The sequence below is a fragment of the Sturnira hondurensis genome, unplaced genomic scaffold (assembly GCF_014824575.4).
Source record: "Sturnira hondurensis isolate 20B ecotype Veracruz unplaced genomic scaffold, ASM1482457v3 Scaffold0024152, whole genome shotgun sequence".
NCBI lineage: Eukaryota > Metazoa > Chordata > Mammalia > Chiroptera > Phyllostomidae > Sturnira > Sturnira hondurensis.
Genome location: NW_028096783.1, coordinates 6,175,349 through 6,405,933, shown reverse-complemented (window position 1 = coordinate 6,405,933; position 230,585 = coordinate 6,175,349). Strand labels below are relative to the sequence as shown.

Genomic DNA, 230,585 nt, shown 5'->3' with positions numbered 1-230,585 from the left:
ATTTCTTGACTCTCAGTGGAGCCCCTTTTAACCTAAGCAAGAGGTAGGAGAGGGGGAGGACTGGAAAGGCTGTTGAAAAAAGGATGCCCCCCACCCAGCCACCTGCTTGGGCTCCTGGTATCTCCAGGAACTTGATGTGAAATATGATATCTTCAGGAAAGGAAAATAAGTCTATGGAAGGGAGCCGACCAAACAGCAAGATGTAATTTCTGAGAAGTAAAGCTAAAACGTGATCTTCCTATCAGCCTGGTTTTAGGACACTCCTAAAATAGATTAGTTTGGTGGCCCTGAGTCCAAGTTCATGGTGCAGGAATAAAAGTGTAGACATATTCACATACTGGTCATTTAGATAAAATGTAAACAACGTGAAAATTTGCATCTCATCTCTCTGGAAACACGTAGCAGCTTTTATTCACATGGAACTGTGGCAAGAATGTTATAGTGTAATAGCATTTCTACATAGAGAGCTTTTTCATTACAGAGTTTTTTTTAAGTCACTATTTGGCTGCCTAATTTAAGACTTTGATCCTGAAAGATTCCATTTACTTTGAGTAATAGATGCGAGCTACAATTTGCCATGGTTGGCTTCTTTCTTTCCTAATGAAGACACAAATGTCCAAGGTTGAAAGTCTATGAAAATCTGATAGATGCCATTCAGAGCAACATCAAGGTTCTCCTTCGTTGTACAGAGCTAGCAGGGCAGTTACCATGGTGTTGTAATTAAACCAAGATTTTACTGCTTATCTTTTGCTTTTAAATGTCTATGCCGAGCATTGTGCTAGACCCTAGGAATACAACTAGTTCCCACTGTCGTGTGAAGACAGACGTGAATCAACAATCTCAATCACTCACGGCACGTGTTATAAGATGAGTCTATGAGGAAAGCTGGGCAAGCTTTGGTCTGTGCCCTTACAGTTCACTCAGTTCCACTTAAAAAGCCCAGGTCAGTTAAGCCATTCGCAACTAATTATAATCGCATTACTGACTGCGTTTGCAAGAGAGTTGAAAGACCAAGAGAAGACTTGGATTCCTGTCCTGTACGGCTGTGCGGTTTGATCACGGAGGAGCTCTAGCATCTGGAGTCGTCTAAGAGGTTTCATCGGAACAGCCGCCCTTTCAGACTCTGTCCTCCATCGCTACCTATCATGGTGTGAAAAGGCGCAAGCTGGGCATCCGAATGGTGGGAAACACGCCACCGCAGGCACAAACTGCCTAGAACGTGCCCAAGCAAGCGGTAAGCTTTGTTCCAAACGGTATCTTTAAAAATACAGCATTACATGGGTATCCACATGCAAAAGAATGAAGTTGGACCCTTACCTTACACATATACAAAAATCAACTCAAAATGGGTCAAAAACCTAAATAAAAGAGCTAAACCCATAAAAGTCGTTAAAAAACATCGAAGGAAACTTCATGACATTGGATTTGGCAATGATTTCTTGGACATGACACCAAACGCACAGACAGCAAATGATAGATAAGTTGGACTTTATCAAGATTTAAAACTTTGGTACACCGAGGGACACTATTAAAAAATGAATGGGAGAAAATATTTGCTAATCAGTATTTTAGAACCTATAAAGGACTTTTACAACTCAACAGCAGCAAAAAAATCTCAATTTAAAAAAACAGGCAAAAAACACAAGGAGACATTTCTCCAAAGATATTCAAATGGCCAATAAGCACCTAAAAAGATAGTCAACATCGCTAATCATTAGAATGCAAATTAAAACCACAATGAGATACTACTTCACACCTGTTAGGACGACTATCATCTAAACAACAGAAAATGAGTGCTGATGAGGATGTGGAGAGATTGGAACCCTTTCCCGTCGCTGGCAAAATGTGAAATGGCGCAGCCATTCTGGAGAACAGCCTGGCAGTGCCTCACAAACCTAAACACAGAGTGACGGATGATCCACTCGTAGGTGTCTCTCCAAGGGAACGGAAAGCAGGGACCCAAGAAGATATTTGTGCACCAATGCCACAGCAGCCTTATTCCCAATAGTCAAAAGGTAGATACAACCCAAATGCCCATCAACAGACGAATGAATAAACAAAGTGTTTGTGTTTCAGGCCACAAAACATTATTTAGCTTTAAAAAAGAATGAAATTCTGATACATGCTACAACATGAATGAATCTTGAGGATAGAATACTAAATGAAACAAGCCAAAGGACGAATATTGCACAATCCACTTATAGGAGGTACCTAAAATAGTCACGTTCTTAGAGATGGAATGCAGAACAGAGGTCGACAGGGTCTGGAGGGGAGAGGAGAACGGGGCGTTAGTGTCTGATGAGGCTGCTGTTCCAATTTGAGATGAAAAAAGTTGGATGGTGCTGATAGATACTTAATGTCACTGAGCATGCAGTTAAAAATGGTAAGGGTAACTTTTTTAGTTACATAACATGTACAGGGGGACAGAGGCCATCCTCGGACAGGAGGCTTTCTGACCTGCACAGATTTACAGGGCAGAGGAAAGGGGTCATCGGAAAGGAGAGGGTATGAACTCGCAGGAAGGAGCTTGGGGCCTCCCGCCCTCTCTGGGATCACACAGCGGCCCCACCTTGCGAGCTGTTGAGATGGCTGTGTAATTGGAGGGTTGTGTAAACAGAAAACCGAAAAGGCAATACTGCTTATTCTTTCTCATGCTCTGTGACATTAAACCCTATGGCGAAGCACCTCAGTTGGAATGACTACATATTTTAAGATCCTGGAGAGAAAAAAAATCAACCCAGTGGCTTAGGAGACACGTGATCCGTTGGCTCCCATTGAATGAGTTATAGTAAAAGAGTCGTTTGCTGCTCTGAAGGAGTAACTTCATAGCCCAGAGGAAAGAATGGTAGTTTCCCGTAGAGTTTAGATACACTTGGATTAGGGCGGGAAGTAATTTCTCGAATAATTACCACCAAACTATTTGCTGTTCTTACTGTGAAGAAATCTGTTTCTTTTTTTTTCTCTGCATAGCACGAAACATTGCAAATTAATATCTCCTAAGAGAAAAAGTGGAGAAGATGAATCTCCAGAATGTGAGCCCCAGAGGGCTGAACCCTTCCCCCGGCAGCTTCTCTCATGCCCACCCCAAGCCCCAAAATGCAGGCACTGCCTTCATAGGGACCTGCAATGTTCTTTAAACCACTGTCAGCATGGAATAAGAGTCAAACTTGAACTGGACAATGACATTAAAGGTAATGAAAAACAAGGCAAAACACCAGCCACTTATTGTATTTCCCATATTCCCTCTTCTTTCTGATGCTTCAGAAAACGCCATATATGCAGGAAAGCAGCATCTAAACAAATTACCAGAACTGAGTGGGGATAAAATCCAGATACTGCAGTCGTCACCAGATGTCGAAGGGGCCCAGAAGATAAGATGAAAGGAAAGCAAGGAGCAAAGAACCTTCGTCTATTCGCGCTCCAGCTCTGGAACTTCTTATCCTGTACTTTGTAATGAATCTATCTCCTTCCCTCGATCAAAAGCCAAGCCTTTGTCTCGAGCCCCAGATGGATCAGAAGTGGCACACGTATGCGTGCGTGCACATCTGGCACCCAGGTGCTGGCCCTCGTATGTGCTGGGGAGGCTAGGAGACACTCGAGTTCTCCACACGGTCCTCCCAGGACCCCACTATTGTTTGGACCGCCTTTCTGTTGCTTCCTCCCTGAACAGGGCTTTAGATAAGCTTGGTGAAGACACTTCTCCGTCCTGGTCCTCTGAAGCCTGCTGAACATCCTTCGGGTCCCAGACGGTCAAAGCCTCCCAACAGAGTGGACGGCTGCGGGGTGGTGGCCCCACTGAAAACCCATCTCTGATCGCCTCCTTCTCTGACTTCTCTTTTCTCCCCGTATTGTCGTCTTTCTGCCCCACCGTGTCCTCAAAACACATTTACTTTTTCTCTCTGGCAGTTTAACTCCTACCGGTATTTATACGCTTCAATTTTTAACTACAAAAGTAGTATGTGGTTGTGGCATAATCCAACAGTACAGTAGAGTATGAATTATAACCTGAAACCCCCACCCATGCCCCCTTCCACACAGTGTCATACCCAAAAGTGAACTACTGTTTCCAAGTCCACAGGCAGCCCTTGGTCTTTTTCCTGTGCCCTTTTCAACTTATTTTGTTGTATGTATTGGGTTTTTGTCTATTTTTTATTTTAGTAGGCTATGTTTTGTTTTATTCACTTCTATCGTTATTCTATTACAGTTGTCCCAATTTTTCCCCCTTTGCCCTCCTCTGCCCAGCCCACCCCCTTCCCACAGTCAATCCCCACACTATTGTCCATGTCCATGGGTCATTTATACATGTTCTTTAACTAATCCCGTCCCCTTCTTTCCACCATTTCCTCCTCCCTCCATCTCCTCTTGCTTCTGTCAGTCTGTTCCCTACGTCTATGCCTCTGGTTCTATTTCACTTGTTAGTTTATTTTGTTCATTAGATTCCTCTAAGTGAGATCATATGGTATTTGTCTTTCACTGACAGGTTTATTTCACTTAGCATAATGTTCTCCAGTTCCACCCATGATGTCACAAAGGATAGGAGTCCCTTCCTTCTTTCTGCTGTGTAGTATTCCATTGTGTAAATGTACCAGTTTTTTGATTCACTCATCTTCAGATATACCTTCATACCTGTCATAATGGCCATCATTAACAAATCAAAAACAGTAAGTGCTGGCCAGGATGTTGAAAGACGGGAACCCTAGAGCAATGTTGGTGGGAATATAGACTGGTGCAGCCACTGTGGGGAAAAGTGAGGAATTTCCTCAAAATATTAAAAATAGAACTGTTGCCCTGGCTGGTGTGGCTCAGTGGATTGAGTGCTGGCATATAAACCAAAGGGTCACTGGTTCAATCCCTGGTCAGGGCACATGCCTGGGTTGTGGGCCAGGTCTCCAGTAGGAGGCGTGCAAGAGGCAACCACACATTGATGTTTCTCTCCTTCTCTTTCTCCCCTTCTTCCCCTCTTTCTAAAAATCAATAAATAAAATCTTTTGAAAAATGGAACTGCTTTTTGATGCATCGATTCCACCCTAAGGACCCCAAAACACCAATTCAGAAGAACTTACACACCCTTGTGTTCTAGCAGCGCTCTTTACAACAGCCAAGGGTGGTATGGATCATCGTGCCTCTTGTCATCACACATTCATCGGTGCACTTACCGGTGCCCTCTCCCCATGCCTGCCCCGATCATGGCAACCTCGCAAATTTCAGCAGCTCAGCAATGATCCTCAGTCACTTGTCATAAACTCCAGCTCAAGTCCTCTTTCCTCTGTATCTCCCCAAACACCCCAGTCTTCGCTTCCTGCCTCTTTCATACAGCCACCTTCTCGTCCGCACGTCGTCACCGCGTGCTGTTCGAGTCTTCGTTATCTCCTTCCCATGTCCCTCCCGCCTGATCTCCCTTCTTGCTCCTTATATTGAAAATGGTCACAGGAAGTGCTCCCTAGCATACAACCTTGAACACAGTGCATATTAATATGGTCCAGCTATCAGGCCAAAATATAGTGTGTATGATAGGACACCATTTTTCCCGAAATAGAGAGGCATAAGTCTCCCAAGTTTGAGTGATCCTTTCTGGTGGTAGGAGAGGGTTTTGTATTTTGTTTTTGTTTGTTTTGTTAATTATTCTTGTCATGTTTCTGTTTTCTGGTCTTCCTACAACATTGTATTCCATCTGTAACTAGAAAAAAAAGCCAATTATATTTTTGAATGTGTGATCATATTAGCCTGATTCAGACTGCAGTAAAGCACAGCGTTCTGACACAGCCTCTGAGGTTAAACTGCCCCAGTCAGAACCCCAGCCCAGCTTCTTTCTGTTACCATGGACATTTTATTTAAGATTCTTGCTCTTCAGTCTCCTCCCATGCGAAACAAGGACAATAATGTACACCTTGGGGATTATTGTGAGGAAGACAGAGGCAGTGAGTGTTGAGTTTGGACTTCATAACATGAATCACTGTCACCCATGGCCGGGCCAGGGCTAGACCCAGGGCTTCTGTTTCCCAGCCCAGCGTCATCTCACTGCCCTGCGGGAACACCCAGAGGAAGAGTAGCCAGAGGCTGATCCTCCCACGGGCTCAGTGCTGGTTTGCCGAGTGAAGAGGCTGATGCAGCACCCAGTCGTGGAGTTGGGACAAGCTGGCTGAGAGAAGGGGTCCTGCTGGGTCTGGAGAAGAGCAGCTGCGGGTGGGTCTCCATGGCTCACGCCCAGCAACACTGACTGCGTTACTTTGTCCTTTTGAAACAGTCCACTGATTACAGACGGAGTCCAGCCTTGGAGCCAGGTCTTCCTCTCAGGACTCCATGCAACAGAACCAGCCCTTTGAATTCCCCCGAGTGTGTTCTCTCACCCCAGTTCAGACAGAGCACAGCTCACCTCCATTGAAGGGACACTGAGACCAATATATTTCCTGATCTATATTGGGTGTGGTGATACTTTGGGCCCCATCATTTATGGGCGGCTGCCAGCTATTCCAGGAGTGCTGCGTTCCCTAAGGAGCTCAGGAAGTCACTGCCTCAGCTCCAACTGTGCACTCTCTGTGTGCCTCCAATATCTCTCTACCTGTGCCCTAGGCCTGGACTAACTCGGGAGCATCTGCTAAGACAAGATACGCTTCTCAGGGCAGGACCATCAAGATTCATAGCTGTGGAAGCCATGAGTTGGTAAGCTGGGCAGAATCTTTGGGGATTCCACAATCTCTTCACCTCCCAGATAAGTAACGAGAATCAAAGAGATATATTTCTGGTTTGAGGGAAAGCTGATAAATAAATCCATCACATTGCTTCAAAGCTAACTGGTTACCTATCTACTGACACCATTGTCAGCTCCATATTGAGCATCTCAGGTCAGTCCAGAGATTTGTTTTTGGAGCTTGTGATAACCAGTACTAAAGCAATAAAGCTCTTAAGATCAGTTGAACTGTTGACAGAGTAATTCTTCCATTTTCACAGCAAATGTCTGCTGACTCGGTAGATAGCTCAGTCCCCATTAGACCAGGAGAGGAAATGGTAATCCAATGGTCCACAAAATGTTATCATGAGTTTTGCTGTTTCAAAACACGCTTAGGACCAGAAGTGCAGTAACCACAGCCAGCTGCGACCATGAATGCATCGAGAGATTTATAGAAAGCCACATTCATCATTTGCTAATGCACTCATTATTCTGGCCTGGAGCTGATGAATGGTTCAAAGTAAAATGGTTTGTTTTGAGCCTTTTTGAAATACATCTCAACCAAGTGCCAGGTTTGCTGCTATCCTGGATACTTCCCTTTCTTCCCCAACAGAGCCAGCGCTATCCCTGAACTCAGGGGCCAGGAAGACAGACTAAGAAGATCCAGATGCCTCGGGCATTTGTATACATCTGGTTTCAACCTGCCACCTACCTCTGCAAGGAGGCTTTTTCCAACCACCACCTCTCCTTTCTCTCACTAGGGTATAGCCCTCATGGTGCGCTTTAGTGATGTTTTCTCTTTTCTAGCAAGAACTATATTGTAATTTTTCATGTCTGTCCATCTCCTTTGTTTATTGTAAAATTCCAGGAGGCAAGAAATGGATCAACCCTGTTTATCATGGTTTCTGCAATTCTTATCATTGTGCCAAAAACCTCAAATAAAGGTTAATTAAATAGCTGATGGATGAATGGATGGATGGACAATGGACAGATAGATCATTGAATGAATGAAGAAATGTAAAGTTGGATATTCGAAGGTTGGCCATATAGTATCTAATTTACCTATAATTTTTTAACTTTCTTAATCCATTGTTAATACTGTTGTTGCACAACATGACACCAAATTCTGCCACTCTGGCCCTAGATGACATATCACACCACTGTTTCAGCGTAGACTTTCCCCCAATCAACACAAAAGTAAGCCTCTCAGGAGAATAGTGTGATTTTTTGCATAACAAAAAGTAAAGTGAAAAACCGGCTGGTTTATTTCACTTAGCAGAGTGTGCTTTGGGTCCATCCATAGTGTTACAAAGAATAAAAGCTTCTTGTTTTACTGTAGATTAGTATTCCATTGTGTAAATGGTCCATAGCTGTTTTGTCCTTTCATTTACTGATGGACGCGTGTGCTGCTTCCGTATCTTGGCTATTGTAACTAACACTGCAGCTGGGTGAGGTGGCAGGAGGTTAGGGGTGGGCGGATTGCGCAAAAAGGAAGGACTCATGAACGTGGAGGACAGTGTGGTTAGGTGCTGGGGGGACAGGGCTGTATAAGGGGACTAAATGGTAATGGAACAAATACGATAAAGATTTCTTTAAAAGGAAGAAAGACAACCAGAAAATTCAGTCTGTGTAAACAGACAGAATTTTATTTTATCACTTTGTCTGTTGTCTGGGTAATTTAGTCTACATGTGAGTGTTTTTCCTTCACGCTTTAAGTAGTTGCCTCAATACATCCTCGGTAAATAGAAGCAATTGATTTGTGATTTCTAGACTGATACTAGACTTATGGGGGTTATTTCCCTCCTAATGTGTTTTCCTGGAGAAAAGTCCTGAGATCTGTCACTCATTCTTGTCAATGACTATTGGCCACAGAAATCCCTTCACAACATACAGGTGTACAGAAATGAGATCCAAATAGTGATTTGGGACAAATGGTGTAGAAAGGAACACATGGATTGTACAATCCAGTATTTTAACCCCCAATAACCATGTAAATCAGTTACTTGAGGCACTATTTTTTAAAAAGTCAGCTCAAGAAATCACATAAACTTGAACTCAACCTTTACACCAACCAGAAAGCACCTGGAATAAATAACCAAAGATGTTGACCTTGCTCACAGGCAGAGCTTGTGACCGAAGAGAATCTGGCCCATCATCGAGTGAAATTATATTCCCAATTAGGGCTTCTTTTGCAACTCCCTGGCCTAGGCAGAACATGGTATGGCCCAGCACTTTTTATCTTATTTTGGCATTTCAAAAAGGAGTTTTTAGAAATTCTGGGTGTTTGGACAATAGATGTTTCTAAATAGGGCCAAAAGAAACAAAAGAGTAATAGTGAAAAAACAGGGGTGCTCCTTGCTGAGAGTACAGCAGTCTTCTGAGGGGTCAGAGGAGGGCTGGCACCTGTAGATCCTAGGGGTCGGCTCTAAAGGTTGTCAAAATTCAGGGAAGCTCAGAGTGAAGAATTTATGTTGCAAATTATAAAATCAATAATTCCTCTAAAATCACTTTCCACAATTGAAATTCAAGGGCTTTAATCTTGAACACAAGAGCATCTCTGCTTTTCCTCTTTTTCCAAATAATCGTTATTATTTTTATAAGAAGTAATACATTTATCATTCAAAATTTGAAAACTAAGGAAAGAGTAGAAACAGAAGACTGAATTTGCCTTTTATCCAGAAACAGCCAGTGAACCCCTTTCAATGGGTCGTTTCTTCCCAGTCTTCCTCTGTAAACAGGTATTTTTGTTTTATATAAAATAAAACAATATATTGCACAGGTATTTTGACCTACTTTTTCCTAGTTATAAATCTTAACCTCCTTGTAATCTCATTCAATAGCTCTACAGCATTTTTAAAGCTGCCTGTTATTCTCACATGTATTTTTAAAAAGTATAGAACTTTAGCATAAAACCAAATCTTCATTTTATAATGACTCTTCTAGGAATGAAAAGAATTATGAGATATAATTTCAGTGCCTACTTCTGGTAACTAGTTATATTTGGGGGAAAGGTCTCTGGACATTGGTTTCCTCATCCACAAAGTAAAGATTACATTGCTGATTTCTAGGAAGTCCAAGGGGAAGACTTTCGATACACCAATCACATAATGCAGTTTCTTCACTGTTCTTCTGCTTTGGAGATGGACATACACAAAAAACCACCATTTTTTGAGTTTCTCCTTTTCCTTCACCCTTTGATTTGTTTTCCTTTTATTTTTCCATTTCCTTTCTCCTGAAACAATGGAATGGGATGCCTTTGATCTGCTTGTCCAAAGATCGGAGATTGGCTTCTTCCACCCTTTTGCAAACTCAGCACCACTCTCCTGCTGTGAAGTGCAAGGTCTCTTTGGAGGACCAGGCATAAGGCAGGTACTTCCATGTGTGTTCTTGCCACCAGGCTCCTCTGAGCTCTGTGTCCCTGGTGTAGAAAAATGACTCCTGGGACCACCTCAAGTCAGTCTCAGCCAGAGAGAGGCTATGAGAAAATGTGAAAATGTGAAAGGCGCATTCATTTTCTTTGGGCCACAAACAGAAACGTTAATCTCTTCCTCTTTTAAAGGGGCCAGTAAGGATTTCATGTCGCACATCAAAGAGAAATCAGGAAGAGGCTGTGTTTTCCATAGTTCCCTATGAAAATGAATGGAGGAAGAGGTACACCCGTAATGTGGAATCCGAAGGAACTCCTGAGATCGGATACAGTGGTTTATAGAAAGGTTTGCCAGGTCTCCTGGAAACCCCACATGCACTCCTGCACAACTAGGCTCTGAAGGCGTTTTTCATGCTCGTGTCCTAAATGAAAGGGTGTGCTCCTCTGCCCCTCAGGTCTAACCAAGTTATTCACGTGACTGACCCAAGGTTAACAAAGACTGAGAGATTAAATACAGATTTTAATTTTATCTCTGTATCTTCCTGGAGTCTGTCAATTTGGCTATCTCAAGAAGAGCCAGCCTCTCACCAGAGAGCCTTTTGCATCACAGCCACAGAGAAGATATAAAGAAGCTTCTGATGTTTTCCTTTCATCCTGAATTCTACTGACCCCAGAGATTTGTAACTCTGGTGTGAAGTGGAAGGGAAGTGAGGGATAGCCCTGAAACATCGCATTATCTCGGGAGGTGCTGATATTCCCACGTATCAGCAAGCAGGATTCCCAAGAGTGATGACATCTGATCACTGAGCATCTTCTGAGAGATGTCCTTCTTGACTATTCCCCTCCCATCCTCATCGATGTGACTGAACACAGGAACAAGATTTGCTGAACTAGGCACCGCTCCCTACTGTTGCCTACACTGCAGAGATGTTTTCTCACTGAGATGTTGAAAAATGAAATGAGATCATAGAGAAAATGCTTTAAAAGTAAAATGCCATGCCTATGACAGGAGCCGGAGATGTTGCTTGTGATAGCTTGGATGAATCCTACCTGGTCTCACTGCCGAAGCCTGGGATACAACTTCATTGTTAAAACTGATTTTGCCTCATAATAGACAAGTGTCGCAGAACTCGAATCAGGAGATAAACATTACAGGGAAGCTTATTTCAGGTCACAATGATGAAGCGCTTTTGAACATTTAGAGCCATTCTAAAAAGCAATGCGTGTCTGGAAAAGCACTGACAGGCTGCAATGGAGCTGCAGGGCTGCCCAGCAGGGATGCTGTAGGCAAGTGTCTTCCTTTGGACCAGACAGCAGCTAGGGTTCCACCCAGCAGTAAGAACCCAGGAATCCCTCTTCCGGTGATCTTCACCGTCATTTCCAAGTTTGTGAAGGGCTGTAAAGTACAAAAGAGAGTGTTTTACTTCAAAGGCATCAAACCAGACTTAGCTGGTTAATAGACATCATAAGAAAGGGGACTTCCGCCAAGATGGAGGCATAGGTGGAAACACTGTGCCTTCTCCCACAACCAAGTTTGAATGCAACAAAGGTTTAGTAAACAAAGACACAGCCAAAGAATAGAAAATCGAACTATACAGATATCCAACAACAAACCATTCAACCTGACCGATATGAGGGGTGGAACCAGCAGCAGAGCAGGGTCGGGCAGGAAAGATCCCCAGACCCAGGCGCGTAAGCAGCTTGGGTAGCAGCGCGAACCCAGTGAGGGTGCAGGGCAGGCTGACTGCGGCAGTCACACATTTGCGTGCAGATAAACCAGCAGAGGAGTGATCAGTGAGATGGACTACGCAGGCCCCAGCGGGTGAACCCAGTGAGTACACAAGGCGACAGGCTGACCTCGGTCACACATTCACGTGCAGTGGGATGAATGGTGCGGCCCTGGCGGCAGGAGGAGGCAAAGGGAACCACCATTGCTCCCCTTTGACCCCGCCTCCACATATAGCGTCACAACCCAGCGACTGAGTTGCCCTGCTCTGGTGAACACCGAGGGCTCAGCTCCTCATACATAACAGGCACAAACAGTCCAAAAGATGGCTCAAGAAGAACTCAAAGCCCCAGAGCCAATAACTCTAAGAGAAAAAGAAATAGCGAACCTCTCAGATGCATAATTCGAAACACTGGTGATCAGGATGCTCACAGAACTGATTGATTATAGTCACAAATTAGAGGAACATATGAAGGCTAAACTAATTGAAATGAAGGGAAATGCACAGGAAACCAATAGTGATGAAAAGGAAACTGGGACTCAAATCAAGGGAGTGGACCAGAAGGAAGAACGAAACATCCAACCAGAAAAAAATGAAGAAACAAGAATTCAAAAAATTGAGAGGCTTAGGAACCTCCAGGACATCTTTAAATGTTCCAACATCTGAATTATAGGGGTACCAGAAGGGGAAAAGAAACAGCCACAAGTGAAAAACTTATTTGAACAAATAATGAAGGAGAACTTCCCCAGTCTGGCAGAGGAAATAGACTTCCAGGAAACCCAGGAAGCTCAGAGAGTCCCAAAGAAGTTGGACCCAAGAAGGAACACACCAAGGCACATCATAATTACATTAGCCAAGATTGAAATGAAGGAGAGAATCCTAGAAGCAGCAAGAGATAAGGGGACAGTCACCTACAAAGGAGTTCCCATCAGACTGTCAGCGCATTTCTCAAAAGAGACCTTACAGGCAAGAAGGGGCTGGAAAGAAGTATTCCAAGTCATGAAATCCAAAGACCTACAGCCAAGATTGCTCTATCCAGCAAAGCTTTCATTTAGAAGGGAAGGACAGATAAAGTGCTTCTCAGATAAGATCAAATTCAAGGAGTTCATCATCATCAAGCACTTATCTGAAATGTTAAAGGGACTTATCTAAGAAAAAGAAGATAAAAATATGAACAGTGAAAGGACAGCAAACTCAGTTATTAACAACCACACCTAAAGCAAAAGCAAACCAAGAGGACAGCTAGATCAGGAGCGGAACCATAAAATTGAAGAACATATGGAGGGTTAGCAACAGGGGAGTGGGAGGAGGAGAAGGGGGGAGAAGGTACAGAAAATAGCATAGACAGTAGGGAAAAAGTAGATAGGGGGTGGGCAAGAATAGTATGGGAAATATAGAATCTAAAGAACTTGAGACACGTGGTCATAAACTAAAGGGGGCTGGTGGTGCGGGAGGGGGGTGTGCAGGGTGGAGGGGAATGAAGGGGGAGAATAGAACAACTGTAATGGTATAATCTAAAAAAATATATTTTTAAAAAAGAAAGTAGGCTTTGGCACAACACAGAAACAATATTTAAACACTCAGAAATGTTATATAATCTAACTCAAGCAACCCTAAGAATGGAAGAATAATCTGACTAAAGCTAACCCACCAGGGTTAGATCTCAAACTTCCATATCTTAGGTTATTTTTATTTTTAAGATTTTTATTTATTTATTTTTAGAGAGAGGGAGGGAGTAAGAGAGGGAGAGACACATCAAAGTGTGGCTGCCTCTAGAGTGCCCCCCACTGGTGGACCCTGCCTGCAACCCCGGCACATGCCCTGCCCAGGAATCAAACTGGCAACCCCCTGGTTCACAGTCTGGTGTTCAATCCACTGAGCCACACCAGCAAGGGCATATCTTAGATTCTTAATCTAGTTCTGGGTCTGCTATCTCATGTGACTCCTCCAGTCCAGGGCTGTGCATACCTGGCAAATCCGTATTTGAAAAGGAAAGCCATGCGCTGTGACCATTTGCTGCGGGTCCTCCTCTAGTACCAGTGCCCTTCTTATTTCTTAGGCTCTCTCTCTCTCTGGGGAAAAATTAAATTCCTACACCTGGGCTACCCTCAAACCTGCAGAAACTAAATTGAATTGAATGAGACTCTTGACTGGACTTTTCTCTCTGTTGTTGGCTGTGGGTGTGGCTACCTCCACCTGGATGCCCTCTTCCACCTTGCCCTGCAGCAGAATCTCACTCAACTGTCAGTTCCTCTCCTCTCTGCACCTTCCCTGCTTGGCTCCACCTTCTTCCAGAACCACCAGCAGCATCACTGTGGGATCAGATATTCACGTGACCGATTCACATGCCCAATTACCCTGTACCTAAGCCCAAGGAGTACTTGCTGCCTCACACAGTACTTACTTGTTTTCCTTCAGGGGAAAGACTATGACTCACTTTTCTTTGGACCCCCAGCATCTTACTTGGCACCTGGCCCTCAGGAGCTTCTTAATATAGGTTGATTTAATTGAGACTATGCATAGGTTTTTAAGTTTTTTAGAGCCTAGACGGTTAGCTGCAAATGGGTCTTGTGACAGCCTTCAGTGCAACAAAACACAAGTAACTCAAACTTTTAGGTACAGTTAAGAATCCAAAGACCTTTTGGAGCTACTGTGGAAAAGGCCCAGGAAGCAAGGAAGGAAGGGCCTCTGCCCTTCATCCTCCTGACGCAGTTCGACAAAGTCCCTCCCTCACTTCATTCATGTAACATGAAGACGTTAACGTAGGAGTGGGGTCTTGTCCGACCACGATGTATAAGGTAAACTCATCCCTGCCCACCCTCCTCACTCCTCCCCACCTCACTCTGCTTTATTTCTCCCCATAGCCCTTTCACCATCTGTCCTTCTATATGTCTGTGCGCTCACTTCATTTTTGCCTTTCTCGTCAAGAAGAAAGATGCTTTGTGGGATTTGTTCATAGTTGCACCCTCAACTAGCTGCCTGCTATCTAAAAAGAGACTCAATAACTATTTACTAAACAAGTGAATGATGAATAAATTTATGAATTGTTGGACATAAAAAATACATGATGGCTCAATAAAAAATCAATAACTGATTGAGTTCTTTGAAAAAGAGTCAAAGAAATGTCTTGGAATAGAGAGCAAACTTATGAAGGGATTCAAAATACGAAGTAATATATGTTAAGAGACATAGATCAACCCAGAATGCCCAACATTTACCTTGGGAGGTTTCCCAAAAGAGAAAATACAGGGAAGGAAATATTAGGAGCTCAAGAAAGTCACCAATATTAAAACTGAAGTTTCATCCAAGGATGAGAGAAGATACAAAAGCTGCTACAAGGAAAGTGGAAAGTTATCAGCGAAAGCATGAGAATGAGATCATTAGCGTCAGGCTTCAAATTAGCAGCACTGGATGCAAAAGGATTATGAAGTCGTGTCTTACAATTTTTGAAGAAAAAACTATTTTAAACCTGAAATTCTATACCTAAACTCTCAATCAAATATATTAACAAAATAAAACCAGTTTCAGGCACACAAATAATGTAAAAGTTTACCTCTCATGGAGTCATTCTGGAGACATAAGGAGTACTTCAGCAAAATGGAAATAGAAAGTAAGAAGAGAAAATCAGATCCAAGAAATAGTGGACCTAATCCAGGAGACGGGTATATAGTAGGGACGAAAATCAACCATAGAACAGGAGAATATCTTTAAAAGAGAGAGGTTTATTATAACACGTAATTATTCAAAAGATGGATGATAGGTGAAAACAAACCGCTTTAATCAATTTTTTAAAAAGCAATCAGAAACATCGGGGTGGGGAAAGCTATATGAGAAAGTCATATGAAAAATGTGACTAGAATGTGATCTGATTTTAACCAATTCACACAATATAAGAAAGAGAATCATGTAGTCTTTTTTTTAATATTTTTTATTTATTTATCTTTAGAGGGAAGGGAAGGAGAGAAGGAGAGAAATATCAATGTATGGTTGCCTCTTGTGAGTCCCCTGCTGGGAACTGGCCTGCAACCCAGATATGTGCCCTGACTGGGAATCGAACCTCCATTGTGTGGATCGCAGGCCTGCACTCAATCCACTGAGCTACGCCAGCCAGGGCGAGAATCATGTAGTCTTAACACTTGAAGTATTTGTCATTGGTACAGAGGTTTGGTCATAAATTATTCCTCATTCTATGAAGTCTAATTACACCATTTGGGTCTGTGGTGAACCACTTTAATATTAATATGTAATTATCCTAATATAAATGAGATGACAAGTTTTGGAATCAATGTATAGGCAAAGCATGAATGGCTTAATTATGGTTACAAACCTGAATGCAAATATTATAACTCCTGTAATATGAGGAGGTGAAGAGAGTGTAAAAAGGTGGGAAGACATGTGGAAATGTTACTTTCTCATTTCACATGGCACAAGATGAGAGGTGGCTGAAGATGAAGAATCAAAAAATAAAAATTTGAGGTGTATCATTCAAAGGTATAGTGATCACTAAAGGAAAAATAAAAAATCAGTTAAAGATTGGAAAAGTGATGGGGTTGGGTACAGTGTGAGGGAACTACATGTTTTCTGATTTATATTCCATCAATTGATGTGGTTTAAATTATTAAATCAGGACATGAGAGTAGATTTATGTTACATATAACATGGAATTAACTACCCAACAAACTACCCATACATATAATATGGAATTATCTACCCCAAAATAAAAACAGTTCAAATGGTTACCTCTTGGGAGTGTGACTGGCTGTGGGATGGGATTGTCAACTTTCACATTTCACTGCATACAATTTTCTTCTGTTTGGCTTTCCATTACTACATGAATCTATTATTTTTCTATTTTAAAGTCATCCTTGTTTTTAAAAGAAGAAACCATTTAGTACTGAAAGGTGCTGGCTTATATCATTTCCCCCAATTTGGTACATCAGAATAGATCATTCTGACCAAGAAAAATCTAAAATTGAAATTTTGGCTTTCTTTTTCTGTTATAGTTTACACAGAAGCTGTGGAAAGACTAGAGAATTTGGAATAAAAAGATGCAGTAATCTTAGATAGCTCTTTTAATAAATTCCTCTGCGCCGACCTCTCAACCTCTCAATAGGGTCCGTGCCCAGAATGCTGCCTCCTCTGTTCAGAGTCCCAGGGAGATAAGAAGTTCAAGTCCTAAATTGCAGGAAACTGTGCCGGTGCTGTGTTCGGCCTCTGTGAACCAGGAATCATGGAGAAGAGCAGGGCAGTCTCTGTGGATCTTTGGCATGCAAACAAATGTGCCAGATGTCCTTGAAATTACTCTAGATTTCTAAGTCAACAGCTCCAATGCTCCCTGTGGCAGAGTCAAATTTCTGCATGAAGATCTTCTGAGGAAGCTACTGACTTACTGAACACTCTGCCGCCAGCCACCCACACAGCCCACAGTGCACCTCGGAAACAACCAAGGCGGGAGGGGCGGTGCGAGGTGCTTTCTTCACAGAGACCTGCCCCCGGCCTCCACCTTCAGACCTCAAAGACCTGGATTTCAGGCCGTGTCACAGACTCTGGGTGACCGCCCCTTCGACTGTTTCGGCCCCGAGCAGACAGTGGAAGGTGCCCCATTGCAGGCAGGGCTGTCCTCTAAAACAAAGAGCTCTCCAGTTTCTCCCCCGAGAGTGCTGGCGTTTCCACGGGTGCCTGGGGTTAAGGGTGAGGGTGGGCAGGAAATACAGAGAAAATAGAAAACAAAAATGATTTGTGCAAATCCTCATCTGGGAAGCCAGCATTCCTGGTTGCCTGCATTTATAATGTTCAGGGGGGAAATTACAAATAAGGCAGTCCATGAGTTAGCATGAATCAGACCTTTGTTCCTTGCCAAGTCCTGCCTGGAACGCCGAGTTCAGGCTTCTCATTGACTCACAGCATCGATTTTATAGAAATGGCTTTAAAATGTGCCCAACAGCCATTCTCCTCCGGCCAGGCCAGGGAGAGTAGAAACGGCTGACCACACAGCTAGAGCCCCTGTGGTCGGGCTTATGAAAGGGGCAAAGTCTACGGCGGGCCTATGCACCCCCAGAAACACTGGGACGGAGGTGAGAAAATGGCCCCATGGGGGGAGAAAGGGAGCCAGCAAGAGTAATAATCTTCCTGGCTCTGTGATGCGCCACCCACATCCACGAGCTGGATACTCTCTCTGAAGGCCAAACCTGCCCTTCCCAGTCACCCTGCAGCCAAAATGTAGCTGGAGAAGGCAGCCAGAAAGTTCCACGGTCCGGGCAAGCCAAGGACTTTGACTGGAGGCGAGGCTGCGGGGTTGAAAGAGAGGGAAGTGAGTCATTGCATCCATGTATCAACTCCTTTCTAAGTTCAAAACGCTTGCAGTTACAACTCATTTGCCTCGTGTGAGGCCAATTGTACTTTCTCCATTTTATGGGTAAAGATCTCGAAGCTCAGGTTGGATGTGGACCGTAGCTGATCTGCTGCGGACGACATGCGACAGAAGCCACAGACGGGGAGTAGGGCCACGTCCCTCTGTTCCTCAGCCTTCTTCCCAGACCGCATTACCAGCAGATGTCATTCTCTGACCAGCAGACAAATGCCTGGCAATAGAAATCCTAGCCACTTGGCTGAAAACTCGGGCTCAGGGGGAACTTCATGAGGGTGGGAGAGACGGGAGGCCTGAACGCCTTCCCCACACAGAGCTGGGAGGCTCCCTCTCACGTTACCTTCCGACACTGAGCCTCCTTCCTTTGTCAGCAGCCTCAGTTTGCCTCACTGATGGTCAGCTTTGCCATCTCCTGGCGCCGGGCTGCCAGAAACAGCGAAGGTGCTGGACTGCGGGTTTTCCCTCTAAAACTACAATGTCTTTTCAAGGAGCTTCTTTTTATGTTATTATTATCATTATGGGGTTTTGTGTGTGTGTGTGTGTGTGCTCATGCCCACTAGCCATGAATCTGCTACACATCCTAGAAGAGGTGGGTTCAACTATCTCTCGTTCAGGTTTAATTCCTGCAGGAACAGAATAAACATGGCTGCCTTGGTCGCTCACTTCCCTGTGCTGGTGGAAACCAACATTCGACCTTTCTCTCCCTGGACAGCCGGCTGTGTGATGCTCCTGCCATTGTGGACGTGGCAGCTGTCACAGCAGTTAACGACGGAAAGACCCATTACCTCATCTGACCCTGTCTCCTGCCAGGACAGGATATGGGCCCAAAAAACGCTTCCTGGTTTGACAACCGCTTCAGCATTTATTTATCCTAGGTTACAGCAAACATGGCTTCAAACAACAGGAAACGGAGCCTCATCTTAGTTCATCACGATGCCAGTTACAACAATGTATGCAGTGGAGGCTTTCTGGGAGCAACGCTGGCGCTTCCACACAAGAAGGCAGCACTTGGTCTCTCGGGCCCTGGAGTGTGCCGCTGGGACCACCCTAAGGGGACCCTGGGAGAAGTGTGTATTTCTACATGCACATTCCATGGGGCCATCAGAAATAAAGAGAATTATATCAGCTCGTGAATTTCATAAATTGGTCCTAATTCACTGAGCTCCTTATGGACAAATGAATTGTCTCATTTGCCTTCAGTTGTGGCCAACACTTAAGAAACACTCACTAAAATTTTATCAATGAAGACTGCTTGGAAAAGTGTCCAAGTTTATGAGAGAGGAGAGGAAAGAGAAAGTGCACAAGGATTTGGGGCTCATTTGTATGGGGGAGGGGGCCTAGGTAAATAATGTTTAAGCTCCAGTTCAAGAAGCAATTCCCCTATTCATAACTACATTGTTAAAAATAATGAGCTAAAACTAACTGCATCCAGTTGACACATATTATCTCATTTAACAGCCCTTAAGAGAGTTGGTATTAGTTTTCCCATTTTGCTGAAAGAAAAGGAATGGCCCTACAAGAGCTTAAATAATTTGTCTAAGGTAACATACAAGTAAATCTGAATTCAAATTGAAGTTAGTTGACTCATGAGGCCATATTATCGAGCTTAAATTTCAACTGCCTTTCCACTCTTGGTTTATTTCTGGGGAACAAGCACTATTGTTAAAGAGAAATTAGAGGCAATATCTTTGCTGCTATTGGTCAGATCATTTTAACTCTACCCCTATTTCTGAGATATAGTTGTTTTCCTTTCCCACCTGGCTCGGACCTCGGCTGACACTCACCGTGTCCTGTGTTGCTCCACTCTCCCACTCTCTCCTTTTAGTCTTTTTGCTGTAGCGCCCTCAGTGATGGTGAAGTAGGGAACATGGACACGTCTAGGCCATACCACCCTGAATGCTCACGATCTCATCTGATCTCCGAAGCTAAGCAGGGTCAGGCCTGGTTAGTACTTGGATGAGAGGAAGCGTGGTCATGCTCAAGAACCTTGGGTAACTCTTTCTTTCCTTGCGTGCGTCAAGCTCAGGAGGAGATACAATCTCGTGGGTGCTAACTTGCGTGAACCAGGGTCCAGCCACAATTAATGTTTGTGCGCAGTTCATCCAGCACTCTATTCCCGTTGTCTTAACTGATGAGCGAGTAGCCATATATAACTTAGGCCAGGCAGCATTATTAACCTATTGTACGGATAACAAGACCGAAGCTCAGAAATCAGATACACTTGACATTCAAGTCAAATCTGATTTCCAATCCTGCCTGTTTTCTACAGAACTACACCAACCCTGAAGGCGAATCAGGGTCTGGTCATTTTGCCTCCCTAAGCAGAGGGTCCTGCTCCATCGGGATTCCAAGCCCCGCCCCCTGCAGCAGCACTGTCACTCAGCCTGTGAAGTTTACCTGGTGAGCGGAGGTGTTCAAGAGAGCCAGTGGTTATGTTGTGTGTAGGGTGGTTCTTCCCCTTGCATGTAAACCACATTAATCCTACTTTTTTAGTCATTGCTACATTGCTTTAAACACTGATTTGATAGAAGAACATGCAAGGTCTTAGGTATCGATGTGAAGTTCATCAACAAGTTAAAGCAGAAATATGCATCTATCAATGCCGAGTATAAAAAGCAGTAAAATGTGAGTCAAAAGACCTGGAGTCCAGCCCAGACCTCTCAGTGAATTCTAGAAAGCTGGGGGTGGGTCTCCCTAGCTCCTCAAGCCTCAGTTTCTGCAAAGAAAACAATGGTGGATGAGAGGATCCTTGTGGAGACCAACATTAAATTTTTTTAGCATTCTTGGCTGTACTGACCCTGACCTGAGAAGGGGAAGTATATTTGTTCTAAACAGTTACTATTGTAGAAAACCATGGTGTTTTATTCTTAGGATAGCCAGGCAAAGGGGTAGACAAACTTGCTCTTACCTACCCCCTGGTATGTCCAAGGAACAGAAGGTGGGAAGCAGGGATGAGTGAGAGCAAGCTGGTCTGCTGTGGAAAGAGCAGTGCTGAGAAAGTCACCATCACTGAGAAAGGGGCCCTTTGAGCCTAGTGGGGGTGTGGTGGATCTGGGTCTCAGAGAGCCACAGGTGGGCTTCAAGGCCTCTTTCTTCTAAGGGACCTGTTACAAGATGGCCTCCTCAGGACGAACCCAGCCAAACTACGTGGGATAAGCCCTTCTGTGTTCAAGCTATTTGAAAATAAAAGATAAAGTAAGAAATGCTTTTAGAGCTTGTAGTTTATCAGGAGGACAAGTAACAAAACAAACTAAATTTTTAGCGGGGACTCTTTTAGTAAAGAATTAGATGAGGGAAGAGTTAAGGAAACAAAATCTGATCATCTCTGAGGATCCTTTCATCTTGAAAATGTGTATAATCTCTCTCTGCATTTGAATCCCACACTATCTAGGGCATGTTTTGCAGAACAGATGCTCATTTACCTCCTCAGGTCTTGCAACACTATCTAAAATCCTACCATTCTTTCCCTTGTGATGGCAGGATACGTCACTTTCTATCAGCTCTGCATGTCCTCCAACCATTGTATGTGTGGTAAACCCTGCTTCCCCAATCACATAAAAATCTCCTTGGGAGCAGGACGGGAGCTCCTGTTGATTTCATCGTTCAACAACACTTCCCTTCACCTGTTATTAAGTACATCAGCTTTGTTTACAAGACTTTGCAGCTCTGCTTCAGTCTGAGCGCACGGTAGAATCTCACTGCCCTGCGTCCTTGACATTAAGGAGTGGTCCTAGGACTTGCTTTCACCAATGAAACTAGAGTACTTCTGGCAGAAGCTCGGAGAACAAGGGAATGGTTCCACCCACTCTGTTTTCCTCCTTGGCACATGTCAGGTGAGAGCTGCTTCTCAACCTGGAGCCCAGGGTGAGTCAGACACCGTGGAACAGAGCCCCCTGACAACCTGTGACGTTCTTGCAGCAGGAGGAAGAAGACCTGCTTCAAGCCACTGAGGTTTGGCACTTGTCACCACAGCATAACCTAGCTTAGCCCATCAGGGACTGAAGTGCTTGCTTGACGACTATTGGCTGAGCTCTGCCCCAGTGGCTTCCATGTAGCAGGTAAGTAAGAGGTTGGTCAAGTAGGCTGGCAATGGCCTGGACAAAGGCCACCTCCCCTGGAAAACACTGTGCTGGCTCTGCCTGCTATGCTCTTGTTCCTGTCTCTAAAAAAGCGCCACTCAAAGCCATTGGCATTCCCTGCCTGTCAGCATTGCTTTTGCTTCAAAGCCACTTCTCCCTGGCAGGGAATGTCTGTGTTTGCCTGAGCAATGTGATAGTTCAAATAAGAAATACCACGAAGTGTCCTAGAAAGAGGCAGAGACCTCTGGGGAAAGTTAGAAATAGAGATTGTCTGAATGAGTGTGTAAAGATCGGAAAGGAGAAGTTCCACTGAGGGCTTCACAGGAACCTCAGTCAAAAGCCACTGGGCAGCCCTGGTGGGGGCCTCAGTTGGTTGGAGCGCCAGCCTATACACCACAAGGCTGCAGGTTCGATTCCCGGTCAGGGCACATGCCTGGGCTGTGGGTTCAGTCTCCTGTGGGGGAAGCGTGAGGGAGGCAGCTGATCAATGTTTCTTTCTCACATCCATGTTTCTCTGTCTCTCCCTTCCTCTCTCTCTAAAATTCAATTAAATGTATCGTTAGGTGGTAATTTTTAAAAAACACTAGGAAATCAAAATCGATGGTAAAGCTTTAGGGAGCTTGGCCTTTGTTGTCAGCCAGTCCCGAGCCTCCATTCCAGCATTTTGCTCACCTGCTGGGTAACTGAGCAACGTCACCTAACCTTGCTCACCAACCCAATTTCTTCATCTGGACAGTGAGGGCAACTCAGTTCTTAGAGTTATTGAGGACATGAGATACTGTTCCTTAGTAATAAAGAAGCATCTTATGTGCTTTTAGAAAGTCTTACAGGTAAGTGAGGTCGTTTTCGAGTACACTTAGCACAGGAAATATAACATATAGGAAGTTCTCAGAAAATAAATTAAGAAAAGACAGCTCTAAAACAACCAAGGCTCTGGAAACTTCACTACAGGGCCCTGGGACACGAAAGGGAGCTCTCCCCAGGCTCAGCTTCCAGGAAACTCTCAGACTCCTGCCCGGAGAATGGCGGTGTGGTCATTGGCTCTCACACAAGGGGCGATGATTCTTTCTCCAGACACCCGAGCTTGCCCCAACCTCAGCCATGTAACAGGGCTCCCCGCAAAGTGCCCGGTGGGGACTGAAGAAACCAGACATAAGTGCAGGTGAAATACAACGAGAACCTTATTTTCTTCTAGGCTGAGGTCCAGGACTCCCCTCCCAGCTGGAGGTGATGGGCCTCTGACACACCTGAGTTTGACACATTGGCCAGAATGAGAATGTGGAAGGTCCTTTGGTGGCCTTCACCGGGGACAGCCACACCTGTCTCCTTGTTCCAGCTGGATATGGCCCCAGAGAAAGCAGCAAAGGCAGGAAATTTGAGTTCTCCCTGGTGGAGGCAAGACAACAAAAGATTTGGAATTAAAGATCTGAATGTAAATTCTGTTCTACCACCCATTTAACTCATGGTCCCAAAGACTCCATTTCCTGAAAATAATAACAACAGCCTCAAGATACAGTAATTATTTTGTCATATTGTAGTAGTAACAGATTTGGGATTGATTTGAACAGGAGAGAACCCCGCCCCCCGCCCAAAAAAGGGTCAATTTCTGCCTTTGTTAATAAAGTAAAACCTTTTCAACTGGATAAAATCTCCTAAGCCACTCCCTCCACTTATCTTCCCATCAATGGCTTCTCTCAGTAAACATTTATCCCGTGCCCACGATCACACTGAACAGTACTGGATGCCCAGCACAAGACGGAAGGAGCCACACCACAGGTTGCGGAGCCAGGCAGTAAATGCGGAGTTCAGAATGTGGCCTGTGTGTCACAAAGGAGTGACACCCTGGAGAGCCCTGGAGGGCCATGAAAGAAGGGCCTGTCTGAGTGTGATGATAGCTCAGAGCCCAACGGGCAGAAGAGATGGAAGCGAAAGGAAGGCAGGGATGGGAACAGAGAAAGGTTAGTTTGGTCACAGGGGCAAGAAAGCATGAAAGAAAAATCTCTGTTTGAATTGCTGCAACATTAAGTGGGAGATGGAGAATCACAAACAATCTAGATTTGTCCTGCACCCCGCAGACTTTGGGAACCACCTCTGCATCTGTCCTCCGAGGCATCCCAGGGCCACTTAACTCTGGCTGGAAACGGAAGGAAAAATCAACGTGATCACCAAAATGTTCAAAGCCCCCTCCAAGTGTGTGTCTCTCTCTCAGCCATTTTCCATCCCTTCTGTGAGCACAAACCCCCCAATGGAAGGAAGCATTTGTCTAAAAATAGCCTTTCTAAAAGACCCGATCTTTTCTGAGTTTCATAAAACATCTGCTGAACAGTTTCCTATAACTGTTTTTGGCCATTAAATCAAAGCCAGGAGAAACAATGTTCTGTTTCTGCCTCTGAAGCAAAGAATTGCCACCAGGCCTTCCTCTCAGACCCCGACGACAATGGGGCCAGAAATAGCCATGCGAGACTTTGACACACCTTAAGGCTCGAGTCTGAGCAGAGAGTTACCCGGGACTTGTTTTTCTTTCTTTTTAAAGAGGCTGTTCATCTCCCCAGAGCAGAAAAGAAACTCACATAGGCAAAACCTCAGGGGGGAGGCTCCGCTGCCCCATGCAAATCACCACCTGCAGGATGGGCCTCTTTGGTGCTTGCACAGACCGCGGAGCTCAGCACCGGGCCTTCAGGGCCAGCCCTCCCACGGCAGAGCCGAAGCGTGGGGCCGATGGTATCTGGTCGTGCTTGCTTCTGTGTTATGTCCAAGTGTTCCCAGGACTCCCACTTGTTTACACAGCACAGAACATGGGAGTGTGCTGGTCTAGGGAGAGAGAAATCACATACACAAGGTCAAAACACCTAGTAGTACATCCAGACCAAGCTTCCAACTAGTTAAGAATTCTTGAGAAGACATTTTGCCTCTCTGACCCTGTGTGTCTTCTTACCTCTGAGTCGCCACCTGCCTTAATGGGAACAAGCATCAGTGGAAGAACTTCTGGGCCTTGCAACCAAGGCAGACAGCAGGAGGAGGAGGATGCCAGGGCTCGAGTGGTGCAGTCTGGGAAATTGCCCAGGGCCAACCTGCCCAGCAGCAGAGAGTCGGACTCCCAGCACCGCTCAGTGCTGGAGGTCCGCTAAGGGACCTGTCTGGGCGGAGCCTGCATTGCTGGCAGTGCAGGGGCCTGGGACAGTGTTACCCACCTGTACAAGGCCCATTAGGGGCACAGAGCCGGGAAAGCTGGATTCAGTCCTCCAGGGGAAGAGAAGGCTTGGGAGACCCTTCTCTAGGACAGGCCTCCGGTCTATGCAGTTGGCTCGAGGAACAGGCAGAACATATCTTGGTGCAAAAAAGCGGTCAGTACAACAGGCTATGGGACTTGGGGACCCTGAGACCACAGAGGACAAAGGGTCCCTTCGTCTGTGGCCTCACACGGCACATGCTTTTGGGTTTTTCTGGTATTTTTTTTTTTTTAGATTTCATTTATTTATCTTCAGAAGGAGGAGAAGGGAGGAAGAAAAAGAGGGAGAGAAACATCAATCAGCTGGCTGCCTCTCACATGCTCCCAACCAGGGACCTGGCCCACAACCCAGCCATGTGCCCTGACTTGGAATCAAACCAGCGACCTCTCAGTTCATAGGCCAGCAGCACTCAGTCCACTGAGCCACACCAGCTAGTGTGACACAGGCTTTTGGCCTCAAGACGTAGTACTGTCTCAGAGTGAGTGACGAAATCAAATTCACCACATTCTCAGTGCCATTATCAGGATCAGCTCAGAAAGGAGGTGGACCCTGGGACCCACCTGTAAGCACAGGTGTGGACAGGTGGGGAGAGAGGAGCCAACAGGGCACCGCTGCCTGGGGCTGGACTCGATGGGCTGCGACCCTCCTCCCGGGCTCAGTTCGCTACAACCCTGTGCCATCTCTCAGTGGGTAGAGAATGCCCGTGGTAGGCTTGGGTCAAAGCCGGTTTCTCCGGGTTTTGGTCCATGGCCATTTGCGACTGGGTGGAAGGCGGTGGAGCCCAGAGCATCCATGTGTGGGCAGGCAGGTGGATCCCGTGTCTGTGATGTGGGGGCAGAGCCAGGGGCTGGAGCTGGCGTGTCCTCATCCGTGCTTGTGGGCCTGTTCTGGACGTAACCCAACAGCTCTCCTGCACACGAGCAGAAAAGCAGGGCCCACTTCATTTTATTTCTCCTTCCTTCCTTCCTTCCTTCCTTCCTCCCTTCCTTCCTTCCTTCCTTCCTCTCTCCTTTTTCCCCTTCCTTTCTTTTTCTCCTGTAGCACTCTGAGAAGCACTTAATAAAATTATACCAATTAATATCTCATCCAGAACAATGATGCCAGACACCAGCTGCGGCGACGAGGCAACCCCAGCACAGCTGCAATCCCTCACAGAGATCTGCCTGGAGACCCGCAACCAGGACGGGCCTGCCACAGGCCAGCAACCAGCCCGAGGCAAGGCAGCATCTTAGCTCGATTGAGAAGTCATTTCTGCACGCCTGTCAGCTTTTGAAGCGAAACGTGAGGTCTATTTATAAACCTACATTTATTTGATAGCACAATTCAGCAGCACTGAATGGGCTGCTTTAGGGACTGCCTGTTGCGCATTCACTGTGCGCGTGTGTGCGCATGCGCTCATTTTTGTCAGTCAAATTGGGACGCGACAATCCACACCTCAGGCTACGCTCGCAACCCCTGGGACCCACCCGACTCAAGGGCTTGTCCACACTCCGTCCCAGCCACTGTGCACAGCAGCCCAGACCTGGGTTGCCCCTCTGCAGTGCAGCCGACGAGCAGAGTCCATCCACGTCCAGTGAGGCAGCAGCTCACCTAACTAAGGAGAGACGGTGACTTAACCTCCAATAAGTCCTCTGGTTGTGCCCGCCATTGTAACTGGGGAACAAAGCTTCATAGAGACAGTTTGTTAACTGATTCCATTTAACTTGTCATTTGAGTCTCACCTTGCCTGCCCAGGTGGACAAAAGATAAACCCTCAGCTTTTGTATATCAAGCCATGCGTCACCGACAAGTTGGGACGATGACCAACACATTCCTGCCGGGGCCTGTCACCGCCCCAGCCCCACTGTCCAGCGGAGGAGGCCCATCCTGCAGCCAGCAGGTGACTGCCATTCACACGCGGTGCAGGAGGAGCCATCCCTGGGCTCCCAGCGGCAGGCCTGGGCCTCCCTGGAGAAGCTGCTGCTGCTCTGGGGAGGCTGTCTGCGAAGCAGCTGAACAGCCGCCCGTCTGCATCTGGCTTCGGGCACTGGGAGGGACGCTGCGCCCTGCCTCCCCACCCCCACCCGCGCCCCTCTTTCCTTGGCAGCTGGATCAGGGCACTTTCCATTTGACTTGGGAGTGCGGCCCCAGCTGTTTTTAAAGAGCCCCCTGTTTTGCTTCCGCCTCACCCCTTGTCTTCCTGTAGAAAAGAGCAGTGTATTCCTTGTGGGATGCAGATGTGAGCGTGACACCTGCTGTGGGTGGAAAGGAACAGGAAGTACCGTTGGGCCCTCTCAGCTGTGCCTACGGAGGCCTCAGATGACTGAGCAAGGCAGCCAGGTCCAGCCAGAGCTGACCCTGCAGTCAGAGGCAGCTCAGGAGGCCGTCTGCCATACAGTGCCTGGAGGTCCCCAAGGTGCTGTGCCCTGTGTGCCAAGAGACAGGACTCTGGGACAGTGGTTCCCTGGGAAGCCCTGAACTTGGTAGGGTTGAGAGGGCAGCAGGAAGTAAGGGGACTTCCCAGTGCTGGGCACTGGGGCTCCCAGAAGAGGTTTCTTGAGAATAAGGAACCCGAGAGGGTCAACAAGAAGTCTCTATGGCAGCGTGCAGCCGGGCTGGGTAAGCAGGCAAGGCAGCCATGGCCAGTCCTCGATGCAGGGAGGCACTGGGGATATGAGGAGGCAACGCTGGAGAAAGAACCCAGATTCTCACACACTCACATGTTCACACACACACTCAGTCTGGAAGCCCTAGGCTCGAGTCTGGCTGCCCCACCTGGCTCTGGCTCTGTGTCTGGAGACTAATTACTCAACCCCTCTGAGCTTCACATCCCTTTCCCCCCCCCAAAAGATATTATAATAATATTTATTCCACAAGATTGCTGCAAGCTTCAGAGAGATACATAAAAAATATTTAATGTATCTTCAGTATCAAGCCGCACCCTCTGCAGGACCCTGACAGGTACTAGGATCACCACAGCGAGTAAGGCGGACCCCCTACACTGGGCTTACACCTTCAGGGGACATAGACAACAGACAGGTGAGTATGAGTACACCGTAAACATGTATTTACAGGTGGTGGCAATCAACTCCGAAGAAGGGTCCTGACAGAGCAATAGAGACGCGTGGAGCCCCCCCCACCCCCTCTATCTGGGATGATCCCCGATGAAGTGGCATTGGGGCTCCAACCTGAAGGTGAAAAGGGGCCGCCTTCACACACAGCCGATCTTTGCCACAGAGAAACTGCACAGGTGTCACCAGGCTGCTGGGACACGAAGACAAAGGTCCCTGCCCTAGAGGAGCTTGCACCTGGGGAGGGCAGAGAGACAGGGAACAAAGGACATAAGAAATAGTGATGTGAAGGCTCTGAGGCCACAGCCACAGCTGGGCTGGAAAGGGGTGGGGCCGGAGGGCCCACTGTCTCCCAGGCAGTGAATGGTCAGAGCAGGCTGTGCTGCAGAGGTGAGGTTTGGGGAAAGAGTTGAGGAAGGAGAGGAGAAAGAGAACCAGGGTCTGTCCACTCCTGCTTCTCCTGTGGGGCAGGCAGCTGGCAGGTGAGCAAGGGCAGAGTGGAGGCCAGTGGGGAAGCCATCGTAGAACTTCAGTGAGACCCAACGTGGCTCAGGCAGGGCTGGTGGCATCGCAGAGGACACAAGGTGGCTGGCATAGGGCATGGCTTAAAAGTGGAGCTAACAGGAAGTATTGACGAGCTGGGTATGGCTATGAGAAGTAGGGGAGTCAAGTCCAGTCGTGAAAATCTGGGTGCACATCAGACCCAGGAAGCAGGCATCGGGGTTGGCTGAAGGGAGGCTGCAGTGAGCCAGTTGCGGGGAGGTGACCAGGTGCGGGGAGAGGAGACCAGGAGTCCAGAGTGGTCACCTGAATTCCAAGATGTCTGGTGACAGAAGAACTTAGGGCTAGAGTTATGTACATGGAGTTGCCAGCTCCCAGATGCTTTCTAAAGTCAGACCCTGGTTTTCTTTCTCCTCTCCTTCCTCAACTCTTTCCCCAAACCTCACCTCTGCAGCACAGCCTGCTCGGACCATTCACTGCCTGGGAGACAGTGGGCCCTCCGGCCCCACCCCTTTCCAGCCCAGCTGTGGCTGTGGCCTCAGAGCGCTCAGAGCTCCCCAAGGAGAGAGAACAAAAAAGAGCAAGAGTCAAGGCCTCTGCCCAGTGAAGAGGTGGAAGCGATGAGGAAGCAGCAGAAGGAGAAGCCCAGAACAGCATCTGGAGGGCCCGGGGGTGGGGGCGGGGGAGCACAGGTCAGTCTCTCATCCGCAGGCCCCAGAGCCACCTTGCTGCGCCCTGCTCCACGGTGTTTACGGAGAGGAAGGCAGCAGGGCTGGGCCGCAGAGAGGAAGGCCAAAGCCCTGGCCTGCCTGCTGCTGATAAGTGATTCTACAAGACAAGCAGAAGGAATCCAGACAGAGATCTAAGAACATCCAGATGCTGGGCCCAGCAGCCGGTTCCTGAGGCATGACAGGCTTTCATGTGCGCCCCAGCTCCTGGGGAGAGGGCCTGTCTGCAAGCCCTCCCACCCCCAGCTCAGACCCAGGCCCCCTGGCAGGGGAGGGGGCCGCATCTGCAACCCGATCTCCCCAGTCCTGGCTGCCTCTTCTCCCCACCCCTCATAGGCATGGTTCAAGCTCTGCACCATCTGCAAAATCAAACGGGAGGTGTTTATTTAATCACTGAAGTGAGGAGTATGTGCCAGCATCGTGCCAAGTCCTTCGATATTTTAATAGATTCAATCTTCACACACAATCAGCGAAGTAATGGCTGTTTGGTCTCCATTGGACACATGAGAAAATGAGGCTCAGAAAAACGTAAGTTTCTGAAGGTTGCACAGCTAATACATGGTCACACTGGTTCCCATCCAGCCCGCGCAATTTCCTAGGCTTGCCCACCGACTGAGCCACCGAGCCCAGCTTCCTCGATAGCCAGGGGAGAAGGAACCCTCAAACCTCGCGTGCAGGTTCTTACTCCTAAACTATTGTACATCAGGAAGGAATGGAGGGAGGAGCTGACAAAGCTAGGTACCACACACCCAAAAGTGCCGTCTGGTCATTTCTGGGTCCTTGCATCCCTGCAGTCTCCCTTCTCCAGAAAAAAAGTAAATTGCCTAGTTCATTCTCCTGTGAGTTGGACAGAACAAAGAACATAGGACGGAAGGGGGAAAGATAAAGTGACAGGCACAGAACCGAAGCAAATCAACCTGACCCCCATCAACAAGGCAGTAATGGAAACAAGATCTTTCCGCAGGCGAACTGCCCGAGGAGGGAGAGAACCTCTCCTTTCTGTATTATGACCGCTTGTCATCCTTCAGGACAGCTGGGACAGGAACACCAGGAGGTGAGGAAAGAACCAGAGAAGAGGAAAAGAGAGAGCGATGGTGAATCGGGAGGAGAGGCAGACAGACAGACAGACCCAGAAGATGGAAGGACTGGGCACACTGACTTTTAAGGTTGCTTTGAACCCTCTGAGTCTGTGAGATCTGGCGTATGAGAGAACTTGGAACTTTAGGGCTTTTGTGGGGGACACAAGTGAACAAAGGGGAACGTCTCTAGGTATTCAAACCTCTTGGTACATCGGAATCAAAGACAGACAAGGACCAGCACAGAAAGGACTTGGGAAGTGGCAAATGGGGATGTGAATAAATGAGAGCTGAGCAGAGGTAAGTGAAGAAAGAAAAGTCACTGGAACACAGAAGTCTGTGGGATGGATGGGGGAAGCAAGGTGAATCTGATCGCCTAACCTGACTCCTGTCCTTGACCCTCAGGTCCAAAGCAAGGGAAACACAGGTCCCTCCCCAGGACCTTGCTTGTTCCCTCTTACTCTGAAATCCATATGTAACCTGGGGCTTGCTGACTACTTCGGGGGTCTGTGAGGACAGGAAGGATGGCGGGCATGCGGTAAACACTGTTTGGATGAATGACACGTGACAGAGCTTTTTGCCTGGCTGATCCTCTGCAGGTCTCTCTCAGCCCTGTCCCCTGGGCTCCCAGCTGCTGGGGTGACCTCACCCCGCTTCCTGATTTCCAGCTCTGCCTGCAGACTCCTGCCTCTCCCACGCTGAGTGCAAGGAGCCTCCGAGGAGCCAGGACACAGAAGGAGACTGGCCCAGAGGTGAGCAGGCAGGACGGGCAGAAATGCTGCCTCCGTGTTCCTTCCGCTGCCAGCCTCCCACCTGCACCGCGGTCAGGGGAGTGCAGGGAGGTTGGGGGTGGGGGTGGCTGCCGGGAGAAGGAGCTCTGCTGTGGGCATTAGAGTAGCAGGGAATTCAAGTCAGGGACCAGTTTCGTCCTGACAGGGGTGACGGGGAAGGCAGTGGGGCTGGGCTGTCTTGTGCGCCCTGAGCCAGTACTCAGCAGACAGTAGAAGGCAACCCCCCTCAGCAGCGTATGGGGGTCCGCGGGCCCTGTAACCACCAGCTCCAGATTCCCAAGCCAAGTCCAAAGTACATCTTCTCTAGTTTTTCAGTCCACTCCAGGCCGGATACTGGGTAGACTGAGTTCTTGGAACAAAGCAGAAAATAATATAGACTCGGCCTGGGTCCAAAGGGCGCACATGGGCCATTGAGGAAAGTGTGTCGACAAGGAACTCACCGCACAATTGCAGCCATGCTAAGGGCTATGAAGGAACAGCCCAGGATGCCCTGAGAGAAGATCGCAGCGCAGTCAGACCCAGTCAGGGAGGTGTCCCCGAGGAAGGGATGGGCAGCGTTTCCCTGGGAAGCAAAGGGTGAGTAGGAGCAACCAAGTCTCGGAGAGTGGAGAGCAGTGTCTCATGCGAAGGCCCTGGTTAGAAGCAGCCTAGCTTGTGCAAGAGACCAGAAGACCAGCGTGTGAACAAGAACGTGCCTGGGAAGCTCCGTTGCAGGTGGGAAAACAGAAGGCTGAGGCACTAATGCACTCTTGCTGTGGACTCAAGGCCCTGGCTGTTGAAAGCAATCAAAAGCAATAGATACGCACACCCATGAAGTCCAGGGCAGCCCCCACCTGGCACGTGTGGCTCTGGGACAAGGCCAGCCCACCTAAGTCAAGGGAGTTGAGCTCTACAGAGCCAGAGGCCCGAGGGCCACCACCAGCTAGGGGCTGGGGAGCAGCTTTTGTAGCATCAGGGACCCACCCAGACCCTGGGCCAGGTAGGTTAACCTGTGTGTGAAGCTATGCCTTACCGACACTAGAGATTGCAAGGACTGAGTAAAAAGGGTAGGCTGAATAACTAAGGGAGTGTTGGAGAAGGAAGCAGAGGAGGCTGGACTTGAAGAAAACCAAAGGGAGGGCACGATGGAGGGAGTTGGAAAAGAGTGAGAAGAGCAGGGATGAGCAGGTCTGCACCCCAGCCACCTGGGGGAAGGAGGCCTGAGGGGGAGAGTGAGGGTGGGTGCTATGGGTCCTTCTAGCCAGGCACAGGGCCAGGGGGGGCCTTCAAATTCTGGTTGGAGAGTGTCCACCAGAGGCCAAGGCTGAAGGATGTTGAAAGGTAAGCATCAGAATAATGTGGTGGAGCCCAGCCTGGATCGTTCAGTTAGTTAGAGGGTCACCCTGAGACACCAAGGTTGTGGGTTCAACTCCCAGTCAGGGCACATAGAAGAATCAATGACTGAATGCATCAATAAATGGGACAACAAATCGATCTCTCTCCATTCCTCTCTTACTCTAAAAAATAAACATGAATTTAAAAAATTCTTAAAGAGAATAGCGTAAGTGGGAAAAGATGTTTGGCCAGAGAGCGATGTGTCACAGGGAAGGAGAAGAAACTAGGTAGATGCCACAGCAAGCTAGGCCCTAAGGGGATGGGAGCTCGAGGGTCTCAGCAGGAGGGAGGAGAAGGTGCCCAGTCGTGGAGGCATTTCCACAGCAGCAGCCAGATCCCGGGCGTAGGTGGGCACCACCCCCCCAGTGCACTCATGGGTCTGGAGTCTGAGTGAATGAGCGGAGGAGGGTGGCACAACCAAGGGAAAGGGGAGAAAGAGGACCAGGAGCACATGGGGGAGGGGCACGGGGAACTGGGGACATAGCGCATCTTAGCAAAAACAGTTTTAACCTAAAAGTCGATAGTTGCTGCACTTTTGGTCAGTACCAAACAAAATTTTAGGAAGAAACTGACCTACAAATAGAGAAGGGACACACACTAATTTAAAACTAGAGGTGCCCTGAGGCCACCCCTCGGTACCCTACTCGCATTCTGAGCGCTCCGTGGAGGTACTGGCATTGCATGGAAACCCACGGCTCTCAGAAGCTGATGATACCAGCAGAAACGCTGAGAGCTTAGAGTCAGAGGTGTAGACTGGAGGTCTCTGGCACACAGCTGATAACTCAGGCATTTGTGACACCTCTAGAAGTGTCACACTTCCTCCAGAAGACGGAGCCGCCTGCTGAGCTGGGGAGACTCTTCCACTTAGAGACAAGAGGGCCTCAGTGACCTCCAGACGAGACTCCAGCTTGTCACTTTGCCACTTAAGGTGTGAACTGCATGTCTGCGTGCCGCGGACATGTCTACTCTCCAGGACTCTCCTTCCTCTCTCCACTTAAACAAAGCTCTGGCCCATCTCTTCCTCCCCTTCTGCGTGTTTCCTGTCCATTCTCCTTCCCTGATTTCTCTTCCTTCTCTCCTCCCCCAGCTGCACTGACATCCCTCCATCTCCTGGCTCCTGGCTCTCTCGCAAGCTCCCCATCTCCTCCACCCCACGCACCAGGCTCTTTTTGGTCATGGTTTATTTTTAGCCCCTCTGCCATCCTGAGGATGTGAAAAATATTCCTGAGTCATGACTTTGCAAGGAAGCAGGGGCACACCACCCCTTTGACATCTCTGAAGATCGCTTATCAACCTCTAGCCAGGCCTGCAGCGGGGACAGCACACCCTGCCTGTCCCTCTCCTGGAGGGACCCCCCAGCTCAGCCTCTCAGCCCAAGAAGCAGCTTCCCTCCTGCTCTTCCCCGGGAAGCAGCATGAGCTAAACTCACTGGGTCCGCGTCGCATGCTCCACGGAGCCCATTTCCAAGAAAAGGGGCCGTGTGGAGCCTCTACCACCTGTGCGACTGAGAGCAGAGAAGAAGCCTGTTCAGAGCATCAACAAGGTGAAATCGATTCTAGAGAGCCTGGGATCTGAGCGCATAGACTTGGATTTCAGGGTGCTCTGTAGCTTGTCGATATCACACAAGCACTTATACAGAACCGTCCTCTGTGCAGAGCAGCAGGCTGGGTTCCGGTTCCACCTGACAAACGAGACATCATACTAGGTTGTAGGAAGAGCTTCTCTCTGGGGAATGATTTCCACAGGCAAGGCAACAGACAGCCCTCAGAGACACATCGCCCGTGGAGAGGAACTGAATGTCAAAGGGGTCAGCGGAGCCATCCGGCCAGCAAGCCCGCATTTAGTCAGTCGAGTGTCCTCCAATCCCAGGCATTTCTGCTTTGCCACGCTGCCACTTGGGCCCCTTCCAGGTGCAAGCATTTCCCATTCTTACTGCAGGGGAATAACAACCAAGTCTTGTCAACTTACCTGCTTTCCAGGGATACAGGCCAGCGTGTGAGGCTAGTTTCAGGAGCCTGCAGTGATCAGAGACTGGCGATCTTTGCCTTCTGGACAATGAAACCAAGCAGGCACCGTGTTTGGCTGGGCAGTGGAGGACAAGGTCAAGGGCAGCTAGCTAGACATCTAAACACATAATACGCCCTGCTACCAACCTCCCCAGATAGAAGAGAAAGGTATATTGTTCGTATGACACTGTTCTACCCAGTTCCATAACCCAAAATATAAAAAGTTCATTCAGGTGGATGTTGTCATGCAGTGCTGAACGTGACAGAATGATCAATTACAATACTACAACATTAACCCTCAGAGATTCAGCTTCCTCCTGGCCATTTCCCTCTATGTTCTTTCCTTTCCCTCCCTCCCTCCCTCCCTCCCTCCTTTCCTTCCTTCCTTCCTCCCTTCCCTTTCCTTTCTCTCCCCACTTTTCATTCTTTCTCCTATTCTCAGCAGTTCTCTCTTCTCCAAACCCAGCGTATACATATACTTTTGGCAGCACCTTCAGCCTCAAGGCTTGCCTTTAGATGCTTTGGGATTTCCTGACCCCCCCCCAAAATTAAATGATGTGTAAATCATTAAGTGATGTGTAAATCATATGGCTGGGGTGAGAGGTGGGAAAGAAATAAGTCCTGAATCGGACTTAGGAACTAGTGTCTTCCAGATGGACGCAAACCGTCCCAGGGGCATTGCTCAGAGAGGCGCTGATCTGCTGACCCTGATACAAGTCCTGGGACCCAGCTGGTCCCTGTAGGATATTAGTCACGCTGTGAAACCACGAGGCCAGTTTCCCAGGCTGGGGAGGCCCTATAGACAGTGTCCCATAGGGTCTCAGAGCCTGAGAACCTATGTATCTCACTGCCTGGTGGTAGGCTCACATTGCATCCGATGTCATTTGTGCCTTAAAACAGGACTTGTCAAGTGTCCCAGGACAAAGCGGTAACTGTGCTCAGTGTCTCCCACAGAGGTGCCCTGCGGTCCAGGAGCCACCCCGAAGCGGGGTCTACCTCCAAAGGGGAGGGCGAGAGCATCAGGGCCATCAACAGGTCTGGAAGAGGACAGACAGCAAATGGCCACGCCCTGGAGAAACCTCACATGCCAAGTTTTAAACGGACGTTTCGAATGCTAAGGCGGCCTCAGCGCCTGGCTGCTGAGGCTGACTTACACCGGCCTGAGGCGACTTCCTGTTTTTGAAGAAAGAGGTGGGTAGAAGCTCAGAGACGTGTTCTGGGCACCAGTCAGCTCTGACAGAGGCCTCTTCTGACTTTGGCATAACTGGGGTGGGTACGATGAGACAGAATTACTCACAAACAAGTTTTCACACCGGGCGGGCCCTGTGCTTAGCCGGGGGGAGGGTGCCAACGCACGGTGGGTAGGCTCTGAGGGCCTGAAGTGGGGGGCACAGGCCCTTCGTGAGCTCACAGGTGACCAGCGTCAGTCTCCTTCTTTCAGGGTGAGCGAGGGTGGCTGAGAATCAGAGACACACAGACCCACGGCAGCTGCTGGCGTGTCCCTCGTGTAATCACAGCGAAAGGCCAAACGGGGTGTGGTGGCTGCTGGGCAGGTGGGGCTAACGGGCACTGTTAGGTCAGCAGGACGACAACCCACACAGGACATTCTGGGCAAGACCCGGGTTCAAATCACCGGTCCAGATGTGCCCATGTGTCCTGTTCTAAGAGAGGAGCGGCATCACCTGAGTACAGAAGGCACTAGATGGGCTAGCTGGGTCTGGCGGTGCGCCTGGCATGCCCCAGCCCACACGGTCAGCTCTGGCTGACGCCCGCTCTGGCCCCTGCAGAGGAAACAGCCGGTGCTCCCCATCGCGTTCCCTCCAGCCCTCTACCTTGCCTTCTTTTGCCAAATAACAGCAACTGTCGCTACCTTCCCCACCTACCCCCGAAACATAGTAAAGCATTCAATAAACAGCAGTTAGAAGAGGCAGTGCATGTACAAATCTTTTCTTTTTTTAAATTCTTTCCCAGCCTAAACTTCTTAGGAGCAGGGCCTGTGTCTTAGAGTTCTATACCTCTCCCATGCCTGGTATACAGTCGGTGCTCTAATAAGCATGCCTGACTGATTCCAGTGGATTCCACCTCTGGAAGAAAGGGGAGGGGTAAAGAACGTGGGGCAAGAGGGCAGGAGGCTCCACGCGGGTTCTGCTGAGCAGTGTTAAGGACACACTCTCCCTGGGACCCCCCCTGCCCCCACCAACTCCCATTTTCCTCTAATACCCTTCACATAAGGTCTCCTCTCTACACTCAGCGTTTCCTGGTCTCCACGTTGTCTCTAAGCTTTCGGACCCCCAAGTCTGCCAGACTCCCCTGTGCCCTGCAACCCAGCCCGACTGTAGCCGCCTTCCCCCAGGGATGGCCTCGGGCCGGGGAGGCAGGGGACACCCGCAGTGGGGTGGGAAAGAAGGGCGGGCGGCTGTCAAGTCCTCGTGATCTCACCTGTGTCACACCTCACAGTTGCAGAGCCCCATCTCACACACGGAGGATGCAGCCACAGAGCTTGAGAGCTCACAGCGAGCTGCAGGGAGGGCCTGGGGCCCAGGTCCCGCAGCCACAGAATCACGCCTGCTGCTGACGGGAGGTCCCCACAGGCCCAGGCTCCTGGGCCAGAGGGACCTGAGCGTGAACTAGTGTGACCTGAAAGAAGGAATCCGACTCACTCAGTCTCAGTCTATCTCGTGTGAACGTGAGATAGCGACATCTAACTCACGAGGTGGTGTGATGTTGAAGTGCAATAAACAGAAGGAGTCTGGCAGGTCTGGGAGCACAGACACGTGAAAATGCAAAAATTAGCATGACAGCCTCTTTGAGTTTTTCAGGTACCATATGAGACTCAACAGAGATTTCAAAGATAATATTATTAGCTATCAAAAGAGAGGAGGAAGAGATGAAGAGGAAGAAAATGAAGGAGAAAAAAGAAGAATTAAGAGTACTCACCGGTCTATTTGGAAATGATAACAATAGCAAGCCTGCAGCTATTTTTGTTGTTTTTTTTCTAACATTTTCTAACACATTTTTTTTCATTGCTTTTAGAGAAAAAGAAGGGGTGGGGGTAGAGCAAGAGAGAAACATTGATGGGTTGCCTTCCCATACGGAGCCTGACCAGGGATTGAACCCGCAACCCAGGTAGGTGTCCTGACCTGAGCAGGAATCAAACCCACAACATTTCTGTCTATGGGGCGACGCTCCAACCAACTGAGCCATGCTGGCCAGGGCAGCAGCCGCTGTTTGGATGGAGGAAAAGCTGTGAGCTGCAGGGTCACTGAAAGTGCTGTCACCAAGGTACCCATGAAGGGGGGAGAGACTGTCGGCATTGAAGGCCTCCCTGAGTAAAATTTGAAAAGATCTTTGCAGACGAGGAGGGGAAAGTGACAACCCACTCAGGAGGGGAAAGTCATTTGAGACAGAAGGAGCCACACCAGCCAAGGCAGTGGGAGCCCTGGGCAGGTGGCTGCACCGTGCAGGGCACTGGCGGTGATGAGAAATGAGACGGAAGAGACAAGTGGGGCAACCTCACAAGGGGCCCGGTGCGTGGGCTTGGTGCTTCAGACTGAGAGGGGCAACTGTACTCTGTCCGCAGAGAGTCCCAGCAGGGGGAATGGGGACGTCTGACCGGATTCAATTCAGAAAGACAGCTCAGGTGGCTGTGAGGGTGGGGGTGAGGGTGGGGTCACAGGGGAGGGAAAAGCCATGGTAGCCACCCCAGGTGGGAAAATCGAACAGGTGCTGGGGAACAAGTTTCACAGGCCACCGTGAACTCAGCATCACTAAAATCTGCACTGTGGGTTGGATTTCTCAGCACGGGCTCTTTCTCCTGCCCTATAGTCAGGTTCACGGCAAAGCCTATCTCTGCTTCCCAGCTGCTTTCTAATCCCAGAGATAAAGGTGAGTAATGCAAAGGAAAGGGCCCCAAAACTAAAGGGAATATTTATTTTAAGTAGATTGACGTCTGTAGGAAGGGGAGAGAGAGAGAGAGAGAGAAAAAAAAAACCTACCAGGGCCTGAATGGGGAACTGTGACATTCACAGAGCCCGGCCATTGTGTAAAGAGAGAAATTCCTCAAGATTGTGTTTGTCCAAGAAATCAGACAGTTTACGGTCCCTGAGTCAAAACACTCAAGGATTGGAAGCCAGAGTTTCCTGGGCTGAACCCAGTTACTAAATAAAATGAAAAGGAAAAGAGCAATTAGATGCCATGAATTGTTGTTAAGCGGGCGGGGTGTTGGTGGCCAAGGCTTTAATCTAGCAGATGCAGCAGCAAGGATTTGGGGTGTGCCAGACCCCCACCCCCACGCCCACCCCCACTCTGCCTCTGCTGCTGCTGCTGCTGGGTCACAGTGGGGTCTGAGGGACCTGGGGATCCCCTGGGACCCGGTGGAGACGGTGAGCCTGGCAGGATCTGGAAGGCCAGCCGAATTCTTCCCAGCTCTCCCCAGAGATCAAAGAACAGCCGCCTTTCTTGCTAATTTTAGTAAGCCTCTGCAGGTATCTCGCAAAGTGTGACCACAGGAGCAGCTCACCTTCATCCCGTTCACTGGAAATGTTGGGGGAGGGACTTTATCACCTATGGGGGAAGGGATCAACAGACAAGCCACCCAGGTGGGAACAGTAGGAAGGTAACACAGAAAAAAGACAAATGATGGGGGGCTGCCCAAATGGTGCCCCCACCCCATCCTTAACCTCCCCCAACACCTGCACGTCACAATGAATAGCAGTCTGTTCACCTCGTCCCACCTCCCCAACACCTGCCCCTGACAATGAACGTGGAGCCATCCTCCTTTCAACTAAAGAATTCCAGGCTGGCAACAGAGCTCTTATCAGGACCACCCAGCTGAGCGCAGAGGGCAGAGCTGGGGACAGTGAGGAGGAAAGTGCTGCTGGACATTGTCATGCCTGGTCTGTGCTCCAAGTCAATGAGGGCGACCTGTTTTTCAGTAAGTTAGAATCCGGCTGCCTCCTGCCCAGGGAAAGATACACTCCAGGCCACCTCTGGCCAGCGCAGATGTGGGGGGGGGGGGCTGTCCAGTGACCCTGGACATTGCTCGGATGGCTCACCCATGGTCACACCTCCGAGGCCATCAGAGGCGCATCGGTTCCGCCTTAGGGCTCCTGATGGGCGGGCGGAGGTGTTTGCGTCTTGAAGGGTCTCAGGGAGGCAAGCCCCGAAGACTGCGTTTGCTGAGTTTCTGGGAAGGCTTCCTTAGCCTGAATTGGGTGTAGGCTTTAACTCAGCATTCAAATAACGACAAATTCAAAGGGAGGTGTAAAATTCCTCTTAACTTGAGGAGCAAAAACATGTCACATACGAACGAAAGAGGAAAGCCCCAGCCAACATTTGTAAACTGTGAGCTATGCCTCTGTTTATTTCAAAGAAGCAGAGGGACTTTGACGTGTTTTTTAATAAATTAAAAGGTTAGATTTCATCTTTAAAGCCCCCTTTAAGAAAAGCTTCATCTCCACAACTGGCCCTTCTGAGAACTAAGTGCAGGTTTCCTGGTGCGGAGTCTGGTTCTGTCCTCCTGGCCGTGTTCAGCTCGCCCACGCGCCGTGGCAGAGAGCAGCTCGCTGTCAGACCGCACAGGTGCCACGCGGGGCTGCTGGGTGCGGACTGCCGCCAGCTCAGGTCTCCACCTTGCTCTGCACAGACCTGCTTTCGCGGCTGGGCACAGGCGGAGGGTGAGGCTTGTTTTGAAACCAGCACTGACGCCCTGTCTCTGAACACACTTCAGCTCACAGAAGGCGGCCGCTGAACCATTTTCTCAGGACCAGCTCTGCCCTGAAAGGCAGCACCCTCCTCCCTTCTTTGTCTTGGTCCCTGACCCTCCTTCATGGGCTTCCTACACATAATTCTTTTTTTCAGCAAAGAAAGGAGCTGTAAACTAGGTCACACGAAGGCATTAGGGACTGTCTTAGCCCTCCCTTTATGGGGCCATTTGCATTTTGCAGAGTAGGAGACTTCAGACTAGGGTTGCAGGAGGTGGATGGTGACCCAGAAGCCAGGGAGCCTGAGACCAGAATGGTGGCCCCGGGGAGATCTGGGCAGGCCCTCTGAGTACACCTCCGATCCCACCAGCCTGGCCCTGATCATGCTGGTACGAGTGAGGGCCCCTTCAGGAAAGACGAACTTTGGAGAGTGAGGGGCAGCGAGCAAGGACGCAGAGTGAGGGGGGTCTAAACGCCACACCTGAGAAACCCTGCAGAAGGCAGAGAGAAACGACCGCTGGAGCCGGGCGCCTTCCGTCTTCCAACCCGGCTGCTGCTCTGCAAAAGTTGGGAATCTGGTCACGGGCAGACTTTTGGATTTAAATCAAAAGCACAAGAGCCTCCAGAAAGCCCCTCCAGCACCTGTGTGACGTGTATGCGACCTGTCCCTTTGTACCCTGTGCAGCAGGGAGGACCACAAGAGACTGCTGGTGCAGATGACATGGGGCACTGCACTAGGAGGTCATCGGCTCAGAGACAGTCAGGCATTTTCTGCGCCACTTCTAGAAGCAGTGGGACTGGAAGCATTTTCTTTAGAGCAGGTAACTCCCTCACACACCTGGCTTATGTCTGAGAGGAGAGGCAGGGAGAGAGAGAGAGAAACAGCAACCCCCTGAGTGTGCACGTTTTAGTGGATAAAAGGTACGGGGCCTTTGACAATTCCCTAAGAGCACAGCCCAGACCATGGAGGGCAGGAGGCACACCGCAGAGGCAGGGTCAGGCAGCAGAGCAGGGGCAAGGGCGTGGCCAGCCCCCAGGTGGGCACAGCCGGCCTGCCAAGCCTTGGGACACTGGGCCTTTCCTGTTGAAAGGTTCCAGGGAAGCTGCCCAGACTGTAACCTGGCTTCTGGCAAACAAGCAAAGGAAAGTCAGTTGCAATTATTTCCAGGGTCCCCACTCACTCTGATGCGCTACATTCCTGAGGCCATGGGTCGGAGTCAGATGCTTGGTGCATTCTGCATGTGGACACATCTCGACAGGTGAGGACCACAGAATGTGACACCAAATCCGTGTGCGTACGTGTGTGCAGGAATGTGTGCACGGGAGTGTGTGCACGAGTGTGTGAGTGTGTTAACATAGCAATACAGCTTTCTTTTTAAAGTCCATGGAGGAAAGAAACGAAACAACACACATTGACATAACCTTGACTTCTGAAAAGTCCTCTCATTCCTTTGGTGCAGTAAATTTGTTTTTTAAGGGCTGCTTTGTCATTAAAGATAAAAGTCTTAGCACTTTGGATTTCAGCCTTCGAGTTTGTCTTTTCTTTTCATCGTGTGTAATTTCCAATTGTGCTGACTGAGGTCCTCTGGCCTGGAACTTGGCGAGCACATGGCTCAATGGTGCCCCCTGAAGGCCGACAGGGAGGAATGCAGCAAAACAGGAAAAGGTGAGGACCCAGGCGCCCAGCGACCAGCAGAGAGGCCCAAAGGCAGGGCCAGCTGAGAGAGAGAGAAATTGCACCACCAGCGTCTGAGAACACCAGTTCCTGAGGCTGCGGCCATGGGTGGCTGCTGAGAGGGCACCTCCTGGGGAGACGAGGACCAGACAGCTGGACCAGACAGCCCGGAGATGTGGGCAATGCTCACAAACAGCTACTCAAGAAGATCTCAGCCCCTCTCCTTTCTCAAAAGAAATGCCCCCCAACTAGGCCTCTTTCCTCTTTTCTGCTCCCCAGCCCTGACGCCCACCAGCAAACTGTTTACGGACATACTCGCATAGTACGGAAGAGATTGGGCTTTGCAATAAAACAGGCTTTGGACTGAATTCCAGCATAGATGAGTTAGTTAGCCTCTCTGCCTCAGTCTCCTTTTGTGTATGATATACAATGAAAAGTAATATTTTTGGATTCCTGACTGTGGTAGGCTCTCCTCTACACACTCAGCATGTGCTAACCCACTCAACCCTCACGAAAACCTCGCGATTTATATGCTATTATCCTCCACTTGGTGCAAATGAGGAGACTGACGCCCAGTGGGTTAGAAACCTAGCAACCAGCAGGACCAGGTCTGAACTTCAGTGGGGCGGGAGCAGGGGTAGGGAGCCTGGACACGATCACACATCGCACTGCCTCCCTCTTTACCCAGCCGGGCCGCTGAAAGATGCAGAGGCAGCCCGTCGACTGCCTGTACCTGAGCTTGGCCCAGAATCAAGTGATGCTCAGGAGTTACTATTGGGCCCATTCTCGGTCGGCCACTTCCCTATGCTCCGTCACAGGCCAGACATCTTAACTTCCCTGTGCCTCAGTTTCCTAGTCTGGAAAATAGCTCCATGCAAATGGCCTCCCTGGCCATTTATTTATTTTTATTTTCTGTGAACGTAAGAGTCTCGTGACATCTACCAGAAAATCAATGACTTCACCCTCAGGATATTTTCTCAGGGATGAACAGAAGTGGTTGGTGATCCTTAAGGACACCTCGGGTTCAATGCCATTTCAATCCTTCTGGTTGACCAAGGACAGGGGCAAAGATCAGCACGGATTGCAGGTCTTCCCTCAGCTCTGCCCTTGCTGGGCTGCTTGGGGCCTTCCCAACAGGAAGGCTGGTCCAGAGTCCACAAGGTGGTCAGGAGCAGGCAGGGAGCAGACAGGCGGGGCAGAGGCTCTCATCATCCCTGCCCCCTGCCGCACTCAGCTGGCCATGGAGCACGGAAGGGGGGCAGGGAGCCTCTGGGGGGCTGAGCTCTCCTTCCACTGTCAGGTGGGACAGAGGGTCCGGAACGATGCAGCCGCACACGCAGCGATCACTAACAGGGCACTTCCAGCCCTGACCCCCTCGTGAGCTCGTGCGTCGGGCGTACTTCACGAAGCATAAGGTCCGCGGGCTTTCCCACGCTGGGACATGGCAGGGTCTCCGTTTCGATGGCTGAGCAAGGTTCCACCGTGTGTGTTCCCACATCTGCTTTAGTTGGCCGTCCACCAGGGATGCTGAGGGTGTCTGCACATCATGGTGCTCATGTGTGGTGCTGCGGTGAACGTGGGGGCACAGGCACCTTGTCAGCGTCCCGATGGTGATTCTTTTGGATGCGCATTCGGAAGTGGGGTTGCTGGGTCGCGCGGGAGGTCCGTTGTGATTTTTCCAGCCGCCCCACTCTGCTCTCTCCAGAGGCTGGGCCACTTTGAATTCCCACCCGTGGTTGTCTTCTGTCTCCTTGATAACAGCCATTCTGACAGCGGGGAGGCGCTGTTTTCTTGGGAGGAAATAAAATATGAAAAGGAAGTGTCCAATTAACGGGTAAAGAAACCAACAAATAGTATTGACCAGGTGGTCTACGACATATTTTATTTTTCATCTTTTTAAATTTTGTTGAGAATTCTTTTTTTAGATTTTATTTACTTATTTATTTTTAGAGAGGGGAAGAGAGGAAGAAGGGCAGAGGGAGAGAAACATCGGTGTGAGAGAGAAATGTCAGTTGGTTGCCTGTCGTACACACCCCGACGGGGGACCAAACCCAGGCATGTGCCCTGGCCGGGGATCGAACTGGCAACCTTTCCCTTTGTGGGACGATGCCCAACTGAGCCACACCGGTCAGGGCTAGTTCTTAGTATTCCTTTTGTGGATGTTAACCTGTAACAATAGGAGAAAAGATCAGTTCGGGGAGGGCTTCCCAGTTATAAACGTCACATCCAGGCACACTTTGCTGTGACGAGAAACCACTGGTCTGCACACCTTATTTTACAGAAAAGGACAGGGAAGTTTAGGAGTGGCAAGGCAGAGGCAGGAAACAGTCTTCTATGGGGATCTTGAAACATTCCTTGCGGAAAGAGGCCTAGTTGGGGGGCTTTCCTTTTGAGAAAGGAGAGGGGCTGAGGTCCTCCCGTGTGGCCGTTTGTGAGCATCACCCACATCTCCAGGCTGTCTGGTCCGGCTGCCCAGGAGGTGCCCTCTCAGCAGCCACCCATGGCCGCAGCCTCGGGAACTGGTGTTCTGCGCCTAGAGAGACCCCTTCTGCTCAGACGCTGGTGGTGCAATGCAGCCATTGCTGACATCTCACAGGACAGGCCGGGAAACAGAGAGAGAGGCCAACCCCCGCCTCCCCACCCCAGGGCCTGGGCAGCTCCTCCTCTCTAGTGAGGCCAGAGCGCCACTCAGCAAGCTCTGTGCTGGCAACTGGCGGGGAGTGTCTCTAAGTGTCCATGGAACGTGCAGAGCCTACTGCAGGAGAGAGCTCGGCACCATTGGCCACAGTGTGGGTGGGGGTCTGTGCCAGGGGGCAGACTGGGGCAGTGGTGGCCCTGTCTGAGGAGCACACAGGAACTATCTGAGCCATTAACAAGGACAATCCACCAAACAGATGAGGGAAAGAACAGGTGGGCTGAGCACTGGGCGTGCCAAGCTGCAGAGGCTGGGGGAGAGGGAGGCCTGGCCAAGTGGGGGCCAGGGGATTCCTGGGGACAGGCTTGCAGTGGGAAGGGCGGGCCAGGGCTGGGCAGGCAGGATGGCAGGGGTACGGAGGGCCTGTGTGCCGAGCACAAGGCTTGCAATTTGTCCTGTAGGCACCCAGAGCCTTTGGGCTTTTAGAGGGGGTGATGATTTACAAGAGAAGCTAAGACTCCTCCCAGACACACGCCTGATTGTGGTGGTGGGGGGGGGGGGGGGTTGGAATGGCGACAGAGAGACAAAGTGGCCTCCCAAGGAGTCAGGACACTTTCCTGAGGCCTCGGCTGTTCTTTATCTGAGCATGGGTTATCTCTCTCTCCTGAGGACAGCACGATGCATCTGTGGGCAGAGCGGCTGCTGCACCGCCTGTGTCTGTTCCGAATTTAAAGCAGAGCATCACCACCAGAAGAAGCCCCTGTCCCCAGTGGGACTTGTGAGGCCACTGGAATCCAAGTTGGAGAAGGTTTACAACAAAATAAGGAGACAAAGAAATCAGTATGTTAAGAAAGACATTACTAAATTCATTGTTAGAGAATATAAGGTTTTAAGAATGATAATTCACATCAACCCAGCCTCACTGGGTGACCCCTCATGACGTAAAAGCTGAGCCAATAAGGAAATGACACCTGTCCCCAAAGGTCCAGACCTTCGGCCTCTCTGTAACTCTTTATTTACTTATATATTTTTAAAGATTGTATTTATTTATTTTTAGAGACAGGGAAAGGGAGGGAGAAAGAAAGGAAGAGAAACGTCAATGCGTGGTTGGTTGCCCCTCGCACACCCCCACCAGGGCCCTGGCCCACAACCTTATCAAACTGGAGAGAGCCTTGGTTCTCAGTCCAGCACTCAGTCCACGGAGCCACACCAGCTGGGGCCTCTCCGTGACTTTTCCAAATGCCCATCAGAACAGGGGTCCCTGTGAGAGCTGAATGGAACGTGCTGCCCCAAGTCAGAAGCCCAGGTCCCGGCCCACAGGGAGCCTGGCCAGCCCCAGACACACACGGGGCTGCTCGCTCCCGCTGCCCTGGGCTCCGGGTTTCACCTCTGGCCATCTGGGCATCCCAGGCACAGAGAAAGAGTGAAAAGTTTGTTTGGACCAAATGGAAGGATTGCTTTGCTCACCTGCAAGCAGTACCTTTGCCCCTGGGGCTGCTGAACTGACCTGGAGCCCAGGGAGGGCCCCGAAGCCGGGAGCCTCACCCACGGGGCCCAAGCACCTGCCCTCCCCCAGGCCTAGTGGAGGACGGCAACGGCCACAGAGGCTCCGGCTCCCAAGCAGGAGCTCCCAGTCCCTAACTCGATCCCTCTGGGGCCCCACCCAGGGCTTCCTCGCAGCCCTGCTGCCCTGGGTGCCCGGACTCAAGCAAAGCTGACAACCTTCTTTCTGGGAAAAAGCAAAAAATGGGGCTCCCTGAGATCCAGGAGGAGTTCCTCCTCCAAGGCTCTTGCCAAGCCGGGGTGCCCACTTGTTAGGAAGGGCCGGCCCCCTCAGGCCACAGAGTACGGGCTCCATGGTGACCCCCAGGTTCGAGGAAGTCCAGGCTCCTTCCTCTTACGGCCGGGGGCCTGGTCTTGTTTATCCCTCCACTCTCCTTGCCTGGCAGGCTCACGCACACGGTAAGAGCTCAATCATTGTGTACTGAGTACACCAAGTGGACGGCAGAGTGCCATCTTCTTCGTCACCAACATCACCCTCATCACCAAAACGGCAGTGGCAACAACAGTACCACCTAAGGCCCCCTCGCTGCTCGGCCCCCAGGGGCTGTGCTGCTGTGGCTCCTTTAAAGCTGCTCTCGACTCTGTGAGGTGGACAGCATGATCGGCCATTCTCCAGGGGACAGCAGTGGGCAGCAGGGCCTGAATGACCTGCCCAGTGCGCACAGGTGCGCTGCCTGTCAAGGGCAGTCCCCTTGTTACTCAGCAGTCCCTGGGATGGTCTCCTGACAGGTGACTGGGCCAGGAGGGAGCTTCCTCGCAGGCAAACCCAGGGAGGTGGGATGGGGGGCCAGTAAACATTGTTGGCATTCTCCTCTCCTGCCTGGTCTTCCATTCACTTAGCAAATAATCGTCAGATGCTTATGATGCTTAGGCAGGTGAGACACATGGTGAGCAGGACGCATGTGGGTCTTCGTAGTATGTGTCTGTGTGTGTCACTGGGGGGAGTGGGGGGGAGTTTGGAGAGGTGTGAGAACAAATGACCAGAATCCCATTCTAGCCAGAATCCCTCCTGGCCTGTAACTTCACCTCCCCGCACCCCAAAAGCCTGCCTTTCTAGATGACCTGCATGACCAGCGAGGCGTCGGGGTGCCCACAGTGAGCCCCTGACAGAGGCATCAAGTCACAGGAAATGCACAGAACTGAGAACAAACAAAACCGCATTTGCTGGCCAGTGCACTTCCTGAGCCTCGGCTCACATCTGTCTAGTGATTTTCCCTTCGGAGCATCCACTGGGACAAGACACAGCTTGGACCAGGGCAAGGAATACCTGTCCGGAGAAGGGATGGTGACCGCAAGTGCAAGCTGCTCTGGGCGTGTGGAGGGGGGAAGAGAAACGCCATGGTAGCTGGGAGTGGGCGTATCCCTGAGAGAGGTGGTCCAGAGATGCAAAGGAATTTTCCACGTTTATAAGCTGAGGGGTGCAAGCAACAGAGGGAGAGGTGAGGACACAGCAGAGGACATGGGACTCTAAGACAACACAGACAGGGACAGGTGGCCATGGAGTCAGGCAGAGTTGAATGGCAGCCCCTGCTGCAGGACTACAGCCCCCTGCTGCTCCTAGCACAGTGGGGACCAGACGGCGGAGGACCAGAAGGGCGGGGAGACGTACACACGGAGCCAATGCCCACCTAGGAGGGTCGGTCCTGATAGTTTCACTTTTCTTCTACAAAATGGGAATGACAATGGCTGTGAGCATCAGGGGCTGAAATATTCCAAGGAAGCCTGAACTGGGCAGCGAGGGCCTTGGAAGAAGGCACCGACCAAAACAAGCGAAAGGCCTGATGGGAAGCTCGCAGTTCTAGCTGAGTTAGGACGCCAGTATTTCAGCTGTGAAGCTGCAGGGGGCGGGGCTTACTGTCAGAATGGAGAGGAAGGGTGAAGGCTGGACTGGGGATCCCTGCGGCTCCCACGCAAGCGTGTGGGGGAGGATCGGGGAGGCAGAGGAGCGGGAGGTTGAGGGCCAAGAAAGGAAATTGGCAGTGGGTTGGGGACAGAGGTGCCTTCTCACGAGGACCCAGTGTCACAGGGCTACACAGCATGGTTGAATGTCACTGACCTCCAATACCTGAGCTTTGGTTCCAATTATTTTTTAGCCAAAACTCACCTAGGGCCCAGGACAGAATTAGGCCTGGCCTCAGGGAAGCAAAAACAGTCACGGCTGCCTCTGTCCCTCAGGGAATGTCCCCCCATTTTCCACAGGCTGTATGACCTAGCATCTTCTCAGATCAGCTATCTGCTTGTGGGGCACAGTAGGGAGGGGCCGGGGTGGGGGCTAGGCAAACCGGGTGCTCAGGGTGCACCCCACAACAGCACTCACTCTCGGTGACGTGCAAGCCGGGTGGCCACCACCTGCTTCCCAGCAAAAACGGCCCTCGGTGCCTGGGATGTGCGAAAAGAAGGAAACTGACATACCGCCCAGTCTTGGAATCCACAGACAGCACTGCAGTGTCTCAGAAACAGGCACCAGAGACGGCCGAACAGCCTCTAATCAGCAGAATCTGCCTGCTACAAACACGTCCTGCCTTGGCCGGGAGAGGACCCGCGAGGCCATGGGACTCCTGCTCTTTTCACAGGCCATAAACAATGGGCAAACCTGAACCACCGTCAGCTTGGGCTCTAGAATTTACCCCGAGCCCCAGTAACAAGCATCTAGAACACCCCGATGTTCCAGACATGACATTGCCTCTAGGGTGCTTAGTTTCCGAAGCTTTCAGTTTGGCAAGTCAACCCTGCAGCACCTCACTAGTATCCCTTGTCCTTTGCTCACTGCAGGGGCCTCGTCTGCACGGAGAGCGCCGCCTGGTGGCCACATGCTTGGCTTGCAAGCATCCAAGTTCTCCACCCAACCACCTGAAAAGGTTGTCCTTCAGAAAGATCTCGAAACCTCCTCTTCTCTGCCACCTCCCCTTCCTTTCACTTTCTCCCAACCGGCCCCGAGTGTTCCCTTGGCCTTCCTGCCCATCTGAGGTGCCACAGGCAGCTTGAGAGCCTCACCCTGGAAGTACCAAAAGCAACAGGTGCCGCTGACCAGAAATGTGTTTGCTTTTCCCCTTCTCTTTTCTCTGCATTCTTTCCCCATCACCTTCAGCTTTAGTGGGGGCTTTGCAGAGGAACTCCCCCGCCCCCTGCTTCATCACAGAGGGAAGGGCCACTCACAAGCTCAGGAACACGGCACATTGGAGTCATCTTCCCACACACTCCATGCACCCCTCAAAAGCTCCTTAGGGTTCCCCTGTAAAAAGTCGATGGTGTCTTATGCACCCCTCTGTTCATTGCAGTTTTTGTTACAACAGCCAAGCTCGGGAAACAGCCCAAGTGCCCATCAGTAGATGAGTGGATAAGTAAGCCATGGTACATTTACACAGTGGAGTACTTTGGGACTGTAGGAAAGAAGGAACTCTTACCCTTTGTGACAGCATGGGTGGACCTGGAGATTATTATGCTAAGCAAAATAGTCCGGTCAGAGAAAGACAAGTACCACATGGTCTCAGTCATATGTGGAATCTAATGAACAAAATAAACTGATGAATACAATAAAACCAAAGTCATGGACACATGGAACAGACTGACAGTTCACAGAGGGGAGGGGGTGTAGGGGCTGGAAGAGATCAGCCAAAGAATACTTATGCCTATAAGCATAGCTCATGGACACAGACAACAGTGTGGTGAGGGCTGGGGGTGGGGTCGGGGCTGGATGGAGGGGGACAAAGGCAGGGAAATGGGTACATCTGTAATAGTGTCAACAATAAAAAATTAAAAAGTAAATCACAGTTATGACTTTCAAAAAACAGAAGTCTATGGTGTCTTAAGAGAAATGGACCTGCTAAGAACTGGTCACCACAGACGAATCTTGGTGCCCACGACAGCATCCCTTCACCAGCGCTGGCCGCTGGCCAGAGAGAACCTTTAAGCTTCCTTTCCTTCTCTTTCCTACAAAAGGATGAACCCAGAGCAGGAAAGGGTTGGTGCAGACAGTCCACAGAGAAAGCAGGTTCACTTGGTCATTGTCAAACGCCACACAGGGAAATCCAAGAAAAATAAAACCCAAATTATTGGATTTGGAGTCTAATTCCCACATTGACTTCATGTTCCTCACTTATTGCATTTTCACTGTTTGATGACTGCGCTGACACAGCTACGGGCTGCAACGGGACATCCTCAGCAGGCTGTGTCGTCTCCCAACATACCCATCTGAGAGGGAAATTGACAGCTCCCTTCCACAGAGAAACGATGAGTAGCCACGGTCTGATGTCCACACAGTGGACGCGTTTATGAAGCTGTCATCTGTGCTCTCTGCTTTAACTTCTCAGGGAGCTCCGCCACCAAAGACAGTGACAGGACCCACGTGGCAACACAGAGCCCTTCTAATGCCACCTCTCCCTCCCACGAGCCACACCCCCACCCAAAGAGCTGCCTTCCCCTCCCCACGGAGTCCCCCTGGAAAATCTGTATTCACCTTCAAGTTCCTGTTCAAATGTCCCAGGCTGTGTCGTAACACTTTTTACTGCACAGCAGGGTTATCTCTCTGCTGTGCCCTCCCACAACCCTGCCCTCCTCCTGCACCGTGCTCGCCCGTGCATCCCCAGGATGTGGGCGGGGTGCCGCCTGGCTGCGGTGGGCACTCACAATCCTTGTTTAAGGACCAGATGAGTGAGCGAAGAGATAAGGAGACAGGGAGAAGAGAGACAGAGAGACAAACAGGAGACTGCTGTTTCCATTTCCAGATGCTCAGAGGGCATGCCAGTGGGGACCCTCTCCTGGGCATATATCAGAGGTAATGTCCCCCATCTTCAGATACATGACTTCCTAGAAAAATCACATGTTTTCGGTCTCGTGCCTTCAGGGGGCCAGGGCTAGCCAAGAGGCTACCTGGGGTGTCCAACCTGCGGCCCACAGGCCACATGCAGCCCAGGATGGCTGAGAATGTGGTCCAACAAAATCATAAATTTATTTAAAACACAGGTGGCAAATACAAGGCCCTCGGGCCAAATCCGGCCCCCCACCGTGTTTTATCTGGCCCAGCACCTTGTTTCTACTCGGCAGCAGTGCCCAGTTAAGGAGCAGTTACATTTATACAGACCTGAAATTACAGTCAGCCCTTTGAAGGCAATTGCCAGGCTGATGTGGCCCCTGGTGAAAATGAGTTTGACACCCTTGAAAATATTATGAGATTTGTTTCTGTGATTATGGGTCCCAGTGTATTTAATGTGTGGCCCACGACTACTCTTCCTCCTGTGTGGCCCCGAGACGCCAAATCTGGGGGCAGCCCTGGCACTAATTCATTCTGCCTCGTCTGTGACCCACACTCACCTCCTCTTACTTCACCGACCTCCGAGATGGCCGCAGCATTTACTACTGCCTGAACGTCGTCGGTGAGTGAGGGCTGTTCGGAGTCGAGTCCTCTGCTGGGGGAGGCGTGTGTAGGGCAGAGGGGAGAGTGGGAGCTTTTTAGTTACCTACAGACTTCCGACCCCGTGTGCTACTGCAACAGAACGATTGCTTTATACAAAGCTAGAGCAGGCCACGGGGCCCCTGCCCCTCAGGAGGCCTGGACCGTCTCCGAAATCCTCAATTGGAACCGACAGGAAGTCAGAGGAATGGAGGCAAGTGGGGAGCGGAGCAGAGAGATAAGGAGAAAAAGAAAGGGAGGGAAAGGGCCCCACGGGCGCGTGCTCGGTGCGACCGGACTCGCCTGGCGCAGGAGCCTCATCCATCAGCCGGGGACTTCCTGGCGACCCCCCGGTGCTGATGGAAAGGGGAACCACGCGAGGAAGGGTCTAGAGGAGGAGGGCGTGTTTCGAAAGACCAATCAATACTCTGCAAACCCAGAGTGATGGGTTGGGCACAAGCTAAGGCAAATAGGATACCAAGTGGATCCCCAAAACAGAGCGTGGCGGACCTCAGCCGGGGGCGGGGGGGGGGGACCCCAGTCGTGGCGGCTGTCACTGCTGTGGCCACAAATGGGGGCACTGAGACAATTATCCAGATGGGTAAGCACCGCCCCATTGCTTTTTCATTCAATACTTCCTACTCTTTCGAGCAAGCACAATCTCGGGCCCATATAACCCGCGCGAATCTGGATTCCTCACCTTCCTCTAGAAGCAGGAGGAGTGTCTATCGCGGCTTCAACTTCGCCTTCACAGGAAACAATTTCCGACTGCCCGCCGGGGAGGTGCCCCTCCTTCGTGCTCCAGGCGCGAGTGCTGCTGGCCGGGCTCTCACCAGGCCTCCTCCCAGCTCTCCCTGCCTGCACGCCTGCACCGCTCCGGGCGCCAGAAGTCTGTCTCCAGGGGCTCACCCCACAGTCTCGGTGGGCCCTCCCCTCCAGCCCTCCCCTCATAAGTAGGCCCTGCAGCACTAACTTTTAAGCACATCTCAAACACTGCTGGAAGGAAAGGAATAGTTTTAGTTGACGTGGGAGATCCCAGGAGCCTTAGGGGAGGAGAGAGCTGTGCAGATTCGGAGGTGCCGGTGGCAGCCGATGGAGCCCTTCAGCGCTCCGCCCTAAGGGCCCATCCTCCCTGCCCCGCTGCTCCACGTCACTGCTGCAGGGCACAGGCTGCTTCTCACCAGGTCCTTACCTCTCCCCAAGCCTTCCCCCAGTTGATTAAGATTTATTTCTAAGGTATCACCACTCAAACTTAGAAACAAAGGCAAGAAATGCCATCAGGCCCCCATTTAAGTCTTCCATTTGAGACTCTGCCAGCCTCCCATTTAACAATTCTTATTAAGATAGAAAAAGGCCCTGGCTGGTGTGGGTCAGTGGATTGAGTGCTGGCCTGTGAAATACAAGGACCCAGGTTCGATTCCCAGTCAAGGCACGTGCCTGGGTTGCCGGCGGGGGCGGGGCACATGAGGGGCAACCACACATTGATGTTTCTCTTTCTCCTTCCCTTCCCTTCCCCTCTCTCTAAAAATAAATAAATAAAATCTTTAAAAGCAAAAACCCGAAATTTTTTTTTTGCCCTGAAAGTTCGGGCCAAAAACGTGGTCGTGCATTAGATGTGGAAGCACGTTATACACAACAAAACCCAGCAGTTCTCGCTGAGGTCATCCAAGGCCCAGACGTCGCCCAATCTGACGATGGTCCAGTCCCGTCCTGGGGGACCTCCATGACACTCTAATGGCTTGTTGCAACGCTGCCTTTCCCCTTCACTCTCTTCCTCTGGAAGCTGAGACTCCACAGAGCTCTGCTCTTTCTCTGGCTGCTGGGCTGTGAAAACTCGGTGCTCCCGAACCTCACTCTAATTCTCTTGGAAGGTCGGTCTCTGCCACACCAAGGCTGTAATGTGTATCTTGTAACGGACGACTCATCAACATGTTTTGCTAGCCTGTGAGCCACCGGCCGGCACAGCCCACTTTCTGTGAAATCACCCATCTCTCCAGCTCTCCCGTCCCCACACAGTATGTGGGGTCCTCTCTCAGAGCACCTGCCTTCGGGCAAGGGCACAAAGCCAGAAGCCAGAGGTCCCTTTATGGCCACACTGTACCTGTCCCTTAGCTCTGTGCATAGCACTTCCTAAGCATCCCCCTTCATCCACGTCTCCTTCCAACCCCACCACCGCCCACCCAAACCCAGCTGCCAGAGTCTCTGCAGTGGCTGCAGCTGGCGCCCTCCGGCTCATCCTCACCTCAGTGAGCTCTGCAAGCCAGAGGTCTCTGCCATCAGCCCCCCCACCAAAGGGCTTTCAGGACTTCCCATTTGCCTCCAGAGAAAAGAGAAGGTCCCTCCTGGTCTGGCTCTTGCTGTTCTGTTGACTTTGGCCTCACCTCATCCCTGGCACTCCAACCGAGGTGCCCTCCCCGCCCCTCAGTGTGCTGAGCTCTCCTGATGGTGGCCTCCACCCATTCCTGTTCTACCGCAAACAGGCTTCTCCCCTACCCCGCACCCTCTCCCTCACTCCAATTGTCTTTGCCCGACTCACTCGAGCATCCTCGCTGCATGGAGTCCTTCCCTTCACCGGACACCTGTCCCTCCTGTCTGTGCACGGGTCTCGGTGTCTTCTGCACCACGCTAAAAGTATGCACATTCTTTCCTTTAATGTAAGCATAATGTGTAAGAGGGCATTTGTTCGTGGATTTCTGGTGCGTGCCTGCTGTTTGCGCCAGACTGAACCCTGCAAGGGCAAAGGCTAGTGTCAGTGTCCACTCAGTGGCCCAGAACCTGTCAGTGACAGGTAGTACATGCTCAGTAAATGTTTGCTTAACGAGAACTAAACCTAAAAACTGTTTCCTATGAACCAAGAGATTAGAAATTGAAGTGTAAGGAACTGCGTAGGAATATACAAGAAACATAAACCTGAATAACATTCAGTTCAATCTCAGCACCTTTGAAACAAATATAAATGCTTAAACAGGCACCATTTAAACATATTCTTAATGATTACATAGAGACATGTAAATTTTTATATAACATAATGTTCAGAAAAAAGATATAAAGTGTTGTATAATAAAAGCGTAATGTCTACTTTCTGTTTCATAAAAACCAGAAAGAAATCCCCAAAATGTTAATAGCAATTATTCTGGGTAGTAAAATTATGAATGGTTTTTATTTTCTCCTTTGTATTTTTCAGAATTTTCTAAGTTATGTGTAAGGAAAATATATTACTCAGAAGAAAAATGTTGTATCGGTCGATTATACTTTCTGTGACGGGTTATAGAAAACCAGTCTCAAAGTGGATTAAACAATAACAGGAATTTATGGCTCATGTCACTGTGAATGTTTGGTTATGGTTTAATCGGGGCCTTGGCTTTATTTGCTGCAAATAATTTGGTCTATTTCTGTGTTTAGCCTCAGTCCTGTAATCACATCCCTCATGATCTCAAAATGGCTGCAGCCGCTCTAGGCTGTAGGATACAAGGAAGAGAATTCCTTGTATCCTACCATGCAGCGGGAGAGAAAACATCAGAGTCCCACTCTGATTGGACCAGCTTAGAACACAACCTGCTTCTGGACCAACCACTGTGGCTGTTAGCTCCTTTCTCCATAGCTAGAGCTGGAGGTGCGGTCGAATTCCCTAGAACCATATGGATCCCCAAACAGAAAATCAGGGCAATTGGAAATAGGCAAGAAGGGAATGGATGTCTGACAGATATGTCTGCCATAAACATTGCAAAATAAAATACTTAGCTAACTGAAAAGACTAAAAGGCACTATGATGCAGTGAAAAGGGCGTTGTTACCAGACAAGGGCGTTCCATCTCATCACTCCTTTCAACACAATACTGGATGCAATACTAATGTGACAAGGAGAAAAAGGATGGGCAGATTGGGAAGGAAGACATACAATTATTTTTTCACAAATGACATGACTATCTATGTAGAAAATCCAAAAGAATTCAGAAAAAAAACAAATTCCTGAAACTAATAACAGATACAGCAAGCCTGTATACAAGGTTTACAAGGTTTATACAAAAGCCTGTTGCTTTTCTATGAGCCAAAAGCAAAGAAGTAGAATTTGAAATTAAAACACAATATCATTTACATTAGCACCCCCAAAACCTGGAATACTTAGGTACAAATTAACAGAAAAACATATACAGTCTCTAGGGAAAAAACTATGAAACTGATGAAGAAAATTTAAAAAGAAAACCTAAATAAAGGAAGAGATATCCATGGATAGGAAGATTCCATATTGTGACGGGGCTAGTCCTCTGAACTTGATCTACAGATTCACTACCACCTCAATCAAGATCGCAGCAAAGTTATTTATGAATCTCAACAAACTGATTTTACGTAGAGAGGCAAGAGACCCAGAACAGAAGGAGGAAAACAAAGCTGGGGACTGACATGACCTGAACGCAAGGCTTACCCTGAAACGACCGTAATCAAGACAACGCAGTGTTGGCAAAAGACCTCGCACGTCCAGAGCCCAGAAGTAGACCCACTGAAGGACAGTCAACTGATCTTTGACCAAGGAGCAAAAGCAGAGCAATAGAGAAAGGATCATCTTTACAGCAAATGGTGTGGAACAACAGGACATTCACGAGCAAAATATAACTAAATAAATCTAAAGGGAGACCTCACACCCTGCACAAAAATGAACTCGAAATGAATTATAGACCTTAATGCATTGTAAAATGCAAAACCATACAACTCCTAAAGATAACATAGAAAAAAACCTACATTATCTTGGATATGGTGATACCTGTTTAAATAAAATATCAAAGAAACAATGCATGAAAGAAATCATCGATAAGCCAAGCTTCACTAGAATTAGAAACTTCTGCTCTGTGAAAGACAGTATTGAGAGAATTTTAGAGAACAAGCCACAGAGACAATGCAGGTGTTCCAGGGTTACAGGGACCTGAAAGTCCATGACTCATTGCGGGTTCTGCTGTGCGTAGGAAAGAATTCAAAAACAAGCCGGCATAGAGTTTAAAGTGAAAGAGAGTTTCTTACGAAGCAGTGAGACAAGGATTGGCTACTCCACAGACAGAGTAGCCCCACATAGTGGGATTTACTTCTTTTATCAAAGCGTATTTAATGGAGGGCTAGGGCATCCAATGGGGGGCAGGAATATTCAGGATTTTTCTGGGAAGGGGGTGGAGGCTTCTTGGACGAGACCTGTTGGCCATGTTGTATTCTTACATGGACTTGGAGTTTCTAATCATGGTGGCTCCAGGTATGTCATTAGTATGTGACTATATTACAATGAGCTTATAATGAGGCCAGAAATTACCCACAAGGTAAAATTAGTTGCCATGTTGGATCCAACTGGTCTTCTGCCAATTCCTCGGCCATAAATCAGTTAGAGGTTGGGCTTATTATCCCCTTGGTAGTCTTCGTAGCCCTCCTCAGTTGCATACCCGATCTCGGATTGGGGAGAAATATTTGCAAAGACACATCTGATAAAGGACTATTGTTTAAAATAGAGAAAGAACTCTTAAAACTCAACAATACAAAAACAAACAATCTGATTTAAAAATGAGTCAAAGATCTTAACAGAGAGCTCATCAAAAAAAGATACATAGATGGCAAATAGGCATATGAAAACACGTTTTACATCATATGTCATTGGGGCAATGAAAATTAAAACAATAAGATTCCACTACACACTTATTAGAATGGCCAAAATCTAGAACACTGACAACACCAACTGCTGATGAGGATGTGGAAAAACAGAAACTCTCATTAATCGCTGGTGGGAATATAAAATGGCACCACCAACTAGAAAGACAGTTGGGCAGTTTCTTACAAAACTAAGAAATTCTTACCATGCAACCCAACAATTATGCTTCTTGGTATTTACCCAAAGGAACTGAAAACTTATGCCTGCACAACACGCTACACAGATGTTCAGAGTAGCTTTGTTCATAAATGCCAATGTTTACAGCGATCAAGATACCCTTCAGTAAGTGAATGGGTAAATATTCAGCCAGTGAAATATTATTCAGCACCAAAAAGAAATGAACTATCAAGTCATGAAAAAAAGATTTTTAAAAACTGAAATGCATACTTTTTTTGTTTGTTTTGGAATGAGGGAAAGATTATTAACCAAAAAGGTCTAGTTCCAAAAAGATGGGAGAACTAATTCTCAAATTCAGGCATCCTTTTTTTTTTGAGATTTCATTTATTTATTTTTAGAGAGAGGGGAAGGAAGAGAGATAGAGAGGGAGAGAAACACTGATTGATTGCCTCTCGAACACCAACAACCAGGTACCTGGCCAGCAACCCAGGCATGCGTCCTGACCAAGAATGGAACCAGTGACCTTTAGCTTTGCTGAGTCATACCGGTCAGGACTCAGTCATCACAGCCCTGAGGATGGATGAGGTGAAGAGGCGAGTGGGGACTGTAGACAGTCAGGTTAAGGAAAAGGGGAAAACCCTTAAATCCCTTTGTTCCTGGTTGACTCCCAGTGAGCTAAGCGTAATGCTGGAGTCTTCACCTTCTGCATCCTTCCCCACCTCCTCACCGAAAAAGGGGCTGCCTAACCTGCGAGTAGAACTCCTCTAGGTTATTAGCATGTCTGTAGCAGGAGCTATCAGCCTGAAAGCCACTGCAAAGAAGAAGCATTTCACTCTGTTACATCTCCCCCTTTTCTGTCCATCCTTCAGTTTTGAGGGATGTGGGGTAACTGGGTCCACATTCAATCAAGAGAGAGAATTTTCTTATAGGATGGAGTCCAGTTTGTCTGCCCATGGTGCCTCTCTTATCTGGATCTTACAGTGTTGCATGCCTGCCTCTTCCAAGATGTTCCCTGAGCCTTAAAAGAGGCATTGGGGTGTTTGATTTACAAGCCGACCACAGCAGCGGGGGAAGAAGCAGGAGACCAGGATACCTGTACCCTAAGTAGTGCTCAGAGCAAACCCAGGCCATCTGAGTGTGCAGGCTGCCAGTCGAGAAGACCAGATGGGAGGCTCAGAGCTTCTCTTTTGCTGGAGTGGAGGCCGGCAGTGACAATCTGACAGAATCCTCCCCTATGACACTCCACAGTCAATCACCCATGATGTCATCAGGTCCTCAAGCAAGCTCTCTGGGTGGCTTACACAGCATCAGCCACTGAAACAGCCCAAGCACAAGCTGTTGTAATAATTTCCCCCCAATTTACATTATGTCATCTAACTTCAGTCTGCAATCTTAAGTCTCAGGAAAAAAACAGTTTTATTTTTCAGTAATTCCGAGGCAAAGGATGGGAGAAAATGAAACACTAGTTCAGAGGGCTGCAGTCAAACACTTTCACTAGAAAAACTCTAGATCCAGCCAGTCCACAGGTGAAAAGTGAAACTTAAAAGACAATTAAACAAAGTGGGGTCTAATACCCACAACTGGGCATTGTGGTTCCCATGGAAAGAATTTTCTTTCTGAAATAACATGTATTTAATCAAAGATAGCCAGGTTAAAGACTAATTCTTTGCATGAGTCTAGTTTCCAGAAATGTGACCTGTTATTTGTATAAATACAACAAGAATAGCAAGTGATCACATAGGCTCTTCTGAGTGCTATGCGGGAATTTCATGAGGAATCTCCAGGGCGAATCTTATTTAGCCTGTCAGGGTTAAGAAGTGGAGTCACATACTTGCCATCATCATTTTCCTGCAATATCTACTGATTTGGTGAATTTCTCAGGTTCGTAGCATCCTCCCAAAATGTCCTGAAGTTCTTCCTTTGTCATCTCCCAGGGACGAAACGTTCAGTCCTTATCTGGAAAGGCTGATGTGAACCCTGTGATCAAATTACCAGGCTGTTTCCTAAGCGCCTTCATGGGCCTCCAAAATCCATTGAACACCTTAGTTCATTGATATTCCCAGAGAAAGAAGCCAATCTGAGAAGGCTACATGCCACGATTTCAACTACATGACATTCTGGAAAAGGCAGGACTCTGAGGACAATAAAGTCAGGGGCTGCCAGCAGGCAGGGTCGGGGGAGATGAGAGGGCAGAACACAAAGGACTTGTAGGGCAGTGGAAATAGCATTGCCCTTCGTACGCTGCTATAATGATGGCTACATGTCATTATGTACTAACCCCACTGACCACACAGTACCCTATAGCAGTTACGATGTGTCGTGATGTGTCACTAAAGGTATATCCTTGGTAAAAAAATAATTAATTAAATGCACTCTTCTGGTGAGTGATGTCAATAATGGGGACAACTATGCATGTGGGAGCAAAGGGTGCATGGGAAATCTCTACACCTTTATCTCAATTTTATTGTAAACCTTAAACTGCTCTTAAAAAAATAAAGTCTATTAAAAAAAAATGGCACAAGAGCCCTGGGCTGGCTGGCTTAGTTAGTTGGAGGGTCGCCTCCTACACCAAAAGGAGGCACTTACCTAGGTTGTAGGGTCGATCTTCAGTTGGGGTGGGTACAGGAGGCAACCAATCGGTGTTTCCCTCTCCCATAGATGTTTCTCTCTCTTTCTCCCTCTCTCTCTCTCTTTCTCCCCCCACCTTTCCTCTTTCTGTAAAATCAATAAACTGATCCTGGGGTGAAGATTTTGTTTTAAATGGAAAAACAAATGAAAGAGCATTGGGACCAAAAATCCAGAGACCTGAGTTCAAATTTTGCCACTGCCTTTTACTAGGAATAAGATATCGGACAGTTCTCCAGGCCATTCTGCATGTTGCCTGCTCTGCAAAATAGTTAGTTCTGAGCTCCTTCACCACCATCGTAGGAAGGAAGAAGGGCAATAAGGAGGCAGATAGAAGATGTCTTTTTTGGTGCCAGGAAGTTAAAGAGGTTCCCACCTGATGGCTTTTTACTCTCAGTGAAAGGACCCAAGACCCCTGGTGGGGCAGGAGGTGCAGCGGGGGAGCTGGAGGTGTGACGAGAGCAGAGAAGGTTCACAGCAGTTATTGCAAAAGTGGAAGGAGAACAGAGTAAGTTTATCCTCACAGACTAGTGACTCAATAAATATCTTCTGTACAAATAATGTTTTCAATGTTTTAAAGTTGTGTCATAGAATCTTATTAAGACAAAATGAGCTACAAGTATGAAATGCACAACAGAAATATAAAATAAAATTATGATGAAAGTCAGAAGTTAATACAATTACTTACTTGCCAGACATTTGCTTTATATTTTCTAAAATGCAGAGGTTTTATGTCAGCAAGGCCATTTTATAGCACTAATTATAAGTATTTTCACACGGATTCACACTAATTTTTATACAATTTGGTCCGATGGCTGGGTAGCATGGTAACTTGACAAACTTTTGAATGTCATGGCTAAGCAATGATCAAATTTAACTCAACCTGAAAAAGATAAGAGAATTGATCTTTTTTTAAAGAGCAAAGTGGCATTTTCCTGGAGTCAACAGAGGGGAGTATAAGAAAATGACACAGCCAGAGAGTATTCAATTATGGATAGGTTCTTAGCTGAGCTACAGAGAGGGTTCTCTGCACAGGATGTGGGCAAGGTTATTGCAACCCTCCTTCCTACTCAGTATTGGGCAGGGCAGGACTGAAAGAGGTGCCCTTGGACTTTTCTTCAAAGGCTCCACTAGCTTGCCCTCTTTGCCCCGCCCACCGCTACTTCCATCCCAGTAAAAACCATGCCTGGCATCCCAGCCTCAGGAAAATTAGCCTCAGTGGAAAAAATAAATTCTTGCCTCTCAACCCAACTCTCAACAAGAATCCTATCGCTGTTTCTTGTGAGCACCACAGTCTTGTTTGACAATATAATGAGGTCTGGCTAAACAGAAGAAAAATGCCCTAACCGGAGTGTTTATCTCAACTCTGCCAAAGCGTTCAGCCCCCCAGGCGATCCCATCTCTGCAGGGAGGGTCAAGAACCTTAGCTGCAGCCCAGGGCTCTGAGCTGGGGTCTTGCTACACCAAGGCGCTTTTGCAATGGCAGAAGGCAGGAGTTTCTGTCAGTTTGAATTTCCTGAAATGCCCTTGCCTGTGTCACGATCTCAAGGGTGTCTGGGGGCAGTTTGTTCTGTCAAATCCCTGGAATAGAATGAAAAAAGAAAGGGGAAAGTAAGTGCAGGCCAAGCAGGTAGGCGAGCGTTGCCCCAGTGCCCTCCTGGGTGGGACTGGATGAGCCAGGGCTGGGACCCCGCCGAGAAGTAAACCTAAGAGGGCACCTTCTCGAAGGTCTGGGGACCCGAACACACAGTCCAGGCAGAGTCTGTAATTCAGGTGACATGCTGGCCATTCCTTTCGAATCAAGTCTACAGAGACCACAGCAAAAGGAAATTGGAAAATTATTCAAATAGTGCAAACAAGGATACTTTGGAATAAAAAAATACAATGTAACATGTAACTATTTATGTGACTACTTTAACCCACTGGATGATTCCCAAGCCATCCACCTGGGGGGTTTGCCTTCTATCTAGATCCTTCTCTCTCTAGCACAGACCCTTTGCGCTTGTCACACTGTGTTGTGATCGTCTCTTGACGTGGCTTTCCCCCACTCCACGGAGCTCCCTGAAAGCAAGGAGTTGGCATCTGCCACGACTTTCGTTCCTTGTTTTGGATGCTCAATGGATACACAATAATTGAATTCACCAATAAATGAATGAATAGAATAAGGCTCTTGAGAAAGGATACAAAAACTATGCCACAAATGTAGCGCTTTGGAGTCTCCAGGAACCACTGCAAGAGAAGATGATTGTGCACACTTACCAAACATATTCAAACAAAAGGCTTTTTTTTCTGCCTCCAGACAATTTCCCCAACAGCTCCGGAGAGAAATCGGCTTCATCTCCACTTTCTGTTCTAGTGCTGCATTATCATTTTGTTGTCATTTACCTGTGCGCCCCCCACCTAGATCTGATTTTACAAAGGATTGATTGATTTCTAAAAAGGCGCTTGAAGGGATCAAAAAGACGCCATTTTAATAACTAGATATTCAAATGTTTATAAAAACTATTCAAGCATGATCTTTACCTGGCATTTCTTTTCTTCCCGTGGTTCACTTTATTTTCTTTCAAATTTTTATTTATTTGTAGAGATTGGGTAGGAGAGGGAGAAAGAGGAGAGAAACATTGATGTGTGAGAGAGGTATCAATCCCTTGCCTCTCACACACCCCCACCTGGGGACCTGGCCCACAACCCAGGTGTGAGCCCTGACTGGGAACTGACCTTTTGTTCTGGGGGCTGGTGCTCAATCCACTCAGCCGCACTAGCTGGGGGGCTCCCCTTATTTTAGAATGCATTATACTATATTGGACTGGAATGAATTGGATCGGATTGGACGGGACTTGCCCTTCTCCACTGCAATGCAAATTCCCTACGGACAAGGAAGGGCCTTGAGTTTTACCTATCACAGTGCTTGGCATACAGTAGTTGCTTAATATTCACACAATAAATAAGTAAAAGAATTATCTGGGATCCAGCCCTAGAGGATCTAAGGTATACCTATCATTTTTATATTTGGTCTTGTCTTCCTTTGAGGTGGATGAGGTTGTGCTTTATTATATTTAGTAAGGCCGAATACTGTGTTTTAGGAGAAAAGTGTTACCCTGAAGTACCTTGTGTGAAGTATTTGTGTTTATTTGCTTGGGGGTTGTACTTTCTTTTTTAAGTGCACAATCAAATGAATGCCAAATAGATACATTCTCAATTTATACATACATAAACAGACAATAAATTGCATAAGTTGCCTTCCCCAAATGGTATCATTCCCAACACCCAAGAACGCCACATCTTCAATACAAAAACGAAGCCTGCGGTGGAGAACATGATGCAGAAAGAAAGAGAGAAACCTCACAGTGGGACTGGACCGGGTGGGAGGCAACACTGGCGAGAACAAAGGAGGGGCACGTCTCCATTTTTCCTTCCGATGGTTTCTCCGATGTAGGAAGTGAAATAAAGCTGCAAGGTCCTCAGAAAATTGAGCTGTCCCTTTAAAAAATGATCTCTCCAGTTATCATGGGGGCCGCCAGTGTCTCAGGGGTCGTTAACCTTCTGCCCTCCATCCCTAACCCTGGGGCTCTGGGGGTGTCTCTCCAAGAGACCAGCTTCCAGAGGGGGTCAGTATTTCCTCTTCAGAGCCCCCAGAGCAAATGACTGAACAGATTAGGATGGATTAGACAGATAACAACTCAGACCCTTTTACAAAAACATTTTTCACTTGACACTCAAATTCCCTTCTGTGCCCCACCGTCTCACACAATCCGGCGACTGGATAGTATTACTGCAAAACCTCTGCGCCAGCCGAGTGTGTGGAACTGTGCAAAGCCAGATGTTCTTGTAACCCTGTTTTACTGAGTTATTTATATCCATATAATATTTGACATTTCCTGTGTTGTTAAAGAGTTGGAGGCCCTTGACGTATTTTTAAGAGAACAGTGCCGACTTTTCATTTTTTTCTTTGATGCCCAGCACCAGAAATAAGTAATATAGAGAGGGGTTGTATTAAGCAGATGCTTAGCTATCTAAACTCTACCTTATTTTAATGCCTTTCATCTTAAATGACCTTCGTGAACAGAGAGATGCTAGAGTCATCTTGACGGAACACACGAATTAAGCCCATCATTCAATAAAAGCACAAGCCCATGGGCCAAAAATAAGTTGGCCAATAGACAAAGGAAAATAAATTTTCATAAATATTGAAAGTATAATCCCCATTTTTTAGGATGAAACTTTATTGATACATGAACTAAATCTTATCTTTGAACTTGATAGATATGAAAGGGCTGGTTAAACTTCTTCAAGCTTAGGGGAGAATTATCTGTCAGATTTCTCTGGCTAAAAATAATGGAGACTTTATAGAGCAAAGAGTATTTGGGTGATTCTAAGTGGTAAGAATATTTAAACTGTCTAGGAAATTTGATATCATAAAGGGCAACCATTCTGTTTTCTTTGTTTATGATAAGGATCTATTTGCAAATTATCTTTTTTATTTTAAGATTTCCAAATTTTAGAAAAATCACTCCTTTATAGGATAGGACAAGAGAGAGGTCCTGGTTTCCACTCAATTCTTACTCTCTCTGGCTCCTCAGAAGCCAGGGTCACAGGAAAAAAAAAAGGAAGAAGTAAGCTGTGAATTATTTGGGGCATCTTTGGTCTTAAAAAGTTGTTTTATAAATTTTCTCAAAACTCCCTTTCTTTTCTAAAAGCAGAGCACATATATGCGCATGTCATACAGAGAAACTTGCAACATACAATCTGCCTTCCACTGTCTTATTCCTGTTTACCCCATTTTCTACCCCACCCCACCCTACCCCAAACCTGAGGCCTTTCCTGACGGATCAAATCCTTCCTACCAGTTTAGGAAAACAAGAAGCTGGGGGCCTGCGGGTGTCCATCTGAGCACAGGGAAGCACAACCCCGCTTCCCCCCACCCCACCCCCACTCAGATACAGCGGTCAAATCCTTTGCAAATCCTCTAAGCTGTGATAAGTCACTAGTCTTCAAGTAATGGACAGATCCTCTTGGGGCAGATAGAGCAGGGCAGCCCGCAGTCTACAGGCTTGTTCATTTCCATCGCTCCCCAGCCCCTGACCACAAGGATAGCAGACCCTGTGCAGAATCCATCCAGGGTCGCTGCACCGAGAGTCAGATGGGGGACTAGTGGGGGAGGCCAATGTGATCTGGACCAGAGTTTTATTTTGAATCTGCATCTCCCAGTTTCTTCTAGAACCCAAGTGAGGCCACTGGCCTCTGGCCCCCAAGTCAAGATCTTTTTCCGCATCCTGAATCCTTAATATTTTTCCTCCTACTCATATTTAGTCCACTCTTTTTTTTCCTTGAAAGTCTCTGGATTTTTTGCTTCCCTCAACATATGTTGTCCACCTTTGCTTTTTTCTTATCTACCTCAGAACCATCTCCCTATTGTCAACGATAAACTCTAACTCTAAAGAATCTCTATGGGGTGGCACCTTAGTTCGCCTGAACAACAGTCAGAACCTGTGGGCCCCGGTGTCTGGGAAGAGGTGGAAATGATTCTCTTCGCCATCCACACGTGTGGTCATAGCAGCATTTCCTTTCCTGAAGTATAACTTTGAGCACCAAATGCCATCCTCTATTTCAGCAGGCTGCCTTTGATGGAACTGAGACTCAGGTCCAAAAGATATTCCTCCGGAAAAATTAGCCACTTCTTCAAAGTTAGTCATTGATTCAGCTGGTTGAAGACTCGAGTTTTGAAACAAAGGTCCCAGAGTTCGGCTTTCGGGTGGGCAAGTTCACTTCGCATGCAGCCACAAATAATACCATTAACCTAGAGACTTCTCCAAGGAAAACTGGACTAACAGATGTGGGTAACTTAAGATAATCCATCAACACCACATGGAAAGCAAGCAAACAAAAATATTATACTGCGTTTGATGACAGTAAAATTTCTAAATGTGAAAAATGTTTAAGTCTAAAGAATGATATCTACCCACATAATGGAGGGAAAAATGATGTAAATTCCAGAAGAGTTGGGAACCATTTCTGTAGAGCATCCCATACGAGAAGTGAAATAAGAAACTATAAGGCGAGAGTCTAATATGGTGTGTGTCGTACAGGAAGCAGTCGTCAGTTACAGGCAGAATCATTACGGTTATTATGTCAGGAATCGGTGAAGCCCCATCTCCCAGTGGAGATGCGAAGGCACAGAGGGGAAAACGTCGCCTGCAGCCAGGCCCAAACCACCCTCTCCAGCGCTGCCTCTCACCTCTGCTCTCAAAGCAAACACCGAGAGTGGCCAGAGCAGCCCCCGTTCAGCTCCCAATCCCCGGGCTCCGAGCGCAACGTTCAGGAACGCTTGGAAAACAAACATCCAGTCACCAGATGTCCTTCACATCTGGCTAAAGCCATAAAACTATCCTCTACCACCATACCTCCTTCCTAACTCCAAAGTGCAGGGGAAAACCTTATGAAATCTCTGATGTAGTGAAATAAGATCTTGACATATTCATCTTTGTGATTTTTTTCTCTGTTGTACGTCCTGACTCTCTCCTCGTTATTCAGAGGCATCCACATGGCTGTAAGAAAAATTCCGACTCGATAGCAAGAGGATTGCCAGAAATATTCTAAAATTCTACTCTTTTAAAAGTTCTACCTTAAGTGCCTCGCAATCAAAGGGAGGGCCCTAAGCAATGTGTCTGTCAGAGCAAAGATGGGAGAGGATTCAAGGAGAGAAAATGGTCAGACTCTCTTTCCTAAAGAGACTTGAACGTCATAACCTGGGCTGGCAGTGGCGGAACAAAGGTGCTGAGGTCAGAACCTTGGAACGTGTCAGGGGCCAAGGCAACAGAAATAAACCTGAGGAGATGAGGAGGAGAGAGAGGAGTCCCCCTAGAGCTGGCCAGGCATCTCCCCCAGCAAACTGCAGGAGGGCCCCCGTAGAAACAGAATGCCTGGAGACCACCCAGCACCGCTCAAAAGATGCACACCACTGACCTCAATTCCTCCAGGTAAGAGCCCTTAGTCATCCGATTCTGGCAAGAGGCCAGTGGCCCCTCCAGCAGAAAGACACCTGGCCCAATTCCAGTGCTTTGCTGGGCCTCGGTGTGGGGAGGAATTTGTGAACGTTTCAGGACACTCATGCAGACCCTGTCACACGGGACGGGTTGCCTGAGCCCTGACCAAGTAGGAGTGGCACAGCTCGGCACAGCTCAGCACTGCTGCGGACCATGTCTAGACCAGGGTCTCCACGCAGCACTGTTGCCACTCGAAGCTGGGTCATTGAGGGTCCCCTGTGCATTAGAGGATGTTCACCAGCATCGCCGGATTCTACCCACTAGGTGCCAACACACACACACCACCTCCTCGTCGTGATGCTCAGAATATCTCCATTCATGCTCAACAGTCCCCGTGGGGGTCAGGGCTGCAAAACTGTCCCCATTTGAGAACTGTTGATGTAGTCGACAGCAAGGAGCCCCTCCCTCATTGGGACGAATCTGTACCTTCTTCGGTGTTGCAGGGAAAGACATTAGACCACCTGCAGCGATGATGCGTGACCAGCAAGCCAGTCTCTCAGACACCATCCCTGTGAGTGCACTTATTTTCATAGCCTCCAAATATCTGAAGCAGCCCCTACTTCCTCTCAGACCCCAGCACACAGCACACATTCACACACATACAGGACACACACTCGGAGAGATGTGGTGTGAGCCCGCTCCAGTATAAACAACTTCTTTCCTGAGCGCAGTGAGTAAGTGCAGTAGTTAGTCGTGAAGGGAACATTTGTGTTAGCTGAAGGACTTGGGGTGTCAGAGAGGAAGCTAGATGCTGCATGGTGAGACTGAAAATGGGAACAGGTCCAACAGAGAATTTGGGACCCGTGGCAGTTTTGGTAGAATTGGCAATTTCTGGAACACATGCTTAGGCAATTATCATTATCCCCAAATATTTATTAGTAAGCCCCTCTCCCACTTCCAGATGTATGATATTAAAAGAAATTCTTAATTTTTTAAAGCTTTTTTTCTTCATCTCTTGCAAAACAGTGAGGAATTCAGATACAGGATTGCAATACAGATTAAATGAGCTAGGTCATTATAACAATTAGCACTGGCCCAGCACTTTGAAACCTCTCCATAAAGTTAACCACTATCATTTTCATTGTAATAGATCTGTGATTGAAGTGGCAAGTGATGGTAATAACATTTTACACGACATGGTTTTTAATACTCACTTGGGGACATGTTTTTATTGATTTGAGAGACAGAAACAGTGCTGTGAGAGAAAAACATGGACTACCCAGGATCAAACCCACAACCTAGGTATGTGCCCTGACTGGGAATTGAACTCACAACCTTTTGGTGTACAAGACAATGCTCCAACCAACTGAGCCATCTGGTCAGGGTCACACAACAGGTTTTGAAGCTCTGACTTACCAGATCCTTGCTCAGCCTTGTGATACAGACCCAGTGACCATGCACCTGTTTGACAGAGGAGTCAGAACAGAAGGGTGAGCAGACTTGCTCCTGGACGCGTACGTAGTGCCTGGGAGCCTGGGACTCCAGGCTGCATCCTGGGTTCCCCCGGAGCTCTCTTTCACCAGGCCCGCCCTCCAGCCTGCTGGGAGTCTCACACCTTAGATCAGTTAGAATAGTTTCAGCTGACGTGAATGGCTTAACCAACTAGAAGTTGCATTTGTTCCTCTGACTAGATGTCCAGAGGTTGGGCGGGTTCCAACAACATGCATCCAGGACTCTGTCTACATTTCCCCAGGGTCCTCTGGGGCACCAGCCTTGTTCTCAGAGTGGCTCCCCACATGGCCATTAAAGGGCCACTGGCAGAAACGGAGGCAGAGAGAGAGAAAACGGTCATTTACTGCTCCTCTAAAAAGTGAGTAAGAACATTCCCAGAAGTGTCTGCAATCTTTGCCTCTAACAGAATAAGGTCCTATGACCATCCCAGAACCGGATTTGTCCAAGAAGGAGGAATTATCCTGACTCATGCAGTCGAATCGTAGTCCACCCCATCCTGGAGCTGAGGGTGACTCCACGGTCCCTGAGAAACCTGAGCCGTGCAGGAAAGGGGTCTGTGCCTCACCAAGATCCCTGCAGGAAGGCCCTGCCCTGTGGCTCAGGTGGCTGGAGCGTCCTGCCCTGAACTGAAACGTCACATATCCAGTTCCTGTTGGGTCTCCGTGGGGGTGTGCACAGGAAGCAACCAGTGGATCTTTCTCTGTCACATCGATGTTTCTCTCTCTCTCTCAAAAAAAAAAAAAAAAAAAATGAAAAAATGGCCTNGAAAAAAATGGCCTCTGGTGAAGATTAAAAAAAAAAAATAATAATAAAGATTCATGCAGGAAGGAGGGAAGGGAAGCAAGACGGGCAGCTCTTGTACCTTTACGGAGGTTAAGACTTAAAGCTTTCTATTGGGGTTGTTGCTCAGCTCCTTTCTTTGTGGTGATCATTTAAAAAAAAAAGTTTTAGCCCTGGCTGGTGTACCTCAGTGGATTGATCACGGGCCTGTGAAGCGAAGGGTCATCAGTTCGATTCCCAGTCAGGGCACATGCCTGGGTTGCAGGCTAGGTCCCCAGTAGGGGGCGCACATGAGGCAACCACACATTGACGTTTCTCTCCCTCTCTTTCTCCTCCCTTCCCCTCTCTCTAAAAATAAATAAATAAAATATTTTTAAAAAAGTTTTAGATGAATCTAGTAAAGCCCTGAACAAGGAGTGAGATCTGGGGAGAGCTCTGCGAGAGCTGGGGGATGCTGCACCCCAGCAGACATCTGCACCCCAGAAGATCTCCTAGAGACATTTGCCCACAGCAGGAGGAGCAACAGGCCTGAATGAAGAACGGTGCCTTGAACCGGTGAAAATCCCTTCCAGCTGATTCCCCAAGACCCAGACAACCGCTTCCCCGTCTTCCCTGCCATTTAAGTTACTCTGAGTAGCGTAGCTCCGCGCCCTCAGTTTATGATTTAACACATTGCAGAGAAGTTGGCTCATCGACTTTGTATGAACAGTTTCTCCCCCGGAAACATCGTAAATCCTTCGCAGTTCTTCCAGGGTTGAGTTTGTTTCCAGGTTTCAGCAGCCGCTGATCCTGCCTCACAATAGGCTGGACATATCCCCTGAGGACAGAGACGAAGAGCTGAGAAACCCTTCTCTGCCCATGGAGGAAAAATGACTAGAAATGCCCTCCTCCAGGCTTTGGGGCTTCTGTTCAGTCTTGGTGAAAGCCTCTGGTCTGCGGGCGTCAGAGGAGGGTGAAGAGAGGGAATCCGGGGCAAGCCAGAGGGGAGAAAGCACGGCTCCAGCTTGAAGAAAAGAGGAGAGAGAAGCACCGAATGGGGAAGCGGGTTTGGCTGCTTGCGGGGCACCCCAGCTCCCCACCAGAAGCCACACTGGGCAGGAAGGCAAAGCGGCAGGAGCACTGTGAACCCTCCAGGTCTGCGCGGGGGCCCAGATGGTTGCCCTGTGTGCAACCCGCTCCTCCCCCCCCACCTTCCCTTTGTTCCTGCGCAACTGCTCACCCACTGCCCAGTGAGTCCTAATACGTAGCGTCACTAGGGGAAGAACAGAACCCCAGTGAAGGCTGATCCTTCAGTTTCAGTAAGTTGGCTGCCCATTAAACTCTCCCCAAACTCGCCCAAAGGACTAGTCATCACCGCCCCTCTAGTCACATCCACTCGTTCCAGCACTAAGTCAGTAACCATTCCACCCGCAGGTCTGTAGTCACAACCTCCAGAAAGTCAGTCACCTAGTCAAATCTACGGGAGCAAAAACAAACAAACAAAGTAGTGGGTAGGGGGTAGGATGGGGAACCAAAAGACCAAAAAGAAGGCGCTTGCTTGGGAGATTGTTCCAGGCCCCCGAACTTGGTCCCCGTGGGGACCCGCGCAGTGGGCCTGGGACCCGCGGCACAGGTCTGAGGCCCGACGGTCAGGCCTAGACACCGCCTGCCCGGGCCCAGCCAAGCGGCGACTCCTCCGTGCACACATGTGCTCACTAAGTTATGCACGCTCAAGCCTTCTGTTTCTGTTTATTTGTCTTGCGTTGTGTTGTTTTATTAACCAGAAACTTGAAAAGGAGGCTTTCTTTCTTGTGTTGCCATTTGGCAGAAGACTAGAGGTTACAGTAGCAAGCAGAGCCTAAACATTTTTTTAGAGTCTCGATGAAAGTTCCTTCCAGAGAGAAAAACTATATCCGATTCCCTGTCTCCCATTGAACCTCCGAAGGACTTCCCACACCTTACCTTCAAATAACAGAACCCTAGCCAACGAAAATGGAAAAACATAAATTTTTGCACGTAAAATGAAAAATCAGAGGGTGCAGACAGGCCTGTGTCAACAGGGTATTTTTAGCTATCAGTGAATTTTTAGAATCGGGTTTTGAGGCATGGTTCTCTGCACGCAGACCTGGGGTGTGTTTTGTAGGACCTCTGCTATCTTCACCTCATTTTCAACAGCAGATTTTATCCCCACTTAAAAGACTAGGAAAACAAAGGCCCAGATGGCGGGGGCGAGAATGGTTGCCTACGTTCCGAGGAAGCAGACATGAGTGCGCAGACCAGACAAGCCCTGGACCGCACGCACTGCCTTTCAGGGAAGACTCTGATCTCCATCATTCCTGACCTTCATTTCTCAGCATCGCTCCCTCCCTGGAATTCAGTATCGTCCCTTTATTGTGCATTATTTTGGTCTTTCTCCATCACAGACTGAGTTCCTCACCTCTAAGCTCAAAGAAAAAAAATCAGGTGCCGAAGAAGCACTCCCACAAGGTTCTCCGGCTCTCTTCCTCCGGATCCCAACAGAATGGCTTTAGCAGGGAGGGTGACAGTGAGTGGCAGGCCCTGGCTGGGCTTCAGTTGTTCCTGCCCCTGCCCCTTGTACCAGGGGAGGAGATGAAGGCAGTCACTCAATTGTCCCTCTATTTCCCTCAACAGTCATGGGTGGCTAAGTCTCAGCGATCAAGCTGTGGCAGTTAGAGGCAGGAAATGGAATCGGAGAAAAGAGACTTTAAACTTACCCACCATGGAGAGCCCCCAGTGCTGCTGGCTCTTCCAGCTCCCAGAACCCCCAGTGGGGTTTGCACCTGAACAAACCCTCCAGGGCTCAGGGGGCCCACTGCATTTCCCGAACTCCTTGTGGGCCTGTGACTGGCTCCCCACTAGCTAGCTGGGGCTGCCTAGTCACCTTTTACGGGTGTCCTGAGTGTCCTGCAAAATCTATCCAAAGGATCCACTGATGCACAAAACTCAGGCACAGTGGTCCTGCCTCTCTCCTGACCAAATGGAGAGGTCTGCATGCACGTCGCTTCCCTCTGGTCCACAGCTTTCCCCAACTCGGACATGTCTGGGTCCAAAAGCATGGACAGAGTCCTGTGGTGCTGGGGCTGGAGTCTGCTTCCACCAACACCTTACACGCAAGGACTTTTTTTCCTGGCTAATGCTGACTTTAATCAAATACTACACATATGTGGAAGCAGTACGATGACCCATCTATACCCAAATGATGGCAATTTGGGGTTCCGTAGGGGCAGCTTTTTCTATAATCAGGCAACAGTAATGAGAGAATAGGGCTGTTTTTTGAGCAGGACAAGAGTGTTCATGAACTGAACTAGAGGAATTCCTAAAGCTAAACACAACCCGCTTTTCAACCCACCACAACCTATGTGCATGTGTGTGCCTGAAACTGAAGAGTGTCTTTTTTTTTTTCCAAAGAAAAAAAAAGGTTGTATTTATTTATTTATTTTTAGAGGGAGAGGAAGACAGGGAGGTAGAGAGGGAGAGAAACTTCAATGTGAGAGAGAAACACGGATTGATCAGTTACCTCTCACACACCCCCAACCAGAGACCTGGCCAGCAACCCAGGCATGTGCCGGACCAGGAATCAAACCAGTGACCTTTCAGTTTGTGGGATGACGCTCGACCCACCGAGCCACAGGTTGAAGAGAGTTTTCTTACATTGCTGTCCAGCTGTTTAAAAATCAGTCATCAATCAGTCATTTATATTTTTCTCTGATAAATGACACTTTTTACATACATTCCTTATATGTAAATTGGTTTCAGTGGAAATAGTTTGGTAATTTTTTTTAATTAGAAGTGTTTCTGGGCATGTTACTACATTTCAGAGTAGGTATATTCTGGCAACTGCAGCTGCTGAGTTCTTTAGAGTTTGGTGTAGCCAAGTTTCATCAAACATAATAAAAATATTTGTAACACTTAAGATAAAAAGCTATTTATTAATATAGGTAATATTTATTGAGAAGTAAGTTCCAGGCACTGTGCTAAGTAGCTTAATACATAAAATAACAACTTTTATTAATACCCTTTAAGAATTTAGAACCCTTTCCTGTTATTTTTTAAAAGATTTTTTTTAAGATTTTATTTATTTATCTTTAGAGAGGAAGGGAAGGAGAGAAGGAGAGAAATATCAATGTATGGTTGCCTCTGTAATGTATGAGTCCCCTGCTGGGAACTGACCTGCAACCCAGGCATATGCCCTGACTGGGAATCGAACTGCGACCGTGTGGTTTGCAGGCCTGCGCTCAATCCACTGAGCTGCACCAGCCAGGGCCTTAAAGATTTTTAAATTTATTTTTAGAGAGGAGAAGGGAGGAAGAAAAGGGAGAGAAACATCAATGTGCAAGAGATACCTCGATTGGCTGCCTCTTACACACCCCCAGCTGGGGACCTGGCCCCGACATCCAAGCACGTGCCCTGACTGGGGATCAAACAGGCAGCCTTTCAGTTTGCATGCCAGCACTCAATCCACTGAGCCACACCAGACAGAGCTCTTTGCTATTATTATGCTTACTTTAATGAGGGGGGCACTGAGACTTAGGGAAGTTAAGTAACTGGTCAAGGTCATGCAGCCAGTGTGTAGCACAGCCATTACACGAATCTATGTCTATTTTGACCCAGACCTGGAATCTTAACCAGCACACTACATTGCCTCAGTGCACTGTTAGTGATGCTAGTTTAACAGTGATTACTAAATCAGACTTGATAGCATTATTAGTCAATCAAATTGTTGAGCCTTTAATATATTCCCAAATTTCTACTTATCTTTCTTTGTCAAGGATTTGTCCAGTGGAAAAAAATGAGAGTTTCTTTTTAATTACAAATATAAAAATGCAGGTACTAATAAGTTTCTAAGTATGTACAGCCTTGCATGATGGTGCACATTTCACTTTGGAAACTTATTACCCACAGTTCCTCGGTAATCTAGGATAAATTTATGTTTATATTTTGTATCTCAGTACTGACGCATGTATGTGATACTAGGTACTGACATTTAAGACTCAGACTCTAGTAACAAACTTGAGCAACAACAGCACAGGAAGGTCAGATGCAGCAGTAAACAGCAGTGTTGTGAAAATAAATGCTTTAAAAGATGCACTCAGCCCCGCCCGGGGCGGCTCCGTTGGCCGGGCATCATCCTGCAAGGCAAAGGGTCTCCAGCTTGATTCCAGGTCAGGACACGCGTCTGGGTTGCAGGTTTGGTCCCCTGGGCGCCTATGGGAGGCAACTGACTGATTCTCTCTCACGTTGATGTTTCTCTCCCTCTCTTCCCCTCTCCTCAAAATTAAATAAATAAAAATTTAAAAAGATATGCTCAAAGTTGTGTGTGTCTCAGTATTGTTGATAGGTCAGTTCTCTTCTTTTTATCTATAGATTCAACATAATCCCATCACAACGCAGCAGGCTGTTTGAGACATCAAGGCACTTGCAAATGTATATGGAAGACAAAGGCACTAGAATAGTGGAAACAGTCCTGAGAACAGTCAGAGGGCTCATATCACCTTTCACACTATGATTTTAAGGCTGACTATAAAGCAACTGTCAAGGTAACGTGGTATTAGCAAAAGGTAGACAACTAGATCAGTGGAACAGAATACAGAACTCACTATCATATAGTCAATAGATTTTTGACATGAGTACAAAGTCATGTAAATGAAGGAAGAGTAGTCTTTTCAATAAGGGTGCTAAAATGTATAGATGTCAATATGCAAAATAAATGTAAGTGATTCAATAATGAAGAACTACATATACTTCATACCTTATACAAAAACTAAGTTAAAATAGATCATAGTCTTAATTGTAAAAATTAAAACTATCAAATTTCTTGAGGAAAACTTAGGAGTGTATCTGCATGACTTTGGATAAAGCCAAGAGCTCGAGACAATAAAAGCAAGATTCATAGAAGAAAAAAATATAAATCGGACTTTATCAAAACTTAAGTTTTCCTCCAAGAATGACATTGTTAAGAAAATTAAAACAAACCAGAAAATGGAAGAAAATATCTGCAGATGTAAATCTGATGGAGTTTTTTCCAGAGTATGTGAAGAACTCTCAAAGCTCAACAATAAGAACAAAACCATAAAATACTGGACAGAAGATCTGAAAGATCACTTCTCCAAAGAAGATGTGTGGATGGAAGCACACATATGGAAGGATGTTTAGCATCATTAGTCATTAGGGAAATGCAAATCAAAACCAAGTGCTGGTAAGTATTAAGAGCAAGCAGAGCTCTCAAACCTACTGGTAGGGAAAAAAGGCACAGCCACACTGGAAAACAGTTGGCCGTTTCTTATAAAGCTAAACATTCACTCACCATAGAGCTGCTAGATATTAGGAGCTCCAAATCCCACTCCTAGATACTAACCTAAGCAAACTGAAAACCTACCAAAAACTGTACACAAATATTTACAGCTTTATTCACACCTATCAAGAGTTGGACACTGCCTAAGTGGCATTAAGTACGTGAATGGATAAATAAAATATGGTTCATCCATACAGTGAGCACCATTCACCCACAGAATACTACTCAGCAATGAAAAGGAGCAAGCTATTAATTCACACAGCAACATCAATGAATCTTAAATGCATTTTGCTGAGCTAAACCCAAGGGCTCCATATTGCATGAGTCCATTTGTATGGTACTGTGAAACAGGCAAAATGGCAGGGATGGAAAGCCACTCCCACTGGTTGTCGGGGGCTGGGGGCAGAAGGGAGGGCAGCACAAGAGAATTTGGGGGGGGGGATGATGGAACTGCGGGAAGTACAGTGGTGATGCTGTACATTTGTCAAAGGCATAGAACAGTGCACCACAGAGTGAATTGTACTATATGTAAATTTTAATTCTCCACCCTAGAGGTCAGGAAACTCAAGACAATGTAACTATGATGGTTTAGTTGAGCTGCATTAGAAAGGAATGACAAAACCATGCTAGAGGGCTGGGAAAAAAGGTTACCTATACGACTTTGGGAAACCGTTTGCTGACCAGGCAGTAAAAACAGAAAGAACCATGCATAAACACTGTACTTCAGTGAGGTACATTTGTTTCCCCAAAGGGTACGGATTAACATTCTGAAACTGCTTCATAGGTATACTACGGTTGAACCAACAGATAAGTAAATACATTGTAGATAGAAGTGCCAGGTTTCTCACTGTTGGAACAAGAAATTACAAATAAGCAAAGAGGCAATGCTACAATGGTACTGGATTGCCATCAGAGGTATCAGCAATAACTGACTTGAAAAAAAACATACACAGATCTTTGTGGACTACATGATTCGTATGTTGAGGCTCTCACCTGAAATGTGACTATATTTGAATATAGAGCCTGTAAGGAGGTAACTGACGTTACATGAGGTCATAAGGGTGGCCCCTAATTTGATATGACTAGAGTTCATGTGAGAGAAGAGAGCGATGACAGGGAAGCACAGAATAAAGGCCACGTGAGGACACAGCAAGAAGACGGCCATCCTGAGGCCAAGGAGAGAGGCCTGAAAAGAAACCAACCCAGTCAATACCTTAATCTGGGACATCCAGCCTCCAGGACTGTGGGAAATAAAATTCTGATATTTAAGCCATGCAGTCTGTGGGAATTTGTTATGGTGGCCCTAGCAGGCTAACACACAGATGGAGAGATAGAGAAAGAATTATAGATATATGTATACACTTAGGTTATTGAACATACATGTAATTCGTTGTTCTTTCTGCTTAGATGGCCCAACAGTAGTAACGCCTCATAGCAAGAAGAAAAACTAATTCCTAAATCTTGGCTTCGAAAGCCCACTCTCCAGTATAAGGAACCACAGATCCTTGGAGAAACAGTTGAATACAGAGCTGGGCAGAGAAAATACAAGATAATCCCGGAACATCACGTAGTGACAGGAAGTAGGAGATGCTAAAGGAAACAAATCAAAGAGATGGGACATGTCAAAAAGATTCAGGAGTCAACCTGGAAAAGCTCTCAATGGCCCAAGTAAAATGATTTGAGCAACAAAATAAATTGAAGTCATGGGTTACTATCTAAAGAATACAATAAATATTCATGAGTCTGTACGGATGGGAAAGAGGAGGGAGAGAGAGAGAAAGGAATGAGAGAGACAGAAAGAGGGAAGAAGGGAGAGAGGAAGGGAAAGGGGGAAAAAATAAGGGACAACTCTTTCCTACAAGATAATTTCAATTTAAATGTAGAAAGAATGAGTGAAATCACCATTAGGGGACCACAGTAGTTATTGCTAAAGGTGAAACTCACCAGTGAGTGCTAAAATTAGTGATCAAAAGAGTAAGGAGAAGCAGGATATTTGCATAGCCTCAAAGTATTTCCTCCCCAAATTCTTGTCAATTGCAAAGGGGAAAAAACAGTAATCTTACAGTGCAATACCTTGGCTACACCACCCCGATCAAGTTCAGAAGGTCAACACCACCAGTAGTAATAAAGCTGATCAATGTCACGGACCCTCTGCAGTGATGTGCTGCCAAAGGAACATTACCCTTGCAGTGTTCTTCCCCAAAATACAAAACCTCAATCTAATCTTGAGGAAATTTCAGACAAACCCAAACTGAGAGACATTCTATGTAATACTTCACCAATGCTTGTCAAAAATGTCAAGGTCATGACGCAGAAGGAAGACAGGGGGACGACTACAGACGGTGTAGACCTGACAATTCAACGCAGTGTGCGGTCCTGCACTGAGCCCTGGGACAAAATAAGGCCATTGCAGGAAAACCTATGAAATCTGAATGGTCTATAGCTTAGTTAATAGTATTGCACCAATGCTAAGTTCTGATGCTCAGACCAAGGTGATAAAACACGGTAACATTAGGGGGAGCTGGGTGGAGGTTGCGTGTGACCTTATCTCCACTGTCTTTGCAACACCTCCTCCTCTGGGAGGAAGGGAGGGAAATCGAGAGCAACGTGGAATGTTTTAAACCCGGAAAGAGAGATGGCAGTTACAAAATCAGTGAACTGGCCTTCGTAGTCGGCAGCCCCACCGCCACCTAATGGAGAGTGAACCTATTTCATGGGATGTGTTGATAGAAACTCAAGAATAAAAGATTAGGAGTTAAAAGACCTGGGCTCCAGCCAGGCCCTGTGGCTCACCTGGCAAAGTTTGACAAATTACTTACATGATTACTCAGATAATATCTAAAACACAGGACTTAGATAATGTATAAAGGATGATTCTACGAGACTCTGGTTTCTCACATATGATTCTGTTTCACCAAGTAAGAGATGGGAATAACAACAATAATGTCACTTAATGGAATATTTAAAACTTACCACTAAAACAGAGGTAATTTCTGTTTGAGTTTCTGTTTCTTTATCTGGAAATTGACCAGGAACTTCTCAAATGATTCTAAGTGCTACATAAAGCACATCATATAAGTAAAATGGTAGAACAAGATCAGGTGTTATGCATAGATCCATATATTCCTTTGATAGAAGTAATTAATACGTTAAACTTTTTACTGGCATGGATGACCTTTTCAATAGCACATGTATTAAAACTGGAATAAAATTTGCCCTAAAGGTAAATGTGAGAGGTGAGGAGAGGCAATTCTCTGTAGGAAAATATTATCTGCTTACAAAATTAAAAAAATCCTAAACCATGGAACTTACGACACGTCTCAGTACATTAAAATGTGAACTAAAGCCCTGGCTGGTGTAGCTCAGTGGATTGAGCTCGGGCCTGCAAACCACACTATCGTGGTTCGATTCCCAGTCAGGGCACATGCCTGGGTTGCAGGCCAGTTCCCAGCGGGGGACTCATGAGAGGCAACCATACATTGATGTTTCTCTTCTTTTCTCCTTCCTTTCCTCTCCAAAGATAAATAAATAAAATCTTTTAAAAAATGTGAACTAACTCTAATGTAATCAGTTTAATGGTAGCTTGTCAGAGGCAAATGAGTTTTATCAATTAATGTCTGCTGAGGACTCATGCAATGGGTGTATGCGTACGTGCATACATATGCAAAGAAGTGACTGGATTATTTTTACTTGTAACAAAGTTGTGCATGGAAACTCCATCTGGCAAATACCTCTGTCCTTCGCTCTCACACCATCACTAACCTTGGCACACACCCGCTTTCCCTGCCCAGGAGCTGAAATGACAAGACCCACGCAGGGTGTCCCCTCCATTCTTGTTCCCAGTGGGGCAGGCAGGAAATGCCAGCCTCCTCACAGGAAAGCCTGTTGCGGTGAGATTTCCCGATTTACTTTATACATGCAAGAAGGCCAGATACAGGAGGAGACAAGCACTCAAGATTGCAAGTGCTTATCATCCCCAGAGGTCTGGGCCCCACAGCCACGGCCAGTCTGTCTCCTGGAGATGCAGGCCAAAATTTGGTTTGCGTCCCCATTGAAAGGACGCCCCGGCTGGAAAGTATGGCCATCCACTCTTGTCTGTTCTGGCAAGGAAACCGCTCTGAATTTTCACCACGAGGGGTATATTCTGCCTTGGGAACTCCTCCACCAATTAAGAGAATACCACTCTCCCCCTTGGCTGCACACTGCATACCCTGGGGGTGCTGTGAAAGAGCCTGGCATCTCTGGTTCCCAAGTGAGCCCCTGAAGTCATGGTGCCCACTTGACATCCTGGTATTCGGCCAGCCTGTGACATCTTCCAGGGCAACACTCCTCCCTTGGTTCTGGTGTGACCCTGCTGGTGCCGCTCACATAAAGAGTTTAGTTGAATGTAAAGAATAGGATCCTCAAAGGATAAGACAGCCAGCAAAGGTGGCTGATTGAGCTCATAAAGGCCTTGCAGAAGGAGCTCAACTTAAAATGAAGCGTGCTCTGGCAGCCTGGGGAACTGAGAGATGGGGGGGGGGGGAGGGACACTAAGGAGAACAGTATGTCTTCAAGGTCTGCTCCATTCCAGGCCTTTTCTTCTACTTCATTTCTATAAAATGGAACCAAAATCATCACCCAAAGAGGCAGCCTGCCGGCTGCACGGGGAGTGGAATATAATGTCCTCGTCCTTCCGTCTTCACAAGAAGCAATGAGAATTGTGGAGTCAAACATTTCACTCCTCTGTGTGTCCCTCCCAAGTCTGAAGTTGTAAGAAGAGAAAAGAGGACTTGAAATAAATCTATGTCTCCCTTTTCCTCAGCCGAATAGCTGGGACACAGCTCACTTCACAAAGTCTCCTTTAAAAACATGCACCAGGAAGATAGAAGCATACCCTCCACTTTTGATCTCTTATCTAGGGAAACCAGGTTGCCTCAGAGGACCTCACGAAGTGGTGTGTCCCCAGTGTTTATTGTTCAATGGGCTACATTGTTTTGTGTGTGGCTGTGAAGAGCATTGAAGTAACACTGAGTGGCCACGCTCCTTCTAGGACCCCTCTGCCCCCTGTTTGTCAGAGCTGAAGGTCACAAAGTAGTAATAATAACAACAACAACCACCGCCATAATAATACAACAGAGCAGTATTTCACCAGGCAAGTGCTCACATAGCTTCTTTTCCCTCTGGACAAGTCGGAAGCACTTAGCCAGAGTCATCTCAGTTCTTAGAAGACCCCCCTCAGGCATTTGTAGGAGGAGTGTCAGGTGCTCACCTCTACTCACTGGACTGTCTCCCCCACCTCACCCTAACCCATTAAGAAACGTACCCAGAAGGCCTTCCAGTCCGATGTAACCAGCGTTGGCCTGGCCTGGCTTTTCTCTGGGTTTCTTTCTTTTTTCTTTTTTAAAATTGGGGTCACAAAAGTAGGAAGGGGCAAAGAACACAACACCCATGCCTTGGACAACACGGTCTTCCGTTGTCCTCCGGAACCAGAGTAAGTACACGTACATTTCTGTGGCATTTTTCTCAATGGTGTCTGAAAGGTTTTTTGGGTTGTTTTTCTTTAAATCATCTCCCACTTCAAAGTTGTGATGGATGAACCAGTGGTCCCACTCCACAGTAGTGTGTGAATACTTCCAAGTCATTGATTCAGCCCTGGCTGGTGTAGCCCAGTGGACTAAGTTCAGGCTGCGGAACGCGGCGGGTGAGGAGTGGGAGACGGGGGGGCGTCGCTGGTTCAGTTCCTGGTCAGAGCACATGCCTGGGTTTCGGGCCAGGTCCCCAGTCAGGTGTGTAAGGGGATACCACACATTGGTGTTTTTTCTCCTCTTTCTCCTTCTCTTCCCCTCTCTCTAAAAATGAATAAATAAAATCTTTAAAATACATAAATAAATAAATAAAGTTATTGATTCATTCACCTTCTAAATGTGATGGCAACTTTTCTACAAGAGGCCCTGAATCTGACACTTTCTTTTAAATCTATACTCTTTCCTCCTTTCTACGGTTGGATCAACCTAGATTGGTAGAGCAAAGGTAACATAGTCTTTGTCAACCTTTGCCTTCTCAGAGATGGCAAAGTGGTATCAGGCAGGTGCTTTCCACGGTCTTCCCACAAACTATGGTGAAGAAAGAAAGAAAGAAAGAAAGAAAGAAAGAAAGAAAGAAAGAAAGAAAGAAAGAAAGAAAGAAAGAAAGGAAGGAAGGAAGGAAGGAAGGAAGGAAGGAAGGAAGGAAGGAAGGAAAGAGAAGAAGGAAGGAAGGAAGGAAGGAAGGAAGGAAGGAAGGAGAAGAAGGAAGGAAGGAAGGAGAGGAAGGAAGGAAGGAAGGAAGGAAGGAAGGAAGGAAGGAAGGAAGGAGAGGAAGGAAGGAAAGAAGGAAGGAAGGAAGGAAGGAAGGAAAGAAAGGAAGGAAGGAAGGAAGGAAGGAAGGAAGGAAGGAAGGCAGGCTCCATTTGGCCATAAAAGCATCATACTGGAATCATACTGCCATTATTAGGGATTAAGTGCACGGTTTTAAACAGAAACAGAGATGGGATATCTCCTATTAACCAGAAAAAAAAGAACGATACATGATGGTAGTAATGTGCTCTTTAGAATGATGAACATTTAAGCTGGAATAGGCCTCAGGGATTATCTAATAAAATGAAATTAATTAACCAGCATTCACGAGGAGATACAGTAAGGAGGCAAGCGGCAGGTGAAAGCATGGATGCTCGGAGGAAGATGTGAAAAGCGTTTTCTCTGCGCATCGCCTCTTCCGTACTGAAGTGATCCCTGCCTGATGAACACTCCGATTCACCACAGCAGCAGCAGCAGTAGTGAACCTGGTGTCACCCAACAGAACTCTCTTGACGTGTTTATTTCCAACTCAGAACAGAGCTTTGTTGTAACTCCAGGTCTTCTCTCTGCCAGCAGACTGCAATCGCAAAGCTTTGACCTCTGAAGACAGGATGAGTTGGCTGCGTCCTTCTGTGAGCATTCCATACGAACACAGGAAACCTATCCCTCGGCCAGAGCCTGTGCATAATCACGAAGAAACGCAGGACCAATGGCTAAAAACCAGATGAGAAGGAAAAAATGAACACTTCGAGCAATGACCCACAATAGAACAACCTAGAAAATGTTCTTCTGCACTAGGCATTGTTGGCATCCTTGTGAACAGTATCGTAGATGCTGTAGGAAACTGAATCCTCCCCCAAACCGACAGATGATATTGAGGTTTTCAGTAATCAAAGAAAAGTGCTATCCTGGCTTTCATTTGCCATTTGAGAAAATGCAATCAGGTATATTGACAAATATGTTACATAGTAAAATAATAGTGTCTTTTCATCTAAAAAAGACTTGCTAAGCCCTGGCTGGTGTAGCTCAGTGGATTGAGTGCGGGGCTGCGAACCAGAGGATCTCGGTTCGATTCCCAGTCAGGGCACATGCCTGGGTTGTAGGCCGGTTCCCTACAGGCCAACTCCCAGCAGGGGACGCATGAAAGGCAACCATACATTGATGTTTCTCTCCCTCTCCTTCCCCTCTAAAGATAAATAAATAAATAAAATCTTTAAAAACAAAAGACTTGCTAAGGGGGTTGGATAAATGGATACAAAGTGCATTAAATCTTTGTTCTTAAGAGCTTCTCTTTGCCTTAATGCATAATCTCATTCATTCTCCAATAACCTTATCTCTTCCTCCCCAATCCTGGGGGACCTGACATTTTTTTATTTATCTGTGGGGTGAGGGGCTCATCTGTTAGCCTGGGGGAGGCCCTTTGTCTCACCCCCATTTAGATTGCAAATCTCTTGCCCAGGTAGTTTCCACTCTCACTCAGAATCTTCCTTATTTTGCACATGGTACTACCCACCCTAAGAGCCTCTTTATACCGAGGATATGTATGAACGTGTGCGTGTGTGTTCTGTGATGGAAATCAAAGGACTTAGCGGGTCACACACATGTTGCAACCTAAAGAGCCCAGTCTGTTGGCTCTTTTTCCTCATGGAGTCCCTTCTAGTCCCCACCCCTCTCCCTGGACTTATCTCCCTGAGCAGACTTCCCACTACGCCTTCTTTGCAATTTCCAGGAGCTCAGTCTTAGGTTTGCAGCCTGTCATAGGCTACATGACCACACAAATAATGAGAGATAAGGAATGTGACATTTTGTTGGCTACCTTTTAAAATCTGAAATTGCTTGTTGGAAGAGCAGGAAGCAACTTCCTTCCTTTCCCATCAGTAACAGCAAAAAGAATAGGAAGACCCAAGGGGCTGAAACGCAGTGTGGCTGTGGACTTTGTTTGGGGTGAAAAGCACTCCAAAGACAGGAATGCTGATGTGCACACAAGGCCACACATGGCCAAACACATTGTGAATAATAGGCGGTACACATTCATCCCCATAGCAGGCTCTAGAAGGGTTGAGTAAAGCAGGCAACATTGTCGATTTTCTTTTACTTCCTTGGGGAAACCAAATCATGGTAAAATATTCTCCCTCAGATGTATTAGCTTGTTGGGGCTGCCATAATAAAATACAAAATATCGAGTGGTTTAAACAATAGAAATGTATTCCTCACAGTTCCGCAGGCTGGAAGTCCAAGATCAAAGGGTCAGCAGGGCTGGTTTCTTCTGAGGCCTCTCTCCTTGGCTGGTAGTTGGCCACCTTCTCACTGCATCCTTTCAGGGTCCTTCTTCAGTGTTGCCACATTCCTGTGTCCTAATCTCCTCTTCTTATAAGGACACAAGTCCCAATGCATCAGGGACTTGTGCATTTTATCCCCATGTATTTTATCTTTTTGTCTCTTTAAGGACCTTATCTTTGAATACAGTCACATTCTAAAGCACTGGGCTGAGGGCTTTAAGATGTGAACTTTAGCGGGACACAACTTGGCCCATAACCAGTCATCAGGAGCAGAATGAAGACTCGAACCCAAAGTTTCTAACCGTAGAACACTGATTTGCTATTGATTCACATCCTTCCCCAGGTTGAGTAATGTCGTAGAATGATGGCATGCTCCAACTGGAAGGTATCTCATGGTGACCTAATTGTAGCGCTCTTATTTGTCACATAAGGAAGCTGAGTCCTAATTGTCTTGCTTAGAATCAAAGAACCCCTCGACAGCCCAGAGGGACGCCACCCAGGTATCTTCCCCTTGCTTCCCTAATGTGATCCTCTCTTGGATGCAATCTTCTGTTCTAAATGCCACAGGAGTGTCGCTGGCTAATCTGTGGGTTGTACACTGATGGTGCAAGGAAACAGCTTGGTACGGATGGTCAGGGAGCAACCGCTGTGGAGCAAGAAAGCCTTTGCCCTGTCTCCCTGTGGAAAGGCCTGAAGGGATAAGCTGGCCTTGGTGAGTTTTCCTGCCCCTTTTCCCCCATCCTCCTCTTTTATGCCGCTCCTTAGGGCAGCTGTTACCAATTTCGGCAATTTTCTTCTGGCAAATTGAAGGCTTCAGGTGACAAAGAGGGTTGGTCGTACCCTCCTAGAGGATGAGATAGACTGGGTCCTACTCCTACCCCAGCCTTGCTTCCAGACTGGGTGGTTATGGCATAGGCATGTCCCCAGTGGGCATGCGCCACGCTCCCTGCCTCCCACACGTGTACAAACAAGGCAGGCTTCCAGGCCTACGCCCAGCCCTGAAACCCTATCTAAGAGGGGCTCCACATTATTCCTCACTTCATTCTCAGCTCATTTGTTTTCCCGGGACCACCAAGATTTTATTATTCGCATGACTCTTATAATGAATGAGTATCCCTCCTGATGTTTGAAATTACAGGGAGAGTAGGAAACAGGACACGAAGATGCATACATACACGTAGAGTTTTGATACAGAACTTGGAGACTGGACACCTTCACATCTGACCATGCCCAGGGTGCTGGGTGAGGTGGGTGATTCCTGGCTCCCTGGTTAATTCCTGTAGGTAAAAATAAAGTCCACACATGAGCACAGATATTATGTAACCCTGGAAAGCCAAAACTGAATCCGTAGCAGGTGAAATTTTCCCAACAGTTTTTTCCCCTTAATTTGGTTTTGCTTATCCTGCATTCCCTTCATTAATGATTCCAAAAAAGAGGGATGGGAGCTAAATAACTGCTCCTCTTCTCTGTCTGTCAGTTTCTGTGTGGACACTAGGTGTCCATCCATGAACAAAGCAAACCCCACTTCTGCCTTCAGGGAGCTTACGGATCCAGTGGAGAGAAAACTTAGACATGTCTACAAGTAAAGATGGAAGGCCCACTGTGAAGACATGAAGAAGGAAGAGTTTAAAATCTGCAGGAAGCTACTCCAGGGACCTCATAGAAATCCCTTTCAAAAAAAAAAAAGAAAGGAGGAAAGGAAGAAGGGAGAGAGGGAAGGGGAAGGGGGGTGGAGAGAGAGGAGTGAGGGTGGGAGGAAAGGAGGGAAAACTGTATAATGGAAGGACCAAGGATAGAAAACTCAATCTGGGTTGTACATTAGTAAGCAATTGTTTAGTTCTTATCTCCTCTGGCATAGTTGAAGTCCTCATTTTCAGACCGCCGACTTTCCTGAAAAGAACCTGTTTAAAATGGATGACATCCTTGGGGGGCAGGGGGGCATTATAGGACGGAGAAGCACCTTCTGTTTTATTTGTGGTTGTTCGGAATAGTGTGTTTGCTCCCTTGGGAAGGAAGACGATCTCTCCAAGAATAAAACTACAGAGGCCATGCCTCTGGTACTTCAGCCTCTTCCCCTCCCCAAGCGCAGTCTTGTTTTCCTAAGCAATGGTCAGGAATGTGCTGGGCGGGGGCGGCCCCGCCATCAGCCCCCAGCCTAGGCAGCCCCAGTCACGGTCCCAGGCTGGCCTTTCACCTCATAGCTCTCTGGGCTGCTCTTATTAAGCAGCAAAATGTTTCAATATGTTGGGCTTGGGGGGAGGGTCGGAGAGAAAAATCGGGATATTGTTGCGAAGGAAATAATGAATAACCCCGCCGCCAGTCCTCATACCCCCCACGTGGGGAGATCTGGGTGATGAGTGTGCTTTCTCCAGAAATGGAATTCTAGCAATTGCCTCTTGGTCTGAAACCTCCAGAGCCAGTTGAGGGGGTGGGGGCGGCACTGAGAAGAGGGAGCAGGCACTAAACACATTTTCTCAGTGCCCAGAACCAAAGCAGTCAGCGGTGTAGGTGCCCGGAAAAGAAAGAGGAGGGGGGAGCTTGAGAAACTGAGGCCAGTTCTCAGAGGTGCACCAAGCCGTCAGTTTCGTTCTTACAAATTGACACACTCCGGTCTCTGCTCCCATCCCCTCTCCCCACCTCCAGGTTCATCTGTTTGTTCTGGGCAGGGGCCTGGCGAGCAGTTCCCAGGTACAAGAAACCCGGGAGAGGCACGTGTGAGAGTGTGAAAACTGCCGAGGCCCGTCTGCTCTGTGAGGAATGGCCCTGGGTTGGGCGACCGACAGAGTGCGCATGAGCTGGGACTGAGAAACCCGAGCCCATTCAAGGCCAGGTCTCCAAGTGGCAGCGAAGAAATAAGCAACACCCCAAATTTCAGGAAAACACAAATTTGGGGACCCACTATGACTCCTTAGCAAGAGTGTTTTACATGATTTTTAAGAATTAAACCCCCTAATTAGGTTGTTTCTCTAACATTTGCAATCCACTTCGCCCTAGAAATGCCTCCTAGAAAGCGTGGGTCAGAGGAGGTGAACTCCTGCAGAGGACCCAGTAAAGGGAAGGGGCGACTCCGGCGTAGGAAAAAGAGAAAAGCCTGAAAAATCAAAGACTTCACTTCTATTTTTAGGCAAGAGGAATAATCATTTGCATAGCAATCATTTGAAACTAAATAACCAGCTTAAGGAAGGCCTGGGTCTCCCCTTCTCCCGTGGGCTTCCCGGGGCAAGCGTCAGGTCTGTGATGTGTATGTGGTTTCTACTGTTCCTGACATTTCCTAGTAACGCAGGAGGTTTCTGGAAAAGCAGCCACGGCCAGATGGGTGGTTGTCTATAAAACAATTCATCAGACAGCAGTTGAAATATTGATAAGAAAACGGAAATCGAATTAAACGACGGGAAAAGAGAGAGGAAGAGGGAGTGGGACGGAGAGAGCCGGAGCGAGGCAGCGCAGAGGAAAGCCGCGGGACGCTCAAACTTAAGTGGTTCCTGCACCGCACGCCCCCACCCCTGCCCCACCCAGCATGTGCAGGGGCTGAGGCCGCCCGTCTGGACGAGTCAGAGAGAAAGTCCGACTTTGACTCCAGGCGGTCAGCGGGATTAATTCTGCGCTGCCGGGGACTCGGCCTCTGCCCGCAGAGGATTCGCACCGGGGACTGGAACGTCCTGGCGCTGCAGGAGTCCCGCTCCTGCAGGGTCGGCGGGAGCGGGCGTCTAAGGTGAGTGCTGGTCCGTGTGGGCCGTCGGGGGGCGCGCGGGTGCTCGCGTCCCTCTCCGCGCTGCTGCCTGCTCCGGTTGCAGTCGGGAAATGCGAAACTTCATGGGGCTCTTTCTCTCAGTCTCCCCGGGGCTTTCTTTTTCTCTCCATTTCCCCTTTTCTTTCACATTTCACTCCAACTTTCCAAAAAAAAATGGGGGAAACGTTGGAGCAAGGGTGCAGGGCGGGGGGAGGTAGTATAGGAGCCCTGGAGGAACGTACCTGGTCCCTGAACTCCTGTGTGCGTTGCGGCTTCAGGAGCCGAAAAGCTGGAATTTGTTAGTGGGGAGAAAAGTGCTTTATCAGAAACACATTGGCTGCCGGAGAAGCTGCGCGCTGCCGCGCTCAAGATGGTTTAAGACAAGGAAGGAAGAGGACCAGTCGCCAGACTTGGCGGGGCAGGGAGAGACGCCCGCAGAGGCACCTGGCATTCTGGGGTAGTTTTCACGCTTCCAGCTCCAAAATTCAGACCTCAGACACCATCTGCCCCTGACATTAAAAATGAGGAAAACGAGGCCGCGTCATTAATTGTCTTTGACTCTGCCCTCAGTGCCCTCAAACCTGGGCGGGGGCCAGCGGGGCGGGCCGAGGAGTGTAGAAGCGGGGACTCCAGACCTCCGGAATCTTGAACCAGTCTATCTCCACAGCGGCCCCCCAGCACGGCAGAGGGAGGTAGCTGGCACTAGCGGTGTCCTAGGGGTGGTGAGGGAGTCGGGCAGGAGACCTGCGCCCCGAGGGACCCCATCGCTTTCAAATATCCGTACCCTAGGGCTTCGGCCTGCTTCAGTGGGCAAACTTACCCGATCCCGGCCGCGTTCTGTCCTCCGGCCAGGACGCGCCCCAGCGTGCCTAGGTGTGAAATTACCCGGGTCTGGGGGAGGTGGGTTCTCGGGTTAGGGGCAGAAGAGGGTTAGGTTTACAGGGCAATAGGGAACAGAGCCGAAAGTGCGAGCTTCTTCTCAGTCCTCACCAGCCCTGAGCCCGAGGCCCCTGGGCACAGGAGCAAGGAGGGCTCCCTGCACCTGACAACTCCGAGTCTCTCTGGCTGCCCCAGGTGGTTCGGAGGCCCCCCATTCTAACCTATTCCCCTTTTGCGTTCCCCCGTCATCACCTCCAACCCCTACAGTCTCACCGGTGCTCCACTCGTGGATGACCCAGGTTTCTTCTACCCAGGTTGCTTCTGGGGCCTTCCAGACCTTTCCTCGCCCACTCAGGATGTTTCAGACAGTCCCCGACACGTCGTCTTACGTCAAGGTAAGACATGACAGCGTCTTTAAACAGGTAATGACTCCTAGTCCCCCTGCTCCCGGGGCCTATCATGTCTTCTTTCTTTTCCTTGGGAAAAGATTGGACAGGGGAGGGGACCGGTCCACACTGTCAGTCCGCGGAGGTGAAGAGAGGGGTGCTCAAACCAGATGTGGGTTGCGCAGCCCCGGGGGCATCTCTGGTTGGGGAGGAACACTCTAGGCCGCTCTGGACGTAGATGAGCCGAGTGGAGCCTCTTCAGGGAAGCCCAGAAGGCGGCCCCTGCATGGGTGAGCCGGCGTCGGGCCATTGGGTGTGCTCCCGCCGCTGGCGCACGGCAGGTTCTCTTCGTTAAGGGTTTGTGTGAGGGTGAGAGGGTGAGAGGGTGTGCGCGGGTGTGTGAACACTGCGCGCCCTTCTTCCCGTTCGACACCCCCCGCCTCTCTCGAAAGCCCACCTTCCTCGGCCCCATCCCACCCCCTAGAAGGCTCAGATTGCTATTTGACAACACGTCGAAGGGTTGTTTTTTTTTTTCCTTTTTCACAACAGTTCCCAAGAATGTAAACAAACCAAGGCCAGGACATCTGGGTTACACGTTTAATGAAAATTGGCCAGAGAGGCGGGGCTGAGGGTGCCGACCTGGCGGCCCTGCCCCGGGTGGGAAGGAGGCGAGGTCCTCACGCCTCTCAGGGTAGCCTCTTGGAGCGCAGGGTTGGTGGGGAGGAGGAAGGACCTGCGTGGTTCTGAAAAGGCGCTCCCACCTCTTTTAGGTCCTGGCCCCGCCCCTTTCCCCGAACCCCGCCCCCAAGCGGCCCCCACGCTCCTGTGTAAGGGGTCTGAGAATGCCAACGTGGGGTGCTCTGAATGAGGGCATGTGGCCACAGCGATGAGGCGCTGACTCCGGATTTATCCCGGGAGCGCCAAAATATACGTCCATCTCTCCTACCATTTCTCCAAAGGGAAATTCCTTGACATCTGGTAGCCTGCGTCTACCTGCACTCCACTTCCTTCCTCCCCCCAGCCCCATGGCCCGCGATCTTACGAGGTCTTTAGGCACTGCGAGGAAGCCGAGTTCTGGGGGCTTGGACGGGACGAAGTGTCTAATCAGCGATGGATGGGTGAAAAATGAGTGAATCAATGTGTCGATATGGATTTACGGAGGACTCCCAGGAGGTGGCAGAACGCACTGAGACTAGAGCGTGCTCCGGTTCCATGTAACCCCTCCGACCACCCCCACTTTCGACCCATGGAACTGGGAGCCCACTAAAGGAGCTCTCGCTTCCCCCTCTGCCCTAGGGCTGCAGATGGGTGGTGGGTGGAGCAGTCTCAACCACCCACATTGACCCCCGCCCCACCCCCGTACATACACACCCGGAGACGAAAACTTTAAACATGACAAATTCTAGTTTGAACCAGTGAGAGTCCCGGATCCCGACCTAGGCCGAGAGTCGGAGGGGAAGCAAACCATTGGGGGTGGCGGGCCGGGGGCGCGGTCCTGGGGAGTGAGGAAGGAGGTGGAGTCCCAGAGCCTCCAGCGGAGCCGCACTTCGCAGGAGCTCTTTTCAAGAGGAAAAAATGGATTTTTCAGCAGCCACAAAGTTTGCATTGTTGCACAAAGGGGTGCATTGATGGCGGTGAGAGGTTTGCGTGGCAGGGACAATCTTGGGTCTGTTTCGCCGACTCCTAGAGCCGACCAGTTGCCAGAGGGGCACAAACAGTCCCCCGGCTGCCAAGCCCCGTCCAGTTGAGCGTCAGGCACCGGCTCCCAGGTTCCTGACAAACCCCTGGGGCCAGGGCGCCCAGGGTGCGCACTGCCCCCAGGCAGCGTGCTGGGTCTGAGAACCCTGAGTGCTCAGGGAGCACCCACAGCAGCGCTGAGGGTGGATGTAAGGGCGAGATGAGAGCGGCAAAGGGCGCGAGGGAAGAGGGAGTTCCCTCTCTCAGTCACCGACGGCCGGAAGTGGGTCACGGTGGTGTCGTGTAGATAGCCCTTACCTTTGCCAGGCCCTGGTCTAAGCATGGTTTAGGTTTAATGTATGTACTAAGCATGTACTAACGGTTTAATATTGCTAACAACCCTAGGAGGTGCTCCAGTTTGCGAATGAAAAACTGAGGCATCAAGAGGTTAACGTAGCACCGTTTGTAAGGGGCAGAGCCCCTTCTAAACATTCATCTTCATAACAGCCCTTGGTGGTAGGTCCCATTATAATGTAGACAAGGACACTGAGGCACAGAGAAGTTAAGAAACTTGTTCAAGGCCACAGAGCTGGTAAGTGCATAGGAATAGAGTTCACACTCAAGGAGCCAGATCTCCCAATGGGAACGTTCCACCGGGACGTTCTGCTTGCGCAGAGGGAGGAGGGCGCAGGAGACCCCGCGGAGTGCTCCTAACCCTGCAAAGCACGGGAAACACCCAGAGTGCCAGGCGATCCCCGAAGGGCCCTGTCCTGCCGCCTGCCAGGGTCCTCCACCTCCCCTCTTTAGGAGCCTTCCAGATCCCTGTCTCTCGCTCCCCCACCAACCAGCCTACGCGTTCATCTCCTGCGGCCTGGTGGGTTAGACAAGCCCCGCATCCCCCGCCCCCGCCCCCCCCCCACCAAACGAAAAGAGACTGGTAACCCCGGAATATTCACAGAGACAGGCCCAGGGGCAGCCTCTGGCCGGCAGGTCTTGAAACGGCATTTCAAGGACACAGGTCTGTGCTTAGAATGACTGCTGTTTGGGGAGGTTGGGAGGCAGGACACATGGAAATTGCAGAGGCTGAGAGTCTTCCTCCCCACCCACCAAGGGCCCCATCTAGACGCCGCTGCCGGGTGAGGGTCCCGGCCCCTGGCTGGTCAACAACCCGTCGCTGTGCGCTCTCTGGTCAACCTCGGACTCCCTCGGGGTTTCCTCCTCGACGCCGAGTGGTCTGGAGACCCGGCTCCGGAGTGCTGGGGCCGAGGCGCAGAGACCCTCCCCCTCCAGGCCCGCCCCCGGCCTCCCGCCGCCCGGCCCCCCACGTAGCGTTTGGAACCCGGTCCGCGCTTAGGCGGGACCCAGCGCGGGGAGTGGGAAGGGCGAGCGGAGGCTCTAAATCTTCCCTCAGCTGTGAGGAGATGGAGTCCGAGAAACAAATTCAAAGCAGGCGCGCCTGCAAAGCCTTCCTGCAGAAATATGCCCCGGCATTCAAGCGCATCCAGGGGCGGCTCGAGCTGCCTTGTTTGGCTAAGGTCAGACGAGACTGGAGTTCTCCAATAAAAATAAATCTCAAATTAATTATGGCCTCGAGCGAGGGGCCAGACACTTGAAGCTGCAGTTGTGCAGTCTGGAGTTTCGGCGCTCGCTCGCCCGTCCCTCCCCCGCCTCCCCCGCCTCCCCCCGCCGGCCCCCTGCCAGCTCTGCTACCCGCTGCGGCCGCTGGACGGGAGGGGAGGAGTGGAGGGAGGGCGCAGGGGGAGGATCCGCCCTGGTCGCTCGGCCCCGCCGGGCGTCGCTAGGGGTTTCGGGTGAACGCACCGTCCCGGGGTCCGGAGGCACCCCAGGGACGCAGCTCCGGTTGTCGCGCCCTCTCATCCCCAACTCGGGCAGGGGCCGGAGAAGCAGGGAAGCCATGTCTGGGAAGTCTTGACCGGGTCAAAAGGGCTGACATTGAGCGAGCCAAGACACGTTTCACCCCGCCGCTACCCTCCCCGGGGAAGCAGGACTTCCGCATCTGGGAAAATATTGTCACATTCGGAGGGTGCGGGGCAAGTCATCGCACCGACGTTCCACTGGAAACGCCCCAAATCCAAATGTGTCCTGAGTGTTCGCCCCCCACCTTTACATGCTTTCTGTGAATGACCCTAGACTGCTTAGAAATGCGAGGTGGGCCTGTTTTGTCGGGGCTCCTCCACCCCAGCTGGTAGCTTTGATTTTCAATGTTGGACCCGCTTTGTTGGTTCCGAGCTCCCTGACTTGAAAGCCAGCGCCGCCGGTGGACTGGGCACCGGCGGTAGCCGGCACCGGCTCCTGGGCAGCAGCCCTGCCCAGTCTCGGAAAGGGAGAGGCAGAACCGTCTCTGGTAAGCCAGAAAAGAGGGTGTGTGCAAGTGTGTGGGCTGGGGTAAGCAGTCCCTGGCGAGGCCGGGAGGAGACAGGCCAGGGAGGAAAGAGGGGAGAGAAAGGGAGGAAGGCGAGGGGGAAGAAGTGGGGTGAGAGAGGGAGGGCACAGGGGAGGGCAGGGCCTCCCCGGGACAGTTCTCATTTGTAGCAGGCCTCACCGCAGGCTGTCTATCAATTTGTCTCAATGCAAACATTCGAAATATTCTCTTCGGCTGCTCGTGAAAACAATGCGCGCTGCCAGGATCAAACCATCTTTCCAGATGTCTGGTGGTAACCACATTAGACAGGGCAGACTTGTTTACTGTTGTGTTTGGTTAGGGCTTTTCCCCCTTTGGGATTTGAAAAAGCAGCCGCAGCGGGAGAGTGCAGCATCAAATCCAGAGTTATATAAGCCGGCACGCTCACCCACCAGCCTGGCAGAACGGGTGGGGGTGGGGTGGGTCTGCACCCCCAGACGCCGTTCAGAGTTGGAGGAGGGGACTCTTCCTTCTGGGAAGAGGACCTTGTGGTGGACGGGAGGTCTTCACGAAGGCCCTGGTAAGCAAGGCAGGGCATGGCACTGGTGCCAGTCAGTGAGTCACAAAGTGGTGACAGTTATGCCCCTGCCAGCCAGCTGCTCCCCTCCCCCCCAACCATCTTCAAAATTATGAAATTGCCGTAGCTCTGGGTGTATAGGCAGCCATGGAAAGTGCTGCTGAGTTCCCAGCTAAAGCAGGAGGGCAAGTCCTCAAGTCAGCCTGGTCACATACTGAGCACTCCCAATGGAACAGGCAGGTCCTGCTCAAAGGAGTTGGGGCGCTAGGGATGTTGGGGTAACTCCCCTGGTCAGGGAGGCAAAGACAACCTGTCGCTCACTGGGCTGAACAGAAGGTGGGAAGAGAACCTCGCCCGTGTGTCTGGGGTACAGGGGCCCTCTCCAGCGCCAGGAGGGGCCTGTTTGGATGGGGAGAGTGGAGCTGGTGTGGGGTGGCCGTTAACGTCCTAAATGTGCACCCAGCACTGGGAGGAGGGCCTCCCAAAGGTGGAGGTGGACTCCCTTCTGCCCGAAAGAGGGGCGACCAGGCTGGGGGTGCCAGGCTTCTGGTCTCGTCCCAGTGGGAAGCAGTCTCCCCACACCCTCCTGAAAACCCTGTTGTTGTTTGAAGGTCGGCAGAGTCTGGGCTGAAAAGGAAACAATTTGGGGTTTGAAAGGATGTAATTCATTCTTCCTTTCCCTTTAACCTCTTTCCTCTCTGGAAAGCATGTGGAAACTCTGAAGGGAAGAGTGAGGGGCGGGTGGCTGGGCCGAGGGGAGGAAAGGGTTAAACCTGATTTCTTTTAATTGAACTCCAGAACTGGTGGCCCCAGGCAAAGGGGGGAACTGACCCCGCTAGCGGTAACCAGATGTGGCGGTCCCAGGGGAGCCCCAGAGCAGACCCCTGGATTGAGAAGCAGACAGGAGGTGGGGGGGTCGGCCCGGCCCCCATTCCACCGCTAGCCCCCCCTACTCCCCCATACACACACCGAGTCTCAATTGCTGGCAGGCTGCACCCGCCACTCCAGGTCTGGTCACGTTCAGACCCTTGTCTGTATTCGAACCCAAAATTGGAGCTGAATTGATGAGACTAATTTTGAGAGGGGGGTGGGGGGAGGGGGAGGGAGGGAGGGAGGCGAGAGAACTCTGGGGCTCAATTGCTCCTGAAGAAATAAAGAATTAATAAGTCACCTTTTTCGCCGCTGTGGACACCCTTTGGAAACTTTTCCCAAGTCGATTGACTCGGATCTCCTCTGGATTTTTTTTGCCCTCCTTCCCCTGGTGGACTCTTAAATAAAAGTGAAAAGGTCCAAAGCGCGGTCTGGAGAGCGTGGACAAGGTAATCTATTTCGGAGGTCTGGGAGAAGGGAGCCAGGTCTAAAGCGCCCAGGGGTCCCCTCGCTGTGCCCAGACTTGCTGGGGCTGCCCCAACGGGATCGTTTGTTTTCACTTGTGGGGAGCCGAGTGCCTCGGGGTGGCGGGGCCCCGACCAGGCGGGCAAGCGGAGGCCGGCCTCACGCTGGGTGGGGATGTGGTCCAGAGCATGGGCCCCGGGGTCTCACCGGGGAAAAAGTCTGAGTCTGGGCCGCAACATTGGGTACTGCTCTCTGGAGACCTGCTGACCAGCGTGAAGGGAACGTCTCGCCCGAGTGTAAGTGTCCTGGGACCTGGGTGGCATTGCCCAGGCAACTCTGGTCTGGGTGCCCGGGCTGGGGCCCTCGCGTCCGGGTTAGGGCGTGGGGTTTGACCCTAGAGGGCGCGGTTAGGTGGCCTAGGGTGTCGCTAGTCCCCGCCCTCGGGGGGAGCCCGGAGCTCTCAGGAGCAGAGGGTCGAGGCGCGCCGTGGGGAGGACGCCCCTCCGCTAACAATGCGCTGGGTGCAGAGTGCGACTCCCCCACCGCCCGCGTCCGTCGGAAGACGCCCCGAGTCCGCGTGGCTGTGTGGGTGAGCCGCTCCTAGAGTCGGCAGCCGCTCGGCAGTCCTGTCGGGGTGGAAAAATTCTCATTGGATGCGTTTTGTAATGTTTGGTTTGCTTCGGTCTGCGTCTGGATCTTCCCGGGCAGTAGGCTCCAGCTTATCCCCAGCTGGAGTATACTCTCCCGTCCCCCATCCCCCCCAAAAAGTTCGACTCGGGCTGGAAAAAGCATTAATGAACGTATCTGTGGGAAGAAACGGAAAGTGAATGAGTCAGGAGGGCCACCTTCGGCCAGCGGCCCCGGGAAAAGGAAGGAGGCCAAAGGCGTCTGGGTTTGGACTTTGGGGGAAGGTGGGGGGGGGGGGGCAGGGGGATGCAGACTCGGGAATCGGGGCGCGGGCTCCGGGCGCGGACCCGGGCATTGTTCCCAGCTCGTTCTTATCTCTCAGGAGCAAGGATCCTGTGTGCGCAGCGCATGGATGTATCTGGGCATCTCTGCGTATATTTATACAGTGTGTGTGATGCGAAAAGCAGGAGCGGCGGAGTTGTGGGGGGAGTGGATGTGGGGGGAGGGAAAACGGAGGAGAGCAGAGAGAGGAGAGAGCTAGACGAGAGAGAGAGAGAGAGAGAGAGAGAGAGAGAGAGAGAGATAGGACTTCCTCCCGATTCGCAAAGTGAAGTCACTTCCCAAAATTAGCTGAAAAAAAAGTTTCATCCGGTTAAACTGTCTCTTTTTCAATCCGCTACAACAACAAACGTGCACAGGGGAGCGCGGGCAGGGCGCTCGCAGGGGGCACGCAGGGAGGGCCCAGGGCGCCGCGGAGGCCGCGCCCGGCTACTACGAAGGGGCTGCGAGGTCAGGCTGTAACCGGGTCAATGTGTGGAATATTGGGGGGCTTGGCTGCAGACTTGGCCAAATGGACGGGACTATTAAGGTAAGAGACCGGGCGGTGGGCGCGGAGCGGTGGGGCCGACCAGCGTGGCGGGGTGGCGGGCGCCCGGGTCCCGGAAGACGTGGCCGCTCTCCGTTGCTTCCGCGCCCGGCTCCGCTCCGTCTCCTCCCGCGCGCGGGTGGCAAGTCTCACTAGCGGGGGTTCCCCCTCCCGGCTGCCCCGCGGACGGTCTCTCCTGCACCCCTTGCCGCGAAGCGGAGCCCGGCCCCCTCCCTCCGCGCCCCCACCCGCGCTGCCACCCGGCTTCGGCTTGAATCCCGGGAGGGGAGGATTCCGGGCGCGGATCAGAGGGGGGGGGGGGCCGATTTCGCGGCTCGATCACTCCCACCGGCAAGCGGAGCGCTTCGGCCCGGAGCCCGGTACCCATCTGCGGCCGGCTTCCCCCTCGCCCGAGGCTGGAGGCGGTGGGGGCGGAAGCCGCCACCAGCCCGGGTTCCTGCCTGGTGGGCCCTGAGGTGGGCAAGGGGATCGGTTGCCGGAGGATCGGGGTGCAAGTGAATGTCTCTGGGCTCTGTGTGCGCGGGCTCCTCCAGATGGAAGCCCTGTTTACATGTCAGCGCGGGCCGGGTTCCCTTCCTCTTGGTGTTTCTGTTGCCGGTTCTCGACGCTCAGAGCCTGTGGCTGCCCGGACTAACGGGCCGACCTGGCCGCTTCCCCAGCAGGAGCAAGACGTCTCTGCAGCCCGGGTCCGCGCCGCGCCCCGCTCCCCACACCCGGCTTCCGCGCACCGTCTCCGGGTGGGCGTCTGCTCCGGGGAAGGGCTCCCGGGGTCATCTCAGAGAAGGTCCCGTGCCCTTCTGGGCCACTTCCCCTAAGGTGACCAGCCAAACTCCGTCGCCAACCCCCACCATTATCCCCGCACCCCCAGCTTGGCTTGGGTTTCGAAGTGCAGCCCAGAGGGACGGCTGAGGGTCTGGGTTTCCTGTCCGACCTCAGAGGGTTGCCTGCCTCCTCCCTCTCGAAGGGGAAGTGGGACTAGGCGCAGAGAGAAGGGACACCCCCAGAACGCCACCGGCTTGGAGGAGCGAGGGGAATGAATGGGACCTGGAGTCCGCTGGGCTGCGAGGCGGTTGTGCAACACCAAGCAAGAGTCTGTCTGGAAAAACGATTAGGCTGGTGAGGTGGGCACTGGCAGAGCCCGCCATTCCCCCAGAACACGAAGGAATCGACTTGGGGCTCAGGGCTGAGTAAGAGAAAGCTGAGATGTTGGGCTTGGAGAATTCGAGAGATTTTTATCATTTGGGTGGAGTAGTGGTTTTTAAAGTTTTTTTTTCTCTGAAAGTTTGAAAGATGCTGACTTAGGTCAAAGGCACCCACAGAAGGAACTTGAAAATCTGGAGATGAGACAACTGAGTGTGATGGTTCAAGGGCGCCTGTGTGATCGAGGTTCCTCAAGTTTAAAGTGGGTGGGCGCGGAGCGGGCGCGGGAGGCTTCCTGTGGGAAGGGCGTGGTGGTCACTGGACATCGTGTGCTTGCTGCTCTTCATGCCGGCGTGTGCAAGCGAGCGTCTCGGGTTAGGAATAAGACCCTCCGCTCTGGAAAACGCCGCCTCAGTGAGACACACCACTTACCCAGAGGCGCCCTCCTGATCAGGAAGAGTGGGAACATGGCTCTGGGGTCTGGATGTAGACACTCTAAGGAGAAGTGAAGCAATTTCTTCTCCACGATGCTCAGACCTCCAGCACAGGCCCAGAGCACAGGGAGGAAGCTGTGGTCTGTACCCAGGATGTGCTCATCTCTTTAGATTCGCACACAGGGATTGGCACGGTGGGCAGCGAGAACAGGCTGAGACCCAGACCCTGGTGCTGCAGCTGAGGATGGAGCCAAGGCCTTCCTCGAGTGGGTGTGGGAGCCTGCGAGTCCCTCCAAAGCCTCCACAGGGGCACCCTGGTCTCTCGCCCAGGTGACCTGGCTGTGCAGACCCACCCACAGATCAGAGGCTGGTCAAGCCATCTTCAGTCCCTGAAATCCTGACGGACTGAGTCGTTGAGTGTATACTTTGGTATTTAAGTTGTCTGAAAGCCACAGTTTCCTCTTCTCATGTGACCTTTGGAGATTTAGGTTCCAGGACCCCACTTCCACCATGATTTAAACCCTGTTCTTGGAGAGGAGAGTGAGCAAAAGGAGGTCGGCTCACTCCTGGTCTCTGTGAGAATGCACAGTGCACAAAATCTGCGAGAGCTTCAGAGTCTTTGCAAAAGTGAAACAGTGGCACCGAATTAGCTCTACAGTAGTGTCCTTCCCAACTTTCTGTTCTTAAAATATCATAGTCATGCGTTCTTACAAGATCATATACTGACATGTCTGTGAAATCTAATTCTCTGCTGATCGCGGTCTGAGAGCTTTGCAGATCACATGCGATCTGCAGACACAAATCCAGAGTGGGTGTTCCCCACTCAAATGGCCTTGAAAAGCCATCTTTGAGTAATTGTGAGATGTGATTTTTATGCACCTGCACATTTCTTCTTCACATAGAAGGTATGTCTGTCTTTCGAAATGCCTGTCAGTCTCAGCACTGAGAAGGTATTTAGTTCAGGATGCCAGCGAAAGCTGGAGTTCTTCGGTCTCTCCCACACCATTAAGAAGCCATTAATGTTGTGCACAATTCCATCTGATTCTAAAACTCCAATCTTACTGCCCTTGTTGTAACAACACCTTCTGTATCACATCTTCTTCTCATTCCCAAGAACATCTCCCGGGAAGGCTCTGAGCATCATGTCCTGAGCACCAACATTGGTGGGGGCCATTCCTCTCTTTCTCTGCCACAGTCAGTCAACCTGCAGTATTAAATGACACCCTACCCCACCCCTGCTCCCCACATTGATATTATCAGTGTTGAAAAGCACATGATACTGTTTGCTGCTCTAAGAAATGACCTGGTTTCAAAAACTGCATCTTAGCTCTAATCAGTCTTCAGTTGAGCCTGATTATTTCATCTGTGGAAGCTCAATGTGGGGCCCATGGTGTCATCAAAGATGGAGACACAGTGGAAGACAACGCAGACGTGGTGAATGCGATAGGGAAGCAAGGAATAGACTTGGAGTTGGGAAACCTGGTTCATTCTCAGCGCTGCTGTTTAGTGGCCCTAAAGCAGGGTGCATAGATCCTTGAGTCTCAGTTTCCTCATCTATGAATTGGGGCCAAAGTTGACTTCCCAACATAAGTCACAGTAAGGCTCACATAAGGTCTGTGCCTTAGTTGCATGTACGTTGTCGACTTTCTCCTTGGGGAGAGGTCTTCTGGGGTTTGGTTAGTTAGAAAACTAAGACGTAGGTCTGGATTTACCATAATACCTGTTTCATGAATTTAACAGATATTAACTCTGTGTTTCTTATGTTTGAGGCTCAAAACTCATGCTTTATGTGTTGAGAATAAAACAGGGAATTTATACTCCAGTGGAGGTGACAGACACGTAAATAAATAATTCTGTGTCCAGAGATAACATATCTTTCGAGCAACAGCAAAGCACATTAGGGGATAAGAGGCGATACAGCGCCCTGACCACTGTGGCTCCATGGGCTGGGTGTCCTGCAAAGAAAAAGGTCCCTGCGGGTTCAGTCCTGGTTGGCTGGGGTGCATAGGAGAGGCACCACTGATCGATGTTTCTGTCTCACATCAATGTTTCTCTCCATCTCTTTCTCCCTCCCTTCCTCTCTCTCGAAAAATAAATAAATAAAATATATTTTTTTTAAAAAGTGACATAGCTGCATCAGCTTTGAGCAAAGCCCAGTTGAGGAGGCCTGTTCAGGTGCCAGCCTTTACCTCAGGAAAGTGTAGCAACACACAGCCAGCAAATGGTGAGAGAGCAGATGGGAAGGAAAGCTTGTGATTCAAGCTGGGCTCTGCGAACCCGCAGAGTTCCGGGGCCAGACAGGTCCGGGAGGGTAGGTTATCACTAACGGGGCAGTGCTTGTCCCGTGGGGCAACTTCAGGATGCTACCGTACCTTGAGGAAAGCAGCGAGGAAAGAAGCAGCTTGGGGACAGGGACTTTATTTCTGTCCTCAAAAAGGGACGCTGCCTTCCCTGTGAAGGGTGAACACCCATGCACATCTTCATACCTTCACATCTCCTGCATTCCTTTATCTGCCCCCCGCCCTGACCACATAGAACAGCTTCTCCGCCCCCCACCCCAGGTGATCACCAAATGGCAAATTGGTAATATTGGGGGTAATTTTTGTGAACAGTTTCTTCCTTCTACTTCTGCTGCTGTTCAGATTTAAGTTTACAGGTTTGCAAATTTAGAGATTATTTAGCTCAATATTCTCATGTTAGGGGTGGGAACGCTAAGGCCCAGAGTTGTTTAATGAATTACTCAAGGTCACACAGGCAACTGGGTCAGGGTGAGAATTCAGGGCTCCTGACCTTCAGACTAACGTTCTTTCCACCACACCATGAAGATGTTATTCGCTTTCATTACATTATTACAAATGACAAAATCCTGGATGCCAAGTGCGTGCGTGCGTGTGGGTGTGCGTGCATGAGACAGAGGGGCAGACAGAGACAGATAAGGCTTTTTAAAACTCATGGAGAATTTGACACTTTGGAATAAAGATAACTTCTATTATTTAACAAAAAAATGTATTACTACTGTCTTGAATTATTTCCATACTTTAAAAATTCCCAGATTTTTAGCATAACTGTTTTCTAAAATAAATCCTTCTTTTCTTATATACAAACAAGGTCCATTACCAGAGGACAACAAAAAATACAACATTTTACTTAAATAGCAACAGTAATAGCCAATATGTCCCTTTACAGACCAGGGCAGATGGGCTGAATTTTTGGTCAATTCTGTTACTAATTGACTGTTCGACTATATAATATAATATATTCAGATGCATTAGCACATATCTTATGGACTCATCCTCCAAGCTGGGCAGTAAGTAGGTCTTGAATAACAACCACATTAACTAAGATTCAGGATTTCAGTGTCTTCTGTTTGGGGTCAACCAGTTAATTTGGCATTGGTTTAAAAACTTGGTTGATTTTAAATAAGCCTGTATTCTAGAAATGTAACATTATTCTTATGTCAATACTGAGTTGTCCCAGAAAAAAAATGGGAAAAATTTTATGATGATGAACCACTAGGCAGGATTTCTAATGGACTGATGCTTTTATTCTACCTTAGACTTCAAAAGATACGCCTAAATTGTAAGTCAACACTCAGGCCATCCGCAAAGCCCCAGTCTTTATGGAAGAAAACTCACTCCATCTGAAGCTTAATAAAAAGATTTTCAGATTAGCAACCAACTAACTATCTAGGGTTGGAATTGAAAAGCTACTGTTTTCATTCATCTTAGACAACCAGCTACATTATGAAGGTATAGAATAACATTTTGGTTTTGTTTTGTTTTGAATAACATGACTTTCTATTTTTGGTTAGTACTGAAAACAGCCTTTCTAAGTCTTTTTTTTTTTTTTTGCTTGTTGTTTTGTGACAAATGGAGAAGGCTAAAGGACATTGGTCACTATGTACACACACATACGCACACAAGCTCACAAAATCTTCCACCAACCATAGTAACTTTTTTTGTAGCCTCAGGGCTGCGCAGGTGCCTTTTCCTCTGCAGAAGACCACACCCTGTTTCATTTTCTGTTGCTCTTATGATTTATATCTACTTATCTGTAACCCATTCATGTGTTAATGCATCAGTAGGATGGGATTCCTAAGTGATGTCATTCTAATGCTTCCACAGACCCAAGAGACCCGACATCGGCAGCCTGTGTACTCTGAGGTGTTTGCCCAGAGGCAATGGATGGGGTTTGACTATCCTCACCTTGTCACCCTTATGGCCAGTATTTTGGAGTTTTGACCGCATTGGATAATCTGCAGAATAACCCTTTTCTATGCAAAGCTAGCTGGCCTCATGGGGACTCTGTAACCTTAGCCTCACTTGACATCGTGAACTGACGTCAGCCATAGTAGTACAAGTCAGTGACCGTCCCAGTTAGAAAGGTCGATTGCATGACTCTTATTCAGGCACTGGACTGGGTGACTGAGTGCTGTCAGGATACAGTGTGGGCGGCAAAAAGGCTGCTGTCCTGCAGACCTGGGAGGAGGATCGGCCGTGTTTGTGTGCGTAGTGGACTGCAGTGAGCGTTACGTTAGCCTGGAGGAAGGAGAGAACAATTTCAAATGGACAGACAAACAAAGACCTGATAACAATAGTTATTTACAAAGGACTTTCATACACACTCTTGCATTTAGTTCTCACAATAGCACTATGGAAACTAATATTGTCACATCACTGTTTTATATGGGAGAAATTAAAGTTCAGAGCATCTGGGTAACTTGCCAAGTGTCTCTGATTCCAGAATACTTTCTACCCTCCCCCCAATATAATCCACAGGGCTTCTTGGCATAGGTGGATCGATGGGCCTGGACGGTGGCTTTGAAGGAGGGCAGGACTTGTGCAGGAAGATATGGTTCAAGTTCTTTCTAGGAAAATAAAATATTTTGATGTATGTTTGGGGCAGAGGGGTGCATATAAAGGAGAAAGTGGAAGTGGGAAGATTGGATGGAATTAGATTTTTGGAGGACTTTAAATATCATAACAAAGAATTTGGGCTTTATAAAACACAGGGGTGGGCCAAAGTAGGTTTATAGTTATTCATATGGTAAATAATACAATAATTAATAAATAATATTGAATACAAAAAAACTGTGTTTCTCATACAACTGTAAACCTACTCTTGCCCACCCCTGTATAGAGAAAGGAAAAATCATAAATTTCTAATAGATGGATGATCTACAGGGCTATGCAAGCCTCTTAGGAACTGAGTCCTTCCTATTAGCACCATCCTTCTTACAAAATGGGGGTGAGAGTGGCCCCATCACTTATCAGAGGCCACAAGAAATGAGTAGCAGCAGAATTAAACAGCCAGTGATAGGTTCGGGCAACCAGACCATGCTATCAGCTGTCTTTAAAGATATGTTTATTGAATATGGAGACAGGGGAGGGAAGAGCAGCCCTCCTTCACCAGATCCCATAAAAACATGATTATCCCTTTAGTTCTTTAAATATCTTCCTCTGCAGTGTTCTGGAGACTTCACCACAAGCGGCCTTTTCAATTGGGCCATCTCTCCTGGGCCCAGTACGACTTTAGTTCCTTTTGAGAATGAGTCAGCAGATAGTCATTGAGAAGAGACGAAAGGAAAGGTTGTTTCCCTGAGACTCAAATCACAGTTCTGTGGAAATTCAGACAGATCTGACATACTTTCATAGGCCGGCTGGGTCCATCGCCGCACACAGACATGCTGCTATTTCACCTAAGCAAAGCAAAAACTCAGCAGGTTGTCACCATCATCCAAGTAGGACCAGAGATTAAGTGTTCACATGCATTTTCAGGTAACTCATCAACTTTATAGCAGCTTCAGAATTGCTGATACCTTCAAAAATGAAGCAAAATACCAAAATATTTAAGAGACTTCCCATCTTTGGAGAACAATGTACCTGGCCTTTAATTTGGGATCCAAGGCCCAGAGTATGTAACTTCTCAAGCCAACTCCAAGCAAATGCGTACTTGAAAACCGAAATGCCTTCTCAGCAGCAGGACCGTTTTCTCCAATGGTGCCGCGGGTCCGAGGTAACGAAAGACCTTATGTCACATCTCGGCACACACATGCGAGAGGCTGGAATTACAGGTGCTGAGGGAGCTTTAACCCTGCATTTCCAGACACGCGTGGGGTTCATAGGTCTACTGAAATCTAACAGTTCAGTAGCAGAGTGCTAGGTCTGAATATCTGGGTGTTCACCGATTTTAAGTGCGAGGGAGTCTGAGAATAAATAATTTTACAGTATTGCTCAGGTAGCAAACATTTGGAAACAGGTTTTAATATTATAAAAGTACTCAGCTTGTGAGTTGCTGTTAAGTGAATACTGTTACACTCTATATAAATACATATAATTAAGTTTTAAATTCGTATGTCTGAAGAGTCATTTTGACTTCAACATGGATCACTTAATTCATGCTCATTCATTTCTTCATTAAGCCAGAACTTGAGTAACACCACCAGACACGGTGATCCACAGAACGCCACATAAACGAACGAGAGCAAGATGCTCATGTTTCTGTTCCTTCCAGACTTCCAGAGGTCAGAGGCTTCTCTGCCTTCTGACTTTCAGCTCTGACAACTGTCAGTTCCAAAAGAAGCAATGCTCACTGGCAAATCTTTTTTGTGGCTTTCTATTATGTGGAAATTTAAGCACATTTTCTCAAAGGTAACACCCATCTTATAATTTCCTCTGCCCCTTCACTCCTGATGATAGTAGTTCACTGTATGGATATCTTTTGGAAACTTAATTCGAAAAGATATTATTATTCTCCCTTCCTCAGCTTCAGCTCCTCTATTCATACAGTAACACAGAGAAAAACACTCTAAACAAAGTACAAAGGTAAATGAGCAAATGTCTTAATGCATAAAGACTAATTATAAGCCAACAATAAAAAAGACAGACTATCTCACAAAAAAATAGGCAAAAATGCTATGTATACACAGTGCTAGAAAAAGAAATGCAAACAAAAAGATTCTCAAGTGTGTGCATACAGATACTTAAGTGAAAATAATGAAATGTGAACATTTTTCACCTGTGAGGACAGCAAAGATTAGAACAGCTTAACCATGCCTCATGTTAGAGAGAGTAAGGGGACGTGTCCCTCTCTTACCCAATAGTGGGAACATAACTTGGTACAATCATCCCAGAGGCCAATTTGGAAATATCTACTGAGATGTTCAATATTGAGACAAATTTGATAATAGTGTTAATTCTAAAAAATTTATCTTATAGACACGATTACACAGATACCGCAGGTATCTGGCCAAAATATTTATTGAAGTGTTGCTTGTAGCAGTAAAAATTGGAAAGACTCTAAATGTCCATCAGTAGGGCACTAGATAACTAACTCAGGGAAAACTCATGCAGCTCTTACATGGAATGAAGTCAGTTGTCTGTATACCCTGATTGAGAAAGCTTCCGAGGCGTGCTATTACACAGAAGAAGGCAAGTTACGGAATGTGGCCTTTACTTCTGTACAAAAAGTGTGAAGACACACATAGGATTGTTAAGTGTAATGATTCTGGAAGGATATACAAGAAGCTATTAACAGCAGCTGGCTGCTTCTGAGTCAGGAGGAGCGGACTTTTACTTTTCACACTATAAACTTAGGTAGCATTTGATTTTTTGGAAAATCACTAATATAGGCCTTCTAATTTTAAAAAACTGATGGGACACATAAAGAGGGACTATTAGAAATGGACTGGTAATAAATGGACTGGCGACCACCGTTCTAGCCCCAGTGTGCTCATCAGAAACATCCGGATCCCATTTTGCAGTAAAAACAGAGAAAAATTGTCCAGCCTAAACTCTGGAGACCGGAATTCTAGCCCAAACCCCTCCTCGCACCAATGAGACATGGCATCTTAGACATCACTTCCCTCCTTCAGGATTCATGCGAATTTTTTCATGTGAAAGGTCTTCTCGTGTATGAAATGAAGGTATGATTTCAAAACTTTCTTTCATCCTCCATGTGTATAAGACTCTGAACCCAAGCAGGCTTTACAGTATTCCTTACTTGGGGGCATGGGTGGGTGAACCTCTCACCAAAACGCTCTCTGAGCCCACGTGGCTCTCCACAACCCGGAGCCTAAACTGTAGAGGGATCTTTTCCAGCTAGGGCTAGTCGAAGGCTGGGGCTCTCAGGAGGGGCTTTGTGAATTTCTCTGAGCGGATTGTTTTTATTACCCAGTGACACTGGAACCGGGCTAATCCCTTTGCATTAATGCCAGCTAGGAATCAGTCCTGCCTCTGCTCTGGGTCTTACACTCTTGTCCAAAATTCAGTCTCCTTTAAAACCCAAAACACATTTGGCCCCAAGATCCCGTCCCCTGGATTTTAAAAATCCTGTTTAATTGAAGGGAAATTGAATTTGTCTGGTTTTGATTCATTGGCACTGAACTTAAAAAACAACAACAACAATATTTTGAGGTCCAAGAAAAGTTTTGAGCCTCTTAATGAGTTTCTGGAAGGCCTTTCTTCTTCTTCTTAAAACAGGAAGTGGCGCCGTGCTCTGGGCACACACAGAGTCAACCCTGAAAGGCCCAATTCAGCTTGAAACTTTATCACCCACCATTTTGCATGAGCACCAACAGCCCCAGCAAAGGCCTTTCCATCCCTACTCCTCACCTAAAAGTGAGAGATCCACTCACCTTTCACCTAAGGGAGAAGAACAATGAGGAGGGGCAAGCAGAGTCACAAGAAGAAGAAGAATCAGCTATTTATCTGTCTCTTACTATGTCCCAACGCTGTTTTGACCTTTGCAGACGCGCTCATATTCGATCCCATGACAAGGAGAGGGGAAGTAACTTAACCAAGTTCCTTCAGGTAGAAAGTGGAAGAGCAATGATTTGAACGTACTCCTGTTTGCCTCCAAAGTCCGTGGAGCTTAGCCACTGTGATGCGTTGCCAGGTGGACACACTACACATCCATGAAGTAGGCTCCAAACCAACCCACCTGCTGAGGACCATGTGTGCCCTGTTGTTGTGTGTTTTGCCCTCTGCTCTTACCGACCCCCCGCTGGCAGTCTGTCCTGCTCAGACTCATGGTGTCGCTCAGCCTCCACCAGCCTTTGCAACCTGGGCCTTGTGTTTCTAGGTAGGAGAGGCTGCCTGACTGGTTAACAGGTGCACTGAACAGCAGGCAGAGGAGGGTGAAGCCAACGGGTTCTGTTTCATTGTAATGAGCTAATAAGATGTAAAAAGAAAAATGTCTGAAGCTGAGAGAACAGCAGGTCAACTTGACAATGCTGCCCCTCTACCTCCTACCTCTTCTCTGTTTTTCTCTCTTTCTCTGACTCTTGTTCTATTTTCATTCTCTTTCCTTCACACACACACGCACACACACACACACACACTTTAAAAAAACAGATGGGGGGAGTCTTAAAAAAACACAAAGAAGAGAATGTTTTGCAAGGTTAAAAGGAAACCATCGAGGAAGGCTAACTTCGGGCTCCAGTTTCTCCTGAATAGTGCTTGTTATTTCAAGGCTGATTGACTTATAACTGCGTCCACAGCCACCTCACATCAGTTCCTTTTATCAGCCCAAGTGAGACTTCCTGTGGACTGGCAGCTTCCTGATGTATTTCCTTTTTCCTTTGGCAGAACAAAGAAAACCATAGCTCCAAGGATCCTTGGGACCAAACATAATTTAGCACTGAAGAACCCATTATTTTAACATTTTCATTCTCAATGCATAGGGCCAAGTGCTTGCCTTTGCATTTTCCCACAACATTCTGTACAGCCTCATGATGGACCTCACGTGTGAGTATCAGGGGCCAATGAACCGCTCGATCTCACTCTAGTTGCAGTTTGACTTCATTTAGAGGGAAAATTAACCCATTCTCCTTACTAACACTGCATGAGCAACTCCCCACCTCCACTCCATACATACATACACCTTTAAGAGTTATACCTTTCTACGTAGTATTTGCTCTTATTACCCTAACTCGATATGACAGGTCAGCAAAGAAGCCCTCTTATTTAAAATTTTCAACCTGTCTGTATGTTTTAAGTTCTAATTTTAGATATATACATATGAGGAGAAAAAAGCTTCAGCCCTGGCTGGTGTGGCTCAGTGGATTGAGCATCAACCTACAAACCAAAAGGTTGCTGGTTTGATTCCTGGGTGGGGCGCATGCCTGGGTTGCAGGCCACGTCCTCATTTGGGGCCATGCAGGAGGCAACTGGTTGATGTTTCTCTCCTTCTCTTTCTCCCTCCTTCCCCTCTCTCTAAAAATAAATAAATAAACTCTAAAAAAAAAAAGGCTTCAAAGACTATCCAAAGGGCCATTAAAGTCAATTAAGGAAAACATTCCAGAAATTGTTGCTTTCCTCTTCTGCCTCTCATGTTGCATATCATTTCGTATCACTTGGCCTCATCGTTTCTCTGCCCGTTACTTCTGCGACTTTCATGCGCAAGCCAGGGTAACAAAAGAACACTACCAAGAGAGCTGCTAGTATCTCCGTAGTGTCTCCCAAGCCAAGTATCACAAGTTGCCAACTTACGGGACCTCCCAAAACTCTTAGAACAAAAGAGGCCGTTGTACAGAAGAGATAACTGAGAACCTAAGACGTGATGTGCCTAAAGATGAGAATTGGGCAAGAGACACCAGAAGCAGGACTCAAGTATTCACGTACCTGAAACAGCACATTCCCCAATAAAGGTGCTTCCAGGAGCAAAAATGTCAATACTTGTGGAATCTACAGGTATTCTTACTTTCTTCTCTGGTCTTACTTCCTGGTCATACCACTCCTAGGGAACTGAAGATGGCGATTTCCATAGGAACCACTTAGACACCTAAGTAATCATGCAGCCACCTGAAGTAGCTTTCTCTTTTTATAACTATCATCCATTTGGAACGAGAAACGATTGAGGCTTTGTGGTGCCACTTTCTTTCCATGGGCCTTTCCCCTTTAGGGAAGACCCATAGGCAGCGGCCATGGCACCCAGCTGAAACGGTACCACCCTAAAAAATCTCCACTTCCACGAGGATGGGCAGTGATGCATTGCCACACGGTATAAGCAGCTGGCACAGGAGATTCACAGATGCAAGGCCCAGCGAGCCACACATCCCGCCTCAGGACTCAGCCTGCAGGGAGATGCCCCACAGAGGCACCGCACCAAAGTGTTGGAGGAATTAAGGGTGGCCTGCATCCACAAGAAGGTGGCCAGGACCCCTGGGATCTCCGTACATCTGAGGAGGCAGAACAAGGCCACATTGGAAAGTCCTTGGAGGCCCATGCATGGAGACTGAAGTTGTACCATTCCAAGTTCGTGCTCTTCCTCAGGAAGACCTTGGCCCCCAAGAAGGGACACATGTCTGCTGACGAACTCAAGTTGGCCACCCAGCTGACAGGACCAGTCATGCTGAGACAGAAGGTCTACAAGGAGGAGAGAGCCAGGGTCATGGCAGAGGAGGGGAAGAAGTTCAAGAAGATGCCCAGTCTTCACATGGTTGGCGCCAAGGCCCAGCTCTTTGGCATCAGGGCAAAAAGAGCCAAGGAAGCCGAAGAACAGGATGTTGAAAAGAAACAATAAAGTGCTGTCGGCCACTTGTGATTAAAAAAGCAAAGAACGAAAAACAATCAAAACTGAAATGGAGCTCCCCTGGCCAGAGCTGTATTTCCAAGACGAGGGATATTTCATCATGGTTAATTCACACTGATTTCATTTAACCCAGTCCTCAGTGTCATCCACTGCAGACAAAAATGGGGTGGAAAGGTTTCCTCAAAAAGGAAAATAACTCGGAAGCTACGTGGCATGAAGGGCCTGTGTGAGGGTGAGCCTCACACCACCTGTCCTGGTGATGCCAAGTGGAGTGGTCAGAATGAGCGCATCTATGTGTTTGAGCAGAAGAGCTCTCTTCTCCCGTCACGTTGCCGTGTCTGACAGCAGCCCCGTACCCGGGTCTGTGGCTGGTCAGGAATCGCAGAGCAAAGACCCATGTTACCTCGCAACACTTCCCCAGCCCCAACAATGCTGTTTATAGACAACCACATTCCGACCTGGACCTTCTCCACACACACAGAAAGTGTGTTGAGTCGAAGGGCACAAGTAAACTCGCTCAAGGCCGGTATTTGTTATAACATAGGCTTTCCCTAAAGGTGAGGGACTTGAGAGGCACTTGTACTTCCTGCACTTTGCTGGAAAGGGGAGGGAGAGCCTTCACCAGTGTGGCTCAGTTGGTTGGAGCATTATCCTATGCACCAAAAGTTTGCCGGTTCGATTCCCAGTCAGGGCATAATACCTAGGTTGTGGGTTCTGTCCTGGGTAGGGGCATGTACAGGAGGCAGCTGATCAATGTTTCTCTCTCTCTAAAATCAATTTAAAAGTTGAAAGAAAGAAAGAAAAGAAAACTGGCATGAGGAGGAAACTGGCATGAGGAGAATTTTCCCAGGGTTCCTCAGGGAAGGTATCTAGGCCCTGGAGGCTCTAAACTCGTCCTTCTGGAGATGCGTGGATCTCTATGTGCTTCTTGGTCTGCAGTGTGGTAAAGGAACACTGTGGTCGCCCTTCCCTGGCTCCCGGAGTTGGCCCCCAAAGGTCCTACAGACAAAGCTGTGAGGAAGTGGGGGGCTGGGGTTGAGCTCATGGAGTTTTCAGCCTTTCTTACCCACCAGTTTGGACTGGGTATGACCCAGACTCTTCTCTGCCCAGAGCACCCTTTTAAAATAAAAAATTTAAAGCCTTGTGTGTATTTCATGGGAAATTTCACACGTCTGTTTCTGATTCACTTCCAATGAAAGGCTCAAAGTGCTGGTTTTGTAAGAGCCCTTTGATGACTCAGATTCTTTCTTGTAGGTTCTTTTATTTTTTCCCTAAAGTCTAAAAGTCTATAGAAGTTTAATAAATGTTCAGACATTTGCATGCTTAATTGTTCAGAATAATTGGAAACAGTAGGGAACATTTTACTAGTGTGCCCCGAAGAAGCACATTTATAATGGCAAAGAGAAGGACCCACACCTCCATGAAGGTGATGCAGGCAGACAAGGATGTCCCTGGAGGGGTGCCCATCACAGGGAAGAGGCTTTGAGCTCACACCCGCTGCAGGGTCAGGGAGAGTGTTCCATGAAACACAGGGCCTGTTGAGTGGTCGGTCGCATCAGAGATGGAACAGGTGGAATGGAATTTTCCAGATGCTAATGACGCTTTCAACAAGCCCCATTATTGGTCTTCTTCGTAGTCATTAAAATGCTTTGGTGAGGAACCTATCAGGGTCCACTTCTGCAGTCGATGTGGAAGAAACTGTCAAAGCAGACCCACGCTCCCCTGGGAGAGGCCCCAGATTCAGTGTGTACCTTATCAGTCCCTGGAAGTGTTAGCGTGGGTGTGGGGTTTGGGGACCCAGAGTCACGGCTTTGCCTTAGGCCGGCTGTATGACACTGGACAGGTTACTCTCCCTTTCTTCACCTCAGTTTCTCCATCCACTCAAAAGGATTCAGGCTACTAGCAATGCAATCTTCTCCTGTGGATTTGGTAAAAATCTAGAGTGATGAGTCACTTCAAGTTTCTTGAAGAAAGGCGTTAATTAGGTACAGACATTTGACGAGCTATTGGGTGGCTCATTACACAGTTATGCTGATTGTCGATCGTAAATCATGCAACATTTCCATTTCTGAGCCTTGTTGGGACTTTCTACTAAAGAGAGAGCACTCTTCTCTCTTTATTATCAGGGGTGGGTTAGCGATCTCAGTCAACCCAATTTACAAAATGTAAATTTGTGTTCACACCATGTCCTGTAGGAATGGTGTGTGCTTTGTGGTGCTTCTTAGCTGGGAAAGGTGACACCGAAAGTTTACGAAGACTGGCAGTAAGATGCTGGAGTGTTTTGAAAAGTGTTGGGGCCATGGCAGAATGGTTCTGTGAAAGTCATGTGCAATTTGAAGTGCAAAATCTGGGCTTACACTTATTTATGAGCTCTGTGATCTTGAGCCAGAAATTGTCTCTAATCTTCTCCTTTCCTGGAAATTTTATTCCTAAACTAAAAGTGGTAATGATAATAATAATACTGTTTTCTCTTTGCTTTCCTATAAGAATCAAAACAAGTGCGGATCTGAAAGCACTTTGTAACTGCGAGGGGCTGTGTGAGTGCTAGTTATTATTAGCTTGGTTGTTATTCTCCACCAGGCTGATGCTTGACACCAACCGATAATAAGTATTGCTTAAATTGAAGCCATCGGGTCGCGTGATTTCAAAGACTTAGTTGTATTTGCTTAAATTCGTCAGTTAGTTACTCACTCCCATCTCTCTGCCCTTATAGACACGGTCCCCTACAAAGGCACCGGTGCAGACCGCACATCACATATTCCTCTTTCCCCTCCCTCATATCCGGCCATTGTTCTGCTCGTGAAACTCCCACCCCAATCAATGTGGGTTTTACGTAAAAACCGATGGCAGGATATGAGTGCAGCTTCAGGAATTCCAGGCTTGTTCTACTGATAAAGAGAGTTGTGTCAATGTGAAAACACCAGAGAAACAATATTCTCCTGCCCAACCTTTTCTGCTCGTTTTTTTTTTTTAGGTTTGTCTTTGCCTTTGAAGAGCCAAGAGCCACCAAGAATACAAAACACCTATCTTTCAGGACATTCCTTGTTAATACGTTTTTTTTTTTAATGTTATTTATCTTTAGAGCAGAAGGGAAGGAGAGAGGGAGAGAAATATCAATGTATGGTTGCCTCTGGTGTGTCCCCTGCTGGGAACTCGCCTGCAACCCAGGCATGTGCCCTGACTGGAATTGAACCGTGATCATCTGGTTCACAGGCCTGCGCTCAATCCACTGAGCTACACAGGCCGGGGCCCTGTTAATAAAATTTTAAATGCCCATCTGGCTACTGGCTACCCACTCTCACTCACCTGTGCTACCTCCCGTTATGGCCTCAGTGTTCTTGTGATCATGGGTTTAGGGAATACAGGGCCAGGCCTGAAGTTAGGTGTTCCAGAGATTTCAGTCCTTCTATATGCTCTGCATCACCATTCTCTTAAAGAAATAAGAGTTTTCCTGCCAACAGGGAGGGTAGACCTGGACTCTTCTGATCAGGGGATATGAATTTGGGTTGTGATGGTCTGTATGTCACAGTTCAGCTGACCTAAGTGTGGGTGAAAGAACAGCAGGATGAGAGAAGTAATTTGCCTTGAAGATGGTCCTCTGCTAGCATTGAAGTCAGGGATAACAGTGGTTTTTCCCCTGTGTCACAAGACAAGACAATTTCAGTCCTTATTCTCAACAGGCACCGTCGCTAATTTAGGGAATGTTGCATCTCTGTTTTTCGTGCTACACCACACAACCAGACACGGTGATGTGCCCAGAATGAAGTGAAGGGTCATTTGCTCATATTCTACCCACATGAAGTAGCTAACTAATGAAGAGAGAGAAAGGAAAATGAAGTGAACCCTTTCCATTTTAAAGTGCTTATCCAGGCCTTTAAGATGGAGATTCAGAGCTTCTCCTTACATCTTTTCTACTGAATGCATTGAATTGTGTATCAAGGTTTTATTTCCAGCCAACAGACTTGAGATTTCAAAGCCTGTGGGTCTGGACCTTGAGTGGCTCAGACACTAACCTGTCACTCTTTAGGAACTACAATCCAGCTAAAGCCAACCCTGATGCTTCTTCCCCCACAAAAACAAATGACAGCCAAGATCCTGATGCAGTGTGGAAGGAGCATTCAGTGCTTGCCACACTAGAAACATAAAGCGTAGACAAAGAGACTAGAGAGCATCTCAAATATGTATTTCAAATCAGTAAGGACATCTTACACAACAGAAGAAATGCAGCCTTGCAGGAAACTCATTTGTCTGGCGATGGTATGTCTTTGTGAGGTCGGATTGTGTAAAGGTTCTGGACAAATTCATCATCCCATCATCTTACCTGTGCCCTATGCCTTGCCTAAGCATTTGCATACTTGGGAATAGCTAATGTAACACTTTCTAATATTATTCAATCAACTCTCAATTTCTGCTTTTGAACTTGATTTGGGTAGAAGGGAACAATATCTTTCTAGGCTGTAAAGATTCCAACATCTCTCTTTTGAAAGTATTGATTTATCAGAAGAGAAGCTCCACCAGAAAGATGACTCCTACACAAGTTTTAGGGCAAGAGCTTTGGTGCCCTTCATCGGTACTTCTCAACGTGCTGAACCTTATTTTAAGGAAAAGGAAAATGCAGAATTAAGAAGGCTCTTTTTATCAGGACTGCCCAATAGAACTGTCTGAAAAGATGGAAATGTCCCATTCTGCATGATAGCCACAAGCCTAGCCAGCCATTCAAGTGGCTACTGAGCACTTGGAATGTGGCTAGTGCAAAGAGGAACTAAATTTTAACTTTAATTTAATTTTACTTAATCTAAATTTAAATAGTCATATGTGGCTAGTGGCTACCCTATCGGGCAGTGCGAGTCTATATAATTCAGGTTAAAAATTGTTTGAAGTCTGAGTTCAGTCAGAAGGCTGTATTTATATGGATTATTTTTATCTGAGTCAGCAATGCATTGTCCACGTGGAGAACTGACACTGTCCTTCACTCTTGACCAACACGGGGTGAAACGGATGAAGAGCACACGCCCAGCATCACCAGCGTGCTCTCAGTGCTGGCCTGGAGCTCGGGCTAAGCTCACCATCTAGTCTCCTGGCTTCAGTTGGATGCTTGCCTTTAAGAACATAATGCTAGCTGCTCCCATCTGTAAAATGGAGCATTTGGAATTTATCATCGAGATATTCACAAACTATGATTAAGTTTGTACTGGGCTTGTCAAAAAAAAATGTATGAGCTTTCTCTGTATACCTTTTCATTGGAAAATGACCTCAGCCAAAGAGAATCCTGTACAATACGGTGATTTCTGTTCCTTCATCTATAAAGCATTGGCTTTGCATTAAAATATTTTAAAGGTTATTTCAATTCTGATGCTTTGTGCTGTGAGAAATATATGATCTCCTGTTATGTAGCTCTCTGTCCTATTGAGAGATAGTTGGCTTTTCTCATTCCCAGATCCCTATAATTCATTATAGGAAGATTTTCCCTTAAGTATAAATGTGAGCAAAGCAACTTCATTTAACTAGCGAGTGTGGTGGCCTTTGAATCCCAGTTTCCCTCCAGTGAGTGTCCCCAGTGAGTGTGCTTTTTGACGGTACCCTCAGCTGCAAAGACCCATATGCTTGATATCTCCATGACATGATGCAATTCCTCTCTTTCCTTCATGGCCCTTACCCATGGGTAATAGAAACATGTGACGTACTGGACCCACTGTGGCTTTGGAATTACCATGAGGAATAAACTCCCCAGTCCTTCTCCAGGGGACACCTGACCTTGTCACTCAGGCCTCTCTATCTAACAGGCAGGCAGACCTATGGTGGCTTTTGCTGGGCAAGCCTTCAAACGGACATCTCTGTGAAGGTCAGTGCTATGTCCATTACTTAATGGGTGGCATGCATTTTTGAGCTGAATTGTTTAAAACCAAGATGGACAGTAGCCACAGAAAAATAAGGCCAAGGTCTCTGCAGTCTAATGATTTCGGGGGCATGGACATCATGGTCCTGCTTCTCCCTTGCACTTGCCCTCCACAAAGGGTAAAGTACAGATCAGCCCACAGACCCCAGTGAATGCCCATAGAGTCTTTAATAATCTCACCCCGATTACACACGGTCCCTCATCAGTTCAATACTGCTGCAGCCCATGCCTTTTCAGAGACGTCTCTCTGCAGATGGAAATCTTCCACCTTTGTTCTTTTCACATTGCATCTAGAAGAAGCAGAGGAAGAGTGTGTAGAATACAATTTTCTGACTATGGTAATTCAGTTACTCCTGTTCCATCATCGTGAGCACCTAAGTGTGGCTTTTTAATGCTTTTAAATGTGTTTAGTCTTTGCTGTATGCTCCTTGAGGGTAGGTACTCTACAAATTTGCCTTCGAGACTGGAGCACCTGACACATATTCATGTATTTATTGAGCACCTTTGATGTGCCGGGTGCTGGGATGTAGTAGGAAAAAAGATGGAAATTAATTTCTGCTCCCCTGTGACAGAAATTAAACTGAGGGAGAGAAACAGATATTTAGCCAGTTCATTGTAAGTACAAGTCCTGTGAAAAGGGAAGTACAGAGTGCTTCAGGAGAGTATAATATGGAGACCTAACCTAGTCTCAGAGGTCAAAGGCTTCCTTAGGGAAGTGACATTTGGGCTGAACCCTGAACAGTAAGCAGGAGCAAGCATGAAAGAGTGTAGAGCGTTGAAAAGTTTTTGCTGAATGAGTGAATGAAAGAAACGGCTGCTCCCCTCCCACATGCCTCCTCCGTGGCATGGCTAAATTAAGTCTCTGAAGCTTAGTCACTGAAACCATAGTCCCTCCAGGCATTATCTGTGGGTCCAGGCGTTATCGGTGGGTCATTTTCTTAGCCCCCTCTTCTTCAACTAAGGCAAATAAAGTGTAATAAAGAATACTGTGAGAGGACAGCTACCCTGGGGGACGTTATTGTACGTGTTTTACTGAGTTCACAGGGCACATATGCATCAGAAAGCATGCTTCTAATATGCAATGCATCCAGAACTTTCGAGGGCAAGAAGGTTCTGGAAGGCTTCCTTCCACCTTTGAAAACCCCAGCCTACACAGTCAGCTTGGTGTCCGCTTGGCGCAGTTCCTCACGGGCAGAGCAAGGCAGCGCCTTGGCAAACAGAGCTCTGGGAGCTGTGTTCCTTGGCTTTGATGTGAACAGCTATCTGTCCCTACACAGGGACCCGGGTCTCCCCACATTTCGGTTTCCTCCACGCAGAACAGGGAGATTCTGCCAATGATAACTGCACCTCGGAGTGATGTTGTAATCAAGATGGCCCTATAAGCATTTTTGCAAGATCAAAAAACAAAACAAAAACGCCTACTGAAGAGGCACGCTATCTATGTCTGGTGTTTGCTAGAATTTCAGTGAAAGCTCTGTGATCTGAGACGGTAGAGCGGTTAAGAACGGGCATGGGCTTTCAAGATCTTTTCTGGAATTACTCTGCCCTTTATTTACTTTGTGATTGCTTTAAAGCAAGGTTGGCAGGAGGCATATCAGTCATGTCAATAATAGTAAGAGTAATAATAATATTGATTACTGACCAATGAGCCATGCACGGTCTTGAACATTTAATGCCTTTAGCACTCCATTTCCACCACAGCCTATGGAGCGCATGTCCGATATTATTAGACACACTTTGCCGCTGAGAGGACCCGAGGCAGAGAATACCCAAGTCACTTGCCAGAAGTTATGCAGCTAGCAGGATCTCTCTGGTCCCAAAGACTTTACTCAGCACATATGTGAAATATTTCGAGCTTTTCAGAATAAGAGCTCGGGGTTGCTAAGTGACTAAACATATACAATTAATTATCCCTGCCCTGAAATACAAGAGTGTTAACACTAGCAGAAGTTTATTTTTGCAATTCCTTTGGCCTTCTGGAGTTCCCGCATGCCTCCACCCCTCTTCCTAACTGTATGGCTCCCCTGTTGTTGCAAAGGCAATGAAAGCGACTTTCTAACTTCTTCAAGTAGGAAACGAGTTTCGTTAAAACCAGTGAAGGCCTCAGGGAAAGACTGAAGAGCAAGGTGTCTCTCATCGGAGAGGGTTGAAACGGCTTGTGGAGAGGGAAGACCGAAGCTCGGCTATGTTTTATTACCAAGACCTTAAACAATTTTTAAGGGTCCTTTTATTACCTCCCCTCTTCCCTCCCACCCCACCTCATTTAGTTGGATGCTACAGAGAGAAAACAACGGTTTTAACTTCTTGAAGCGGAACAATGGGCTTTGCCTGTGCTACTTTTATTTCCCCACTGGGGAATCTGAGAGATGACCTGATTGAATTCCACTCGTAAAGGTCGTGCTTTGAATTCAAGGCAGAGGAAAAAGTGAAGAAAACATTTTGCAGTGATACCCATGGGTCCTGAGCACGCTGGGGCCTCCCCTGGCTGCACTGTGGTCTGCTGATAAGGATAACGAGGGTGACAAGCAGAACATTTCCAGGACAAAGGAAATTCCCGGTTTCATTGTTTAAAGGAAGCCACGGTCCACTCAGGAGAGCGTTTCAGGCATCCGCACACATCTCCCTGCTGGCAGGCAGGGGAGGCGGAGTCAGGTCCGGGTGTGGGGCGGGGAGTGAGGAGCTGCCCAGGCTTGGGAGCCAGGCTGTCCCGGATTTCTTCTGGGGAGCCCTGGCATGGTGAGAAGTTAAGAAGGGGTCGTTCCATTTAGTGACATTTGCAGGGGTCCTGAGCCAGACCGTTAGAGGTGGAAGCGCAGGGCCTGGAGAGGTCAGCGCCTGGCCGGCGCGAGGTGGTCCGCTGAGGAGTCACAGAAAAAGCAGTAGGAGATTTACAGAAGTTGATCTGGTTTGGAGTTTAAATTCTGGACCTCCTTCTCTCCCCACCCCCTTCCAGCCAAAATGTCAGAAAAGGGCCTGGTTTCCCTTTATGAGCGCAGAATAAACAGACCTTCCGCGGCAGGAGAGGGGCCCTGCCCCCCAGCCCCTAATGCCAGAGCTGGGGGTGGGGGGCCACGGGGAGAAGCAGTTATTCTCTGTCTGGTTAGTATTTGGCATTGACTTTCATTTTCTCCAGCCTCTGTGTTTCTAGAAGCCTGCCTGTAAGGGAAGTACAGGAATAAAAGAGAAGCTGATCTTGGGGGTTTTCTTGCCAGACTTCCAAGGAGGTGGACTCTTGATTTCTGATAGTTTGGGGAGACACCAGCCGTATTAAAACTGCTTTGGGGACTGGAACCCAGAGGCTGAGAGCTTAACTGTTCGCCGGTCCAAGGACTCCGCTCCCCTGATGAAACCAGAGCTCTCACTCCCGGCCCGGGAGCACCCTGAGCCGGGCATGGCGGGGTCAGCTGTGGTTAGCCTGGCCACAGGGCTCTGCATTCCTCTGGGCTCTGCTTGGTTTGAGTGGGTGTGACCACGCATTCACTCTGGAGAAAACTGAGACAAAGAGTCTAAATTGGGCAGGATCTTGAATCTAATGACTTGTTTACAGATCCCGTACTTTTTCCAGCACAGGGTGGGGGGGGGGGTGGGAAGGAAAGGGCAGGCTTGTCACTGCGGGCCTGGCACGTTGTTGTTTTTCATTCTAAGGAGGTGGGACGTTTCTGAAAGCAGCAGGGCATCTGCCTGGCAGCCAGTGGCGAAGCAGCACTCTGGGTAATTTTCCAAGGTGGGGAGGAAGCAGCGATGGCCGCGGCCTCTGCCCACTGGCGTGGCTTCCGGGGGATGGCCGGCTCTGGGGAGAATGCCCGACCCTGCCACGTGAAAGGCCCATTTCTCCCACTGCTACTTGGGCTGATGGGGAGATGACGCTCTTCCCCCTGCTCCAAGTGCGCCCCACACCAGTGTAGCCGGCAGAGAAGGTGCACCTGTGTGGGCCGAGGGAACAGTGCAGGACCTGCGCAGGGAGGGGGGAACCCCCAGAAGGCCCTCTCTAATAATAGCAAAGCAGACTCACTGGGTTTTACTATAAGGTGGCACTTATTTAATGATTGCTAAGTGTAAGAAATTTCTCTCTCCTACCCCCAAAGAAGAGGATTGCAGGTTGGAGGACTTGTTCTCTGGATTCTGGCAGTTCTAGAGCTCAGAGGTGCTGCTTCCAGGCAGGGAGGCCCCGAGGCCTTCCCCTGAAGGGCCATGTTGGGCTGCCGGAGGAGGCGGAGGAGGCGGAGGAGCTCTGATGCATGCGTGCCCTGGGCACTTTGTAAACATCCTCTTTAGTTCCCTCACCAGCCCTCGCTCGGGGTGTGTATTCAAAGTACTATCTTAAGATGAGAAGACTGGGGTCCAGAGAGGTTAAATAATTCACTCAAGGCCACACAGCGGCTAAATCTGTCAAGGCTGCATCTCCTTTGCACCCAGGAGGCACAGGTAGACAAGGTGAGACAGCGACCCATGTGTGTCTGAGCTCCCCACACGGAAATGGGTGGCCCCAGAGGAGGTCTGTTACCGCTCCTGGACTCTTTCAGTTGGGTGTGGCTTGTGCAAAACGGGGCTTCGAGAGAATGTGCTCCAGTCCATGAGTAGAGAAGCCCAAACCGGAAGGCACTGCAAACCGTTGTTACCTCCGAGTCCTCCAGACGTTCCCATAGGAGCAGCCAGGGTGGTGCTGGGATGGTGCAGATGGGCAGGGGTGTCCTTGGGAGACTTCAAACCCTTCTGGCACTGAAACCTCATAGATAACAGTGTCCCCAGAAAACTCTATGCTTGGAAAGGAAAAGGACTCAAATGAATGACAACATCAGCTACACTAACTACCCCAGTAACCGGCATATGTGTAAAACTATAACAGGTAATATGTGCCTTCTTCTTTGTCATTAAAAACTCTGTGATGTTGGTTAACTCAGCTTAATGCTGAAAGGTAGGCAGGGCACCTGTTAGTAGCTGGACAGAGAGACACCCTGGTGCAGCAGGTGTGGGCTCTACTCCCAGCCCTGCCACCAACCGCGTGTGTGGCTGAGCCAATCTCTTCTCCTAGCCTCAGTTTCCTCATCTATAAGATGAGGGACTTGGTCTTCAAAATTTCTCACGCGGGGGGGAATTATGACGCAGAAATTACTCTTCCCCACTTTCTGAGGCTCCCCCAAAGCCAGCAATCCAAGGTGCGCCTCGGAGCCCAGCACTTCCCTTCCTCCGGCAGCCTGGCCAGAGTCTGACCTGCAGACACGAGGCCAGGTTTGTGGGGAGGAAGGGGAGGCAAGATCCCTTTCCAGTTGTTTCCTGCACCTGGGGGCAAGAACAGAGGCCTTATTTAGATGACTTCTTGTTCAGAGCTTTTGTTTTTGCTTCTTTGGTTTTCAACCTTACAGAAAGAAACTTGCCTGTCTTTCATGTACCCCCTCGTTCCTCTCTGCTGCCTGTCCCATCTCACCACCTAAACACCGGCCAGTCACTAGAAAAATCTCAGTTGATAGCAGCAGAGTGCATTACTCGTCTGCACCCCCCGCCGGAGACGGAGAGGTGGTGTGCGGTGGGAGAAGCTGCAGAGCAGCCAAGGTTGGACTCAGTGGAAAACCCAGAAGTGCAGATGTGGATGTGGGTCCAAATTGGGCCGCCAAATCTCATGAGATCAGGCTTTCTTGGACTTCCTGCTTTTGGCCTAAGCAGTATGTTCGACATAAACGAACTTTCGGTATTTTGAAACTTCCGTTTCTGATCGCAGAACCTGGAAGTGAAGGGCTGTTGTGAACATGACCACAAATTTGAGCCTGGTTCTTCTGGAGGCCAAGGGGAGCCCAGTGAGCAGGAAGCTGCAGGAGTCGCCACACCTCAGCAGTGGGCAGTGTTGGAGGGGAAAGGGCCCTGGTGCCAAGACTCAGGCGCAGAGCTCCCTTCAGAGTCTAACTCTGCCACTTCCGGCCATGTGGCTACCCTTCTAGACGCTCAGTTTCCTCATCAGTTAGATGAACAAAATATATCATTTCAGAACGTTGAAAGGGCAAACTGGTGTGTAAGGGCAAAGAGGTGTGCATGTTTGACCTCTCCCCTCCTTTCTCGCATGTGTATGATCTATGCACACATATGTGTCTACACATGCACACACATACATGTCTGCACATGTATACGAAATATATGTGTTTGTGTGTGCACATATAATTTATATATACCTGGAGTGAGTTCCCCTGGAAGGCTACAGCAGCCGATTTCTGAGAGACGGAGCATTTGGAAGTTGCTGAAATCTCCCTAATTAACTGTCAAGTGGTGCTTTACACAAAGGCAGTGAGGGCTGTGAGCACAGAAGGATGAGTGCCACGGGAGCAAGGAGATCTCTGGCGGTCTCTAGCGATGAGTGCAGCGGACACTGGATTGCACACGGAACTGGGGAAGCTGTCTTATGCTCATCACATCTGCTTTTGTTTCCAGGGCCTCTCTGGCTTTCCTGAAACACGCTTGACTAATGGCAGGCAGGAAGGCAGGCAGGGGCTGTGGGAGCGAGGTGCTGCCGGAGCACGGCGCTGCCGGAGCTCGGCGCAGCCACGGGCTGCAACCAGCTGAGCTGCCTCGGAGTGAGCAGGCGGGGAGAGAGTCTGCACAGGCAGGTTGAGTGGACCAGGTCCACCCAAAGCCCAGAGACGCAGCCCTTACAAAGCCCATACTGCGTGCTGCTAGCTTCGTTCCTTCTCCTTTTGTCTGGCTCCCATTTTCTTTACCGAATCAATGTAGTGTTTATTTTTAAGTATGTTTTAAAAAATAATGATTCCCAAAGTAATACATATCTTTGTATAAAATTTGGAAAATGCAGAAAAATGCAAAAGCACCCATCATCTCTCAACCCAGAAAATAACCAATTCATATGAGTGTAGTTCCTCCCAGATTTTTTAATGTGGTGGTATATGCCTTATTTTTATATAAAGAGAATCATGTTGTTGTGTTAACATTAAAATGTGAATATTTCCCTATATTATTAAATCTTCTACATCACCACTTCTAATGGCTATACAGTAAACTATTAACTGAGCATTAGGCGTTGGGCTTTTGAGTAGTATATATCATCTTGTTTCTCCCCATCTTCTGGGCCTAGGATGGCATTTTGCAATAGGGTTAGACTTCTCTTGTTTTTATTTTAGTAAAATATTCTTTATAGACTTTAGAACTAAACCCACATGAAATGCTGGAAAGAGGATCCTAAAGAAGTCACAGAGTCCCCGTCAAGTCATTAAGCGGCAGCACTGGGGAGGGGGCTGCCCTCAGCCCACCTGCCTGGGCTTGCCCAGGTGCAAGCCCAGCTGAGACCAATCACAGGCAAACCCAGGACCTGGTCTAACAGAACAGGACAAAGCGCTCACAACTCTGAAGGCCGTGCTACTACGAAGCCTCTTTTGCATGGGCTGTTTGACTTCATGTATGTGGACAGCATCTGCTAATGATAGCGGAGTTGCCTCTCTCCTTCCGTTGTCAGGCTCCCCGGTCACTGCACAGGGACTCCCGCATCTGGGACAGCTGCCTGCCACTCCTGCGCCCCTCACAGCAACAGGGTCAGCCAGGCTCTTGTTGGACAGGGGCCAGGCCCTCTCTGCCTTCTCTATGTGTGGCAGCGGTTGGGAAGGTAGCTTTCTGAGGGCTCTTTGTCTGGGGAGGGAGTGGACTGCTTTGCAGCAAGAACCCCTCTGGGCATCACCCACTCCTATCCCTGGCCCTGCCCCCTCCACCCAGCCAAACATTTACTTCTCCTCCAGCCCCTACTAACCTGAGCTCACTCAGCGGACCTTGAGAAGCTGAAACCTCCAGGCAGCTTGGGTAGAATCTGTCCTTCACAACTGGGTGCTGACGAGTGAGTGAGTGAGACCCTTCTGTGAGACCTACCCGCGAGACCACCAGTTATGTCAGCTCACCCCTGCATAATGCCTGTGGAGCCAGGACTGGCAAACTCTTCATTAATGCCTCCACTTGCATGGTGTCACTTAGTCATTCATTCGTTCCCCAACTATGTATCTAGTGCCTCCTATTCCAGGCACTGTGCTGAATGGTGGTAGTGATGGGACGAAGGATGAAACAGACAAGAAATCTGCTCATATGGAAGAGAGAAAGAATAAAATGGGAAGCAACTAGGGTTGAAGAGTCCGTGATGGAAATCTCAGGGGAAATGCCTGCAAAGTTATAAAACGCTCTGATACTGCACCATCTTGCATTTGCCATTGGGATGCTGTGCTTAGCCTGTCCCTGGACTCTCTTGAGCACAGTTCAGGCTCCCAGCTCTTCTAGGCGCTAAGCTACAGAGAGATGATCTCTCTGTGTGAGATCAGTTACGGGCAGGAGAGCATACCTGGCTCAAGCACACAGCCCCACAGACCCTTGTGGTCAGGGAGTTACTAAATGAACTTGAACCATTGGGGGCTGGGATCTGTTTACTCTTGGCACACCGGGATTTCCTGTTTCTAAGAAAATGGGCTTGGGTGCTCACTGCATTAACCAAACAACATGTTGACGCAAATGAATCTGAAACTTGCCAACTCCAGATTTTCTAGAAGGGCGGGTTTGGGAAGGAAGGCATTGGGGTGACTTTCCAAACCTGGAACTCCAAGCCAGGTGACCCAGGCCGGGTATTCACAGGGGCAGTTTCATCTCTACCCTTCCAGCCTAAAACCCCACTAAGGGGGGTTAGAGTTAGACTCTCTGGTCATCCCAGAGCAGGGAGAGGGTAGGGGAACATTTCCCTCTGCCCACAGTTGGCCTTAGATGTAGGTGTCCCAGGTAGCTGGGGTGGGAGGCTCTGAAAGACTTACCCCCTCCAAAGTCTCCATCGCCAGTATCCCATCTGCCCGAAATGGTCACCATGATCTCATCCTCTGAGCCCCCAGGAGCCTCATGTCAAAATGCAGAAGTCCCTCATGACTTGTCTGGAGCGACTGCATTTGTACAAGCTTAGCTCAGCAAACCTGGAGAGTTTTGATGGGGGGGGTCGGGGGAGGGGAAAGAGAGAAGGGAGAGGAGACAGCTATCTCCAGGGATGCTTTCAGAGAGGCCGGACCCAGAGAAAGAAGGCGGGGCACCACAGGAGGAGTGCAGGATGGGGCAGCTCGCACAAGGGGAGGAACAAGCTGGAGACACCAAGTCTGTGATTGTGGGCAACAAAACGCCCCACCTGGCCTGCTTACCTACAATTGGTCACACATGGGCATTCATGGGCCATAAGCAAACTCTACAGGGATCAGTCATTCAGGCCCCAGGAAAAGCAGCTCTTTCCCAGGAAAAGCAGCTCTTTCTGCTAGAAAACTTTTATAATTTCTGTCGATATTTGAACAAGGAAACTAAGTAGTGAACCTTCCACAGTAAAGTGCAAATATGTGGGTCAAAAGCATGCAAATTATGGAGGTTTCTCCCATAACAAGAACTACAGTCATTGAAATACTGCTAATTAATATTGCTTGATCAGAGCTAGTCAGAGGAGGTAAAGGTTTCTCAGGAAACCCCCAGTCTAGGGTGTGAGGCGGGGTGCCGAAGGGCAATGAGAGAACATCCCATGCACTCATTTGTTTTGTGTTCTGATTATGTATCGAGTACTGTGAACAGAGGGGTAGGAGATGGGGGGGTCTCCAAAGAATCAGGAAAAAAATATCCAAGACAACTGCATATGTCCAAAACAACAGTAGAGCAGTTAAAGAGAGCAGGGGTGGGGGAAGATTGGGCAGTGTCAGCAGGATGAGCCCAAAAAATTTCAGAAGAAAAGAAAAATTCCTAGTGTGGGAAGGCTTCCTGGAGGAGGTGTACTGTGACCCAGGAAAGTTCATCTCCATGGGTGTCTACATCCCTGGGTAGTAAAGGGCCTGAATCAATGTCTTGATGGACGTTGGAGGCCCAGGAGCAGCAATGGCTCTGGGTAACTTTATGGAACTGGTGCACAAGGATGTGTACATTTTAGAAATGGACACGGAAGAACCCATTCCTGGCACCACGTGTGTGCTGAGGCCCCGGAGATGGCCACCTGCGGAAAAGCAATGGGAAGGAGCAGGACAGGTACAGGAAGACCCTGCTTGAGATTCTAAAGAATAGATTAATGGAATCCATTTCTTCTTTCGTTAATTTTAAGTCATCAAACACTTATTGGGCACCTATTATTTCTGGGCAGTGTGCAATGAGAATATAGTCATATGTAAGATATGGTCCTCGTCTTTGATTAATTCCCCTGAAGGAAATAGGCATAAGTGAACAGCAAGTGCTTCGCAATAATGTCACCAACTGTCACAAAAGACCAACTGAAGGAACAGGTAGCTCTGGTGGAAAGGGCTTCACAGAGTATAGGTGGCAAAGGGGTAGGTTTTAAAATGACTTGAGCTGTGTGTACCCGATAGGGTGTTCTGGGGGTGTGACCATGAATAGGGGAGTGCCGTGTGAGCAAGAGTGCCCCAGGTGTGGGCTACAGAGAATTTGGGTTTTATGTTGTAGGTGGTGGGAAATCAGTACACGTTTTTATAAGAGGGTATGGCAACCAATACTTTATTCAATTCTATTAAATTAGCTTTTATAACCCTGGTCAGGTTGACTTAGTTGTTTAGAGTGTCATGCCATAAAGCAAAAGGTCATGGGCTCGATTCCTAGTCAGGGCATATACGTAGGTTGCAGGTTTGATCCCCTGTCAAGGTGCGTACAAAAGGCACCCAGTCCCTGTTTCTCGAATCCTTGTCTCTCTCTCTCCGTCTTTCTCCCCACCCCCTATACTCTCGCTTTCTCTCTAAACAATGAAAAAATGTCCTCAGGTGAGGATGAAAACAAATTTTTATAAGAAGCATTTACAGAGCACCTACTATGTGCAGAGTACTCACTGTGCTGGGTAGCCTTACAGGTCATGCAAAGAAAACATACCCTCAAGGGACCCGCAGTGAATTTGGGGAGGAGCAAGCGGTGAGGCAGGGTGAGGAGAACTGCGACCAGGAGCAATTCTGAAGTAGGAGTGACCTGGGTTTACTGTTCTGGGAGAGGCACCAACAAAGTTTGATGGAGGCCAAGCTGCCTGCACTTGTCCTTGCCCTTCAGGTCAGAGTAGGCCTGACTTGGAGGCCCAGTCATTTCTCATTTCCTTTCCTGGGTGCTGTCACCACAATCTTCCCTCCTGCCACCAGCCCACAGAGAACTGTGAGGTTCAAGTTGGAATGCCAGCATTCAGATGACAGATAAACGCCACCAGAAAGAGCTTGACAGCCAGCCCTTCGGACCGGCCTCTGTGCTAGGCCCAGACTCTGGGCTGGGCCTCTAGGTGTTCTCTTGGTTTAGATAAAAACTATAATTAGCTGCCACAAATGGCAGTGAGGGCGGAGGGAGGCCTGAATGTGGAGTTTTTTCTGGATTCGTTTATTTCTGTCTCCTCCTCTTGCCTCAAGTCTGTGTTCAGCTAAATATCTATGTCTGCATCTGGAAAGTGGCCTACTCGACAGGCCTGCCCATGCGTGTCTCTCCTCCTTCTCCCTCCCCTGACCCCAGCACAGATGTGTTGGTATGTCCATACATGTGCACACCTTCAGCAGTACATGGGAAGCGGGTGGGTCCCCTTCAGATCATAACGGAAAGTCTAGACCATGCACAACTCACCTGTGACCACAGGTGGCCGGGGACTCTGGGTGACAGCGTGCAAGTGCCCACAGACCCCAGAGGTGTTCGGGGCCTGTCACTCACGGAAGCCTGTCGGAGAAGGCAGAGCCAGGACCAGGCTGCCACCCAAGCCTCGTGAACGTAACACAGGATTTACAGAAAGACATCTTGTCTTCCCTTTCTTTATTCTCTCTTGCTCTCTTTCTGACTGAGTTGCCTCAGGGCTGGTGGTTTCAAAACTAGCAGCTGCAGACTTATGAAGGAAAAAACCCAAACCACAGAAACCCGTCTTGTGAAAGCCGTGTGTGCCACTCTGAACGTGTAGGCCATGAGGGAGGACGACCTGTTAATGTGCGAGGAGGGCAGAACATGGAGCGGGAGGCCCCCGGCTAGGTCTTCGTAGTGGAGAGGAACAGGGCACAGGGGAGTAGGGGACAGGGCAGGACGGGAATCTGGGAGGAAGGAGGAGTCCTAGCTGCCCAGGGACACCTGGTAGGAATGGCTCTTTCATCAGCTGAGCGGTTTGACACAGTCTGGCTTCCCAAATGCAAATCAGACCAGCTGTGATCACCACACCACTGACACCTTCTCCCAGAAGGCCAAGGTCCAGCCTTCACTCTAAGTCCACGTGGAGGCTTGTGAAGCACCAAGTAACATGTGTAACTGTGTTCCAACTCCTGTCTCAGCTCCGCCCTCCCCAGCCGACACCTACTTCTTCTCACCCAGGTGGTCACACCCATCACAGCCCCACAATTAAACAGAAAGATAGGTCCCCAAACCCAGCCCCCCACTCCTACTCCATTGCTATTGTCAACCTCCAATTCAATCTCAGGGAGCAGGGTGTAGGAAGGACAGGTTGGGGAATCCTAAAACCTCTTGGAGAGACTCAAGTCCTTGTCTGGCCTAAGACTGGAAAAGGAAGTTACACGGAAGGTTAAGGCCGGACAGGAGAGTTCCTTGAGTGACAGTAACTGGCCCAGGCACTTTCTCCTGACCACTTACCCAAGCCCCACACCGGCATCATCTTTGGCTGGAACAAAGAGGGTACTTGGGTCAGCAGGCCAGATGGTTGCGAGAATGCCCCTGCTGTGGATGGGGAGAGCCATGGACACAGACAAGGGGAGCCCACCCGGGAGGCCCCTGTGGACCACCACACTCAGGGCCAGGCACGGGGGGAGAGCAGCAGGAGAGAACACAGTCTAGCTTAACGAAGGAGACCCATACAAACTTCGGTTACGAAAACAAGGCAAAAGAAATCTAGTGTAAGTGTGAATGTGAGTATTTGAGGTGAAGCGATCAAAACTGGGTGGGGTTAATGAGAGAAAGCTTCAAGGAGGAAGTTCTGAGTAGAGGTTGAAGGAGGGGAGGGACAACGGCTGGGGTAGAGGGAACAGGAAGTGTGTTCTGTTGGGGGCAGGGTGGCCCTGACTGTATGCTGGCCCTGGAGGTTGTGGCAGACTTAAAGCTCCTACCTAAAGTTCACATCACTCGGGCATATTTTCAAGGGAAAAACAACATTTGTTATTAGCAGTAGAGGCATGTCGTGTGGTGGAAAGAGCACAGACTTTGGAAGGAGTGCACTTTGGAATCAGACAGTTCGGAGTTCAAATCTTTGCTCAGCCATTTACAAGCTAGGTTACCTCCCTAGCCTCACCTCGGGGAACTATAAAATGAGGAAATTATTTCGTGAGGCTAGGGTAAGAATGAAATTAGATGAGACAAAGTGCTTAATTTTATAACTGGCAAATAGTAGCTTCTACATTAATAGTGGCTAGTATTATATAAGTTATAGCCTATAGCTTAGAAAAGCAGCCACAGAAAACTAACTGCCTTAAGTCCCCCGGGGAAAGAGTGCAAGGAACTAGGATGTCTGGATGCCATGCTCAGCAGGTCAGTCCCTGTTTCCAATCTTCCCATATAATGAAGTCAGCCATGAATTGGGTAAATCCGAGTGTTAGCTCTATAGCAGTGGCTGTAAAGAGGGCTGATGTGTCACCTTCAGAAGGTGGCTTACTGCAGCCTGAGGCCTCAGAGCATGGATCTGCCTCATTTGATTGAGCAGCAGGTGCATCCAACCACATGGGCTGACAAAGGTTTTACTACCAGCACTCCACAGTCCTGTGACGTGTAGCTATCTCCACGGTATGAAAATGTCTACCGGGGCTGACTTCGAGCTACCAATGGGATGTCAGGAATGTGGAGCTGGGCAGAGATGCGTGCAGTCAGCTCTCACAAACCTAGATGGACACCTTGCAGCACACCGGCAAGCCTGGGGCCCCTGTCCCAAGGGCTGGCCATGGCCAGCTCAGAGCAGAACGGGGGCCGTCTTCCATGCCTGGCCTAGTTTTGCTTCCTTTGTTTGTTAAGTGGAGGGGAGGGAAGAGCAGCATTCCTGGGCTCTGTCCTACACTGGGCAGAAGTAGAGATTCCCTCCCATGACCCACTTCCCCTCAGGGCAGTTCCCTACTGACTGGCCAGTTCATCTTCTTCACAAGCTGAAACAAAACAAAACAAGGCGGGGGTCTCTCTAGTGGGCCTTGAGCAGACTAGCTCTGCCGGAAGGGAAATCAGGAGGTGCAGCCCCAAGCCTGCCACACTCACTCCACGGAGCTGATGCTGCCCGGCCACACCCTGCAGGTGGAGGGGGCTGTGGTTGGGCCTGGTGCACACTGGAGGTGACGAGGCAGTGCACTTCCAGTTTCTCTTTAGGTGGCAGCAGGGTCTGTCTTCCTCCTTCTTGACTTACCTGGCAGGGGCTGAAAATATCCTGGGAATGATCTGTGTCCCCCTGTGTCCCCTACCTGAGGAGGGCACTGAGGCCAAACCCCTCAGCTGTCGTCAGATCTGGGACTGAACCTCCCTTTCTCGCCTGATTCTGGGTGATCCCTGTAGGCTGACATGTCTCTACTTCTCTCACATTGTTTCCCTTACGACTGCCCTGGCCCCATGGGCTCCCTCAGGCAAGCTCTTCCTCCTGTTTCTTGGGTATCCCACCAGCCCCCAGCACGGCCCTGGGCAGACCTGTGGGCCAGCTGATCAGCAGATCTGCTCCAACAAGTGACACAGGCAGGGGGGGCAAAGGAGCAGAATCGGGGCAGACTCCTCCCACCCCAGCAAATCCTGGGTCGGGTTGCCTCCCTTCAGTTACAGAGGGAACATCTGTAACTCTCAGGTAACCTACAGGAATTACCACTTCATGCTGAGGGATGTAATAAACTTGGAAAACTAACCCCATGCAATGAGTGCCCCCCAGCTAGGGTGTGGGGAGGGAGACATGGAGGGAACCCACGCTCTTCCTAACCTCTACTCCACCCACCAGAGGACACGCCCTTCCACCCTCTCTGGTTCTAGGAGTTGTGACCCAGGTAGCGCCTGTCTCGGCCCATGAAGAGCTAGTTGGCTGAGCCCCTGCCCGCGGTGCACGCCCTCTGAGGAGCCTCTTCTGCTCGTCCCTGGTGCTTGTGACCTGCCGTGGGTGAGGACACGAGGGACACCAGCAGAGCTCTGCTAGAGGCTTTCTTGTGCTCAGTGTTTAAAAAAAATAGGAGGAGGGATTAATAGAGTAACGGGAAGTGAGCTTCTTATATTTATAAACAATGAGACCATGTTCGCATTTCAGGTGTCCTGATTTATCTAGCAGGTGGGAGGGAAGAACTGCCGGCAACCTTTCGCTCAGGGCTCTGGGTTTGGGAACAGGATTTCCTCTGCAAGCTGTCGAAGATCAGATAAAAGCCTTAATCTCAGGCACACACAGCCGCAGCCTTTGGCCCTTGCCACCGTGTGCTCAGCTTTCAGTAACAAGGCTGAACAATGGTTTGGGACTCGGCACAAGGAAAGAAAAGGACCAGGCTTGTGTTTGATGGGACTTTCCATGGGAAATGCGGGTCCCCTTAGCAGGCGCTTCCGGTTCCGTACAACCTGGGCCCCTTTCACACCCTTTGGCCTGTTTGTACCAAATGGAAAGTATACAAAATAGATATACATACATCCCTCCTTCTTGAAAAAGGATGGAAATGAGGAGCATTCGCCTCTCCTACTTGAGTTGGGTTCTTCTGGGCCAGCCTAGAAGAACATGTCTGGGCACTGGCTGGTGGGTCTGAGAGGTTGGAAAAACTTATAAACTGTCCTCCAAAATGTTTGCACCAAATGGATGCCTATTTTTTCCAAATGCATCTGTAACTTTAATGCCTTTTCATAATAAAGAGAACCATGGCTTTAGATGACATATTTATTAAATGACGCGATGTGAGAGAGTCCTCCGAGGAACTACATTGGGCTAACACCTGACCCCTAAGCAGGTCTTATCTCAGAATACGGAGTTCGTGCATGTCGAGTGAGCCAGCCAGCTAAGTAGCACAAAAGGCTGCAGGACATAAAAAGGTGGAAAAATCAGGGTCTGCACTCTGCAGGATTCTGTTCACTCTAGTCCCACTTTGATTTCAGAGTCTCTGCTACCGGGATGTGTGCGTGGGTACCGTGCTAAAGACTTGACTCATATTCTCTCATCCAATCCTCACACCCTCATTCATCCCCATTTTATAGATGGAAACGTCAACCTCAAAAGCTTCCTCATTTGCGCAAGGTCGCCTAGTGTGCACACTACACCAAAGCCCTTACAGTCACCTGGGTTGGTCCCATGTTTCAATAGCTCATAGGGTTCTGAATCCTCATTCAGTATTTGTTCCACAGAGAGAGGAGCAAGGTAAAGGGCCAAGCAGAACTGCTGACGCCATGGCCAGGCTCAGCAACGTGCCTGTAGGCAGAATGTTGATAAAGGAGTGGACACTTACAGAGCAGTAAAAAGCAGTCTGAGAGAGGCCTCCCTCCTTCCCTCTTGCCGACTCCCACCTGAGAACAGAGGTGGTCTGTGGGGTGGGCCTTCCCAGTCTGGACACTCAGGACTTTTCCTATGGCTCAGACACCAGTGGGATTTGGGGAGCTAGACCGAGCGAGTGCAATAGGCACACCAGGAAGGGATGTGCATCTTTATTTGCCTGGAGAATGTAATGGGGGAAGGAAAGCCTGTTTAATGAGTTCCAGGGGAGATGCAGTCTGCGGAATGAGAGATTTCCCCAGATGGGCTGTCTGTACAGGCTCCTGGAAATCCTGCATGTTTCCACTGCTGTTTCCCATCTTTTCTGAGCCCTGGCCGAACTGACCCGGAAATCCTTTGGAAAAGAAAGTACAGCAGGGTGTTCACCTTGCAAATGAAGCAACCAAAAGGCGCCATGTCCCTCTTCCTTCTCTCATGGAGAGATTAATTTTCCAAGCACCTCTGGAGGCCCTGCAGAAAAGGTAGATGGCATGTCCTCTCCCCGTGAAAATGTTCATAATAATTGGTGCAAAACAGCACTTTTGGATAAACACAGTGTGGCTATATATACACGCCTGGCCGTTTCCTGTCTCTCTTGCAGCTCGTGCAGGCTTGAAGGTAGGGTGAGGCCGTGACCAGAAGCCACACAGGGACATGTGCATTAGCAGTGCCCTCCGCTTCCTGTGCTGCTGGCAACCTGGGCTGGGAAGGTCAGCCCTGCAGTGGCAGCTGCCCAGGCCTGACTGTGGGGGCGAGAGAGGCGTGCTCCCAATTCTTCTCTGGGCACGGGCAGCCTCGCTGCAGGTAGATGCCCCTGGGGGAAAACGCCATTGTCAGCGTGCATGTCTGACATCTGCTTGTGCAACTTCTGCACCACAAAGCAAGAGGTCAAGGAAGAGAGGGCGGTTAACAAATTGAGCAGTCCTCTTTCTGTTAAAGGAGCAGTGTCCGCAAAGTCTTTCTTTGTGAAGTCGTATTAAAAATCATTGGGTAGAGCCTTAGGTTCACAGCCGCATGGTAGAAACCCATCCTCCTAGAAATAGCAGCCATGGTTTGAACTTCAGAGTCGCTCTCCTATTAGGATTTCAAACCGCTTCAACATCTCACAGTGGCATTTTGGAGTGACAGGTGGGACTCTTACTAAATAGTGAAATTTAGGCAACAAAACATGCAGAGACTTGTCCAAAACCCTATAGCAAGTCAGAAGAGACCAGCATAACACGTGCCAGTACCCTGCTTTCTCAGTCCGCAAGCCAGTGATCACTACACGACCCCTGCACCTGCCACTTCTCCTCCTCATCACGCAGGAGACGTGGCAGGGGTGGGGGACCTCGCATTTTTAAAAAGCTTCCCAGGAAATTCAGACATGCAGAAGCACTGTGAGTCCAAGCCCCTTAACTCCCATGTTCTGTATAAAAGGCTAGAACAAAACTCAGGCAACAGATATTGATGAAGTGCCTACTGTCTGCTAGGCATTGTGCAAAGTCCTGGATGCTGAGACAGGTGAACAAACTAGACCAGAGGCCCCGCTTCTGCGGAGTTCAGTGGGGTGGGAGAGAGACAGGAATCACGCTTTCGCACGTGTGGATGTGGTGTGTACGATGAAGAAGGAGCAGAGCACTCTGAGAAAGAACTTGAGGCTGGAGTTCGCTTAGATTAGAGGACTCGAGGGGAGTCCCTCTGAAGACATGATATTTGGACATAAACAATGAAGATGGGGGGAAGGAACAAGTAACATTGCTTTTAACATACAGCCAAAGCAAACCAAAATGCCAAGGAGCAATTAGTTAACATTCTCCCTCCCGCCTCCCCCCACCAAAAATGATGGTTCTTTTGAGCTTCACTGCATTTGTCTTTCCCCTGGGAAACACACCTCCTTCTCGCCTCAGTTTAAGAGGTTAACTGTGGGGAGGGAAAAGTGAGACCCAGGAAGGTAGGGGCCTGCAAGGACTTGTGGTAAAGTTTCTACTAGCATGTTTCACTGCTTCCAAAATGTGTCTCAGGGATTCCAAAGGTGCCTTCTACAGATCAGTAGAAGTGTGGGCAACCCTGGGGCATACACGCAGGGGCCTCTTGGCCACTGGGCTTTTCAGGACCTTGTGCCACCATTGGCAGCGCTTTCCAAACAGCGGGACGGTGGAACGGGTTTCCCCCGAGCACCTAACAGGCTCTGGAACTTGCACCCGGCTAACACTTATATGGGGAGTACAAACGATGCTCATTCCCAGGCTCGGGCCCCTGCCACGCTAGATCTAATTCCCTGGATCCGGCCCGGGCCCAGGAAGCTCCATTTTTAATCAACATCGCCAATGACTTTGACGCAAATACAGGAACCGCACTGTCAGAAACACGAACAGGATTCATTTTCCAAGGGGAACTTCGGCATCTCTACCCATTTCTAGGGCAAGTTTCCTTGGCTTCCCCTCATTCTGTTTAACCTGGTTTATTCTGAGTAAACAGAGCTAAGTTACTGGGCCAGGACAGATTTAAAAAATAGTAGTAGTGAAACCAATAATAACAAGTAGAGTGAGTCACACAGCACATTGACCTTGGTTTGGGACAGAGCTACAAAGACCACATTTGTCATTTGGACTCGGTTGGCAGCAACATCAGGTGCCGCAGAAGAAGCTGTGAAACCATGGGTCCAGGTTTTCTGCTGGGCCCATCTGTCTTTGTCCAATTAGCTGGGTCTCTAGGGCCGCCTCCCTTCCTTTCAAAGGGAACAAAGGTACCCAGAAAGACACATCTTCGCGCATTCATATGCAAAGAAGTTTGTGTCTTTTATTTTCTCTCCTCTCAAGGCAGCCTATCAGAATGAAAAAGGCTGGAGAAACTGGCCTTTTCAGAGAGGCGTGGGCTCCCACAAGCTCCTCCTATCTGAGTGGCAACCAGTGAGCGTGGTGGGGAAGAGGGCAGAGCACGTGATCATGAGGGGCTCGCTGCCGAGAAAATGGCATTCAGATTACTGTTACCTTCCCAACAGCAGCCCCCCTCCCAAATTCCAAGTGCCACAGCCAGAAAGCACCTTTGCAATCACACCCCCAAAAGATTCTTAACACCATTGGCTAGATATTTGACTTGGTTACAAGAGAGACAGGAGGTAGGAAGGAGAAAAGAGAGAAAGGAGAATCTGAGAAAAAAAATAGCGTTCTGCATTTGAAACAGCCCTGCCCGGCTCAGAACACGCAACCAACCATTGAGAGAAGGTTGTGTGGTGCATGTACACAGACCAACATTGTAGTGAAGGGCAGGTCTAAGGAGGAGTTTTGCATGAGAACATGCATCTCGGTACTCAATTTAAGCTGTTAAAAGGTTGAGGATGATCGTGATTCAAACCAGGGTGGGAGAAAGAAACAGGTTCCATTTCTTCCAAGATGAGTGCGAGTTCCATGCGCTTGTCCTTCTGACTCATGCAATTCGTATCTCGTGTGTTCTGCTTGGTTTGCACTAATGATCCGGCTGCTGGTCATTTGCTCTTGGTGGCCAGTTTCATTTCCTGGTTTTGAGAAAATGGCAGTGAGGCCTGTTGCTCAGGCAAGCTGTGTCACCGAAGGAAGTGTGCCGTTTTAAAATGTCAAAGCCAGTAAGTAGCCCCTCGTCCGGTGCATGCCATCAATCAGCAAGTGTCTCTGGACCCTAATGAGCCCACTGCAAGCTCGAATGGTAACAAACTGCTACAGATAAGGATCTCCCCTCTGAGCTGCTTACAACCTAACCAAGGAGGCGAGATCAAAAGGGAAAGAAAAGGAGCATCAGTATGAAAAAAATAAATGCACCGACTGCCACCGTGTTTGGGGGCAAAGAAGGTATCAGAGAAAGGGCAGCCCCGTGGAAAGGGCTGGGTACCTGGAGCCCAGAGGGCGGGGCTCACATCCTGCTACTTGCCGGCTCTGTGACCAGGAATGAGGTCTTAGCCTTTCAGAACCTTCTTTTCTTCATCAGCAAAATAGGGGAGGGGTTTATTGAGGTGATTAAATAAGATTTAGGTGTGCAAAGGCTCCCATTAAGAAAATATCTTAAACTATAAAATAGCCTTAAAAATCTCAGTTATTATTGCTAAAATAACAGGATGGAGGGAAATAAGTCTAGAACGTGTGTCCTCTGCCATTTCCATTAAAGAGAGAGAGAGAGGCAAGGACTGAGCTGAGTGTAGGAATTAAAGCAGCCCAGGACTTTGCTCTGGACCCTGGCAAAAATGTTTAAATTTCTCTATAATAACTTAAAGATATTGGTGGCTATCATTTGTATTGAAAGATTTAAGATGAACTTATCATTTCTAAGATTTGGAGAAATCCCCCAAATAATGTACTTCCTAAGATACCATTTGGTTTTAATTTTCAGGAAGCTGGCCTCTAATCTAGGAGAACTTTGTGACTGTGTAGTTGATAAAATTCCTTGAAAGATCAGTTTGATGATCAAGAAATAATCACAGTGATTATCAGTATTACCAGGTCTTCAGGTAAGAGGGGCAAATAAAAGGTAACAAATACGTGTGTGACTGTGATTTCCTAGGTGGCTGAATGAATCGGGAGTCTGAATTTGGCTGTATCGGGAGAACTGTGAAGTGCTTGTGAATTTCAGAGCCTCTCTCAGCCATCCCACCCTGACGAGCCAGGTCCCCTTGGAAATTCGTATGATCCCCGTACACAGAAAATAGTGTTAAGAAGAAGATATTTTTCACCCTGACCAGGGTGTTTCAGTTGGTTGGTCGTCCTTCTGGGTTGTGGGTTCAGCTCAGGGCGGAGCAGCTAGGTGAGGCAACCTAGCCATGTTTCTCTCTCACACTGGTGTTTCTCTCCCTTTCTTTCTCCCTCCCTTCCCTTCTCTCTAGAAACGCATAAATAACATCTTTAAAAAATACCCCCAAACAAGATGCTCCTTAAAATTTACCCACAAGGGTGTCCTGTGCTGGTCTGACAAATTGTTTAACCCAACTTTCAGGAGAGAACCTTGGAAGGAATGGGACAAAGCACTGCAGGAGGGAGCAAGAGAACTTGGGGAGTGGGGGATCTTGACGCTTCCAAGCACTAAAACCCTCCTCTGGCATTCAGAGGCCAAATCTCAGGTCATGGGGCATCGCCAGTGATGCCATCTCTCTGGGTTGCTTGGAGACCTTCCTCTTAAAACCATCCCCCAAACCCACTAAACAGGAAATGCAAGCTACTTGAGCTGAACAGACAACCGCCCCTCGGTCCCCCGCCCCCACCTGTACATTATTCTCTACTTTCCATCCTGAAGAGCTGAGCACATCCACTTGGTAGGTGCAGGGGGAGCCGTTAGAGATTGTTAGAAAATGAAGCCCTGGTGATGATTTGGACATGCAGGAAACTTCCAATGGCAGGGGTGATGTGAATGAACAAGCTACAGTTTTTGATGTTGGCAATAGCACTTTGGCTTCTGAAATCCTTAAGATATGTAATTGTAGTAGATTCGTCACACTTGAACTTCTAGTTGTGGGGTTAGAATCCTGAACTGGTCTGTCACTTGAGCAACTGGGTTGAGAATGGAGGGACTTGGACAGACTGCTTGAGACACGTCCGTTTCAGAGACTCGTCAGACCCTGATAACAATCTCCACTGCGGCTGCAGTCTCCAAGGCAAGACTACGGCTAGTAGTGCGCCAGTAAACCCTGTGTTTCCAAAGCAGATGTTCAGCAAATCCTGTGCACACGATGAAAAGAAAACGAAAAAGAATATTGTTTCTGATTCTAGAAAGGATAGATAACCACCACTTTGTCTATGTGCAGACTTTCTGTCAGAATACTATCTGCATAAGTTAAATATTTGTGGTGCAGTATTTAGTAGTTTTCAAAATACCTTGTGATTTCTGGGTATCTATGCACGTGCAAGTGACTGTGGGGAATCATGGGAAAAACTAAGACTGCTTGCCGTTGTCCGTAGAGGCAGACTCGGCACCCCAGCCTGCTTCCCGAAGGATGACACCAACTAGACGATTAAGCTAAACCTTCCTCTTCAGGCCCCAAGTGAACTTTTTCTAAAGGATCTGTAAATGTGAGCAAAAGAATAGGGGTGCCTTTCTGGGCCAAAGATGCATATTTCTTTTTCTTCCTCTTGTTTCCATTTTCTTCTTTTTATTGAATTTATTGGGATGACACAGGTTAACAATATTATACAGATTTCAGGTGCATGATTCCAGAACACCTTATTGGTACACTGTATTGTGTGTTCACCACCCCAAGTCAAGTGTCATGCATGACCATTTACCCCCCCCCCTTTACCCTCTTCTACCTCCCCTCAGCCTTCTTTCCTTCTGGTTGTCACCATACTATTGTCTGTGTCCATGAGCTTTTACTCTTTTGTGCTTTTTGCCTCAATCCCTCCACATCCCCCCCGTCTCTCAGAAACGCCCCCCCCAAACTGTCATCCTTCTCTCCATCTCTGAGTCTGTCTCTATGTTGCATGTTCCTTCCTTTTGTTCATAAGATTCCACTCATGAGTGCATATCTCTGTAGCTGATCTATTCTTAGATGGATAGGGACTTCTGAAGACCTTTCTCAAACTGGCTTTGTTGGATCCAGTCTGCGACAGAGTGGGGCTACAGTGGGACCCCCATGGGAACAGGAGAAAGGCCCCCTGACCAGGAACGAAGAGGAGGAAAGGAGGCCTAGGGCCCCGAGCCACTCCATCAGGTCCTCGGCGAAGTGAGGTGCCCGCTCTGGCCCGCCTCTCAGAGTCATGGGACGCTCAGCGTGTAGGACCACACTAACTGGTCATGAAATGAGAGCCCAGAATACAAAGCACTGAGCAAGGAATTCATGATGAGACTTGCATGAGAGACACCATGGAAGTGTCTCACTTCTCCTTAGGTGGCCAGCCCTCACCTGAGCACTGGCCCTTGGCAACACGGTGCTTCCCTCCAAGGTCAGTGGGTTCCACAGCATGAGTAAGCCCTTGAAGGGAACCCTGTTCAGGCCCCTGTCTCCCCACCATGAACTCAGCCATGAACAGGATGCTCCTTTTGTTTTTACCCATCTTTTAAAGCTGATTTTTGATGAAGTAAATAGCACATGGATACATTCTTGTAAAAAAATTCAGAGATAAAATAAGTGTCCCTGTGCCTCGTCCAACCCCACAGTCTCACCTCCCATTTTAGAAGTGGCCATTAAGGTTCCTAAGAGAGATCATGTGAACTATTTATTGATAGATCACCTTTTTCCATGAGAAAACTCTCTCAGGATGAGTTCCAGTTACTTTTGCCATAATGTTATTGCTGATGTTTCTGAGGAGGATTTACTTTCTATTCAACTACAGATGGTCAATATTTTATATATAATCACTATTATATGTAAATATATATTATATATAATATTGAGGGGTTGGCAATCAGGGGCAGAACTGCATAATAAAAACTTGTGTGGAAATAATTCATTATTGTTATGGACATAAATAGCATCAATGGTTCGCTAAGCTAAGGATCCTCACATTAGCAGCGTAGAACCTTGAAGCTAGGAAGGTAAGCACAGGCAGATCCTACCATTGTGCTTTTCCTCGCAGTCTGAACCAGTCATGTCAATGTGTCCCCCACCAGGGTCACTGTAGTTGTATAAGTTAGAGATGGTGAGATAAGTTGTGTAGTTGTAGTTAGAGACAAGAGGGGCGGGAGAGAGAGAGATTTGTTGTTACACTCACTTATGCTTTCAATGGTTGATTCTTGTATGTGCCCTGACAGGGGTTGGAACCTGCAACCTTGGCATATCAGGATGACGCTCCAACCAGCTGAGTACCTGGCCAGGGCAAGTCGTTTTTTCTTTAAGACTCCATAGCTGGTCACTGGTGGAGCAGAGGTCAGAGCTCTGCGTCCCCTTTCCCTGCACTGTTTCTAGTCTACAGTATGTCTCCAACCGGTACCCACTCCTTGGGAATATCCTGCCCTAAGAAATCGGGGATAACCAATGCTGTGAACTGCAACACAGCCAAGGCTCTGCCTCCCTCCCTTGCATTACTCAAGTGCTGCCAAGCTCAGAGCACCCACCCCCCACCGCCCACCTTTCCCAGTTCATCCACTGCCACCCCAGCCCTCTAAAAGCTTCCAGGCAGGATGCCCAAGTGCAAGGCCATTCCACTTTCTGGAAACCTAGCTGCCAAGCCTCTGCATTTGGTAGAATAAACAGAACTCAGCTTTAAAGGCAGGAAAATCTGGCTTTTTCTTCTAACACCCCCACTTCTAGGGGTGTGACATTGGACAAGTCACACAACCTAGCTCAGGCTGTTTTTTTGCTTGTAAACCAGCTGCCCTACATAGAGAGTTGTCATGGGGGGCAGATAACACAATGCCTACAAAAGCACTTTGTAAAAAAAAAAAAATGCTCTGGGCAGATTGTAATTGTGATCAATGTTTGGCTCACTCTTTTAATTTCTTCTTCATTGAGGTCAGAACAAAAAAGTTGAACAATGCAGAGACCTAGGGCTGCATTTCTGCTGTGGAGTCCCCTGTATTACAGTATCTATACAAGGCTTTCCAGAGCGTACAGCAAAACAAAACAAAACAAAACAAAAAAGAAGAAGAAAAAAGAAGCAGCAGATACTGCTTGGTTTTGCATTTTCCCTTCTGTTTTCTGATGAGAGTCTCTAAGGCCTGTGAGTGCAGAGAGAGAACCTCAGAAGACTGAGTGTTCTATGGATAAGCACCAAACCCACCCGATGATTATCAGCGCTTATCTCCTGCAAACTCACTCTCTGGGCTTCAAAGACGGGGGAGAGCTATCTCGCTGCCTGTTCGGAGGGGAGGCAGCTCCTGCAAGGCTTCAGTTGCAGGTGTGGCCCAAGAGTCCTTGCTCCATCCTTAGTCGCATGGTTCCCTTGTTCCTCCCCATGCAAAAGAAGGAAGCTGAAGGTTTACCCAATGTTTGGAGGTGGTCTTGGGGCAGAGGGAGCAGCAGAAAAAAAAAAAAAGAGTATTTTGAAACAAACCCAGAAAGGCTGAGAAAGGAGGTAAAACGAAGAAGGCAGCCTATCTGCCTACCCTCTCCCCTGCCCCCTCACTCATCCTAATGCTTAATCTGCCAGATAAACCCATGGAACCTTCAAAAGGTGTTTTAATTACCTTCATCTGCTCCTTTCCCTACCGCCTTTGGGTGGACCTAGTACTTTCTATTCTGAACAAGTGTTGGCAGAGAGTGGGACAGTGGGAAGGGGGAAGGGGGAAGGGAAGGGATGGGGGAGGGGGAGCCAGCGTTTTATTAGGCTGTTGAATTTGATTTATTAGGGGGAAAAAATCCTTCGCTTGCTTGCCACACAGGTTATTCTCAAAGTGAAAACTCTATTTTACTTTGAAAAAAAATGGCGAATGTGCCTGCAGTTATGAATGGAGCCCTTTGTTACCTTCCAGATCGACAAGACAGACTGTTTGGTTCATGTCTGTGCACTAGCAAAGGAGTGCGGGGGCCTGGGAGACAGATGTGGCCTTAATTGCATGGAAATATTAGAAGATCGTTAAGCCATTTTGACAGGATTTTCCTCTTGCTGCAGGAGCAAAGGGCCACGTCTGAGGCTGCATCAGGCCTGGCCGGACCCTCTGGCGGGGCCTCTTGTCCTCATGTGTGTGGGACACATGGGGGCTTGAGTCACTTGCCCCAATACTAGAGGAAAATAGATGCCTCCTTGCCGTCCAGGTCCACTCTCTGCTCCTAAGTGCAGAGAGTGATTTCGCTCGAACGTGCAGGCTGAGAGTGGGGGTGGGGGAGAAGCTGCATGGTGGAAAGGATATTTGGGAACGTGCGTTCACACAGAGGGAGCATGGTCAGATAGTCTCTGCACTGAAAGACGTGCTCCATAAAGCTCCTGGTGGCCGGGAGCGGGGGTGGTCGCCAGGGCCTGAAAGAATAAACCTGTTACCACAACAAATAATGGTATCTAAGCACATCTTTTCTATCTACTGTCTGCTCCCTGGTCCGCCTGGAGCTCACCTTCGGTACTTGCAGAAGTACGGGCCGGGCCCACCGGGAGCCCTGAAATGAAGTCAGAGAAATCCTGCAACAAAGTTGGTCAACCTCCTTCCTCCTGGGCTGGCCTGCCTGGCTCCACAGCGAGTTACCCCCTCCTCTCCTAATTGCCCCAGGTGGTTTTCTGTGCGCTTCGAGAATGCCATTTTTTTCACCATTAGCCTAAATTAAAAATAATTAGGAGGCTTAATCTGCTGGGAGGGAAGGGGAAATCTCTCTAAAACTACCATTCGGTAATCGCTCTGAGTTACACAAGTCAATGTTTTAGATCAAATCTTTCTTGGTTAGCTCAGCCCCTCTGATGCTGCCAGTTGGGGCCTGGGGAGGGGGGGTCAGTAGTGCGCAGCCCTCCCTTCAGAGGGGTATGTTAACCTGAGCACCCTAATGCTGGGGGGCCACTTCTGAGGGTTGGGGTGGTGGGTGATTGCTCAGATGATGCGTGGGCCATGGACTGGGAGGAGTGGGGGCAGGGTGAACGGAAAGGACGGGCGGTGGAGAGGAGCTAGATAACGTCGTTGCAAAGACCCCATCTTTTTGTATGGTTGTGAGGCCAAGGGGAGAAAGGGAAGGGCCGCCAGGCAGCGTGGGCAGGCCAGAGCCACTAGGCTGGGCACAGCAGAGTTGCTGCTCTTGTAGAGCCTGAAGGTGTGAGAAGCACCGCTGACCTGTGGCAGGGCCAAGAGTGCACAGCCTGTGAGCCGGTCCGGGGCCAGGTCCAGCTACTACCCACTGGGATGTGGGCTCTGGGGCCTGAGCTGCCTTTCAGTGGCCTTGCCACTGCCACTGCAGGGCCTTGCCACTGCCCTGGCAGATCACCTGTCACCTAAGTACTGTGTTAGGGCCTCCCGCGAGAGCCAGGCATTCTACTAAACCGAGAGAGCACGCTTGCCAATTGCTTACAAAGGAGCCTTCTGAGTGGTGGAGGCAAGGCTCCACTCACCTCTCCCTGCTGCACACAGTTCAGAGGATGGGAAGAAGTGTTTACCTGAGGCCCCAGCCTGCTATTTATGGCCAGGAAAGTCCCTGGTACATTTGTTGACAGTCATTGAAGTGTTAACACCCTGCCCCTGGGCCACATTCCTGCTCAGTTCACTGCTCTCCCCTCCTCTGAAATCCCCCTGCCTCGGCAGTTGGTGGTGCCATCTCTGTGCTTCGGGTCCCACCACCCTCTCCTGGGGCACTGGGTTGGATGCCTTGCTGCTCTCTAGAGGCCACACCGGGGTGGCCAGGGAAGCCCTCACCTGGGGTTGTTCAGTCACAGCGCCTCACACTTACCGGAGTTCTTTGGTGGAGCTTTCTTATTTCTTTTAAACCACACGGTATACCATAATTCCCTTCATATTTAATTCAGCATCCTCTCCTACCCTCTCCTTCCAACCAGGAAGCCTAGGCTGTGACCACACAGCAGACTGGGAGCTACTGCCTACTCACACAGAGTGACCCTCTGGTTCGCAGGGTTGTCTGCCTCTTGTCAAATATTTAGCTCACTGGAGAGATATAATCGTATCAGTGGAGGGAAAGTTTCCACAAATCTAATTTTACAGTAATCAACAGATGCCATTAAAATGTGGGCGTGTCACTTGTCCATTCACATATCCCTGACTTTTCCCACAGCGCCTGATAGGTCGCGCATGCCCAGTAAGCGTTTGTGAAATGAATGAATGCATCAAAGGATGGGTGCTTTGTCGTGATGAATATCTGTTGTGGTCCATAATGGGACGGGGGGGGGCGGTTAAAGAAATATTCAACACGCTCTTTGCAAGATTTGAACAGCCCATAATCAGGCCACCAACCGCCAGTGTCTACAGCTGTGCTGGTCAGTGTGGTCACCACTAGTAACAAGTTGTATTTAAATTTAAGTTAACTAAAATAAAATTTTAAAATTCAGTGCCTCGGTCACACTAGCCACATGTCAAATATTTAGTAGCCGCACACATCTGTTGTGTATTGCGCAATGCAGAACAGTTCCTAGCACAGAAAGTTCTATGAGCACCAATGCCCAGTGGTCTAGAGAGGATCAAATTGGAGTTCAGTTCTGTTCTGTTAGAAAATAGTAGGCTTAAATAAACTCTCCGTTTTGTTTCTTAACTCTGATTGTATTATAAGACTGAGATTGAAGAGCCTGTCTTAGCTCTTTCCAAGAATCCTCAAACCTTTTTTTTTTCAATCCTCACCCAAAAATACGTTTATTGATTTGAAAGAGCAAGGGAGGGGTTATCAATATGACAGAGAAACATCAATCTAATGGACTGGTTGCCTCCCATACACACCCTACCCGGTGATGGTCTAACCCACAATCTAGGTATGTGCCCTGACAGAGGATCAAACCAGCGACATTTTGGCGTGAGGGACAATGCTCCAACAAACTGGGCCACCCAGCCAGGGCCCCAGACCTTTTCAAACGTCATTTAGACGGTTAGACCTGAAACCTTTGATCTAAGATTAGAAGGAATGAGATAACCCCAAGGTTTCCCCAAAGGCATTTCTCTCCTGCAGTTCCCCAGAAGGGTAGCATTGGGAAGGTTGCCACCAGTAAACGTGGGCTTCTCATGAAAATCACCAGGCCCATACTGAATGTAAGAGATCTGTATCATGCAGGAAAGCAAGCAGAAGGAGCAGTGTGAGAACTAGACAGCCTGTTTCTGAAGGAAAGGGAACTGAGCAGGGAAGAGAAGCTGAGAAACTTCCAGAAAAAGTCTTTGGACATCTCCTCAAGGCATCCCTGCCTGGTGGGCTGGCTTCCTATTTCCCATCAGTTTTTGGAATGTTAAGTATTAAACCTCACTGCCACCAGGACACAGGGCCTTGAGACAGACAGACAGGCGTGGCTCCTACTGGGCAAGGCCGGTACGTCCAGAAGCTTCCAAGAGCAGAACACTAAGTACCCTTCATAGAGTAACTAAATCAGTCCCAAGTCCCTGGGAGCTGTCAGTGGGCTTCAGCTGGGTTTTCTGTTCAAACAGCTTTACTGAGATTGACAAAGAAAATATGCCCACGTAATCCCACTGAGATGTTTTCATTGGAAGGCTATGGCAGGGCTTGTTCACAAAATATCTCCCTCTCCTATAGATGGATGCTGAGAGACAGGAGGCTCAGTGCCAGACAGCCTAGGTTTGGCACTCCAGTCAAACAAGAATGAAGGCCAACCCGGTGGGTGACTGCTCTGAGGGGGGCTGCCAACCGAAAGCCCAGCTGTGTGCCGGAGAGGGAGTCTGTGCTCCTAGATGAGCGGACGCTTGGCCTCTGCGTCCAGACAGGGCGTCCTCGGTTCCCCTTCCCTCGTCCCTGGAAGAGAGAGCCCATGACAACCAATGGGCCCACGGAGCTAAGACACACTGAGACACCTGAACGACCTCACAGGTGGTGCAGCCCCAGAACGCATCATCCAAAGTGAGGTATGAGTGTGGGAGAAGCTGTTAGGGAGTGTTTTCTGGAACCACGGGCATAAACCAGAACTGCGTCCCTGGCAAATGGGCTATAGGATCAACCCACAAAGAGACCTGGGGATTGAGGCCCTCAGAATCTTCCAGATCGTCGGAGCCAGTCCGTCCCTGTTGCAGGTAAAGAAAGAGGCCCCGAGAAATGAAGTGCTTTTCCTGTGGTAGAACCTGTGGGTTCCAATAGGAGATTAAGCTTAGGGAGTGCTTCCCATGTGCCAGGCGAGAACTGGAGTACGATTAGTAACACCACTATCTTACTGAGAGGGGGCTGCGGCACAGAGCGATCGAAGAACTTGCCCAGAGCCCTAGAGCTAACAAGTGCTAGGTGCCCAGTTCCCGTCTTGGCAGGCTGGCTCCTCCCGTGACACCAAAGCACAGTGCACTCACAAAGCCCCGGCCTCTCTGTGTGTTAAACTCACTCCGTCCTTGGCAGTAGTTTCTGTCATTGTGCCCATTCTCGGGATGAGAGAATCAAGGCGCTTAGCTGGTGAGTGTTAATAATGTCTGTGGAAAACTACAGAGAAAATCATCCTTGAAGGGTTTTCGGCTGAGTCGGGGAGACAGAACATAAACCGATGGAGAACTGTGGTATAAGGCAGGCGTTAAATACCAATAAAGGCACCATGACGAGGCAGTCTAGAATAAAGGGCTGAATTCGTGGAGGAGATAGAGAGGTTGGCAGACTCAGCAGCAGGAGGGGTTGTGGTGGGCTGGAGGGGGCGGTGGAGCTTGAGGAGTTCTGGAAGGCCACCTTCCACCCGTCCAAGGGTCTACCTCTTCCAGGAGGCCTTGCCTAAGAACCCACTCACTGCCTTCTCCTCCACTCCCATCTGGGTATCTCTTTTCATGCCCATTGTCTCTCCAGACCTGAGATCCGTGAGGACAAGGATGTGATTTTTCCACTCTCATGTATCTTGTCCCTGTGCTTTACCGAATGCCTGACACATAGTAAGTCCTCCATAAAGCCGGGTGAGCGAATGAGAGGTGATGAGGCAGAGGGGAGGAGGCAAGTCTATGCAGAGAAAGGGGAGGGAAATGCTGATTTTAAGAGGTGTTTGCCGACCCCCAAAGGGCAGCCTAGAAACGTATATTTAAGTAGGTGTCTAAAGATGAGAAATGGGTGGTAGGTCTCATATAACAACAACAAAAAGAAACTATTGAAAATAGGGCACAGAAATGCAGAAGGAAGAACAAGGGAGTAAGGAGGCATGAGGCTGGGATGCAGAAATAAATGGAGACAGGAGGGGGAGATGAACAGAGGGAGCAACGGGAACAGAGGGGCAGAATGAAATAAGCAGGGAGGGGGCCAGGCTATTGAACCAGCCCAGAAAACTGACCTCCTTGGGCACCACCTCCTTCCATTACCCGCCTCATCAAAGATTTTGTCACACGTCATGGCAACAATATGGTAACCATATGCCCTGGGCCCACAAAAGAACTGAACACCTTGGATGGAAGGGGTCATCCAGCTGTGCAAGTCGGAAAGACTGCACACTGAGGACTAGACGGCCAGGAGATCACCAAGCATCGCTCCTCAGGCATGAACCGTGGAAAGGAAATAGCCATTGAGAACTGGGAAGTGGATTCGGGGGCGCCTCTTTTCCCAGCTCCCCGCGGGGAAATAAAATAAAATGGAGTCTCCTGCTATGCCTTGTCTGTCCATCAGAGTAAGATAACTTCTCAAGGCCGGGTTTGCCCTGGTCCCCCTGCCAGGCCGCTCTTTGGGTACAGCTGGAAGGACTAGAGCAGAGGGCCCCCGTGTGCGTGTTTCCTCATGGGCTTCCTGTGATTATAAGGGCACTAGTTGCCATGAAAACTGTCACGTGGGGACATTGTCGGATAAGATCATAGCTTCTAGGAAAAAAACCTCAGCTGTTATTGGGGAGAGCGGTCAGTGGCTTCTTGTTTAAATTTGAACAAGAAACGGTTACTGGGTGTGGCTGGTGAAAAAGAAATGGACAAGCCTGGGGTGCGAGGCTGATGGAAATTGCTCATAGCCAAGAGATAGAATAGGAAGTCTGGCTGCTGTCCTGGTGATGGCAGGGGAGGGTAGGTCTGTGCATATCCCATCATGCTCTGGGGTTTGTGGATCCATGAAAAAAAAAGGCATTGTTGCTCAAGCCAGTGTGGCTCAGTTGGTTGGAGTATCCTTCCATAAACCAAAAGGTTATGGGTTCGATTCCCAGTGAGGGCACATACCTAGGTTGTGGGTTCAGTCCCTGGTCAGCAACCAATATGGAGGCAACCGAAGTTTCTCTTTCCCTTCCCCTATCCCTAAAAGCAATGGAAAAAAATGTCCTCTGGTGAGGATTTAAAAAGAAAAAAAAGGCATTGCATGCTTACTAGGCACCAGGAACAGTTCAAGCAACTGGGATGAAAACGGTCAATAAGATTGGCATGGTTGCTCCCCCCAGGGTGCCTCTAGCAGCAGACTTAGTCGTTTTTGAAAAAGGATGGGAAAGTTCCCATGACCCCAGGAGTCAAACAAGCACATAAGGGCACATGCCACCTACACTTTATCCTCTCCCCGGTGCTTACAAAGAATTACAGGAAGTGCCATCCCCCACCACCCCTGGTGGACTCGTGTCTGTTTGCCCCTCGGGGAGCCCGTCATTCAGAACTGACCCACCTCACTTACCCCCTTTCCTTTGTCACTCACAGCCCTCTCTTGTCACCACAGACCAGATTGAGATCCTTTCGGTGCACCTTCCAGGCCAGACCCGTAAAGCCCGGGCCCCAAGGGAAGGCTTTCAAGCTCCCACACTCACGTAATAAGAAAGCTCAGGAACTTTATGCTGGCTCTCAGACTGTTCTAGCGTCCCTGCCGTGAGTGACATCCAGACTCCGATGACGCACTGCAGCAAAGCCCCAGAGGATGCTTCTTCCAAGCGTTCAGCTCTCTGTGGTCTGGGCAGTGCAGCCATCCATCATTGTCAAGGAGCGTTCAACGTTTGGTAGACGACAGTTAAAATTTTCCAGGAACCAAGAGGTTAGGTAGTTTGCCCAAAGTCACAAAGCCCATAAAGCTCCGCACTGACCCAGCTGGTAGGGGGGCCTTTTACCGCAGCAGATTTTTAGAGCAGCCCCCTGTGGAGTGAAGAGAGAGACAACGTGGCTGGCTTCCTCTCCCCTTCGCCTTTTGACCCCTTCTGCAGCAAACATGCTCCAGGACCCTCTGGGGGATGGAGCCTGCTCTCAGCTTCATCCAAATCCCCGGGGATCCTCACGTGCCACCGCCTGTGCAGCCAGAAAACCACCCTCCAGCTCAGGGAAGACATTCACATACATAACCACTTCCACGGCACCAGCACCAGGGCACCAACCCCTTGGCTTGGAGCAGATTCCAGGGGGACCTGCTGTGCCAGTCGCTGACCCTTCATGGTCCTGGGCAGAGAAGGGAAAGGGGGAGCCCAGAGCAGCAGCACTGAGCCTCTGGCTGGTATGTAAGTGCCCCGGTACCCTTCATGGCCGGTACAGCCACCCCTGGGCAACCAGGCAGAATACTGTCCCAGTGCCAGTGACGAGCAGCGAAATACACAAGACACTGCTTCTGCTGGTGTTTCAGGGTCCCCTCTTAGCATTACCGCCTTCCCTGCCAGCTTCTCCCCACGGCACTGGGGTTCTGTTCGGATGGTTGACAGCTCTCCGTCAACTCTCACCTCTCCCTCCAGCGAGGGTTTTATTTCACCTTTCTGTCCCATCAGGACCGGCCAGAGAACGTGGCTCGATTCCTAACCATAGTGAGCCTCAGTGCCTCACCCCGTGCTCTGCCTTGGCCCTTGGGCACTGTGGGGTCCGTCTCAGTGGTCAGGTCACCCCCTTTCAGCAGAGACGAGAGTGGCCTCTGGACTGTCCACTTCACATACCCTTTGGCTGTCCTCGTTGCCACGGACAAAGAGCAGCTTGGAGAGCGAGCAGACCTGCTACTGCAAAGACAGCAAGTGCCCCTCCCTGGGGCTCCCACCACCCTCTGCCCCCCTTCTGCTTACCTTCCACACGCAGCATTTTTTTCCTTTTCAGCAGTAAAATCATTCTCTGTGGGAGGAGGATTTAACTTTGATCTTTACAGTTGCCCTTTAAATGTGGTTATGGTCAAAAAAAGTGACTGTGAAAACTCAAAGTCAACGGGCCAAGGTAAATGCCCACGGGAGAGCCGGAGAAGGGTCTACAGGGAGACAGTGATTAAGAGAGGGCCACGCTCTGGATTTTGTTACATGCGTGCCTTTATGGGACCGAGACCCTCTTCTCTGAACTCATTTAGGCTCGTTCCCTTAATTTATTAAACTCCATTAAATAAAGTACTTTCATCTGCAAAGGATTCCAATTCCATTTTCTAGGCACTTGGCTGGCTGCCTTTCTCCAGGTAATCCGCAGCGGGCGTCCCCTCCCCTGCGAGTGAAGATTTAAGTGCCAGGGAGGAGGAAAGGGGGCTTCATGGGGTGAGGGGGGCAAATTTCAAGAAGATACTTTAGAAATCAGCCAAGCAGTCGGAGCTTCTGAGGCAGATGGGCTACGCAGCCCAGCCTGGGACTAAAGTTAGCAAACTGGAAACGGTTGGTGGGAAGAAACTTTGCCTCAGGCCACCACCTCAGAAGGTCACTGGTTAAGAGACCTAAGGCAAGTGCTGAGAGTCTTTGTCAAAAAATAGATTTTATTTATTTATTTTTAGAGAGAAGGGATGGGAGGGAGGATCATTGATGTGAGAGAAACATTGATGGGTTGTACGCTGGCTGGGTATCCAACTGGCATCCCAGCCATGTGCCCTGATGGGGAATCAAACCAGTGACCTTTTTCCTTGAGGGAAGAGGCCCAACCAGCTGAGCCACACGAGCTGGGGTAGCGTTAAGGCTCTTTAAGCCTCAGATTCCTTTCCAATTATGTGAAGATCCTCACTCCTGTCTTTTAAGATGAGATTTAAAACTTAGAAAGGCTAAATGAGGTGAGGGTGGTGTGAGTTCCTTGTAAGGGTCCTGCTGTTGAACAGCCCTCGTTCTATTTGTTCTTTCAGCTTTAAAAAAATGGTGCTTGTTGTTTGTCTGCGGGTAACTCTGCTGTTATCAGAGGACTTGGGTCTCTGTTTTTAAAAAAGATTTTATTTATTTACTTTTAAAGAGAGGGAAAGAGGGGAGAAAGAGGAGAGAAACATGGATTGGTTGCCTCTCACATGCACCCCAACTGGGGACCAAACAGAAAGCCGGGCATGTGCCCTGACCTGGAATCAGACCTGTGACCTTTCACTTGGCGGGATGACGCCCAACCAGCTGAGCCACACCCGTCAGGGTGAGGACTTAGGTCTCTATGCTGAGATTGAGTCTCCCTCACCCTACAAACTGAAAGAGCCTATGCTTTGTGCCCCAGCTTCCCCACCTGGTCAGCCGCGGTGCCGGGTCCTGCCACCCAGCACCAGCAGCCACAGGGCAGCGACACACACCAGTCATCCTCTACCTCCTTTGAACGAGAGTTCTCTCGTTGTTGGCGAAAGTGTTGCAGACGTTCAATGGCTGCATAAGAAATGACCCCCAAATATGGTGCCATAAAACAGCAGTTGTGCTTCTCAGTTTTGTCAACCTTCATCTGATCCTCAGTCCCAGTTCTGGAGGTTGGCGCTGGCTGGTGGGCGATGGCCCCGGGTCCCCTCCACGTGGGCCTCTCCGTGCAGTTCCCTGCTTCGGCTGGTCTGGGCTTCCTCGCAGCATGGTGGCTAGTTTCCAAGGACTTGGGAGCCCAAGGCAGAGCAAGGAGCAGGTGGAAGTCATAACACCTTTTATCACTTCGACTCGGAGTCATGCAAGGTCACTTCTGCTGCCTTCCATTCGTAGAGGTGGTCATAAAGTCTAAGTTCAAGGGGAAGAGAAATCGACCCTGCCTCCTGATAGGAAGTGGTCAAAACTGGGAATATCGCTCTGGCCATTTGGGGCAGGCCTGCAGCCCGGCCCTGGGCGCCGGGCAACGGAGCTTTCGGTCTACATTCGGTGGCTGATTGCTGTTTCCCATCTTCTTTCTTTCTTTTTTCGAAATAGACTTTATTTATTTATTTATTTACTTGCATACTTATTTATTTGTTTTTAGAGAGAGGGGAAGGGAGGCAGAGAGGGAGGGAGAGAAACATCGCTGTGCGAGACAAACTTCCATTAGTCGTCTCTCACATGCCCACTACTGGGAACCTGGCCCACAACCCAGGTATGTGCCCCAACCAAGAATCTAACAGGCGACTTTTTCGGTTCACAGACCGGTGGTCAGCCAGCTGGGCCATGCTGGCCAAGGATCCACCTTCTCTCTCATTCAACTTTCAGGAAATTTACCTTGTCTTCCCTGTTTCCACCTGCCTTCTGTGGGACGGAAATAATGAGCCGAAAGGGGGCTGGCTGTTAGAAAAGAGGGAAAAGCAAAGGGCTTTAAGCAACTCACAGCAGCCACCCTCTCCCGACACTTCCACAGTGGCCGTGGTGAGACCCCGCACCCAGTGCCGCTCTGGCAGAGCCTGCTGGTTTCCAGAGGGGAAAGACAGAGGACCCTGCCCCCTAAAGTCTTGCCTGCATTCCCTACACTCTCTGGCTGGCAAGAAAAGGGACTTCATGTCTTCATGCAAAGAACATAATAAAAAGCCAAAGCTCACACTGCCCGTGGCAGCGACCGGGAAATTGGCTCTGCAGCAGCCTGGTCTGGGAGTCAGGTGCACCCACTGAGCAGGGGCAGCAGCAGGGGACTTGGTCTGGCTGCTTTTGACATTCCTTTTGCTGGCCTCCAGCAGAGCTCCTCGGCCACAGAACCTGTCCTTAAAGATTCCAGGCAGGACAGGGGAAAGAAAGGGGAGGAAACCACGTGGGCCATGACTCCAGCCATTCCGTGTGCTAGAAATAAAACCCCGGCCAACTGTAGGAATTGGGAAACGGCTGGGAAAAGTTGGGACTTTTCCTTTTCCAACTGCATTTGGCTTATAACTGTGGACCACGTGCATCCTTCCTGCACCGGGATTTCCTTTCCGGATTCCTGAACAGAGCGGGGAGGCCTCGGCATGCCTCTTCGGCCCACTCTTGCTGCTCTGCAGGCGATTCCATCTCTCTGCCTCAGCAACGCTGTTTGGAGATGCAGTTCTTTGCTCATCATTCATATCAGCAGGGCCATCACATGGCAATGTTCTGACAATGTTCTGACCACATCCCCCATCACTTAACTGATAGACACATGGAAAATAACCTCTGACTTGATCTAAGGAAAACAAATGTTAGAAGATTCACCTGCTAGTAGAAAGAGGAAAAGAATATATATATATACATGTACACACACACACACGCACACACACACACATATATATATGTATATATATATATAAAATATATACACTTATATAACAAACTCCAAAACAAGGGAAGTTTTTTAAATTAGTGAATTCACAGAAATGCACACAGCACTATTCTGATATTTCCTGCCTGTGTGATATATGAACAGCAAGATGAGTAGTGCTAGCCACCTATTGTGTTGATGATCTAGGCATAGATGCCTCCCTGCCTCAGCTGTGTGGCTGTTTCACAGAGCTTTATCTATGCCACCTAGAGGCTGAATTTAGAAGCCAGAAAGATAGGGGACTGGGGCCCAAGGGAACGATGTATATGCTTGGAAAAGGACAATGGAAAACTCAGATGAGTACAGTAAGCTCCATACGCTAGAAAGCCCATAGAATTCACCTGTCAAAATCTCTTATCTCTGAGCGTGCTAATTTTGAACCTTAGGCAACCTTGGTTACATTTAAGTAACCAACAGTTGAGAAGGGGGTAATCTCACTGGTTTTATCTGTCTCCCATGCCCCTCCCCCATCTCCAACCCAAAGGTTCCCGCACCAACTCTCTGCATTGTGCTTCTTTAAGAGAAAAAAAAAACACCTCTTTTTTTAAAATGTAGGATTTATTATGTCCTAAGAACTTTAGGTACTTGATTTGAGTATTTCACTTATATGATCTCATTTTATCTTTATTCAAAGTCTATCAGATTAGGTATTATTAAATCCCCATTCTACAGATGAAAAAATGAAGTTCCAAAATAAATTGCACCAGGTGATGCACTGATGAGCTTGGATTGGAGCGCCACGCCCTCTGACTCCAAAGACTGTGCCCTAGGTCACAAGGAGCACCAGAGTTACCCTCGGGGTTTATGATCCTCGGGCGGTGAATGGTGGTGACTGGGTGCCCACACGGTAGATCTGAATTTGAGTCCCAAATCGCACTCCTTTGCAGTGTGACCTGAGTAAGTTATCTCTTTTCTCTGAATATTCATCTGCTTATTTGAAAAAATAAGGGTGAAAACAGACATCCCTCATAGAATTGCTGGGAGCGTCAAATCAAATTACTCGTGTAGAGTAAACAGCATTTTGCACTTAATAAATTATTGTCTGCTGCCTTGATCTTACCCAGGCTGAGTGTGTCCCACACTAAGACAAGTGCCCCATTGGCCATGCATCTCTTCTGGCTCCCTGGGCCAACAGGGGATAGTGGGAAAGAAAACTGATACAATTGGGTCAGCACTTCTGCTGGCACACACGGCCATCTGCTTAGCTCAGGGCTAAACCGCCACTTCAGGGGGCGCCTCTGCCTGAGTTCTTTGGTAATGGGGCCAAATGCGGTGCCAGGCGCTGCATCTTTTCTCTGCTTGGAGTCCAGGGACCGTGTGGCTCTCTCTGGATCTAGGCAGAAGGACCAGCGCATCCTGAACTTCCAGCCTAGCCTTGCCAGTGTTCAGCAGAGTCCTCCCCAGAGTCTAATGACTAAGCCAATGAGCGCTTCCTTTCACAGTGGCAACTGCTGGGCTATTGGGGCACAGAATAACCCCAGACTGGGCGCCGCACGGGATCAGGGAGCTCATGCTTCTTTTCTTTTTTTTTAAATCCTCACCCAAGGGTATGTGTACTGATTTTAGAGAGAGAAGAAGGTGGAGAGTGAGGGAGAGAGAGAGAAACATCGATGTGAGGGGGAAGCAGTATACGCGTCCTACCAGGTATTGAAACTATAACCTAGTTGTGCGCCCTGACTAGGAGTCGAACCCACAACTCTTTGGTGTACGGGATGATGTTCCAACCAGCTGAGCCCCCGCAGCCAGGGCAGAGCCCACACTTCTGTATTTCTTACTTGGAAGTCAGTTTTTATGTAGTATGCTCTAAGCAGGGGTGTCCAACCTTTTGGCGTCTCTGGGCCACACTGGAAGAAGAAGAGCTGTCTCGGACCACACAGTAAATACGCTGTGACACGTAATCACAAAAAATCTCATAATGTTTTAAGTAAATTTATGGTTTTGTGTTGGACCGCATTCATAGCCATCCTGGGCTGCATGCGGGCCGAGGCCGCAGGGTGGACACCCCTGCAAATCCAAAGCCACCTGGACTCAAAAGTCGTTAAAAGAATAACTTGTCTTCCTTGGAATGAAATGATGAGTGTAGACCTCAGAGTCAATCAGAGACGTGAAGTCATTAAAAACCAAAGAAATTTAGTTACTCTGAGAAGAGTTTATGAATTTTTATGCTGATGTTTTTATATATATGTAGTCAGTCTATTACCCCAAAGTTAAATGCTTAACAATTCCTCAATGAAAAGCTCTTAAACACCAACAATGTACTTATTTCTGTGATGAGTTTTAAGTTCATGTAAGAGTTCTACATTCAAACGTTAAAAGTTTTAAGGGTTTAAGTTAAAGTAAGTGGCTCCATAAAATACACGTAAACAGCAACAGCTACACACACGCAATAAGCTGCGGCAGGTAATTGAATGCGCCAGCCCAGCGGCTCCGTGGCCGATAATGCAGCACAGTGGTGCCCATGGCCACGGCAAGTCGCCCTCATGGCGCCCGCGAGTCCATAGCCGTGACACGAGATGCCCACGTGCGCCTGTCACTGCAGTCACCCAGTGCCATGCTCCATGTCTGCCTTGTCCCCCTCTACCCACCTCCCATTATTGTGCCTGCTGTCCCCAGAGGAGTCTGGAGAAGGTCCCCCTGTCTATCATGAAGATGGCAGTGTCCTTGCCAAGGTTCTGATAATGTTGTCGCCTTGGGATGTTCCCAAAGCTTTCGGCCCTAAGTAGCCAAAGGGGCGTTGCTTTCTTGCAAAGACGGTGAGCCTGTTCTCAATTCTTTCCTGGGTCCCAAATCAACTCTCCCAATCCACTCTTCCTGCTCAGTGGTCTCCATCCCCCACCCCCTGCCCATAGCACTTGTTCTAATTTGGTCCAGTCAGACCAGACAAAGAGGCTTTCCCTCTCCTTCTCTCTCTCCTCCCTCAACCAATTCTTTTCTCCATACCACTATGGGAGAAAAGAAAAGAAGAAAGAAAAAGCCCTTTATTTATCAGGATTATGAACTAAAGTAGTGTGTGTGTGTGTGTGTGTGTGTGTGTGTGTGAACTCAAGCACTATTCTCACCAGGCTTTCAGTTTAAACGGGGCACAGCATCGTCTGGAAGGTTTCATGGGGTAAGGAAGATCTCGTTTGCCGCACAAAATGGGAAGGATTGGCTGTGCGTCCTGGTGCAAGGGTACTCCCAGCACAAAGTAGGACTAGCAGGCTCTGGGACCCAGGGGTGGGCATGAGTGGGGCTTGTTCAGTGAGCAGTGAGAAGGGTTACACTGGACAAGAGCAGTAGCAAGGGCATCGAGCCATGTGGGGTGGACGGCTGCGGCGGGGCTGAGTTCTAGAACACAAGCTGATGAGAGCAGACTTGCTGCGGTCCATCACAAGCAAGCTCCCAGGGGTACTGCAGCAGGGGTTGCAGCAGGATGACTGTGGTATTTACAGCTTCTCTGAGGGCTTGATCTGACCAGGGAATATGCAGAGAGGGACAGGCGGGAGTGTGGAAATCTGGCATCATGAGGGAAGAGACCTGCAGGGGGAAGCGTGTGTGCTGGACCCCTGGTCCCAGACTGGACAGATGGGAAAAGGAATAAATCTGGAATAAATCTGGTTTTCTCCTCCTCTGATGTTGCCACTTGACAAGCTCCCTCTGACTGTGAACTATAGTCTCAAGGAAACTCATTATTCCAAACTCATTATTCCAAAATGAGTTCAAACTGGTTTTGCACCCTTTACCTGACCTAACATTGTCTCATCGATTACCAAGTACCACTACCCAAGGTCTGCCGCCGTAACCCCCAGCTTTGTCTGATCTGCTCCCTGTTGTACACTCGTGGTGTGACTCTTGGTCTTGCCATCTGCTTGGCCCGTTGTCTTGACCATCCTGCCTTTTCTCACGCCCTGCCCTACTCTCTGTGTGGATGAAGATGGTAGAGATCTTTTGCCTCTCATCAGACCATCACTATGCCCCATCCTGCCTTCCAGGCCTCCCTGCCTCAGTTATTCCATTATCTTCTCCCCTAACTTAGGGGAAGGGAGATGGAAGACCTTTTTTAATTGGAAACTTCAAAATGTGTGCATGAAATACGGAGCATGTAAGCCCCTCCCTGGAGCAGAAGACGACACCCAGTTCCTTACAGATAGTCTCCGTTTGTAGCAGATGTTGTGACTGTTCTTCACCTTGATCTCTGAGAGGGTGTTTAGGGGTCCTAGGGCCCTTTGCTCAGTGTAGAACCCCAGGACATTCATGAACTTGAGCTCAGCCCTCTGGAAGATCACAATGTCATGCTTTTCAATGTGGAAACGTAACGCTGTGTGCTTGCATGACAGTTCAAAACTAGTCTGGGGTACGGAGTCAGGGCTGCTCCCCAACTGATAGGTAGAATGGATGTAACAACCAAACATAGTTGTTATATGGAGATAATAAGGTATGGGTAATGGATGCAATGACCAAAGATACACGACTTTCCTCTCAGCATGATGCAAGAGGAAATAAAAAGGGATCCTGCTAGATTTCATGTCTGAATCAAGGGACACCCTCTCCAGGAGAATGTGAGCCTTTGAATATTGTGCAGGCAGCTCAGCTTTGGCAGAGCCATCGCTGGCCAGCTCTATCTTAGGCAAAGCCTTGCTGTGCAGGAGCAGTCTCCCTGCAGTATGTTCCAGAATTCGCCCCTGATCCCAGCGAGAGGCAGCCACAGAGGGACCTTTTCCTTTGGAGCATGGCTGTCACCTAGCTGGGGGTCGAGCCCAGTCCTGGGAGGGAGGTGAGGCTGTTAGCCGGTGGAACAGACTGTACTTTCAGAAGTCCAGGCAGGTTTAGTGAAGGTGGTGTGTCAGAGCTGCCGTGACTACACACCATGGACTCGGTGGCTCTGTTAGCGGAAGCTTTAGTGTCTCGTAGTTCTGGAGGCTGGAGCAAGGTTCAGAGGCCTTTCTCCTTGGTTTGCGGATACTCACCCTCCTGCTGCCGTTCAGGGGGTGGGTCTTCTCTGCATGTGCGACCCTGTGCATCCACATACCCTTCTCTTCCAAGGACACCAGTCCGATGGATGGGGCCCACGAAAAGGCCTCATTGCAACCTAACCATCTCTTTAAAGAACCCACTTCCAAATACGGTCACCCTCTGAGGCTGGGCTTCAACGAACAAATTTCAAGGGGACAATTCAGCTCATCACTGGTCGCCCGAGAGAACCTTTGCTCAAACACTAAGAGTTGTTATGACTAACAGTTGTGGTGTGGCACTTACCGCGTGCCACAGATGGTTGTATTTTCCGTGTGTTCTTCCATCTCCTCTTCACAACGGCAGATTGTCTAGTTCAGGTTATGCTTCATTATAGATCACTGTTTGCTCTCCTGAAAAGTGGTCAACTTCACTTCGTATAAGCATGGGGTACAGTGAGCGCCACACCCTGGTCCGTGACCTGGGGTCCCCGTGGGTTGATGTGACTTGGAACAATGGGAGAATCTCGTGATCATGCTGCGGTTCACAGACGATCTCTGGGAAGGGCAAGGCCTCCTTCCCTACGCAGGGTCTCTGCAGACCTGCCTCGGAGGACAGGGCAGCCTGAGGGGGGAGCAGAGCAACCTCTTCCAGGGGATCTTCCCTCGACCCTCCCATCCACACAGCCCTGACCCCACGCTCATTCTTGGGCAGGTGGAATTATCCAAATTAAGACAGGAGCTGCCATCTCCAGGAGCCAGGCAACAGAGGCTGATGGAGCACTCTGACCTGGGGAGGGGAAGTGCAAGACTCACTCACTCACCCAGGACGGCTCTGACGCCCAGAGGGGAGCACTTCCTACAAGCCCGACACCTGTACCTAGATCCTCCCATTTCATCCACTCATCACCTCTGAAAAAGCTATTCTTATTCCTGTTTACAGATAAAGAAACCAAAATTAGCTGGGGCCACAGCCCTGCCCCACCCTTCCCCGGTGTGGCCTTGAGCTAAATACTCACCCTCTCTGGGTGGGTCTCACCTGTGAAATGGATGCTTACTCTCATTTCCCCCTAGCTGGGTCCCAGCACCACCACGCCACAGGCACGCAGTGCGTAGCGGCTTTTCTTGGCTGCCCATGCTCCTTTCCAGGGGTCCCAGCTGCAGATGCAACAAATGAACACACTCCTATGGATCCCCACCCCCACCTTTAGTGCCCAAACTGCCCCCTCTTCCCGGGTAACTAACAAAGAAACCATCACATTTGCATAAGGGTGAACTTGCCCTAAGTGGGAGGCAGTTAGCATTGGAGAAGTAGCCTGGGGCTGCCTTTGGCCACCCTGCTAGCTCAAAGGAAGAGGAGGTGAGGAGGGGCACTGGGCCAAGAGTGACACTGGGCTTTCTCTCTCCTTCTCTGGCCCTCTAGGAGGCTCTCTCGGTGGTGAGTGACGACCAGTCCCTCTTCGACTCCGCTTACGGCGCGGCCCATCTCCCCAAGGCCGACATGACCGCCTCAGGGAGTCCTGACTATGGCCAGCCCCACAAAATCAACCCCCTCCCACCACAGCAGGAGTGGATTAATCAGCCCGTGAGGGTCAATGTCAAGCGGGAGTATGACCACATGAATGGATCCAGGTAAGCCCGCCAGGCCTGCGCGGCTCCAAGGCTGGGCAAAGCCGCTGCCAGGTGTGGGGCTGGGGAGGCTGGAGGCTCGCTGCCAAGTGTCTGAGTAGACATGTCTGACCTGAGTGGCTTCTGGCATTTAGGGTTTCTGCAGCAGGTGAGGCCCTGGTGCTGAGCCAGGAGACTGAGTCAGTTCCTAGAGAGCAGAGAGGGAGAGAGAGAGGGAGAGAGAGCTCGCACTACAGAGGTGAGGGCTGAGGGTGGAGCAGGGCCAGCAAGCCCCCATGGGTCTCTGGATTAGGCTCATAGTCTCTTCTGCAGGCACGAGTGGAACACGTATTTTGTGCCAGGCCCAGGTGCAGCCCCCCTTGGGGATCACTTAGCAGAAAGATACACTTCCTGTCCTTGTTGAAGATACTTGAACTCTCACGGTGGGTCTCACCAGAGCAAAGATGACCAAACTGTTCTTGCAGTGAAAGTCCAGAGCTGACGACTGAGGTGGACACGTGGAAGGGCTCGCTGTGTGAGGGAGGACACGTTGCACTTAGAAAGTGTGTTTGAGGTTGGTGGTGCCAGTGCAGGGAAGACTGTGCTTGTAGAAGTCGGAGGAGAGTGCAAGGAGAGAAGAATCACAGGGCGGGGAAGAGCACCCCGGGGACAGGTGGCCCAGGCACCAGTCCCGGCTCTGCCCTTGGGCGAGCGGTCTGCGCCTCTGAGCACCAGCTTCTACCTTTCCAAAACAGCGCTGGAGGGTCTTCCCAGGCTTGTTCCAAGGGTTGACCTGATGCTGCAAGGAGGGAACCCAGAACAGTGCCGGGGACTCAGAGAGCACTGGACGGTGATAGTGATCATCTCGAGCAAAGGTTTGAGTGAAAGAAAACCTTGGTCTCATTCCTGAAATACCAGGTAATCCAAAGAGTCCGTAGCAAGGGAGATAAGTGTAAGAATAAGAGGGGGACCTGAATGGCAGGCTGAGAAGTTAGGGAACTCATTCCACTTGCAAACACTGACCTAGCGTAGAGGTGACATTTAACACCATCAGAGCTATGATTTCAGACGAGGGAGCTGACAATCAGTGTATACAGAGACTAGAACGGGAGAGTCAGAAAGACAAGTTAAAAGGTTGTAGAAATACCCCAGACAAGAAATTCCAATGTCCTGGACGAGGATAGTGGTGATGATTCTGGAAACCAACAGGGGTAGAGGCAGGAGGAGCAAATCACAGGGATAATTTCCGCGGCCAGGCCAACGGATAGGTGAGGGGAAGAACCAAAGATGGCTGACGCCTAGAGGTTGCCAAGAAGGCCGGTGCTGTTCGCAGCCACAGGCGTGGGGAGAAGAGATGCGTTGAAGAGAGATGTTGGGGCTCCCTGTGAGAGTTTGTGAACAAACGGTGGAACACCAAGATAAAAATGTCTGCTAGGCTTTGGAAACTAAAGGTCAGATAATACTGTGGGGCTGGAAGCTAGGTTTCGGCCTCGCCTCTAAGACGTTTGAACTGCGGAGTGGATGAGATCCCCAAGGAAATAAGTCAAGGGAGAAAGAGCAGAAGGGAATGCGCATGAGGCCCAGAGGGAGCCCTTCTCCTGAGAACCCCTGGTCTCCCACCTGCCTGTGGAAGCACCCAGGTCCACCACATGTCAACCCCACTCACCAGAAGCAGTCCCTGGGACCCCAGCACCTTCCTGGCTCTAGGATTTCGGGAAGGCTCAGAGGCTCGGGGCCGAAAGCCCTGTGAATGCGTGTCTCTCCACATAGATAATATGGATGCTGAGTTCCTCACGTTGTAGGTGGGGTACAGTTTGTCAAACGTTTTTCCTCCTGTCTCATCATTTGCTCCCCACCACTCTCCTATGAGGCAGATACTGTGATTACATACTGACATAGGAAGGTGAATTAGGCTTTGAGGAGGCAAATGACTTGTCCAAGGATTTAGAGGAGGCAGAGCTGACCACAGAGCCCAGGCATCCCGACTCCTGGCTGGTGCACCACCTCCCTGCCCCTCCCCATCTGCTGTGGATTGTACTTTTGTGGTTACCTTCTCAGTTCTGCCAACACTCACCCCAGCAGCCAGGGTGGGGGGGGCTCTTCAGGAAAGCCCCCCACCCGGCCTGGCCTCCGTGGCTCCCGATGCCCGGGAACAGTCCAGATGCTGCCCCTAGAGAGTCTTCAGTCTGTTGGATCCGGAATCTATCCACCACTGACCTCTACCACCTACCTCAAGCGGAGTCAGCCGCACCTCTCCTTCCGGACTACCCCACGGCACCCTGTTCTCCCCACGTCCTCTTGCCTTCCTGAAGTCTGTTCTTCAGACCACAGCCAGGGTCATCCTCAGGAAAAATGTAACCCCCTTGTTCAAAATCCTTTACTGGTTTATGACAAAAGCCAAAGTCACCCCACCACCCCTCAGACACCCTCTTTTCTACCCTGCTCCCCATTTCACTCCTTCCCTCCACACACCTCCCCCAGCGTCTCTTCCCTTGTGTTCCTTCTTCCTGGAACATTCCTACTTCACCTTGTCTTCGGACTCTCTTTCTCATTTATTTCAGGCCTCTGCCTAAATGTCACCTTCTCAGAGGCCTTCTCGGACCACCTAAACTAAAACATCACCTGTTGCATTAGCCTGCCATGATGCCTCTTAGCTCTTTCTGGCTCTTATCCCTCATTAAATGTGGGTGGGGCTTTTCTTTTTCTGAGCACATGGTAGGTGCTCAATAAATAGTTATTAAGGGAGCAGGTGAACGTGTGGCTGACCACAAGTGACGATTCACCAGTGGAGATGCTTATTCCAAATTGTGCAGGCATTAGCGTAGAAGCCGGCAGGATGGAGACAGAGGTCAGCCTTGGTCCCTGCCCCAGACAGAGCCTGTGTGTGTGCTCAGCCAGGCCACCTAGGTGACCCAACTGCTTAAGGAAGCCTCAAGCGCTCCAAGATACTACTCCTGGGCAAAGAGGGTCCCCAAGGAAATCAGTTTTTAGAACTCACCTGCCAGCTCATTCCTGGCTCCGGTCACACCAGGAGCCAGCTGCAGGAGAGCCTTCTGATCGCCCCAGAGAGCAGATACCTGGCTCTGACTGCACAAAGCAGCCCTTGATTTTGACTGGCCTGTCTTGACCCAGACCATCAGCAGGTGACAAAGTATGCTCAGAAAGACTGATGTGTTCTCACCCCACTCTGGAGAAACAACGAGGACACAGTGGGCTCTCAGAGCCAAGCAGGTTCGGCACAGCCATTCCCAGCACCTCATAAACATCCTCTCAGTGCTCACACGGAAGCTGGATGGCTGGGCTGCAGGAAGCAAGGGTTTTCGGAAAGATGTCTTTACTTAGGGGGGAACCATGTTGGATCCTTTATTTGATCACAGGAAAAGGAATGCCGTGACGGAGCAGATGCCAGGCTATTGAAATCGCTCTTCTATCCCCTGGGTACTATTGGTAGTGGTACTTTTGATGCAAAGGGTCATTCCTCACTTTAGATGAGAAGAGCAAAGCAGAGGATACAGTTTGGGAACTCTGGGCTCATGGGCTCATGGACTGGACTTGGGCTGTCCCTACAGCAGCCACTAGCCAGGTGGTACTTTTGAGCCCTTGAAGGATGGCTAATGCAAAAGCGATATGAGCCCTACATGCATAATACACACTGCATTTAGGTGACTTAGTATGGGAGAAATAGTGAAGTAGTTCATTCATTATTTTTATACTGATTATGTTGAGATCATCTTTTGGTTATATTGAGTTGGTATATTTTAATATATTATCAAAATTTATTTCACCTATTAAAAATTCTAAACCTGTGGCTACTAGAAAATCTAAAACTGTATGTGTGGCTCCCGTTCTGCCTCAAGTGGACAGTGCTGAGCTACAGTGTGTTGGCAGTGACGTGGGTTTCTGAGTTACTTCCTCAGACATGCTAAGCCCCTCTAGACACTTCTGTCTCTGGAGAAGGTATTCTGCTGTTTAAAGCTACAGTGCCCTTCTTCCTGCTTATCCAGGCTGCACGTTCTTTGAACACAGGTCCACTGAGAGCCCGAGGTCTGAGGAACCAGAGAAAGTCTAGCTCGCCCATGCTGTGGGAAGTTTGCTCTCTTTCTCCATCTTTTCCTGTTGTGGTTGAGTCTGCTAGAGTGAGTTGTTCGTGAAAGAGCATGGCCCATAGGTTCTGGGCTAGACGTAGACTTCAGCAACTTGATCCAAACTGTGGTCTGCAAATAACTCAGCTGCATCCTGTCTCAGCCACGGGGCTTGGAGAAAATGTCCCTGGAGGAAAGAATATCAGTTTACGGAGAGCGAATGCAAGGACTTGCTTGCCTTGTGCGCCGGGCAGGCAGGACCTGAGTCCAGTGTCACTCGGCCCCACACTCCCCAGACTGCTGGCCGGGAGCTGGATGTCCCTGCTAGACACCTAGCCACGTTGCATCTCAGCTCCAGGAAGATCAGCCTCACACACCTGTAACTCCTGCCTCTCTGAAGGGGTGTGTGAGGGCTTCCTAGACTCTGCCCCTCGCAGGAGGAAGCATGCCACACGTGACCTGGTGGGAAGCCATCTGCAGGATTCCAGAGCATCTATGAGCATCTACTGTGTACGGAGATTAAAATACCTACTACGTTGGGTGATGGCTTTATTGTGGGTGATTTCCTTTCTTTTCTTGAAATTTGCTTCTTTTCAAGACAAAAAAATCATATGCATACATCTATGCATGGACCCTACAGAAACTGAATCCTAATTTTTGTACCACGTACGCACGTGACGTGGAAGACATGAATGACAGGCCCTAAAGCAGTCATGTGGCTTGGGTCCGGCCCCGAGACTCCTCATGGTCTGCATGAGTGACGGGCCTCCGCTGACAGTGAGCCCAGGCTGCAGACTTGTGGCTCTTCACACCCTGAGCAAAGTTGCCCTGAGTTCAGTGGGAGAGGAAAGAGCATGTTTGGTTCATCTGAAGGGGTATTCTTCGGGAACAGCCTTTGAAATCTCCCTTTTTTCAAATACTGAAGATTTCTTACCTTGTTTTAAATGGCTCCCGTTTTGCAAGGCACTTTCGGTAATCAGTTCCAGTCTTTGTAAAGCCATGTTCCCTGAACACACACAAACGGGACTAGAGGAGTAGGGAGCTGACGTCCAGTGGTGAAATAGTGGACCAGGCTCTGAGGTTCACGCCACCTTTGCCACAGCCTCCTGGGCCATGGCTTGCTGAATCGTGGCCGACATGGACATGCTCTAAGTCAGCCTCTCAGAGCCACCACCTCCTCTCTGCTCTATTGTGGCAGCCCCAGACCCTCTTGTCACCTGTCCCAGTGCCATCAGCTGCCCGTGGGCCCCAACCCATGCTCCCTGAAAGTGCAGGTTTCCATACAAATTAGCAGTAGGGTAGCCGCGCTGAATGGCCAAACCTCTCCCCCTCCATCTGTGCTCCCCTCCCTTCCCTCTTGTTTTCATCCCGCTCTTCAAAGGCGCCAGCTGCCTCATTAGAGAGCAGCCTTTATGCTGGGCTTCACCTGGACCACCCCCACCTCTTAGGGGTGGCAGCAGAGCCCCATGGCCGCACAGGAGGCAGGTGCTGGGGAGGAGGAGGTAGAGTGGCCGAGAGCTTGGGAGTGGAGGGGCACATGGCAGGCCATTGGTGAAGGCACAGCACCCCCTCCTCTCCCTGAGCCGTTGGGGTAGCCTGACCAAGTGCCATGCCCAGGGTGGGGGCCAGGCTGCTCCCAGAGTGCCCCCCTGTGCAGAGCCTTGCTGAGGGGTCCTGGACTGAGGATAGGGCCCATTCCAAACAAGGACCTCCCTAACAGATTGCCTTGCCCAGCTGGGGAGCAGGTGCGCACACAGGGGAGAAAGGAAGGAAAGCGGAGGAAAGAGAAATATGCATTTCTGTGGGATAGGAAATGCAGAGGCTCCAGCCACCGCTTGGCTCCCAGTGGTCACCCCAACAGGAGAGCCCTGGTCTTGACCGTAGCTCTGACCCTGTCCCTGGGAGCTGGCGCTCCTGCGTCCTCAGTGCCCACCTCCCCGGGGGCGCCTATCTCACGGTGCTGCTCACCGCTCCTCTCCCTGCCGGGTACATACCAGGTACATACCGGGCAGGGAGAGGTTGCGTCAAACCTCTCCCTTTTTTCAAACATATTTGTCTCTGCTCCTGGCACCAGGGACTCACCCTGCCATGGGTGCCAAATGGGTTACTGCATTTCAGTGATTTCTGAGGTTCTGGCTTCTCACCTCTGCATGGCAAGGGGTCAGTTTTGGGTTTGGAAATCCCCAGAGGTCAGGCTGATGTGGAAAAGAATTTTTCGGAACATCTCTCCAGTGTTCCTAAAGGGGAGTGCAGCCCGCAGAGGGGCACCTCTTCCGTCCCTCGGCCTCTAGGCAGGCAGTGCTCTGCAGCCGGAAAGGCCTCTCGCCCCTGCCCACAGCCCTGGTGCTCTGGCTTCCTCCAGGGGCAGAGTGTGCTCTGGCAACCCCACCCTCTGTCACAGGTTCCCAGCCAATGCAAACGTTGCCCTCCTAGTTGAAAGCCAACTTAATCCCCCCACTTTTGCTGCACTTGAGCTGCTTCACTACGGACAAGTATGCTGAGAAAGGCTGCCAGACCCTGGTGGCTCTGTGCACACACACGCGTGTGTATGCATGTGTGTGTGCATGAGTGTGTGTACAAGTATGCACGTGTGTGTGCATGCATTTGGTGTGTGTGTGCACATATGTGTGTCAGGGTGTGTGCGTGTGTGCGCATGCATGAGTGTTACTGTGTGTGTGCATGTACCCCACTTGTGGTTGGCCATGAGGAGGGGGTCCCAGTGAGCTCGGCCACAGCCCATCTCAGACCAGGACCAGAGTCTTCCAGGGATGGCTCCACCTCAAGCCAAGCCCCTCAACAGCAGAAGCCAAAGGCCAGCCCCTGGTGAAAAGTCCTGATGAGCTACTGCCTCCCTCGCACTGCCACGGGGACATTAAACCTTCAACAATCTGGGGCTCTGACGGCTGGTTCTTGGTTCTCTGCCTGGAAAAACAGTAGGCAAATAGTAAAACCTTAAATTCTAACATGTGTAAGTTATACATCTTATTTTCATTTTCAGCCCATTTTCCCCTCTGTAAGACATCAGGAAAAAATTACCGTCTGACTTCTAATATCTCAGTGGAGCATTTATCTCCCAGCTATGATAAGTGATCTTCAGTATTTTTTTTCCTTTCAGATTAAGAAACAAATTCATTTAATTTTCTTTATTGAATGTGCTCAGGCCTCCCCACCCTGCAGAGCTCCCCACCCCCACGGGGCTGTTACTCCCTCTGCCTTAGGGGCTGCTCTCCCTGCATGTGGAGCTACCGCCACACGTTGTGAGATGAGAGGGACCCTACTTGGCACGACCCTGCTGCTGAGACCTCATGATGGTCAGTCCTGGCCACAGCGGAGTAGGGAAGGTGGCAGCCAGGCCTTTGGACAGCCCAGAGAGGTTGTGTGGCCCAGGGCTGGGCGGCTGTAATCTGCACGGTGTCTGAACTCCCTGGCCTGGGGCTGGGTTTGTGTGCTGGTGTCTCCCGAGGGGCCAGGACTGATGCTTCCTGCTCCAAGAACCCTCAGCTGCAGCCTCTCCTTGGCCTTCTGGTCGCCTCCTATGGTCCTGCTGCTGCCTAGTGGCTGAGTGGAGGTGAGGGCAGGGCAGGAGGGCGCTTCCCCTGAGCACACTGAGAGGCCCTGGAGGTGTGGGGCGCATCCTGCCCACCTGCTCTGGGCACCAGGTATCTCCACCTGATCTGGGCTCAGATCTCCAGACCACCGCTCGTTGCTGAGCTGCTCGTTGCTGAGCTGAAGCCAGTAAGCAGCCTGTCTGCACCCTGCTGCAAAATCCCAGGTGCTAACCAGGCTAGGTATGCACTTTGAGACCACATTGGGTGATTTTGCTCTGTCCCTCGCACACCTCAATATGCTTCCCCTGTGAGCTTGGTGGCCGGGGCTGCAAAAGCCCACAGGGGCCACAGGCTGTCTATAGGGTTGAAGTTCTTGGATTCTATTCCTCCTTCACATAGCAACCAGCTCTTCTGCATGTGTGTTTTGACAGGGAAGCTCAGCGCTAAAGACCTGAGTCCTGCTTTCCCCTCTGCTAGCTGTGCAACCCTTGCTCAGGCACCTCACTTCCCAGTTTCCTCAACCATGAAAAAGAAGATGTCAACCCTCACCATGCCTATCTCGGAGGGTTATTGGGAAGTTCAAATAGAGCAGTGTATAAAAATGCGTTCAAATCATATTCATGCAATAGGAACAATTCACTTAGGAAACATCTACCCCTCATCCTCTAATCAAGGTTCTCTATAGAATTGGCTGTAATCTACTTCGAGGTTATAGAAAAGTAATGTCACCATCTCAAGAAACTCCCTTGTCCAACAAGGAGATGGGGCACCTGCCAAGCTAAGAGTCCCTGGCATGACAGTCCTAGAACCAGCAGGGAAACACGGGGGGAATGGGCAGGACCAGTGCAAGGGCCCCCGGCGTGTAGGCTGCCTGGCAACAAGGTGCAGCGTCCGCAGCAGATGAGGGCGAGCTGCAGGCCCGTCCCGAGAAGTCCAGACTCCCGTCTGGGGGCGGCAGGAGCTGCCAGGCATTTTTAAGTTCCATGATGACAGGATCGGGCTGGGATTTGAAGGCCACTCTGGCAGGGCAGCGTGGAGAACAGAAATAAGGCTGCCGCGGCAGCGCCCTCCTCCTCACCCTGACATCGGGTGGGCTGGGAGATGGCTCCCGTTGTCTGAGCGATGGGCTGGGGCGAGCTCCCTTGTGGTGTGGATGCAGTGGCAGTGATGGCTTCCCCCCTCTGTCTCCTCTCCACGTAGGGAGTCTCCAGTGGACTGCAGTGTTAGCAAATGCAGCAAGCTGGTCAGTGGGGGCGAGTCCAACGCCATGAACTACAACAGCTACATGGACGAGAAGAATGGCCCCCCTCCTCCCAACATGACCACCAACGAGAGGAGGGTCATCGTCCCCGCAGGTAACCTTGGGAATTCGGCAGCTGGCTGGCATGCATGCCCTCACCCTTCTGGGCGAATAGTCGAAGGGCAGGTCTCTCCTGGTGGCATCTGAACGTTGGCCCGGTACCCTGCTCACTGTGGAAATGCTGACTTGGGAAAGTTTCACGTCTCGCCTTTCTCCCTAGCTGCTGTCCAAGACACTTTCCCAAAAGTCACCAGAACCTTGACAGGCAGATTCCAGAAGCCCACCCTCAGGCAGGCCGTGCCCACGGGCTCTGGGTGCCTGCAGGGATGACACCTGGCAGAGTGAGCAGAGGCGAGGCTGCCGAAATGCAGCAGCAGCAGCCGGGGGGAGCCCCAGACGTGCCTACCCTCACCCTTTGGGAGCAGGGTGGCTGCCGAGGTCTGTCCTGCCCCCCAGACGTGTGCCTCCTGGCATCGGCAGGGTTCCATCTTTCCACAATTATAGCCAGCTCTCTCAGTTTCAAAATAGAAATAACTATATTTAACAAATGGAGCTCCTTCACATGCGTGCAGCAAGTTATATCGTTAGGTATAAATAGCCTATTTTTCCAAAGTATTGGTGCTGTTGCTCACAGAGAATAAAATCATTGTTCAAGCCCCAGGGTATTGGCTGGACACTCGGCCTCGGCTAGACCAGCAGGCCCAGCCGTCTCGTCCAAGAGGGAGTTTGAAACTGAAACTCGCAGACTTGGTGCCAGGTGGAAGGAGCTGGAATGTGGGAACCTTAAGCAAAGTGAATTACAGGGCAGAGATTACAACTCATTTCACCCAAACAACTTTACCAAAAAGGTAAAGGCCCTTGATTTGGAAAAGTGTGTGTGCAGTTGTGTCTGAGGTGAAATAAAGGACCAGCCTTTATTTCACCAAAGGCATTTGCTTCTCGGCCCAGAAGATGTGGCCTTGTGTGGGCCTCTGCTCCCTGGCCCTTTGTATTTCTTTTCCATGGGAAGTTGTGTCTCGAGTCTCCTGGGACTACAGCTGCACCCATGTAAGTGTCCTGGGCCAAGTTCAAGGTGGCAGGGGTGGGAGGTCTGGGGATCAGTGAGGCAGGAGAGGGGCGGGCTGATCAGAATGTTGCTGTGCCTACAGGGCTTGAAAACAGTTCGTGAAGCATTTTTTAGTTTCCTCCTTCCACAAGCGTGTGGGCTCGCAAAGGCAGAGGAAGAACAGCGCGCATTTGCTGATCCCCCTCCAGGTGCCAGGCACTGTGCAAATAGCTCCATCCATATTCCATGACCTGTATCACTTAATGCCGACCCTCCTCCTGGACCCCAGCTAGGAATGTTTAGCTCCGGTGCATTTCTAAGGTCCAAGAGCCCTGCGTCTTTCCCCTTCACATCAAAAGAAGGCAGACAATGAAACAGCACCAAAGTGGACAGGGTGGGACCCTGCCCGTACTCTGCCCAGCAAGGCCAAGCCAAGCCTCACCAGGCCATTGGTCACGTGGTATTGAACTCCCAGCCTGACACAGTGGCCAGCATGGCAAAGAGACCTCAACACTGAAGGGTTAGGGGATCAGAGGTTGTCTTTTTTTTTTAATCCTCACCCAAGGATATATTTATTGTTTTCTTTTTTTTTTTAAGATTTTATTTATTTATTTACCTTTAGAGGGGAAGGAGAGAGGGAGAGAAACATCAATGTATGGTTGCTTTTTGTGCATCCCCTGCTGGGAGTTGGCCTGCAGGAAACCGGCCTGCAACCCAGGCATGTGCCCTGACTGGGAATTGAACCTCGATCCTCTGGTTCGAAGGCCTGTGCTCAATCCACTGAGCTACACCAGCCAGGNCCCAGTCTGACACACAGTGGCCAGCATGGCAAAGAGACCTCAACACTGAAGGGTTAGGGGATCAGAGGTTGTCTTTTTTTTTAATCCTCACCCAACGATATATTTATTGTTTTCTTTTCTTTTAAGATTTTATTTATTTATTTTATTTATTTTATTTATTTATTCACTTCTCCTTACCTTTAGAGGGGAAGGAGAGAGGGAGAGAAACATCAATGTATGGTTGCTTTTTGTGCATCCCCTGCTGGGAGTTGGCCTGCAGGAAACCGGCCTGCAACCCAGGCATGTGCCCTGACTGGGAATTGAACCTCGATCCTCTGGTTCGAAGGCCTGTGCTCAATCCACTGAGCTACACCAGCCAGGGCTATTTATTGCTTTCAAAGAGAGATAGATGGATAAATACATAGAGAGAGAGAGAGAGAGAGAAACACATCGATATGAGAGAGAAACATCAATTGGTTGCCTCCTATGTGCCTCCTGACCCAGGATCAAACTCGCAACCTAGGTATGTGCCCTGATTGGAAATTGGACCCATGACCTTTGGGTGCATGGGACGATGCTCCAACCAAATGAGCCACCCGCCCAGGGCCAGAGATTGTCTTAACCCAATGTTCCATCATCGCTCACATCTGCAGACACTTTTGGGAGGGGATAGCAAAAGGGGGCAAAGATGGCCAGACTTCTTGGTGTTCCTTCAACTCTAAATTAGTGTTGAGATATTTTCCACAAGAATATCAAAATGTCTGTCTTCAGTGGACCAAGGTAACTATAGCAGGAATAATGAAAATGGTACAACTGCATAGCAAGGGGTTTTTTAAGCACTTTGTCTAATGAAGTCACTAGGTGTGGATTCACTCCCCTATTTTACTTCGGGCTTAGTCCTTAAGTATCATCCTTGGACATTTCGGCTTCTTCCAGGTCAGCCTCCTGGACGTGAGGGCAAGTTTCATCTGGGCCAGTCTACAGATCAAGGCAGTAAGACATTGGGGGAGAGAGCAGTTGAATTTACGGGGCGATTTTAAGACAAGTATAGATGAGGACCCTAGCTAACCACCAGGTCCCAGTACAGGCAGAAAAAAACTAGGACTAAGTCATCCAGGAAATACATTTGGAAGAATTTAGCATGATCCAAAGTGAAAGATTTAGGATTCATTGTTCTGTAAAGGGAGAGAAATAATACTGCGGCAGAGCCCAAAGCAAGAGAGGAAATAATAAAATAAATTAACTGCATGGTGTAAAATCAAACCTAAGGTCTTGGATGTTAAACATGAGCAGTTAGGACAAGCAAAGGAGATCAGATGAAGTAATATGCTGCACAATCCAACCGCTCAGCCTCCTCCCTTTTCTCTTTGCAACTCTGAAATGGTGCAGAATGATTTCCAGTTACCAACGGTCCATGCCTAAGTGCTTGACTCACACAGTGAAGCTATAAGAAGGCTCTCTCTTTCGTTTAGCAGCAGAGAAACTCACAGGCAAGTTCAGATGGGACTGTGAGAGGAAAAGAGAAGAGGCTTTGGGGTCGGGGGACCTACCCCTCAACGAAACGAAGCCCTGGGACAGCTCGGACGGGAACCCCGGCTCAGACTGGGACTTAAGTTTGAGTTAGACACTAACCCTTCGTGACTCTACTTTCCATCTGTGAAATGAAGAGACCAGCCACTTTGTAGGGTTTTCTTGATAAGTGGAAAGTAGGAGCAGTAGGCACCCCGGATCTGGGGTTGCTGGGCGTTGGACTGCAGTATGACAGTCGGCGTCATCCTGTGACCTGCGCCCCAGATATTTCTCTCCTCACTCTCCTCTCTCACCAGCCTGTCCGCTCCACACATGGGGCGCTGTGGACACTTTGCAGAGTAGATGCGGCCACCTCCCTGCCAGTTCTCACAGGTCACAACCAAGGAGAAACAGAAAGCCCCTGCCAGACCGGGGCAAACACTGGAGAGTCACCCCTGCCGGGCGTGACAGAAAACAAAAACGAAACCTCTCGTTCCCCTCTGCCACCCCTAAACATTCAAACTAGGTTTCCATTTTTGCCCAGAACCTTCACCAAGCCTTAGCAAGAGAGGGTGACCTGGTTGAGAGGTAGGGCTGATATTTCTGCCGAATACACCTGCTGATACAAGAGGCCCGGTAGCAGCTGGGGCTGACAGCTGACACACAATGCCCTGTCTCCTCTCCTCCTCCAGCAAGCCTTCCATGACTCCACCTGTACACTTTTCTCTTCCACTTCTCACTACTTCAACCACGGCCACAAAATCTGTTGCTTCATTACGTGCTTTCCTACCTGGACCCTTCACGCGGCTGGGTCTTTCATGAGGCCGAGGGCCACGTCATTTTCTGCCATGATGGGCACATTCGAAGCGTTTGTTAGACTCACTAATAATCGGTTAGCCAAGAAGGGGGGAGGCTTCCAGACTGTGCAAAGTGATCGGCTATAAGGGCCTCTACCTCCCACGGAACCTGCTGGACTCCTCACTAGCACCCAAAGTGCACACATCCCCCTCACACACACACCTGCCTGAGACAGAGTCGTGAGGGTCTTAAGTGGAGACCTTCTATCCTTATTACTGATGTTCCCTCAAGGGCTAAAGGGTTGCTCTCTGACACCATTTCTCATCTCTGGGGACTTATACATCCTAAAAATGTTTTGGGGATGGTCTGGTAGAAACTTCGCACAGCTGTGTCCGAGGGGGGAAATGCAGGCTGGATTCACGTGAAGCACTCACACCAGTGGGTTTCCTGTCTGCGCAGACGGGCTCGCAGGACAAGTGTGTACAGATGTGCTCTCTCTGTCGCCATCTGAAGAGCGTGTTCTTCTGTGAAATCATCAGTGCTCTCAAGATACAGATGGTTTCCCCTCCCAGAGACACTGGTCCCTGGATCTGTGGAACTGTGTTTATTTTCACTGGGATGCCACCATTTCTCAGGCAAAGGTTTCCGTCGACTTCCCAAAGCTTTGAAGAGGGTGCTGTCAGGGTGTGTAGTGAGGCATCTGAGAGCCTTGCCAGAGCACTAAGTGGTTCAGGCAGCTCCAGATGCCAGGGAGCCAGATGGGAGAGCTCGGGGGACCATCTGGGAGGGAACCCGCTTTCCCAGTGAGTGCGGTAGGAGACAGAGAGAGGGGAGGAAGAGGGAGGGTGGGGCGGGGGAGGGGAGAGGGAAGGGTGGGAAGAAAGAGAGAGAGGAGAGAGGGGTTGGGGAAGGATGGAGGGGGTAGACAGAGGCCAAGAGAGGCTGCCCAGCCTCTGTGAAGTGGAGGGAGCCCTGTCCGCCCCTCCGGCCCCACACCCACAGCCCTTGCTGACAGAACTTCTCCTCTGCAGACCCCACGCTGTGGACGCAGGAGCACGTGCGGCAGTGGCTGGAGTGGGCGATAAAGGAGTACAGCTTGATGGAGATCGACACAGCCTTTTTCCAGAACATGGATGGCAAGGAACTGTGTAAAATGAACAAGGAGGACTTCCTCCGAGCCACCTCCCTCTACAACACCGAAGTGCTGTTGTCACACCTCAGTTACCTCAGGGAAAGTAAGTGCCCTCTGTATTTCGGGCCCTGAACCGCCCCCGGAGGGTGTAGCCCACAGGCCTGGGGCTGGGAGAAGAAAGCTCTGCCCGGCTGCTCCCAGGGAAGACGGGCCGCCCACGGGGCCCGTGCAGGGAAGGAAGCTGGGCCCCTGCCGTGGGCGTATGCTGGGCAGATGCCACAGGTGCTGTGGGTTGGGGTCTGTCACATTGCCAAGGCCACTGGCTCCTACTGACCCTGCGGGAGGGCTGGCCCAGACCCGTGCTGTCAAAGGAAAACAATGAGGAATGGAGGAAACGTAGGGAGCTGTGCCCCTGAGGGGTCTGCCAGAGGCCGCCCACACCCCACCCGTGAAAGCCCCTGCCCAGACACTACTCAGCCCTGTAATCGTAAATACATGGACGCCCTCGCTGGTGTTTTCCTGAGCAATGCTGAGGGTTCCTGCGGTAATTCTAGATTCACGGACTTAGGATTCAAGGATTTGAAATTACACATTAAGTTCCTCTTATCCTTGGGGTCACTACGGCACCTCCTAACCCCACCTTTGTGGCCGCCACCTACACCCCCTTCTGAGCTGAACAAGGAAAGTAGCAGATGTCACAGGTCCTTAGGATCTGTCCGAAGCTTTCCCCTGACACATTCAGGGTGCAAAGAGCTTCGGGACAGGAGAGTTTATGAAAGAAAGCACGCAGTTGTCCAGAGGGTTTTTTCGCCACAGGGTTCTGTAGCACCGACAACTGGACATAAATGCCACTCGATACGAAACCCAGAGACAGGAACAGAACTCTTCGCGGCCCGCTGACCGTCTTGGCCTTAACTCTTCACCAGAGATCCAGGCCAGGTGGCCGACCAATGAGCCCGTGTATGAAAGGACTATTCTGGGGAAAGATGGTTCTGAGATCAGGGGTTATTGAAGCTACAGGGAAACAGAGGTGGACTCGTTCTGAGAGGAAGCTTTCTACCTGTCAGCCCAGCCCAAAGGCAGGCTGACAGCCTCAGGTCGTACAGTGTTTGCTGTCAGTGGCCAAGGCTGCTGGGAATCTTGAAGGCATTAAGCTTGGAGAGAATGAGTCTGATGGTTCCAAAGCCCCTTCAAAGCTGAGATCCTTGGACAGTGGCTATGGGCCGCCTTTCGGGTCTCCTGGGCTCTGGGTTACTTTGTTCTTCATGTGCTCTCTGTTGTTCAGGGGTCTTCAATTTGCCACCCTTGCAAACATCTGTCTTGTTCTGCATCAGGGCACCACGTGGCACGGGGACAGTGCACTCTGGCTTTAAAAATGAAAAATTTAAAAAATGCTTCAGAAGTTTCCACCGCTGCCTCCAGGCTCCTCAGTCACCTCGGTGGGGTGTCTGGCACCCGGAGGGGAGGGGGGCGTGGGTGACGCGGTATATGTTAACACCACAGCCATGACCTCACGTCTGAGTCTTGCTGCCACATGAGGTGAGCCCGAGAAACAACCATTTCAAAAAAGGGGGGCAATGTGCCACACGGTTTTTTTCCTGAGCTTTGGAGAATTAGCATTTTCTAGCAATCCGTATTTCTCAACCTTTAAGTATTTATAGAATTTTTTTAAAATAGGGTCTTTGTGCAGAACCTTGCAACGATGCTAGCTAGGCAGGGCAGGTGTGGAAGTGGGCTCGAGGAGAGACCAGCAAAGCAAAAGCCCTGAAGGAGCCTGCCTTTCCGCTTCCCCTGGATCCGATGGGAGGAGGCCCAGTGGTGGCCAGCCCCTCGTCTTCCTTTGTGAGAGAAGGGATGGACAGCAGCCGCAGGGGGCCAATAATTTTGGGCTCCGTGACAGGGGCCCTTGTTGGGGACACGGTCAAGCTCATTTGGACTTGATCTGGGGAAAGCCCATCACCCCATAGGGTCCCCAGGCCCTGCTTTCCGGCAGGGCTGTACACAGCCCGAGTCTCCATTAGGCCCTAAAGTGAGACCAGGAATTTGGTGAGCTGGTCATTGGCAGCCTCTAAAGGGGCTCTCAGCTGAATGAGAGCAAATGAGAGAGCAGGAGAGAAGGGGGGGCAGGAAGTGTGGTATTTAGGGGGTATAGGCAGCAGGGCAAGGAGAAGTATAACTGGCTTCTTTTTTCCTTCTTCGCTTTTAAGAATATTTGTGGACACCGAGGAAGATGCCCCGAAGTAAAAAAAAAAAAGAAAAAGAAAATGAAGTTTGCAGAAAGGAACTTACTAGTGGGACAAATTCCCAGAGTCGAGAGGAGATGGAACGAAGTGCGTGTGTGATACAATGTTGAGTGAAATAGCTAAATAGAAAGTGCTCTGTGAGTTGATATAAAAACCACATCTGCCCACAAAAGCAAAACTTGAAATGCCTATATCAAGGTCCGTGAAAACCTGCCCCAGCCCGGTATTGTCATAGTCTAGAGGCCCTTGGAGGAACCTCTGCTAGAAAATGACCAGCTATCCTGGAAACAACTTTGATTCATGCTTCTTTTTAATTGGTGTCTACCTTCAGGTTCCAGCCTCTGGGACAGAGGCTTTGGGTGGTGGTTGGCCTGCAGAAACCCGGCAGGAGGTCACGTGCCTGGGGGCTGTCTGCTGCCCGGATTGCCAGGAATCCCTGGTGTCCACCGGCCTGTCTTCAAACACTTTATTGGTTTTCCAGACTGACTTCCAGCGGGTGTTCTGTGCTGAGGCAGGGAGGCCGGCGCTTGAGGGAAAGAGGTCGGACAGCTGAGTAGAGGCAGGAGGAAGGGACGCAGATGCCCTGTGCTTTGTCACCCATCCCTTTGCTGGGGAAGGCACAGGGCTTGAACGTTTCCACTTGGGCGGGAAGTGGAGGGGAAAGAGCTGAGCTCCTCAGCATGACAGAGGAGGTACAGCGGGCTAAGGGAAGGCCACGGGGGAGAAGGGCTGGAGACCTCAGAACGGACCTGCAGCGAGGAAGGCTCCGAATTGGATGTGCTTCCCCGAAATGCCCCATTTCTGTCTGCACGTCGGCAGTGAAGAGGAAACCTTGTACGACGGGCAGCTCTGGTATCGCACACTTTCAGAGAACGTGCCTGCATATTTACTCTGATTGTCTCAGGGAAGCTAAACTTTACATGTTAGATAACACATTGTTTTAAAGATTTTTTTAAATTTATTTTTAGAGAGAGAGGAAGGGAAAGAGAAAGAGAGGGAGAGAAACATCAATGTGTGGTTGCTACCTCAACCCAGGCCTGTACCTTGCCTGGGAATCGAACTGGAGACCCTTTGGTTTGCAGGCCAGCACTCCATCCACTGAGCCACATCAGCCAGGCCTAAAAGCAAATTTTAATTTTCCAGGGTGGAGAATAAATAGCAATGCCCCCAAGCCCCTCTATCCCCTCCTGGTGCCCTGGCACGTTGGTGTTAGTCCGGCCTCCCTGTGGGAGAGGAGTGCTGTTTCTTTAGACCTGGGAGCGCTGTTTCTTTAGACCCAGGCTTTTCAGCTGTCCCCGACAGAGTGGCTGTCCTCCAAGCCGTCCCTCTGTAATGCTGTGTGCACTTGAAATGGGAGGGACACTGGGTGAGGAGAAGGGTGCACAGAGTTCTGAGGACCCTTCTGGGGCCTCCTGGGGACTCCAGGGCTCAGGTGTGCCTCTCCCCTGGTGTCCTTCTCTTTACAAGGACAGCACGCCCCCTTGTGGACACCACGTGGAGTATGTATAGTCCCCATTTTAAAGCTAAAGCAACTGAGGCCTGGAGTGCGTCAGCAACTGGCTCAAAGGCACACATGTAGCCAGTGGAGTCCACCTGGACGCCAAAACCCAGGCCTGGGATGCCCCAGGCTGCAGCCGAGCCCACAGCCCTGCCTCTGAGCTGAGATGGCTGAGACAGCTGGTGCTAACCTGCGCTGCACCTGTCTTCCCGTCTCTGCTTCAGAATTAGCCTCATTCCCCTGGGCCTTCCATGTTGAGAGCCAGACCACTTTGCCCACAGCATTTTCTGTTTTTATTTGTCCCAAGAGATAAATGCTTTCTGAAAACTTTCCTGTGGCCTCCTGGAATGGGGCAGATTAAGCCNCTCAAAGGCACACATGTAGCCAGTGGAGTCCACCTGGACGCCAAAACCCAGGCCTGGGATGCCCCAGGCTGCAGCCGAGCCCACAGCCCCGCCTCTGAGCTGAGATGGCTGAGACAGCTGGCGCTAACCTGCGCTGCACCTGTCTTCCCGTCTCTGCTTCAGAATGAGCCTCATTCCCCTGGGCCTTCCATGTTGAGAGCCAGACCACTTTGCCCACAGCATTTTCTGTTTTTATTTGTCCCAAGAGATAAATGCTTTCTGAAAACTTTCCTGTGGCCTCCTGGAATGGGGCAGATTAAGCCAAACCTATCACCACACTTGTCCTGTCCTTCCCTCTTCCCCGCGGAGCCCCACTCTGGACCCGACTGGCGGCCCCCCAGTATCTCACTTGGGCACTGCCCGTTTGGCAGGGCCCGTATTTACAGTCGTGGGCTGCAGGAAGTGAGATTGGGCAGGACCTCACAGGGGGTGAGGGCTGCCCCAGCTGGCAGTTCAAACTCAGGGCCACTGGGGGGAGTTTGGGGTTTCTGGGAGCTCCGGAGGTCCTGGGCGGGGTGGCCACAGGCAGGAGTAGAAAAAAGAGCCCTTTTCATTTGATGAAAAGTCAGGTTCCACACGGGTAACGGAGCCTGGCCCGTGAGAACTGCTGAGAAACTGTGTTCTTAAATAGCGGCGGTACAGAGAGGATAAAATATGCTGTGTGACAGGGAGGCCACAGAGAAGGTATCTATCTGGAGTCTCATTTTTAATTTAAACTTAATGGAAAACACATTTGGCCTCTTGTGGAGTTCCCACCGGCAGCCTCAGAGAACCGGGCAAAGGTGATGGGTCCAGGCCTGGTGAAGCATTATCCCTTGTAGGCCCGGCTCTGACCCGGGAGGGGGAACACGATCCCAGCAGACAAAAGGCCAGGTCTCCCTGGACCCAGCAGTCAGCCAGCCAGGCCTTACCTCCCTCCTCCCTCCTCCCTCCACCCTCCCCACCCAAGCCATCAACACAGTGCAGAGAAAAGGGAGACCCAGATTCAAGGAGCTGATGAGAATGAGAATTCTCCATCAGACGAACACGAAGGCTTGGGCACTGGGACGCCCCTTGTCTGCCCTTCTCCCGGTTCTTCAGGTAAAGAGCCGGTTAGGTGGGGGTAGTGCCGCGCTGCAGAAAGCCCAATTGTTGGGCTCTGCCCAGCACCCGCCACGCTTTACTCCACTCACTTCCACCGTCTTTCAGATCCCAGATACTATCTCTAGCGGTGGATGGACTCCAAAACGGAGGTGCACTTTTCCTTATGTTTTCCCATCGGGAAGGCCGTTCCATTTTCAAAAGCTGCCACTGCATGCTATTCAGGACCGCAAAGAGAAGTGCGCGTAAGCGTATGCCTGTGTGTATGCCTTAGCACATAAAAAAGGAGGAAAGCAAACAGATGTTTCGACTGAAGTGTAACATACAGAGAAGTGCAAAACTCATAAATGTGGAGTCCAGTAGAGTCCACCTGGACTCCAAGACCCAGGCCTGGGATGCCCCAGGCTGTAGCCAGGCCCACAGCCCCACCTCTGAGCTGAGATAACTCAAGGAATTATCAGAAAGTGAGTCTACCCACTCAGTTAAACACCCCCAGGTCAAGGAATAGACTAGAAGCCTCCCTCTTCCATCATCACCCCATGCTCCCGAAAGGTAGGATGACAAGGGGTGATGGTTTGCAACGCCATAGGTGAGCGTTGTCAGTTTCTGAGATTCAGCCTGCAGGCTGCAGGGTCCGCTGGACCGGAATGGGCCTCCTGTTTCCTGGGCTTCGCTGAAACGGGAACACTGGATTTGCAGGGGTCACATAAGGCTATGTGAGAGGCAGACGTAAACCCTCTGGTACAGGGAGCCATCCACGAGTGTTGTCTTCCTCCTCCTCCTCTCATCCTGTGGACTCAGATGAGGCTGTGTGGGGAAAGACCGGGACTTCAGCAGCACATCAGCCTCACACAGAAGGAGCCTGAAAGCAAGAGCAAGAAATCCAAAGCCAGAGCACAGGGGCCAGGTTCCCGGGAGGACCGTCTTGCAGTCAAGCACTCTCCCTGAAGCCCAGGGTGCACCCTGCCACCCTGGGTAGCATGAGGAACTTAATGAGGAGCAGAGGACGGAGGGAATGTTGGTCCCTCAGGAGGGAAGGTGGATGCCCGTGACCAGCCCCTCCCCAGGGAAGGCAGCCTCTCCTTCTAGAAGTGAAACTTGAGCCGAGAACAGTCTTCAGGGCAAAATCCTTTTCCTAGGTTACCGTGAAATATGTATTTCATGCGAGCTTTGCAGGGGCCAAACGACCCTTTCTCTTGGCTTTCTGGGAGCTTCCTGTGAAACTCACCTGTGCCCGGAGAAGAACTTCCACCACGGGGGAAATTTAATAAATGTGGTTTATCTAAGCTTCGTGCTCTTAGCTAAATCTGCCCTAATGACTCGGCAGTTCCCTCCTCTGAGGCCATCATTTTTCTTTATTTGCTCCAGCCATGAGGTTTTAGCCTGAGGGAGAGAATGTCGGGGACCGAGAGGCAGACATTCCTGGTCTCACTCCTGAGACTTTTTTCTATTCCCTTGGAAGGTTTGGTTCCATTTCTTAGCCCCCCTCCAGGCATGGGGCATTATTTCTTACTGCAGGAGAACCCATTCATAACTGTAATTCCAGAGGACAAGACTAATGTTCAGCAAGCTCTCTTATAATGGGCTTATTGTATATAATGGTGGGAGAAGGGATGTAAAAACAATAATGATAATAGCTAGCATTTAGTGAACACTTATGATGAGCCACGGTCTTTCTGAGCAATTTGTATGTGGTCGTTTACACTGTCCTCACAACACCACCTTAGATGTGATGATCTGTCCCTGTTACATACGTGAGGAGCCTATGGCTCAGGGGACTAGGCAAACTGATGGAGGTCACAAGGCTATGTACGAAGTGGCGAGTCGAATTTAAGCTCTGATTTGCATAACAAGTACATTAAGGTGAGGGTGTCCCAGCCTCACTTGGTCCTTAGTATTTGTGAGAATGGACCGACCAAACGCATCTGGATGGCACTGCCCGTGACTGTCTCGTTTCTAAAACGGCACCTGCGCGTCCACACTTCGGCATCTCCTGGGCTCAGTACCATCACACCCCTTCCACTCCTCCTTTTTGTCTAGAACTATTTCAGAGGTAGAAACAAGCTGCCCAGGCCACAAGTCAGAGGTTCCAGGCAGTTGGGTGGTTTTTGTAACACTCTCTCCCTCCGCGTCTGGCTGGGCGGGGCACACTTTTGCTGGGAGGCAACCAAACGCCCACGGCTGGGTGGGGCTGCAGCTCCACCCCGCCTGCCTTCCCTGCCTGGAGACTAAAAATAGGAGTGTCTGCCAGCCGGTTCCCTGCACCCAGCCCTGGCATGGGAGTCGGCCCACTCTCCCACAGTGAGCAGGAAAAGGGGTCGCTCTCAGAGATTCGTGCGGCCTCCAGCATCCATGCGGAGCTCCTCGAATCTTGGTAAATGCAGGTCCCAGTCCAGGTCTTCATAGCACGTTAGAGGTCCCCCAGGAGATTTGGAGTGAAGAAAATCCATCAAAATAAAACTCTTGAATTTGCTTGAATCTAAGGAATAAGACAAGTATTAGGGAAGAAGTGAGAATGTTTTTTATACAACAACAACGGCAAAAAACCCCTACAATGCATTGAAAATGCTTGCACCAGTGCCCAGCCGCCTGTCAGAGGGCCCGCCAGTGAGCCCTACGATACCCGATACCCGAAGGCTATCCTAGCAGGAAGGGCTGTCCGTCTTCCCCTCCAGGGCCTGGAAGGCTGCACGCTGCAGGCCGACTCTGGCCCCTGTACAAAACCAAACCAAACCAAAACGGAGAAGAAGGCCACAGACACTGTGTGTCAGGCCTGCAGATTGGCCAGCCACTGCTACAGTTCAACTGCTTCATTGGACGGATGGAGAAACCGAGGTCTAGACCTAGAGACCTGCTTAGGGGTGTTAATGGCAGGACCAGGAGAGGCCCTGGGGTGCTGACCCCCGTCCCAGGTTCCTGCTGTAGGTAGTGTGGACCTGAGGACTGCCCATGGCTGCTGGGGAGCTTGCGGGCCTCCGCCCACAGACATTCTCTCCTGCCCACTCTGGCCCTAACTCCAGGAAGCTATCACAGTCCCCGGAATGGATTACATTAACTCTTTGTCTCAGCAAGTCACCTGTCCCTCCCCCCCTCTCCCTGTCTATCCCCCTCCCCACTCACTGCACCTCCTGCTCTCCATCTCAGGGGTGTGTCCGGTCGTAACCTGCCTTCGCTTTCCCTTTCAGGTTCACTGCTGGCCTATAACACAACCTCCCATGCAGACCAGTCCCCACGACTGAGTGTCAAAGAAGGTAAGTCCCTTCTCTCGTGCACCCAGAATTTCGCTCAATACCCAGCACAGCACTGTTCTACACTGTCACGGAGGGCGTGGGGCAGCTCCCCTCTGTGCGCCAGCCCTCTGGCTCCACAGAGACAGCCTTTTTCGGGCGTCCGAGACAAGATGCCAACGCTTATCCAGCTTGTATTGCTGGTTGGAAAAAAAGCGCAAGCTTTTGAAACATCTTGTATAATAATAATGGCATAAAGACAAGATTGGAAGTTGTTACTCCTTGAGAGAAAATGTGTCGGTCTTAGAATGAAGTGGATATCACTCCCTGTCAAAACTGAAAATTGTGTTTTCTCTGCTGAAGATAAGGAAATGATTTGTAGGGATTATTGCAATGCTGCATTTCACACAAAATTTAAACAACTTTTAGCAGTTGCAAAGTGGTGATTTGAGGGTTCAGTCTGGTTGATTTGGTCTGGCTGAGAGAGCAAGAAAACGGTTGCCGTGAACACTTCCGCCAATGACAATTTCAGCCCACATCACAGTAGCATTGTTCAAGATCTCTGTTTGTGAAACAATATTGTAAAGGTTTATTGCTCCAGATACTGTGTTACAGTATAGGCATAGAGTGAATGAAATGGCAAAAGGAAGAAAAAACACGAACAAGAAAAATCTACCCAAGGGGAGAGGAGTATTCCTCGGAGGAGGGAACAGGAGTATGGCGAGCTTTCTCTCTGCCTCGGGTCTCCCCCCTTCACCACCGTTTCTTTAATGCACACCTGCTCTAATGTAGAATGAAGGCAGATGTTTTCAGTATTGGCTGCATTTCGAGTAGCACAGCATAAAATGTCAGAGAATGTAAGACCCTTCTAATGGAGTAAGTTTCAAGACCATTTGATTCCAAGTCTTCCTGGGCTCCCCGGCCAGGTGGCTCCATTGGTTGGGCGTCGTCCCACACGCGGAATTTCTGCAGGTTTGATTCCCACGCAGGACCACACCCGGCGTGCGTGTTCAGTCCCCAGTCAAGGCACGTTTGGGAGGCAGCAGGGCAACGTTTCTCTCTCTCCTTCTCCCTTCATCCCTCCTTCCTCTCTTTCTCCAAAATCAATAACTATATCCCCTCGGATTATGGGGGAAACAGAGACACAAACAACCCTGGTGTCTTGGCCAAGGTCACACCTTCAATCACATAGGATTTTGTGTTTCCTGTTAGTAATTTATAATCCAATGATGACAAAAAATTAGTGGAGCAAATATACAATGTGATGAATCGGATTGTAAACTTTTGTGGTTTTCATTTGCTTCCTACTCCCTCACCCCACCCTGGCCTGGTCCTATTTATGCTGCTGTTTTCCTTTCCAAATCAAGTCGATTGAACTGCTCCGTGCAAACTGAATTATAGTGGCTCATTCCACAGCCCAAGCCACATTTTACTTGATGGCCTACTTAACATCAGGTTGCACGTGTCTGTAAGAGAAAAAACGCATTAGAGTAACACACATGATTGGCTGTCGGGGCACTTGCAGCTTCCTTTGGGGAAATTGCTTCACCTCTCTGAGCCCTGGTGTCCTAGCAAATGAAGGGGCTGAGCTGAATCGGTCCCAGTCGAGCCCAGACTCGAGTCTGTGGCTTCCAGGGCAGTGACTTGGGAACCACAGGGTGAGGGCTCTGCCTTCACACAGAGCCTCTTTGCTTCAATTATGGAACTTCGTTTCATTCCAGGTAGGAGCCCACTTCTTAGGTGGAAGGGAAAGAGACAGGAGGAAAGGCCTGGAGGGAAAAGGAAGAAGGGAAGGGAAGGAGGGAGGGAGGGACGAGATCCTTGAATGTCCCTCCAGCTCCGCAGGCTGAGGCTGGCTGGCAATGTCAGTATTAACTAATGAGGCTCTGGGGCAGAGCCCAGGAGAGAATTTTGACATTGGGTTTAAAATAGAGATTTCAGTTTAGAAGCCAGTTTGTCCAAGTTGAACTGTATTAATAACCAACACATATTACTGCTCCAGGGGTCTTAGCTTTCAGCCCTCTCCTGTACCTGCCACGTTGCATTTCCTTCCCTTGGTCCTTTTGTGCACAGAGAGTCCATTTGTGAGGCCACCAGGCTCATTCAGGCATCGTGGGAGCCGTTCGCTCTAGGTGGGTAGCAACCCTCTTCTGAAATGAATTAGCGGTAGTATCCAGGCAAACGCCTGCTGCCAGGATCTCATTCAGGTGGTGCTGGGCATTTATCTCCCCACATTGGCCCTGGCCTCCAGAGACGATTACGGCTGCGCTTTGCAGGTGCGTCTTTTGTCCCCAGTAAAGCTTTCCACTCGAGCTGTCTCGCTGCTCTGTTGCCTCCCCCTTGTGAGATGGTCTGAATCTGTCTGAGCCGCCAGCAGCCACAAAACAAATGCATTAGCAAGACAAAGCTAACCCAGCTTCTCCAGCCTCCCCACCTCGCTCTCTTCTGCTTTTCTCTAATCCCTACCTTTAGTTCTTCAAATATTAAATGGAAAAATAAAGAGGACCCATCACACACCCTGGCTCCATCTTGTTCAAATGGAGACACTCAGAGACCCCGACAAACCCAGAGTTCATCTAAAGCTCCAGGGTCCTCTTTGTGCGTGTGTGCGCACGCCACGTACACTTCGCACAGGGCAGGTGCTGGCGTCCAGCACAAAGGAAAGGAGTTTGGAGATGGTGTCTGTGAATGCTTCTTCAACACACATAACAGATTAGAGTGCCTTTGACTTTGCTGTGGCGGAATCGTCCTTCCAGCTTGTCTCTCGGAAATGACTGCGCCCTCTAAGGGCTATGTGTACTCAGGAAGTACGACTAATTTTTCAAAATTAATTTAGAACAATCTTTAAGTCCCTTAACAAAATATTCTATGGCTGTAGACTGGACCCAACTAGAACAGCTGTGATCTCTCTACTGTTAGTTGCCAAGGCCAATGCACTGAAGGAGTATGGGTTGGAGGCTTCATTGCCCATTGGCAACAGCAGCCACGGCTGCCATCTACGGGGATGTCGGTGATGCTCTGGGCACATTCACACACTGTGCCTCTGCTTTTGAGCCCGGCAGCCTCCCGGGGAGGCAGACATGATCATCTCCGCTTCACAGGGAGAGAGTGTGAGGCTGGGCGATGTCAACGGCAGAACAAGGGCTCACCCCCAGGTTGTAGGGTCAGCGTCCTAGGCTGCACGTGGTGTCCCTGACAAACACAGCCCCTTCTGCCTCCAGCTGGCTTTTTGTGGAAACAAGACTTGGCCTAAGTGTACAGTTTGGGCAGAGATTTGAGTGTTTTCCCGCTAGTTTTCTCCGTCCCCACCTACATCCCTGTGCTATTCCCTTTTCCCAAAGATGAATTCATATGCACCCCCTACGTGATACTATTGCCCAATCTAACTACGCAGGGAGCACCTGGTGAGCTTTTTACACGTACTGGTGCCGCAGGACCAACACGGCGCGACTCCAGCCATGTGAGGCAGCTAGAGCAGTCTCACCTGACAGACAGAAGGTGGGATGGTGGGTCCCGCGTCCGGGGGCCAGGGGAAGGAATGGGGAGTTATTGTTTAACAGGGACAGAGTTCTGGTTTGAAAAGATGAGAAGTTTGATTGTTTTGGATGCACAACGTGAATGCACTTAATGCCACCGGCACACACTGAAAAATGGTCGAAATGGTAAATGCTATGTACGTCTTACAATAAAAATGCACAAATACAGTACCAATGGCCAGACCCCCAACAGGACCAGTTCATTCGGAATCTCTAGGAGGCACAGGTGGGCAGTGAAAAGGTTGCAAGCTCTCCAGGCTACTCTGGCAGCTTGCAGCCCAAATTCAGACGCCCTGCCACACAAGACGGACACGAAGTAGAGAGAGGGGAGTGAGACCCGTCTCAGAGCCGCCCAGGTTTCATTGGAGGTGCACTGGGCAGTGGATTCTTGACGTTTTGTGGCTTCGACTCAACCTAGAAAAAGAAGAGCAGGACCTACTGGTATACAAATGAAGGATGAGGATTAAAAAACTAAAAATAAAAAGTAGATTTGTGGTAATTTGAATTTACAAGGAGGACACTGGGGCCCTAGAAGTGAAGTGGCTTTTGCAAGTACACACAGCCCTGGAGCCAGGACCGCTGACCCCCCCCAAACCCTGTTCCCTCCACCCTCCACGCTGGGGCACCTGGGTGCAGGTCAGAGCTCCCCCGTGTTTTCCTGTGAACCCTGCCCTGGGGCCCTCCCCATGTCCTCAGCCAGACAGCCAGCATGCACAAACCAGCAGATCTCTCTCCTTCGGAGAGCTTTGCACGTGTAAACCCTCATTTCCTCGGGGTCATGCTGGATCTGTTTAAATGCCTCTGACTCTCCAAAAGTCAGAGGATATTGAGCTCCCTGTTTATTAACTCTGGGACTCATAAACCCACCGTGGCCCGTACAGCCCGGAGCTTCCAGCCCCAGCCTGGGAAGCCACTGAGGACCTGCCGCGGAATTCGAAACCGCTTCTCCACCTTGGTACCTTGTCTGCCTGCCTGCGGAATGGCCATCTCCAGCGATTGCCTTGGCTAATGGATAAAAAGTCTGCTTACACTCCAAGCACAGGAAAGAGAGTGGAGAAACTCTGAAATGTGTCCCTTATGGTAAAACGCCTGACAGGCCCCGGAGACTGTGCCAGCGAGAGCCCTGCATCTCTCCCGAGGCTCCAGGTGGCAGTGGCCAGTGGCAGCTCCTCACTGTTTGCTAAGCACTGCGCGTCCACGGCCTCATATGTGCCCCGAACTGTCACCAGGGATGGCAGAGCTGGTATTATTAGAACCCCATTCTGTAGATACAGCAGACAGGACACAGATGGATGGCAGGGTGCATTTGACGTCCCCCCAGGTTTTAGAGCAGAGTAGCGTTCAAATGTAGGTCCCTCAGGTTCTCCCCTCCCTCCAAGCTGCTTCTCACACCTCGGTGTGTCCAATCCAAGCATCTGCCAGCCTCTCACACCTTCTTTAGTGAATGCCCTCCATTGACCTAGGGTAGGTATTAATCTTTCATTTCAGCATTATAACATGTTGGCTCAACTCTCAGGCTTTGAATGCAAACAGACTCTGTGACCTTGGACAAGACACTGAGTCTTTTTTTCTGCCTCAATTCCCTCACATAGAAAATGAGGGTAATTTTAATGACACTTCAGACACGAGAGCGTGCCCACGCATTGCCGAGCACGGTGTCTGACACACTGTTCCACGTCCGACACTAGCTTCATGGGGTGTGACAGTAATTATATTATCGTTGCAAAATAAGTCGGCTATTTTTGAGGGAGGGTTACCACATGCGCCCAGGATCATGAAGGACACCACACCCCATCCTGTGGCATGGGAATACCATGGGCGCCGAGTCACTTCCAGTCTTAGTAGGCAGACACGCGTGGAGAAGTGTTGAGGAATAATGCGGGTCTGCGTACCATGAAATAGAACCACGCACGCTACATGTAACAAGTCCCCTGAGAGTGATGAAGAGGCAGAAAATCACTCAATGCTCAAGTCAAACGTCCGCTCCAAACCTTTCACGTGGCTGAGGAGACCCGAGGCCAGAGAAGACATGGGTCCAGCCCAGGCCACACAGGCAGTGAAGTCACTCAGTGCCTCAGTCAGGAGTGGACCTAAACTCTGTGACTTGTGCCCTCCTCCACCACACTCATTCACCTCTTCACTTACTAAGGAACTGCTGTGTGGGGGACATGAGCCCGAGCCCAGGAACTGCGGTGCATGGGCAGCACCTACCCTTCGGGGCTTAGAGGCCGAGATACGGCCGGGGCGGTAGGTAATGAACACTGGGCATTGGAGTGTGAGTGACCTGGCAACAAATCCTGCCATTTCCCGCTGCGCTCACATCCTCTGTGGAGTGGCCTTTCTGATTTCATTTTAGGGGTCGATGGGAGGCCGCTAGGAATATGCCGCAGATGGTGTTGGGCAAGGATCATGACAGGAAGGGACAGTGTTAGACACCGAAGATGGCATCAGCCGCAGTGCCTGAGTCTGCCATGCACTGTGGGACTGTGAGGGGAGGCAGCTCCTGTTCATGCTGAGTTTGGGGGAAGGGACCCACCAGGTGAGTTCCTGGGGGCGGGGGGCAGCATGAGGCTGCCCCATGGAAGCACCAAGGCCTCCATGTGACACGTGGCCCACACGAAACTGAAAGACCCAGTTGGCTGTCTCCCTGTGAGACAGGAAGCTCAGCAAAGGAGCCCCAAGCCAGGGATTTGCTTCAAGCTAAGCAGGGCCAGGGAGGGGAAGTGGGTGGGGGTCGAGCTGAAATAAGATTGGCAGGATGGAGGGCCCTGCAGGGTTTGGTAGGGTTTCTTCTCTGCATTTCAACAGCTGTGAAATTTTCTATAACTTGAGTTTTAGAAAGATGCCCTGAGTTTTGTTTTAACAGGGGGAAATGTGGATGAGTGCAGAACATCAGTGCCTGCAGCCAAGCGCTGTATGTATGGCGCAGCGAAAGAGGGTGGTGTGTTTTCAGGTCCTGCATCTGGGGAGGGTGGGCTTTGGGGTGGCATCCTGAGTGGGAGGGAGGGTGAACAGAGTGTCCAGGTGTTCGGCGTGGGCGTGGGCCGCGCGCCATTGCCCCGGCTGGGGGAGCTTGTGGGGGGTGGTCTGGCACATGTGTGCCGTAGGAAAAGGCCTGTAATGCTGTGAGGTAATCTCCTGTTATTTTTAGGGAGTAAATAACATCTCTTATGCAGCAGGTTCTGTGGCTCCACAGGCTCTGTCTCTGTCAACTAACATGCACTTAAACTTGAGGGAATGGAGGGCTCACAGGAGGGCCTGTTAAGAATTTTGTCATTATATGTTTTTCCTTTATGATGAAATACCTCTAATCCATTTTTAGCAAAAGCAGGGTCGGTTGTTGAATGTGCATGTGAGTGTGTGTGTGCTGTTTCTGGGGTCCAAAGGCAAGATTTATTATTACAGAATAGACAGTAGCTTGCTCTTTTGGTTTTTTAAAAATTGTTTTCCTTTGAAATTCCAGAGTTAATGTTTTGTCTGCTTTCGATCTGACCCTCTTTGGAGAGCAGCATGTTTTTTTGTGAGCTTTTTTCCACCAGAGAGAGATAGAGAGGGAGAGACAGAGGGAGAGAGGGAGAGAAGGAGAGAGGGAGAGAGAGGTGGGGGAGAGAGAGAGAGAGAGAGAGCTGGAAACAAAGAATCGTTGTCTGTAAACTGTAGCAGGCAGGAAACCCCAGTCCCCGGGGAACTCAGCCAGCCAGCCCTGTCCCGGAGTCAGACTCCAGCTCTCTGAATTCAATTTGACAGCTTGTCTGGGACACTTTCTAAGTAACCATTATCCTTCCTTTCTCTAAGTAAAAGAACTGTTATTTTTTTTCTGTGGGTGTGCTGCGTGTGCTGTTATCACACATGTGGGTTACACAGCGACGAGGGCACGCTTTCTCCAAATTATTGGAAACACTTAGCCTGTTTCCTAAGACAAGTGTAAACTTGTTCCGGGATAGTAAGGCAAACAACTTTCAGTATTACACTGTTGCAGGCAGAGAGGGATTTTGTTGGGGCACTTCTTTTTGTCTTTAGTTTCAGATAAGGCATGAATTCCCTTATTTTAGGTGCTCTTTGGTCTCAAGAATAATTCAAATTGTGTACATTTTATTCCTTGGAGGATTTACTATATATATATATTTAATATATTTATATGTATGTATATATATATATATATATATTAAATACACACACCCACACACAAATATCTTCTAATGGTCATTCTCCTCAGCTTCTGTGTTTGATTAATTCATTATTTTAAAGAGCCCTGGCTGGCACAGCTCAGTTGGTTGGGCGTCAGACTTCAAAGTGAAGGGTCACCAGTTCGACTCCCGATCAGGGCACACACCCAGGTTGCAGGTTCAATCCCTCGTTGGGGTGCATGTGAGAAGCAACTGATTGATGTTTCCCTCTCACACTGGTGTTTCTCTCCCTTGCCCTCTCTCTAAAAGCAAATAAATAAAATATTTTTAAAACTGTATACCACCACACATGTCACTGCAAGAGAGAGTTCTGAGGGTTATGCAGGTCAGCCTCAAGGCCCCCGGGGCCGTGCGGGGCTGCTGGGCACAGCCAAGGTGACCACCTAGAGCTCAGAGCAGACACTTCTCTCCCCTGCCTCCTGCAGTTAGTCAGACCAGCTGGCTTCGCCACCGCAGAGTGAGGGACGGAGAGGCAAGACCAGCCTTCCTGGCGTGCGCCTCTGAAGGCCGCCCGGCCTCCGCCAGGCAGGGTCGCCAGAGGCACGCGGCCCAGAGCAGTCTTGATCACTTTGGGTCCAGAGATGTGACAGCTTTGCCCAGAAGGACAGCTTTGCCCATTTAGGATCTTACAGAGAACTGGGTCCTTCAGTTGTGAATTGAGTCCTGCCTGGTCTGTTTTCAAGCAGAACAGTGAACGGGTCCCAGTTCTCCCTTTGCCTCGCATACCCTTCCTGTCCTACCCACCCCCAACACGCAAGCCTTACCCATCTCCTGGGAAGCCACACTCGCCCCGAGACCCAGTTCAGATAACCCCTCCTCGGTAGGGTCTCAACCACCCCTTCTCGGTGCTTTGCTTGGACTTACTGCTGTTTTTACAGTTCAGCATCCAGCAAATTCTATCCTAATGGTCTTTTGTCTTTCATGACTGGAAGCATCTTAAAGGTAGACACTTAGACAAGGCCATTGGATGGATGGGTGAAAACTTAGATGACATGCCTTAAGCTGCTCCCCAAAAGTTTTCTGTAAAACTGACCCTTCGTGATATTTCTGACTACAAGGGTGATACTTTGGCATTGTCCACTGTAGACGGTATTTGTCTTTTTCTCTACTTTGCCGTAAATGTCCCCCTCATTTGACTCCCAGGCTATCTCTGCGAAGCTGCAATCCGTCCCAGCCACAGAAGCAGAGAGAGCCCACCAAGAGAAGAATTCACACAGGAGGTGGGAGCTCCGCCTCACCCTTTGGCCCATTTTCTATCAGCTTAAACTCCCCTAGGACGCCCCTTGGATCTGGGTCCCCTTGCTGTGGGCACCAGGGTAAGAAGAGGCCCAGGACAAAACCAAGCCAAGGAAAAGTGACACTCAGGAAAAATTTACCTTCTGCTCCCTCCAGACTTCCTTTCCTTACTGTTGCCCATGCCCTTCCCCAGAACAACCCCAGCTAACATGTATTACGTGCATACTAGGTGCCGAGAACTTTTCTATTCACTCCACGTTTAAATTTCATTCACTACAACCCCATTTTGTTGCTGCTGTTGTTATTCCAATTTCACACATGAGAAAACTGGGGCTCAGATAGGTTAAGCCCAGCCAGAAAGCTAGGATGAAGCAGAACAGAGTCTCTATTGCAGCTCCCCCAAAGCCCCCCTCCACTAGCAGTGACAAGGCCCACGGCTGCTCTCCCAGTTCCGTCCACCTCCCAGGGAAAGGTCTGTCGCTTCCAGGAAGCTGATGTCTCCTAGTCGTTGCAACGATATGATTAGATTAGTAGATTCCTGCTACGGTCCAAACACTCAGGAACGTGACTCAGTCTGCTCAGTGCTTCCATTTCACAAAGCATATGAGGTGATTTCACAGATGTCACTTTTATTATTATGCTTTATGATTTACATAATATTATTCATCCTTTTGCATTTAATACCACATTTTAAAGAATAAAGGAAAAAAAGAACATATTAGAAAAGGAATGGATCTATTGAGTAACATTCTCAATAAGGATTGCAATAAACTTGATTTTTAAAATGAGGGGAGATGGCCCTGGCTGGTGTGGCTCAGTGGATTGAGTGCCAGCCTGCAGACCAGAGGGTCACCAGTTCTATTCCCAGTCAGGGCACATGCCTGGGTTGTGGGCCAGGCCAGGTCCCCAGTGCGGGGCAAATGAGAGGCAACCACACATTGATGTTTCTCTCCCTCTTTTTCTCCCTCCTTTCCCCTCTGTCTAAAATAAGTAAATAAAATCTTTATAAAATAAAATAAAATGAGGTGGAGATGGAGATTAGTCCAATAAATCTAGTTGTGAAATTCCGCTCACATTACATCAGGTAAAAGATCCCTGGCCTCTATAAGCTTCATTGGTCCATGGTTCTCGTGGAAGGGGAAGAAATGTGTAGGACACCTGGGACCATTCTAAAGACACCTGCCGGGGAGCTCCAGCTACTCCTCATTCCCATGTACCCTTGGTAGGTGAGCGTGTAGAGGAGGAAGAGGGAGCTGAGTGTCTTTGTTCTTAGAATAACCTCCTACCATTGCTTCTGAAATCCTTCCCCCTGCGCCACCCCCACCACTGAGCGCTTTATTTGAATACTTAACAGAACAGAAATGTGCCTTCATGGCTCTTCATTAGCACCCTTTCTGCTGCTACAGTGTGGGCCTTTCTTGTCCCTGTGCTAACAGATCCCCAGGCCCCAGGTCCTGTTCCTGGATGTGTAGAAGTTCCCTGTTGACCTTCCTGCCCTCCTTGGGCGTGTCTTTTGTCTTTATGTTTATTGAAGCTGCCTTACACGCTCTCTGTTGAAATCAGGGACATGATAGGCTGTGGGACAGGTACTTGGGAGCCACCTGACCTCCAGAGCGCCCTTCCCACTAGACTCAGCAGGACAAGGGCTCCTCCCACCACCCCAGGGAGAGGCCTCAGGGGTCTGGAGCTGCATCACAGTTACTCACACGTCTCAGTGGCATTTCACACTCACTAAGTGGGCCATCGGGGCTTTGCATTTCCAATTCATCTCCAAATTGTTGACTATTACTATTTTAGGCCTCCCATCTCTACCAAGTTTCGCTTTGACTTAGATATTTCATCCCATTCCAGATAGCAAAGCTAAGACTCAAAATGAAATTGCCCTTGGGTGATGTAATTCCATTTCCACTGCCATGTGGTCTTGGTTTATAGTACAAACTAGAAGTGACCCCTGTTGGCTTTTTGGAGGAGTAAAGTCCCAAAGTGCTTTAGAAAGAAAAGGCCAGGGCCACACGTCCTCCAGATGGCCCACGGATGGCCTCCTCAATGCAGAGTATTCCAAGTGCATTTGTTTTGCTAAATACACTGGTTTAGAAATTCTACAGGGAGGCTGTTTAAGGGCAGAAGTAGCTGGAAAGTATTTAAAAGAAGATAGTTCAGCCTCACGCTCACAAATGAAATTGTCTCCCTCGATCCATTCGTCTCACTAGCTCTCTACCCAGAGAGAGAGATAAGCTGCTCTTTTGCCAGACAGAGGCACAGAGGTGGGGGCATCTTCTCAAGAAAAGTAAAGGCACAGCTGGCATCATTTCCTATTTTAATACTGAAACTTTTCCCAAGGTCTTTTTAAAAATGCAACATTTTGTTCTCTTCAGAGAAGCCTCCATCTAACGTAATAAAGAACTTATTTCTTCTGGGAGAAGATAGTCACTGAGGAAGAAATGCTATGGCCAGAAATACGAACCAGGGCCTGCGTGGGCTGTTCCTCTCCAGTCTCAGAAGTCTGAGAACAGAGGGTCAATAAAAAGGCTTAACATTCTTCTTTGATCAAGGTCAATTTCTTGGGTCAGGCATACTCTAAAGAGAAAGTGGTAATGGAGGGAGGTGATTACTGTATCAGAATCCAACTCAATTTCAGAGCCCAGTTCAAGTTCTACTCTGTTCAGGACGTGTCTTTCTTACTCTCGAATACCACAGCCTCTTCTCCGAACATCGCCACACTCGCACACTGTCTATGGGACTCCTCACTACAAGATTACCTTACAGTCTTTAATTGTGGGTTATCTCCTGTATTCTTTCTCCACTATACACCACTGACCAGGATGGATTCACTGGGGAAGGAAAATCTAGTCCTTGACCATTTAATTTAATACTTACTCAATCCTTCTGCTTCACTATGGAAAGAACCCTAGGAAATTAACTTTGGTTGACACAAGAAAGGTTAACTTCTCATCTCCAATGAATTAAACTCTGGAAAAGAATAATAGTTAATACTATAGAACATTTCAGAGCGTCTGAAGCATTTTATCGTGCATAAGCTCATTTATGCTCAATAGAACCCTGTGAGGATTAAATAGGCCATTTCCTTTTCCAAACTCTTAAATTTTAGAGGTATTATTTTTTCCCCCAAGTATCTCCCTATTACAGACAGGCCCAGATGCAGAGGCGTTAAGTCCCTTGCCCGAGTTCACACAGCTCCTAGCCGGCAGAGGCGGGAGACGAACCAAGGAGTTCCGAACCCCGTTCCAGGATTCTTTCTATTACAATGAGCTGCTTCCCTGTTTGGAGCGGATTAAAGAGAAACTATGGAATTTCTTCCCGTGAAAATCTCCACCTCCTTTAATAGAACCACAAAGAGCCTTCGGCTTGACGAGATTTAGGTACCACTGTTTCAAAGAGATGAAAATTGTTCTTGGTATTATTCTGAAAAATCTCTGAGCCTAAAACGTTTTTGGCCCGCTTGTAAGATAATTCTCAGTCCTGCACAATATCCTAGAGGAGTTTAGAGAAAGGAAGTTTTCGTGCTATGAGTCATACTTTCAATTTCTATTAAAATTCTTATACGGTCACATCTGATTTCTTTCATGCTGTGGGCCTCCAGGCCTGTGCTAATTTGCATGTCTGGTTTAGATAATGTCTGAGGTAGCTTCCAGTCTGCAAAGAAGCCTCTGATTCTATTACATGCGTCCATGTTCTACCTGCCAAAAATTGATGGTTCTTTTTCTTTAACTACTGGGTTCTTGTTGGGTGGATGCAGGGCCCAGGGATGGAAACATCGAGAGCTCACCACGTGGGCCACAAAGATAGCATGTTCCTCGGGATGAACTCACCTGTCCCCTCTTCCCACTCTGACCTCAGAGAGTTGCCCTCCCCTGAAACCCACTTTAGACTCAGATCGAAAAGCCAATCATGGCAAGTGTTGGCATCTGAAGTTTCTTGACTTAAATGGCAGTCCTAAGTCAGTGTGCATCTAAGACCATAGATTTGGCAATTACCCTGATTCGAAATATGGGAAAACTGGTGAACTCCTTAATAGACGAGGCTCATGTCACCTTCTACAATCTCTCACCCAAATATCAAAAAAAAAAAAATGCTGTCAGGTTTTTAGGTTAATTTGTTGTCTTGCAACCTGAAGTAATTTTCACTAGATAAAGAACTAAATGGCAGGGCATTGGCTTTCCAGAAGGATAACGAGATTAGTGCAGGGCCATCTGGTCCTTGTTCAGAAGGAAAATATAGCACCGTGGAGGGACCTACTCTCGCAACTCCGGACAGGTCACCTCACGGCTCAAGTCGCTTACTTTCAGGGAGGCCCCCTCCCCAGTGCCACCTACTCCTCTTCTCACCTTTCTCCATCACACTCAGCACCTTCTAGTATGCAGTGCAGCTCCCCACTTGTTGGACTGGAGAGTCCACCAAGCAAGGATGTTTGGCCATCACTGTACTGTCGTCCCCCCTGCATCCACAGGGGGTATGCTCAAAGACCCCCAGTGGACACCTGAACCCCAGACAGTACGAAGCCCTATGTATACTGTGTTTTCTTCTGTATGTAATGTCTACGATGAAGTTTCATTTATGAATTAGGCACAGTAAGAGATTAACCACAATAACTAATGATAAAATAGGATGCTATAATACAAGTTACATGAATGATAACTTTCTTTCCCTCTTAGAATGCCTTGTTGTAACCACCCCTTTACTTGCAGTAAATGGCTTGGTGTCACTGGTTCCAGGGACCCTTTGCCGACGTTTTCACATAGGCTCAATGGTTCCGGAAACAACACACTGTCATCAGTAAAAACATGCCTCCTCTTCATGTCTTCCACTAATGTCATGCCTTTTCTGACTCAGCATGCACTCACCGTGCACTGTGGCTGTGATAACTTTTGCAGTTTGAGGTGTACCGGCCAAGCTAGCAAGGCTTTCTTTTTCCTTCTTCACAACTTCACGGATACAAGATTCGTTCTTAATGTCGATCTTAACAATGTCAGCCTATCATTTTTCTTTCCTTATTAAGTTGAGAATTTTCACCTTTTCACTTAAAGGAAGCATTTGATGGCTTCCCTTCGGCACCTCTGAATTGCCTGTGTCCATACCCCATGCTTTGGGGCCATTACAGTAAAATAAATGTTATTCGAATGCAAGCTCTGTGATACCCAGACTGTCCACCTGACAACCCAGAGGGCTCCCAAGTGACTAAGGAGTGGGAAGAGTATGCAGCGTGGAGACGCAGGACACAGATGACCACACATCCTGAGCAGGACAGCGTGATTTCATCACGCTACTGAGAACAGCACCCAATGTGAAACTTAGAAAGTGTTTATTTTCCATTTAATATTTGTTGGACTGTGGTTGACGGCGGGTGACAAACTACAGAAAGGGAAGCCATAAAAGGGACAATGGTATTCGTGGCCCATAGAACGAGGTCTGGCACAGCAGTAGACATTCAACAAAAATTTGCTGAGTGAATGAACGTGTGAGATATCAATTGAGTTGAGTAATCTGCTGTCGGGGGAGGGAACAATTTTGGGGGTGGGAGAGGGAACCAAAAGTGTTTAAGATACAGTCCCTGTCTTTCAAAAGATTATCTGTCACCAAGCACGGGAGAGAGTGCACACAGAATGACACCAGAAGACTGAGCAGGACAAGGGCAGCAAACATGGGACCCCTCCAAGAGACCCCTCAACCTGTAGGACTCTGGAAGGAGAAGATTCGAAAGCTAACTTGTGGAGCCGACACAAGATTGCATTCCTTTTTGCCAGAGAGTGTGAGAGCGGCCTGCCCTTGAAATGTCAGCGAAAGAGGTTCAGATCAGAACTCCGAGCAGAGCTGAGGGGTTGAGCGCAGAGCACCACTCATTTCACCCCCAGCCCATTACCTAAGTGGGTGTCAGGCTCCCTTTCTTTTCTCCCTGGGATTCTCTTAAGCCCAAGGCAGATCTGGCCGAAGAGGTACCCAACTGCATTGTGTCTACACAGCCCAAGGTGGAGGGAAGTTTGGGTAAACATCCAATTAATCTCGTCGGGATGAATTGCTCTCCTACATTAGGCGGGCTCAGAAATCCCACTTTGAGGCTTTATCAAAATAAAGAGGTCATTTAGACTTCAGTGTCACTTAGACACAGGGCTCAGGGGAGAAAAAAATGAAAGAGTGGGCCGGGCTCAGCAGGAAGCCTCGCGTGACTGCGGCGGGCTGTGCCTGGCCAGCGTGCCGCTTGCCTCTCCAAACTTTTCATATTTAAAACCCATCCATTTTTCAAGCATTTTTCTCATATGTCTTTTTCCCCTTGCACATATAATATCTTAAACAGTGCCCCCTTTATGCTCCACGCAGCAGGTCAGTTCTGAGCCGGGGCGCTGTTTGGATTCCAGGACAAGAACTTTGAGCAAAGGAAATCTGATCCAGGATGTTTTTTTTTTTCCCTGTGAGTTCCAAGTTTGAAGAAAGTCTTCCCCAGACATTTCTCTCCTCCTGAGGTCTCAGTGGAAGCCAAGATCCTCTGTTGCTCTTTGAAAAATAAGATGCCACCGAGGCAAAGGCTGGGCTGCCCCTACCCTATAGAACGGGTTGAAACGAGGTGAGGACCCAGCATCAGAGCCAGCTGCATAGGGACTTGGGGGAGCTGACAGTCGAGAGGGCAAGAAGGGCCACATAAAACCTACACCTAATGTACCAGCACGAGGCACAGAGCCCTGCCCCTTGTTATCTTTTAGGGCCTGTTCTTCACACTGGGGTCCAAGACAATCCGTTTCTTTCTTTTTCTTTCTTTCTTTCTTGTCTTTTTTTTTTAAAGATTTTTAAAGAAGGGGGAAGAGAGAGGGGAAAGAGAGGGAAAGAAACAGTGATCGGTTGCCTTTCGTATGTTTCTCGACCTGGGACCAAACATGCAACCCAGGCTTGTACCCTGACCGGGAATTGAACCAGGGACCTTTTGCTTTGTGGGCCAATGCCCAACCAACTGAGCCACACCAGCTAGGGCCCTTTCTTTTCTTTTTTTAAAAATAGGGCCACTCTTCATTCCAATTTGGGAAGCCCTGATCTAGGATCACAGGAACAGAACTATCCTTTCTCCTTTCTGGTTTCTTACCCTTTCCAAGGCCTTTCCTTGCTGAGCTTTTCAACCTCAACTCACCAAGATAAAAGCTTGTCAGGGTGCAAGGACGATTGTATAGGCTATATGTATATTGCGTATATTTTTAAATTGTCATGTATCAAATGGTTGTTTAATCTTCCCAGTGACTTCATAAAATAGTTGGTATTCATCCATTCTAGAGAAGCAGAACCTGAGGTCCAAAAAGGTAGAGGAACCTTTGGACCAGGGTCACTCAGCAGAGCAAACAGTAGAGCTGAGATATGAACCCAGGGCGTCCTGTTTCTGAATGCCATTTTGCAAACACAGAAGTAAGGCCCACCAGAGAGAAAGGATGCATTCACGGGGGTGCCCCCCACCTTCCGGAAATGTGCATTGCCCATGCACTAGTTGCCTTCACACTGTTTGAAGTGGGAGGCCAGGCCTGGGGGTCAGACGGCTGGTGTGGTCACCAGCAGGGGTTATAGGGACAAACAAGACACGTTTTAGAAGCAGAGCAGTCTTGCATAGGCATCCCGGAGGAGAGCTCAGAGGAAAGCAACCCGGGTTGGGTTGGTGGCCAGTAGGCTCCCCCTCAAAGACTGGGCCATGGGAGGCCAGGACCTCAGAGGGAACAGAGATTTGCGAGGGAGCATCTGGCCCAATGCTCCACCAACAACAAGGGTGGTGCTCCCGGATGCATGCAGTTCTTCCCAGGGAGAGTCTAGGTGATGTATCTCCCTCTTGATGGATTTGGCTCTTTCTTAAGAAAGTCAAGACTGGGGGTCTCAGGGTCCTCTTATCTATCCATCTACTTTTTTGTTTATGAGAGAGCAAAAGGGAGGAAGAGAGGGAGAGAAACATAGATCGGTTGCTTCTCCCACGTGCCAAGAACCTGGCCGGCAACCGCCACTGGGAATTGAACCGGCAACCTTTTTGGTTTGCTGGGCCATGCCCAACCCACTGCGCCACACCAGTCAGGGATCACAGAGCCCTCTTTATTAGAGCCTTCCTCTTCTGTCCTCTTCACTCTTTCTCAAGGAAGGGAGCCTGGCTCTAAGTAAGAGAAGCTTCTTCTCTGAGCACGGGCCGCCGTGGCCATCCCTCCGCTGAAATGGTGGCATTCAGAAAAGCTGGGCTCTCCGAGGGTAAACAGGCAGCAGGGCACCGGCCTCTCTCTGCTTCGACAAAGTCGACCTCAGGCCTGCCTGAGACCACAAGCTCCAGGCAAAGCCCTGCTGGTGACTCGTCTGGAAAAGAACCCCAATAAGGTTTGTCATCTTGGTACTCTCTCCAGCCAGGCGGCATCGGCCGTCCCACAAGTCGAAAGTGAGTTTGTCAGGACCCGGGTGTGCTTTTCTGCTGGCAAAGCAATCTGCCACCACACGGAAGTTCAGAGATTGTCAACTCCTCTGCTGGTCCCTGACAGTCACACTGTGCTCTTGGCTGCTACCTTAAGCTTGTGTTTTCAGAAGTCAGTTCTCAGGAAGCAGAGCGCAGGCACCATATTGGCTGCAGGTGTGGCGGGGGGGGTGCGGGCTAATGCACAGTCAGGTGGCTTCACGGATCAGCGCACGCACCAGAGACGTCTCCACGCCGCGCCCAGCAGATGGGGGTCAGGGAGCTCTGACATGGCCACAGACAGCGTTTGTGCAGGAGTGTGCATCACGGGACTCACTCACTGGTCCAAGCTTTTTCATTTCGGTTATAGACATATTTCTCTGTGTCCGGGACTGGCGCTGCCCACACTGCCAGGCTTTCGCTTGCATGGCCTTTAGGAGGCAAAAAGCAAACCCTCGTTTCAACAGTGACATTAAGACTGTGTAAAATAAAATGCAGGGGTTCTTTGCTGTGGGGGCAGACTTTTAGTCTGTGCCTGTAACAGGTGCACCCTTGTCCATCATGCTCAGAGGGCACTCAGGGTTGGTAGTCTGTGCTCATCGCTGTCACCTGGACTTCAGTCACCTGGAGACAGCCTAGTGGGTAGAAGTAAGGGTGGGGGCCCTGAATTCTCCTCAGCCAGTGGAGTAGTGGACAACCGTGAGAAATGTGCACATTTAGCAAACCAGAAAATGCCGGCCCATCTACATATTCATTCCACAGATGTGTATTGTTTGTGCACCCGTTCTGGGCTGTGCACCGTGCTGGGTGCTGGATTATATCAGAGAACAGAAGAGGGATCCCTCCCCTTGGGGGCCTGATATTCAGGTGGGAGAGGCAAACAATGAACAACAAACACGAGTTACTTACTGATTAAATTAGGGGACCGGTGGAAACATGAGAAGGAGAGCATAGCGAGGGGCTAGAGGGGAGGGGAGAGGGGAGTCAGCGTATATTTGGTAGGGCTGTCGAACATGTTTCTGGGCCTGAACATTCTTTAGGTATATAATAATGATGCAAACGGTAACATTAATTGCCAACATTTTCCACGTCTGACTCGGTGCTAGGCACTGGGCCAGGTATTGACTTGGATATCTCAGCCAGTCTGCAAGGCTGCCTGATTCTTCCAACCTCCAAGGCAGAAGGCCAGACCTTGGTTCTTGCATTGGCCTCCTCCATCTTCATGCTGCATCTCTGCAGCAGGACTTACTCCAGAAATTCTGGTTTTCATTAAATCTTACCTTTTTAGTGGATGTTCCCGCAAAGCCCAGTGCCCGCAGCATGCATTCGTTAAACTCCATAATGATGCTGGGCGTCCTTTGTAGATTCAGGTGCCAGTAACAGCCAAAGGACTTGCAACCAAATAGCTCGGGATGAAAAAGCAATGGGAGGGAGACTTGTGGTGTGTGTCGCTCAGAGGCCATGCACTGCCCATGACCCTTTGCCAAAGACACCAGCCCCCAGCTTGGCCCGTTGCTGTTGATTGCTCTGTTAACCTTGCATTGAGGACACGGTTCAGGCTGATTGCCGATGGCCTCTCTGTTTCAGTGGCTTCCTTTTTGTACCTGCTAGGGGACTTTTGGGTTGATGGGGACCTCCATTGTCCTGTCAGCCAGGCTTTTCCCCATCTCCACCCCACCCCCACCCCCAGGTGAATCTGCAGGAGAATCCTGTCTTACAGTTCTATAGCCCTGAGACATCACAGCCAAATCAGGGCTGCCAAATGCTTCCTGATAAGGCATCAGCTTCAGCCGTGACTGGGGACTTGGAGTTGTAGGAAAGTCCCACTGTGCCAGGCCCTCTGGTGGCTACAGAGAAGTCCTCCATGCTTTCTGCTCTGCCCCTGGGGCCAGAAGAGAAGAATAGGCGGAAAACATGATAAGAGGTCAATGGTAAGCTATAGCCAGAGCCCTAATTTGGGCTAAAGGAAAAGGGTTCTCGAATATAACACTGTTTTCACAGAGGATGCCTTCTATAAATGAATGAGCGAGTAGAAAAACAGAATCCAAAACTTGGAGACAGATTCTGTAAGTGCTGTTAAGTCAGAAGGCAAGTCAGGGCTTCAGATAACACACACCAATTTCCTGGAACTTAGTGATTTGCTTTTTCTTTGTGCATGAGCTTCCGTCACTTTTTATTCCACTTTCTGTTCTGTTCCTCCTAGATTCACCTCCCCGTTCCCAGGGGCTCCTCCACCCCGAATACCACCTCGAGCCTCCTTCCCCACCACACTCTGTCAGCCTGGTGTTTCCACACACCCTCAGCGTCTCTGGGCTCCCACTGCCCGTGACTTGGGTCATTCCGCTTGCCTAGCCGCCAGCCACAGGGCCCTGAACAAGCCTCCACTCTCACCTCCAGCCCTTTCTTTCTACCTCTTCCTCTACTTCAGCCAGGCAGTCGCCTCTAGGGTTGTCTGTCCCTCAGACATCACGGGTGCATGTCCTCACCCACTTCTGCCTTGTGTCTGTCTGCACTGCCCTCTCCAAGGAGGTCTCATACGGTCCCCAAGACCCCAGTTACACTCACCGTTCTCTTCTTAACCAGTCTCCAGTAGCTTACCACCTCCGACACTCCTTGGGTCTGTGACCCATAGTTCCTCGCAATTTTGGTTATCTTCTCGTAGTTCAATGCAAGGACAGAGAACCTGTGTCCCACTACATTGTATCCCCTGTGGCCAAGCACACCACACACTGCAGAAGCCACTCTGAAATAAAGTACCGGAGGCCTATCTGGCACCCCCACCACGCAGAAACCCTTGAAGGACCTCGCCTTCCCTAGGGCTCATGCGGGCACTGCATACACTCTGCAGACCCCTGCGAGACGGTCCAGAAAGTGCCCACCAGAGCTGACGACCTCATTCCAAGCTTGTAGACAAGTTGGGCTTTTTGTTTTATTCTGTTTTTAAGCAACCAGGGGCATCTATTTGCAAGAGGAGTTGTTGGGGTGGGAGGAGAAGTCAAATAAAAATAAAAACAGACCCCTTAAATGAGTTGAGCTTTGTCTCTCTTTTGTCTCCCCTCCCTGCTGTCTGTCTCCAACCCTGCCCTCCTCACTTTCTGTTTGCTTTTCATGCCAGTGGCTAAATACTGTAATTTAAACACTGCACCGGCTTTCCCAGAGCCAGAAGGAATGTGCATTCGCATGTGGATTTTTCCACAAGAAAACTGTCCCTGTCTTTGGGTTCTTCTTCGCCAGAGAAGTGAGCAAACAGACCGTGAGGGGAGCCCATCCATCTTTGCAGTTTTGACTCTAATTCATTGGGGGCTCCAGAGGGGTCAAGGGGCATGGTCTTTGTTTCACCCCTTCAGCCTGTTTGATGAGGTTTGTGCTCCATTTGTTCTGACGGTTTTCGTGGTTTCTTCGTGGTTCATGGAAAGGCTTTGGACGTTGTCGTTCTATATCCTTAGCTTTTCTGCTGTTCCTGCTCAGTGTCACAGCCACGAGAAAGGAAAAGGGGAAGCGCCCAGCCAGTTAGTGAAGTCATTTCTGAACACAGCGACGGAGGCCTGTGAATTTTTTCAAGAAAGAGGTTGGGATCGCCAATGTTCAGGTTCAATGGAGGAGTTTCCGTGGCAATTTGGACCCGAGGCTCTAGTCCCGTTCAGGCAGGTGGCATCTCTCCGTGTTCGCATTTCTTGTTCCGGCCCCTTCCCAGCCACACCACTAGCCTTTTTCCTTCCTCTGTGGCCATCAGGCCCAGCCTTCTTTACTCTCAGCAGAAAAGCACGAGGCCCGAGGAGAGGCCAGCATGTGCTCACACCTCTGGGGCCTCACCCACAACACCAGTGTGCTGGAGGGAGGGGCTGGAGCCGGCCACCAGAGAAGTCACGGTGGGCCTTTGACACATTCTCCTCATGGAGTCTTGAATCTGGACACTCCCCATCTCTTCAGGGTTACTATGGACAATTTTTCTTTTTAAACTTGCATTCGTTTATATTTGCGGAAGCTTTAGAAGATGTCTCACACATGTTCTAACATTTGATCATCCCCTGCCTTAGTCGGTGGGGGCTGCTCTAAGAAAGTACCATAGATTGAGAGATTTATAAACAACAGAAATTTATTTCCTACGTGTCTGGAGGCTGGAAGTCTGAGATCAGAGTGCCACACCGTCAGATCCTGGTGAGGGGCCTCTTCTGCACTGCAGCCTGCTGACCTCCCGTGGCGTCCTCACGGGGCAGGGGGTGGGGCAGGCCGGCTCCACAGCCTCCTCTCTGGAGGCCACTAATCCCTTCCCTCAGGGCTCCACCCTCACAGCCTAATCACCTCCCAAAGACCTCACCTCCTGATACCAGCATACTGCGGTTAGGAATCCACACAGGAATTGGGGGGCAGGAGTGGAACACAGACATCCGTCCAACCCTATAAGGTCGGTAGATCGTGTAAATTTCCGCTTTCGTATTAGTGAAGGTTGAATGCAGGAATATCTTACGAGTCATCCAAGGTCTCACAACAGGTAATGCCAGGGACCGAACTTCAACCACCCCCTGACCTCCACTTCAGGGTTCTTCTGGTTCCTTTGGCTCCCAATCAGAATAGTCATATTCCTCCTGCTCAGCCCCCTTCACCCCAGGGCAAGAGCACACTCTGGAATTTCGATGCCTATAAAACGACTGCTGAGTTCATTTTAGTTTATCCTGATTGCTGAAAGATCGTCTTCATGCAATCTTTGTGCAAAGCAGGAGACGCTGATGTGCAACTGTTTTCTGTTTTTCATTAGACCCTTCTTACGACTCGGTCAGGAGAGGAGCCTGGGGCAATAACATGAATTCCGGCCTCAACAAAAGTAAGTGAATGTCATTCTGCCTTTGGGAGGAAAACATTTTTCTGAGGGCAAGGTGGACAGCAAGGTCATAAGATACAAACGGAAAAAAAAAAGGATAGGAGTGAGCATTTGTTGTCCTGTTTTCTGAGTGGACATCAAAACTAATTGTCGATTTAGGGCCTATCGGTGATGCTGGTTCTTTGAAAAGAGGGTTTTGTGTAGACCTTTGAGCTTCGTTTTGGCGTCTGGTTTTAGAATTGTTGAAGGCCAAAGGCTTCTCAGGACAAGGGTCGGTCTGACAGGTCACTGGGTTTGGATTCCAGTGGTGATGATGACCCTCTATGACTGTGCTGCTCAAACTGTCAAAGCTGAGAGTCACACTGACGTCACCGTCCCCATTTCCTGAAAGGCTGAGATGGAGGATAACCCGATGAGGAGGTGGCAGGGGTCTGAGAGAGTTTGTGTTGAAGTCCGACCTACACTCTCCCACCCAGGGAGGGGGAAAGAGAGTGACTCAATCTCCTGAACCGGAAACGCGTCCATCTTGCTAGGTCTAGGAAGTAAAATAGCAAACACATGAATGGATGTTGAAGGGAATTCTTTCGAGAAGGAGGTTGGGATTACAAATGTATGCCCCAGCAATAATGAGGATTCCTTTCAATAACACGTATAAATTATTTGTTCACTATGCGCCCAGAATCTGGCACTTGGAGTTCACAGTGACGAGTCCTGGAGGGACCCTCAGGGGAGAGGGGCCATCATGCTTCACTCTGCACACGTCACCCTTTATCTGGGTGTATCCAGGAGGGACCTCAGGACCTGGGGCTGAGTGAGTTGGCTCCAGAGAGAGAAGCAGGATTTGGACCTGCAGCAATGGGGCAGACAGACCCTCCCAGGAGCTGGGGCCACGGAAGGACCCCGAGGTCTGACAGCCAGTGAGAACTCCGGGTTCCTGGAGTTTAGCGAGTGTGACGGGGAAGTGGTCAGGACAGGTAAGGAAGGGGCCACGAAGGACACTATGGAGACAGACCTTCATTCTGCAGTCAGCAAGGAATTACTAAGGTTTTTGTACAGTGGAGTGACACGGTTTAGAGAGATTAAGCCGGCTAAACAGCATTTGACCGGTCAGAGGGGAACAAGACTGCACATTTCTCCTCCTGCGGGAGGGCGTTTGACGGAGACATTTCTCTCCCCTTGTGGGGTGTGGCCCTGCTGACCGTGTTTCTTCTTCTCTTGCTGCAGGCCCTCCCCTGGCAGGAGCACAGACAATGAGTAAGAATACTGAACAACGGCCCCAACCAGGTACTTGTCCGTGGGGCGGGCCGTTCCTTTTCTGCTTCTTAGGCAGCCACTGACTCCATGTGATCAACTGAAGGGGGTCTAAACAACAGGCTGCGTTTGCCGCCCCCTTTCCACCAAGGGCCTCCGGCTGGCTCTCCGGAAGAGAGCTGCGAATCAAGCGACAGGCACTGGAGCCAGGTGGTTAAATATCAGAAGCGAAAGGAATATTGAACATGAAATGTTCCAATGCCTCATTTTGTAAACTAAAGAAACGGAGGCCCAGAGAGGCAAAGTGATTTGCTAAAAGCCACACAGCTAATTTATTTAAGCCACACAGCCCTTGGAGAACCCCCAAGGGCTCTTCCAGACTATTTATGTAAGTTTCACCACCCTTAGTGTCAGAAGTACCTTCATCCTTTGATGGATCTACTTAACGATGTAGGCAGGGGAACTTTCAAAACCGTGGAATTGGAGGCTTTTACTATTCGGAAGGATAGAAACCTCCGGGTCTGTAAATCCTTCTGTCATATCTCAGTCTTATGATTTCCCCATTGCTACTTGAATGCTTATAGCCACAGGGAGTTCACTACCTAGCTGGGCTCACTTCTACTATTCCATCCAAAGTCTCCTCCCCATAACTTCCAGTCACACTTCCTAGTTCATCCCCTGGAGAGGTCTTCCCCCCACTCTATGTGAAGAGCCTTCAGATGATTGAGGACGCCCCTCGGGCCCACCCCCCGAGGCCAGCTGTGGCTTCTTTCTGTGACCCAGCTGAGATTAGTTCTGAACAAGCCATTCGATTTGGGGAGGACACACACTGTTTTCCATCTCCATTGAAGAGAGAGCAATGAGAAAACTGACTTACAAGGCATCAGGAAATTTTAGAAACACAAGAGAGGATCGACTTCACGTATAGGATTTAATGAATCCCCAACAACAACAGAAGCAGGTGTGACCTGGCAAAAACATCTTTGTTGTCATACTATATGGATGGAAAGGGTAGACTAAATGGCCTTACAGACTCTTTGAGTTCACTTAAAGTTCTAAGTAGAAACCCCTAAATCATGTTGAGTTTAAACAATTGCAGTTAGAACTATAAAAAGCATAAAATGGTACCAAACCTTTGACCATGCGGCCAAGTTGTGATCCAGCTCTCTACCGTGATCTAACCCCCTGCAAAAAGAAGACAAACCTCACCTCAAACCAGTACTGCAAAGGTTTTCTTTATAGCTAAATGATCACACACATTTTAAGTAAACTGAGACATCAAGAACAGTCGTTTTACAGTTAAAATACAGATCCTGGTTAGTATTGACCTTCTCAACCTGAAAATCACAGAATGCTGTCCCAGAAGAGAACTGAGGAATCCAGTTGCCCAGCCCACTCATTTTGCAGATGAGAAAGCTGATACTCAGAGATTGTCCAATGAGTTTAGTCTGTAACATGGCTGCCTCTAGAAACCAGGCTGATCCATTTCCAGGCGGGTGTGTTTTGTGCCACCTCAGAAGAGCAGAGGTGTGTAAAGTTGCCTGCAATAGGTACACCTATTAAAGACCAGGAATCCTTAGATCTTTAGGCCGCTTAATAAACCATGTCTACCTTATTCCTTGCGGTTAAATATTAGCCAGCTCCTTTCTAAATGGTTTCATTACTCTGTTTTAGGTAAAAACAGCATTATCTATGAATTTTAGACACCAAATAGGAAAAAAGAGCAATGCTGTTACTATCCCGTGTTGTTTCGATAAATACTGGGATGAGCCGTAACTCTGATCAAGATCTCCAGGGTCTGCAAATACAGGCGGTTGAGTTCTCTGAAATGAGGCTCTCCTATGATATTTAAATAAAAGTATAAACCTTTGGGGTATTCTCATTGTTAATGCTGTTGTTTCGATATTTTTAAAAACAGTAAAGCAAATTCCCTGTTTTGTTTTCTTAGATCCCTATCAGATCCTGGGCCCAACCAGCAGCCGCCTAGCCAACCCCGGTGAGTTGACTTTGGCCTGAAGGTTTTCTTTCCAGAATGTTCTGTAGCTTTGGGAGTTCACGGAGACCTCTGCCCTAAGTTCAGACACTTGACTGGATGTAACATGCACTGTTTTCTTTAAAATACCCAACACTCGTTTTGTAGTGTCCAAATGAGAGGTCAGGGTGGGTTAGTTGTGGCGGTGACGTATTTGGTGGAAAACAAATGTTTTCACGCCTGCACTGGGGTTGAGATCAGTCAGAAGTGGCACAGGCAGGAGTTCCGGAGGGAGAGATGAGGATCGGGGGGAAGGAATCAGTCCCGGGGGCTCTCAGTTACCTGCCTCATGCAGGGCACGAGTGAATAATTATCCCAAAGGTGTTTTATTCTTCATTTGAGAAAGCATTGCCAAGCTCTCTGGCCTTATGAAAGAGCTGTAACCCTGAAAACCTGCAGAGAAAATACACTTGACAATGTATTTGAAAGGCCTATTACCAAAAATCACTCTCAGGCGAGTTCTAAGTCAGGCTCCCTGCATGCGAGCTGACAGGCCCCTGTGTGAGAGTGAGGCCCCAGGGAACCTAAGCTGCCCTGGGTTCGGGCCCATTCTTTAGTGCCCGGCCATTCCTGCCCAGAGGGCTGGTCCCCCTGAGGCCTGGGCCAGCCCTTCTCCCCGTGACTCTGACGGCAGTCTCTGGGCTCGGACCCCTTTACACTGACATGGAACAACACCTTAGGGACACCATCACGAAGCAGAGAGGGACAGTGAGTCGGGCCTTTATCGGAGAAAATTCAAACATTTTGCCAAAAGCAGTGGCTCGCCCCAAATCACACTGCTAGTTCTGGGCAATGCAGCACTTCCTTACCCACAGTGCATTGCAGCAGGCCTTGGGGCAAACTATTTTTAAGATCCAACTATGCTTAGCATGCCAACCTCAGTGGCAAACAGAGAAGGAATTCAACAATGAAAGAATGGGCTGCCAAGTAGATTCTGTGTGTAGAAGGAAATAAAGGGTGTCTTGCAGAGGCCAGGAGAATCCTTGCATTTACAGGATAGGATTCTGACTTCCGCGGGCTAAAACCATTCTGTGTTCTCCCGGTCTCACCCCCTGCAGGAAGCGGGCAAATCCAGCTGTGGCAGTTCCTCCTCGAGCTACTCTCTGACAGTGCCAACGCCAGCTGTATCACCTGGGAGGGGACCAACGGGGAGTTCAAAATGACGGACCCCGATGAGGTGGCCAGGCGCTGGGGGGAGCGGAAAAGCAAGCCCAACATGAATTACGACAAGCTGAGCCGGGCCCTCCGATACTACTATGACAAAAACATTATGACCAAAGTGCATGGCAAAAGGTATGCCTACAAATTTGACTTCCATGGCATCGCCCAGGCTCTGCAGCCCCACCCCACTGAGCCGTCCGTGTACAAGTACCCTTCTGACATCTCCTACATGCCTTCCTACCACGCCCATCAACAGAAGGTGAACTTTGTCCCGCCCCACCCATCCTCCATGCCCGTCACTTCCTCCAGCTTCTTCGGAGCAGCCTCACAGTATTGGACCTCCCCCCCGGGGGGCATCTACCCCAACCCCAATGTCCCCCGCCATCCTAACACCCACGTGCCCTCACACTTAGGCAGCTACTACTAGAAGCTTCACCACCGGTGGCCTCCTCCCTGAAGCCTCATCCCTCACACTTCCTGGAATACTTTGGACTTGCAGGACTTTGAAGACGAAACGAAACTGGATGTTCTTTCTCGTTGGATAGAACCTTTGTATTTGTTCTTTAAAAAAAAAAAAAAACACCACAAATCTTTCTTTTTAAATCTTGGTAACTTTGGCTTTGTCTACCTTGAACAAAGAAAAGGATATTCTGGGGGCCAGTAGGCCAGTTTGGATTCTCAATCTCCTCTCATCTTATGAGTCGAACACTTAGATGACTGGAATGGTGGTATCATGGTTCTGTGAGAGAAACTGTACATTTCCTTTATATTTCTGTGACCAAAGCAGTTTCTCATCAGCACACGGGTCTTATCATGGACCTCGCAGGGCACGGTGTGAGAAAGAATCGTGAACTCAACCAGTTAGGCTCCGGTGTGAGACTTGGTTTGAGACTTGAGGACTAGAAGCAGGAAGCTTATGATCTTCTTTGGGGAGCACCTAACTCAGTGGACGGCAACTGGAACATTGGTTGTAAGGCCAGTGAAGTTTTTAGCCAACTGGAATTTAGAAGAAAATCTCATGGGCGTTATATTTAAGGCATCAAGAGCATTGCAAAATTCCTGAGTGGTCAATGTGTACTAGGCTGATCATTCTCTGTAGAAACAGGCAAGACACAAACTAAGAGATGTTAATGCAAGTGCAGACACTCCTGGCACACGGAGAGCTGAATAACTGTTTTTTGTTTTTGTTTTTAAATAACGACAGTGGATCCCAGGGCTTGGAGAAGTCTTAGGGGTTTCCAACCACAAACAGATCCGCAAGCGCTGCGCGCTTGTCAGAGCGTCGGTCCCGGGTCACCCAATCCAGAGGCAACTTACTGTATAAATTATGCAGAGTTATTTTTCCTATATCTCACAGTATTAAAAGTAAATAATTAAAAAGTTAAAAAGAATAAATAAACGAGTTGACCTCGGTCACAAATGCAATGTTGCTATCAAATCAGTCATTGTTATTTTTTTAAATGTAATTTGTACATCTTTTGTCAATCTGTACATTTGTGCTGTTTGTACGTTTTTATAGCTGGGTTTTAATGCATAATGTGACTTTGCTGCCAAAAAAACAGGATGTTGTTGTTGCTGACTTACTAGAACGAGAAGCACTGGCGAAGATATTTAACAGAGCATGGACGAGCTAGCAGGGTGAACCATTTAAATCCTTACGCTTTTGGAAGTGTGTGTACATAACATACTGCAATCACCACACCTTTGAAAAGAGCAAGCAAACCTTCTCTTGTGGATACAAGGAATTTTCCTGCCCCGTATATGCAATATATTTTTAGATATTAAAGTATATATAATTTTACAGGTAACCATGGACATTTTTAAACTATACTAAATGTTAAGCTGACAACTGTCACTGAAGACTCTGTTGTGAAATAATTTGACTCAATAAATTGTGCCTTCTTCTCTCAGCACTGAGGATGTCGTTTTCTTATTCTCCCCTCCGATGGGCCAAGGGGTCTTCCCAGGGGAAGGTTTCGGTTTACCTCTTGCACCACGAAGAATTTTTGAGAGGCACAAACTGCATGACAGTAGAAAGTGAAAAAAAAACCAATGTGGTTTTGAGTGTTGTTTGTATCAGTCAGGGTTCTCCAGGGAAACAGAACCAGTAGGAGGTTAGATAAAGATATAGATATAGATATATACATGTTGACATAGATGCATAGACAGAAAGATGAATATATATAATGTCTATATAGATATCTATATGGATGCATATATAGAAATGCATATATAAATATATATGTGTGTATGTGTATGTATATATATATATATATATACATACACATACACACACACAGAGAGCTTGACTGAGTATGAGAAATTAAACCCACGTGACTGTGGGCTCAGAAGCCCCACAGGCTTCTGTGTGCCAGCTGGAGACTCAGGAAAGCCAGGCCTGTGGTTCCAGTCCAAACCTAAAGCCCTAAGGACCCGGACGGAGAGCTGAAGGTGTAAATCCCCATTCAAGGGCAGCGAAAGAGAAGTGTCCCAGCTCAAGCCGGCAGGCAGGAAATGTAGGGTGAACTCCTCCTTCTTCAGCCTTCTTGTTCTGTTCTGTGCAACATTGGTTGATGCACCAGGGGATGCAGTCTGTGTCCCTAAACCCACCAGTCCAAAGGTGAACTCATCCAGCAATGCCTGCACATGCATACCCCGAAATAACATTCAATCTGGGCACCCGGTGGCCCAGTCAACTTCATGCTTAAAATTAACCTTCACATTGTTGATGATGTTTGCAGGGATTTCTTGTTAATGTTATTGAAATCTCCCTCCAGCCTAAAAGAGTTTTATAGGATGATGGTCAAGGCCGCAGACAAGAACCAGGTGTCTGAGAACCAGGACAAAGCCCACAGGTTGGTCCACCATGGACCTTGCCCACTACCCTTCCTTCTGCTGCGTCTGCCAAGCTCCTCAAACCCAAGTTGCCATCCTTCTGATACCCCGACAAAGAATACAATGGCCCAGCTTCCTCCGATCCCATGCCAGGATTTGATCATCCATGCCAATTTGTAAGGTCTTTTTTCTTCCCAAGGAAGAAACTTTCTTCACAGTGCTTCACAGTTAGGTAGCTTGTTTCCCATTTCTCTATTTTATAATGAAAAAGAATGAGGCCTGGAAAGTCATTTATGTCATGAGGAATTAGGCTCAGAGCATAGGCAACCCTATAACCTTCCCTTGGTAACCCTGAGTGCCTTCTAGACAATGCGTCTGCCTAAATAAAACTAGGCATGCTCCTGATGGTCTGATTTTTTTTTAACTTGCACCCTGCCACTAAAAAATGTGTTAAGCAATATTTTAATACATGCACATTGATTTATAAATCATACACACAAACTGTTACATTAGTATTAGTATTATAAAAACAAACACAAAATAGACAACTTTAGAGAGCAATGTAAAAATGAACTGAAACTGAAATTCTAATGGTTTCTTCCACTTTCTGTGTATTGCACCTCCTGCTGTTGAGGCCCAACAAGGAAGTTAGTCTTCAGAGGAAGAGCGTGTGCCTAGGCATCTGTAGGAATTTTCCTGTGACTTCTAAGAAAGGAGAAAATAAAACTTGGTATTAGCAGCCCAAGCACAGAAAGAGAAACGATGAAGGCCAGGTATGTTTATAAGAATAGTTTGGTTGTAGTCTTTTGAAAGTCTCTACCTCGGCCAGACAACTTTGCCAAATCCTGAAATTTGCGAAGGATTCCTTAGGGGAAATGGAAGCATGTAAAGGATGCTCAGACCACGGACACTTCTCCACGTGAAGAAGGTTGGTGTAGATGCCCTTTCTAGCCTAAAACTAAAAAGGCTCTTCAGAGGGAGAGGCAGCAGCGTTTGCCGAGCTCTGCTCCGGAAACACTGCTCCAGAAAGATCGCAGACGATGTTCCAGTTACACGACACAGGCGATGAGTATTTCGAGACAGGGAAGGGGAACAATTACGTCAGTAGACAGAAGGTGTTTCTGTTGGTTTAGATACCGTAACATAGCGATGCTAATTCTAAAGAATGTTTTTAATTTTTGATCCAGAAGCCATCAGACCATTCGTCATAACAACTGCCTTTTTGTTATCTTGGCAAACAGCTTCTAAGGAAACAGGTGGCTTAGGCCCAGGCCAAAGGTTATTTTGCCCGGTTTTAACATTCCAAAGGCTTGAGGCATAAGACACGCAGGTAGTTCTCTGTCGTGGCAGCGCCGGCTCCATTTTAAAGGGGCTCCATCTATGTTATTGTTCGGGGGTGTCCGACTTTTTGGCCTCCTGGGCCACCCTGGAAGAAGAAGGGCTGTCTTGGGCCACACATTAAATACCTTGCGACATGTAATCACCAAAAAATCTCATAATGTTTTCAGTAAATTTACGATGTTGTGTTGGCCTCATTCGTAAGCATCCTGGCTGCAGGCGACCATAGGCCACAAGGTGGGTGCCCCTGGAACTCCCTCTTCAAACACTGACTCATGTTCACCACCTCTGCAAAGTCTTAGAACTTTGGCCAAATCTTGCCCCTTAGACTTGCTCCCCAGTGATCTGTTCCACACTGAAGAAGCACTTCCACTTACTAACAGGACTGGGACACCATTCCCTCCCTAAATGCATTTGTGTGGAAGGAGGGCTGGCGTTGACTCCCCTGTACGCACCCACTTTAAGGTTTACTGGCTTACTCAAGGGCATCCAGCTGGCTAGCCAAAGAAGACAAATAGGATCTTTGCCCTCCTGGCTTCCAGTTCAGTATTTTCCCCACTCGACCATCCTGCACCTTTGCCATGAGGTTTATTCATTCTAACGAGCTGCGCAAGCCAAGAAAAGAGAAGCGTGGTACGGACGTGAGCTGGTCTACGGAAAGCAATCTTCACTGCAGTTCAGGATGCTGGCCAGCAGCCCTTTGAGCAGGAGGTTATATATTTTTTAGTGTCGAAAAGTATTGTTGACTCCCAGGCTAAGGAAGCTATATTTTCAATATCTGCTGTTTTGCAACATTTGAATGGTTAATGACCACCAGAATTTCATTTTATTTTATTTTTATTTTTTCCCTAATGGCTAATGATGTTGGAATTTTTTTTAAGTTGTTTATCTTTAAAGGGGAAGGGAAGGAGAGAGGGAGAGAAATATCAATGTGTGGTTGCCTCTCGTGAGTCCCCTGCTGGGAACTGGCCTGCAACCCAGGCATGTGCCCTGACTGGGAATCGAACCTCGATTATTTGGTTGACAGGCTTGCACTCAATCCACTGAGCTACACCTGCCAGGGCACCAGAACTTTAATAACACCTAAAATGATCATTGCTTTCTTTAACCAATAATATCATCGTAGAGTTGAACAATAAATGTGTATGATGTTTATTTAGTCCATGGGCAATACATGAAGTGTGGGCCCCCAGAGGGGGTGTGACTAGTTTAGGCCAAATGAGGTCAGGAGGTCCCAGAACACCAGGGCGGAAGGGGACAGCTGTCTACCCTCTGCCAAAGCGGCACTGTCAGGCCAAGGCCATGGTTGGCGAGGAAATAAAACACACAGCAAAACAGAACAAAACGCAGAGCTTTCTGTAAGTTGTCCGCGGACTCAGTTTCACACTCTACTTCCTCCAATACCTATTCATGTAAACATGTTGCTTTAAAAACTATTGAAAAGGCACCACTCTGGAGAGCAGCCCCTGGGCCTGGCCCGCCCCCCGCCCCCTGCCCCACACCCCCCACCCCAGTTGGGGATCTGCCGCCCAGGGGCAACTCTAATGTTGACAGCAGTGCTGGGCTGTGTCCAGCCCCCCTCGGGAGGAGGCAGTAAAACGGTGCTTAGCAGCAGTGGGAGAGAGAGGGAAGGTAATAAAGAACCTAAATGGGGGACTAGGGGACTGGGCTCGAGTGAATGCACAGAGGCTTCAACTCATATCCAGGAAGAACTCTGCGTTTTGCAAAAAAGCACCCTGGACACTTCATCACAGAGAAAGCTACTGAAGTTGACAGGCACCCCTCCAGCCAGGGAGTCCGCCGAAGGATAATGAAAGGTCGTCTGATTTCAAGACTACAAATCCCAGGCTCCCGTGGGGCCAGACCCTTCTGAGAGGAAGTGGGTTAGCCAGCCAAACCTCTAGGGTTTCAGCCAATTGAGAAAGGATATGAAGGGAAGCTTTTGAAAGGAATGTCTGCGCACAAGCCTGGGGTCTGTCTCCCTCTCACTCTTACTTGGCCTCCTGTCTAATTGTTTCAGTCTGTCTGAGCTGGTAAATTCCTAAGCACATAGTCAATTTACACTTAGCTTAAAAGCTCTAAGGGGAAACAGAAAAGTTTCCAGTGAGACCTCTCACTTGCCTGCAATTGCTAAACTAACCTTCAGATTTTAACTGAGTTAACTCATGTGTTTTCTTAGTGGGAAGAGAGGCAATTTAAGTAGATAAACTTAGGTAGATACACGAGCAAGGATGTAAAGTCGGAAGACCTGGGTTTCAATCCTGACCCTTCCACCTACGGGCAACTTCTCTGCGCCTATGAACTGGGGAGCAGAGCAACAAATACCTCCTGCAAGAATTGCTGCACGGTATTAGATGACACTTGTGGAAACCCCTTTATAAGATGACTGTACAGGAAGTATATATATAATCACCGTTATCTGTCGGTATTTGCTAGGTTTTTTCCAAGAAGGTTTATTAAGCCCTTGTTAACTGGTGAGCACTGTAAGTGGAGAGTTGAGTACAGCTTAGATTTTGTTTTGTGGTCAGAAAGGCACTTTCCAAATGAGTGAAAAGTGGGAGTGATTGGATTTTCCAGAGAGCCATTGCGTTTCCCCAGCCCCACCGTGCCCTTCCTGGCTGCTGCCCTTCACCGGGGCCGAGGGCACCTCGAGTCCACAGAGCACACTGCCAAGCTTCAGGATACTGCAAGTACAATAGGAGTGTTATGAAGGAACGCTCAAAATGCACTTTGTCAGAAATGCTGCGCTGGATTTTTTTCAATCCACTGAGAAACAGAGGTCCGGAGCTAGGATTTTATGCTTAGTAAGCTTAGATCAGGGTTTCGGGGCTGTTGGCATGCCCAGAGCAGCCGGTAAGCTCCCTGAGAGAAGACGTTCTGTTTGTTTTGTGTGCTGCGTGGGAGGGATTGCGCAGTAGTCGGTCAGTAAAACAAAGGCGGAATGAATACACAGCGAACAGGGATGGAGTCAGGGAGGCCTGGCTCTGAAGCCCAGCATTTCCACTGCCCTAATTACAGCTTATTATCTCTGGCTGGAGTCCCCTCTATCAGATGAGCATTATACTCTAGCCATTCGAGGTTATCCTGGGCATTACGTAAGACACCGCAAGTAAAAATGTTCTACACGTGGAAAAGGACCGTAAGAATGAGAGACAGTGCCCTACTTGATAAAAGCAGATCTTCCTTATCATTCAAAACCGTGCACGTCTCTGTTATTCTCTGATATCATAAGATGGAATTGATTCTCCTCTATTTTATTGTAATCCATTCTCCTCTACTTTATTGTATATTATGAATATATTTTTATCTTTAGAAATTTGTAAAAGCTTGATATAGTCACAAACTTACAGAAAAGTTGGAACAGTACCAAGAACATTTTTTATTAAACCATCTGAGAATAAATTGCCAACCTGATTCTTCATCCCAACCAAATACTTCACTGTGTATTTCCTACTATACTGTTCTCCATAATCAAGTACACTTCTGAAAATCAGAGAACCGACATGGACAGATCGCCACTGTCATGAAAATCAGAGATTTCACGTGGACAGATCGCCACGGAAGAATCCTTGAGCACCGTGCACCCTCGCTAATTGCCCAGCTTTAGTCTTTTGCAAAAGGATCCCATTCAGAAATATCTATTGCCCGTTATCTATTGCATCGTAGGCCCGTTAGTTTGTAAAACGGCCCCCAGGGTGGGCTCTCCGGTTTTCCTTCATGATCAGATTGAGGTTAGGTGTCTCCGACAGCCGCATCAGGAGGAATGTCGCTTTCTTCTCATCGCAGCCTGTGCAGGAAAAGCAAGCCCACAAGTTCAGCTTGCTTCATTATTGCTGCAGTTTATTTTGGTGCCTTGCTTATGGTGGTGTCTGCTAGACTTCTCCACTGCGACGTTTCTCCTTCCCCTCTGTAATTCATAAGCACTTTGTAGGAATGTACTCTGAAATTCTGTGGGCGTCCCATTCATCATCAAGCTTCAGCGTATTCATGCATTCATTTATTTATATCTCTAGACTCATGGTTTTCTACCTTAGTCACTGGCTATGATAGGTTCTTATCATTACTCATTTTGAGGGTTGCATTGTCCCAGTGGAAGGCCACTCAGGTTGGTTTCTGTGTCCCTCGCTGTGGGGGGACTTCTTTGAGCACTTCCTCCACAACGTGCTGGGCACTCCCTGTCCCCACCCCGGAGTCAGTCATTTCCCCAAGGATCACCGGTGCTTTTTAGTGAGACTTCTGGCTTTTCCCAAAACTAAAACCACCTTTGAAAGGGAAGAGATTTCAGACTGTTGATGAGATTCAGGAAAATGCAACAGGGCAGCTGATGGCAACTGGGAGAACTGTGTGAGGCCCCACGGTGCCTACTTTGAAGGGGACAGATGTGTCATTGTCCTGTGTACAATGTTCCTCGTGTCTTCTTCAATAAATATGTCTGTTTTTCACATTAAAAGGCTGGATACCTTCTGGACAAACCACATGTATATATAACCTATTTCTATATGAACAGTTGTTATTAATAAATACTTAACAAATAATAATACAAGAATAAGCTCTGCATTTCCCTTACCCACAACTGTAAACCTACTTTTGCCCCACCCTCTGTGTGCATGTATACATATGTATACACAAATTTATTTCAGAAATTGCCCGGGAAGGTCCACAGTCTGCCATCTACAAGCTGAAGAACCAGGAAGGCAAGTTCTATGTTTCAGTCCGAGTGAGTCCAGGCCTGAGAATGGGAGGACCACGGAGAAAACCCATGAACCCGAAGTGCCAGAGTCCGAGGGCAGAAGAAAGTGTGTGCCTCAGCTCAAGCAGAGGAAGGGAGCCTAGCCTCCCTCCCCTTCTCGTTCTGCCCAAGGCCGGCAGATTGAACGAGGCTCACCTGCGTGGGTGAGGGTGACTTCCTTTACTCAGGCTCCTCTTTCAAACAGTAATCGCTCCTGGAAACACCCTCACAGACACACACCCAGAAATCATGTTTCGCCAGCTGTCTGGGCACCCCTGAGCCCAATCAAGCTGGCACACGAAATTCACCATCATATATGCGGAGACATTTACCTCTGTATTGATTTCTGTATCTGCCCGCACGTACTGGGGCTCATGCTGACGCATCCGTTTCCAGTCTAACACCACAGAGGTCACCCTAGTTTCTCCCTTTCCCTGTTTGTGATCCTGTTGTTTAACAGTGAGAAACATGGCTTCCATTTATCATAATTCAGCACTTATCAGTCCCTCTTGGCTGCATCGCCACATCCAGGTGACTGGTTCCTGGTGTCTTTCCCTGCCTTGGCTCTCCATTGCCACCCTGCCATCCTCATTGCATGGGCCCCTTCCTTACCATAACCTAGGCTGTGCATCCACGTGGGCGTCCTCCTAACGCTGTTCAAGTCTCGTACCCAAGCGAGGCCACCCCGCTGCAAGAGACCCCCACTCCCCTGCCCAAGCCCCGACTCCCATGGCAGGCTCTCCCCCCACCCGCTGGAGTGCTCTCTCTGCTCCACTTGGGCACTCACGCCACACTCTAGAATCCTCTGCATGGATGCCCTTGCCAGCCTCTTCAGGCCCTGAGCCCACTGCACTCTGATACTTACTTTGCTCTGTTCCACTTGTGGCTTCAGGAATAAACACCCCAGGATGGGAAGCAGAAGGGAAGGAAGGGAAAGGACGGAGGAGAAAGAAGGGATGTCGAAAAAGGAAAATCCATGAATCCACATTTAAGACTCACATCTCACTGACGTGTGTATGAGCTGGCAGTGCGTGGAGGCAAGGGACTACGAGATTCCTTCAGTCGTGGGTTTCGCCCGCCTCTGCATCCCTGCATCCAAATGTGTGTGTGTGCACGGAGACACACACCTCTGTGCCTTTGAAGAACAGTTAGAGAAAGGGAAGGGAGTTAACCAGGGAGGCTAATGAACCAGGAGCTAATTGGGAAAGGGGGCCATTTGGAGGGAAACAAAGTCTTCTAAGTATCCAGGGAGAGACTGGAAGGAGGCAGAGTGGGGTGCCACTGGTGAGTGTGGGAAGGCAGCTCTCTGAAATGTGCTGCCGATGTTTTCTGAGGGGGGCTGGGGCAGAAACGGTGTGGCCTCGTGGTTGCCTTTGGCTGCTGGGTGGTGCTCAGACACAGCGATTAGAGACCCTGGGATCTATCGTGTTTGAATGACCGCAGCCTCCATTAGACCTGAAGGACAGACAGGGCAGGAACTGTGTCTAACTTCCTTTTTTGAATTCCTACCGCCAAGCGAGTGCCTGGCTTTAGAGAAGGGTCCGATCCATGCCTGCTATCTAACGGCCCCTGGCGGGGCAGAAATGTTCAAAGCCCCGCTGCCCAGCAGGTCTGAGAGGCAGGGCGAGGGGTCTGCGCTGCTCCGTCACAGTGGACTCCAGAGATATGTAGAGAAAATAAAACACATGGGCAAGACCATCGAAGTATAAAAGCCCAGAGCACCCCTACAATTTGCATGGTGATTTTTGCTGAGTCAGGGTTTGGTGCTGGCTAATTGGTTTCCCTGGAAGACTTCTTGCCCCACTGATCGTGATATTGCCCCAAGACTTCAGCTTTTGGAAACATTAATCGGGCATCACACGCATTCTAGCAATATTTTCCAAACACCTCAGCTTTTTCTGACATCTTTCTCTTCTTTTGCTCTTCCTGTCTTTTTAGGAACTTCTAGTTATCTGGTATTTTTCTGAGTAACTCAAAGTTTAGTCATTTAAAAAAGTCATCATAGACTATATGACCACCGGGAAATCCTTTGCCTCAGGCATGCATTTGAGAACTTTAAAATGTGGAGAATGCAAGCTCTACCCAGAAGTACTTGGTTTGTAAGGAAGAAGTATAAACGTCAGTAACTTTGAAAAGTGCTGTTAGTTGGATTATAGCTTAAACCTGCTTTCAAAAGAATATTCCCAATGATTTCCGATCTTTGCCTTTTACACTGAATCTTTGCAAACAGCAGTAATCACCTGATCAGAATGCAAGACACAAAACTCCAATGGATCCAATTTTTCAAGTGGCTTCAGCTAGCAACCAAATGGAAGGATGGCCACTCACACTCATGGCCAACCCTGGAAGGAACGTTGTGGACAGGTGGGAGCGAAGACGGTGCAGGAGAATAAACCAGGGTTTCCACCCAGGGGATGAATGACATGGCCCAGGACCAAGTCATCACTAAGCTGCCCTGCGCGCTTAGGAGACTTGCATTCCTGGAAGACACCAGGCCCTTCCTCATGGGGAGGTTTGGCTAATTCCAAGAGGGGTATACTGAGTAGGGTTCCCAGAAAACTCGGGAAGTACCATAAAAATCACATGCACATGGAATGTGTACTTAGGTTAAATCTTCCTTTCCAAAAAAATGTCTAGTGTTCAGGAGATTAGTGATTCCGTTCATTGAGGGTTCCTTACACATGGCCCCCAGCTCTGTACTGACAAATGCCCAGAAGACAACGAAGGGAACGCTCGAGTCAAAGCTACGGCGTGGCCTTGTAACTCACGCGCGGCAGGTCCCTGGAGGACGTCCGTTCCACCTCCAACGTTCTGGGTAATTGCAGCAGATGGACAGATGTCCTTCACACAGGATGGCTGCTGGTTTTCCTGGGAGAAACTATGACAGAAAGACGGAGGGACTGGTACTAGGTTTTCTAGGAGCTGAGTATAACAACCTTAATGCAAATATACTAGTTTATTCACTCCCAGCATCTTTAGAAGGTGAAAACCCTTCCTCCCTAAATCCTCAATCATACTGGTCTCTGTGAAAAAACATGGAATTTCCTGGTCTTAGTGGATTTATGACCAGAGACCCAGCTGCAGATGACCCCGGTCATCAGTGCTGGCTGCACAGCAAATTTAATTATCCTAAATTCCGACACGCCACCCTCTTCCTGCCCCTCGACCCTTTCTCATCAACCCCCACCAGGGTGTCTGAGCCCAAGTTTGGTCTCTGAGCGAGCTCAGAGCTGAGGGCCAGTGCTGAGGACATCTCACCGGAGGGAGAAAGCCATGTTCCTGTGGAGGAGTGGTGACGTCAGTGCAGCCCCAGCCTGGCCCAACCAGCACAAAGACCCAGCCAGTCAGTCCCTTCCCCTCTCTCCGGCCATCTCCAGGGGTGGGGAAAGCAGCGTTGGGGTCTGAGAAGTCACTCTCCAGGACTTCCCAGTGGATCTTCTGACACGACAGAGGGCCTTGCTAACAGATAAAGAAGGAAAGTTTATGAAATAGTTGTATCTGCTGGGGCTTTAACACCACTGGGTACCTGGCACACCTGTCCTTGGTCGGCTCTACCCCCACCCCCCACCACATACGGTTAAAGAGCATGCCTACAGTATGTAGACAGACTTCACAGAAGGTGGGGTCTTTGGGTCGTAAGGGACAGGCACTCCCTCAAGCTTCTTCAAGTCCTGGGAATTTACCCTAAAACACCCAGTCGGGGAGGCGGGCCCTGGCATGGTAGCTCAGTTGATTAGAGTGTCATCCACACCTGCCAAGGTTGCAGGTTCAATTCCCTGTCAGGGCACATAACAAGAAGCAACCAAGGAACGCATAAATAAGCGAAACAACAAATCTCTTTCTCTCTCCCCCACCCTTCCCTTCTCTCTCTAAAATCAATAAATTTAAAACAAATTTTAACAACTCAAGGGGATGGGGGAGACAGGGACCTTGTAAAAATGGGAGACAGACTCACGAATCCTGACCCAAGAAATTCGAGTGGGGAAGCTCCGAGTTTCCCACGACCAAAACTCCCTCCTCAGGTTGTGCTCCCACTGCCGCATGCCGGTCTCCGTATTTCCCAGCTGAGACGCCCGGCTAACTGCTTGCTAAGCTAATTACTGTCTCCTCACTCCGATCACCTCCAGGTCTACTCGAAGTCCATAGACTGGCTGGCCTCAGACCAGGGCGGTGGCCAGGAGGGTCACGTGGTACTGATCAGGCTTCTCCCCGAGGGGCCTGGGGCCCATGGCAAGGCTTCCCTGGACAGACCTGACACCAAGGGTGGGAAGGTGGAGAGCAGCATATCCCAGGGAAGGAGCCTCGAGCCGCAGCTTCCAGGACTTACTTGGCCTCCTTGTTTCACCTAGAAATCTTATGTTACGGAAATGTCATATGACACATGGCATTTCCAACAGGATACTACTTCGCCACCGGACCTGCACTGAAATGCGACATTTTGTGTTGGGAGGAGCTAACACAGAGCCAAGTGTGCTGTCTGTTTTCACTGGACCCTTCCAGCAACTCAGTGAGGCCAGCATTGTCAAGCCCAACTCACAGCTGGGGATTCTGAGGCTTTGAGACCGTGAGGAGGTAGGCCTGGACCTGAGGTGTCAGGGAGCCATCCGCACCTTCTGACCCTTTTCCCTGACATGTGCCCCAGAGGAAACCAGCTGGCCCAGCGGGACAGCTGTTTCTACCTCAGAGCTGAAACGCTAAGCCCTTTACAGTTTTCAAAGCATCTGCACATACTTCCTTTTTCCTGTAACACTCATCACGAAGTATTTTACCCCCGCGCTTGTTTATTGTCTGTCTCTCCCCACTGGAATGCAAGTACCACGAGGGCACGGTTCTCTCCACTCGGCTCCCTGCCGCATCCCCGCACCTGGAACCCTGCCAAGGTCCCCCACCCCCACCCCCACGGCCGCAGGGGGCGGGGTGAGTGATCCGTGAGGTGCCCCGCCCCGGGTTTCACGCGCCCCGTGCAGGTAAGGTATGGGAAGCCCCTCTGCGCGCCCCAGGGCCCCGTGCCTCTGGCTGTGCTTCATCTCGGAAGCCTGATCTGACGAGGTGGATGTTCTCTTGGGCAGAAGAGGAAGCTGCTCTTGCTGTTTCTAGAAGTCTCCCTCGGCAGCAACTTTTGGTCATCAGAGAAAAGTTTTTTAATGTGTTTCATTTTGAGAAAGGTTCCTGGAAACCCTCCCTTACCTCCACCCCACCTCCATGGAGCAACCCCACCCCCACTGAGCTGGGGTGCGGTGGGGGGGGGGCTGGTGGGGGGCGATCGAAAGAGCACAAGCGAGCCATGAGCCAGGTCTGAGCAGAGACAGTCACCTGGCCCAGCTCTGTCCTGACCACCCAGGTCCGTGGGGCCCCTCCCCCTCTTGCCTGCACCCCCACGCTGCGCGCAGTCCCTCCCCCAGCCCTCTGTGAATCCAGCCCATTTACAATTCCCTTTGAAAAGCTCTCTGTTTGGGTGAGTTCCGTGGGCTCTGCCTAGAGAGAGGCAGATTATCTGAAAATAGGTGTTATTGATTACAACCAGGTGGTCTTTATGGAAAGGGGTCCACTTGAACCAAAATAAATATTTGCCCGCACAAAGAACAAGGCGGTCCCTGTGGCGGGGCTGGGTCGCGCTCAAGGCCTCCTCTGGCCCAGGGCGAGGGCTTGTCGCAGCACAGGCCGGATTGTGTTTCCTCAACGGGGACAGACAGCTCAGGGGGTGCCGAGGGAAAGGGGGGCGCACAAAGGGCCCGCGGGTTCCAACGCCAAGGGCTCGCCGCCCAGGCCGACTGTGGGCTCGAAGCCTGGTCGGGCCTTGCAATTCTATTTTCTTTGGCTTTCTGGCGCGCTCCTTATTATTTATTTCTTTTCTCTCTGTTTTATTTTTATTTTCAAGTTGCAGGCAGGACTGGATGCCGTCCATTCACCCCGCTGCCTTGGAGCGCGGCGCGCAGACGGCGGGAGCCGGCGTAGGCTCAGCCCCATCGCCCGCCCGGCCGCCGCCGGCTCCCGGGGAGGCCCAGCCGGGTCTCGGGGCGCGGGCGCAGGGGGCTGGGTGGAACACTGGTTGGGGAGGTGGAGGCGGGGAAGGCGTAGCAGAACAGGGCGGGTTGCCGAAGGGGGCTGCGTGGGGAGGAGGATGTGGGGGCGGGGAGGGCGAGGGACAGAGGCTGCGCTCCGGCGGGGCTGGGGCAACAGGAATTCAGCTTGTCTGGGAGTCCACCCCAGTGGAGAGTTCAAGTGACCTGGCAGTTAAATGTGGCTTTCTTAAAAAGATGATAGTAGTGCTGGATAAGACTGGGGGTCAGTTCAAGAAGCTGAAGCTTCTGCAGCTACTCAGGTGCCCTCTCTTTCGAGCTCTGTGCTGACTGACCCCGTCTCCTGCCCAGGGTCAGCGCAAACCGCCCCTCAGGCGCACCCCCAAATGTCCCTGTCCCTCACCGGGCTCTGAGAAGTCCTTTCTCACTTGCTCTTACAGATTCCAAACCTGCCTGACAAGAGCCAGCAGTGGCTGCGTGGGTCCAGGGGAGAGAAAGAGGGAAGGAGGTGCAGGGGGAGGTCCCTCTCCTCGGGGAAAGGAGGCTAAAGCCTAAGGCCATAGTCTACGCCTTACAGAGGCTTGGGCAGGTCCCCATCCTCACCCCACCCTGCCTTCAGCCAAAGGGGGTTGCTCAATGCCAAGGGCAGGGGTCTGGAGGCTGAACAAGCTATGAAGCAAAGAAGCAGGAAGGGCCTGACTCAGAGTCACTGTGGAAGGCAGACAGAAGAGCTGAGGTCAGGAAGAAGAGCTGCTCAGTGCTAATCTAAGAAGACAGAAGGTCAAGGTCAGATCACAGGAGGGCAGAGTGGCTTAGCCGACAGAGGCAGGAGAGGGTTCAAGAAAGAACTCTGCAGCTGTTAAGAACCTCTACTGCCCTGATGGGGTGGCTCAGTTGGTTGAAGCATCATCTCCTACACCACAAGGTTGCGGGTTCAATCCCCAGTCAGGGCACACACCTAGGTTATGGGCGCAATCCCAGGTCTGGGCACATGCAGGAGCAACCGATGGGTGTTTCTCTCTCAAATCGACATTTCCCTCTCTCTCTCTAAAGTAATAATAATAATAATAATAAACCATACCCTCCAGTGAAGACTAGGATAAAAAGACCTTGTATTTCTTTCAGCCCTGGTGCTCCCACCTGTCTGGTGACAATTCGACTTCCCCAGCCCCGAAGTTTCTTCTGGGCCCTGGGGTTTCTTGGTCCTTCTTCATAAGGACGTTGACAGACTTTCCCAGTGACACTGATATACAGTGAGTCCAAGAACCAGGGGCCTGGGTGGAAGCAAGTATAAGTAATGCACGTTAATTATTCAATCATCGTTGCGTGGTAGCATTATAATCATTTTGATTGTCTTTTAAAAAATATTCTGTGTTTTACAGGTTTTCTATTACAACCATGCATTTTCTGTAAATAATTTTAGGTTCCTAGCTAAAGATCCAGCCAGGGGTGTCCAACATGTTGGCGTCTCTGGGTCACACCTGAAGAAGAGAAGTTACTCGGGTTTGGGCCACACATTAAATACACTGAGACACATAATCACACACAAAACATCTCATAATGTTTCAAGTAAATTTATGATTTTGTGTAGGGCCGCATTCACAGCCATCCAGGGCCACATACGGCCCGCGGGCTGTGGGTTGGGCACCCCTGACTAGGCCTCGAATTCTAGCACTGAAACTAAACAGCTGTGCAATCTTGGCCAAGTTACGTTACCTCTCTGGGCCTCAGGGTGTTCTGACCTCTGAGATTAACGCTAAATCCACAAACCTGTGAACTGGAGCTCCGAGCGAGGAGAAGCACCTGGCCTGAGGGCCCAGTCCCAAACCTGACCACGCAAGATGGGGTCTCCAAAGGCGGCGGCAGCCTCTTGTCTCCAAACTGCTGGGGTTTGGGAGCATCTTACCAGCTGCTTCTTTTGCTATTTAGTGTAGTTTTTCTGTGAGCTTAATTTCTGATATTTTCTTATTTCGAGCTGTGAGCAAAACACCGAAAGATGAAACTATTCTCCCAGCAGGACCTCACTCTGCTGTCCACCCCATCACGGGACTGCCTCCCCGACCGACGTCTCTGAGACCCTGTTTAGAAATGTCCAAGGCCGGCTGGGAAAAGGCCTTCTATTTGGCATCTGGAATTTGCCAAGACCGTACCCACATTTCCTGGAGTCATTCTCTTGCCTCTTGCCCTTTGTCCCCAAAGAACACAGCCCCAGGAGCTGGGCCTGTGTTTCCTCCCCAGTCACACCACGGCCTTCAGGACTCGGTGGCGCAGTCAGGAGGAAGGAGAGTCGGACTCGGGTCTGTCTCCTGTTCTACTTCCTGGCCCCGGTGGAAGGCTGTAGTGTGGGGGAGGGGGCTTACCCCTCGACTCTGTGGTCACGATCTCTGCTAATAAGAGGACAGTGAGGCGTGGTGGGGCTCGAGGGTCACAGCCCCAAGTTGGGGTTCCTCTCCCTCTCTGCCCCCAGGAGCTGGGTCACTTCTGCGCCGTGGATCTCTCAGGAGGGTCCAGGTGGCAGCATCCCATTGGGTGACCTTCTTCCCAGCTCTGAGTTCAGCGCCTTTGCCTGTGCTGCCTGAGATGGGGGGCGGGGGGGGGGGTTATACCTGGAAATCAGCAAGTACGGCACACCCGGACCTCCACGCCCACCTCCCTGAAGAGCCTGTTGCTACATCCGCCAGTACACCGCCGAGGGTCGCTGCCAGGCCTGGCGTGTTCACCGTCACTCGCACAGAAGCCCTGGGCGCCCCCTGCAGACCTCTGTGGTCAGGACCTCCAGAGCCCTAGCTGAGTCCGAAGTACCAGACACCAGCTTTCTGACGAGTGAGTGGCGGAATCCAGGAATTGCACGTTCCCTAGAGGTCATTTTCAGCTATAAAAAAAACCTGCTTCCGTTTGCCACCTGGAGTGTCCTAGGTTGGCGACTGTGGCTGCGACGAGGAATCCTTGACTGTGCATCTCTCTTTTTCTTACAAATCTGGGGACTGCTTTGCTCTTCAGGGAGGTGGGCGTGGAGGGCCGGGTGTGCTGTACTTGCTGATTTCCAGGTATAAATGCTCCCCCCACGGCCCATCTCAGGCTTCACAAGCAAAGATGCTGGACTCAAGAGCTAGGAAGAGGGTCACCCAATGGGATGCTGCCACCCAGGCCCTCCTGAGAGACCCACGGTGCAGAAGTGACCTAGCTCCTGGGGACAGAGCCGGGAGAGGAACCCGGACTCGGAGCTGTGCCCATGATGAACCTGCTGATCCGTTTCCACCTTGACAAGGTAGTTTACTTGTCCCCAGTTTTCAGGCAGCCAGATCCTGGGATGAGAGCGCCCTGTAACTTGCTGGTCCTCACTAATGAGGCCAGGGCCAGGAGGCAACACAGGCAAGGCAGCCAGGGCTTCCTTTCGGAAGTGACTTCCCAGGGGCAAACCGAGGAGCACAGGAGCAGTGAGGCAATGGCCAGTGTCCTTATGCGCCCTGGGTCCCCTGCTACATGAAGGAGTCATCCTAGCTCTCCAGGGACTGGCCTGCCACATACCGCTCATGCCACGTGCGACTTACTGGTAGCTCTTGCTGCGATCTGGGGAGGAAAGGACCTCGCTCACTGCCAAGGAGGGACAGAGGCAGAGACATTGTGAAGTAGGCACCCCTGTCCTGAAAGTCTGTTCTACAGCATTTAGCGCACTGCCGGCCACGGGACCAGCGGCTCAGCAGCAGCCTGCTCCAGGAATGCCTTCTTCAGGGAGGAGAAAGGGCTTCAGGACCTTGGGGTTGCAGAGCGCAAGCATCAGTATCTGATGAGGCTCCCAGGTGATGCCAGTGTGGGCCTGGGATAGTCCCCTCCCATAACTTCGCACCGCGGGCTCCTCCACTGGTCCGCCCCCAGGGCAGCACCTCAGGAGGCCTGTCCTCCCCCTTCCTCTGTCCCTCCGCTTCCAGTGTTCCTTGCAGCCTGTCTCCTGATTCTGAATTGTTGTAAGCGTATGCAAGGATTCATTTATTTCCCAACTCCCTCCATGGGGAAGTACGTTTGTAAAGGTGGGTCCTGTGATGATTTTTTCATAGCTGAGTCCCCGCTGCCCTTAACAGACCCCAGCACTGTAGGCCCACAAAACCCATTTGCTGAATCAACCAATGGATGGATTTGTGGCTCCTTCTGTCTCTCGCCATGTGTATATAAACATATGTATAGTTGTACATATACAAACAGAATTATGTGTGTTAAACGTACTTCAATTTTAAATTAAAAATTTTTAATTAACGAATAGAATTTAACATTTTTCATGGTTCCCTCTTGTATTATAATAATATGGCTTATCGGAAAGGACAACCAAACATGTCTATCGGCTCACAAAATGCACCCATTGTGCGTGCTGCTGGGCAGCCCCTCATGGAAGCGCACAGCTCAGCAGAGCCCGGCCGATGGCGAGGGGGCTGTCCCGGGGCAGCGAGGGGGCTGTCCCGGGGCAACGAGTGGGGCTGCCGCCTCTGTCCAGCAGGCCGACCTCATGATGCGTCTCAGGATTTGCTCCTCTGACTTTATTGGACTTGTAATGCATCGTGCCTTGGAATTTATCAAGAGTTAACGTCCTTTGCCATTTGCTGGATTTTCTCTTCATGATGCTTCCAAAGACAGGGGTGCTGAAAAGTACTCTTGAAGTCCGCCCCCCCCCCCACCGTGAACCTTAGTTAAGTGTTTCAGAGAATGTTTCTGAGGTCATACGTTGCACACTACCAAAATATATGTATTTTCTCTATACCTTATTTATTTATGTCATTGCTTTTAGAGAAAAAGGAAGGGAGAGAAACATCGATGCGAAAGAGAAACATTGATTGGTTGCCTCTCGTACGTACCCAGACTGACAGCCATGGATGCCTGAACTGGGGATGGAACCTGTGACCTAGGTGTGTGCCCTGACCAGGAACCAAACCTGAAATATTTCAGTTACAGGACGACACTCCAACCAACTGAGCCACACCAGCCAGGGCGCTACACCTTATTTTTTAAAAATAGAATCTCAGCAAGGTAGTTTTGACAAAACCTGATTATGCACAATTTAAGGAGACATTTAGAATATGTCACTATAGTCGTAAATTAATCTTGAGGCTTACTATTACTATATTACTGTTTTCTGAATGTTGTACTGTCATAAAGTTTTTAGCCTAAAAGATATTTAAAGATCATCTAGTTTTTCTGTTTTTTTTTAAAGATTTTATTTATTTATTTATTTTTAGAGAGGGGAAGAGAGGGAGAGAAACATCAATGTGTGGTTGCTTCTTATGTGTCCCCTACGAGGGACCTGGCCCGCAACCCAGGCATGTGCCCTGACTGGGAATCGAACCGGTGACCCTTTGATTCACAGGCCAGCTCTCAGTCCACTGAGCCACACCAGCTAGGGCTTTTTTTTTTTTTTAATGTATGTAAGAAGAACAAAGATCAGAGAGGTCAGGCACTTGGCCTGAGATGCCAAAGGGAGTTTGAGGCAAAACAGAAAACTGAAGTCTCTCTGACTTCCGGTCTAATGTTCTGCCCACGGCACTGCCAGCCCTTGAACCTGTCAGTGCTTCTTCAGCAAGTAACCCCATCGCCCGAAGACTCCTCACATCCACAGAAAACATTAGTGTTTGGTTTCTAAACAGTATTTAATATTTTTGATTCACACTCATTTCATTTGACATTTTTTCTAAAACCATCACGTGTTTTTGACATGTGATTTGCAATGTGTTCTGCTCTCCTATCCTGGACTGTGGACATACGTTTCCTCTTCCTGAGTCCCCCCCCCTCTATTGGCCCTCACCCTCCACACCCCGCATCGCACAGCTAACTCTTTCTAAGGCCTCCGGTCTCACCTTGCCCTCCGCTCCTCAGGCAGGCCCCCCTGGGTGCCCCAGACTAGGCTGGGTCCCCTTGAACCCTACCCCTCTGTGACCACTGTGTCTCCATCAGCTGTTCCTACAAAGTGAGCCCCGTGGAGCCTCTGGCGTGGTTTCCCAGTGCGTGCCTGGGACATTGCCTAGTGCCCAAGTATTTGTCGAAAGTAGCAGCGTAGTTCGCCCTGTTATGGCCCATTCTGCACTCACCCTTTTCCCTACCGTGGTACGTTTAGGTTTTTCATCACCACACATAATCCTGTAGCAAACAGCTTCACGAATGTCCTCATACCGTAAAGCGGTGTCTTGCTTTGTAATTAACAGGTTTTCCCAAGTGAGCTTCTCCACAAGCTGATCTGGTTATTAGCTCATCTTCCAGGTGAGAAAGCTAAGACACAGAGAGCTGAAGTGACGCGCCAAATTCCTAATAAAGTGCAGTGGGAACCCAGGCCTCCCGGCCACCGGCCACCGGCCACCGGCCACCAAGGTTGGCCTGTTACTGAGGCAAGCTCCTGAATTCTGACACAGCATGACCTGTGCTTGTGTGGGTAAGCTGTTCCTGCCTCCCAAGGTTGTGATGAGGCTTCAATAAGAAAATACATATAAATGTTTATTTTTTAAACATTTTATTTATTGTTAGAAGGAGGAGAAGAGAGGGAGAAAATATCAATGTGTGGTGACCAGGCATGTGCTCTCACTGGGAATCGAACCGGCAGCCCTTTGGTTCACAGCCTGCACTCAGTCCACTGAGCTACACCAGCCAGGGTTAAATGCTTACTACGCAGCTATATAACCAGCTCTGCCCTCGCTAGCTACACGGGGACCTTGAGCAAATATCTTAAATTCTCTGAGCCTCAGTCTTCTCCTCTGTGATAAGGG

General features: G+C 49.4%; 1 protein-coding gene, 1 long non-coding RNA gene and 1 pseudogene across 3 annotated transcripts; 2 read left to right on the top strand and 1 right to left on the bottom strand.

The window, feature by feature from the left end:
• Positions 1-20,987: 20,987 nt before the first annotated feature.
• LOC118981472 (uncharacterized) lies at positions 20,988-25,306 on the bottom strand. Its single transcript, XR_005065347.1, has 4 exons — positions 25,143-25,306; positions 24,682-25,018; positions 23,455-23,593; positions 20,988-21,094 (listed from the first exon to the last, which is right to left on the bottom strand). It is a non-coding gene; the product is annotated as an uncharacterized LOC118981472 (long non-coding RNA).
• Positions 25,307-96,685: 71,379 nt separating this feature from the next.
• FLI1 (Fli-1 proto-oncogene, ETS transcription factor) lies at positions 96,686-210,834 on the top strand. Of its 2 annotated transcripts, XM_037038308.1 has the most exons (9): positions 96,688-96,955; positions 159,462-159,670; positions 168,477-168,631; positions 173,739-173,942; positions 182,250-182,315; positions 204,417-204,482; positions 205,704-205,763; positions 207,679-207,726; positions 208,821-210,834. In XM_037038308.1, the coding sequence occupies exons 1-9, from the start codon at positions 96,938-96,940 to the stop codon at positions 209,348-209,350; spliced, it is 1,356 nt and encodes a 451-aa protein (XP_036894203.1). In that variant the 5' UTR covers positions 96,688-96,937; the 3' UTR covers positions 209,351-210,834. The 2 variants fall into 2 exon arrangements, with proteins under 2 accessions (XP_036894204.1, XP_036894203.1); XM_037038309.1 differs by lacking the exon at positions 159,462-159,670 and having other exon boundaries at positions 96,686-96,955.
• On the top strand, positions 108,730-110,681 carry LOC118981515 (60S ribosomal protein L13-like; annotated as a pseudogene).
• Positions 210,835-230,585: the final 19,751 nt, after the last annotated feature.

What these genes read in the sequence shown, in the direction of transcription:
- FLI1 (XM_037038308.1), top strand. An exon ending in GACCACATGAATGGATCCAG is followed by an intron (nt 159,671 to 168,476) that starts GTAAGCCCGCCA and finishes CTCTCCACGTAG; the next exon opens with GGAGTCTCCAGTGGACTGCA. An exon ending in ACGACTGAGTGTCAAAGAAG is followed by an intron (nt 182,316 to 204,416) that starts GTAAGTCCCTTC and finishes GTTTTTCATTAG; the next exon opens with ACCCTTCTTACGACTCGGTC.